This window comes from Thunnus albacares, chromosome 18 (genome assembly GCF_914725855.1).
Source record: "Thunnus albacares chromosome 18, fThuAlb1.1, whole genome shotgun sequence".
In the NCBI taxonomy this organism is placed as follows: domain Eukaryota; kingdom Metazoa; phylum Chordata; class Actinopteri; order Scombriformes; family Scombridae; genus Thunnus; species Thunnus albacares.
In genome coordinates, this window is record NC_058123.1 from 17,443,943 (window position 1) to 17,713,568 (window position 269,626).

Genomic DNA, 269,626 nt, shown 5'->3' on the forward strand with positions numbered 1-269,626 from the left:
GGTGGAATGTAACTGAGTACATTTACTCAAGTACTGTACTCAATTACTTCTATTTTACTTGGGTACTTACATTTTGTGTTATTATACACTACTCCACTGCATTTTATAGAGAAATATTGTTACTTTTTGCTCCACTAGATCTAATTGACAGTCACAGTTACTTTACAGGTAAGATTTTACATACTGTAGCTACAATATGCTGTATGTGATGAGCTTATAAAATTTGAAGCATTGCTTGTAGATTAAACTAACCCAGAGTAGAGCTATCAAAAGGTTCAAATGAGCTCCACCTCAACCAGCAACAACATTCTCAGTGCATGTGCACTGGAGGCTTCAAGTTTCCACATCACAGTTGTTGAATATTGGACCACAAACTTGGCTTCAAAACTAGTTGTGATGTCACAAATCCTTCCCACGGGCACGCCCCTTAAAATCAGTTTTTCAATGAGCACAGAGAAACTTTTCACTTTCAGCAGATGAATGTGAAAACAAGAAGAAAAACACATATTTGAGTAAAGGGGGACTTTCAGTAAAGGATCTGAATACTTCTCCCACCATTGCACTTACCACAATACGTGATAAAGCCACATTATTTATGACTGACAGGTACTTTACATCATGAATAATCCTTTGACATCCTGACAAACTTTGAAAAACCCATACATGTAGCATTTGCCAATTGTTTTGACAGGTAAGGTAAAGCTAAACTTAGATTTCTCACAACTTCTCTCAATCTTTTCCATGTAAAAAGTAGTCTCTCATTAGCTCCATATATCTTCACAATATGTATTTGTAATACAGAAGTTGAAGTTACAAGCCACTGCACAACCAGTTCTTGCAATTGCTATTATTTAGGTTTGTTTTGCCCAATATCTCAGCCCTGTATTGCTAAGTTTTTTTCATTATTATGTATAAACTGAGTATCATACCTGGAAGACATTAAATTAAATTACTGATATCTGTTGTTTTTTCCTTTGTACTGAAAATTCAAAGACGATCTCCTCAAAGTGGCATGTAGAAAGTGAACTGCACTTCAGCCCACAAGTACCAGAAACAGAGATGGCTAGAACAGAAATAAAGTCTTAATTGATTTTAGTTTCAATTTAAAACAGAAGATGCTACAGAGGCCTTTGGCAGGGGGTTATCTTCATGGCTCACTTCTATTGAGGTATAGTCACTTAAAGCTAAATTATTGCAATATTGATCACTAAATTAATGAACACAATATCAGTTGTCAGGTATCAAATGGTGGTTCATTTTAATTTAAAGACAAAAGCTCACTTTATATGATAATTCTAAAAATCAATGCATCATTTTAGCTTTTATTCTGTTTCCAGCCCTGCACTGTGATTGATTTGTGTAAAAGAGAAGAGAAGTAAAGCAGTAAGCTGTAATATCAAATGGTACGTTGCTGTCCAGATGAAGCATGTTTATAGCCAAAGTAAGCCAGAAATTCACTCTGGTTCACAGGTTTTGCCTTGATAGCTTTATTGGATCTTATAAAATGACATTATGTTTTAAACAGTGTGTTACAGTTTCGCTGCTCTGAAAGAATTTAATGAGAACACACCTGGGCTTCAGCCAAAGCTTAAGATTTACTTGGCAAGACGCAGTAAAAGTCTGCTGACACATTAGTCATCACGTTGTGTTAAAAGACCTTCATGTGTCGGTCAAAAACATCATCTCTATTTTCATGTAAGACCTGTTTGAGAGTGCTAAGTCTGGGTTTGTTGGAGAACTAGAAGACACATGATGTCATAATTTCAATGAAAAAGGAAGATTCAATGCAGTGAAATCATTTGCTACACAAGAATAAATAAATAACTTTGTAACCTTTTCACTTTTTCACCCTGTTTGCAAAATGGACAAAAACTAACAGCTGGTGGAATCTTTTTTCTGCTTTAATGTCCAAAACCCTTGAGCAACAGTGCAGTGATAATATAATCAGCAAGAAAGAAGATTAGCCTTCCTCTGAGTTTTTCCCCAGAAAAAAATGGATCAGATTTCTCCCTGAAAATTAAAACTCAATCCTGAGAATTGAATACCAATCTTGCTTTGAGAGTGGCAGCCGTCTGCAAAGACGGTCGTGTGATTATGGAGTGATGCGATTATGGAGGTGGTGTGACTGGCAGTGAATTAACTTTCTCACATGACTTATCTTTCATAAATCTGGATGCCTGGACTGTAAAACCTGCAAAACAGTCTGCTCCAGGATGGTCACGGCCCTCCTCTTGTTTTTATTTTATGTACTTTGTTCAGTAACTCAGTGTCATCACTACCATTATAAATAATGATCAATATCCTGCACATTTATCCCATTCACTTCTTTATGATATGTAATATTTAAAAATGTAATCTGTAGCTACTCTTCTCACTAGAATATATTTTATATCTTACATTTTTCTTCTATTGTAAATTCTCCTAAATTTGCTGATGATATTGGAAAATAGTTTTTACAGATTAAAGGGTCTTTATCTTTTTTATGAATTAAAGTACTGTGGGCATAATTAAACATAGGTGGAAAACTTCCATTGTCAAACTAAGTAATATTACATGAGAGGTTGTGCTTTACCTTATTGTTGGCACTTCAGTGATGTGGAAGCGCCTCGTTCCATAAGCCTCAGGCGGAGTAATATTTTTAGTGATGATGGTGTGCTGTCGTGCCGATTTGACACGTTCTACGTGTCTAGTTGACCAATCAGATTGCTTGGTCGGAACTACGTGTTGTATAATGATGCTGGACAAGCCTGCAAAAGTAGAGGGGATAGATCTTCGCTAAACTCTTGGTAGAACTCTGTCTTATAATCATCAGGCCCTGGAGATTTATTTTTAGAAAATGACTTAGTGGCTTTATTTATTAATTATACAACACGTAGTTCCGACCAAGCAATCTGACTGGTCAACTAGACATTTAGAACGCGCTAAAAATCAGCATGACAGCACACCTAGCCGTGCTCAAATGAAAAAAGCCTCATCGCTAAAAATATTACTCATTCATTAGAACTACAGACTGTGACGTTGCGCTAACTAGAAGAGTCATTTCTGGGTAGATGACTGGTGGTTAATTTGAATTGCGGAGATATGTGAACTTGGCAAACTTGTTTTTTTCTGTTGTCATTTTCAGCCACAACTGTAACGTTTGAAGATATACAGTTAAACACAGTGGTCCGACCTATCTTACATTTCTGTTGGCTTTATTTTATGTACTGTGTTGCTTTGCTAGTGTCTTTTGTTTTTTTTTTTGTTTTGTGGGGGGGATCTGCGGTGAAAACCCAGAGTGGAGTTTTGAGTTGTCTTTCTTTTATGTTTGTGAAACTGGATTGAACTGAACTGATTAGGGGTTGTGGGGGAAACAAAACAGACCCTTTGCCGAGTGGATTGAACTCTGAGACTGTGGGACAAGTTACACACGCACACAGTCACAAACACACAAAACCTGAATCCTTCTTCACTCTTTATCGTTATCTGGCACCCCCATACACAGCAAAACTTTTTCCCATTTTCCCTTCAGTTGAGAGTATAACTCAGCTTCCACTCCAACATCTTCCATCAGCTGTGCTGGTGCTACAGTGCTACTAGCTTAAAAATGTCTGTGAAGTTTGTGGACAAAGTAGCTAAATCTGTCCATGGAAAAATTATTTTTTTCAGCAGATATCCTTAGTAACAACAAGATTGGGCGAGCAAAGCTGTTTTGTGTTTATATGTGAGGTATTTTTTCAGTTTGGGAAATGGCGCATTCTCCAGAAAACATTAGCTGAAGTTGGCTGGCTGAGTCAGCAGGGACTAGAAATCATCTCTGTTGCTGGTTTGTTACTAAGGGTGGGCGTACTTGCTGGAGTAGTAAACTAGGTTTCATTAAAAAGGATTCTACTGACATTAGTGATTGTTTTCCAGGCATTAGTCATACCCCATTTATTTCCATGGAAACGGAGATAACACAAGCAAAAAGAACTGCCTCACAATATGAATACATTTTGTTTTTATCTTTTATTTTGTTGGTAAATGTTGTATAATCGCAATATTACACTCGAGGGTGTGCTTTACCTCATTGTTGGCACTTCAGTGATGCTTGCGGAACTCGGCGCAAGCGCCTCATTTCTGACCGCATTAATGTCGTGCCAACAATAACAGTAAAGCACACCCTTGAGTGTTATATTGCTTAAACATAGCTCAAATATAGTTATCGGCTGCTTGAATGCATTTTTTCTTCCTCTGATAAGAAGGGAGAATTAATATTATTTAAGAATCCCTGCATTGAATCAGACTCATCATCACTGTCAGACTTGTAGAGATTTTCATAAAAGTCAGTAAAGGTTTTACTTATTTAATCTGGATCAGTGGTAGTTGAGGTATTGGTAAACTTACACAAGGGTTTTTTGATATGGTATTTTTAGTCATCTGTATTTTAAGTCTTGAAGCTAGCAAAATTCCTGCCTTCTCCTCACATTCATAATAATGTCATTTTGCTCTTTTTAGTTTATATTCAACTATGTTTCTTATAATACCATCATATTTCATTTTTAGTTTTTCTTAGTTCAGTTTATATTTCATTCATTTGACAGTAACAGCTTGATTTCTGCTGATATTCTTCTTGGCGCTGACTTTTATTCTTCAGGCAACTCATCTTGATTCATTAGCATTCATTTCCTTCAACAACATTTGTCAGCTTCCTGTATCAGTGAAATGTCAGGAATAGAATTTTTGTTCATGTCCATAAATTTATGAATGTATTAACTTATTTGCCTTTTAATCTCTGGATCTTCAAATAGAGAGTTATTAAACTTCCACTGTTTAGATCGCAGTGGTGCAAATTAAAGTCAATCTTAATGGGACTATGATCTGAGATAACTATTGGAAGTATTAGACTCCGTGTCACATTTCTAACAGTTTCTTGGGAGATCAGGAATAGGTCAATATCCCGAATATCCCAGTTTTAACAACAAATAAATGTTCAACTGCTCTTAGAAAGACCCACCTAACTAAGAGGAACCTTTGCCCTATCTCTCTTGTTGCCAAAACTGCTGTGACTACTACTTCTAATGTTAAGTTAACGCTTTTAAATGTACAATCCCTTTCTAATAAGACTTTTTTTATTATTCTATCTGAAAAACTTGATTTCATGTTTTTTTTACTGAGACCTGGTCCAAACCAGATGAGCACAGTTTGTTTGTAGAATTATGCCCCCCAGATTATGATTTTATCAGCTCCCCCAGGGCTTGTGGTCAGGGTAGTGGGCTAGGTGTTGTATTTAAAAAATCTTTAAAAGGTGGCCTGTTACCTTCTGACAATCTCTCTAGCTTTTAAGGCCCTTGTCCTAAAAACTCATTGCATAGACCCTGTCCTCTTTGTTGTTATCTATCATCCCCAAAATCCAGCAATACCCTTTTCTTACCTGAACAGTCAAAGTTTTTATCCTCGGTTGTCTGTCATGACAAAGTTTAAATTGCTTGTGACTTTAACATCCATGTTGATGATATTTCTGATGGCTTTGCTACTGAATTTTTAAACATTATGGAGTCTTTTAATTTCACTCAACATGTGTCAGGCCATACTCATAAATGTGGCCATACATTGGACATAGTTTTTACTGTGGGTCTGGATTCATCATCTTTGGTTTTAAGTGACATTTTTTTCTCTGGTCATCTATGTCTTGTTTTTAACTCTGTGTTTTATATGAACAGGAATACTCATAAGGGGGAAATTAGCTCACGGATTTTTAGTGACACAAGTGCTTCAAGATTTCCCTCATCATTTGTGGGGTCTGGTAAATCCTTAGGTTTGCTTTTGAACACTAAACACGTAGTTAACTGTTTCAATGATATGTGCATAACTGTTTTGGATAACGTTGCTCCTCTAAAACGTTAATCCAAATACAATTTTTATCTACTGTATCGCCTGGGTTTACTAAAAGAATCCGTGGCATGAAAAGGGAGTGTAGGAAGACTGAGAGACAGTGGAATAAGCTCTCAGTACACTATGAGCATATGAATTTTTTATTACAATCTTATCACAGTGAAATTAAAGATGCAAGAGCAAAATATTTTTCAGAGCTCAACACCTCCAACCAGCACAAGCCTAGTTTCTTATTTAAGAACATTGATTGATTAGTCAACCCTAGTTCTACTGATGTCTCTATTACTTCAAATGCAGATTGTGAAAGATTTTTTAACCTTTTTCATAGATTAGACTGATGATACACACACATCCAAGAATGCTAGATACTTTAGCCCCATGCCTGCTTTCAGTCATAAACTCAGTTAAGACCACTAGTGTCCAGCCACTTCTCAAGAAACCTGGTTCTGATCTCTCTGACCATGGCAACTATAAACCACTTTCTAATCCTCAAGAAAATTGTCTCAAATCAATAGTTTGAGGTCTTGATCAATAACACTATTTTTGAGAAATTCCAATCAGGTTTCCGATAGCAACACAGCACAGAGACGGCCCTTGCAATAGTTAACAGTGATATCTTGATGAAGGCTGATGCAGGTGAATGCTCAGTACTGGTTCTGCTTGAACTTAGCGCTGCATTTGACACGGTGGATCAAAGCATTATTATTGAAAGGTTGAGAACATGGGTTGGTATCTCTGTGACTGCCCTCCAGTGGTTCTCCTTATATTTTTCCAACAGCAAATCCGTTGAGTCTGTTGATGGCTTCACCTTCTCTCAAGCATTGTCTATGTATGAGGTGCCACAGGGCTCCATTTTAGGACCAATTTTTTTTCTCTTTATTTAATCCCTATGGGCCACGTTATCAAACAGCATGATATTTCATTTTATTGCTACACTGATAATACTCTTTATACTTGTCCTGCAAACCATCAACTAAGTTGTCTTCCCTGCATAATTGCCTAGCTGTGGTTAAGAATTGGATGGCAAAAAATTTTCTTCAGTTTAACTCCTCCAAAATGGAAATCCTGATTATAGGCCCTGAGCACACTCATGGTCAAGTTCTATCTGCTCTTGGCTCTTTGGCTTAGCATGTGGTACCCACTGTTAAAACCCATGGCTTTATTTGAGATTAGAACCTCACTCTCAAGACCCATATTAAAAGGCTTGCTCAGTCGTGTTTTCTCCACTTGAGAAATATCCCTAGAATTAGATCTTTTATTTATTTTAATGATCTTTAAAGAGTGATTCATGCTTTTATCACTTCTCAGCTAGATTATTGTAATGCAGTGTTAACATGCCTTGGCCAAAACATGACTGCATGGTGCCCAAAATGCAATCTATCTACTAAAGGAAGGAATCTCTGTCTGTGTGTTTGTATGTCTGTGTGTATGTCCTTTGCGTATCTTTTGAACGATTCATTGGATTGACTTCACACTTAGCGGGTGTATGGCTGGGGAACAAATGGAGTACTGTGTCGAATTCGGTGCAATTTGGACACGCCATACGTTTAATATTAATAAAATTTGAATAAACCAGCTCTCAATCAGCCGCTCCACTCTGTGCAGGGGCAGGGCGGAGCTTCAGGGCTCTTCCAACTGACTCCAGCATGTCAGGGAGAGAGCAGAGATGAGGCATGACACGAGTCAGAGAAATGTGCTCTAAAAAGAGAAAAGTAGACAGTGAAAACAGAACTTTTAATCATGAATGGACACTCTTACCCCATGTCTAGACAGAAAGCGTAGCATTAGCAGCACATTTAGCAGATCAGCAGTGAGTGACTACACAGGAAACTTTCAGGTACATTGTTGAGTGTAGGTCACCTGCGTTTTAGAAGCACTCAGAGCCCAATACACAATGACTGTAGTTATGCGCATAAAACATGGATGTATAAAGAGAACCTGATACAGCGTCAGAGACGGGGTCCAGTTCATTCCTATGAAAGTTACTTAGTGGTGCATGAAGCCAAAAAAGTTCAACTTCCTCTGTATTGCTTCCGCATCTTTAGGGCCCATAGAGCAAGTGCACTAGTGACTTTCGCCGGCTACTTCTGGTTTAGCCCTCTGGCTAACTTGAATGGGGATAAAACAATTCAATCATGCGGTTTCATATGTTCCAAGACCGTGGCAATTGTGAAGCACCATTACAGACAAAGCACAAATCTTTAGAGCAAACATACCAACTCAAATCTGAACTGAAGGTACAGAAAAAAGGAACAATCTAAGAGCCCAATATGATCGATACACTTTATTTTAGGCTATAACTTCTGTGAATAATAGAGTGTTAGTTTCTTTCATGTTGTTGGTGTATATACTCATTCACACCTTACATCAACTGTATTAATGTAATTAATTAATGTGCTGAAGTAGTGGCCAGAGGCCAAGTAATCAGCCCATTCCAAACAGGCACATTTTGAACGGACACTGCACTAGTTTAACCAAATCATGAAAGCATGATCATATCTCCCCTATTTTAGCTTCCCTTCACTTGCTGCCTGTCCGTTTTAGAATTGCTTTCAAATTTATTTTTTTTTGACCTTTAAGGCCCTGGACTCAATGGCACCGAGCAACCTGGCTGAGCTTCTAAATCATTACTCACCGGCATGAAGCCTGACATCCACTGATAAGGTCCTGTTAGCTATTCCCCAGTCAAGGCTGAAGAAGGCTCCAACCCTTTGGAACACCTTACTAGAGGAACTTAGACTAAAAAATGAACTTCCCTCTTTTAAATCATTGCTCAAAACTTACTTCTACCGTATGACTTTTGCTTAATTATTTTATCTGTTAGTTATTTTATATGTTACTTTCATGTTTTACTGTTATCCATTATTTTTATCATTAATTTTAACTGTTTTGTGTATGTTGAACTGTTTTTTGTATGTGATTGTTTTCCTCCTTTGTTTTATTTGATCTTGTTTGCGAAACACTTTGAAATGGTTGTTTTGAAAAGTTAAAAAAAAGGATCTCTTAATTTTGTGTATATTTTTGACTCATATTTTTGACTGCTACACACCAAATAACACCAAGTTATTTTCCTTGTATATAATACGACAACTTACTTGGCAATAAAGCTGATTCTGTTTCATACATTGCTCAATAATTTGATAGATAGCAGCCCATTTTGTAACAAAATCACTAAACACAGTTAATGTTGCAAATAGGATTTACAGTCATCTTGTGCACAACTCAGGCACGATATCAACTGCAGCTGCCAAAAAGGACAGATGTTTGTACCGCTGCCGGTTTTTGGACATTTGCTCTTTAGCTATAAAACATTTGAAAAACAAGTTCAAAATCTGTATGTGACTTTTTTTTTTCTTTTAAAACAATAAGTCATAAAAGTCTATCAGCTATTTATTGCTGACCACCGTTTGTGGTGATTGATACGATTACTTATTACTCTATAAAACAGAAGGGGTAGCTGAATCATGTTCAGTTAAAATAGACTCACTTGCAACATCTGTTTCCCTTCAGGACGTTCCTGTGGACCATCAACCTCAGTCTCCATCCTCCACCGTATCAGTGCTGAAATGCAGAACATACTGTGCATGTTTATGAAGACTATATATTTCACAACTAACCTGCATATTTTCAAGACTCATAGAGATATACAGTTCAGAATCATGCTGGCAAAACTTCAGTTCTCCACATCAAATACAGTGAAAACAGGCTTCCAAAAACGCCCACAGAGAAACTACATAAACACAGCTGCAGCAACTGTATATTCATAAAAAGCTCTGCTGAAAATAAAAACAAATGTGTTGATATGTTTTGCCCAAACTTCAGTTTGAATATTTTAATTTCTGCAAGTACTTTTCTTATTCTTTTGAAAATAAGACTAAATTTTGAACTCTGAATGTGATGATAGCCAGTAAGATTATGGGTGAGCAACAGTTCTCTATCTCAGACACTTTTAAAGAAGAGTCTGGCAAAAGGCAAACATACCTCTGATACCTTAAATAAGGAGTTTGAGCTGCATTCAGTATGTGCAATAAAATCACTTAATTTGTACTCTAGCAATTCATTTTACCCATAAGTACAGTCCCCATCTTATTATCCTACTGTCTTATTGATTTTTATCTTATTCATGGGTCCTGTTTTTTTTAATTTGTTTGAATTAGTGTTTCTAAATGATATTTCCTTTTAATCTATATTTAATCTGTTTCACTGGAAGATGAATCCGCTTTAGTGTGTCTGTTTTTGCCACGCTGCAAACTAAATTGCTACAACTGATGACTGTTGCACTGTCAGCTGTTCTTTATAGTTTCCAAATCAGTCACGGGGTTTCTCAACCTTACAGACACTGAGTGCCCCTTACAGTTGTTCATGTACAAATGTGGTCTATGTGGAAAAAGATTCAATAAAGAAAAATATAAAGCGAAAAATATTTAATATAGAATGCATGTAATCATATTAATATAGTACAGCTACACGGATAATTTAGATTTATAAAACAAAATCGCATGAAACCGTCTTTGACAGCCAATTCTCAAAGTTTAAGTGTCGTGTTTGAGGGGTTTACTAAAATGAATATTCTGAGCGTTATCACCACCATGCGGTTTGTTTTGGGCGTTACACCATTTCCCCTAATGAACTGGATTTTTCCAGTAAATTGTCGTATTTATATAATGATCTCAAGACTGCTCAGTGCCATGGTAAAAACCCGGCTGACCCCCCCCCCCCCCCCCCCCCCTTAAGGCACTGAATGGGTTAGTTAAACCATGCGCTCCTGCGCAACACACGCTGCAGCCTAAATTTAAGATCCTCAGCAGAAAGCCGAAGGAAGTCCCAGTGACTGTTGCGTTACCGCTGAAACATGCATCACATCTCTCTACGTGGGTTGACTGACCGTCAACATTTTTTTGGTAACGTTAAACGGTGGTTAAACTGTCACATGAACAACCACTGATATGTCATGGGCAATTGTGTTTTACAGCCAAGGAGAATTGCGCTTCTCATTGGATCCATCATCACGGAAGGCGCCTGCAATAAAAGGTGGGGCTGGATAATCATGTCAGTGGCTTGTCTCCTTAACTTATTTTACTGACTGCAGTGCATTGATTTTGGTTAACTGCAGACCAAAACCTTTTCATGATGATGATAATGGCATGGGATGGGGATTGTGATTTGGTTGTAAATCAGTGTGTGTAGGCCTAATGTATCTACCAGGAGTGCCAAAACTTTCATCAAATTAGATTTAAAAAAATGTAGTCACACTTTCAGGCTCATACAAACTAAGAAACTGAAATAGACTCACAACCATTTTGAGAAAAACTTATGAAAAGTGTTGCCTATATAGTACTTGCAGACAAATATGGAATAATACTTGTTTATGCAGCCCACAGCATTTCTGACAAATCTTCTACCTGCACTAATTATTCCATCATACAGAGGCAGACCAACATGTCAAGTTCCCCTGAAACCTTGCACTTTTGCTTCCCCACCCACGGTGACTCCATCCTCAGCAAAATGAATGCTCTGAGAGAGCATCACCGCTTCTGTGATGTGACACTCCTCCTTGGGGGTCTACAAGGCACCACTGTGCAGCCTCTCCATTTCCACAGTCACCAAGTGGTGCTGGCGGCGTCCTCAGACTTCCTATGTGACCAGTTCCTGCTCCACGTTGGCTGGGCAGAGATGAGTGTGGGTGTAGTTTCCAGTGTGGAGGTTGGCAAGAGACTGCTCCTGTCCTGCTACACCGGGCTCCTAGAGGTGCTATAAGATCTTCTGCTTCCATAAACTTCAAAACAGAGCAAAATATATCTCCAAATTCATCACTACACTACAAAACAGAATGACAGGATAAAAGAACATCAACAGTAACAATAACAAAACAGGAGGGAGGAACATACAACAAAGGAGTGGGCGTTGAATGATATGAAAGTCACAGATGACTGAGAAAACTTCACTCAGTGGTTGTAGTTCTGTTCTCACGTGTGAAAGAAAATGTATTCCACATACTTCACCATACCTTTTTCTCTGAGATCCTTAATAATAAAAATAACAATAATGCCCAAACTTTATTTACTGTCGTTGACAAACCACTCAGCATCAGTCCCTCCTGAACTGCTACCCATCAAGCAATGACTTTGCATCTTTTTTTCACAGATAAAATTCTGAGGGTAAGACAAACAGTCTGCAACTCCATCTGGGCCAAAATGGCTATGTTGCCTGTGTCTCAGCATAAAACCACTGAAGATACTTTGGCAAATTTTTACCCCCTAGTTTATGCAACCTTGACAGAAATTGTCCAACACCTTAGATCTACTACTTGCTGCCTTGACACTCTGCCTACAAGCTTCTTTAAGGATGTTTTCAACTGCATAGTATCAGATGTACTACTAATAGTCAATTGTTCTCTTCAGTCAGGCCTTTTTCCAAGGGCCCTGAAGACTGAAGTTATTACACTGCTTTTAAAAGTCTAATCTGGATGCCTCAGTAATAAACAACTACAGACCCATATCAAACCTACCTTTTTTAGGAAAGATCATTGAAAAGGTTGTTTTTCAGTAGCTCAACATTTTCTCAGTGCAAAACAGTTTCTTCGGTGCTTTTCAGTCTGGATTTCAACCACACCACAGCACCAAGACAGCACTTGTGAAAGTCTTAAATTACATTCATCTGAACATTGACGCGTCAAAAAATTTCAGTTTTGTTATTACTGGATCTCAGTGCGGCATTCGACACTGATGATCATAAGATACTGCTTCACAAACTGGAAAAGTGGGTGTGACTTTCTGGCACTATGCTAAATTTTTTCAAATCATATTTACAAGATGAGGATTATTGGAAATTATGAATCTGAGCGAACTAAAACAACATGTGGAGTTCATCAAGGGTCCATTCTTGGGCCTCTTCTATTCAATATCTACATGCTCTCCCTTGCTCAGATTACAGAACATTATCACATCTCCTACCATACTTATGCAAATGACACACAACACTACATAACAGTGTCACCACATGACTACAGTCCCTTACTTTTGCTGAATAAGTGCATTGAACAAATCAATGAGTGGATGTGCCAGAATTCTCTACAGCTGAACACAGAAAAAACTGAAATAACTGTTTTTGGCCCCAAAGAAGAAAGATTAAAGGTCAGTGCTCACCTTGACTCCAGCCACATAAAAACAGTTACAAAATCAGCCTACCGCCACCTTAAAACATAGGCTAGCAAGAATTAAAGGATTTTTGTCTAAACAAGAAACAGAAAAACTAGTTCATGTCATCAGGTCATCTGGGACAGGTTTATTCAGTGTTCCCAGGATCAAAACCAAGCAAGGTGAATTGGCTTCTAGTTTCTATGCTCCCCACCTGTGGAACAAGCTTCCTGAATACCTGATGTCTGCTAAAACTGTCAGCTAATTTAAATCAGGGCTTAAAACATTATTGTTTACTGCAGCTTTCCAATAAATAAAATATGTTTGTTTTTAATCTTAAATTATTTATTTGCTTGTTTTTGTCTTCTTGCTTTAATGTCTTTTAAATACAATCTTAATTTCTTCTTAATGTCTTATTTTCAGTGTATTTCTATGCCCTTGTAAAGCACGTTGAATTGCTTTTTGTCTGAAAGGTGCTATATAATATATATATATATATAAATTTGCCTTGCCTTGCCTTACTATTAACACCAGTGCAGGTTTAAGTATGCTCTTAAGGTTGCTGTCTGACCTGAATAATTTGATTAAATATGGAATGTCAAGACTACAGCTTGTGAAAGAGTAGCACAATGTAGGTCCAATGTGGAAGTTTGCCATGTATCCTGTACTGTGTTATTGCCTAATTTAGTGTTTTCTATATTTGTTTTCTTGTTTTCTATCACAAATCTATTACTGTAGGTCCCTCTAAGAGAACTGGTAAGCTACCTCACTGCAGCCAGTGCGCTCCGGATGAGCTAGGTGGTGGAGAAGTGCGCCCAGGCCGTCTCCCAGTACCTCAGTCCCACCCTGGCTTTCTTGAAACTAGAGAAATGTTCAGACAAGAAGGAAATCCAGCAGCCAGACAGCGGCTGGCCAGGTACCAATTTCAAGTATCAGGAGGAAATTGATATAGTCCAGCCCAGCAACAGCATCCAGGATGCAAATACAGAGGAAGGGAGAGCGGCTGTGCTTCAGTCCAAGTTAAAGGTTAGCCAAGGAACCAAAGTGGATAGTCAAGAACTGAGGGAGGTCAGAGAGGATAAGAAGGTGGTTAAAGCTAAAATTGAGTTATCAGAAGACACAGCATGTTCACTCAGCTCCCTGGCGTCAGAGGAAGGTGGAGACATCCAGGCTGCTCACAAAAACAACCCAATCCATCACATTATAGGTGCCCTAAAAGGTAAGCTATGCCCTGCCACTGCTTTCAGAGATCACATATCCTCCCCAACCATAAGTAGTCCTGCTCCTCATGTAGAACTGGGGGACAGCTCCCAGGATCAAGATGAAGAAGAGGTGGAAGAGACAAAACAAGAGGAAGAAATGTTCTCGCTGGCAGATCTATTGCAAGAAGGTAGAGAACTGATGGATTCCAATCTCTTCTGCCTCTCTAGAGCACATCTGTCAAAGAGTCATTTTACTACAGACAAGTTGACAGAAGATACAGACAGCGTATTGGTCCAGAGGCCGTACCTGTGCCGGAGGTGTGACAGAGTTTTCCAGCACCTGGAGAGCTACATGGGCCACCTGAAGGAACACAGGCAGTACTTGTGTTTGGTCTGTGAGAAAAGCTTCTCTCAGAAGAGTAACCTGACCTTGCACATCCGTGTCAACGTTGGTGTCAAGAATTTCCGATGCCCACTGTGCCACAAGACGTTTTTGCAGAAGGCCATGCTGCAAGACCACCTCAATGTGCACATGGGTGATAAGCCCCATAAGTGTAACTACTGTGCTGTGCACTTTTCACACAAGCCAGGCCTCAGGCGCCACCTGAAGGTCATTCATGGTAAGAGTAGCTTGCAAAACGTGCTTGAGGAGGCTTTGGACAGAAGAGGAAGTAGCAGTTCTAGCATCAGTCTTAAATACTGGATCTTAATGGCTGTATGTTTCTATGCTATATGTGTCACACATGGACGTTTTTTGTTAACATTGGAGCAAAACCTCAAAGCAAAGATGAGCTCACTTACAGCTACAGCAGTGTCTCCCATCATACAGACTGAGAATCACTGACTCAATGCATTTGCACTGTAACATCTGGCTAATGATAAGTAGTAATGGCCCTTCTTTGCCTTCAGCAGTGTTTTCCTGATCTCAGTGGGTACAATACACCAAATAAAGAACTGCACCATGTAATGTACAAGTTTCATCATGATATATCATTAGCCACATACTGTATAATAGTGAATGCAAACACATAGAGGGCATTGTTTTCAACACCTCTGAGAGAGGTGTTAAAATAAAATGGTTCTGTATTTTATGGTGTGTACAGAATGTGTTTTTCTGCTTTACTAGGAAGATAAGCTACTGTACATGTATCTATCTAGAATATAGGAGAGAAATGTTTGATAAGACAATCTAAAACATGTAATGTAAATATTTACAGTTTTAAAATACTGTCTCTTGGCCTGTTTGCTAATTCTGTTTGAAAACTATATAGTGTTACTCCTTTTATTACAGTGAGGCTGGGGTTCACAGACAACTATTGCTTCACCATTTGACCCGACTGAAATTGTGTGCAGCTCAGTGAGCATTACGTTATAAATGAGTGGGTTCTCCCGCATGGCTGAGAGGGTTTCCATGCTCTCTCAATGCTCTCTCACTCCATTCCTTCCCTTCATGTCTCTCCTTTTCTCCTTTCGGCCCAGAAATGTCATCGTCACTCATCTCAGTGAATGGGACACTAGTTGTTGCCCTCCTTGGGGCATCTGAGACGCCATGGGCAGGAAATTCATGTGTGTCTGTATGCAGACAAATGATGAATGCATGGTGGGCTGTGTAGTCAGTACAGAAATGAGTGTGTGTGCGAAATGAGTATATGTGTTTCTGTGTGTGATCAAGGAAGACAGACAGAAAATATTTATAGGTAAAGATAAACTCAAGCATGTGAAGTATACTCACTTCTGTCCTCTTGCATTACAATGGAAGCCTATACCTGCCTTATTTGCAACTGAATTTCTCATCTGTGAATATATTTATGTGATGAAATGTTGAAAGAAGAGTCTAGGCAAAAACTGATACATATTAATTTGACATTGTTTGATCATGTGATTTCTCCATTGATGTCAAATCCTCTCAAAATTCCCTTTAACAGCATTTGATGTTCAGTATCTCCCTGAAGTAGGTCAAAATACACATACAAAAATGCACATGCACACACAGTTGCACGTAAACACACACACACACACAGACACAAACAGTAAATGTGGCATTCAGGGCATCTCCATTATGAATGAGAGACTAAGAGGTATGAGGAGAATAAAGACAACAGAGCTGGAAGAGAATAAGAAGAGATGGATATGAGGAGGAAAGATGAGTAAAAATTGACATAGTGCATCTGCAGTTAGGACATCGAGAAAATCTTCCACTTTGGTCTTCTAAGAATTAATCCATTCAAGTATATATGCATGTGTTTCGTCATGACTGTATCAAGGGGTCAAATTACTCATCATGTTAGTGGGAAATATAGTTTTCATACACCCATGCTCACCATTTGGCCAAATGTTGCAGTGAGCTGCAAGGAAGGATGCAGCACTTTCTTAGGTCACTTCCTAGTTCACTTTCTTCTTCTTCCATCATAACCACTGAGGTGCGCAAGGCCCTTAACCCCAGTTTAGTGCAGGATGATGTTAGAGTGTGTTGGTGTCCTGATCCCATGTTTGCAACACTGACTGCTCCCTTTTTTAAGGACACCTCTCTGATTATGCAAACTGCCTACTCCAGACAGCAAGTCACATATAAAAAAACAACCAAATGAAGTAATTAAATAATTGCTGTTTAAGTCAATGTCAAAGTGAGTATGAGTTTGAACCGGATATGATTCTTAAAGTGCTGTATGCAGCACTTAACACAGAAACAGGTACCTATCACAAACTAAAGTCACTTTTTTGAGTCAACAACAAGCCAAATATGCAGATAGCAGCTTGCTACACCAACAATGTGCACAGGGGGGATTTTGGAGTGCAACAGATGACAAGTCTTACATGTTGCTGACCACGTACATCCTTCTACAGAATCAACTCAGTCCTCCTCTGTCTTGCCGCAGGGACAACTCATCAAGCCATAAAGCATCTCATCTTTGTTAAGATTGTTTCTGATCACAACAATAATATCAGGGCTGCAGTAAAACGTTGCAGAGAGAAGTGCATTCACAACTTTCTTCCCCTGAGAAGGGGCACTTGATTGTACAGTTTTGGTTCTGTATATAGAAAGTATATAACATACAGCTCCAAAATGCAATGTAGCAATGTGTCACATTATGTCTTCATAATGAGTGGGCGCACCTCTACAGTAGTGAAGAGAAATTCAGTACTACAGTATGACACAATCATCAACAGTGGAGGTAAAGCCATATGGCCAATGGTCCTATTAAAACATACTGAGACGCCAGACTAAGTCCATTATAATATACAGGATGAAGCTATCCAACTAATAGGATTACACTCTCAGTAGACTAGTCACTATAATCAACATAGTCCTTTGTTTAATTTACTGTATACTCAACAACTAATAAAAGGCTCTGTTCAGAGCAAAGTGAGGTAAACAGCAATATATACAGTATACAATAATTAATTACGATATTATTATGATTTTGTCATGAAAAGACAATTTGAAAATACAGTATATCTCACAGTAGACGGACTTTGGTTACTTTCAAATATACCCTATTCATGACAATAATAGTTTAATTTACGAGTTGGAGCTGAACGCTTTTATTTGTGGTTAGGTTGAGGGAGGTTATACTCTATTTATCTATCATACATAAAAAGTCATAAACTCATTATAGGCATGCTATTTCTTCCTGCAGTAAAGCGAGCGGGAACTTCGTGTGTATATGTGTGTGTGAACTTCCTCTTAATACGCGCACTTGTCGAGGCGCATCCTCTTGCTGCTCTGCTTCCTTTCGGTCTGTTCCTTTAAAACCAGACAGCCCACGCCTCGAAAAGCGGCTTGTTCCGGCTTGCCACTTTACATCTCTTTTTATCCTTGCCCACAACATCAAAATAGTGCCTCACACACACCGCTCCTCCGACAATTACGCACGAGCATTTTTCATCCGAATCCATCGGAGGGTTAACGAAACCGCGTCCCAGGCAGGGTCTGGCCTGCATGATGTGTAGCCGTGCAGCTGCTCTCTGCCTGTACAGCCCGGTAGTGAGTCTGAGGCGCAGTTCGGGCACCATCACTGGCGGAGCGATACCACCATCTCCTCTCAGCGCTGGTTTGTCAAGCTGAGGGTGTGTGGCTCACTGTACCTGAGCGATCGTGTCCGTCATGTACTCTCGGAGAGGGGGGCAGGGGATCAGAACTGGACCAAGGGACCTGTCTCCAGTGGTCTAAAATGTAGTGCCTCATCCCTTTCGCATCAAGAATTATCTCCCTGGGCTGGCTGTTTCGGTTGTTTTGCAAGTGATTAAGATTTTTTTTTAATCATTTTGATGCGCTCCTGTGGATGTCTATGAATATGTTTATTCTGGTGCTCTGGTGTTGTGCGTGAGGTAAGTGACTTATCCAGAGGTGCGCGCTACTTTCTCCTGCTTCTCAAATTGAGATGTTGTTTGATGCGTGCAATACCTTTTGATATTTTGTCTATAGGCTAATTAGGGTTGTTTACTTGATTTTGTTTTCCTCAGCTGAAAATGTGAGATCGGTTAGCAGCTACAGATTTCAGAAATGATATCATTAGACCTGGAACTATCCGGCTACCAGCTCATTATCAGTTTCTGCAACTGGTGCTGGATGCATTATCATAAGGAGGCATGTTGTGCTTGATATTAAGGGCCCGTGTCTTACAGTCAGCTACTAAAGCAAACCAGGGTTTCTAGAAAGAGTTGAGGCAGTCATAGCATGCTGTAAAGCAACATGGGATTTTTTGATATGCTGTTTTAAACATGGAGACTGGTTCGTTTTTGTTATTAGGCCTCACAAGCATGGTGATAGGAATTTGACAAAAGTGAATTGAATGGTGGAGCATCACTTTTGCTCTCAAAGTGCCTCCTGCGCCATAGTAGAGCAGTTTCCATGCTGAAGTGTTGAATGTTATTTACTCTAGGCTTCAGTCTGAAATGCACCACACTGTCATCATAAAGTTTAAGTGTGCAGCAGCCTGTCATGCAGAGGGGTTACTCTATAACCCGCTGATTTGCAACTGGAAGCAACCTGATAGGAGCCAAGTCTTAAAGAAACTGATGGTTCACTTAAATTGCATAACTCTTAGTTGCTCCTGTCACTGCAGACACATCTCACAGGGTTCATAAAGTAGGCCTATACTGTGCATGCTGTATAATAGAGCAGCGTGTGAGCTTTATGGTTGCCCTGCCTCCCACCCAGACACTACCCCCACACACTGTGATGACAAGCGTAATGAATAAATAATCACACAGACCCACAAACCCCCACTGTAAACTCAAAAACAAGTGAGCAGACATGGTGAAACAATGTAGTAATCCTGTAATAAATCGTGCAATGACGCATTTCAAATATCACTGCAAAACTGGCAGCTATAGAACCGTTGTTGTGGCCATATAGAAACAAAATTCAAAATGATGTGTATGATAATATCACACAATCTGATTTTATGTGATTTTGAATGATAGATTGCAAAATGCATCAGTGTTTTGTTACTTATACTTACCAGAGGCAGCTGTAAACTGGAGTCTTTCAAAAGATTAACAAGCATCATCAGTTCTCTGAGTTAAAGTTTAACTTTGTCTTCACCATTTACCTGCTTACTGTGGTTACAGGCAGCCAAGAGGTGCTGCCTCCTACACCACCAAAAATTGAAAGTTTGGTGTTTTTTGTTCTCATAGACACAATGTGATTACATTTTCTTCACTTTGTTGTCAATAGAAATGTATTGTAGGATTAGAAGTGTTTCAGTCAGACTCAAATTATGTTCTTAGCTCGCTTGACTTTAAACTGATATTGTACTTTTTTTTTTTTTCTTCAGAGGTGTGGTTGGTGTGAGTCTTGTTGTGCTTTACCCACCACGCTGTTCCCAGAACGCTGTGTTGAAGACTCTTGATACTTGAGTTTATGTTAAAAGGTAGAGTGGGCTGTGTGAGGCATGTATGACATATTTGGGGAGGAATTGAAAACGTCACTAGCGTCTTTATGGAATTAAAGTAAAGTGAGTCATGAAGTGTAAACTTTTTTTTTAGGGCTGCAGCTAACAATTATTTTCATTTCTCATCAGTTAGTCTGCCAGTTGTTTTCTCGATTCATTGATTCATTTCTTTGCATATAAAATGTCAGAAAACAGTGAAAAATTTGCGTTATAATGTCTTAGAGGCCAAGGTGATGTCTTCAAATGTCTTTGTTGTGTTTGTTTTGTCTGATCAACAGTCTGAAATCAAAAGATATTCAATTTACTTTCATGTTTGATACATAAAAGTTTCAAAGAATCTCATTTGAGAAGCTGCAACCTCCGAAAGTTTGACATTTTTCCTTAAAAAATGACTAAAGGGATTATTTGATTATCAAAATAGTTGCTGAATAATTTTCTGTTAATTGACTAATTAACTAATCGTAGCAGCTCTACTTTTTTTTACCCAGTTCATCAACATAGTTCTCAAAATGAATGAGCCACAATACTGATTTAAGTAGTAAATTGCAGATTAGTCAGTATCATAATCAGTATTTTCCTTGTGTTGTGATGATAGTTTTGCTGAGCGATAGTAACTTTTTTCTAAAATTATCTTGATTTCAAGGCTCTGGTGTAAACACTGTGCCTACACACACACACACATACAAACACAAACACACACACACACACACACACATGTCCTAGGTCACTTTTGGGGACACTACATAGACTTACATTTATTTCCTGGAGACTTACCCTGACCCTAACCTTAATGAATGACCCAAAAATCAGCGTTTTACCAATTGGGGACATGGCTTTTGTCCCCAATTAGAGAAGCCGTCCCCAGTCAACTGGTCTTTAGTCTGAAATTTATCTCCAAAAGTAGCCTATGACAGACTCACACACACACACACACACACACACACAAACACATACATGGAATGTTCTAAGTTTGGGGTCACGGTGACAGCGAGAGGAGCTGGCAGTCTTCATGTTACTTCACATTCCCTTGCTTTAGGTTCAACTCATACTCCATGGTTGTATATGTGCATTTGTGTATAGTCTGTACGTCCATGTATCCATATATTATTTCTTTATGTATGTATTTCTGTATGTATGTATGTGCATGCATGTGTAGCAGAAGGGTTTTGGGGTGATGTAAGTGTGAGTGTCCACCCTTCAGATGATGTGGGACTTGCTCGACCATCCTGAGACAGCTCAGTTGTTGCTTTTGTTTGATAGTTGATTGTTGAGATTGACAGGAAACACGGGAAGAAACTAAAGGGGATGACATGCCAGAATGGACTCCCAGAGACGCTGCAGTTTTTTGGTGTGTGTCTTACACCAGTAGACTATGAGGAGGCCCCAAAACTTGTTGAGCGTCTGAGTCTCATGGATGGATATCAAAGCTAATCTACAATGCCAGAGAGTTTGTCAAACACATTGCAACAGCAGAGGGAGTTTCTAATTATAAAGCATAAATTCACCTGGTCTGGTCTCCACTAAACACAGACCATTAGTCACCTTCTTTATACACAGATGGATGTGATGCTGCTGTCCCTGATATGTCTTTCTACAGATACTGGGGTACAATAGAGGTAACTGTGCCAACTCACTCCACTGGGCCTACAGAAATACTCAAGCTAGAGTTGCGAAGTGACAGATATAATGTCATGGCGCAGCATAATCAGAACCAAATTCCTGCAAGGATACAGAGAGAGAGAGCAACATACACACACATTAGGGCTGAGAACCCCATACCCACCACATCCATCCATCATTACTGCATGCCTAACCTGAGCTCTTAATCTCACCATAACCTAATCCCACATGTGAAATGGGCTTCTACCACTTGGATGAGATTCCCTTTGGCCGACTGCTGATTTCTGCTTCCTTCTGCTTTCGCTTTCTGTTTTCAGAGTCCTTGTTTCTATGGGTAACAACAACCACGAGTTGCTAAAAAGCTTCATGCTTGACTAAAAATTTTGCCAAAAATTTTGGATTGTGCATGGTGCACAATCCAAAATTTTTGGCCCAATTTTTGGCCATGAGAGAAACATTCAAGAACATTTCCCCCTGACATGATATATTTTGCAGGAATTCTAGTGAGCTTAACACTGTTAAGCCCTATGCTCTAAAGACCATGTTTGTTTGTTTCCACCCATATCCTACCTGACCTTTCACTTCTGCTGGCACAGCCCAGACATGGTGAGAAGATCTGGCAATGTGAGAATCTTACCCTTATGTTAACCCGACCATAACCCAATCACGGTCTCGCCATGACTCTAAACCAAAGTCCAAATCTAATAAAGACCCTTGAAAAGAAGAGAGGATGGGCCAAAATGTTATCACGTGGTAAAAACTATTCTTACCTCTACTGAAAAACGCTCTCTCTCTTTCACTTTTTCTGTCTCTCTCTTTGAGACATGCCAAAGGAAACTCCAGATGCCCTCCCCCACGTAGAGGGGGCCAAGTGTGGACTCGCTGTCCTGCGCCAGATGATAGCTCGCCAACTGTTGGCTGTAAAGACACAATGTACTTCTCATCCACTGCTCAGCGGAGTGGGTGGCTCAACAGGCCGCCACAGCAAATCACTGCTTAAGTCTACAAAGCCTTCTTTCAACAATTTTAGGGATGGATTGCTCTTAAAAGTGGACACTCGTGATATTTGATGCTTGCATGTGTATAAAACGGCACATCCTCAACTTCTCCTATGCTACAAAGCTCCAACAAAGCATTAGAGGTGAATTGCGAGCGTGAACAGGCCTGACAGTATAAAAGCAGAGCTCATAGGTCAATTTCCCCATTTTAAAATAATCACCCAGGGAGAAGAGTGTGATGAGGAAGTTCTGGTCTGCTGTAATAATACAACACGCCCACTTCTCCCTGTCACAAGACTAGATTTATTCATGACTATGGGGGCTTTTTGTGTGTGAGGCATGCTTGCATACATGAGTAGTGATCCATTCATGCAAGCAATGCAAGTATTGAGCACATCATGATATTTTGTATGTGAGGATCTAGTACATATTATTTATCTCCAAGTGGTGTGACAGTATACAGGCTTTTGTCCAGCTTTGTAGGCAGGAATACTGTTTTCTGCTCAGACACAGAGACTGAAGCCAGACTTCTTGTATTCTGCCAGAAGCCCTCTGTAAAAAAACAGGATGTAGCAGTTGCTCAGAACAGGAACAGGTGGCTGTCAACGTGACTGCAGCCAGTGAATCACGGTTAACAGTTGCCCCCATAGTTTGCACCACTCCCTAATCTGCAAACACATAGCGCACCAGAGTTTTATCTGGGCTCAAGCGCCTGGATGAAACTCCCCACCTTCTTCATCTCCAAACTTCCCCCTGAACCCGTCTCATCACATGAGCGTTACCTCACTCTTCCTCACGCGGCGGTTCAGCAGTTTGTGGGCTACAATGGCCGTAATCGGTGTTAAATTCGGGCTCCTCGCGGAAGGAAATATGACGCGCGAGGACAGAGCGGAGTCGTCCACGCTGCCAATGCGGTCAACGCGCGCTGCGGGCTGTTTGGAAGGTGCGTATAACTGATATTATAAGTGGCACCTCGCCATATAGATGATATGAGGGCAAAAAAGCTTTTTAGGAGGTTTTAGGTTGTTGAATTTATTGTTGAATGAGTACAACGCGTGCGTAATGCGCATTATTCCTTGTTCCCCGTTGGTCTTTCTTTGCTAGCATGTTCATATTGTAAAAAGACTTATTCTTTATAATTAAAAGTTGCTTTTTATGTCCAGACAATGCCTAGAAAACCAGCAGAGTCTTATTTTTTGGTCCTTATTTTTCCCGGATGTGTGAGTTACGATTTCTCCGATGGACACAGTCATACACTGTAATGTTTATAACAAAAGAAGTGATGTTTCTCTGTAAATATGCCAGTTTTTTTTTTATATAGCTCATTTAGTCCACATTTGGCTGCACAGGCTTTCAGAATCAAACACTGGTTGCATCATGTTTTCAAAACCGGTAGAGTCAGTTAACTGGGGTGCTTTGTCCTCTCTAATCTCCTTCTCTCTTTTTCTCTCTGTGTGTAAGATCTTTTACTGTATCTCTAAACCCATTTGAATAGATTATTTTTGAGGGTTTTTATGACACCTGCTCTGTGAGGGCTGGGACCAGCTGTTATTCTGTTGAGCAGTTTGAACAGATGCAAGAGACTCTAGAAGCAACAGGTGCTCGCTGCCTGCACACTGTGTCCAAAACATTTTGCATAATGGAGTCAGAAGGATGATGTTTTTTTTGTCTATATGTTTGCCTGTTATTTATGTAAGGCTTTGCTTTTGGTTAATGGGATGATACATCAAATAGCGTACAGGAGGCGTACTGTTATGTAAGAAGAGAGACATTTCCTGGTGTAAAATGCTTTCAAAAATTTTGTGGAACATGCAAAAAAGTGAATTTAAAAGAGGCATAAACAAAGTAAAGCAGGAATGGACACAGATCTCTTATGATAGTGGTGTTTCGACAAGCAAAGTGATTTTAAACTGCAGATCGCAGGCCGAGCTGATGGTAGCACCTGCATGGGTGCTTTTTTTTCGATCTGATGACATTGATGAATCTTCCCCTCTCGCTAAATAACATCACCTTTAGATATTGTTTCCTTGCTGATGTGTTTATAGGCTTTTATTGAGTATTCTAGACGTGAAATAAATACCCTAACCCAAACAACTGTAACAGTAACTCACTTTCGTTTACAGGCTCCATGCAGTATATGGTGCCTTTTACCACTGGCCAGCCTCTGAGTCAATTATTTCATGGAACTAACAAAAACAGCTGCAAAGATCTCTTAAAATCAGTAAAGTAGCCTATATTTTACTTTTGTCAGAATGCCTCAGTATCAAGAATGATTGTAGTTTGTTCCTTGCATTCATATGGATGTTTACCTTTTGATGAAACTAAAAATAAGTGATACAGTTCTTGTCTGTCTCACCATGTAGCATTGTCACATTTTATATGAGGGTCAGTTATTAAAGACATTTGGGAACATTTGACAGAAACAAAGACTTTGACCTACAAACCTTTCCTGACACAGGATGCTGATATTATTCAGATCTGTCTTTCTCAACCTGTGTGAATACCGTCCGTGTTTATTAGTTGTCTGTGTACTGATTTGCTCATGCGGTATTATTATGATTCAACATGACCTCAGACTTCACAAAACAAGGGAAGATTTGTTTTAAAGAGCATTGTGAAAGCCAAATATGATTCTACATGACTGATTTCACTCCAAAATTAATGCTCACCTCTCAAATTGAACCTTTACTGTTCATTTGGGTCCTGCAAGAGATAATGGAGGGGTGACCGCTGTTCTTAAATTATCTTCAACCTCTTTGCAGAGTTACAACACATGCTACTGTTGATCAGTTTGTTTGTTCAGAAAACAAACAGCTTCGGTCTAACCTGTCTTAAAAATTCCCAGCAGCTCTCAAATATTTGGTCTACTGTAATTTATTAACAGAAGTAGTGTTGTATTATTTTGATATCTATTTATTATTGTTATTTTCTGTATTGTTGGCTAACCCTCCTCTAAGAAGAATTTAAGAGGGCAGAATCAGCCACAGAGAGTTGGTATGCTCATCAAGAGCTGTATCCGTGTAAGAGTTCAGCTAAGCAACACAATTTTAACTTTAAGTTGACTCCAAACAGTCCATTTTAATAAATACATTTTTGGTCTTTTTTTGACATTGTTTAAATAACATATCTCCATCCATGCTTGAGATGAGTGAAATGTAAACCTGGGCTTAATACTGTTCAAGTTGTGTTCACAGGGAAGTGATGTGCTGCCTTTTAATGTGTTGAGAATTTGACAACTACTTCTTTTAAAAAGACAGAGAGCACTTTTATGGCCTACATTAAATTCAATAAATGTATTACTTTTATGACAAGAGAGGCTGAAGACTGCCTGCGTGCTTAGCTAAATATATTGCGCTTGATAGAGCTCAAAAAGTAATAATATTAATGCCTTTTCTTAATCTGCTGGACACTGTGCACATCAGTTAATCAGATACTGTGTCATCGTCTGCTTTTACAACATACTGTTAACAACATACTGTGTTTACTGTGTTGTGTCTTTAACAGTATTGCTAACGTCATGTCACATGTAATAAACCTACTACTACATAACTGAATGTCTTGTTCCTCACAGTCACACTCGGCACTGACGAGCAGGAGCTGTTGTCAGGACGTGTTGACATGCATTCCCCCTGAGTTCGGCGACGCCTCCCTCAGTGGATTGGTGGCAGGATGCCAGTGCAGGCGGCCCAGTGGACAGAGTTCCTGTCCTGTCCCATCTGCTACAATGAGTTTGACAGCAGCGGCCACCAGCCCATCAGCCTGGGCTGCTCCCACACGGTGTGTAAGACCTGCCTACACAAACTGCACCGCAAGGCCTGCCCCTTTGATCAGACACCAATCAGCACCGATATCGACCTGCTGCCAGTAAACTGTGCCCTGCTGCAGCTGGTTGGAGCTCAGGTGAGTCATGAAGAATGAAGACATGTTTATGTGAGTGATAATGAGACAGTAACAATGAGACAGCAAGTTCAAACTCGAAACTTTGCCCTTTTCCTGTGTGTCTGTGTCTTGCGTGTTTGTGTGTGCTCATGACGTGTGTCTCTTAGGTCCCAGATGTGCAGCCGGTGAGCCTGAGCAGCGTGGCAGAGGTTGAGCACTATGAGGTCTGCAAGGTGTGCGTTGAGGAGCTTGCTCTCTACCTAAAACCTATCAGCGGAGCAAAAGGTACATGTGACTGCACAAGTGTGTGCATTATGTTTGTTTTTTGATGGTACGTTTTAGAGTTTCAGAGGACATTTGAGAAAGAAAATGAAGCTCTTCTTACCAAATGTGCGGGGGCCGCAATTCAGCTGTCTGTGTAACTTGGCATTCATGCTTCTCACACTTCTCATGACGCCTAAAAGCTTCTGTACTTATATCGTACTGAAGAAAAATCCATCTCTCTGTGTAACCACATAAGAAAATGACCAGTAGTTCTGCTTCTTTCTTCAGCTAATTCTGGGTGATAATGCTGTGGCAGCATTCATCTTTTATTCCTTTTGGCTGCAATAACGTAATTTTTGACTTATTACATAATTTCTGAAGTTCACATGTTGTCATGCCTGGTTCCCTAAGAAGCATTAACTACAAAAACGGAGAATTTGATGCCTTCAGGGCTCACCCCTCCCACGATTAGGGGTTTAAATCCACCTACCACATCATTATTGAAGGTTTTCTGGTTATAAAAGACTTGCCTTTGCTGCCGCTCTGTTATTTCCGGATGAATTTTCTCTCATCCATATCAGTGCTCTTGAATTATAGAGTGTGCCATTGCTTTTTATTAGATAGAATTAAATTGAGATAAAATCAGTCAGATTAAAAATGACTGATCTGAACTGAAGTAAACGGTGAACGGTGAAGTCACGGTGATGAAGTTTCACACATACACTGTTTACCACAAAGCTGTCACCTACCACAGGTGTGGCGACGCTGAGTCCAAGCGTGCTGAGTCGGCCCATGCAGAGGAAGCTGGTGACGTTGGTGAACTGCCAGCTGGTAGAGGAGGAGGGCCGTGTACGGGCAGTGCGGGCAGGCCGGTCGCTGGGTGAACGGACGGTTACCGAGCTCATCCTGCAGCACCAGAATCCCCAGCAACTCTCTGCCAACCTCTGGGCAGCGGTGAGGGCTCGGGGCTGCCAGTTCCTGGGGCCTGGTGAGTGTGCATGGCATACAGTACACGCATCAGCGATATAAACGTCATGCTTCTTGACTCAAACATGTAAATCTGTGAGGCAAGGCAATGAATCTAATTTGAAATGCGTGAATGTGATAAATGTTTTGGAAGATTCCACAAGTGTTATTTTTGCATAAGACTTGTGAAATGTAATACTAGCATCCATATTTTAAAGGTGGTGCATGCTAGTAAGCATGTGACGCAATTGTGAGAACAATGAAGTTTTATCTTGCGCTTACTCCTTTTTGTATGTCTTTGAATACAAACAATTGAAAAATTGAATGGAAAACCACTGTAGCTTTTTTTGAGTTATTGTTAAGTCAGTATACAATGCTGTCACAGTAAGCCTGTTGGATTTATACCCTTGAAATCACATGACTGTTCAAAGCTCTTATATTAACTACTCTGTGTATGACTTTAAAAGACTAGCCTTTGGTTGACTGGACCCATTGTGTCCAGAGGTTTCCTTTTGAATTGTCTAAATTGCCTGCTTAGATTGCCTCATCAAACTGACTGCTGGAGCTGGTACCTGGTGTCCTGTGATGATTACTCATAGGGCAGATTCTGACTGGGAAACTGTTTCTCATCATGATATCAGAATGAGTTCATTTAAAAGTCTGAGGACACCTTGTTCATAGCACCTCTATGTGTTAGAAATAAAATGGTTAGTTGTTTAGCTTTTGCTATTTGAGAATATGTTCGGTGTTTGCATGCATACTGTATGCATGCTTGTCTGTGACTGTTTGAATGTGTTGTTGAATATTTCTCTCTGACTCTCTCTGCATCTCTTTTTCTTACTCTCTTCCTCCCTCCGTCCTCATCTCTTGCTGTCCTTTGCTCTATCCCTACATTCACCTACCTAACTCCTCATCAGCTATGCAGGAGGATGCACTGAAGCTAGTTTTGCTGGCTCTGGAGGACGGCTCGGCTCTATCCAGGAAGGTGCTGGTTTTGTTTGTAGTCCAGAAACTGGAGGCTCGCTTCCCCCAAGCCTCCAAAACCAGCATAGGCCATGTGGTGCAGCTGCTCTACCGGGCCTCTTGCTTCAAGGTACAGGGAATATGAATGAGCATACACACATAGATTCACAACAAACCTATAAATATGAGCACATACAAGAACATGTGAGCAAGCCGCACTCTTCAGTGCTCCATTTAAAAAATAAAAAAAAAAGAAACTCTTTTAATGTGGTCGATGTCAAATTGAACAAAAGAACCACAGTTTGCTGCTGTCCCAAGAACCCAAGCCGTAATAAATGACCTGATTAATGAAGGGTATTTAAATAGATGCTCATTTACCACCAGTATTCCTTTACTGCAGAGATCGTGCTTCAAATGAATATTTTCATGTCATTAGTTAGAGAGAATATTTTCCAAGCAATAAACTGCCTAATTGAAATAAACAAAACCACAGTTTGTGTGTTTGTTTTTTTCAAAATTGGTCAAAGTGAACTGAGTGAGCTTCAGTCTGACATTAAAATGATACTCCCAATATCTTTTAATGCCTAAAAGTCATACCTGTAATAAGGATATGGGCTTCTGTAGTTATATTTTGTTTGCGTGCGTGTATTTCTGTGCCTGTTAACTGATGACAGACATCGCTGGTAGGGCAGAAATGCCAGCTATCTGCCTGTGACGTAACAGCAGTCTATATTTGCCCCTGTTGCCCCGCCTTGCAGGATAGAGACAGACAGCACAGAGATGCAGAGACAGATAGATGAAAATGCAGGAACAGAAAGAAGACCTGACAGAGCTTTTTAGAGGATGGACAGCAGCAAGTGCTTGAATGAGGATGAAATCTGACTCTGTTCAGTTGTAATTTTGACTGTTGAGCTCCGCAGATTTGTAATTGATAGTTGATGGCACAGTAGTGTGTGTCGGTGTCTTATGATGATTACTCATAGGGCAGATTCTGAAAAGGGGAGAACCCCTTTGTCTGATCTGAATTTGAGTTTATAAGTCTGAAGACACAGACTGACTGTTTGGAAAATTCTGTCTCATTTAACTGGAAAATCATAAGTACGACTTTTAGTATTTGGGACCTCCCAAACCAAAATATGTTATGATTTAAGGAATAGTTCACCCTAAAATGAAACTTTCATTGTCTCCTCAGCCACTCAGCCAGGTGTCAGGGCAAAACACCGACATGAAATTTCACCAAACAAGTTATGCAACATAATCATTTTAAGTATATTATCACATTTTTTAGTCCAAAATGCCAATACTTATCTCAGTCACTGTGCTCATGCCCTTTTTCTGCCTGAATGAGCAAAAATGAATTATGCAGTAAAAAGCAGATGCTTGTTCCTTCATGAGATAAATTGTTTTCTACTGTACTAGACACTAATAAACAAATCCCCTGTACAGTAATTTCAAGAAAACTGTAGAATCTTCCACACAAACAAGAAAATCTCAACACCCAAGATGGCAAATGTGAATAAGAGTGAGCTGATAATGAGTGAAGTTTCATTTTGAGGTTGAATATTCTATATTTGACTGAGTATTCTTCCATTTGATCTGTATCAGCAACAACATGGTGAGATTGTCTTTTGTTCATACTGTCTCTCTTGTTTCTCAATTTTACCTCCCTTCACCTTTCTTATTCCCCTGACACTCTATCGCCCGACCCCTCCTGTCCCTCAGGTGACTAAGCGAGATGAGGACTCCTCACTGATGCAGCTGAAGGAAGAGTTTCGTACGTACGAGGCTCTCAGGAGAGAACATGACGCTCAGATCGTCCACATCGCCATGGAGGCCGGCCTACGAATTTCACCTGAGCAATGGTCCTCCCTGCTTTACGGAGACCTGGTCCACAAGTCACATATGCAGTCGATCATTGACAAGGTACCACTGTGGATCATATGCTAGTCATTAGTAATGAGCTGTTACTCCACTTGCCATATAAGACTGACTCTCCTCTTCATCCTCTGCTCTAGTTGCAGTCTCCAGAGTCGTTTGCAAAGAGCGTTCAGGAGCTGACAATCGTTCTGCAGAGGACAGGAGACCCTGCCAACCTCACAAGCCTTAGACCTCACCTAGAGCTACTAGCCAACATAGACCACAATCCAGGTAATTGACTTTAACAGAATTCACCCGAATGATTACTAATGAGCCTGAACTATTAACACTTTTCAGGATAAAGGGCTCGTCGAGTTCCACAAAGATTAATGAGATTGAGAAGTGATGAAAATAGGCAAGCTGTAACACACACATACTAAAATGCAATTAACCTGCACAAAACTACTGACTCATCTCGTGTTAAACAATTAGTAATCTATGCACAATGACTAAGCAGAGAGTTTAATCATGTGGTTGACTTTTAAAATATCAGACAGTATAAACACTCAGAAATGTATTCTGTATTGTGAATCTAGTTAGTTATTAGTCAGTTATTATATTGTTATGAAACAACCAAGTGCCTCTGGCATTATTACAGAAAAGTCAGACAATATATTATTCTGTCACAGAGTAATTTATTGTGTTATGTACATCAACACAGATGTAGGTACTATAATTTGTCTATAGTGTCATAAAGATGTTATCACTGTTGTACAGTACAGTCCTGCAGCGCTACTGTATCATCTCCCACAGGAACTGTCTGCAAACCCTGCAATACCAAGACCAGATACTAAAAGGATACTTTTTTTTATAAAGTACAAAAATATCTATTTATACCACCCTTCTGCTCCAGACTGAAATATATTTTAGAAACTACTGGTTGGATTGCTATGAAATTATGCACAGACCTTCATGGTTCAAAGAGAATTAAGCTTGGTGACTTCTCCTCCAGCACACCATGAGGGTGACATTTTTAGATTTTAATGAAATGTTTCGGTATCGATTGGCAGAAATTTGGTACGCGTGTTCATGTCGTCCTCAGGATAACTTTATTCATACGGGGAACCCCATCAAAGACACATGTTTAGCTTCTTTTGGTGCCTTTTTTAGTCAGCATACTGTTTAATGGGGATAACGACAAAACTGCATGTGTCCTCATCCAAAAATGACTCAGGTAGAGAGTTTTATTGTAGCTTAAATATTAGGATGTCCAATCTCAACTAATTTATGCAATATTTTCAGAGTGATACATACTAAATTCTGTCTTTGCCACTACCTGTGCTTCCTGTAATATAATGCCTTTTTGAGACCTTGTATAGTGATAAAAATCTCTACTAAACAGAATATGTTGTTGATCTGTGTGCAGATGACCCGGCACCATCATGGGAGGAGCTGGAAAGTGTGATGCTGGCTGTGAAGTTGGTGGTTCACGGACTGGTGGAATTCATACAGAACTTCAGCAAGAAGAGCCACGACACTCCACAGGTACAGTGATGTGCTAGGTGACGTGATTGTAAAAGTTTTATTATTTAAAATAGACAACACAGCAAGCATGAAATGAGATCGGCTGCAGGCAATGAGAGAGACAGAAATCATAAACAGAATATTTCCACAGTGGAAAAATGCAGAATAGTAAAGAAGGACAATTCTGGGAGGAGAAATTGCACTGTAGATAAATTGTTCAGGCTCCTACAGCACAATTTAGTCCTTTCTGTGGCATAAAATAGTTAAAAGGACATAAAATGATCTCTGTCCACTAACAGCAGATCGGTAAAGGTTGTGTGCTTATCTAGATAACCATTAATTATTTAACAGCATTAAAAATAACAACAATTAGCAGATAAAGCAGCTAAGATATGAAACATCTTATCTGCCCACTCCCCCAGATAAGACATGCCCTCTTAAAGTAATGGAACTTATACAAATAAACAACCTGTGGCTGTGACACTATATAGTGTCTGAATACTGATGAGGACTATGATGAATCTGTCATCATCCCTGGCATTCTTACATGAATTCCTTTACTGCGGAAAACCTTTCATTCTTTGAGGGATGAAATAATTCATCAAATTAGAATTTCAGGCAAAATGGTTTCATATTTTCTGACCCTTGTGCGACGCTGAAGAGCGACCACCAGGCTCCCAAATGATGACTGACCTCAATGCAGAGGTGATAAATGTGTGCAGGAATTGACTTTTTTTCAGATCTTCAGGGGAATTGATTCCCTGCACCGGAAAAGAGACAAATCAAGTGGTGTGCGTGTTGCCTTCTACTCATCTGCCTTTACCCTTGGGCTGAGATGTTTTGTGTATTAAAAGCATATTCAAATTTTCCCCCAAGTGAAAAAAAGATGCAAAAAAAAAAAAAAAAAAAAAACCCAAAAGACTGATCACACCATAATAGTCATAAAATATTTTTGTATGTTTGCTTTGGAGACAAACAGTTATGAAATGGCAGCCCTGCCATAAACACAAAATTTATGAAGCTAATGATTTATAGTTTTCTGTTGACAATGTATCACGGAGGTTATGATTTGAGTATCTGATATTTTTTGGTTTTGGTTTTGGTATTTTTTGGCTTTTTATGGTGTTTAACAATAATCTTTTGTAGCGTGTCCTTGCCTGTTTGTGAGCTTTGACTTGTGCAATCATTCTTTTTTGCCAGCACAGTGTCTTCTGTTTGGCATCCAATGTTGTGAATTTTAAGACTCTTTCCTTTCAACCTCCAATGAGTTTTCACCTTGGATTTAGTTAATTTGTCACACCAGTATAAAAACACTATAAAGAGTAAACATTAACTATCACCGTGACATGAACTTTACACTTATTATTATAAAGTGTTACCCAAGTTTTATGATAACCACAACTTCTAGCTTCAAACTACTGTAAGAGCTGTACTATATCTTAATTGACGACAACAATATTAAAATATTAATACTATGATTAAATATCATCTGGGAAAAGCAATAAAATGATCGTGTCCTGGAGGAACAGAGGAGGTGATGCATCAGTTTAATGTTACAGTTACATTGTGTCTGTGTGTTTCACAGCCTCAGGCCAACAGCAAGTATAAGACCAGCATGTGCCGAGACCTTCGTCAGCAGGGAGGCTGTCCCCGAGGAACCAACTGTACATTCGCACACACACAGGATGAGCTGGAGAAGTGAGTGAACACTCACAAACTGACAGAGAGAGACTCCCTTTTCACTGTATTCAAGATAAACCAAAAAAAAAGATCTCTCATCATATAAGTTTATATGTGTAATCACATCAAAAATAAATGAATTTGAGCAAGTCTGCATGCCAAAACTGTGGGACTTTTTTTTTTAATCACACTCTATTAATTGACATATCAGTATATGACAAGGGTTGTAAGTTTGATGAAATTAGACAATTAGCTACATTACATTAAGGGTCTGTGGCCTAAGATGTGCTTAGTCCACCCCGTAAGAAAAATATCTCTCCTCTGCTTTCATTTGTGTCTACACAGCCTCTCCCAACCCCCCTTTTTAATTAAATGTTATTTATCTAATCATATATCTATTCACATGAGGATTTATGAGAGGTCCTCTGTGATAATATTATTGCAATAATAAGGCTACACATGTGTATGCACACACACTGTATTCAATGCAATTATACATAAACATAAACCTTCCCCATTGCACTTAATTCTCCAATTGTTAATCCTTCTCTTAACAGATTTAGACTGAGGAACAAGAAGAGCAGCAGTGTTGGCCGTGCATTCCCTTTAGCACCTGGGGTCATGGGTAAAACCTTTACCATGGAGGGCAGCATCCACACAGATGTGTCTGCAGGAGTGGGGCAGGGCCTCAAAGGTACCGGAGATAATACAGGGACCCTTACAGAGGGAATTCCGGGCCTGACTCATCCTCAGCTTATCTCCAGAGGAGCTGACATGATGGAGGAAATGAAGAGAGCAGTGCCAAATGGATCCGGGGCTAACGGGTCCAACGGGCTAAGTGGCTCCAACAGAACCACGTCGGGGTCAACCGAACAGTAAGATTATATCTCCACTTATTCACTGATGCACGTGCAGGTACATCCTCTGTTGTTGAACTCAGATTTGTCTTAATGAAAAATGGCAAATGTAAATACACAGACAATATATAAATGTATTTTTGCATACAAGGTTAGTAAATTTCACATGAATATTTTTTGTGTATCAAAACAAGTATTTTCTCTGTGTTTACATTTGAATATGTTACATCTAATCCGCATTTACAAGTCCTCTGATGTGTGGATTTACTCACATTTTAATGGATTTTTGCATATGATTTTGATGAGAAGAAGTCTGTTGATTCACCAATATGTGTTGTGTTCATGCGCTATGTGTAAGGTCTGATTTTAAGTGTCTCAAAGTCAGCCTGATGGGGTGTTCATTTGTTCATTATTGCTCTTTATGTTGTCATTCTGTCCATTAGGAAGCCCATCTCTCCTCCCAGGACTCCAGTCAGCCACTCCTCAGCGTCGTCTCCTTTGACCACAGTTGGACGGGGTGATGTTGGCGGTCCTATGCCCAAACATGGTCAGTTCCTGCTGCGCGCACCACATCCTTCTCAGGCGTCAGAACTGTACTATCAGGAGCCCCATTCTGCATATGACACGGACCACTATCAACCAACCTGTGAGTCTTTACTTTGAATAAAAGTTTTAATAAAAATAAACCATTGTTTTCTTCAGAAAGTACAAATAAATGTTCTCTTCTCTTCCTCCTCTCCAGCAGGTTCCTACTACCCATCGACTCTCCATCCCTCTCACAAACCCTGCATGGCTCGGTTCCTCAGATCCTCAAATGTCCCGGAATCCTCTCTGCCACCTTCCATTGGCCCTCCACAATCTTCCTACCCCAGTGACCCTCAGACGCCACACCCGCCTTCCTCCTCTTCCTCGGGATACCCGCCTCACCCGCCTAGAGATCGAATGGGACCTCCTGCCTTCCACCCCCACCCGGGTCAGCCTCAGTATGGTCCTCTGGCCCCTGCCCATGGTGTTTATGCTCCCCTCTATGACAGCAGGAGAGTATGGAGGCCTCAGGTGAGCCTTCTGTTTATTATCATGCTACCATGTAATTTGATCAGTCTGTAACTTTATTGATTATATCGACTATCATCATTACAGCTGTACCACAGAGAGGATGCCAGGAGTAACTCACTGCCTCCAGAGGTGCTGCATTCCTCTGTCTACCAGCCTCCACTCAGGGAGAGATTCAACTCTCTAGACAGCAACTACTGCTCTGGAGCTGAACACCGTGCAGGGCTACACAGGGTAGGTGAAATAACACGTCTTACACTGCAGCCATAGACAATACTCACTTACCGATAACAACACACATCTGACGTAGCTGCTGCATCATCGTTTCAGTTTAAGACACATATATGTTTAAAACTGGCTGTTACTAGGCTCTAGCTTCCTCCGCTTGGTTGAGTGACGTTTAATCCAACATTGACAGTAGCAGTGCCAATATAGAATCTATTTAAAAAGTGCAATTCCCTAAAAAACAAACATTTTAATTATTGATAAGTGGGTGTCCTGTTAGAGAGATAATCCACTCTGAGCCATGCAATAATTAAAAATAATGCTCTCTGCTGAGGGTAGTATTAAACTAATTAGTTTTCTGTGTTTCTATTCTTGTTGTCATGGAACATGTCTCGTGTAACATACAGTACATCCAGTGAAACCATCTGTATTAATTGATGTTGGTTCATCTTACACTGAACAGATTCATGCTACATTCTTTTCCGCAATTTCTTTTCCTTGGATTTCTCTTTTTACTCCCACATACAGTCTCATCTCACCTCTACCTTCCTTGCCAGCCAAAGAGCTGCAGTATGTAGCTTCAGCCTCCTCTGTAGTCCTCCCACCTCTCACCCAAATATGTCTCTGCCTCCCCCACTTGCTTCTCTCCATCTGACATCATTTTACAGCTTTACCTCGATGGCTACTTAAATTCACAGCCATATTTTACCAACAATGCTGTAAGTAACCATATTACCTGTGATAGATATTTGTAATAAAGGAAACAGTATTATGTATTTAAAATCTGGGAAAGAATTATTTGAATTGAATTGGAAAATACTAATAATGACTCAGTGATGACAATTGTTAATAAGCAAAAATAATATATTGCCAAAGTATGTTTTTGTGTGTCTTATAAAAACAATTGCTCTTCACTTGCACATAAAGGAGTGGATACTAAATACAACTTTGGGCAATGTTGAAAAGATTCTTGCCACACAACAAATGACAAAATATTCTTTATGAATTAAAAATGTTCTGCAGTGAGGTTTGAACCCTCGCAACATTCATTTGTCATGCACTACTGTTAGCGAGCACCTAATAAAAAGATTTCTCAGTCGTGCAGGAAAGCGCAATTTATATTCATTATATATCATATATTCATGCATTGCAATGCAATGTAGCACAATTGTCCACTACCTGCATGAACAGTATATGGTGGCATATATTATATTGTGTGGTATTGTGACCACCCTCTTTAACACAGTCGTAACAAAAACTGAACATTTTAAATCTGAAGTGTGTGGGTTGTTGTATGGCATTACATTATATTGTACAGTTGCTTTTTCCATCCCCACATCTTCAGAAAAGATGCCCTAATGTCTAGACTAAGACCAAAACATGAAATACAGTCAGAGCTCCTAAAATTTCGAAACTGAGGAGAAAGATTGAATATAAATCTGGGTCCACCTTTGAGATACAACTGAAAACTCTGAATTATACTTATCGGTTGTCATGGCTTCAGTCTTTTGCAATGTTGTAACTAAACTGTTAATGAATTGTACAAATACATTATTATTATATAAATATAAATATCTGCTCTCTCTTCTCTTCTGCATGTTTCCTGCTTTCTCCTGCACCTGTCTTTTCCAACTCTCTCTTGTCAGGACTACGGACGTGTTCCTCTGGGCTACGAGGATCTGTTCAGAAGGAAGCAGGAACAGTGGGCACATCATCACCACCATCACAGCGCCAATAGGCCCTCCCAGTCCTCCCCCATCTTCACCATCGATTTTGGAACTGAGGTAGAAAGCAAATAAGAGAACCAACACATTGTATGTGCTAACACAAACACACAGAGCATCATTAAGGCCGTTTATAAGCGGGAAAATTAAAATGTTAAATGTTACCTTGACTACTGTATTAAAGGGATAGTTCCGATTTTTTGAAGTAGGGTTGTGTGAGTTAGTTATCCGTAGTCAGTGTATTACCTGCAGTAGATTTGGGTCGATACCCCACCACCCAGTTTGGAGAAGCAGACAGCAGTACCGGCACAGAAGCTAAGTAGTGTACTGCTGTGGACGGGGCCAGCAGCAATATTTTAGCCACCTAAAAAAGCAGAACAGCTGTTGGGTGAGAAAGTGCTGCTGCACAGTGCGCAGCATGCGTAGGAATACGGAAGTTCTACAGTTGAGAAAATGTAGTGCCAAAGGAAAGGGCTGTCTGACGGGAAGGTAAAGCACTTAAAATATTCTAAATATAGCGTACACTTAAACTGATATTGATTCTTTTAGGTGGGCCTTTTTTAGGTGGCTAAAACACATTTTCCTGCTGGCCCCGTCCACAGCAGTACATTGCTTAGTTTCCGTGCCAGTACTCCTGCCTGCTTTTCCAAACTGGGGGCAGGGAGTGCCGACCCAAATCTACTGCAGGTAATACAATGACAATGGATAACTACCTCATACAACCCCACTTCAAAAAAAATCTGAACTATGCCTTTAATACTCTTACTACAGCATCATGAAACTGAGATTAATGAATCACTTGTGTAGTTTACCATTTTTTAAAATATGTTGGATTTAATTCCTATCCTGAAAGCTTGCGCTTCTGCTGTGTCTAATGCTATTTAAGTGGGAGATAGTTGCTTAGCAACTGTGGGCGAAGATATCATAGCAATGCACAATTGTGGCGTGTGTGCATGTGTGGGTGTGTGTGTGAGAGAGAGAGGACAAGAGAAAGCGAGAGGAGAGACTTTAACAAGCAGTGACTCAGGCTTTCAGCTGAGTAAAGCTTTGTTTAACGGCACGTCGGACATGTTTTTGTGAAGATATCCACTTTAAAATAGAACTCTTATTAAATAAACCATAAGGACCTTTTCAGTGTTTGTTTACCATTCTCAATATAATTTTGAAGCCCCTGGATAACAAGCATAAGCAAGCAAGGCCATTGGTGAAAAGACTGGCTATTTTTATTTAATGATATCCAGAGCTTGCCACAGGGATGATAGCAAAGTGGTAGCATATCGGTTCTGGTATTGAGAGAATAAATTCAAATTACTGAGCAACTGAGGCTGCCATATTAGGTGTATGAAGCCTCCCAAAGCATGCACTATATACATGTATATCTCAATTCACTTAAGATCCAGTATCTACTGTATACCCACTTATTTCACACAGGGTCACAAGAGCTGAAACTGATCCCAGCTCACATTTGGTTAGAGGCAGGATCCACCCTGGACAGGCAACAAGTCTATTACAGGACTAACACATACAGACAACTATACACACATACATTCATTCACACCTACCGGAAATGTAGAGTGTCCAATTCACCTCTTTAGACTGTGGGATGAAAACCCACGCAAACGCAGGGAGAACATGCAAATTCCAGCCAGCTGGAGAAGTCAAACTTTCTTCCTGTGAGGCAGCCACTGAGCCAGTGTACCACCCTAGCAGTCATTGTGGTATTTATGAAGATAAAAATGTAATAAAATCAATAAAATAGATGTAAAGATAAAATAAGATAAAATAAGAACTAGATAAAACAGATATAAGCCAATGACATAAAATAGATAAGAGGGAATAAAGCATTTAAAACATGAATACAATTAAATAAATGATTAAATAAAATAAATAATGGCCATAAAATATTGTTGGTTCATACATTGCAAGCATGTCAGAAAAGAAGCCTGGTGAAATACAATGAAGGGGTTTAAAAATATGATAAGAGAATTTTTAAATCAATACAGAAACTGACAGGCAACCAATGTAAGGACTTTAAAACAAGTGTAATGTAAAATACTCCTATTGTGCCACAAACATTGTGCTTTTCCGGACTGCTACAGCCTTCTTCCTGTCTCTTAAAAGAAAATGCTTGGCAGAAGGTGATTGGTGGCGCTGAAGGGAGAGCTTTGTGTCGTTTGCCCTCATGGCTATTGTAGGTATTGTTCTCAGGTGACCCCAAAGTCAAGAAAAATTCACAAGCCCATGTAATCCTTGTGACCTTTTGGCAACATGAAAAAGTCAAACGTGCAAAGGTGTCTCACCATCATATTTAATCTCTCTCTCTATTTCAGCACGTGGAGAGCGGTGGAGGCCAGTGTGTGGGGTGCAGGTACAGAGGCGAGGAAAGTTTAGCACACTATTCTCCATGGTCTTGTGGTACCATCGGCCCCTGCCTCAGCCCCTTTGAGCCGGAAACGCTCACACACACCGCACCTCACTCCTGCTCAGAGCACTCGGTGAGACTCTTCACACACCCACAAGCAGGAGCATGCTTATTGACCTGTGCATGCACAGATCCACGCTCACAGACGGTGTCCATGTTTTTTTTTCATGCAGGAGTTGAACAATAACGGAGGTGGAGGTGGTGGCGTTAGCAGTGGTGGTGCGGGAAAGCGATGGGTGCATTCATTGGATCACTACCGGCGATTGAAAGACGAGGATCCGATCATTCCCTTTAGTGAGGGGCCCATTATCTCCAAGTGGGGCGCCATATCCAGGGCGTCTCGTACGGGCTACCACACCACCGACCCTGTCCAAGCCACAGCCTGCCAGGGCAGCGCCAGCACCACACCCATCAACTTTAAAGGTGAGGAAGGATAAACGAGTGGTGAGAGAGGTGACAGAAGAAAGTAGAAAAAAAGAAATGCAGGATGAAACAAGGCTGGCACAGGGAGAGAGAGAGAGAGAGGAAGAGGAAAGAAAGAAGTGGCAGAAAATAAGTTGTAAAATAAGTTTGTTTTTTCCTTTTTATATGATGAGACTTTGGAATGACCTGCCTAAGGAGATCAAGTCAGTATCATCTTTTAAGTCACTTCTAAAAACCAATTGTTATAGTTTAGCTTTCAGTGTTTGCCTTTGGCATGTTGTCTTTGCCTTTTATGATTTATCTTTCATCATGATGATGTTCTGTTGTGTTTTGTTATTTCGATATATTTTTTTATTTGATCAGGTTTTTCTTGTTTGTCTACAAGTGTTTAAATTAAAGTTGTATATTTCATCCTGCTAATGTGATGCAGCTGTTTTTAATATTCACTGTCCTTTATCTGTGAGGCAATGAACTGTGTTTATATACAAATGCATAAAAAGTGGTATATCTATATTAAATTATTATATTAGTATTATTTTTTATTGAATGTTGCTTTTGATATGTCTTCATTAACTCACAGATTACAACCCACACTTGGATCACAGCGACTACAGGTGGAGCTCCAGAGGATCAGACTCTTCCAGCCACTCCAGTTTCCTAGAAAGGTACAAAACATTCACACACTCTCACATACTCCCCCCCCCCCCCCCCCCTTTTTTAGCAGTTAATTTTTTTCTATAGGTCTTACCTGTTGCTGAACTATTGGGAAACATGCAAACTTCACATAGAAAGACCTGGGAATTGCTGTGTACCAACAGCACTGAGCCACCTTACTGCCTCCCAATATTTCAAGATTCAAATCTTTACCTCACAAAACAAGATATAAAAAAGATTGTGAACATGATTTCACACTATTAGTTAGATTTCTAACTGCTTCACCCCCTCCTGGGCACACGTGGTAGTTAAAGGGGACCTATTATGCTTTTCTTTATTTTCAGTCATATATACAATGTTACAATGTCAGATGTTCATATTAAACACGGCCAAAGTGTCAAATAATGAGGTAAACGTATGTAGAAGTCATGCCTGTGAGCAAAAAGCACTGGCTTCAGACTGCTCTGAACGCTCGGTTTCCAATGTTTTTTTCTACTTTCAGTCCGAGCTGACGTTGGCTTGTGACAGATTTCTTTTTATGGTCATCTGCTCAACGCACAGTGCAAAAGTTCACTGCTCTGCTCTGCTAACATTATGGCATTTTTCCATTGTTTTGGGGGTAGTCACGCTGAGCCATGACTTGAGTCAAGCTGGCACACTGTGAGTGTTTTTTCATTACACAGCATGGCAAAGTAACATAAGTAGTTTTCCTGTTGGAGGTGTGCTGGTTATCTGTAGCTCTTCATCAAACATCATCATCACTGTGGCTGTTTCTGCTTGTACCATTCCTCCCTGCATTATTTCTAACTGATCTGCTGAATGAAGAAATATATCAATATGTGGTTGTGTCGACTGGTTTTTAATTCTGTGAGGAACATGTTTCATTTCCTCTAAATTCTTCACTATAAAAATCTCCCATTATTTAAACATTTGAAAGCTTTTAATATGAAGCAGTAAAGCAGGAAACGTAACAAGACCTGACACAACTCTGATACGACTGCCCCTCAGCAGGCTTCCGGCAAGTTGGCCAATCAGAACAGAGTGGGCTCATTGGGAGGGGGGCCTTAAAGAGACAGGAGCTAAAACTGCCTGTTAAGAGACAGAGGCTGAATGAGGGGCTCCATAAAGGACCAGTTTAAGATAAATAAGGAGTTTTTTGAACTGTGAATCATGCAAAGCTACTCTATTGAAGTCCCAGAATAAAAATATAGAGCTGGAAATGAGCATAATAGGTCCCCTTTAATTCCTGATTGTAACACACTCTTCCTCTCTCATCCCTTTCTCCCATTTCATTGTGCTGCAGTCATTTCCTCTCTGTGGTCAGACTAAAAATAGAGCTGCTAGCTGGTTAGTAAAAACCCACTTGGCGGCTAAGAAAAGGAGTCAGGAAAGCCCTCTGCACTGGTATCTCTAATGTGGTTTAAACATATTTTCCAGTATATAATATATATATAAATAGTATGCTATTTTGATCACTATTTTTATGTAGTATTTATTTTATTTTATTTTACCTTCATCATCTTTATACTGATACCAATGATATATACACATATACATAAATTAACAGTTTGCCCTTTCACTTATCTGTATCTCTATGTGTGTTTGTGGATTTAGTGAGCAGCTTTGTGCATCAGAGCTGCACGGCCGCCGAACTTCATTAAGCAGTGGAGAGAAAATCGTGTCTGATCTGCAGACCCATCAGACTGCCTACAACCACGATCGGGAACGAGTATGCAACCAGGTCGAGAGTGAACCAGACCCGGACCGAGACATTGAGCTTGAACTGTGCGCTCTGGACTTGGAGGATTCAGACCACCAGGAGATCAAGTCTCAGGTTGGTATGATTATATAGATCAGACCTGACATTTGGATGTTGTGTCTGTGATGTTGCTTGAGGTTTTCTGAAGGGATGTTTTGAAGTTTGGAATTTAATTTATCCCACTCCGACATCTGAAACATTGAAGTACAACCAAACGTCTTTTTTATCATCTTTGCCTCTCAGGACTCTTTAGACTTGGCTACCCCACAGTCTCAGGATGCTTCCCACCTCCTCCCACCACCCTGTTCCTCTCCACTCCTCTCATCCCCTGTGGAGGAGCACCCCCAAGCAGAAGGTCCCTCGACAGAAAAGATGGATACTCACCTGCTCAAAAAGATGGCCTTCAGGTGAATTTTGACTTCACAGTAACATGAGTGGGTTTTCAGTATGACGAACTGCCAGTGTACAGAATCATCATTCTTCCTTCCTTCCTCTCTTTCTGCTCTCTAGGAAGTCTCTGTCTCCTGGAGGGTTGGTCTCAGGAGGACTGGGCGTTGGCAAGCTTGTGCTACGGACTGGACCTCCCCGACTTGGGGACTCTTCTACCCGGGTTTGTCCTGAAACGCCTGGGACAGAGATGCTGCTCAATGGGAGCTAAGGGGACACAGTTCAACTCTGATCAGCACTAAGATACAGCTGAGTTGCTTGCCCACAACAGATCCTGGTTAAAGGGAAAACTATTTAATTCCAGCCTTCATATATGTCAATCATATGCCTGAATAAAATGTAACAGGGAGGGGTCAACATTCTGTCACAAGGGGCAAGATAAAACACATTGTATTGCCTCCTAAGTAGTGATTTTCACCAATGTGTACAGCTCCGCAGAGAATTTAGTGATATTGGTGTTAATGCCTATATAGCACCTGACCAGTTAGATGCTTAACTGGAGTCAGGTTTGAAATTCTACCCTGGTCACATTTAGGAGAAAGGCTGGACACCTCACAGCATCTTCACCACATAATTGGTCACTTTACATGACATTGTACTCATGAGTTTTACACATCATGTAGTTTGTTGTTGTTTAACACGGTAGGCAAAGACAGACATATGTTTGATTGGCCTTGTTACACGTCATCCTACATGATCTGTCAGACAGCGAAAGCCTGTAGGTGTCAATACAATGCATGAATTTTCTTTAGTCATGACGCTTTTTTAGTTTACTTTGATACTGTCTTAATCTTGTCCTTTACTTGATCTTCATTTTTTCCCATATGTAGTGTGGATTAACAGCAGGAACTGATCTTTTCTCACAGTATTGAGATTGGGAACCTGGGAAAGTAAATACAAGTCATTTGCAGCAGTAAATCATCAAGTCATGTATGTCTGCTCCACACATACTGTACAGTGTTATGAATATAACTTACTGTGTGTGATTGCTCTGTAGCTTGTGCCTTGGAAAAAAAGTGTGTTCCCTCCATGGCAGGCGCTGGTTAGGCTCCACATAGTTATCTATACGGTTCAGAAAATAAAACAGTGGCATTATTAATCAACTCTTGAAACTTTTTGCTAGCTTGTGGATATCTGACAAATATCTTCCATTTCTTGCTATCTCTGTACACGTTAAGGCATTTTTTCTGTTTCTCTAAGTAGCCTTACATGGCAAGGGCTTCATCCAGCTAAATGACACTTGTTTAGTTTATAGGCTTTATTGTAATGCTGCATTACACATTTTTGTAAGTATTTCCTCATAAATCAAGATAGACGCTTCAATACTGAGAGTATCCAGCCCTCAGAGAAGATAAAAACTGCAGAAAACAGAGGTCTTCCCTTTGCTGATACTCAAACAAGCCTCTGTCTTTTACAAGTCATATGATCTTGTAAATGTCGACCTCCAAATTCCCTGGACTGTCATGTGACCGCAGAACACAATGACACAGTCATAAACTGGATTTGTAAATGAGCATTGATCACTGGAGGTCATTAGGGATGGCAACAAAGTACAGATGTGTGTACCCCTTTTTTTAAAATGTAAATTATGTAATTCATACTACACTGCCTTTAACATAGTCTCTTATTGGTTGACTTATAATGCATAAAGCAATTCATTTTGAAACAGAAATTGTTTTGTCAGTGGCAGATGAAGCTCATTTTGGTAGATTTTTATAGAAGCTACATTAACTCACAATTAATCTTTGTCTATCTGTAGCAGTTCTTGCATTTAATCCTGCTGACTATAAATCAGAAACAGTCTTACTGCTCTCTTTCTCTCTCACACACACAGCACACTTGTGCACAAACTGTCAGCCATGTAGTAGATATACACACACACATGCAACACAATGGCCTTCTCTCTCCTTGGTGTTGTGTAAAACTAAACATTGGGCTTTACAATGACTTTTATCCATGCTCACTGACAGACTCCTGGTGTTATCTTACACCTAAACGTGATCTCAGAAACTGAACACTGGAAATCAAATTTTTGTAAGCCCACGGCATTTTCCTGTGCTTTCCAGTCCAGTCACATTTACGTACAATCTAAAAAAAAAAATCAGAGAACATGCATGATGTTTCAAGCTGAAGCCTACAAAAGTGAGGGACACCACTTCTTGTGTTTCTTCATGCTCTATCTTCTTTTAACTTTTTTTTTTTTTTTTTAAGTTTTGTTCTGTTTTATTTTATGCATTGCTAACTTCTGTGAAGTTGTTTGTGTGGGTATTTTGTATCAGGATCTTTGTTACTCTTGTTCTGTTTTGTTATATTTTACATCACAGAGACAAAACTGATCGTCTTGTCTAATGTTTATCTGTGTTTGCTGGTCATCAGATGCGCTGTTGTCAGTACGCTGTAAACCACCAAAGTCTAGTTCACTGTAATTTTGTGCAGTATGGGTGATTCCCATACAGCCTAGCCTTGCCTCACTCCCTTTTATAGATATGAGGCATCTTGTGTGTGGCTGAGGCTTAATGACTTTAATAAATAGCAAGAAAACATTAACCCATTTTTAGATATATAAAATTTAAAGTCATAAAGGCTCTTCTGAATTTGTTTACTATTCTAAATCTTATGAGATTTGTGTAGAATGAGAAGAGGAGGGCTAACTAATCTTTGAATCTTTCAAGCTCCCTCTTTAATTTCCCCTCATCTCAGCTACTGTACCTTTTCAAACATTTTCCGAGATGCAACAGCAAGGTCTTTCCGCTCAAATTACATCTTAAATCCCATTTTAGAGGATTGCAGAATGGCTGTTTGAGGAAGAGTTTCAAGTTAAAACTTTACTGACCTGATCGAATAATGAAATACAGGACTTGTGACCTTTTTGGGGGTTTCTCTCTTATCTCAAACCCAACATATGCTGGGATAAGCTGGCAGACAAAGTCAAGAAATGACAAGTAAATGTACGTTTGCCTGTGGGCTGAAGAATACTTTGTGACCGGATGTGATAACACACTGTTTGAAAAAACTCTCTGATATTTTGCAGGGTTCATTTCTGAGAGGAAAGGGCAAGAGCTGGCGCAGGGATTTAGCTACTCCCCAGTCAGGAATTTAGCTACCTACTGTCGCTCTGCATCTGTTTACAACTTCACCTTTGAAGTCATGTGATGTTAAGTGCCATGTTTGCGTACAGTACAGTACAATCAATCCCTGCAATTTTCCTATAACTTTTCATATTCCTTAACTAAAAACGACATGAGGAGGGAAAGGCTCAGTCAAGTTGAGGAGTTGAGATACTTCTCTTGTAGTTCTGCTTTGTTCCATCAGAGGAGGCTAGATCCTTGACTGTCTGAATCGCTCAGGGAAGAATTGAGTTGCACAGCTACTTTGGCAATTTCTATGTTCATCACTTTAAATATTCTGTGGAAGTATTTACCTGAATTTCCCTTGCTGATAACTGACTTTTTCACCTGAATCATACATGGGTTAAAGTATCACGCTGATTATATTGTTTGTCAGTGTTATCTTTTGCCTCTCAGTATCAATATTAGCTTTGCTATTCCTGTTTTCATGGGAAAGGGCTGGGCACTACTGTATGGAAAAACAGTATTGTGATTATTGAACTAATGTCAAAGTGATACTCTGTGTTTCCTTTAAAGTGTCTATAGAGCACTGCTGTAGTGGCTAATTGCACTGCATTAGTTCCCACCCCATCACTGCCAGCGGATGCAGTCTAACCGTGAGTGCCCCCCCACCCTGAACACACATACACTTTCCTTCACCCCCCCCCCCCTCTGCCCCCATCCTCCCTGCATTCTTTGTCATGCATGCAATATAGTCCCTCTTGTGATGGCAGAGGAGTATTAATGATTCTGTAGTTGTGATACAACACACCCAGCGCTGTAAGAGTTCTGCACATGCCCACTGTGTGGCCACGCCAAGTGCTGAAGTTTGCTTGCAGCATTTTACATGTTTGCTCATGAAAATGAATTATTGGTTATAGAGATTATATTATTATTACTATTATTGTTATTACCACATTTGGTTGTTGTTGTGGTATTTTTCCTTCTTGGTATATTATAAGTCTGCTTCTTTGTTTTGAATTTGAGAATTTGCTAAAACTTAAAAATTTTTTATTAGACAAGAAAGTGTCTCATTATTCTATATTATATGGGAAAAAGCCTGTTTGTTGATAGTGAAACATATGATGAACTGATGTTTTTTGACTATTCATGTCTGTATTAGACATTTTATTTGCGAATCTATTGTTCGATTGAAATGTAAATGAAATATTAAGAGATGGTACACATCCGTCATTGTATACAGTCTGGCACCATCATTAGATGGACTTATAGTAAAGACGCTCATTTATACAACGTGTGATAATCAGATATATTTAAATGTTTGAATCATTGGGGCAGTTGTGTAATGTTTCAGAATGAGGAAAATAAAATCCTTAAGAGACAGCATATCTAAAATGTCCCCATAATGAATAATACTGTTATGTATTCCATTTATTTCCTTGGAAATATCACATTGTGAAAGGTTTCCCTTTTACTTAACTGTATGGTAATGCAGGACTGAAGCAGGTGATTTATGTGCTATTAATGATCGATGAAACTGTTTGAGTATTGTTTGACTGACTGATTGATTCTTCTGTGCATTTTCTGGCTTGTTCACCTGTATTACACTGACGTACAGACAGCTTGGCCGAGCAGCAAACTGCTTCTATGTTGCACTGAGAGATGGAATTATGAAAAGAACGATTTCAGCACATGAGATTGCATGCTACAATAAACCGACAACCAATAATGTCTATTTGTGATTCTTGTCATCATGTGTGAGTGTTATATTATTACAATTCATAAGCCTGATAAGAGCTGACAGTATTTAAATGGTTCTGTTAACCTTTACATATTGTTCTGGCCAAATTTGAACCACTTTAATCTGACCCAGAATATACAAACTTTTGTGTTTATGTAGCTGATACACATTTTTGTATATAAGGGGTGTTCCAAGTTAAATTTGACAATTATTTATTCAAAAATGAAAAAAAATCAACATCCAAAATGTTGTTGCATCCTTCACATTCAATAAAATTCATTGAAATCAGTATGGCTGTTATGTTTGCCCTTTTTTAGGTAACATCGGACTATGATATAGTGTGATTGTGAATGTTTTTCTACATAAACAAATAGTGTAAAACCTAAAGAACATTCTCTTCATCAAGGATTAATCATCCATTTATCAATGACTGAAGTATTTATGAATGAAAAATGGATTTGTGGTTCAAAATTTGGTGTACATACTAATTATGATGGGATACTGTGAAGGTTCAGAATATGAACAGTGTGTAAGGGTTAAGAATAAGTATTAATTATTGAACTTTATATTATTCTTTTAACTTGTGTGATAGATATTACATCCATCTTTCTCATATGGAGTAGGAGTGCTCATTTCTCCCTCATTCTTAGACTTACCTTTCATTATTCAAATTCACTAGTGAGTTTCTTTCTGGGCTTTGAAAGGCTACTGTGAAGACTTGACTCTTGACAGACAGATTAACTGCTTAGTTACTAAGACCATTTCTGTAGTTATGTAAATAAATGTGGCACAAGGTGGTGCTAAATCTCCAAAACTCACTGGAAATATCTGAGTAGAAATTGAATAAGAGGCCTCTGTAGACAGAATTACACTAAAAAACCCTGCAGACATCTGTTAACACCTGTACAGGATCTAAATGTGTGTTATATTATGTCACCTGGTCCAATACTGAAACAATAAACCCTGATAAGCTGCACAGGAAGGGCCAACATGACCACAACACATCAAGTACAACACAGGTGTGTTTATCTCAGCTGACTGCTGTGGTTAAGTGGTGTATTCAGAAGTGGTTAATAGAGATTAATAAGAGCCCTCCTTCAATTTTCTACTCACACTCTGTTAACAAGTGGCTGCCTTCTCCACCAAACTGCTGCCTTTAACAGGTCAAGTGGGAATAGTGTGGTTTTACATTTGATCAACGTGAGTTTGAACTGCTGAAGCTATGGCTTTTCTAATGTTTACTAGGTAGAGAGGAAACATTTCAAGAAAAAAAGAGAGGAAGGAAATAAGGAAAGAAAAAAAACAATGGTATGATATTTATAAGTAATTCACCATCATAGCAGGTGGAACAGTTCTCATTGAGGAAAAGAATAACTCGCAAATGAAAGAAGAAACATTGAAAAAATCCAATCCCAGTTTACCCCAGTTCAACTTTCTAGGGTCAAGCTTTCATCTGAAGATCTGAGACAGACTTACTGTATATTACAAAAAAAGGGAACTTGAAACTTGGACCTCAGTGCTGTGATACTTGGCTTTGCTCCCGGAAGACTTAACTTGACTTGAGACTTCAAAGAAAAAAAACATGAAAGTCTCAAATTTTGAGCATAACAAAGCAACATGTAAGCCTAACATAGCCACACCTTGAATATTTAATTATCAGGTTTAATTCTTTAAGCGGACTTGGTCTCAACTCTGCTAACACAGGTTTGAAATAAAAACTTTCAAATGTGATGTCATGTGGTGTTCAGCATTTAGACCCGAAAGCTTGCAACTCACCTGCAAAAAGAGGGTTATTCGACTTGGACTTGCCTAAATTGACTTGAGACTTGATTTGGACTTGCCCCTGGACTCCAGACCACCTTTGTGAATGTCCTCTACTATGAAAACAAAAACCAGAAAGTTCAATGGTCTGTCAATTTCTTAATTTCACTAGGAAAATTTCACATCCATAAATCCAAGTTAGGTCTTGCCAAACATTTGAACTTTTCATGATTAGTATGCTCCAAGATTTTAAATTAAATTAAATTAAGATTTTCCAAGATTTTAAAGGCATCTGATTTTATTGCCTATCTTCTCTGTTAGTTATTTTTCTCTCTATTTATTCATTATTATTACTTTGACCCTTAGTCCTGTTACTATGTTGACTGTATCAACAAGCTGAAAGTTAAGTCATGTCCTTTATGTTATCTTTATTCCATTATGATGCCTAATTGTTTTATGTTATTGTATTCTTGTAACACAACTTGTAAGTGGCGATTTCTATAAATAAAGTGGTAAAAATACAATAAAACCCCTGTGTGAGCATCCTGTCATTAGGTAAGTTAATGCCAACGCCTCCCATCCCTCTGCACAGGCGACGAGAAGGGCACTGACAGGCGCATGCGCAGCGTCGGTGTCAGCGGGTTGGTTGGGCTTGTGTTTACAGCTCGGCTGGATGCTGTTGGCTGCTGATGCTATTGGGAAAGTGCAATGTTGTGCCAACCACCACTGGAATAAATATAACCGTGGGAAGAAAGGTAAGCTATTTTAGCACTTGCACACGCATTCACTCTCAAATTTAAACGCAGTGTTGTCTTCAATTATGAAGATAATTACCTGTTTGTTGGTTGTAACTGCCAGGGTAGCGTGGCTAGCAGTCGTTAGCTAGCCAGCTATCTACAGTAATGGCCTGTATCCAGGCTGTCTCCAGCGAAGGCTGTCAAACAGGTTTATCCACCAAATTATTGCGAACACCCTTACATAACACTTCGCATTAATTGCTTTATGGTCACGGAATAGTTTCGTTAATTGGTCACTGTGTTGTTTTGTCGGACTTTGAATCGATGACTTCTGAGCTATCGTAGCTAACGTTGGGCAGGTTGGTCAGGGCTAGCTGATAACTGGGGCAATAAGTTAACACTAGAACTGGCTTCGTTAGGATTCGTTATCGAGCAAAAATGGTGCACTATTGGATAATATATCTATTAAAGAGATGTGGGGTTTGAAGTGTATCGAGGCCCCCATGGTAACATGTAGCAGGTATGCTCGTATCCAGATTAACTGGCGTACCTGAAAGCCAATTACTGTGTATGTTACCGGTATTTCAATCTGTTAACGAAGAATAACCATGCAGGACAAGCTGTCACTACTGTAAATTATTAAGCAGCACAACATTTTCTTCTATATTGCTTTTCCTGTTTTGTTTGCCACTGATAATATTTTAGCACAGGGCGGAATGACAGCTGGGTGTGCTCTGTTTTTGTCTTCAACATACAGAGTGTGTATAGGCTGGTAGTTTGGTTTATTATGATTTTCATGTGGCATAATTGCTTCAGTGATACTTCACGATACACTGATCATCATGTCAACCATTCTGTTTCCTGTGTACTAGCCTACCTCTTGCACATGAATATAAGTTCATTTTGACACCCATGTAATAAAGTCAAACATATAACTAGAATAGATGAGGCAACCACCTCAAAATGACATTGATAGCACAATATGATTATAGTGTGGTTTAGGTCATTTTAACTCATTTAATGCTCTTTCTTTGCTTGGATTGTTAAAAGCAAGGCAAACTTAAAAAACTAATTAATTTAGTTAACTAGTTAAACTTGTAAATCTTTGTTTAAAAACTGTTGTAGTTAATTGATTGCCTGTTAGTACTAACTGTACTACAGATGTTTATAGGTTGAATTTAATTTTTGATGTGAATCTTTCTTTAATGAAGGATTCTGGCACATTGAAAATTTGGTCCACTTTATTTGTTAGTTCATGCTCTGTTATTGTCACGTGATAAGGGAGGGACTATCACGGATTGTTTTGATCGAAGTGCTTTGGCAGTGTATATTGGTGCCTGACATTCGGCTTCTGAGAAGCATTGCCAGAGCGAGCTTCATTTTTTTATATGTTGAATGATTACCATTAAAACATTTGACTCTCCCTTAGTTAGTCACAGAAACACTCGTTACTCAGATTCAGTGCTTAAATATCTTTGCAAACATCGTGCTCATTCAACAGGAATAAGGAACCAGTAAAAATTCAATGACGTATTTCTTCAAACTACCTTCTTTGACTCTGGTTTCAGCGTCTCTGTGCCACACAGCACCAACTCCCGAAAAACTAATTCCATTTGTTATCTATTTATTATTTGAATAACGCCAAGACAAACTGATATGTTGAGCAAGTAATCCATTCGTACAGAGATTTATTCCATGTTTCACTCACTTTCTACTGATAATGAGACACAAGTTGCAGCTGCAGCAGCAGACTATCTGTCGTTAGGTTAATGCCCTAGACTATTGCTATTGCCAAAAATAGAATTGTTGATACCGATAGCTTTTGTCTTTGTGATTTTGAATAGTTCCCAGCGGTGGAAAATATGTGTTGTAACTGTGAGCCAAATGTGCCAACTGCCACCTCACTTGACTCAGCTCTTTGTTCCTGTTCTATTTCCTGATACTCAGGTATTACAGTAAAGCCTTGTTGCAGGTAATGCAGGTGACACATGCGCACACTGAGATAAAACATGAAATATTGTCTGTATGCAAACACTTGCTGAGTTAACAACAATCATGCATAAAAGAGGCGGGGAAAGGTCAGTACTTGGTCAAATATAGATTAGACATGACCCAGTATGTTTTTTTTTTAAAGCCGAAGATACGTTTTCCTGCTTATTGGTACTGATGTCAATGCTATGCTGGTGCGTAACACAATATTTTTTCAGGCATGCCTCTTCAAAAGTAATTGTTGAGAAAAACAGACCTCGCTACAAGGATTCTGATGATAATTCAGTTATTCAGCATGAAGAATTATGACAGAGTTAGAAGTTGTTGTTCATTTGATGATTTACACTGATCAAGATAACAACATGAATCAGTACTAACAATGAATAGAAACAGTGTAGTTTCTCACATGTAAAATAAAGTAAAATTAAGCAAAATAAAAATATAATTACATTACAGTACATTTCAGAATCACAACTGTCAAATGATCCATCATAAAATATAGGACTGATAAATTTATGAACCATAATTGTACGCTATAAATATAATTCCCCGCCCCAGGAGCAAATATGTCAAAGATGTAAAATCTAATTGGTGCATTTTGCTGTTTAGATTCCACACATTTTCTCTTTTGAAGTATCCGCTTGTATCCTTTCTATTATAGCTCTATATTAAGCTTAAGGCTGAGCCCTGAATGCTCTGAAATCCCAACAACGCCCCTCATATGCACCTGTCATTTAGGGTGCTGCTGGAGACTGAATGGTGAGGGTGGGCTTGCTTGAACTGTAGTGGATTAGTGTTTCCTTGCAGTTGCTATGGATGAAAGAAGACTGCTTGGGGTTGAAAGAATAAAAATATATTCCATGGCTAAGACAGGAGTTGAAAGATTTTGTTGTAGCACTCAGTAACATCTGCAACATTTCTTCCGAGCATAAATGTTGATTCAACATAAATCCCAGTTTCAAAGCATCAACAATGAGAGTGTGAAGGAAATACTGGATTTTTGGTGGCGCTGGACAGTGTCTGTTGGTATTCGTACCCTGTTCTACAACCTCAGAATTAAGTATGCCGTTTGCTGATTCAGCTCTTTGCCTAAACTGCTGAATTGGCTGTTTTAAGCCAGAGGGTTAGCTGTCAATTTAGCAGACTTGAATGTAGCTGCATGGTACTGTATGTTAGATAAGATTACTGTGTCAGTAATGGGACATTGACACTTGACGATCCCTGTGACTTACCTACTTTTACAGAAAGTTGCAAACTTCCTGCAAGTGAAATCAAAGCTTCTTTTCTTTGTAGCTGATTGTAGCTCTCTCTCTCTCTCTCTCTCTCTCATTCTCATCTAGAAACACAATTGGAATAACTGATACCAGAAATGTCAACGATTGCTTTAATGATATTAATGAACTACCCTGAGACACATAATTGATATAGCCTGTATGTAATATTAATCATTTTTCTCCAAATTATTCAGATTGGACCAGTGTTATGAATCACAAACTCTGCATCCATACCTCTTGTTGAACACATGGCATAGCTGGTGAATGTATTTGAATTGTATAAGTCAACTCGTGATATGTCGTAGTAGTTCATGGTAAAGAATAATTAATTCATGGAGTAGAAATGAGGCTATCATGACTCTGCTGTTGTTGGTTAATTTGAATTCTTTTTAAAAGAAGGCAACCCTACCGTATGTAATAAAATGTTGACTGTTTTTGATCCCAAATTGTAGAAATGAGAAGAAATCATTGATTACATTGCACTTTTTAATAATGTAGAATGTCAGCATGTATATGATTGTGGTTATTTGGTATTGTGAGAGTGATATATATATAAACCTACTCTCTACCTTTAACCAGCATGCTGCTTTCAGTTCTAATTTCTAAAAAAGCAACACCCTCAACAACATTTATAGTTGGAGTGTATACACACACAGGTGTTAAGTTCCTTTCATAAGCTTTCGTTAAGTGTTGTCTTAATAGACCACACCACTGCTAAATAAATGTCTGTGTATATTCACACATTGTGCAGCTCAGTATTTCACAGTGGAAGTTGGTTTGTTGCAGCCACTTTGCTCTACTTTCAGAAGTTGAAGGCAGGCATGCACTACCTGATAACTGTGTTTTTTTTTTTTTTTTGCCTCAATCATGTGAGTGTTTTCTTGTTGAGTATGAGACATGCAGGGGTTTCATTCCTGGTGAACTAGCAGCCAGAGCTCTTGTGTGGATCTGATTTGACGTGAATATTAGACACTCACACAACACAAATAAGATGGAAATTAGGGATTGCATGTGTGTGTCTCCTCGATTTGTATAATTTATGACTTCAGAGCTTTTTCTTTCATTCTTTTTCTTTCTCTTCTCTTTTGCGTCGTACCTTGTGCCTCACCTTGTTGTGGTCAAGCCTTTTCTGTCATTCTTTCTCCCTTTTGCTCTCTGTCTCTCTCTTTCTCCCCGCTATCTCCGCCTGGCTAAAATCACTGCTGTGAGGCGAGTCGAAAGGGACTGTGTTGCAAGCCTGAATGCTCTCTGGCTGTGTCTGGCTGTGTCTTCCTCTCCCTCGTGAGGTGCACGCAGGGCCCAGCTGGCAGCCCAGAACAGCCCGTTCAGCTGGAGAGTGGTAGGGAGGAAAAAAAAGAAAAAAAAGAAAAAAGTCAGGCGGAGGTTTCCAGCGTGCACATTTCTACTCATGGATTGACATAATAGATGCTTTTCACAGATTCAGGTACTGTGCTTGTGTTTTTAGCTGAGATGAACAGCGAAGGGAGGTCAGTGTTCTCAGTGATTTGGTCCCTAAATTTAAACTGTACTCTGCATGATCTTGCAGGGCACACACAGACTACATCAACCTAACCGCTGGTATCACTTCATGTGACAGCTGAGGTGGTAAAGCTACAAACAAACCTACATCAGACAACTTGGATTGCGATCCTGAAAAACACAGTTTGGTTCCCGATTTCATTGTATCACTAAATATGTGCCTGCTTTTCCCCTCTCCTTAAAAGACAAGCAAATAGATTTAAAACATCACTGTCCAGAAAAACTATGTTGGATCAATGCTATTCAGTTTTAAAGCTGACATGGACAAAAAATACTGATATTTTCTTGCATTCAGTATCACACTATAACACACAACAGTCAGATTGTAACACTAAACTCATTCTCATTGTTTTTGAGAAACTATCTTTTGAAGAGCTATTGCCATCAGGCATCACATGTGGATATGAAACTATGAAATACAGCTCAAACAATTAATCGATTAGTTGACAGAAAAATTAATGGACAACTATTTTGATAATAGTCTTTGCAGCTTCTCCTGCTTATCTTTGTCATATCCTTAAGTTTTAGACTAGTGGTCAGATAAAACAAGCAATTTGAATATGTCAATGGAATATTGTGATCAGCATTTTTCACTGTTTTCTGACATGCTATATAATATATTATATTGTAAAATACATGACCCTCATGTGCTTTAAATATTAAAAAAAATCTCCTGTGTTGAATGTCAGTGAAATAGAATTTCAAGATTGTTTTGATTGATTTGGGTTTGCAAACTCGTCTTGTACTTTCTAGACATTGACTATAGTTTCACGCCCCACAATTCTCTCTTTTTGTCTTCGGTTGAACTTGATGACATTTCAAAACTGACTAAAATTCTCTTAATTAAAATCCCTTCTCTCCTCTGACATGTACAGTAGATTCATCTTCCTTTTAGACTAGAGAAAATGTGTAATTAGTCAGAAGACAGCTAAGAAGCAGAAGACAATCAGAGATTTAGAAAACAAGACTTCAAACAACAAATCATGACACGGAATGAAGAAACAGTCTACAGCTCTGGTCTCCTGTACTCCTAAACAAGCTGGTGTTGTCGAGCGCCGTTGTGTTTTGTGTAAAAACCGACTTGAACAGAGCAACTTCATTAAAATTCAAGAAACTTCACTCATGAAATGTCAGAAATGTCCTTGAATTTAAGACATTTTCCAGCCTTTTAAGCATCTACATGGTGTAACAGTCAGTAGTCTGATAGGCAATGGATTGTGTGTCTTGTTGGAAGTGTACCAAGGCACTGAAAAGGTTGATAAATGACAGTGTAGCTTGGCGGGAGCAGGCAGAGAGGACTGTTGCTGAGGCTAGGGAGGAAGGCAGGGTGACAAGGCAACCATTATAAGACTGTTGGAGCTGCCAGTTAATGGAGTATGAGGTTTGTGTGTGCATGCAGATGTGTACTTGTGGGCTTATTTGTGTTTATGATACAGCTGCTTGTGCGTGTGTGTTTGTGTGTGTGTGTGTGTGTGTGTGTAGGGTATGTGTGATCCAGTGTGAAACAGTAGTTTCTCTTCTGTTTATGTATGCCCAAAAGACTGAAAAAGAAAGTGTATAAGCTCCACTGCAAAGGTTGATAGGGTTTTTTCAGTGTTTGCTAGAATGAGTTAGTGAAGCTAATCACCACCTTTCTCAGATAACATCACAAGTTGTGAAATCTCAGCATTTACATTGTTTTCTAGCAAAAGGATAGACAAGAAAGGTGTGTGGTGGCCAGAAAATGGATCGGCAACTTTCTAATTTCTTCTCTAACTAAACAGTGTTTTACTGAGATGTACAGGTGTTTCTGTCTGCTCAGAGGGCAGCTTAGTCATTACTGTCATAGTTGAAGTATGAACATGGTAGTATCAAGTAAGCAATAATTTAAATGCATTATCTAAAACACATAAAGAACATCCCAGGCACTGCATTTTCCAATTACATTTTTATTATTATATACTATATACTATATTGTGGAAGTGGAAATCACTCTTGAAAACACTCTGATGCATTCTGCATACCATGATACATGTATACAACATCTGTCAAAGTAGAAAATTTAAATTATACAATAAGACTTTGGTAATTAGCATGATCAGCAACAGCCACTGTGGTAGAACTGACAAGCAAAAAGACCCACACACAAAATGTAGAAACTCACATTTCGTCAGCACAAAAACCAAGGAAAAAAGAACCAGATTAATCACTCAGAGGACAAGCGTGCTAAAAATGGAAAAGCAGTTGCTTTTGAGCCAAAAGTGGAGTAAACATCTGCAAAGTCTTGTCAAGATTAAAAGCCTGCAAAGATAAGAAGTGACTGAGGAGTGATGCAGATGTCTCTCTTGAATTGTAACTGAGTCAGATGTTCTTTTTCTTAGATTTGTACTGTAAGTTTACTGTTATTTATCAACTGTACCCTATAATTAGTATTTTATATGTATGAGGAAATTTGTGATAGCTGCTAGTAGGGCTGGGCGATATGGCAAAAAATATGATTGTGATCATTTTTTCCATATTGATCAATATTGATATTTATCACTATATATATGATTTGATAATGCTGCCATTTGAAGAGTATCCTGATAATGACTGAAGCCTGAAGAAACCAGAGGGTTCATTAGTTAAACTTTAGAATAAAGTATATTAACATAAAAAATAGAATAATGTAACGTAAACATTTAACTGCGCATAGTTTGGTTTAGAATATATTTTGTTATAAAAGAATATATTGAATAACATCTAAATGTAAATGTTTAACTTTGCAAACATGCTTTATCTGCCTTAACAACACAATACAAGTTAGTTAGCCTTGTAAATACACTGAATAAAAATATAAATGCAACACTTTTGTTTTTGCTCCCATTTTTCATGAGTTGAGATAAAAGATCTAAGACTTTTTCTATACACACAAAAGACTTATTTCTCTCAAATTTTGTTCACAAATTTGTTTAAATCCATGTTAGTGAGCTCTTCTCCTTTGCCAAGATATTCCACCCACCTGACAGGTGTGGCATATCAAGATGCTGATTAAACAGCATGATTATCACACAGGTGTGCGTTGGACTGATCACAATAACAGGCCACTCTAAAATATGCAGTTTTATCTTGAAAAAAGACTATGCACTGAACAATGGATTTCACATGACTGTATGGATGGACTGTATGGACTGGATACAGATGCATCTCTTGGGTAGGGGCACAGAAAACCAGTATCTGGTGTGACCACCATTTGCCTCATGCAGTGCGACACATCTCCTTTGCATAGAGTTGATCAGGCTCTTGATTGTGGCCTGTGGAATGTCGGTCTAATCCTCTTCAATGGCTGTGCGAAGTTGCTGTATATTGGCAGGAATTGGAACATGCTGTCCTACATGCTGATCCAGAGCATCCCAAACATGCTCAATGGGTGACATGTCTGGTGAGTATGCAGGCCATGCAAGAACTGGGATGTTTTCAGCTTCCAGGAATTGTGTAGTGATCCTTGCAACAGGGGGCCTTGTATTATCATGCTGCAACATGAGTTGATGACGGTGGATGAATGGCACAATGGGCCTCAGGATCTCATCACGGTATCTCTGTGCATTCAAATCGCCATCAATAAAATGCACCTGTGTTTGTTGTCCGCAGCTTATGCCTGACCATACCATAACCTCACCACCTCCATGGGGCACACTGTTCACAACACTGTGTTGTGTGATGAAACTACTTTAGAGTTCTACTATTTTAGAGTGGCCTGTTATTGTGATCAGTCGTGCACCTGTGCAATAATCATGCTGTTTAATCAGCATCTTGATATGCCACACCTGTCACAAACAAATTTGTGAACAAAATTTGAGAGAAATAAGTCTTTTGTGTGTATAGAAAAAGTCTTAGATCTCTTATTTCAACTCAAGAAAAATGGGAGAAAAAAAAGTGTTGCATTTATATTTTTGTTCAGTTTATATATGTAAATAAAAATAAAAGCTGTGACTACTATCACATGAAATTCCTTTTGGCAGGGCAGCAAACATCTCAAATATTTATAGAGGCACAACCAAGACAAACAAAGTAAACCAGTGGATCACAAAGACTAAACTGTAAGATGAAATAAATTTTAAAAATATTAATTAGGCACTGGTTTTACATCTCTCAAATGTTTTAGAGATAGAAATCTGAGTAAAAAGGTCAAGATTGTAATCAAGTCATTATGCTACACCTTTTTTATATATATATACAGTACATATTCTGCTGTAACCTCTTCATTTATCTTACTGATTACGTTATTTTCTGTGCTTAGTTCACATATCATTCGATTTGCTAGTTTTCTTTATGAAACAACACTAGTGTTAGTGGATACGAAGCCTTTCATTGCAACTTTGTTTACTAGCTTCGACCTTAGCCTAGCTTCACAGTTAGCGTTGTGCATTCGCAGTCAAAGCAGCTTTTTTTGGCTAACGTTACTTTAGACATGACGGTCACTCCAGATAGTCGTAGCCCAGCTAATGATAGCATAGCCTCGTCGGCTGCCGTAGGAAATGGGCGTGTACTTTGACATGCAAGCCAAAAACTGCAGACTGATTGGCTGTTGTCGTGTTTATGTCTGCTGTGTGATAGGCTGTTAGATCTAACCATATTGAGTAAAAAAATGTCCAAAGTTTATCGTTATCGACATACATTTTATTGTGATCCCGTATTGAGATCGTTTTATCGCCCAGTCTTAGCTGCTAGACAAAACATCTAAGCGGCTCTTGGGCCCAAGATGAAACCTAGATCTGCACAGCCACACAGGTGTTTTAAATTCCTCTGGCTGATTAGACCACTAGTCAAGATGAAGTTTGGTGGAGTTATACTGGGAGTTACATGATATTACCAAACTATAAAAACTATGAAGTAATAACAGTGGCTGTGCTCCATTTGGCTGTGCTGTTATGCCACTTGTCAGATAGTGTCAAGTGCAGGGAATCATGCTTAAATGGAGGGCAAGCAACTCATGAGGTGGCCGGTACTGTATGACATTGAACAGCAGCAGAGATAGTGTGGGAAACTTTAATCTTTTCACAGATTAAAGTGTTGGCAGAGGCAGTACAGTACCTTTTCCATGTGGATTCAGTCAGGACAAGCCATGTGAAATATGTTTTGTCTGTATTGTTTACAGTGGCTTTGGTACACATGGCATTTTGTTTACTTGCCACACAGAGCCGTTGAGACAAGTCGGCGTAGACGGCACTGTGCTGGTGACGTTTTGGCAACAAAACTATCAGGAGAGGGAGGAAGAGCTGACAATCAAGTACAGTGTGTCCACACCCACACAGTCTCGAGAAGAGATCTTATCAGGCAACTGTAGTGAAAACACCTGTGCCGGTGGACTATGGGTGCTTTTAGATGAGTTGGGATTGCTCAATTTAGTTTTTTTTGGAAAGATTGGATTTGCTATGGAGCTAGGCCTATATTACAAGCCTGACCATGTGATCAAGTGATCTAAAAAAACGTTCTGTCTGTTTCTGTTGCAGTATTAATGGCAAAGTTACTATAATTAAACATTCCCCACAATCTGACATTCAATTAATGTCTCTAAAACTGAAGTTCCCAAAGAAAACAGTAAACCTACCCACACATAGTTTTAGATAAGCATATTTTCTTGCCCATATGTTTGTGAAATATGTATCTTAATTGTACACAGCTCCAATCTAAAATCTGTTTTGAACTATTTTGAGGGTTTGGTTAATTCAAATGAACTTTAGTGGGATTCCCCTTTGGCTTGGGTACTTTTATGATGATGTGAAAGCTCTGTTTGTTAACTCCGCAGCTCAAATAACTACACTGAGACAGTATGAAAAGGTGGGTCTCTGTCTGGTTCCAGGTGGACACTGGTTCAGTGTGTTTGTGGTGAGAAAGCAAAGCAGCCCTTAACATAATCTTTGATTGCAGATATGTGATTTTTTTTTTTTCATGAATCCTAAAGCCAAACTGCTACTGAATCCATCTGCTGATTGTGAATTGTCAAGAAATCAAATTTTAGATCTGTTTGAGATGTATATTTATGCAAGATCATTTGGTAACCATAGTAGCATGTATAAACATGAGTGCTGGAATTGTTTGATACAATAGAAAGTGAAAAGGAGGTGTAAACAGGTGTAGTGGACTTGTGCTCTCCACCTGTTTTAGCAGTAAGTGAAACATAATTTCTACTTTGTCTGTTTGTCATTATTCATGAGGTCTTTACTACTAATTAAGTTAAATAAACACATAGTGCTGATGATGCAGGATGACAGTCATCAAAACTGTTCAATTAGTGAGTTACTTTATTACTTGTCAAGAAATGAAATTAATGGCAATGATATATATTTTTACTGCTAGATCTTGACCAAATGTATCAATCTACATCTGTGAATGCGATCTTTAAGTTATATGGTTCATAATTGATGCAAAGATCAGCTGAGCTGTGTCGTATCAGATTCTTATAATTAAACACAGGTTTCAGAGGTTACAGAGTGGTACAGTGTTTTTCTGCTTGATCTGTATGTTTGACCGTAAGTGGCCGTAACAAATCTTTGCACCCTGTGACTCTTGTCTTTTAACCTCAGTTTTGCAATACAAGTGAAAAACAACACACAGGACTTTTGGATGAACAACGTATCTCATTTCCTCAGTTTGCTTCGAAAAGAAAACGGGAACAAGCTTGAGCTGCGATTTCATTTTTACTCAGCTTGTGTGTGGTAATAATAACATTAATATCAACAAAAGATGTTGTAAAACCCTCTAGTCACACAAAGATAGTCACTTACAGCTATTGAGGTTTATTCTAGGTCAGTATAACAATGTTATCATAAGTAATGTACATTATTAACTGCTTTGACCTTTCCTCTGTAGACCTTTTTTTTCCTATTACTTTTCCATTGTTGGACCTGCCTCAAAAAGGAAGGGTGGAGGTTTGACAAGAGAGCAAAGTGGGAGAAACAGCAACTGAAGCCTTTAGAAAAAGGGAGGAGGGCACACATAGAGAAGATAGGTGAGGAGCAAAAAGGGCTGAGAAAAATAGCAGATTGAAGGGAAGAGAAAAGAGTAGTAAAAGGGGAAAAAGGGAGAGAGAGTAAAAGCAAGGAGTTGAGAGGGGAGACAGCTAGAAATAGCTCGTCCTGGTCTTTTGTTGAACCTCTGCCAGAACCTTCTGTTGCGTATGTCTTCCTGTGCTGGCTACAATGGCACCACCCTTTTTCAGTAGTTACCTCGTGCCCCAACTGTAAAGATGTTGCATGATCTCATTTTCCTCTAAGAAGCTTGTGAAACTAATTCTTACCTTAGCTCTAACTACTTTTACCTATCGTGGTCATACATACACTTAGAAACTGAGTTTAAGAAATGTTAATTGAAGTTATTTTTGACTTTGCTGCTATTGGTAAAAAGCGTTCTATGCTGCTGTGAGCTGTCCTCACAAATAATCGTATGATTTCTTTAATTTATCAGGTAGACAATATGTGCTTCAGTCACATTTGTGTGCATGTATCTTCTGCCATACTGTAATGCTATTTCAGAGAACAGATGATGGATTGACGGAGGAAGCTGGAGTTGAAAGGCAGAGCGAGAGATGAGATGATGCTGTGCAGTGTTTCCCACAGGATCTCAGTTTAGGTTATTTGTGGTTTTGATGGCAGCCCAGGACAACAGTCAGGATTAGAAGAGTGCACGCGGTGCTATTAGCACGTTTAGAGCACTTTCAGAGCATCATATTGTTTGTTGTGTGTTCTAGGTAATATATTTTTGGTGTACTTGTCTGATGTGGTGCTGGTGGACCACAATTGAATCTTTGTATTGGGCAATACTGACATTGAATAGTTGGATGGTTGTAGAAATCTGGCTCGTTCCTTAATTCTGCACTTTCATATGCATGTTTTCTTTCCAAAATGACACTTGCATCACCATGGCTTTGCATTGCATCAATCTATTTTGCAAACACCTCTCCTTTATTCTGCTGAGATAGATAAAATTTCTCCAAATGACCCACAGATTCTCTTTCTCTCTGATCTACCCTGCGTCTTTTCTTCTTCATCGTAGCCAAACTCTCTCGTCCAGCTTTTTTGCTTAACCTTTCTTTTGCTTTTTCTATTTCTTACGTTCCCACTTTCTGGGTTTTGTAAAGCCGCCACACAGTTTCCTTAAGATGTTCAAAAGACCTCTAAAATCGGATAACAAATGGTTTCACCATTTCTTTAGAGGGTTAGTTTCCAAGTAGCCAAATTTCCAGTTGCCTTAAAAGATGCTTTTCATGGATTTCATCACATCATGACTGTTTTCTGTTTCTTTTCTTTCTTTCTTTTTTTCTTTTTCTAGGTGATTTTGCTCATCATCTCCCACCACTTCCTCCTCCCGTCTTCCATTCATGAGCAGCGTGGCTGAGTTTAACAGCGGCAGCCATGGATGACAAGGGCTCGGTGGGGAAGATTAGCGTGTCTTCGGACTCAGTGTCCACTCTCAACAGTGAGGACTTTGTCCTTGTGTCCCGGCTGGGGGACGAGACACCCTCCTCCACTAATAATGGTAGTGATGACGAAAAGACAGGACTGAAGGTAAGGATGGTTGGGTGTAGGTATGGACGGACCTATAAGGGAGAGAAGGGAGACTTCTGAGCTGCACTAGTCAAGTTAGAGATGAGGTGCTGAGTATCATCACTCTGTTCCCCTTGCCTTGACATTTACTGTGATAACAGTCTCATGGGCATAAATCCTTTCCTAAGATGTTTCATACTATGAATATTGTGAGCATGCTCAGTACTGAAATATTCACAATCTGGTTCTGATCACATAAGAAAAAATAACAGCAACTGTAAAGCTATAATTATCTTCAAAATACCAGTAGGATAACAAGCAGCTGTGGGCTAATGGTGTCATATAAGCAGTCCGGTTGAAGAGTTAAAACTGATTTAGAAGTGTACCTCAGGACCCTCAGCAAGATTTACCAAAACATCTTGATGTTCAATTCATCTTAACTCACAGTATTTATCATCATTGTAACTTGTTAAAATTGTACATACAGACTCCATTTATAACTTACTGTGTTCATCACTCACCTGTCACCTTTCGCTTGTCTTTTTAAACATGTGATTTTGTTTTTTTAGATCACATATTTGTTATTCTCACACTCTAACCACAAGGCTAACCATTTCATGTTTTGCTTCTCCCACATTCTCACTCTCTACCTCATTCTCATAGTTGGTCTTAGACCTGTGTGTTTTATCTGTCTTGTTTCATTTGCTACCTGTAGTAAGGAGGTCTGTACATCCTTGTCGATATGCGTACGTCACCTTAAATAAACCGAAAGAACATTGTCACGGGCTCCCTTGAATGAGAAAGTGTGTCCAAAATTTTGACTGGTACTGTATCTCTCAAAGCTCTGTCAGCAATTTTCTGTATTGTTAAGTTAGTATGATGTAGTGGACAATCCACAATCATGTGTATTTATGTGTGAGACAGGTTACCAGTTTGTTGAATGCTACTTAACTTTGGGAGAACTTCTCCCGTTCGCAGTGAATCAAATGCTTCTGTTTGTATACAGCATGTGCTATCGTACTACAGCATGTCAGACATACAGTATGGCATCTGCTGTTCAATTCAGTGCTTCAGTTAGCAGTCGCCGAGCAAATATTAGTGTACAAACGGCGTGGTGATGCAGCTGCAAGTGCTTTGAACTCATTGTCAGGGAAAATAATGGTGTTTTGTGACTAGGGTGTGTCTCTACACAAAGAGAATGAAGACCTTCTGAGGAGAGAAATGTAGCTAGCTACCAGGCACCATCCTGTGTGTATCCCTAATGGGTTCAGGTTACTTCCTCTCCTCTCCTCTCCACTCCTCTCCTCTCCTCTTCTCTCCTCTCATTGAATTTACGTAAGTCACTGCCTCACAGGATCAAACCGTGTCCATTAGTTTGTATCATCATTACTGTACCTGTGATTCTTTGTAAACGAAGGATTTGTGGATGTGCTGTTGTAAAGGTACCACAAGATGGCACCAGAAGAGCACGGATGTTGTTTGAGATAAGATAGTAAGATTTTGCATATTACATAAGTACGTAGTCTGTTAAAGGTTCACAGTTATTTTGACGGTAAAAAGAGTTGAGGTGTCGGTTTTGTGCAGCCTTGTAGCCGCTGACTGCTTTGCGTCAGAGGGAAGAAAAGCGGTACCTGATAAACATCTACTGTTCACAGTATGTGGTGGTGAAATCACTCCATTTACTTACACTTTGGTCATCCGGATATCATGATTTGGTTTCCGCCAACACACTCTTGTGCACATTTCCCTCCCAGTCAGCCCATCCAGTCAGACAGGAGTCAGTGTGTCTAAACTTGTTGTTTGTTATGCAGGTGATTTCAGAGGAAGGGGTCAGCTTTAAGGTCAGTCTCTTCTCTCGCTATCTTTGCTTTCCTCCCACTCTTCTCTCTATATCGCTCTCTTGCTTGAATATTTCCTTTTTTTCTCTCTCTCTCTCTCTCTCTCTCTCTCTCTTTCTGTGATGTGATCCCGTGGTGATTCTGTCTGTGATTTGTGCTCTCTGTATTTTTGCTGGCTTTTGAGTGATGGCCCTAGCCAGCCTTTTCAACATTTAAGTTTTGATGATAGTTGTGATAGACATACACACATATAGGATTGTAGTCGTAGCTGAAAACTTACCCAGGCTCTTAGCACTACTTGTAAATCACAAGGGCCACTATAACTGCATGATGACACAGTTATGTCAGATGTGTGAACCTAAAAATAGAATTGAGAGCTGCTTTACAACAGTTTCTTTAAAGAATAATCTTTTGTCATCATATGCCGCTAGGAGTATTGACATAGAAACTTAAGTTGTAGTATCCATCCTTCTCTAGATAATTGCTTGAGTGTAACAGCATTGAACAAATTACCATATACCTTTAAGACATATATACCATTAAAGGTTATCTGTACATGGAGAGCCTGCTTGGAACATTATGTCTGAATATTCAACCATAAACACTGGATATACCACAAAAGATGAAAAATTACATTCTGTATTCTTTGTGTAATTAGTTTCCCTTATTGGTCTGTACAGCAGTGCCCTCTGCAGCTTAAACCTGCTCTCCAATCCTTCGCTAACGTCAGTCTGCTACCACATCAGGAAGGGAAAAAGGGGGGCTTTGCTGCCTCTTGTGGCACTTCATGGTTTTTCCAGCCTTAAGCTTGCCCTTTGTTTAATATTTGGTCATTTTGAAATAAGCATATATAAACAGTTAGTAGTGGCATAGCTTTTCTAATTTATTGATACAGGTGTTCCACAACTTTAACTGACTGACACATTAATCACTAATATTGGATGAAATGTAATGAGGATATATCTCTGACTGCTAGGATGAACAAAGGCATCTTTCCCTCTTAAACACACTGCAATCACTCGAAATGAATTACAAGATCACTGTTAAAGGTGGAGGCACTGCACGTTTCTTGAAACTGAAAGAGAAAATTGTAGTGCAGTTGAAGTAAGAATTAGCTTAATTTTGATATGTTCTGGTAATTACTACAGTAAGTTTCTGTAACAAAATATGTTTGTGTGTTTTATCATGTGTGTTTGGGTCTAAATGTGTTGCCTTCTATGCTTCCTTTTATCCCTGCTCCTTGGCGTGGTTGTGTGTCTGTTTCTGTGTGTGTGTGTGTGTTTTCCTACTCCTCTGTGTGTCTGTGTATCAGATTGTGGGGAATGGAAGTGAGCAGCAGCTCCAGAGGGAGTTAGAGGATGTCCTCATGGACCCGTCGGTAGCTGACACTGGGTTCGGACCAGAAACAGGAATGGACAGCCTCGGTGGGGGCGACCATGGCCTTCTTCCCACTACAGCCTCACCTGTACCGCCAGGCTCTGACCCTCTAAGCGCACCCCCGGCCAAAGTGGAGATGGTACTCCCAGTTCAGACGGCTCAGGAGAGTGAGCTGAATGAGAGGTCGTATCGAGGTGAGCTATGATGTGTCTGTCTTATTCTCTTTTCTGGTGTCTGTCAAAGCTCAGACAATGGCTCATCTTTATAGATGTTTCTAAGACATTAAGAGTAATATCACAGAAGTATCCAGTTTTTCTAAATCAAACAATGCAAGTTTTCCCAAGATCCTCATTCCCTTTCTATCCTTTGTCCCCTCTATTCATTCACTGCATGCATTTCAGCGATTTACACAACTGTTGTTCTGTTCATTTACCCACCTATTCTCTCCTCTATTTCTACTTCACCTCATTTCTTCCTTGCAGAAGGTAAATCAGCTTATATCTGATGAGGACAGTGATGTTGATATACAAGCATATGATCGTAATAAGACTCATAAAATAATCAAACCCCTTTCCTATCTGTTTGTTTCTTTTCTTTTCCTTTCTTTTCCTCTCTCTCTTAATCCTTTGCCACTTTACAGCAGATGAATCATCATCAGACGGCAGTCCTAGCAGTCCCATCCCAGATGAGGACAGCGTCGTCTTCAGCCAGCTGACATATCTGGGGTGTGCCTCGGTCAACGCCCCCCGCAGTGAGGTGGAGGCCCTCCGTATGATGAGCATCCTCAGAGGGCAGTGCCAACTCCCCCTGGACGTCACGCTGTCTGTGCCAGGCGTGTCTGAGGGCACTGTCAGGTAGGTTGGAACATGTGGATCATTAGTTCCAACACTGCAGTGTAACCTGTGTTTGCATACACACAGTACACAAACACACACACTAATATTATCATACAGCGATTCAACTTTTTTTCCTGATATTTTAACAGGTTGTTGGACCCCCACAGCAGTACAGAGATCGCCAACTACCCTATCTATAAGATTCTGTTCTGTGTGCGAGGCCACGATGGCACACCAGAAAGCGACTGCTTTGCCTTCACGGAAAGCCACTACAATGCTGAGATCTTCAGGATCCATGTGTTCCGCTGCCAAATCCAAGAGGCGGTGAGAATTTAATGATTTATTGATTTATTTGTTGAACTTAATAAAAATGTATACAGTACATTCAACAGTCCTCTCCATGATGAGGTTATGTAAACCTCACATACAAGAGACTTGCATATAAATAGACATGTATGAGAAAACAAATTTGCATTCAGTTGACACCAAACAACTACTGATATTTACTGAAGACACATACAAACTCACACATACAAAATAAAAACAGTTACTGCTATGCAGAAAGTGAACCAAAGGGGGAGCAAGAACACCTCTTATAAACACTCTGCTCTGTGTTGCACATGACACTTTCCTCTCTCTTTTTTCACACTTTTTTCCTTCTCGTCCGCTCATGTTGCAACACATACACATGTGTACACTCTCCTATTGCTGTCAGTGTTTTGGTTGACCTTGTCTGAAATTGTTGATCTCCCAGTAGCCTGTCCCACAGGGTACAGTGTCAGTGTGGGAGCTTCCTCAGTGGTCCCCAAGGGATTATGTCATGCACTGCAAGCTGTACCGCAATGCTCATGTGCACTACACGCAAACACAAAGCACAAAAACAATTCCCCAAGCTAAGGTATAGGGGAGAGGATGTGTCAGTGATTATATACAGTAGGTTCAGCAGAAATATAAAAGAAGAAGAAGAGGGAATCCACTCATGAAACTGGGTTAAAGTACTGCTTCAGTGTTCAGTGACCTGATTTCTCCTTCATGGAGGCACTCTCCTTCAATGTCACTAAGAGCCCCGAGACAGACGCTACTTTACCAGTCCCACATCATCCGACTACCCAGTTTCCCAGACATACCACCCTTAACACACATGCTCCCCATAACTCACTAATGGATATACACACACACACAGTAATTCACCTCTTTACTTAGCAACCGTTATCTCTGTCTCCTGATCCTTCTTCCCTGTCTTCTTCCTCAACAGTCTTCCTCTCTCGCACCCGCCCCTCTCTTCCTTTCAAACCCCCAGCAACAAACCAATCTACAGCGTCTTTTTTTTCTCCCCCACTCATTGAAAATATTAGACTGGAGTGACTCAGCCCATTGGTTGCCTCCTTCCTCAGGAAAAATCTGCTCTAGTCATATGCCTCACATCAAATCCACTATAAACAGCTCTGTAACAACAACAACCTCTTAAACCACTGCATTTATCCACTAAGCTGTTTTTAATTATTTATTTGGAAATGTACCTAAAGGATGCATATTTATTGACTTATTTTCACCTTTTTTTAAAATTAATTTTTCGATTGCCTACCCACATGATCTGTACTGAAGTAAGCTCGTGGCAGACCATCACAGCTGGATTAAAACTATTTACCGTCTTGTTTGCCTCAGCTGTCTCATTTGCCTCAAGCAAGTGACCCAATTATTTACTCAAATAGTAAAGACCATTTGCAGCATTCTTTACCCATAATTTCAGAAACACAATTTGGAAAAAGAGAAACTGAAGGCAAATCCATTTCCTTCTTTTATTTAAGCTATTACTGTACAACAAGTCCTTCCAGCATCTCTCTAATCATATGCTTTTTCGGAGATCCTGAGTAATTTTGTGGAATTTTTCATACATACAATCCTACTTCGTCTCCTTTGTGCCAGACCTCCTAGTCAGGCCCCAAGGCTAGTTTCTAACAATTCACAGTCTCCTTGTGTTGATGGTGATAGAGAGCCCTGGTAAGTCTCATACCCAACACCTCCCTTTTTTGTGCATAAACTTGTTGCTCCCATCCAGAGATGTATATCTACTGTAGTGCTGTTTGATTCAAACCAGTGTTGCTGCAATAGACTTGTTAAGAACCTATAGATTCTGGCTCCTAACACAAAATTAAATCACGTGGTTAGAGAGATGAACACAAATTGGGCATTGACAGAATACAGATCGTTCCTGTGACATCAGTTAAAATGTTTCAGTGCCTCATGTCAGTATGCACATAAAGATAAAGCTGCCAAGAAAGAAATATGATTCCCTGGACAGAAAGTAAAAACAATATAACAGGATACAAGTTCCAGATCTTTAAGGGCTTCAGCCTTTTAGATAAAGGCTGACTCCCAATCCAAAACTCCATATGTAATTTCATTTCATATGAAATCTGAGAGTAAAAACAGTAATCATTTCCTCTGTAGTTTATATGACATGTTTTAAAATGTATTCCTGAGTTTGCATAATAAAACGACCAGGAACAGAGCCTTTTGCAATACATCATCCTGATAGAGCTCGTTCCCACCGCACACAGAGAATAAAAAGACCATTTGGAGACAGTCAAAACGGATCAGTTTTGATCGAGTGTTGATTGGAAGAGTACAGAACAACAATTCCTTTGTTCAGACTTTACAGTTTAAAAGTCATCATTTCATAGATACAGGGTGTCCCTAACATCTAACTCTACTCATCCCCATCTCTGACACCCAGTCCACCAATTGTTTCCTAATAAATAAACCCCCCGTGATGCCCTAACATCCCTCAACTGTACTGGGAACAGAACAAAGGCATTGTGTAGGAGAGGTTAGAAGCTGCTTTGTACTCTGGCCTCGAAAAAAAGCGAACGATCATGGTTATTTATTGATAACAGCAGTTTCCCCACACCGTCTCTCAGTCACTAAACCCCCAAGCTCTGCTGCTTACCAGACTTAGAGATGATCCAAAACCACGATGCTGTGGGCCTCTATTTGGGGGGAGAGCACTGTTTATTATCACACACACATGTCTGTTAAGTAATAATTTTTTTCTTGACTAAATGAAAAGCTCACAAATCTAGAGTCTTGTGGGTGGAAAAGTACATTTAGTGAAAATAAATAAATCAGTACCACCCAATTTTCCACACTTGGCTGTCTCTAAGTGCCCCTCCTCCCCTCCCCTCCCCTCCCTCTGCTCCTCTTTGGGGTTTGAGATTTAGCAGAACCCTGCAGTCTGGTATGAGTGAGTTGTTTCTGTTCAATGTTATTAGGAAAAATGTCTCCAAATTCAGATTAAAAGTCAAATATGAGTCCATATGTTGATTAAAACTCGTATCCGTTAAATAGGTTAGAGGGTCTGCAGTCAGTAGAGTAGTGGGTCAGTAGGTACGCTCTTTAGTGCCTGATTTCACAAAATGGCAATAACAGATCTGCAGAGGTTTGATTGATTCGTTGATCAGTACTAATGACTCAGTGATTGCTTTGGTTGGTGCTGGTATTTTTGGCTTCTAAAACAAAACATTTCAGCTATAATAGCTGCTGAAGTTTGTACCAAAAAACATACACCAGTATTTTGTCTTGTGATACTGTATACTGTATTATCTCTTTAGTGGATGTTTCTATAGGACATGCGCTCTAATAAGCAAATTAACTTAACATTACTGCTTCCGTTCACAACTTAAGACAACACAGGTGGATGCGGATTGAGACAGGAAAGCTGTGCCATAAATGAATGCTGTTGCAATATCTATTGTCTATGAGTAGATGTTAATAAAGGTCACAAATACGCCTTTAAACTAAAAATATTACAGTAGGTGCTTGAAGAGATTGTGTTCAACTAAACAAAGTAATTGGTAAATTGAAAAAGGGACAAGTGCCCTCGTTTCATTTCAAAATCGCATGACAAATAACATCAGCTCAACACTTTGTGTATCTGACTGGACAAATGCACTACTTGGATTATCCTTACTCACTGTCTTTGGTTTCTACAGCAAACAGTTTTTTTTGTTGTTGTCTCTCCATGGGTGAGGTTGCTAACACAACAGAATAAACAGCAGGTCTCATGATGGCTTATGTCATGTTCAGCCTGTATCATCCATGTCCTTGTTTAGTGTGTATGAGAAAGAGAGTGTGCGCATGTACAATTCATCACTACAGTTTCACAAACATTATATAATAATAATTATGTAATATTTATTAGAGTGTTTTAAAATGGAAGGTTTTTGGTGCAGCTTTGTCTGGATATTCAATTTTACATCTAATAGTCCTCCACTTTATAGTGACTTTGTTTTTTTTTTTGCATGTGTTCCCCTGTTCTCTACAGGTGAGTAGGATACTATACAGCTTCGCCACAGCATTTCGGCGGTCAGCTAAGAAGGCAGTTCTGTCATCTCAGCAGGCTGCTCCACTCACCCCTGACAGTGACTTGTTTACCTTCACCGTCAGCCTGGAAATCAAGGAGGATGACGGCAAGGGTACTTTCAGGTGGGCCACACATTCATACTATATGTATTCTAATGTGTAGACCTTGGAATCATTATTTATGATGCCTACACTGTCTGTGAATTGTCAAATCCAGGCAGTAATTTATGTCTTGTGAAAGGTATGAATTTTTGAAAATTTTGAAAACCTGTAGAAACCCTAAACTTCATCATCGCTAAGTATCTGATCTGCAGTGGCACCACCATTATAACAAATTATATTAAGAGCTTCGAATGAAAATGGCCAATTGATCCATGTTTGTCACTTAATCACTTTTGTCACACTCATAAACACAGGGACAAGTAGTCCTACTTTTTGGGATTAAGATGGAGTGACCACAATTTTGGGTGACCCAGTTACAAAAGACACACACCTTTCCACGGTTTAGAGCATGTGGGGTACACATAATAACCATGAGGGAAGCATCAAAGTCATCTTTGCGTATACAGTATTGTGCTGTACTGTATTTACTATACTTACACTAACATTACTGGTCCCTACTTTCTTTGTTATTTCCTTGTTTAGTGTTGTGCAAAAAAGAAAAGAAGTAGTAAATGGAACATGAAAATTCTGAAAGTAAACTGTGAAATGGTCTCAACAAGACCTACAAATCATACGCTGACACCCCTGACCTAAATCCAACAGGAAGTCCACAATTCACCCATGAAAGTATGACTTTGTGCCAATTTTGGACCTTGAATAAACGCTATCTCCTCCTAGGGTGTTAATGGTATCGGCTTCAAACTTTAATACATGACTTATCACATTGTGCTGAACTAAAGTTATTAAAAACTTTGTAATAACTGGAACGGTTTAGATTTTATAAGCTCCGAAAGTTGGAGTGCCACATGGCACCTTACAATGTAAACCAATGGGGAGGCAATCTCTGGGCATGGACTTTGTGCCAAACTGGGGCGTCTGACGTCTAAACTATAAGTCAGACCACTTTCAAACCTGTATCAATGGATTCGCGACAAAATTTTCTACTAAAATATGATTTTTAATGTAAGATTTGGCCAAAGTCATGGGATTTATGAGGATATTTCACAAGAAGAGTACTCTGAAATCCTTCTCTCCAGCTGAGAGGGAGAAGGAGGGAAGAAAGTAGGGGGATGGGTGTCACGGTTAAATGGAGCTCATTTTTGAAGGATACAGCAGAAAGGTCTATACACATACAGTACATTATATACAAACTTTGTATGAAGTTTGGTGTTATTATCATTTATTTTACAATAATTGTAGGTCTTATATGTATAATTCAGTAGTGGGCATGACCTATGAGGGGAAGGGAAAAAATGGACTGAGAGTGACAGTTTAGTGATAAAGTGCTGCAGAAAAATAAAATCAAAACTAAAATTTGTAGCTCATATAGCACATATTTTTTCCCACTTGGTTGAGGAAACTATTACAAATGCAAGCATAGATTGTACTAAGTATGATCAAAAAAGACAATTTATGAGGGAAGAACTGAGGAAGACTCAAGTTCTGGAGCTCAGCATTAAAACTTTAATGAACCTTCCAAGTGGGCAGAGTGGCAGTTTGTTTTTTTTTGAGTTTATTAGACAGACAGGATTGATGTGTAGGATTTAATATTTGGTCTACAGTCCGAAGCGGAGGGTGGCGGTAATGTGTCTAATATGCTAGAATTTAGCTATCGTTGTGATGCAAACTGGCTGAATAGCGCCCCCTACAAAATTGCAGCAAAGCAGCCCCAGCAGCCGGCAAAATAGTGGACAAAGGAAGTGATGTTTATCTCCTTCTTGCACTGTCTGAAAACAGCCTAGGTCTGAAGATATCTACATGCCCATGACAGAAGCCCTTCGACTGCACCATGGCCCGACGTGCGCAAGGGTGCAAAGGCCCGTTCAACGTTGCTTTAATTAAAGTCTCATTATTTTTTCCCACACTGATAAGAACACAACAGAAAGTTCCTGTGTTGGCCCCCTTCAACCCATCTTCCCTGACCTTTTTTATTTTGTTTTCCCATATTACTGAGTCACTTCCATGTGTTCACAAACAGTCCCACATACTCAACTTATTTGGAAAACAAAAAAAAAAATGCCTTTGATTATTTTTAGCCAGCACACATTTCCTTCTCATTTGCTCTCGGTTGATTATTTTTAGTTTGCTGACTTCCAAGCAAACAGCTTTCATATGTAAATACACATAGACTGTTTTTGTGTATAAGCAAATTTTCCTTGTGCACATAAGATATGTAATGAATGCTCTATAGAAATTGTATAAAGATACAGTATATCTGTAAAATAAAATGGAAAAAGAATGTAATTAAAACTGAAATAATCCACTTTAGAAAACCCTCATTTACCTGCAGTACTTACCACTTTAAAGCTGGATAACATAAGCTGAATTATACAGACTCATAAATATCTCAGGGTCTATATTGATGATGAACACATGAATTTTATAAAAGGTGTTAAGGTTCTTGCTATATCAGCAGGCAGAGCTTTGGGAGGAATTATTGGTAAAAGTAAAAACTTGAAGGATATGAGTTTCCAAACATACTCTAAACTGTTTGAAGCTTGTGTGTGAAGCCGGGGTCAGGGGCCTTAGAAATATCTGGATGTGTCAATCAGTGCAAAATGACAAATATGAGCCAAAGTTGGCTATAGTGGGGGACATGAGATGGGAACCATGTGAGGCTCATTGTAAGATATGTGCAGCTCAGTTACTTGAAATGGAAGAACGTAGGTTGACGAGACAAATATTCATCTGGGATAAACAAACGATTGGTTCTTGGTCTAAAGACGTGTGCACATTGTTCTGCTAGGCTGGGTTTGGTGAGGCTTTTTTTTGATAATGAAAAGCCCAACATTAGTTTGTTTAGAGAATCTGTGTTTGTTCAGAGCAAAGGGCTGTGGGCTGATATGTTTACTAAACCAAAAATGATGATAAAAACTGAATATGGTACGGAGAATTATGGAGAATTATGTTGTATATAATTTGTCTAAAAAGCAAAGATCTCTATGTGCACAGCTGAGGTCTGATATTTTACCTCTGACTGTTGAAACTGGATGGTATGTTAATCTAGAAGAAGAAAAAGAGTTCCATTTTGTTTTCTACTGTCCTTTTTTAATGTGAGCTGCACAGCGCTGTGTTTAGTAAGATAAAAACAGATATTGATTTTGTAAATATGGATGATGCACAAAGGTCGAGTTGGCTGTTTACATATGAAACACATAAATAAGCCAGTTATCTGCAGAAAACCTGGGAGAAGAGGAAAGATAATCTGTAGATATGTCACAGTTCTTTACGTGAACAGTTCATTTTGGTTTTTTGTTTTGTTTTTATTTAATTTCTTTCGTTTCTTTTCCTTTTTCCGCATACTTTATATATTTTCCAGAAGATCTATGTTTTGTAAAATAGTGGTGTCCTGTAGTCCCAAGAGGGATGGGCCAAATATTTGGCATGTATTTGGCATATAAAACTAAAAAATCCAGCCTGTTTATCTGTAGTCAGAGAACATATTTACAGTCTAAAGTCATGACCCAGTCTGATAGTTGAGTTCACTAAGTTCTATCTGGTACATCAAGTTCCTATCCTCAAAGACACAAGGTTTTTTTTCCTGAAATCACAGCAAGTTTCAAATGTTTACAGTAGATTTCAAACTGATTGATGATTTTTTTTGCCCAAGAATCTCTTCACTGAAGGGTTTCTTCAACATTTCCTCAGGAATCTGTGTCAGTGACGGTTTGGAGAATGTTGATTACTGTTCCTGTCCAACCTGGTTCTCTTTCCTGCTCTTGAAACAGAGCAGGAAAGAGAACCGGGAACAGAGCATGTTGAGAAATCTTTTTTCTTTTTTCTTTGCACGCTAAATTTGATAAATGGGCTTGTTCTAAATGTGAGCATTTATTTTGAACACGTCTGGTTGACACTGATTAGTGATTAATACCATTGATACAGATGTCCAGTCGATTAGTGTGGTTGCTTTAATTGTATGTTTTAGTTTGTAAAAATAAAAAGTAGAAACTGCAGGATTATTGTTTTTCTTCCAAGTATTGAAATAGTCAGCCTGTGGTCAAACATTACCTCAAATTTATGAATTTTAAATCTAAGATGTTAGTAAATTTGCCTTCCTGTGTCAGCGTCAAAGTTATCACTGTATCTGCTCACAAAATTTAACTAGATATACTTTTCTCACATTCATCTGTGATTTACATGTGTGATTTTCTTTTTTTTTTTTTTTTGCTGGTAAGAATCTGGTTAATAATATTTCTGCTTTTTTTTCATATTCAGTGCCGTAGCAAAAGACAAGGACAAGCAGAGCTTCAAGCTGCGTGCAGGAATGGACAAGAAAATTGTCATTTATGTCCAGCAGACCTCCAATAAGGAGCTGGCTATTGAGAGGTAACATACACTCACACAGTCATACACACACAAGAATAGAGTACAGTAGCATATTCAAAGGGTCTAGTTTACTGTACAGTGCCATAAGATCACTGAATGTCTCGATTTTAGTCTCATGCGTCAGATAAGTGATAATTTCCAGTTGGTAAGCACAGAAAACTGGATTGAATATTCAATAAAACAAACAATCCGGTCCATGTGTGAGGTCCCAGCACAATTTTCAGAGGATATATTCTGAAATACAACAACTAAGACAACAGATATATCTCAAAACACAATAAAAGGACACAGAAACAATCTAGATCAGGGGTCTCAAACTCAAATTACCAGGGGGCCGCTGGAGGCAGAGTCTGGGTGAGGCTGGGCCGCATCAGGTATTCCACAAAAAAAGCTTAGCAGGCGCAGGCTAGGATAGCAGGCGCAAAAAAAGGCGACTACTACCGAGCCTTATTTGCTGTCACAGTGCACCAAAAATGGATGTAAAGGTCTTTAAACCTCCCTTTGTACGTCAACAGTTGTGTCCGTTCCGCTCATCAGACCTCAGTGAGAATTACGCACAGGCTCTCCAACAGCTGATCATTACGCACGGCTGCTGTGGATATTTGAAACGACTTTACCCCTAATTCATCACATTTTTCTGCAAACCGTCACCACTGTAAAGTGTCAGTCAGAAGAATGATAAATGATTTATTGATAGAGCTTGTGTTGAAACGGACTTTACATAGTGCTTCAAAACAAAATGAAGTGATCGTCAACACAGAGATGATGCTGAAATAAACAGAATGATGCTTTAATAAGGTTTAATAATTCACCTTTGAATTTTACTGAAAGCTGTGTTGCAAAAATAACGACACAACCTAGCGTGAGGTGCGCACATTCTCAGCGCACATTCTTCCTATATAAATATTATAGTTGTTGTGAAACAGCCATATACCCCTGTGATTGGCAGGTTCGTTCAGCTCCAGCTTGTGCGATAAAGGGACCTTCCACACACAACACAGTAAAGTGCCGTTCATATAAAACGAGATTGAGACCCATGATCTAGATTGATGAGAAAGACCATACTAATGGATGGTATGAGTTGACATTTCTGTCACTCTGGAATTGTCCTGTAAAAACGAAAATATTGAAGAATTTGTCCTGCATCTGTCAGTCAGATATTTGCTACAGTTGAGACATGTCGACATGAAAACATGACCAGACATTCATAAGAAAGGAGTCACTCAGCTATAATTGATAAACATACACTGTTCAACATCTTTACATCCGTGTGTCGGACCGTGTCAGTGTTTAAGTGTTCCAGCACAGTTATAAGATGGTGATTGATGTGAGTCTGTCTCTCTGAGGCCCTCTTTTTTTTTTTTTTTTTTTTCCACAGTTTAATAAATCTGTTGAAACATTCCATCACCTTTTTGCGGACTTCCGTTTTCACAGTGGTTTGTTATTGTATGATGTACCCAGAGAAGGTGCAGGATTGAAGTGCTGTGTTTAATATTCTCCACGCTCTGGTCTGTGTTAGAGGATCAGCGCGTTAACGGTGCGGTAACATATGTGATGTTTTAAAACTGGTTTTACTCTGTAGAGAGATTTATTGTTCTGTCTCTGGTTCCTGGTCTTGCTCTGTTCTTTTTTTTTTTTTTTTTTCTCTCTCTTGCTTTTTTCTCATGTGTGTCTCCTGTTATGTAATCCCATTCATTTCTCTTTTGTCTTTCTTGCATCCATGTGTGTATGTGCATGTTTGTCTGTGTGTATGTGCATGTTTGTCTGTGTGTGTGTGTTTGTGTGTGTGTGTGTGTGTGTGCTCCTTCCCCAGGTGTTTTGGTCTCCTGCTCAGCCCAGGGAAAAATGTGAAGAACAGTGACATGCACCTGTTAGACCTGGTGGGTGACTCTCGTGTTCATATATGTGTATGTGAGTGTGTATTTGCATGTTAGAGTTAGCTAACTTCCTCCAACTTGTTCCCCTTCAGGAGTCAATGGGAAAGAGCTCTGACGGGAAGTCTTACATCATCACAGGAAGTTGGAACCCCAACACGCCTCAGTTCCAGGCTGTGAATGAGGAAACGCCCAAAGGTGACAGCCAAAAAAATTTGTCAAATTCAAATGAAAATGAATGATTTTCAACAGCTATTATTTCCTCACTTCATATAATTTATCGGGCAGTCAGTTGTTTATTGGCTCATATTTTCACATCTAATATCTGACACATTTCCGAGTGTAAAAATCACTTTCCACTGGTTGCACAAATCCTCAAATCAAGCTCTGAAGGAGCAATTTATAATAAAATTATGGCTACAGTATATAGGCATGTAAACTCTACTTTGATAATTGATGTCCCTGTTAAAAATAATGTTGCGTACAAGACAGACACAACAAATGTTTGCACAGATTACACATGAATATTGCTGGAAAGTTGTTAATGAAATAAAGACGATCACATCAGTTGACCCAGGTACGGATTTTGTTCCATCCTTGTGCCACATACAATACCTGCTACACCACCAATCCAGCTTCAAACATAATAAGTCAAACTCTTATGCTTTCATAAATGACCCAGTCACAGGTTCGGTTAACATATTTATTAGTTATAGGTGGTGAACGGAGGTGAATCATTCGTGGGGATATGACATTTCAGTGGTTTTTCTTGTTTTTTTTCTAGATAAATTCATGTACATGACGACAGCAGTGGACCTGGTGATCACAGAGGTGGAGGAGCCAGTCCGTTTTCTGCTGGAGACGAGGGTCAGAGTGTGCTCCCCAAATGACAGGCTGTTCTGGCCCTTCAGCAAGCGTAGCTACACTGAGACCTTCTACCTTAAACTACGACAGGTATGTCAAGTCACGGCACAATTTTCCATCCGCGTTTAAATCAGTTCAAGTGAGGGTCTCTGTAAATTGCACCAGATACCAGCTAGGACTTGCAATGATGCAAAGCAATCGGTTTGTTAGTATTCTATGGATATGTAATTACAAAGGAATCTTTGAAAATACACAGACAGTTCAACCTGATGTCTGTTCAATGTTTCTCTCTTCAGATGGAGCGTAAGGAGCGTAAAAGTCCTGCCTCTGACACACTGTATGAGGTGGTGAGTTTGGAAAGCGAGACTGAGAGAGAGAAACGGAAGACCACAGCGAGTCCTGGCATTCTGCCCAGTGGGCCTGGGAGCATGGTTCCTTCACCACCTGAGGATGATGAAGAGGAAGGTGATTGGCTGCTAGTTTTTCGCTTAGTCACTACTTTTTTTTTATTTTTAAGGCATTCGGTACAGAGAGGTAACAAAAAAATAAAAGTCCTGATGTTGCAAAAGATGTAATTTCTTTATATAACCCATATGAAAATATTCTTACAAACATGACCACATGGAGGAGGGTGACAAGCAGAACCATATGAAAATATTTTTAACATTTTGAAGCACTTTGTGTACTTGATTGTGTCAGTCATATAAACAGCCTCAAAGCAGGCGCTTAACTGGCAAGATAATCTAATAATACTCTGGAACATTAAACTGTTGTGGTGTCCTTGGTCAGGATTGACCTCCATCAGAAGCACGGACCTCCAAGACACAATACTTTAAAGTAGTACCCAGCAGCATGAAATGTACATAGTTTAACTAGCATAAAACCCAGAAGCATTATGCTGCATACTTTCAGATTTACTATTTAACATTTACAGCCTTCAGATTCGATCACTGATACTTAATCTAAAAACTAAAATCTCTGTCCTGAGAGACTTTACTTGTGTCCACAGGAGTCGAAATCCTGTGGGAGATCAGACACTATGTTACAGAACTCTATGTACTGTATCCCAAAGAGTACTTTTCCAGTAGTGGTGTGTGTGTGTGTTTGTTTTTCTTTTGTATTTCTGTGTGAATGTGAGATGTAGCAATGAGAATAGAAGGCGGAGAGCATAATTGGGGTACTTGCTGTATCTTTCCGGGTGTTAGTCTTTGATCTACTGTTTGGTACATTTGGTCTCACTCTTTGGACTTTGTGTCCATTGATTGCTCCGCGCCTGTTGTTGTGAAGGTTTAGATACCACACAGTACAGTTTTTCAACTGTACCATCTATCATATCTTGTAAGCTGCTCATAGTAATTTGTATCCTTTACTTCATCACTTTATGCCTAAATTTGCACATCTGGTTAGATGCCAACAGCATCTTGTTGTAAAGTACTTGAACTTATTCAATGACAATTAAGTTGAATCTAATCTAATCTAAATTGATACTGTGGAAAGTTGGATTAAAAGAGCAAACAATTTGTTTAGATTATACAATTCCACATCTAGGCACTCATGTGGATTATCAAATAAAACATTACATTTTTACTGAGCTGTTGTTCAAGTTCAATATTATATCAACAGCTCATATGCAGTTAAGATTAAAAACAGAAATACAAGACAACACAACAACACACAATGTGCAACATTACAAAACATCAAACCACGCGATTTAAGCTTGTGATGTCAACAGCTCTTTATACAACTTAAAACAAATTCTCTTTAAGTGAAGAAGGTACACTTTGGCATCATCTTGGTAACACCATTGCAGGAAATTTGTGACTGATTATACAAAACAACTATCTTTTTAAGTTGGGAAACATCTATAACTTAAGTTTTCACATTCATTTAATCATTGCTATACAAAGTGCAGTGTTCTCTAAACTTGTAAACTTTTAAGAAGGAAAAGAACAAAGTATGTTGTTGTATAATAATGGATCTAACTTGTTGTGTATGTCTCATGTCCAGATAATGATGAGCCTTTACTCAGTGGGTCAGGTGATGTTTCCAAGGAGTGCGCAGAGAAGATCTTGGAGACCTGGGGAGACTTGTTATCCAAGTGGTAGGACTTTGTTCTCTTTTTCACTTTGTCCCTCCCCCTTGCAGTGTACACACACACACACACACACACACACACACACACACACACTGCATGGAGTTTAGCGGATGTTCTGCATGTGAAAGAAAGAGCAGCAGGCAGGAGTTCTTGATAAGCAGCTTATTAAGATGGCTTCCCTTTCCCATTACTGCATTTGTTTTTAATCAAAAGCTTGTGATGAACTGAATAGAAACTGCCCCGACTTTAATTAGCTGTGAGTTAAGGCACACACACACAAACACACACACTGCACAGCATGCCTTTCTCTTTCTCCCTCTCTGCATGTTTTTCAAGAGAACCATAAAATGTAGTTCAATTTATTCCACCTGTACAATACATATATTTAAACCAAATATCTTGTTTCACCTCATATATTTTTGATCATAATGTATCACTTTTTGTCTTCATTATGTACTTCGGCATGTTTTGGCGTTTATAATGTCCTCACAGAAAACCAAATGTTGACATGACCATCAAAGCAATGAATTCTTTTTGGAGGTATTTGTCTCTCAAGTAAAAAAAAAAAAAAAAGAAAAAGCCTAAATAAAGAAAGGAATCATAAGACTAGCTGAATCATAATACTAGGCTTTGTGCGAGTGATTGGTGATTTTGTGTGTGCGCGCGAGAGTGCGTGTGTTGAGGCATTGTGGGATGTAGAGCTCAGGGAACACACAGAGGAAAATCACAGAAAGCCCTTTACAATCTTATGCCCCTAAGGACCAGGCCTGGCATTACTTAGGTCACATGCACGGACACATGCGTGCACACACATACACAGTATACTCTTGTTTCCCTTCTTAGTCCCAGCAGAAAATGCCACATATTGCATAACCTGACGCTCGGAACAAATAAACAAAACAAACTCAGAAAATAGAGAGGGATGAATTAAGAAAGGAAGGGGAAAAAAGTGAGAGAATCATCAGGGATTTTTCTGTCGGCTCCAGTCAGGCGATAGTTGGTAGGCAGGTACAGCCGCGCCTCCAAGTATACCCTCTCCTTCTCTGTGTATCTCTAATTCTATCTCTGTCACTTTGCTAGTGGGCTGGCAGATGCCTGAATTCATTTATATCTTTATGCAGTGTATATCACCCGCTGAGAGTGTTTCTCCAACAGCTTTAACACTTAAATATGAAGATGAAGAAGGAAGGAAGGCATTAAAATCGCCGTGTATTGTTGCTTTATGTTTCTATCGGTTTATTGTCTTCTATTGTCTATTGTTTTCCAATCCTTATAAAAATAGGGAAGGGGTAAAAGAAAGCAAAGCTAATGTACAAAATAAATGTTAGGGAAAAAAGATAAATAAAGTATGACACATTATGTGCGAAAATAGCACATATATACCATCATTGAAATGTTTTATTCTCTTAACTATTTCATGTCATTTTTCGTTATCTTATTTTATTTGATGTTAATCTATTTTGTTGGTTTTATTACGTTTGGAAACACAGAAAGATTGCAACTGCTAATTTGTATGTAATGAGGGAGTTATCATTGTGCTATACTTTAAGCAACACTGAATGAAGTTTAAATAGCTGAGTACGTATTTGATTTAAAAAAAAAAGCCGTCACTGACCCTCCTTCTCCTTCTCCTTTTCCTTCTCCAGGCATATGAACTTATCAGTGCGTCCCAGGCAGCTGCCAGCTCTGGTGCGGAGTGGCATCCCCGAGGCTCTCCGCGGGGAGGTGTGGCAGCTCCTGGCAGGTTGCCATAACAATGACCACCAGGTCGAGGAGTACCGCACTCTTATTACAAAGGTAATACCAAACAAAAGCATTGTCTCTGTTAAGGTGGCTGCAGCACACCAAATTCCCACGATCCCCTAATGTTGGTGGTGTAGTGATTAGAAAGGCTGTCCCTTCAGCAGGACAAGACGGGAACAGTCTCCTTTAATTTTAGGACACATCGGAAAGCTGTACACATCACCTCTACTGATTTTGTTTTTTTGATTTGTCTAAGCTTAAGCCATCATTGAGATATCCTTTTTTTCAGTTTTACAGTTTCCTCCTTTAATATTTTACACTTGGTTACATTTAGATCTCTGTAAGTGAAACACATTACATTTTAACACATTTAATTAATTGTTTCTTATGGCTCGTGCTGGCCAGTGCATATGTGTTACTGTTTTTGTCCTTGGCAACAGTTCGAGTAAAGAAAGTGCACCTCAGGGGCCACTGATGGCCCTGTTAAGTTTCTCTCTCATGTGCTTCTACCTTGTGATGATAACCACTGCTGCCCTGTAGATCATGCCAGCTGATTACTTTGGCATTATGCAAGTGTATTATACCCTTATCTTTCTTCAAGAATACATTTGTGGTGTGTTGATCGCACTGTTAAAAGTGAAAACTTTTTCTAATACAACTGTAAATTTGTTGATACCAATAGTGTCTTAACTTATACCCAGTTCATAAACGAAGAAACAAAATATCTTATCTATCACTTTTTGAACCTCTGAAAGCAAGGAATCAAAATTTCAAGAGGTTAGCTCTGGTTTTTCGCCAAGTGGCAACTGAGTTGGATTATTGTCGCGGTATTTCCAGAAGTTTAATGTTACTTGATAACGATACCTGCTGTACTCGCATAATTTAGCTAATGTTTGCCCAAGCGTGCACTGCTTAATGTTTCTGAGGTAGCGGGGTGTGTTTCCAGAGCGTGAAAGGCAATACCCCACACTCCTTATTCAGAAAGTCCTGGCTCCAAACAGAGAAGATAGCACTGACTGTAAACTGCAGCTCTGGGCTTCAAACCTGTTTCGAACCAGCTCCAATGCAAACCAATGGGTGACTTCACACCCCACTACATCCATCTTTTTATACAGTTGCTGTTGTTTTTCACTGAAACAGTCAAGAAGGTCAAGAGATAGAAATTGCAATCAGGTTTTGTATTCAGTTTTGCATCTTTGGCCTGGACCATGGCCAGAGATTCCTTGTTTTAAGATAGTTACGATGGCTTGCCTATGATCTGAAATTTAGTTATTATTATTCAATTAAGATGATTTCGACGGGGGTATTTATAACATTAGGTTTGTTATAACGACTTGGCCTTGGTTTTGCCTCTGAATGTTGTGGAGGGACTAAATACCGCATTTCAACCTGTGTGTAGAGAATGTGAGACATTACTTGCTATTTTATCTCTGGTCACGTTTGACAGTTTAGTTTTCCTCATATTATTTTTAAGCACCATAACGGTGAATTTTTAAAAAAAATCTTTTCGCTTTTCAGTTTTAGTTTAGATAATAACAATGTGCATGAGTAGGTCTGTCTGTGTGGCTATGTGTATAATCATCAGAGATGATTTAGCCCTGCTGTAGATGGTAAGACACCCTGTGTTCTAAGCACAATGTGGTAGTGTAATTTTGCTCTGGGCTGCCCACTAATTGGGCCTCAGACTGTGAAATACATGAACTATGCTATGTACTCTGACCTTTCTATCAACACCTCGCTTGAACCAATAGGAGCCTCCCTGTCCTGTCCACAGCCTACAATAGCCAACAAGACTCCACATTCAAAGGAAGTGCCCCTCTTCTTTTGTCTTAAGACTGAGCCAATAGGAACAGATTCTGCTGATGACTGGTGCTTCGTATAGCCAGTGAAATTCTGAAAATGATCTATGCAGTTTTAATGGGTCCTATAAAGCCAAGAAATTGTGTAAATTTAAATAGTTTGCTGTGTGTTGCTATTTATATAAACTCTTTTCCACCATAGCGCTTGTTTTGACTCTTTTATATGCAAGAGTTTTCAAGAAGGGAAAAGCACCATAATGTGTTTACTCTGAAGCAGGGGTCCTTTGGAGTCTCCAAATAGTCTTCTTTTTGGAAATTATCAAATTTGGACTTGGACTAGGTGAGGTTAAATGCTGTGGTCCCATTGTTTTTTTTACAGCTAATGGGTCCCAGCTATAGTTCATCTGCAGGCATCTGTTCACAAAAAATATTCAGGTGGAAATAAAAATCTACTTCAATGTGTTCAAACTTCTATTACTCAATGACAGTAGCACTTACAATGATTCTGACTGTGAGGGGAGAAACCTCAGAGTGTTACCTTTCAAAAGAGACCAACACCATGAATGTACTCCAAATGGTTCAAGAACAGCTTTCAATTTACTTTGGGTATGCCTGGGATAGGCGTTTTAGGCTAATTTTACAGGAATGGTAAGAGGTTTTAAAGGCAACATCCCCGGGTAGCGAGCTGGGTCCCAGGTGGTGACAAGATGTTGGTCTTGCCCTTTCCTCCCCTCTGCTCTCCTCTCCCACTCTCATCCCCTTCACCCTCCCCGACCATATTTCTTTCCTCCAAGTCTTTCTCTTTTGCTCTTTTCCTATCTCTGCCTTTGTACATTTCCGTTATTTTAATGTAGGAGCCATGCTGATTTTCCCTCAACATGAATGGTATGAATGGAATCTCAACTTTCACTCGCACAACAATAACAGTGGTTTGCAATGCCACTGTATTGATAGACATTGGACTGAAAGTTGGATAGGAATTTATTGCAGAAGCACTAAAGCATTCCAGGTTTGTACGCCAGCCAACAAACACACAGAGAAAAGTGTGGAGAACACGTGCAACTGTATCTAACTCCAACAGACAATTTGCGATTTATTTGGTCTCCCTAGAGCAAGACCGGGCAAGGTAGTCAAGACCATTTGCTATGTGATAAATGTCTTATTTCACGCAAAAAAGGTACATATGTACCCGCATAGTTAGTGTAAGTTGTATTGATTTTTAAAAATCAAACTTGAACTAAGACACAAAAAATCTTGTTAATAGAAAAGCTCTAAAGAGTATTGAAACATGTTCCATAATTGTAGTCTGCATATCATATGTATTAATTAGGAAAGAGTTTTCATTCACATTCATTTTTCTTTTGTTATTGGTACTAATTAAGGTTTCTTTTCTCATGTACTAATTCCTTCTTTCCCTTCTGAGCTCCTTATTTAAAATGTGTACATACCATACTCATGTGCCAGCTACTCATTTGTATTGTGTGTTTTCTGTATTCAGCCTATCTGTGTGTATCTCTTTGTGCTGCGTGCAGTGTATGCACATCATGTTCTAGCTTGCACCCTCTTTTGTGTTCTCACTCTGTCTGAACTTGGCGTTCATCTATATATTTGAATGCAGGGCATTGATGGAAGTGGAAACAGGGGCTGTAGGTCTTAGACATTTGACCTATTCTTGCCTCAGTGAGCCGTGACAAACTCCCCAATATGAGAGGCCCTGCTGCCAAGTACTGGGAGTACCAGTCTAACTTTGAATGCTGACTAATTAACATTCCACTAATAACCAATAAACTCATCAGGCTGTTGTAGCCATGGCCCACATTTTGCATTAGCTCCATAAATTATAGTTGGCAGAAGCCAGTCACTGCCAGAGTAACTAAATATGGCAAACAAATAATTGTTTTTGGCAGCACACTGGTCCAGTGCCAGCTGATTTTAATCACTAGAGTGTTTTGAAAGACAATGTGACATATTGAAAGGCAACATTTTATTATCCAGAAAAAACATTAATATTGCCACCATATTACAGCGTAACCACAGTCAACACATTTCTATCTGCATAATATTACTCTTTAAGTTAAATGTTGCTCAACCTTAAAAGGTACAATCAGTGTCATTTTTCTTTAATGTAAGCAGCAGTGTGGTGGTAATGATTGAAATGATATTGAACCATGGATATTGTAGCATACACCATGTTTTTAAAATGGGGTTCCTAACCTTTTTTGCATTGTAGACTGTTTTTATATTGACAAAGTTGTTGTGGACGGACCAATTGTGAGAGGGATTGGGGAAATGATAAAAGACACCAAAACTCTCAATATTGAGCTTTTAGAGTGCTCGAGAATTTTAAGCTAAAGCTTTTTTTTTAAACAGTATATTTATTGTTTTCACATTGAATGCATCCAAGAAGGGCCATACATCAACAGTAGCATGTAACCTTTCCTTAAATCCTTTCATCTTTACTTTCCCCGACCTCTTTGCTTGTAACAAGTACATTAGCAAAGAAAAAGAATATATCTATGTATATAAATGCAATATAAATATACTTTAAGAATGTAAAAAAAAATGTAATAAAGTAAAAAAGTGCCTGCAATAAATCCAAAGTTGTTTCACAAGCTCAGACAAACTTCACAATTTGTCAAATCATCTAATTTACCTCTGAATATATATGTAATTTTTTCCATCGACATACATTGAGCCATATTCTTTATCCAAGAGCCCATTCTAGGTCTTTTTTTTTCTTCCAATAAAGTCCTAACAAGCATTTTGCTTGCAGTATGCACATATTAATATACTGGAAATCTTCCTTTCTCCAAGATCAGGAGGATACAGCCCCAAAATAATAGCCTTAGGTTCCATGGGCACCTTTACAGACAGAATTTTATAAATCATACAAATTACCTCACCCCTAAAAGTTCTTCTCTTGTTGCATTTCCATATGCAGTGTATAAATGTTCCTTGTAGAAGGTTACACTTAAAACAAATGACTAACATAGTACAGTTGTTTAAGTCTAATCATATTGGCTGTGGCCTTATTGGCAGATAGCCTATTATACTCAGAATAAAGTAACAGATGCTCCGTATTTGCATCTGTCGTATTCAATCCTGGCTGAAATATTTGTTTTAATCTTTGAATCTAGCAAGATCATTCCTTAGCCATTCCTTTTGCTTGTAAAACGGAAGATTTGTCCTCTAATATATGCTTTGAATGCTTCCCATCTGATAAGTAAGGTAACTCTTAGAAAGGTTGTTGAGGAATGTAGGAGCTCCGTTTGATAACATAAAATGTATTGTTCAAAATTAGCTGATACAAAAAAGAAAAAAAGAGGTTGACAGTGAAAAGGATGACTGGACTGAGAAATACATTTTGACTGAGGGAAGTATGAGACCATTGTGCTTGAATTGCAGTAGTGGCCATAGTGAAGGGTGGGAACAGAAAACACCACCATGACACCAAACATGCCTGCTTTGAACAAATCTAACCAAAACACATGAAGAATATATCTACATATAATATTTAATATAGTAGACTACACAAACTGAATCAACCCTTTTTGTAATTTCGACTTTATTACTTACCGGTATACTACTTTGTATATTTCATTTCTTTAATAAATTGTATAATAGTTATGCACTTGAATGTCTGCTTGCCATTGTTTTTCCCAGAATTCTGCTATCAGAGCTAGTATTTAATTAAGTTATTACTAAAGCCAATAGTAATTGAATGCAGAGGCAATTATGTAATATGATAACAAGTAGATACATTTACAACCAGACCTTTGAGGGCAACCATAATGCTGATGTGGCCTGGGATGAAATTGAGTTTGACACCCCTGCTCTAGCATTTGGGTTTAGATGCCGCCAAATGTCTATTAGGTTAATTTCTTGGATTAAGCACTGTACTGTTTTTGTAGTTTGCACATGAGTAACATCCAAACCAGAAGATCTGTCTTTTACAGGGTCAAGGGTGCAGTCGAAGTCACCACAGATAATGCATTTGCCAGGAAATGTTAAGATTTTCAGGAAGAGATTGCTGTAGAAAGCTGGGTCATCCCCGTTGGGGCTATATACATTTATCAGACTTATCTCCTCATGCAAAAGAAAACCACGAATAATCAGAAACCTCCCAGTTGTGTCCTCAACCATATCCTGTATCTGCATTGGACCAGATTTATGAATCAATACAATTACTCCTCTAGCACTTGATAAATGAGACGCTGAAAACACCTGCCCAGGCCACCTTCTCCTTATCTTTGATGTATCCCCAGGTAGAAAATGAGTCTCCTGTAAAAAAGCGACTTAAGCTCCCAAAAACTTTATCCTGCTCATAACCTGTTTCACCTTTGCCAATTTGTTTAAACCCCTGCAGTTCCAGGAAATGCAATTCACGTTAACCATTGACATTTATGTGATTTTCATTTGCTGCTGTGAAATAACCCTTTAAAACAGACAAGTGTACTTTTGGCAGTGGCACATATACACTTGCAGTTAGATATACAGACGAGTGACAAATTAAAGGAAATCCAACATAAAGTGTCTTAGGTGTTGGGTTGCCAGAACAGCTTCAGTGCACCTTTGCATTGATTCTACAAGTCTCTGAACTCTTCTGGAGGGATGAACACTATTCTTCCAAAAGATATCCCCTCATTTGGTGTTTTGATGATGGTGGTTGAGAGCGCTGTCTAACACGTTGGTCTAAAATCTCTCATAGATGTTCAGCTGGGTTGAGATCTGGTGACTGTGAAGGTCATAGCATATGATTCACGTCATTTTCATATTCATCAAACCATTCAGTGACCCCTCGTGCCCTATGGATGGGGCATTATCATCCTGGAAGAGACCACTCCCATCAGGATAGAAATGTTTCATCATAGGATAAAGGTGATCACTCAGAACAACTTTGTATTGATTTGCAGTGACCCTTCCCTCTAAGGGGACAAGTGGACCCAAACCATGCCAGAAAAATGCCCCCCCAAAGCATAACAGAGCCACCAGATCCTCTCACTGTAGGGGTCAAAGCATTCAAGCCTGTATCGTTTTTTCTTTTAATTTGTCATCCGTCTGTATATTGAAACTGCGAAGAGGAAATAACTTGGAACTTACAAATCCTTCCCTGAACCTGTCCAGCATGACCATGCATGGACTACCCCTAACCTGTATAGTAATACTCCCTTCAGCTATCAGCGGGTCCACACCATAGTGAGGAACCATCTGTAGGCCCGTTTGAGTTTCCTTAACTCATTGTCACATTGCTCCTACATAGATATCAATCAACCCCATACTTATTTTAGTTATCAAATCAAAATCAAATTTCCTCTTTTCCTATTGTGAGAGAAAATTGAATAATAGGTTATCATTTTATAAATCCTTTGTATATATGTTACAAATATTGTTTTCAAACTAAGGGGTCAGTGTTTTCAACTGAATGTAATGTAATGGCATTGTCATTCTGATATACATGTAGATGAAGAAACCTTACTCTGAGGCTAGTTGACCTCTTGAACTTGTTTCTATCCGAGGGTTGTTTGCTGACCTCTGGGGTTAGCTAGAGATATCTTTGCTTCAAGTCTTCTGTCTTAGAAACTTTGTGGATCATGTAGTGCCCAGGCAAGCTAAATTTGAAGGATGTCCTTGTTTGAAGTTATTAATTGACCATGAGGTCATCATATGACCATACTTGTTTGAAAGAGGGTGTAACAGTTTGTGGAAGGTCCCTTTTAGGGACCTGACTCTTTTTAGCTTTGCTTCTGGGGAGGTATAAAGCTGTCTGGTTTGAGTTCACAATCTCTAGAGAAAGGGCCAGCTGAACAACATGCTTTTTCTTCAAAAATACAAGATGATTGTATTTTTGTTATGTGTTTTTTGTGTTTGGCCATTTGTATAGTTGTTACTGATGATGTGATGGACTGTAAAGTGTCTACAACTGATTCAACAAGTAACAATGTTTAATGTTTTCTTTATGTCTGTGTGGTTCTTGAGCAACTATGAAAAATTTCCACGACACTATCATTTCGTAAAAATAACAATTATAAAGACAGATAGGCCCAAAACAGGAGATAAAAATAACAAGTTATGTGATAACTCAATAATTACAGGACTGCCTAATTTCTACTGTTTTTCAGGTAAAGACGTCTATAAGCAAATTTGAGTAGTACTCTCAAAATATGTTTGAGTCCAGTCTCTCGTTCCAGTGATGTAGTTGTTCACTGCTGCTGGTGAGTCAAAGGTGTAAGTTGCCTCTCTGTGAGTCAAGAAAAGTCTAGCTGCAAATAGGATCCGATGCTTGGTGATGTCTTTCTCTTGCAGTTTTTGCCATATGCTGCCAAAGCCTCTTTGTTGCTGACAAATCTTGATGGAATCTGATAACATTGTCCTTGCACATTACCTGGCCTTTCAGTCTTGCTGCCCTCAGGACCCTTTCTTTATCTCTGTAGTTGAGAAACTTCACAATAAATTGCGAATTAGAGTTGTGCTTTTGGCCGGCGATACAGTGAGCTCTCTCCACTGCAGGCGAGGGTGTGTTGAGAGTTTCTGAGAACCATTTTTTCAATAAAGGCACAGCAGTTTGTCCCCTCTTCCTTTTCTGGTATGCCTGTTATTCTCAAGTTGTTACGCCCGCTTCTACACTCTAGGTCATCTGTTTTGGACACGAGTAACTTTAACTTGGCCTCCAAGTCTTTAACATTCGTTTGTAGGTTGTTGATTGTATCTTCTGCGGATTAAATGCGTTCGTCAGCCTTGTTGACGCAGCCATTTCCCTCATATTGGCCTCAGTAGCTGTTAGCACTCCATCAGTTTTCTGATGAAAGTAATGTTTGAAGGATGTGATAGATTTCACAATGTCTGCACTGGTCACATTGTGTTCATTTGCGTCACTAGCTAGCATGGCGCCTTCATCATCGATTACAGAGTCTCGCGAATTTTCATCGTTAGCTACCAACTCTCTTGTTTTAACTCTGTCCTGTTTTTCCAGACTTTGGAAATTTTCAGATAATTAACAACGGAGCAGGAGATTATATCTGTTCACTCACACCACCATCCCAGTAAAAGGTTTTCACTTTATACACAAAAGCGTTGATCTTTTTTCTTTTTGCATAACTTTTTATACTCAAGTTGTGTAACTGTCATTCAGCTTTTTTGCTGAGTCATATTGTTTTCTTGTGGCCTAGTGGCAAATTTTTGCAGCTTGGTGGTTGGAAACCGCTGTGTTAAAGTAAGTGGACATGCACACTGAGGTTTACTATTAACTTTTACAAGGACAGTAAAATGTTGTTCTGTTGACAGTATTAACAATAACATACACTGAGCTACTAGTTTATTAGGTACACCTGCACAGTTGCATGTTTCAGCCTCTATTTACCTACATAGGAGGGACATCATGTTAAAAACGGCTCCTAAGGTGTGTAAATGACCACACACGCGCACACACGTGCAGGACACAAAGTAATGAGATAAACACAGGCCCGGTCGGCAGACCTGGTGTGCCAGCCTCCTGTGGAGAGCAAAAACAAGCACTCATAACTACCTGTCTGCCTGTATGTCTCTGTCTGACCCACATAATGACCTGTCTGCCTGCCTCTCTGTCTGTCTATCTGTCTGTCTGTCTGTCTGTCTTTCTAATCATTTGTATTTGTGTACGCCTGACTCTGACTCTCTCTGACTTCTACCTTGACCTGTTTGTGCTCCTGTCAGCTTGTGTGTCTTCATGCCTCTCTCTGTCTGCCTGCTCATTTGTGTTTTGTCACATTGTGCGCTTGCCCCTCTCTCTCTCTGCTCTCCCGCTGTCTTGTCAGCCTAACACATCTACCTCTTTCTTTTTCTGTGTGACTGTACGCCTGCCTGTCTCTCTCTTCCATAGGTTTATGTGGGCATTACTGTTCTGGCTTCTGTTAGAAAGCCCTGCGTTGAACATGGAAATACTTTTTAGATTTGTTTTATCCTACTTTGAAGCCATTTCCCCACATGATAATACAAAGTGAATGCCAGAAGGTTTAGACAGTCAGATGAAAGAATTTAGTAATTTTTTCTGTTGAATGTTAACAGACTTCATTTTTCGAGGAATCTTGTGCCATCTTTCTACAGTAATGTGTCTCTCTGTGACTACATAAGATTTCCTTCACCACCCTTGCCTTATTTTGGTATTAGTTTATGTGCTAGCTGTAGGCAAATCGCACCGAGATGAACTTCATCAGTTCACAGAAAATAAATTATATTGTATTAGCTGTCCAGTTCCTTGAAATTCTTTTTTTTTCCATTCCTACCAGGCATTTCTCTGATAAATAAAAACCTCAGATAGGAAATCAGCTGACCAGCTCCTCTTATGTTTTTGTTATATCACACTGATACAAAACTTGGCTCAGTGTGACTGCTTATTTTTATATTTATATAGCAACAGAACAGAATTATCAGGATTATGAGCCACCAGCTGGGTGCTGGCGGATTGTGAATACTAAGAATACTCAGATGGAAGTCCAGCAGTAAGGCAGTTGCAAATCAACCATTGTTGTTCTTTTAAAAGTTAATAGCTTAGCTTATCAACAGAAAATGTATTTCAGTTTTGGTAATGTGTTCTTGATAATGTATCTTTTGTTATTTAGGTAAAATTTCCAAACATTTGCAGGTAATCTACCAGCGATATTAAGCATTAATTGCATTCCGCCCTAACAATACAGCAGTGAGACATGGGCATGACATGAGAACAGTAATAAGCACTTTTTTGCTACTAGTTTTTCTTTTCCTTATAGTCTGACATGCTTTACAGGTGTTTAGGGCTGTTGTATTGTTGCCAGCTGTTTGTCAGCTACTGGACGCCTGTCCTTGAGAGGTTGCCAAGCTGTGACGAAGCATAAGTTAGACAGCTAAAAGGACTGAGTTGGGCTCAGCTCGGCAACCAGGTGACAGGACATCACGCTCTTTCTCCCTCCTCATTTTCACCACTCTCTTTTCTTCTTTCTGTTTTGTCCTGTGTATCTTGTTTTTCTTTCTCTCCTCGTCTATTCCTCCTCTAATCTTTGATGAGCTCTGTTTCCTTTGACTCCCTTCCTCCTCCTTTTCCTCCCGTTCTTCCTCCCGTTCTTCCTCTTCCAACCCTTTTCGTCGTACTGTCATCTATTTTTAGCTCCTCGTGTGGTGAGCAGAGGAGGTGCGTGAAAGCACGGGAGTGTGTCTGGATTGCGGGGGAGAAAGGTGCAGGGTGGTGTGTGTTTGTGTGTGTGTATGTGTGTGTGGGAGGGTATGTTTAGGTCTCCATCACGCTACACCAAATTGCCCTGCACGAGACAAACTCTGCAGTCTTCAGAAAGTCATTAGGAGGAGGATGTAGACCATGCAGCACTAAATCTGACAGTGATTACTACACTGTGAAGTTTCTAATTTTAGTGCAGGATTCTGAGTAATTTAATGTAATCATAACATCATATAATCTAAAAATAACTCAGTTGCTAATTATTGTAGCAGAGATTCAGTAGACTCTTCAGTGCAGGGCTGAAGGGGACTTGCCAGGGCTAACCTGTTTAAGAAAAAGGCTTTAAACTGAATCCTAACCAGCCCTTTAAACCCTTGCAACAAAAAAGCTGGCTCTTAATATTGCTGGGAGGGAGATTAAAAAATGTCACATGAGGTCATGCTACCTGGGTATAGCTGACTGTGGCAAAGCAACTCTCACGCTAAGTGGAGGTGCAGCGTCTGCTGATGCATGCAAAATCAGGAGCAGGTGCATATCTGTGTTAGACTCTCAGGCCAAATAGACAAAGTTACAGTTCAAACACAAACATTCTCCTCTCACAGCTTAAAGAGGACATGAAAAGTTTACATTCAGTCTGAAAATGTTGGGAAATTTTGGGGGGAAATCCGTTGCCTCTTAGTACTGTAGTTTTTAAGTGTCCATATGTTGCTGTCTCTTTCACTTTCTATCTTGCTCTATCAGAGACACAAAGAATTGCAAGGTTAGACAGAAAACAACAACAAAAAAATGCAGTATCTAAAAAGACCTTCAAGGAAAGTAGGCCATTTGTGTAATTATACATTACATAAGTACCATTGTTAGACAATGTTTACATTGTAAAAGGCACTAGTACTGTGTCTGCGAGCATGTGTGCACTTTTGAATGTGATGTTATTTTACCAACATATTCATATCATATGAATGGTATTATTATTATTATTATTATTATTGTTAACATTTCCACCGTGACTTTCCTGCTATAATTAGACAAGTCAGGAAAAGGTCCTCTGTAATGTTTTTGATCACAACATTTCCACATGATACTCCAGCAGCCATCCACAAGTTTTGGTAGAAATGCCTTAAGTACAGTAGCAATTATTTATTACAAAACAAAATTACAGTTAACCCTAGCAATAGAATTTATTTTCAGGTTGGATTCAGGCTAATACAGATATTTTATGTAATGGCAGCAGTATGATTTACTACAGTATTAATAAATCTTTGTATTTGTTCTTGTTGTTGAGGCAGTGAGTTCATTAACTTGAACTAGACTAATGCGCCATGGAGATAGTATATTTACATCGCAGTGGCATGTTTTTTTCAGTAATCTTATGTTTATTTTTATGACATTTCATTTTTAATCTTCTGCATTAGCTGTAGAGGCATCTCTATAAATATAACTTTGAGCAAGACCTTAGAAAATGTTAATTTTAGCATCACTAAAAAAAAACCCTTTTTATTTCTTATCTGAAGTTGCTGAACTTCCACCACTGAATTGCGCCTTTCAAGCTCTTCTTCACTTGCAGAATGCACCTAAAAGGCAAAACCGAGCTGCTAATTTCATATTTCTTGCTGCGTTAGTGAATCAGCTGCTAATTACACACAAGCTAGGAGCGCAAATTCAATTATTTGTGCTGTGCTTTCATGTATTTAAATCTGTGTCTCACTCTCTTAGGCTGTTATGTTTCTGCAGTTTATTATTAGATTACACATATAGAAATGATGAAACTTGTAAAAATTGATTTATGTCATTAAGTTTTATTCCATGTACAGAGTACCAGCATGAAAAAATCAGAGGCTGTATAATCGCCCTAATAAACATGCAAGTAGAGAAAATTTAACAGATCCAACTTAATGGATTCTTTATCTAGAAATGAAAGACTGTCTGTTAAAGAACGGCACTTTAAACAGTCTGGTGAAGTTCCGCCCTGCCTGTGTCTCTGTGTCAACCTTTGAGCAGCATTCAGCACAATAGTAGTTCCTATTGCACTGTATGTCCTTGGTTTACATTTAGATTAATAATAGCAATGTTTCCTGTAAACTGCACTCATGTATGAGGTCATTGTTTCACTAAAACAAATACAAAAACTTTTCTGCACTGTGGAGTGACAATGTCTACATTCTTATACTATAGGTCAACATGTCTTATCTTTTGGTAATAAGGTGAGAGGCTGCAGAGATGTTAACAGTCAAAAGTTAATTTTACAAAAGCTGAGTTAACATTGAATATTGCTAATTTTAACAGTGTGCATCAGTACTTTTGAGTCTTGGAGTGCGTATGAGAAACACTGGCACAGACAACATAGGGAGGGTTGAGAGGGTGGGGAAGGAGGCAGCCTCGTGCCCTCGCAGTCGATCATTGGCTGGAGCCACTGGGAAGGGGAGGGGCCTCTGTGCCGCTGTTTCTGTAGAGAGAGAGGCAGAGGGGGTGAGAAAGAGTGAGAGAGAGACAGCAAAGGAGGATAAATGAACACAGGGGTTTCTCCTAGCATCGGTATGCCTGCCTACCTCATTTCCACTCCAGACATAGTTGCTGCTCTTCTGGATAGAAATAACAGCTGAGGTGTGTTTTGTATGTGTGTGCGCGTTTTAAACATCAGTCACCCCCGCGCACTGCCTTCATCCTTTCAGCTCCCGGCAGTCTGCTGTGATCCTACTGCGAAGGAGCAGACAGAAACTGAGACAAGAGCAAGCGGACATGGAAGTGTGGTGAAAAGAGGGTAAAGGAGCAGCCAGAAAGCAGGAGGAAAAAGAAGAGGAAACAGGAAAGAGAAGCAGGACAGAAGTGGTACAAGAGGAAGGAATCAAGAGGAGAAATTATCCTTAATGTCTCCTTCCCTCAATTTATGTATGCAGCGCATTTCACAATAATGTATCTTCACTGGAAGCTGTGTTTGTGACTCTGTGGACTGTAAACAGATAAGAGGGAGCTCTCTGTCTGTGCCTTCTGCAGCTGCAGCAGATGTTGAAGCCATCTCTGACTTTATAGGGAGCGAAGGCATTTCAAGCATAGATTGGACTGGAATTTCTTTAAACAAAGTCATTTCTTTCTTTTTTCCCCTTTCTGTGCCTTCAGCTGGGAAGTTTGCTTTACTGGAAAAAAAGAAGAAGAGGATTACACACATTTCTTTTTGTGTGTTAATCTGTTTGCAGGTGTGTGTATCCTGGTGGTTTTGTATATTTGTGTAAAACTACACCTCCCCACACCGAGGACAAACCCAGGCTGCTTCCTCACCTTTCTCCGTCCTTTCCATCCCTCCTGCATTTGAAATGGCAGATGGTGGCAGTCTCATCATGGAGCCGCAGCACGGAGCTTTTCGTTTGGACTGAAACCACACAGCTAGTCTCACAACCAGCCACCTACCTGACAAAATAGTCCTTGGGTTCACCGTACCCTTGAAGGGCCCCTCAGACACGTATTCCTGCCCGAGATGATGAATTCCTCCTTGGATCCACTGAACCAGAGCTCTGCTGACCCGTCAAACTTCTCTGCTCCCTTTTGCCTGCTTGAGATAGGCTATTCCCAGATTTTCAGCACCTGCCTCCTTGAGGTCTCTATCATACTTCTCCTCACTGTTCTCATTATTTCTGGTAACCTCGTGGTGATTTTCGTGTTTCACTGTGCTCCTTTGCTTAGCCAGCACACCACTAGTGCTTTCATCCAGACTATGGCATATGCTGATCTGCTGGTGGGGGTCAGCTGCCTCTTCCCTTCCCTGTCCCTCCTCCATCACCTCCAGGGCCTCGACCCCAAACTCACCTGCCAGGTGTTCGGGTACATGGTATCTGTTTTGAAGTCAGTTTCAATGGCATCGTTAGCATGTGTGAGTGTGGACCGCTACATCGCCATCACACGACCATTGACTTATGCGTCCTTAGTAACACCCTGTCGAGTGCGCTGCTGCATTGCTCTAATATGGTTGTACTCTGCTCTGGTGTTTCTACCATCTTTCCTTGGATGGGGGAAACCTGGTTACCACGGTGATGTGGTAGAGTGGTGCGCAGTTGAGTGGAGGACTCGTCCGGCTTTCACAACCTTTATCGTTGCGCTGCTCTATGCCCCAGCTGCGCTCACCGTCTGCTTCACCTACGCCAATATCTTCAAGATCTGCCGACAGCACACCCGGGAGATCAGTGAGCGCCACGCGCGTTACCGACCCCAACAGCTGCAGGGTCCAGGAATGACAGTGGGATCTATGGTCAAGGACAACAGTGCGGTAGAGCAAGGACAGTTGCCCCACTTGTCTCAACAAAAACCTCTACACCACCAACCACAGTATCAGCAGCCCACATCAACATACCCAGACAAACGTTATGCTATGGTATTGTTCCGCATTACCAGCGTGTTTTATATCCTCTGGTTGCCCTACATCCTCTACTTTCTGTTGGAAAGTGGAGGGATCTATCACCACCCAGCAGCGTCGTTTCTCACCACATGGCTGGCCATCAGCAACAGCTTCTGTAACTGTCTCATCTACAGCCTCTCCAACTCTGCCTTCAGGAAGGGCCTCAAACGCCTCTGCTCTTTCTGTTTACAGCGCAGTGGCAGTGGCTTTGGGGTTAGGAACACCAAAAAAGCTTTCCTTGGTTCTGTTGAAAAGGGATGTGCAGGGCCAGGGTATGGATATGGCCATGGGGAAATAGGAATTGGCACCACATGTCATGTGTAGTACACACACCCTTGTGCCAAATTGGCATTTGAACTTTTGAAAAGATGCCTGATGCCTGATTGCAGTAAAATGTCTCCTCTGTAAGATTAAATGTTCTGTAAAGTGATGGAAGGAGGCGTCGATCTGCCACTGCTGTTTCTGTCGCATTTGGAGGTTACACAGGCGTCCTCTCTGCACATGCCACAGCTGGCAAAGACAGAGGAAAGGAGTCAAGAGCGAAGCACTGAAGGATAAAAAAGGCCTGAATAGCCCTAGAAGGTGTTTTAAAATGGTCAGGAAACCCAGCCTATTGTGTATGGACAGTGGTGAGGGATGGAAGGGGGGTTCAAAGCAGAAAAAGGTGTCTGAAAATCCTTGGAGAAGTGAACTCTTTTGAGGTTGTAGATTTTTATCTTATCAGTTTTCTTAAACGGGAAGCGAATCCTTAACTTATTTTGCCAAAATAACAAAATCTAAGAATTGAGTACAGTCATGAAGAAAACTGTTACGAAAAGCTGTAAGTGCAGTATGTGAAACAATGTGACCTTTGTTTGTTGCCAGATTATCAGCACAGTATGTGTTGAATGCAAAAAAGAAGAAATGAATACAGTTGACTGCTGTGTTTTTGTAATGTAGTTCAGAGGTGAACTGCCAATAGCAAGCTCTTTAAGTATGTTTCATGTGCTCTAACCCCATCTGTATTTACATACTAAAAGTGATGCAATAGTATGTGTGTATTGTGTATCTGTTGTCTTTTAGTATATTAAATGACTGAATGATTTGACTGATTGATTGAGCTTACTCAGTGAAAAGGAAATGATGTAGGTTTAGACCTAATTTGTCATTTTATAGTTTCTTTGCATAGACTGAACTGATTATTGCTTGTCTGCACAAGACATCTATAGATGAACTTTGAATTTTAGATTATTTATTGATCCAAGTTGTTGTATAAGACATAAAGTCAGTGGGTTAATCATTGAGCCCGCTGTTTGTAATATATGCCATGAGATGCTTTGGTGTACGACTGTTAACCTGACAAAAAGCCACAATTATTTTTAATCAATTTCTCTTGTAATGAATTTTTGTCACTTTCGTTGCACCTTTATTGTTTGGATTATGTAACTGAACTTATTCCATAACTGTCCAAGGCAAAGCGAGACCAAGACAGGATGTATTTTTAGATGTTATTGTACACTGATTGTTGGTACATCATTGGGTTGATTTTTTTTTTTTGACTAAAGGTAAAAATGTTAAACAATTAGATGAATGACCCTTTAACTGTGACCCTTGCACCTTGTCTTTGCGATTGGCTGACAGCAAACATCTAATGAGAAGCTGTAAATGTGTGATTGTGGAAATTTCACATTTACATGTTCTTGCAAGTAATTATTGTGTTACTTACAAACTAGTAAAACCTACTAGTGTATGCTGTATTGTGTATTATTCTGCCTGCATTCGGGGACTAGGGCATGCACAGAGCTGCAGACACACAAACACACACACACCATCACGGGAGGACCACACGTAAACAGAACAGACAAATAGCCCATTCTCTCTGCAGCAGGCTAACCTCTGTGTGGCACCATGAAGCGATTTTGACCCCTCAACTCCCCAGGCGTTACTTTTGCTTGTGTGTGTGTGTGTGTGTGCGCACGTCTATGTGCATGCACATTTTGTAGTCTGTTTCCATCGTCTTGTCCCCATGTGTCTCTTTGTGGGTCCTTTTCACTCAAACTTGATATTTAATAGAAACTAATCAAGACCAATAATAAGCCGAATGGATCCAAGTGTACATACTGTGTCATAAACTCAGAGGTTGTTAATAATGATCTATATTCTGATCCACAGAGACTCATGCTACTGGGACTCAGTTTATTTAGGTGCAGATACTCTAGCTTTATATACCTAATCTAATGTACCAAAGAAAGTTCAACAGATATTCTCGGTTTATGATATTTTTTTCTAAATATCTAATATATGAAGATTTAGTAATATGCAAGTGGGTTTTACACAAAGTTTGTGTTGGTCCACTGCACTGTGTTGGCTCAGTGATGCCTAGTGTGCATGAATATGACTGTTTCTAAGTATACAGCGATATATTGTTGCCTTGATACACAAATGAAAATGATCAGTCGGGAAAGTATTTTCCTCTAACAATTAGGGAGGGCTCTGTTTATAGACATGCAACTGTTTTTAGAGAGAACTGGCAATTGTATGCATGTGCAGAGATGAAAATATACATCAGCCAGCCTTGGGCGATTGATTCCACATTCAGCGAGGAATAACCCGAACCCCATTTTGTGTGTATTTTAAGTAATTCAAAAATGTAACTGTTAATTCCGCTCATACAATTCATACTTTGCAATCCTTGTTCCTCTGTTATGTAAGAGTGAAAATAAGGAGGAGCGAAACACATGACTCAAAGCTGTTATTCCTTTTGCATGTATTTGTTTGAGTGTGTACATTTGCAAATGTTTGCTCACATATGATAATTGGTGTGTATGAGTGTGTGCAGGTATGTTCGGATTTGACCGCTTACTGAATTGGACTGTTTAGCGTGTTCTAGCAAGGGTGCTAACAAAGTTATCACCTTTCATTGCTTTATTAGCGTGATATCACTTCCCTTGAGTATATTGTGTTTTTGTGAGTGTGAGTATGGTGTACATTGGTGGTAGATAGATTCACATGTTGTCTTTTAAATATTTTGTCTGTCATTTGTGAAGCATTGCCAAATATTTCTTCTTTTGTTCCACTCTCTGAACAATTGTCAGTGTAGAGAAATGGCGTATTGAATGTCTGATTGTCAAACTACACAAATTTATTTTTGTAAATTTACTCAGTTTCTGTTTATTCTCTTGTGAAATGATAAATGAGTAGGTTTAGCAGCATGCTTACCTATTGAAATGATTGAAGTTGTCTTTATGAAAATGCATTTTTCATTTGACAGTTTTTATTGAGGTGTTTCTACTGTAAACAATTTTTTTAAGCTTGGAAAGAGTGATGACTTTGAATTTGAGGTTTAAAGTTCTCCACTAAAACCCCACTAACAAGATATTATTTCCCAGTTAATGATACAATTCCTCAGATTTGTCAGATTTAGTGCAAAATGTTTTGGGACATTTATATGTCATTTAAATTATATGGAAATATTAGGTGGTGGGTTGCTGCTACTTCAAAGAGGTTTAAATGCACCACCACTCGACCAGACTGTGACTACCCAGATGTGTATCTGTCTTGGGATCAAGCAGAGACCTTATGTAGCTAATTAAGTCACATACTGTATATGTGGCTCGGTATAAATAAGTGTATTAACTGTTACAGGATTTTATCCAGATACAGAAAACATGAAATTGGGGCCTTAGTTAAAAAATGACCTATAAAATCCATATTGACGCAGGAGAATTTTTATCTTGAACATATTGCTTTCTCACTGAAGAAAAACAGTTTTTTAATCAACAACAAAATTATTTCATATCACCTGGATACTGGTTGGCCATTATACCTTAGAGTAGAGAGTGTACAGTACACAGAATAGACAGTACAACCTCAGTCTAATAGTGCACTTTAACACACAAACACACACACACATACATGCAGTGGTATTCTCTTTATCTGTCTTTGAATCTGTATTGGATCTTCGTCTTTGTGTTTATGTAAGGCTAAATAGGCCACACCAGACCCCTGCTGATGGCTGACTCATGACCCAGCTGTTCTGAGGAGCCAATTATTATCACATTAAGACTGAGACTGACCACTGTAACAAAACCTTTGTGTGGAAACTTCCCAAAAGATGCAGGAATTTCTCTCCGCATGTGTTTTTGTCCACTACGAACGCTGAAAATTGCTCCCAGTGAACAATGGGCCATTTGTAAGTTACAGGTTGAGAAAATGAAGCCATTTCCCTATTAGATCCCGACAAACCATGTCCTATTTCATACGTCGAGTGTGTTGAATTTGTAATAAGGTTTTTGTAAGACATATGCTTTTATAGATGGAGAATGTTGGGATGATGTAAATGGTCAAACATGTTTAATTTTTCTGTCCGTGAAAGTGAGTATCTGTGACCAATAAGACATTTTTCATTACATGATGCTTTGTAGGTGACAAACCTATATGGTATTGTAAGATGTACACATTGTGTATCTGTACTGTGCAAATAAATGTAATGTTATCTCAGTGTATTCGAACATCCTTGAACTAATTGCTTTGTTACGAATAGAGACATAGATGTTTAAGATAATGTGTGTGTGTGTGTGTGTGAGAGAGAGAGAGAAAGCAAGAGAAAGAGTACACGTCTGTCCTTTTTATTTTCAGTTTCTCTACCCTGCCACAGGTTAAATGCCATCTGTAATCACTACCGATTAGCACACGTTCTGTATTATTTGTGACAAATATCACAAATAAAAGAAAGAAAGAAAAAAGAAAGAAAAAAATAGCTCTTTTGCACACGGCTTATATTAAGTGAGGTGGGTACATACTGCTGGCCGAAAGATCAAGTAGTGCAGTTGATAAGAAAAGAAATAGCTTACATTCACTTAGAATTATCCGTCATTTGCCAAATCATAAATACTTCACTGTAGATTGTTACAGATAAATATAAATTGTTGCTGTGGTAAGATGCTTCATTGGACTGTAACACACAGGCAACATATTTGTGCAAGCAATTGATCTGCTGAATTTGCATGTTGGCAAAGCTGCAGTGAGCAGAATAAGTGGACTCAACTATTAAATGATTGGAAAAAAAAAATACCATGAGACAATGCAGGTTATTGTAGTATTGGCAGTATATGTAGTACGTATGATTTATATGACTTCTCCTTCTCTCTGTTGCCCCTATTTTGATCGTGATTAAGTACATATTTTGCCTGCTTTCCTGTCTCTGAAGCAGTGTAGCAGTGCACAAATGGCACAAAAAGTAGGGCAAGAGACAGATGATTAACATTTAATGACAGATGACGCTAAGGTGAGGAAACAGTGCAACGGGAAGAGCATGTGCTCTGTTGACTGTAGTTTTAGAACAGACAGAATGTTTGAATTAACTTAACAAGTATTTGTTTTATTAAAAAAGCAATTAAAAATTGCAGCTAGCACGTCTACTTCTTCTACATTTGTGATAATATCATAAGTCAAGGCTCTACTAACTATTTAGAAAGCATTTGTCTTGACTATAAAGATCTCTTTTCTAAATTTACTGTCACATTTACTATTTCCTCTCTAATTTAAACTTGAATCCAGGATAATGATTAAAGTGTAGCACTCTGGGTTGTTTTTGTGGTGGAGTAAAATTTATATCAAGCTTGATAAATATCACCACATGTTCTCTTGGCATCTCAGCAGGGTCCTTTAGGAGCAGAGAAAGAATAACAGAATGACATGTCAGCTATTGTGTTGACTCAGAAAATCAGGGACATAAACAATAGAAGTCTAGCTACTCAGCCTTCCCACGGAAGCCCTACTCTGGTACTTTATTCCTAGCCTTTGACATACACACACACACTGTAGCTCTGCTGTTTTTTTGCTCACCCCCAGTGAAGACTTTTTGTACGTCTATGAGAAGGATATGTTTTGTTCCTTGGCTTCCATTCAGGCAGTTACTTGTCACTGACAGTAGAATGAATGCTACAATACATCCACAGTGTTTTTAAGGACATTTTAACAGAAACAAACCAGTGAGCATGAATAATATGTACAGTAGCTGTTGCAGACTGTAGTTGTCATACTTATCTCTTTTTGCCATTAATTGTAATCAGAATAGAGGAAACATTTGACAAGAGGAGAGACTGTTGGCTTGCAACTATTCAACGGTATTTTGAACATTCTTGTTACAGTTTTCAACTGTAATTTGCAGCATGTCCCTTTAAGATGTGTCATATAACTCAATAATGTTGGAGGAAACACTCAACAAATAAAACTGTACAGTTTGTGGCGCATAAGATGAGCCATTATGTTGAAAGTAAGGGTCATATTTTTCAGAGCTATCCTCAAAGTTTCTAAGCCTCTCTGGAAATTATCTATTTAGCAATATCTTGGTCAAGCTATTAAAGGAATAGTTCAAAAACTTGGGAAATATGTATATTTGCTTTCTTGCTGAGAGGTGGATAAAAAGATTGATACCACTCTCATGTATGAGTTTTAAGTATAGAGTTAGAGCCAGGATGTAGTTAGCTTAACTTAGCTTAGCGTAAATTTTTTAAAGCGTGGGGAAATGGCTAGGCTGGCTCTGTCCAAAATTCAAAAATATGTCTACCAGCACCTCTAACGCTCGCTCACCAGTTAACAATAACATTAACACATTAACCACAACTTAATATGTAAATTTGTGAACTTTAGAGGTGCTGGTAGGCATATTTTTGCCAAGCTAGCTGTTTCCCCCTGCTTCCAGTCTTTATGCTAAGATAAGCTAATCACCTCCTAGCTCTAGCTCCACACTCAACACGCAGACATGAGAGTAGCAGGGCTCAAAGTTCCCAGGCACCATGCCTGATTTCAGGCATAGAGCAGTTTTAAATTCATATAATACTTAATTCAATACATCGTTGACATTTCCCCCTGGACAACTTTTAATCCCTGGGGTGGTATTCACCTTCTCATCAAACTCAACAAGAAAACAAATGAGTACGTTGACTCAATCCAGGTTGACCACAGCCACAGGTCTTTATGAAGCAACCAACAATTTATAGTCACCTCTCCTCTCTCTCTGGCCTTCTTTTCATCGCTTTAACTCACTCTCACACTTCCGTCCAGCACTATGAGACACTGGATATGTTTTCTCTCCCCTCTCACGCTACCCTCATTCCAAACCTCTCTTTTACTGAACAGACAGACAGACAGAGAGGAAGCTAATTGGCCATTATGTTAGAGGTCTTTGTACATGCTCTCAGCACTCGAGATAAGTATGGCTAAGTGGTGCTTGTATAAACATGGATCCTTATCATTCACTGAGAGACTGTAGCCCAGTGTAATGGGCCCTTCACACTGGACACAGTATCTCCACCCCTGCACTGTAAAACCTATCAATACCAGTGTCTTTTGCTGTGAAATTAAAACATTTCTGAAGTGCCTGTTTGCACCGTTTTATCCAGCTCGATGCCCTTGGGGCTTAAGTTCAACCTAGTTAAACTTTATTGATGCGCATTGTGGTGAAAGTGTGAGTAGTGAAAGTAATGTAGCCAGCCAGGAAGGACAGAATATGCAATTCAGACTGTATTAAAAATTCAATTACATTATAATTTAGAAGTTGTACAGAATTTATATTAGAAAGGCTCTCCATAGAAACAACAGGACAGATCAATATATATGTTTGAAAAATGATCACTGGGTGGGATATTTTAGATGTTTAGAGGTGCTGTTAGTATAAAACACCAACAGTATGACAACCTAGGGACAGAGCCTACTCTGGCCAACATTACTCTTAACAATCAACATTTCTGGAGCATGTAGTCAAGTTGGCTGCACTTACACACACGCACACACAGGGAAACATACAGTAGCCGTGTCTCACAGGGTGTGGTGGAAGTTGTGGAATGGACTTTAAAAAAAAAGCCCACTGTTGTTGGCCTCTGATCCCCATTAGCTCACTTTGTTTTAGTATTCCTTTCTTCCTGCATTTCTTCTTATACTTGCATTATTTTTGTTTCACTCTCTTCCTCTGTGGAAGTTGAATCAGAACCCTTGGAAAAAAAAAAGAGGGAGGGACTTGATGGGTAACACAGAGAGAGAGGGAGGGTATAATTAGCTACAAGGTGAACAAGAGAAATGTGTTGGTATTGGTAATTTAAATTAATGGATTTTCTGAGGTATATGCTTTTTATTTACATCTACTTTGACCGTAGGGTTTCAAGATAGTTTCACAAGTAGGGATTTCAAGTATTTAAGATCAGTGGTAAGCTTCAGTCCCACAAAAGTGCCTTTGAGCAAGGCACGGTATTCTGGAAAAACTACTTTCTGACTTTTCCAATGTGTAATGGAAATATTTTTCTACAGGGATCAACAGAGTATCACATTAATTTGTTCATTCAGCATGAACTTAGCAAGGCATTATTGTTCCTTACCGCTGACTGAACGGCAACCCCTCTCCGCTCTGTCTCATTATCCGCTGTGCGTGTGAGAGCAGGGTCACAGCGACAGGCTTCAGAGAATGCCACGACAGGTTTCTGCCCAGAAAACTAAATGAGTGCCCCATTTTTCTCATTACATCACCCGACATAATGTCCCAACTCCAGAGCTGCTTCACCTCCATATACTGCAAGAAGATACCTCAAAATGTGTATTTGATTTGTCATGTAATGGCCAAGGTGGGAGTAACATTATTTATTTAGAGGCTGTTTGTTTCCAAATACACTGATTGTCAATAATGAAATGAGGGGTGATTAATATTTGAAAAGCAAGGCTGGTTTAGACTCTAGTCTGGAGTATTTACTGATCTGTATGTATATGTGTGTGTGTGTGTGGTACAGTATTTCCACTGTGCGGTGCTCTGTCATCACAGTAGAGGGATATCCCAGAGAAGTGTGTTGCCCCGGGCATGTTTATGTATAGGGTGGGCTTGTGGTCACGCCTCTGTTTGTGTACAGTGTGTTATATTTCTGCCTGTGCTCTCTGTCACAGTATAGCGATCGTCTGACGTAATGTCCTCAGATATTTAGTATTTTTCTTCCTGCCAAAAAGAATACACATGCGCAGCCAAACAACAGCCTCCGTCCATTAAAGTTAAGGGCTGAAAACACTTTTTTTGTTTAGATTTTTTTTTTCGTTCTTCACTTATCTCTTGTATTCTGTCCTAGATATCAATCTGTCCATAGACAAAAGGTCTTAGAGTTTATTTACTTTGTTACATTGTACATTGATGATGTAGCAGGTGTGTTAAGAAAGCCAAATATCCTTTCATAAGCCCGCTTCAGTGTGCTTATTTTTCTCTAAAATCGCCTCCTTGTTGACAGCACTCTGCTGTAGGACTTTGCATCAGAGATTTTCTCAGTACAGAGTACAAGGAGTTAATGTGCAACATGCCACAAGTAAATTGTATTTCACAGTGACTTGATTTTAGACATTGAACTCTTAGTCCCATTACTGGCAAATTTTGTCAGTATGTTGTTTGCACTCTTGTACAGTATGTGGAATCAAGATGATAAATAGTATCAATCTCTCTGTGTTTTCTATTACATGATGTATTTGGTCTGTTTTTTATTGTTTACAGTCTGTCAGTAATAATTGTTAGTTGGATATATATTATGTGTTATTATTATCATGTATGCCTCAGCTTTGGCAACACAAGAACGATCATCTTCTAAACTTGATTAAAATCAGATGTGAAATGGACAGATAAGCTGTGTACTGTCTGTACTGATGAAGAGAACACTGTGTGCCACCAGTTATTCATCCTGCCCCTTACTGTAAATCTCAGCAGTGTGCGCGGCCACCGCATAATGAAAAACACTGACCACTGCTGGGCCTGTGTGGAATTTTTTTTTTGTAGTAATTTAATAAAAAACATCTTGTGGATTCTTAAGTGACAGAATCTCTCTCTCTATCACATCCATTTACTTCTTTTCACTCTCCTTGACCTCTTTCTTCTCCTTCGTCTCACCTTCAGGAATCCCCTCAGGACAGTGCCATCACCAGGGACATTAACAGGACATTCCCAGCTCATGACTACTTCAAAGACACTGGAGGAGATGGACAAGACTCCCTCTATAAGATCTGCAAGGTGGGACACACACACACACACACATACATGCAAGAGTTGTTGAAATTAATTTATCTTTGAAGTCACTACAGGGCGATATGAAGCTAGTCGATCATAATAATGGATCAGCACAGTGCAAAAAGCAACAGAGGTGTAAAACTTTCTGTAGAGCAACTGCAGAAACATTGAGTCTGGTCTCTGCTCTCTTCCTCATTGCCTGCATTAAAACTTTATGACAGATGGATATCTTCTGGATCTTCTGTTTTAGACAGTTGCTTTTCAAACTTTATAGGGCAGCAGTTTATGGAATTGACATGAAGTGAAAATGTACACAAAACACATCAGGAAAATATTGGTAAACATGATACTTTTTTAAGTATGTCTTAAAACAATACTCAATAGTTGGTCATTGTAGTAATTCCTCCTGTCCCTACTGGACGCAAAGAGGATTTCAGTGAGTGTGATGATCATTCTATGTAAAAATGTATTCTTAAGTTCAGCTACTGCTAATATGAGGTTTCAGCAGTTTGCGATGAACAAATCAGATATTATCTTCTAAATCTACAGTCTTTTCAGTGTAAAATTCCCCTTTTTGTGCTTTAACAGACAGTAACACAAAGGGTGAATTTTGTACTAAAAAGACCACAAATTTGGAAGAAAGAGACTTGATTTGTCTAACTCAAACTGCTGAACCCTTATATTAACATTTGCTTAACTTTGGAATTAATTTTTTTATTATTATAGACATTTATTATAGACAATGTGGCCCAGACATGCATTTATTACCTCATGATTACAGATGGATGACAGTGTATTTAGAAACCTGTACTGTAATTGGAATTATTTAAGCAGGTGAGACATAAACAACAGCTTTGTTTTCCTAACAATGTTCATTGCTAGAACCACTTGGAGATAATCTGCACGTGAAATTGAATCATATGTTTCCCTGGAAAACCGTGTAATTACTGTGATAATGACTTGCTTTACAGTAAATCTGACAACAGTGTTTGTAGAGCAGAGCTAAAGGGAAAGGTTCTTTAATTACCTGAACAGCCACTCTGTTTCTGGGTGGTTCAGTGAGTTCATAACAGTCACTGCCTGTCTAGAAAAGCCAAATAAGTTTCTAATCGAACACACACACACACAAACACACACACTCGACTCTACTATAATCAGTCCTGCTGCATACATAGACTGTATACGCTGATATTTGCAACTTGTCGCAAAATACTTATTGATCTTGAAGTGGAGGCGCTCTCCTTCTCATGACACGTGCATGCAGTGTGAGAAACACACACACACATTTCAACCTATAGCTCCATAATCCCACATGATTGGTCTGGCTGAAGTGTTTCCACAGTTTTGTTTTTTTTCCCCCCCATTTTCATTTCATTCATTATGTATAACTCAGGTGAGGGCATCCATCTCTTCCCAGACAAGCACCTCCTCAGGTGTGTTTGAATAATTCAGTTGGCCCTCCCTTTCCTCTGTGTGTGGATTGATCCACACTTTGTCTGTCTGTCTCGACTCATTATTTGTGTTTGTAGCTCAGTAGGCCACTACAGCCCTTTTCCAAACTCTCTCCCTTGTTCACTCACCTCATATCTACTCCACTTCCTTTGTACCAACATCTCTCTCCAACTTTTCTCTATCTCTGTCAGTCCTTTTTTCTTGCCTTTCTGTTTGTCTCTTTATCAGTCTCTATCACTCACTAACATCTACCTCTTTCCTTCTTCTCTATCTTCCATCACTGCTATTTTACTGCCAATATTGGAGCACTTTAAAATACAGTCAAATGTTTTTTATCATCAGCATGCACTGCAACAACTTGAGATTTCTAAGAAGGAGAGGACAAACGACCAGAAATTATTCCCAACAGCTTGTACCACGTAACTTAAGTGCCCAGTAACCAAACATGTCTGCTGTGGTAGAGTTATTGAAAAGATCAGAGGCACTCAAGAGGGTAATAAATTTAAAAAAGCCTTTAATACTTCATGGCTACTTAGTCATAGTGGAAAACACGCCTACGCGTTTCAGCCAGTCTGCTGTGGTTTCAAAAACTAAATATTTAAACAAGTTTTATTTGTTTAATATGACAATGGCAGTGTGCTGTTTCTCAAATCCTCAAAGTATTTCTCAGTTTCTTCTGTCAAATTTAAAGCTGTATTATGCTTCTAGTGGAGCTTGATCTTCGTCTGTACCTGTTCACTATTTATTGATGTTCTGCCCCTGATCCAGTTTGCCAACTCCTAAGGTTTTTTCCTTCTTCAAATCACTCATCACTTTTTTTTTTACTTCAGCTCCTGCAGGTTCTTCATCTATTTTCCAAATTATATTGCGTCATTTGACTCTGTGTTGATATCATAAATACAGATTAATGTAGCTTTAAAACCCTCAGTCTGAATCGGTCTCAGGCTTAAGTTGCAAGGTGATGGCAACATTTGCACCAACATCTATTACTCATCGTAATAGTTGGACCAGCAGCACCTTGGAGTTTTCTATTTTTACTATTATTTCATCATCATTTAATTTCCATCGTCAAATTTTTTTGCATTTACTGTAAAACGTATTCAGTAATTTTATGTGTCTGTCTGTGTGTGTCTGTTTGTCTTCTCCCCCAGGCGTACTCTGTGTACGATGAGGAGATTGGCTACTGCCAGGGACAATCTTTCTTGGCTGCTGTGCTGCTGCTGCACGTGAGTTCTCATATCAGCAGGGTCCAGCAAAAATTCTTAGCTTTTCAAACAATCTCTAGCACTGGGAAGGACTGTTTTGTTTTCATTTAACATCAGTATCTTTTTGATGTCCTGCAATGCTGGAGGATTGCTCTGGCTTATTTTTAATGTCTTGTCTGTATATTGAGTTCAGGAGACAGTAGGTATGTTGTACTGTTACTGCACAACGAATGCAGTTTGAGAAAGGTTTCAAATGGAAGGAGGGAACTGTGGGATACTGATATTTTAAATGTATAAATAATGTATAATATGTCTGTGTTCATCTGTTCATCTGCCACCCTAGAGTGGCTCTCTTTTAAGTGCACTTGCAGTCCGGGGACATGCCAACACTGCCATCTAGTGGAGAAATAATGTCTTAATACAGTGTTTTTAGAAGCTAATAGACAAGCTAAGATGTATACAAAATAACATTTTAAGGAGTTATTCTACAAGTTCAGGCAGTAAAAAAAATAATTTTTTGGTTAAAATATTCCTTACAACTTGTAATGTAACCTCATCTGAAATCTCTGTCATCAGGATACGAGTTAACATAACATACTAATCACTAAGTCTCTTGGTTTTCTTCTTCAGATGCCAGAGGAGCAGGCTTTCAGTGTGCTGGTCAAGATCATGTTTGATTACGGGCTCAGGGATCTTTTCAAGCAGAACTTTGAAGATCTGCATTGCAAGTTCTTCCAACTTGAGAGACTCATGCAGGTGTGTGTGTGTGTGTGTGTGATCTCCAGTAGTCATATTCACTGTTTTCAAATACTGTATTATAATCAGACTAATAATGCTTATTTGTTTATGTGAGTAACATTTTTGTGCATTACATCTATAAATTCATCTCTTTCCCATTTCTTTCCCTTCACATCATTCCTTCTTCTCTACCTTCCTGCTCTCCTGTCTCTTTATTATTTTTCCTCCTCATTTTTCTCTGTCTGTTTGCCTTTAACAGGAATATATTCCAGATCTATACAACCATTTCCTGAATGTGGGTCTCGAGGCTCATATGTACGCCTCTCAGTGGTTCCTCACCCTCTTCACAGCCAAGTTCCCTCTTTACATGGTCTTCCATATCATTGACCTGTTACTGTGTGAGGTTGGTAATGAAATAAAAAGACATACAAGTACATAAATTGGCTGCAATTCACACACAGTTTTGAAACAATTCACACCTTATTATTTTTACCACAACATGATGTGTTACAGATTAATTTTAAACAGTGAAAAATAAAGAAGACTTACTGAGTATTGTGTTTACATTGATTGCAAAAAATAATTATTTTAAAACTTACTAAGTATTAAATAAATTACACAGCAAATCTATAAATACTGTTTGTGCACACACTCCTACACATGCACACGCCTAAAATATTCAATTTTTTACACTTAAACACATATTTTATGTCAATTTCTTTGAACATATAGTAGCTCTGCTCTTGCTTCAAAATAACTACTTACCTGTTGCTCAATACACTCTGAATCTGAAATCTTTTCTTTATTATTCTCAGGGCATCAGCGTGATATTCAATGTAGCCTTGGCACTTCTGAAGGTGAGCTAGCCCACACACAAATGAATGCACACAAACACATTCACAGACCCACCCCCCCCCAGCTCTGTGTAGAAATAGAAACGCACAGCATGTGCCAAAAGAAAATCAAACCATGGAAAGATTTTACCCGTCTGCACACGTGAGCAGGTGCAGACTGATGAATAGTGTCACTCTGCTGTTGTGTGCTGAAAGCATTGCACATGTTTTTAGTTGAGGTGAGTATAGCCACAAAATTAGAGCTCTGTCAATGCACAGATTTCTTTGGAGCAACTTTTATTTTATGTTTATTTTTAGACTTAAGCTGGTTCCTCACAAATCTATTGTTCATGACATCTAGTTTGTTTTAACATTTCAGAACATTGTTTTTAATCAGTGAGGATTGTGCTTCTTCGTGTTACCAGAAAAGGAAATACATTATTTATTTCTTGCTTGGATACTGTAAATGTGTGTGTAATTTAAATTTGTGTTCCCACCCTTCTTTTCCTCAGACATCAAAAGACGATTTGATCCAAACTGACTTCGAGGGTGCGCTCAAATTCTTTCGTGTCCCGGTTCCGAAAAGGTACCGTTCTGAGGAAAATGCAAAGAAACTGATGGAGCTGGCCTGTAGCATGAAGGTGAGTTTTACACTTTTTCAGCTCTGTATTAATTTCAAAGTGTTGTTAATAACCTCCTTTTTGGTTTAGCGAGTTAAAATAAAAAGCTATGCGAGTCCCTTATGTGGCAAAGTTAAAAAGCAATTGATTTTAATTTATATAAAACCTGTATTATAGACCAGCAGTGCTGCCTAAACACCAGTAGGGGCCACTGTTGAACTTTAAGACAAAATTTAACAGATGTAATGAACCCACAAACACACAAACACACACCTCTATCCCTCTCTCTCTGTCTCTCAACACGCGCACACACTCACACCTGTGTCCTGACCTATTTTGAACAGCCTGGCCCAGTTAAGAGGACCTGACTTTGAAGGTAACTTTGGGCAGAGATATTTATTAGCACAAACTTTGTAAAGGAGCCAGCTGACTTTTATTTATTTTTCATAGTGAGAGATTTGAGCTTTTTGGTTCTCAGTCAGACAGGTGGGAGAGACACACAATGAGCTCTTCCAACAGAGAAAAATCCAGTGGTAGTAAATCAGAGGCACCAAGACTTGCTGTGAAGTGTTGAAGATGTTTTAGTACTTATCTTAGAGGCATAACTTCGAAGTTTTGGCTGTGGCCTCTCAGATGTGAAGAAAAACAGCTATGAAAGCAAAAATGTTCTTTATTTTGTGCTGCTTTTGGTTCATTTGTCTTGTCTGTATGCCCTATGTAATTATTAAGTTCAGTTATTATTGTTTTTTTAAGGATTTCTTTGTACCCATTTGAACAAAATATCCTCATGTAGTTAAATAGAGACTAATCAACCCACCATTTACTGCATGATGCTTTAAGAAATTATTCCCAGCACATTAGTTGGCAAGAGAAAATAATTCAAAGAAGTAATTTGGCAAATTGACCTGCAGTGACTACTGTAATGTTGGAGCTGAAAATTAAATCTGAGTCAAGGTACGCTAATCTGAAGCCTGGATGTGACTGTAGGGGGATTAACTGACCAGATTACTGCTGTCCTCATTGACTGTCGATACTGACTTCTGATTGGACCACAGATCTTTCTGGGTTGCCAGGTGCTCTAACTTTATTCCCCACTTTTGCTCTGATTCGTCATAATATCTTTGCCGACTACACATGGATTGCCTACCTGGGTATGTGTCAGTGTGTGTTGTTTCCATGGATTTTATATACAGTAGCAGTCAAAAGTTTGGACATATTTTCTCATTCAAGTGAATGGGAAGGTGTGTCCAAACTTTTGACTGGTACTGTATATACTAGAGCTGAATGTCAAACATCCTGACCTTTTTGAACTGTTGATCCCGTGTCTCTTTCCTCTCTTTACTATTTACTAAAACTCTTTATTTAAGAATTGCAGTCAAAGGTCATTATAATTTGAATATATTTTAAGTGAATATGTGATAAAACACACTTTGTATAGTCACCTCGCAAAATTTATTCAGCAGACATTGTAGTCAAACCAAGGTCATTTATGTTGTCTCAGTGTGTTGTTGTTACACCGACGTTCTCTTCTTGTCTGCCAACCTTTTGACTTCTAGAGCCGATATATGCAAATTGCCCTGGGAATTAAAATCAAAACCATTAAGGCCTGCAGAGTTTTTTTTTCCTGTCTTTGTCAGCTTTGTTTTTTTTTACCTGTGTCTTCTGTAAGTCTACGTACCTCGAGGTATTGTACTCTTTACCTACAGTAGTACATTTGAGCGTGTATCAGCAGGTATTTATTAGTTAAATGGACTGTACTGTCTTCTGACCGCTCAAAGCACTTTTACACTCCAAGCTACATTCACCTATTCTCACACACCGATGGCAGCAAGCTACCACGCAGGGAGCAATTTGGGGTTTAGTATCTTGCCCAAGGACACTTCGACATGTGGACCAGAGTAGCTGGGAATCGAACCACCGTTTTTCCAATTAGTAGACGACCCGCTCTCCCTCGTGGGCTACAGTTGCCCAGTTGCCAGTGAACATTCAGAAAACAATACTGACAGTGCAGCACAGCTAATTAATAATAGATCCAAGACTTGTATGATGAGAAATATTTTATGTTGATGAATCATGGCTGTAGTTGTGAAAGCCATGGTTGCTCTGTGTTCCCTAATTGCTTTTCTTAGTAGTAAGTTCTGTGGACCCAGCTGTCTGTCAAGGCTGAGAGAGAAAGGATAAAAAACGAACAAGAAAGGAGATGGATGAGGCAACTCCTGCCCCGAATGACCTCTTGTACTTTTTCCTCCTTTTGTCACTCTCATTTACAGAGCAGAGTCTGCGACCAGATACACTCAGAGAACACACACACACACACACACACGCAGACACACGTTCCACTTAGACCGGGACAACATGTGGGCTATGCTGTCCCAGTTCTGCCAACATCATTAGGTGCTGAGTGATGGGAACATTTGGATGATTGGATATACTGTAGTATGATACTAAACCTGAGGTTGTGACATGAACTGCAGGCATGCCCACAAAGACAAACAGTACTCTGATGTCGCAGCCATCACCACATACAGTACATGCATTAAAATCCACAGAATGGACAGAGTGTTTGGTTCTCTCTTTCTCCTCCAAATCAGGCACACAGTTTTCATTGTATGTTAGCTATCTCTTTTAAAAAGGCTAATGTGAGGTGGCAGCTGGGCAGTGAAAGGCCTCTTGGTGAGATTGCCTAAATGCAGTGTGTACACAGTGTGAATGTGACTCTAAGTGTGTGTGCTCTTAAATGGGACTCTGTTTCACTGCTTTGGGGGATCTGAAGTGTAACACTGAACCTGAACTCTGTACAGAAGCAATTCAACAAAAAAATGATTATTGGTATTAGCTGCTGAAATTCAGCTTTAACCAGGGAAACCTGTTCACAGTTGGTTAGACACTGATTTTGTTGGAACCGCAGTAACAGACAATAATCCAGGTTCCCTCAGAAAAACGGTAGCTACGATAGTGTGTAGTTGATTATACAGTGTAATCCATTATTAGCAATAGTTCATGTATAGATATACACTGCCTTCAGGGACCTTTAAGCCCCTGTTAATGTGTTCTGCATGTTTTGATGTTACAACCTTATCTGTAAATGCTGTAATTTGTTTAGCTTTGTTTGACATTTTTGCATAAATCCATGAACCTTTTTCCAAGTTTAACAAAACAATAAGGTGGTATGAGTTACTGTCGACTGTGTGGACAGATATAACCCAGTGAACGGGCTTGTCAGACGGAAATTAACTGAAGCAAATTGGGCAGTGATCTCAGCATATGTTCCATTACGTCTCATTCAAATGCTAGACTAAAAAAACAACACAGTCAAGCGGAGATTATAAATCTTTTGTTCTTGTTTACAAAAGATTGGAAAGACTTTCCTCCTGTACCCACGTCAAGTGAAAGAGCCAAAGACCAGTGGGCTAGTTTATATTTCTATCTTTCATCATGTGTGTAATCGCGATTATTAATATAACTTTTCATATGTGTGATACAGCTGATGACTACCAGAGATTTGTTACTGCTCTACAGATCAGCCAGAAGAAACTGAAGAAATTTGAGAAGGAGTACCACACCATGAGGGAGCAGCAGGAACAGCAGGAGGCCCCCATCGAGAGATACGAGGTAGACACGAGCACACATTATTCACATTCGCACAGTAGGCATCAAACTTTTTAAATACTAATTCATTAAATGAACATAAACTTGACATTAAGTTATATCTACTTCTAAAAAAAAATATCCAACTCTGACTCAATTTTTCCGTCTAGAGCAGGAACCTTTGCATTCCTGCTCTCCGTACAGCATGATATCTTTAAAGTGCTGCACCAGTTCTGTCAGCAGCACAGCAAGTTGAAAGAGAGATAAAAGAGACAACTATTTATTATTTACAAATTTGTTGCTTATTTAGTATCTAAAGTATTATGTTTGATCCCACAGCTCTACAACTCTTGGGTGCAGATATTGTAATGCAGAGTGTTACGACCACATTATTATTGTCATCTAAATAATCGTTACAGTTTTAAATTTGCCCCTGCTAATACGTTTACACTGTTTTTAAATGAAAAATAGGTGTAAATGTATCTATCAGTGTTAAAACGACCACCTTATTCTGATTTCCCACTTGTTTGTTTTTTTTACTGTGGGCCTTGACGGTCTACACACTTGATTAGGGAAGAAAAACTACATGGCATCAAAAAAAATTAATTGTAGATGCCATAAGTCATCTCAAGGGTAACGGGTTGGTTTTATATAGTACAAGATCATCAGTAACAGTGACTGAACTTCTTCTGTGTTTGCTCTAAAAAAAAAAAGTGCTCCTAAAAACAACATTATATTTCAAAGGAGGCATGTTGGAATGTTTGTAATACTACATGGTAGGTGAGCAGCAAGAATTTAATTAAAAGCATTGCTCTGAAATGACAATATATTATTTGCAAAAATAGACTCAGACGTCACTGTGCAAGTCATTGAGTAAACTGAAAAAAATGCCACTTATGTAAGAAAATTGCATTATTTTTTCTTAAAATTTTGCAATATCTATACTTCATCCACTGAACTCTTCTGCCTGTCATCTCTCTGGAGACGTATTTTACTGGTAGTCAGTTTTTAATGCAACAGTGTGTTAATGATGTACAAACCGGTTATGACCTGTTAAACATTACAGATAATTCTTATCCTGCAATTACGCTCTCACCTGATCACAGTTCACTTTCATACTCTTATTCAGCACATGTTGCATTACCGCAGAAACTGCTGTGACAGGAAGAGATGCTTACACATTCATTCGCAACTCTGTCTGATTAACTCCTTTTTCCCGGCTCTGCTATCTTTCACTCTCCTTCCTCTTTCATTTTGCTGAACTTCTCTTTGTTCATATGCTTCTCTGTTTTTCTCCTTATTGTTTTTCTTGTCTTTATCTGTCTTATTCTTCTTTTTTTTTTTTTTTGTGACAATCTGTCTTTCCGATTCTGTTTTTCCTTTCCCTTCCTCCCTCTGTCCAGCGGGAGAACCGTCGTTTGCAAGAGGCTAACATGCGTTTGGAGCAGGAGAATGACGACCTGGCACACGAACTAGTCAGCAGCAAGATTGCCCTGCGCAAAGACCTCGACAACGTAAGCCAAAGACAAATGTTATCTGTTTATGTGATGCATTGATGTGTGTGCGTACAAATGTTTGTGAAAACTTGGCTTGTCACTTCTGTAAGGATATCTAACAGAAACAAATATGCGATTGATGTGGCAACGTTTGTGCAAGAACTGAAACAACATGAGAATGAAAGCATAAGTGTGTTTGTGCAATAGAAATACATACATGTAACCTTTATTTATACTGAACCTTTATTACACTGTCTCAAAATGTCATCAGTGAGTGTGTGTGTGTGTGTATGGCAAAGAATGTGTGTCATTGTTTGACTCACCTTGAAAACAGAGAATGTAGGGCGAGTTTTACTTTCAATGACCTTATCAGCATTAGATTATTTTGTATGTGTGTGTGTGTGTGTTTGTGTGTCAGGCTGAGGAGAAGGCAGACGCCTTGAATAAAGAGTTGCTGCTGACCAAACAGAAACTGGTGGACTCAGAGGACGAGAAGAGACGATTGGAGGAAGAGTCTGCACAGGTTAGAGCCAACAACAAGACACTTTTGTCCAGATTAAAACTGAGCCTGTGCGGGGGGAAAACATTTTTGCTAACCCCAGGTAAACATAAAACATATGTTTTATTTCATCTCATGCGACTCACGGGGTTGCAGATAATAGGAAAGGGTCGGCACTGTTGCAAGTGAATAGATTATCATATGTTACTCCTAAACATGCAATTTTAATGCAACAGGCTGTGACTGAACAGTCTTATGGACAGAACCAAGAGTCTGCAGGTTTTGCACCAAACATTACAACAGCTGATTTCACTGATAAAACTCTCTTTCTGTGAAGATGATGTGTTAATCAGTATAATCTCATGCTGTGTTGTTTGGTGGAATAAATATCTGCAGATGACACATATTTGCTTGTCTTTTAGGTTGTAATGCTGTTCTTAAAAACAAGGCTGTAATTTCTATTTTTCAGAGGTGGTAGCACTGATCATACCATAACTGCATCCAGAGACTAAGTATGTTGCAGGTCAAAAATTTTTCTGCAGTGATCAAATCTAAACAAAACAGTACTGAATGTAGCCCAGTCAAACCTTAAGCCATGAGATCCCCTTTAGACATACAGCAAATGTCACGCACAAGCATCTTTGTTCCTCTAAACATCTATTTCACTGTTTGTGTCTGCCTGTCAGTTTCTTTGTATAGTCGCCTTTCAATACGCTCTGTCTGTCTTTCAGTCATTTATTCCCTGTGTCTATATATTTAAAAAAGACAATTTCATGAATTTGTCTCTCTCTTGTCTTCCTCTATCTTCTGTGTCATTTCTATACATACGTTCTCTTCATAGTCAAAGGATGTCAGCTCATCTTCGATGAGTTCAATGAAGAATCCCTTTGGGACAGAGGACAGACATGCTGCCTCTGTTCCCATGTGTGTTAAATGCTGTCCTCCAAATGTCTTCTGTCTTCTTGAGTGTGTAGGTGTAGCTGTGAGTGATTTATGTGCTTGCATAGAGGTTGCGTAGAGGGCGTCACTTTGCCCTGAGCCTTAAGTCTGCCAATACCTTTCTCTGTCTTCTTTACATTTCATGACAGTCACATGGTCTCTGGGGCCTCTGACACCGCATCTGTCCTTGGTCTCTGCCCTGAAACAGCCTAACAGTTCCTGTGTGTGTGTGTGTGTGTGTGTGTGTGTGTGTGTGTGTGTGTGTGTGCGTGCGTGCGTGCGTGCGTGTGTGTTCACAGCTGAAGGAGATGTGCAGACGAGAGCTCGATAAGTCTGAATCAGAGATTAAGAAGAACGGATCCATTATTGGAGAATATAAGCAGGTATGAACTTAATATGTGAAAATTGTGCTTTAGAATTATTTCTTGAAACATTTGCACATTTTGCACCATCATTTTAGAGAAGTGAAACAATGAATGTACTGTGTCAGGCACACCCAAGTTGTTTTGACTGTTCATTCCTATCCTATTAAATACAGTATGTTCTCTACTGTTACAATACCTTTGAAATATCACAAGTAATTTTTGTTAGCGTATTAGTTCATCATCAGTGTATTTATGATCATAATCACAAAGTTAAAAAGTGCTTTGCACAGAAAAACCAAAACAATAATCAAAAACAAATGGTAAAACATATGGTAAATATAAGATATTAAAGTAAAACTAAAATACAATAGAATAGACAGTTACGTTTAGGTATGGCAATGACTCAGTCAAATCTTTGTGCCCTTAGTTTTGAGCCTGGACAGACAAAAGACCTTCGCTTTAAGGTCTCAAGTTCTACAAAGGTCCCTACTGAACTCAAAGGTCTGAAATATAGCAGGTAGCCAGGCCATTAAGTGCCTTAAAGGTAATCAATACAATCTTCAAATCAATCCTAAAACCTACTGAAGAGACAAAAAGGTGTGTCAACAGCTCACAGTTCTTAGTTCTGGTTAAAATCCCATCAGCTGAGTTCTGCACAGCGGCTGTTGTTTCAAGAATTTAAGAATTTATCAAAAGCTGCTTTCTGCTCTGTGGCCTAGATGTAATTTTAAGAGTAGCTATACGATCTAGAGTAGATGAACAGAAAACTAAAGAGAATTCAGACTTGTCAGTGCACAGAATATTGCTTTGCTTACTAAAAATGTGAGCGTACTAGTGGGTTGTAAATCAAAGCTAGCCATGTTCTGTCCAATTGTAATTAAGTCTTTATATCTTGTTTGTTTAATCCACACTTTTGCCAAACTGCTTCAAGAAATAGTCTGGCACATAACCTGCTAACTGATAAGGAGTGGCAGCTTCATATTTATCTTACAGGTATGAGAATGACATCAATCTTCTATAACTCAAAATATCATTACTTTTCAAAGTAATTTGCCTTCAACTTGGAGACTTATTATTATTATTAAAATAAATTTAAAATCGCCACAAGGAACAACTCACAATGTTTAATGAGAAGGAATCAAAATTCAGAGGATTACAGCAGGTGCCAGCAGTCGGCAGTCTCCGCATAGCAGCAAGTGATGGCCTGCAGGCTTGTTACTTATTTATTTCAATTATTATCTCAAAGCACAACAGAAATGAAGCCACCATGTTTCCACTGAACATCTCTTGTTCTGATCCTTTCATATTTTAACTAGGCTAAGCAGTCATTATCATTAAGATACCCCCTCACACCAAAGTGACATCGCTAACCCCAATGTGACAAGACTGGTTGTACATTTCATTAAGCCTATAGATTTCTCATATTTTTTTTTTACTGTGTATTCTTTTGTTTAATTTGTTTACTGTACCTTTAAACTTTAAAGGTAGTTTGGTCTATTTTTTGTACATTTTATGGGCCCCATCTTGAACCTTGAATGTTTTAGCCTTTGAGCACCTCTCCACAAATTTCCTTTCCTTATTTAGCTTGTCATTTCATATCAAAGCTCCAATCAAGCCATTACTGTGGCAAGACGAGGTGTAAATGTTTAAAAGTAGTGTGCTATTTGAGAGCAAAATAGATTTGCTTTTCATTCTGTTTTCATTCATTCGTCTAGTTAGCAGAAATATCTAATTTTACAAACTGTCCCTGAGCTGAACCCCGAGCCTTTGATGACTGAGCCTGTGAGTGTATTTCGAGTTTCTGTCTCTCCGAATTCCTCTTACGGTGATTTTCATCCTTTCAGATCCCATCCTGTCACTTAATGCTTAAATATAAACCTACCCAGATCAAGTACTATTACCATCAGCACAGAGACATTATGCAACAATCCAGCTCCAATCGCTGCCTGTGAGGGCAGACAGAAATAGCAAGAAGACTAATTTAGAAACAGATCTTAACCTCACCTGAGTCTAAAAATATTGGCATCAAATTGGAATTGACAGCAGATCTGAGAGCTGATGACAAGAGCTATCATAAAGCAGGCAGGATTTGATGGCTGTGAGTTTGTGTGTTTGTTTGTGTGTGTATTATGGCTAAAAGCAGCCTTCAGATTGCTAGCATACAGCCGAGAGCTGTGTCGAGCAGAGCTAAGTGTGAAAATGGGGCTTCGTCAAAAATAGTTCTTTTTGTGACAGGAAGGTGATAGATGGAAAGAGGGAGAAAAGGAACTTACTGTAAGTCTGTGGATGAGAAAGCAGAGGGAGGACAGCAGCATTCAATCCTCTGGGATTGACAAATTGAGGAATGCCCCAAAATAGCCTGCGTTGTTTTCCAACCCAGATAACTCAAATTATTCTTCAAATAGCGTTTTTCTATTTCAGCGGCTGTGAAGACCATGTTTCATTTTGTGGGATTGGAGCCAAGAAAGCCTCGTGTGCTAATTGGCCCTCCAGCCCACAAGGACAGAGAAATGCTGGTTGATGGTGAAGCTAAAACGGTGTCGAGTGGTGTATTATAATCCCTGTTGTAGATACACTCAGGCTAGATGGGAACCTGCCAGGTACAGCGACATGTGCCAGTGCTTGTGTCTCTAAGGCCCTGTTAGCATCACATTTATGATACCTCTTACAGGTTTAAAATAGTATTTTGAACACAGCCAAATATCGAAGAGCACCAAAATACTTTGAGGATCTCTTGAAGTGACAGAGTCCAGAATTGCATCCTAATTATCTGCTTTTAGCTCTAAGCTTTATACATAATGTTATAAATGTGACAGAGTAATTAAAGTTGCATGTGCTTACAGTATGGCCATTATAAGCATATATCTACCATATGCTTTACCAAAAATTGCCTCAGGAAGTAAATTTACTGCAGGATCTGCACGCAATGAATTATTGAGTGTTTGTTTGTGGAAAAAAAATGGATTATGAAAAACCTGACAACAAAATATAGCCCATGGGTCTTGAGCCTGAACTATCAGAAACAAAAGCAAAATCTGTTATTAGTGTGATACAACAGGGTCAAAAAATAATAAAGAAAGAGTGGAAAAAAAACAACAACTGCCCTGTTTTTCTTAAATCGAAATGAGCAAAGTAATCCTTGATAGCAAGCTTACAGATGGTAGAGTGTTAAAGTCTCCTGCCTGTAGATTGACATGTGCCCCGTCTTGCATAGACTTGAAAATCCCAGCAGAACAGACTCTTCCCTCCACCATGTGCCTCTCAGCCCTTCTACTAATTATAGAAAAAAATATGAAGGGGAGTAAAATGCCTACTCTCCATCTTGAGGAAAAAAAAATGACTGAAGACAGAAAACATCTCAAGTAAAAAGCTTTACAAAGTAAAAAGATGTACAGCAGAACGTGGTGTAACATTAGTTAAAAAAGGAAGCAATGGGGCAGCTGCAAGATCAAGTAGTGATTGGGGGAGGTGGAGAGATGCTGCACAGTAATGGCAGCTGAGAGCAAATGAAGAAGAGGATGACAGGAGAAAAAGATAAAAGACATGTAGGAGGAGAAAGATGGATATCTACTCGGCTAAAGATAAACAGATAGATATATAGATTGATCTCTAAAGCGGGAGGATGAAGAGAGATATACTGTATGTGCCACAGGGAATGAAAGACATGCAGAGAGCAGGAATGGATAGAGATAGATAGTCTGTCTATAGAGAGGTGGGATGACCTGATGTACCCGTTAGGATGACTCATGTCACATTGTTTTCTCTGTTTGCCGGCAAGCTAGATTACAAGCGTGTGTGTGTGTGTGTGTGTGTGTGTGTGGGTGTGTTTGTATGTCTGTATGCATGTTTGTGGCTGTGGGTTATGGGTGTAGATGGAGGAGAAGGGGAGGAAAAAGAGATGTGAGCTCTGGATAAACAGGACATTCTAACACTAATGGACTTACAGTAAGAGGATGAAGTTTGCGCCGCAAGTGCAGAGACTGATTTACCAAGAACCACAAACAGAGATGGTAAAGGAGACACCGGGTAGCGCAGAGTGGTTGATCAGTACAGGCGGAAATTATAAGAGATGGGTAGAAAAACCGTTAAAGGTCTTTCTCAGCAGAAGAATACACTACGTTGTCTGTCTCTGAAATCAGTACTTTACTGCATGGACATGAATTTGGTTTAAATTTGAAATTACATCACATTTTTGTTCGGTTGTCCTATTATATGCTGGCTCTACTATGGAATAACATGATAAAATACTGAAGTACTGACGACTGTTAAACCTTCCTTTTTTTAAAAAGGGTTTTTGGGGAGTAGAGGGTAATTTTTTAAAATTCTCCATAGCAATAAGTATTTCATACTTGGATTGACGTATCACTGTAATCAAATTTCTTTATTTTTCCACGCTTCATTCTTAGCAGAACAAATGTTCTAAGCTGATAAATATCAGTTATATAATTTGTGGTCATTATAGTAAGTGGTGGAAACTAACTAAATACTTTTACAGATGCAGTTTTTGAGATACTTGTTCTTTACTTGAGTATTTACATTTTCTGCTACTTTGTAATTCCGTTCCACTACATTTCAGAGGCAAAAACTGTACCTTTTAACTCCACTACATTTATCTGAAAGATGTTGTTACTAGTTACTCTGCAGATTAAGATTTTACTTACAAAACAGTCTTGATAAAACTACTCAACATTATATAAAGTAGGTAAAATTAGCTCAATTTCAGTCAGCTGCAACATCAAAATGGTCCTAACATTAATGCATCAGCAATAATAATCAAACAGTAGAATATATGCAATTATAGATCACTCTGAAAGGGGCCATTCTGCATAATGAGAACTTAATACTTAAAGTACATTTTGCTGCCAGTGCTTGTGTACTTCACTCTGTAATTTTGAATGCAGGACTTCAACTTGTAGCAGAGTATTTTTATACTTTACTCGAGGATCTGAATACTTCTTCCAGTGCTGATTGTTTTATTACACATCTACAATACCTGATCTCATAAAACCTTCTGTATGGATTTCCCAACTCATGACTACTGTCACTGTGCTCATAAATGTTCATGTGTTCTTTCATTCATTCAAATGCACCAAGGACACACACAGTATACACAAGCTACTGCATCTTTGTCATGTGTCATTATATAAATAGTGACAAAAGGAAACAACTTACTATGCCCTGTTTGTTCGCTGTCATAAAACATTGCTGTTTTTATCCACCTATGTTTTGCAGCTGTCTATATAAATGGCTGCACTGACAACTGAGTTTGTCACATTGGACTTCAGGTATATGACCTGTTGATATATTTGACAGCAGTGTGAAAGCACGTATTGTAACTGAACACATCTCCTGTTTTCGTCTGTGTCTCTGGTTCTTATAGATCTGCTCCCAGCTGAGCGAACGACTGGAGAAACAACAGACAGCCAACCGAGGAGAACTGGAGAAAATTCGGGTGAGTTTCACACACGTGCATACACACACACACACACACACACACACACACAGGTGTTACACATGTGACGTAGGTGTCGCACCAGCAGTGGTCGTTTCATATAGATGTGGCATTCACATGAATTGACAGGGCGCGTGCACGTGGCATACACTACACCTGATTTAAGGCAACATACACCACACCTTCCTGCACATGTAATCTCACAACCCACGCCTCATCAACACACTACACCTTACAGTTTGATAGATAACTAGGCGTGCGTTTCAAGAAAGCTCATTGTGTTTTCACTTCCCCACTATAGGAGCTGCACGCCAGATCTCAGGCTCAATATAACCAGCTCAGTGTGTCTTAATTGAAAGTCTCACAAGCTCACAACTTGTTTTCTCTCGGAATCAGCTGGGAAGAAGCTCTGGGGTGTTACTGGCTCCCGTGCTGGATGCAGAAGCTTGTGCAGAAGCCAACAATTATGGACAAAGGGCTTTCTTTGTCCATAATGAGCTTTCTTGGTATCAATTCTAGGTTAGGCATGGTGGTTTGTAGGCATGTAGGCGTTTGCTGCAGTGCACCAAATGTAACATGAGCTCCACTTAAAACGCCTATCCTCACGCCTAACGTTAGATATCTTTTTCAACTGCGGTGTAGCGTGTTGTTGTGGCGTTTGCTACAGCTCGCCAAAGCACACGTATACACACACACTTTAGCCGTAGCAGGTACGCGGTGAAGGTACTGCGTTAGTTGGTTGAATCGTTTGACACCTCACACACACACACACACACACACCTCGAAACACTGCTGTGTGCACTCAGACACATGCTGTAGATTAACAGCCAGGACTACAAGTGGAGCATAATTACAGAGCCATGCTGTTAGTGACAAATGTATGCACATGTGTGTGTCTCTCTCATTTACACAGTTACTAAATGAAGAATTAATGATATAACTACAGTTCTAAGGATGCTAGATGAGTGCCTGAAACTGCATCACATTATCACTGGGTACTATCTGTCTTCTGCTCGTGTAGGTGGATTGTTTATACCAACAGTCATGTTAGACTTTAGATGATATAGGACAGTAATTCTGTTCCTGCTGAATAACCAAGATTACAAATGTCAGAGATCTGATTTATCCATCTCCTTGGAGAACTTTAGTTGAATTTTTTACTCTTGTTCTTCCATTATCCCCAATTTTCAAACATGATAAGCTGTTCTCAACAAGGTCACAAGCAGTAGGTTACACACAAAATGTCATGTAAAGTGTACACAGAGTGGAAAAGCTCAACAAACATTTTTAACGTCACTTGAATTCTAAATTTTATGCATCAGAAAGTAACTCTACAAGTCACGGTAGAGTTCATCATTCAAATCCAGCTGTTACCTTCATGTGTAACGTGTGAGCCGGAAATGGACAGAACAGTTTGGATCTCTCAGTCCTTGCATCTGTAGGTAGGTTGAGTACTGTGTTGCCATCTCATTTTCTTGGCTGGCAGTGAAATCAAAGCCTTTGGGGAAAAAAAAAATAAGAAATTTGGCCGAGGATCCAGGGCCAGGCATCGGAGCTCCAGCACTCGGAACACTTAGCTTGTGAAATGTTTGTTGACACTCTAGCGGGGAGAAAGGCCATGTTGGCAGAGAGCTCTTTCAGGGCTGCCCAAGGACTCACAAAAGGACGGACAAAAGGTTTACTGCACCAAGGACACAAGCCCTGTAAAGGATGTAGCAGGCCTTCTGTGTGTGTGTGTGTGTGTGTGTGTGGTAGAGGTATACATCTTTGAGTATATCATCTTGTTTGTTCTTGTGATTATTTTTCTTTCATTGTTTACTAATAATGGTTCAGCAAATGTAATACAATTGTCAGCACTTGCAATTATAACTGATGTATTGGAACAGTGATGTGCAGTAAATTATACATAATTGTAAGTTGCAACAGTGTTAATAATAAACCGACTGACTAATCACTAAAACTATATGAAATGATGACAGAAACAATTTCAGTATCGGCACTCAGCTGCTTTATTAAAGCTCCCATCCACTTGTGTAGCCTAGAAATACCATGTATGATTTTTAATCAGCTTTGAACTCAGGTGGCAGTTTAATACGATTGAAATGCACAAACGCCATAAAACATTTATTTTCAGTGAATATCCTAGCCAACACAGGCAACCCTTGTTGCTAAGGCACATAACCTTGACTATAAAGTGTGGTGGATAATGATGGTTGTTGCTGCAAACTCAGGAACTTATCTATTGATAACAGGCTCATCAGAGGAGTTAGCCTCGTAAACAGGACCGATTCTGCCCAACCTGCACTGCCATTAGGAAGCTTCATAGCCATGAGCCAAACTTAGAAAGAGCAGGTGAAGCAGGATAAACGCAACTATCATGTCTACGTACTATGTAGACATAATAGATGCAGACATATTATGTATCTGTGCTGCAGGAATTATTTTCTCGGATTCATCTGAGGCTGAATCTTTTTCCACGTCCATTATAGCTCAGCATGTGTGGCACACCAACAAGTACTTTAAAGTACCTGAATGGGGTCTTGTCTAGCAGCATAGTCAGTGTGGGTCTGTTGGTATTGATTTTCTGTTGCTGCTTGCACAAATGCTCTGTGCCCAATAATAGCTCATCACATACAAGGGCGCCCAAAAAAGAGCTCTTTGACTAAAGAGCTGGGTGGGATGCAGCACTGACAGAGGAGGAAAAGCAAAACTTGCTTGTATGGTTACTACACTAATGAGCTGCTGTGCCTCAGTAACTAAACAGAGCACTGTCTCTACTTGAATTGTAAAAATAATTCTACTATAGAGAGAAGACACAGCACAATGACTTGATTGTAGATATTTGCATTCAGTTTAGACAGAAGTTGTTTGGTTAGATATTTTCATGTGTGCACCAACGGTCTGCATATCCTGCAAGTTCTTTTTATTTTTGGATTTTCTGTGTTTATTTTCAAAGCTGCTGCACACATGATAGTAATAAAAAGGTGCTAGTTGCAAAAATAATTTCTTTTGAAAGGAATAAGGGAGTTTGCACACTTATCTCCGTTGCACACAGCTTGCTGTCTAATCTTTGAGTCTCATAGATCTTTGTGGGAGCTTTGACACTTTAATTTCTTTTCAAAGACTTTCTAGGATGAATGAGTTTTTATTTTTACCTTTCTCACTTGCATATCTCCTTTCTTTCTATGTCTAAAGTCAATATTTTCTCCTTACTATGATTTGACAAGAGTAAATTTACAAGTGTGGTTAGTTTTTTGTAATAGTGTTGGCTTTTGGTCTATACCTTTATAACCTTGAATCTTTTTTGTGCCTTTTATCCTCACATTCACCTTCTTTTTTTCTCTCCTATGTTTTTACTGTCCTCCGACTTAAGGCTGTGAGAGGCAGGTTGCTTTAACAAAAAACGGTTTGTAAGGTCAGAGACTGTCGTAAAGATGTCAGTCACTACCTTTTATTTCTTCTCTAATCTTTAATCTCTTTCTTTCTCCCTTCTCCTTATATCCTTCTCTAGTCCAAAGTGGAAGGCTGTGAAAAGTGCAGCAGTCTTTTCAACAAAGAAGGTCGTGTGCGGGCCGCCGTGACCACAGCGCCTTCTGGGGGGAGCGAGGAGATGGATGAGGAGAAGGAGGGTTTGAAGAACCAGCTGAGGGAGATGGAGCTGGAACTAGCCCAGACTAAACTGCAGCTGGTGGAGGCTGAGTGCAAAATCCAGGTAGACCAACACACAGTTGCAGCCTAAATGAAACTACAAAACATGAAATCAGAGTTCAGGGTTCACATACACAAATATGACCATGGAAACACTGTAAAACGTTTGTAAACACTAGAGATTTCCATCTAAATACCTAAAGATCTTGCAAGTCATGTTCTGTGGATTTATACCAGAACAAAATAACTTGAACCACACTAGTTCAGCTCCCATCATGACTTGTAAGCAGCTGGTGTAGCTGCCATTAAACAGACCTTGAGTTGCAGTAAGTTTACTGTGCAGGCCTTTGTTGTGTCAGTGACACATTCAGCAACACTTTGGCATGTTCTGAAAGGCTGCCAAAGTCAGAGCCATCGGGAGGAAACTGCCGGCTTTATAATGGCCAGGATGTCTGAGATGTGAATGGAGGCTCGATCATTTCCAGTCAGCTCAGTCATTTAGATGCAGGATGTTTTAGGATGCTCATCTCTTAATATCAAGGCTGCCGGGCTTTTATGTTACACAGTGTGTCACCTGCATAGCAATTAAAAGAAAGGTCATATTTTTACCCTCACGACTTTATCAACCCTTGAAGAGCACCACAGTTAAATGTAAAGTGCCCTACAAATCACTGCAGAAAATGTGCTACTAACAAGATATGGTTAAAGAAATTTGGAGCATTATTGGTGAGCGTGACTCTATTTACACAGTGATACATGACATTACTGTGATTAATGGTGTCTGGTGCAGCACTGAGATCTAATGGAATTAGAAAAAGGCAGTGGGAAGCTCTGAAACACAGTTTAAATAGTTTAAAAATACATGTGAACACAGTTGCTGTTATTACAAAAGGCCAAAAGAGTTTTGCTTTCTTAGAGAGAGGTTGGAGCACGACGTCTAAAGGAAAACAGGGCCAGACCAGACAGCAACAAGGAGCTCTGTGAGGAGTTTATTTGGAATAATGTCAAAGAAAAGAGATGAGGGTTTCAGTGGGAATGATGTTTGTTGGAGTGGGAAGGAAATTGACTTCAAAGCGTCTGATTGAGGAAAGGCAAACTGGTAAAAATAGATACTAAAAGAAGCACGCAGAAGCTCACACTCTTGAAAAAGGAGAGTCTGTTCATGTCATTACTTATTGGCAGACTTGTTTTTGACTCTTGTCGTTCTCAATCGTTCTCTTTCCTCTTCAATCAGGACTTGGAGCACCATCTGGGTCTGGCCCTCAACGAGGTGCAGGCCGCCAAGAAGACCTGGTTCAACCGAACGCTCAGCTCCATCAAGACCGTCACTGGGACCCAGGGCAAGGAGACCACCTAACCTGATATTCCCCCCAACACCCCATCACCTAGTTTTACCCAGACCATGTCTGGAGCTCAGTGCTACTCACCACGCTGAAACCTCTGGACCCCTAACTTAACCCACCGGGCCATAACTTTAACTTGAACATTGACTGTTAAGTCCCAGGATGACCATTACTACTGGACTGCGTTAGTTGTCCCTCTTATAAAAAATGTCCTTGTGTTTCCTTCGTCCCCGCCCTTCCTGATCTAATCACCCCCCCACCCACCCACCCATTTCTTCCCCTCTCCACCCCAAATGACTACAGCCAACCGCACTGATGAGAAGGGGTTGAAAAATGTAAGATGAAGTACAATGGTACCATTTTCCCCAGAGAAACAATGTGCTTCCACCGGTCACACAGAAAGAAAAGCATAAAAAAAAAAGAGAAATGCTTCATTGATTTCTGTCTTTGTACTGCTGATATTAAAGACCCGCAGAAGGAAGGTTGGACATCAGAACTTTAACTGTCCTGACGGGATAGAGAAGAAAACACTCCGTCCTTCCTTACCGTTCTGCGCGCTCCCCTCTAAACTACTGGCACAGATGAAACCAGTCCCTGTAAATTTGTTTTTTTTTTTTGTTTTAGGTACGAGAGCTAATAGACGCTTTTCAAAACTGAGCTTTTTCTAATTTACGTTGAACAATACCTTTCTTTTTCTATGTATGTACATGAATGTGCTTATGTAAAGAGGACACGTGTGTGTAAGTGCGCATGTTTTTTTTTTTTTGTTTGTTTGTTTGTTTTCGTGAGGTGTATGTGTTCATGTGTGTGTGTGTGAGACAGAAAAAAAACATGGTTGAATGCATATATAATTGACTGAATTAACGTTAAACTGTGTGTGTATAAGAAAAATCGGGAGAGAACGTGTTGAAAGTCCAAGGAAAGAAAAAGCACTAATGTTATGAATGTGTGCATGCATGTAAGGGGGAAAAAAAAAAGGTTTCCTGGGTGTCCAGTTTCCTTAAATGTTAAAAATGTGTATATGAATGATGCTAAAGAGAAGTTTGCTGACAAAGCCTTGATATGAAGGTTGATAGAGATGATTTTAGTGGATATGGATATGTAATTTACAGAGAAAAACAGAAGCATTAGCGCTGTTGTGTTTACCAGCAGCAGCATACATTTCCTCACACAAATCTACAGACATAAAACATGTTAGAGCTTTGTTTGGTTTGGATCTCCCAGCACAAAGATACTTAAAAAAGCTCCAAACCATGCAAACCTCTACATGTATTACACAGTATATGTATGTATGTATGTTGTTGACCCCTCAAGTGATGCAATGCTTGTTCAGTCAAAATGGAAAACACACACACCAACACACACACACAAAATGTTGTAATTACTGCTGCAGTTGAACACGCCTTTAAAACCTGTCACCCTCTTCCCTGGCGCCGGCTGCTCTGTCATCTTTGACTTTTGACCTTGACTGGCAGGTCATGTTTGATACGTTGTAGTGCACGGTGGCAGGATGTGTTGTGCTCAGTTTGTGAGACCTTTGGGATTTACCGCTACACATCACACACACACACGCACACACACACACCAACACTGAATTACTATGTAGATACACACTGTACAGAATAAACACTCAGTGGCCACTTTGTTAGCAGTCATCCATGTCGTCCAAACATGCGGACAAGGCCAAAAAGTTTCGTTACTACTGTGAACATATTAGGAAGACGCTATCGTTTTTAATGCAAGACAAGAAGCAAGAACAAACTAATGCCAGTACTGTGAGCAAAAAGGCCTCATCAGTGGAGAATAGTAAGGAAAATATGTTTAAAACTAACAGGAAGGCCACAAAGATGGCATGTAACTGCAGCAAAATGCAGAAAAGCATTCTCTCAACGCATCACCTGATGAATCTCGAACATGAGATCTTTCTGTTGTCAAACGCTGATGGTGGGATAGAGATCTGGCATAAAAGGCTTATATCCTGTGTTGTTTAAAAGGTACAATCTGGTGGTATAGTGAGAAAAGTGTTTCCTGTGTCACTGGAATTCTACAGGGTGCAAAAAGCATTGTTTCTGTCCAAGTGCGTCCCCTAATGGCTGTGTGACAAAGCGCTCATCATGCAGAGATGGTTCCAGGAACATGACAGAAATTTGTATTTATTCCAGCTGCCTGCACTCGACACAATAGGGCACCTTTGGGATAAGAAGGAACAGGATAACCACAGCACAAGCATCTCGCAACTCGCTAAAATCTGCAGGAATCGATCGACTTTATCGAACGGGCTTGGAGTAAAATCCCCGTGAAACATTCCCAACAACCTTGATGAATTCATGCCTCAAAGAATTCAACGTGTACAGGAGGCAAGAAAGCAGATTTTATCCAGTAAGAAGGAGGTTTAAATATTGAAGTGGCCACTGAGTGGATATACACACTTGTTGTGAATGTGGGAGGCAGAAAAGTCACACACATAAAGACACTTGTCAACTGCCAGAAGTGTAACTCTGCACCTAAAGCGTGGATCAGTATCACAGGAGTTACACCATCAGTCGCAGGACTTCATTTCATCAGAGGTCGAACCAGAGAGGATTTGGGGGGGGGGAGGAGGGGGTTTAACAACTGCTTGCTCGTGTGTTTTCATATTTAGTCAACTAGAAAGGGGCCTCAACAAAATATTCCAATTTCTCTTCTAATCATTTTAGACTGAAAAAAAAGAGAAATAGCTATATTTCTTTTCCAGCCTAAAATGAACCGTTACTGTAAATTGCATCTAACTTGAAGGTGGAATCTGATTGGCTGGAATCTACTTGTGATGTCAGAGGATGGGTCCAGATGACAGAAACAAAGGGCCGTTCCTCTAAAGGCACTGGGTTGTATATAACAAACATTAAAAAAATGAATATGGAGTTTTTGTTTATGATTTTCTACTCTGTAACTATAACTAATGTTGCCTACTTGTACCTACCTACCTGCTGCCGTGCTACAATTTAATCCACGACAATGTTTTATGTTTTTTTTTTTATGTTTGTTTTGCTCCAAGCTTCTCAGTCAGACTGCTGTTTGGTTCATTAAAATGCCAAAACGTAGCTATATCATCCAACAACAAGAACATTATCAACGTGTGGAAATTGTAATAGTTTAGGATGCATTGTGTATACTTCATGAATTTCAGTATAAAGATATCAACACAAAAATATGTCTGTCACTTTCTTTTTGTTTGTGTCTATTATAGAAGGAAACCTTCAGGCAGTTGTGGTTAGTTTTTGAGGAAATGGAAGCACACTGGAACACTTTTTCATGATGAAGTCAGATGTGGAGATTCAAATATCACCTGTTAGTGCCATTTAAAAAATACTGTACATATTTTTGACTCATGTGCAGACTACTTTTCCTGCTAAAACCTGATCACACCAGATTCCACAAACGCTTTGCTAAAACAAAGCAGGACAGCAGAGCAGAATGAAAATGAAACAGTCTGTAAAGTTAAACCGACAGTATCAAGTAAACACGGTAAGAAAAGCTCAAATGGTGTCAGTCTTACTAACTTCAGCTGAAACAAGTAGATGGAGGACAGAAAATAAATTAGCAACTATTTTGATCATTGTGTAAGTCATTTATTAAGCAAACATATCAAACATTCTCTGGTTTAGACTGTTGGTCAGACATAATAAGACATTTGAAGTTGTCACCTTGGGCTCTGATACACTGATGCATTTTTCTAACATATTGGGGAAGAAATAATTAATATTTCATCAATTAACCTGTATTTGTATTTTTTGTTTAATCAAAGAATCGGGACTTAAAATTGAAGCCCTAAACTCAAGCCCTACTTGAGTTAAGAATAGTTAATAGTTAATAGTTAGAAAAAAACACTTTCTGATACTTGACAAAAAGGGCAAAGTTCTCAATTTTAAATGTTGTCTAAACACAAACAGCTGTGGAAGAACTTGACCTAAATAAAATGGTCTAAAACTGGAAAATGTTTGATTTAAATCACTATTGATAAAGAAAAGGTGAACAGCTTTCTGTACCTGAGAGTTTTCAGTGCTTTCAGAGCAGGAAGAGGAAAACTTCAAATCAGTGCAAAAATAAAATTAGACTTAAGATGATTTATAAAGAAGGAAGATGGAGAGAGACATTCAGTTTAGAACATTGTGTGATTGTGAACTGAATAAACTGCATCTGTCTCTTTAGTTTCTAGAGTTCTGCTTGCGGCTGAGAAAATCTTTTGGTGCAATGCACACCTTATTATCTCTTTTTGTATCAAGCTGAATTAACATATTATGAAGCCTATTTGTCAAAAATGGGACTATTTCCTTTCGTCTATCACGTGTTTTTTTTTTAGAGAGAGAATAGAAGCATTAGATGTTGTTTTTGAGGCTTTTCAGCCTCATTTATTGGTGTTTTGCATCTTTATCTGTCTCCTGAGTTCAAAGCCAGCTCAGCTCATGTCGTTTCCTCTCCAATTCCTCGCTAACATCTCAGATAGCAGCTGAAAGGGAGAAAGAGATAAAAGAGGCACATGCTGCTGTTATAATGAGACTTCTCTAACTCACCTCTCGGGAACACTTCTCTGGACATCTGAGAGTTTTGAACATAAAAATAAACCTGTTTTCTTCTGACTAATTATGTCTTGTGAAAACAGCCTCTATCTGAATGAGACGTGTCCCTCGAGCTGGATGGAAATCTCTTTGCAGCTTTTACTTTACTTTGGCTCCATTTCTATTTCTCATCTCCTTCCACAGAGAACGTCCCTCATAATATATGGCTGCATTGTTATCTGTGTCAGGGATGAGCTATTTTCTGCCACAGCCTCAGTGTATAAAATGTACAACGTGCACTGATTGTGCTGGAGGTCTTACATATATCATTTAGAGCAGCGGTTCTCAAAGTGGGGTCCAAGGACTCCCAGGGGTCCTTGAGGAGATTTTTCACTATAATTTATTTATTCTCACTATAATTCCATCCATAAGTAACAAAATGACAGAATGTATGACTGTTTTCGTCATGGATTTCATACACTTTCTGTAATAAAACATCTGGGACAAAATCTTATCAGATGGGGGTCTGTGGTCTAATTTGTGTCAGTTTAAGGGTCTTTGACATGAAAAAGTTTGAGAACCACTGGGTTAGAGTGTTTATAACTTTTTGTAGGCCCATAAAATTATCACCTTTGGTGATGACGGCTGTTGGGATCTTTGCTCTGTGGCTGCAGATTGCAAAGCAGCAGGAATGATACCTGCAGGCTGGAGGTAACAAGCGTCAGCATTATGCAATCAGCTTGACACCCTTCTCACCCTCCTCCTCTCTCTGTCCTGCGTTACAGCGCTATAAATACACCCAGCAGGCAGCAACAGAGTAAAATGGAAAGGTGGAATGCTGATGGGACGGGCGTCTTTGGTTGCTGCTCAGCTCAGACGTTGGTGATTTGTGAGGCAGGGATGAAACTGTGTGTGTGTGTGTGTGTGTGTGAGAGAGAGAGAGAGAGAGAGAGAGAGAGAGAGAGAGAGAGAGAGAGAGAGAGAGAGAGAGAGAGAGGCAGTGAGGAGCTATTTGGACCCTGGAGCCTCACAACAACCTTCTGAACTCCGTCACCTGATCTGACTGCAGACACACACTGATCTCACTGAACGCTGATCTGGCTACCAGCAACTTTCACATCTGATGTGAAAAGTAACAAACCACATTGAGAATATGCAGTAACGGACTTAAGACGACTATCTGAGTTTCTTTGCAGATTCCCATTTCACAGTAAAAGCCAAAAATATTGCTGTTGTTGTTGTTTATTGGGGTGACACAATCAATCAATCAGATATTATTTGTATAGCACTTTTCATACAAACAAAATGTAACACAAAGTGCTTCACACAATAAAACTCCCTCCCTCTATCAACACACAAAGTGATAAATGACTTTGTACTTAATAAAGCACTCGATAATAACAGGAAATGAAGGAGAAACGCTACATAAGTCTCATCAATTTGCAATGACAAAACACCAGAGGCAGGAAGTCAATAATAGAAAAGTGAGGTTTCAAATAAATAAATAAAAACTCCAAACAGTAGATTAAAAAGTAAATAAAAAGTTAAGAGCATAAGATAAAATAATAAAGTACTAAAAGAGAAGAGATGATTTGAAGTGAGTAAAACCAGAAATAAAAGGTAGAGTGTTAAAAGGAAAACAATCCAGAAGACAAAAAATAAAATAAAAGGATATACCAAGAAGTAATACAGACTAAAATACTTAAATAAATAGACAAATATATAAATAAAGTTCATTTAAAAGCCAGAGTAAAAAGGTCTTTAGTTTGCTTTTAAAAATATCAACATTGTGTGCTGGCGTCGGGTCTTCAGGAAGCTGTTCCAGAGTCGTGGATCATCGTAATAAAAGGACACCTCACTGTGAGTTTTTGTTCTGACTTTAATAAGATAATTAAAAGGCCACAAGGCGAAAAGCAAGTCTAATAAACAGGTAAGAATAAGACCATTAAGAGCTTTTATAAACCAATAAAATGATCAATTCTGAAGCAAACAGGTAGCCAGTGCAGAGACTTTGTGAGCTCTGTCTCTGGTTCAGGTCAACACATGTGCAGCTGAGTTCTGAAGTAATGGTAACTGAGCCATATTGAAAAATAGAGCATTACAATAGTCAATGCGTTTAACCTGTAGACAAACCTGTATTTTCTTGGTTAATCAATAAATCCTTTGGTCTCTAAAATAGTAAAAAAAATGCTGGAACCATCATTTATGCTTAAAAATGACTTAAACAATCAGTTCAATTGATGAGTGTTTTTATGTCAAATGACTAATCAGTCAATCAGCTACAGTAACTATTTCATTTCTACTTGATAATACCAACAACTATATATTAATGTGAAGAAAATCCCACCTGAATGTTGAAATATAGTCACTGAAATGTTGTAACCTTAAGAAAAAAAGTTGCCTTTTTTAACCTGCAAATCACCAAATCAATACTTACTGGGTATATTTTACTTCTAATATTTGTTTACCACATTTTTTAAAACCAGATGTTTACTTGTTTACATTGTGGTATTAATACTTTTAAAGTAAAGGATGTGACTATTTGCTGCACCTCTTTCATGTACATATAATACAGTCTGCTCTCTGTCTCGCTCACATAAACATGCACTCACCTTTCATTTTCCCTTCTTTACTCACTTGGACGGTGTGTGTGTGGATGTTTGTAGCGGCCCTGTGAGGTGAACTCTTGAGTATTGAATCTTGTAGGTCTCAGGAGGTTTTCTTGTCTCTGTTATCTCATTTGTTCAGGTGAGGAGGGTGAACCAGGAGGAGCCTCTGCCTGCCCAGCAAACATATTTGTCTGAGGAAAGGTTTCACAGCTGTGGCAGACTACTCTGCTATCATTTCCCTCTTAATTGACAATTAAGCCTGAGGGTATTCTCAGGAAAAGGAACATATAATTTTCTTCATCCACAACATCTCATTACCATAGTGATGATTTCAGAGCTGTAATGTTGAGGAAAAATAATGAGAACTTCTTCTCTAAAACATGTATAAGTCTTGATTTTTGATATTGAATGAACTCTATCGCTTCTAACATCATCACATCACAATCCTCTGAAGATTGTTGAGTTGTTATTCTGTGTATGTTTACGTTTAAACCGGAGTCAAATTCCTTTTATGTGTAAACATATTTGGCCTATAAAGATGATTCTTATAATCATCAGTAGGCAAATCTATCAAAACCACACATTTTTAACATTTAATATTTTCTAAAATATGAGCTCATAATGTACATTAGAATTTATAATGATATTACTGAGAATAAACTTCATATTTTGATTCACAAAACAGTAATTATTCCATTTGACTGCTGGTTTAATGTTAATTCATCTCCACTACACTTTGTTTAAACCTGTGTTATTGTTCTCCAGTTAACAGTGTGGTAACCTCAACCAGATGAGAACAGACAGCGTGAGCAGGGTGATAACTTATCTGGTGTTCAAAAATGTCACATCGCTGCCAGGTAAAATAATAATTAGTCTGGATTTTAAATTTCCTCTCTGCTTCCTGTACAACACCAGCGTCCCCCAGGGATCATCATTAGGTCCTCTATTGTTTAGTGTCTATATTGATCAAATTCCTTTTGACTGATGTTAATTTCCAAATGAATGCAGATGATACAGTTTTGTATTCTTGCAACAAGACAACTAGAAAGGAAACTAACAAATGTTTTGTCAAAAAACTTTGACAGGTTGAAGTCTTCCTCATTGCACCTCAACCTGAATGAAACTGTCTGCAGGATTTTTCTAAGATGTGTCAGTATATGGACAAAACCTAAAACTGGCTGATTAGTGTCTTGGCATTCATTTTGATTCAATTTTGACTTTAAAGAAATTTAAAGTTAAAAGATTCAGCACACAAAGGCTCCTTCTCCTTTGAGCTGACTTTACACTGAAGGCCCTTTTCACAGCATATTAACTTGTCATAGTAGTTAACTCACAGGTGATATTAATCACATTAACAATGGCTCTGTACTGTTCAAGTGTCCCAGTGGGCCAGCATGCACAATACCAGGAACCTGAAACAGTTAAATTGAATCCAGTCAGTGTTGTGTGGAAAAAAGGCCTATTGTTCCAGTCTGACACATTAAAATGAATTGTAAGATCAACAAACCTCTGCTTTATTTAACCAACAAAAATAAGAAACTCTAATACAAACAGCAAGTTTAAAATCCAACATGAATGATTACAAATCCTTGTTTTTCTTAAAGGATTTGCACACATCTCTTAACCATATTTTATGACTGTTTTGTTTGATCGTTTCATGGTTACACTTTTAAGTAGCATTAATGTTTCTATCTGTATTTGAGTCCCTCCAGGAAATTGCAATTTTGCAATCGCAATAATTAATGCAAATTCAAGAAAGAAAATATTTGTGAGATTTAGCAATTTTGCTAAATTACAGCAACTTTTCTGCATGAAATGGCTGAATCAACAAACCTCTTGTGATTTGGACCAATTGTCACATTTTATGTTGTGGTAACTAATAGGGATATGCAGAGGGCCCCGTATTTGTATTTGTATCTGTATTTCTATTTGTTGAGGCAGTAAAATTATTTGTATTTGTATTCAAATAAAAGTGGAACGAGGCTTAAAAATCCTGTTTTTCTTTTTATGACGCTTTTAATTTTAGAAAATTTAAGTGTTACAATAAATATTCATGAATAAACTACCTTATGAAGGAGGTCCTCACAACGGGTCTCAAACTGGAATCTCCCAGATCATAGACTACCTATTTATACACCCATAACACAGAGACAGTACAGCGTGTAACGTGTAGGGAAGAACTTCAAAGGCGATTATTGCTTTGCACTATGGAGAGTCCCTTGGGAGTACTTTGCGTGTGTCAGTAGCTCAGCTTTATCTGTGGGGAACACCCCCAACTCCGGGAGTGATGTCCAAAATTAGGAAATGTGCATCATGTAGCAGGTGGATGTGACTCCCCTCATTGAGACCTGCTGATAGACGTAACTACAGAGCAGAGGAGAGAGACTGAGATAGCGATGTAACCGGCTTGCGTGCTGTTATTTGACATGTTTTTTTTTCTTCCCAAAAACAAATAATTTAAAAAATATTTGTATGAAACAAATATTTGAAAAAAAAAACCCCACTATTTGTGCTTTGCTGAATAACATATTAGTATTCAGGCACACTCCTAGTAACTAATGACAAAAATCACTGCCATAGACTGAGCAAAACAATTCCCAAATGTTCCCACATGAGGTTTGCATTCAGTTAGTCAGAAGAATACAAGGTGATACGTTGTTCAGACAGCAAAGATGGACATAATCTACCTCAAAGATAAAAGTGGGTGCTTTGGAAATATTTGATGCTAATGTTTCTTTTTTATATAACTTTGAGCTCATGGTTCCCATGTTCAGAAAATACATTAGCACTGAAATATAGTTGTTTCTGTGATATGCACTATGTTTTTATTGAAGGAAGTGATTACATATGACTCTTCATTGGTAGTGTATCTTTATGTGTTTCTTTCACGTTGACTGTGCTCCAAACACTCATATTTTCCCAAAGAAATACACCAAAATTGTTATACAGTTTTGCTCTTGCCGTTAAGCTAGTTAGCAGATTGCTGATGTGGCACGTGGGTAAACTTGTGTACTGCAGTCGCGTATGACAAACATATTCATGGCCTGATAATGAGAATTATGTGTACTCAAACTAACACTTAATTTGTTTCTGGGTCTTGTTAAATATCCTCCAGCTATGTTGTTATCTATAAACAGGCCCTGCTATCCTGTATCAGGAGAGAAAGAATGACTCCTCAAATGACTTTAATATGTTAGCATATCACAGCTCCCTGTTACCAACTGAAACACAATATGGGTCATGCTAAAAGTTGACAGCAGTCCGAAGTCATTTATTACCCTGCAGTGTATGAGTCCGATGGTATAGTGTGTCTTATTGGTTTTCCAGATTAGTGTGTACATAAACAATAATAATAATAATAGTACTCTAAGGTCAGGGAATGTGAACGGCACACATCCAAGTTCAAACTGTGATCTGTTATTTCTCCTTCTGTTAAACAGCATCTGTTAATTTCTCATCATGTGCAAATTCCTACAGTTTCTACAGACAGAATAAGCAATGATCCTCCTTCATCAGCCTCTTCTCTTCATGTATAAATAGCATTTTACTGTTGATGATTGTTTTGTTATATTTCAGTTTTTATATCAGGTGTTGACATGCAAACAGCATTACATTCAGATCTTTGACATTTCTATCCTCATTTTTGTTATTTTCTAGGGAAAAAGTAATGCTATAAAAACATAAGCTTTCAGCATAAATTGATGCAGTAAGAAAATGAACGTTTCCATAACTGAACTGCCACATTTGACACGATCCAATGATACCTGCTGAGCAGGGTTTAATTTGTCAGGATAACTGTCATCGGCTCGAGAGTTTAATCCTCATCCTCTCTGTCTCATTTGCGTTTTCCCAGACAAAAGCACACACAAAAAACACACACACACATGCACACACACACACACACACAGCTCAGCAGGATGATTGGCGGCTGTGGCTGTGTGCTGGTGGTGTTGACTGCTGGAGATGTCACTGGATACTCAGAGTCAGCCGTCAGCAGCGCTGCTGTAAATATGATTGACAGCTCATATTGCTGAACCGCCATGTGCTGAAACTCTTCTTAGACAAACTCGCCAATTATCGCCCATAACCTTGACTCTGTGATTATAGTGTGACATAAAGACACACGTATTATCACTATTACGTGTCAGAATGTGGCGTTACCAGAGTGGGTATTATACTGTGGAACTATAACATAAGTGGCCCGTGTGTCATATGAAACCAAAGCAAGTGATTGAAATCAAAACAACATTTGGGAGGCGTGCACACAAAATTAAACAGCTCACTAATAATAATAATACAAAATCAGCGTAATAATTTGTTGGGTTTGTTTTATGTTGCAGTTGATCAAATTGCAATTTTTATCTATTGCTTCTTTCTTTTTACATGTTCTCTCACATAAAGATATCTCTTAAAACAAAAAAAAAAATTGTACCATATTTAAAAACTATTTGATTCTTTTTTGCTACACTTGTTTAAGGAAAGAAAGATGTCTGTTCTGAAATCTTTTGTGCTGTTTTTTCTTCCACTTGTTTACATTTTGCTGATATTAATAACTAGTTACATTTTGGAAGACAACACAATATAAGCACCGAATTACACAAGCATTTTGTTAACATGATCTATCCAGCTTATTTTTTATTTTCATAATTTACTGTAAATACACATCTTTGCTCACCATATATTCACTTACACACCAGTCACGTGGCGTCGGTTTCAGTGACCACTAAAAAAGGTACTCGCATATAAAGATTCAGCACTTTCTCAGTTTTATTTTCAGTTCATCAAGCATAGATTATGTCAAGAACAGTGACAACCACAGATCATCACTGCTGTGAATCTTGCTACTAATCAAAACAATGAATACAATTCAAATGACCCACCTCGTTCATTGTCATTGGCCTCAGTTCAGCATGACCGGTCATTTGTTACATCTCACAAAAATTGACTCTGGTAAATGAATGGATCAAATAGATTCTGTGGACGGATATCACTTCATAACTTCATAGGCAGCATCGTAAAACAGTTTATTTTAATCCCCTTTTTGTCAAAAATAAAATTAAAAAATCATATTTACAGGAAACACTGAACACTCATCACTCATAAGACGCTACTTTTGTCAAAACATTATAAATAAAAATTGAAAAAGGGGAAAGAAATATGAATCCTAACAGGGTGGATGCGCCTAAAACAACTCAAGTTGTTCAAAAGATATATAGATGTATATATATGTATGTATCCATATATATTCTGTATATATGCTTCTCTACAAAAAAGCAAGTTTACTCTTTCTATGAGTAAATACATTCTACTCTACAATCACTATAACAACAGTGTACATTCCCAACCAAAATGCTTGATCGTTTATCAGGAGGATATTGGACTTAAACAATCAGTGGACCATGACCAGCAAGTATGCAACGACATGCTCAATGGGACTGCACTATTGCATGTGTGTGTGTGTGTGTGTGCATATGAGTGTGAAATAGGTTACCATCACCTCCGCCATATATGCTTGCCAAACACACACACACTTCCCCCTGACACACATGCACACACACCCAGAGAAAATGATCTGTTCAGCAGTGAGTCTGGTTAACTTTGCCTGGGCAGGTGAAACGTGATCCCGGATCTATTTCTGCTGCTCTGCAGAGTTCAGAACCGCTCACGGATGGACTTTCCAGCTCACTCTCACCATCTCTCTTCCCTCTGCTTCCAGACAAATTTAGCACGGCTCTCCGAATTAAACCCCGACTTTCCGTGCTAATGCAAGAATGAGCAAGACACAGTTTTCCTTTAGAGGCTGGATTTACACAAAGGATTACTTTTTTTTTTTTATTACCTGATATTTCATAACCGTCTAGACCGTGAGCAACTGTATGGTCTCTCACTTCTGAGACTGTCGGGATGATCAGATTTGTGCAACAAAGGCTTCAGAGTCTTTGGTCTCTGGATAAATCCCATCCTGCAGAACAAACCAGAACCCTGTTTCCCAAAAGCATCTCTGCTTCATTCGCTTTCCTTCTGACCTTTGACCTGGCAGGATCACAAAGAGGCGCCGCTGGGAAACCGGGCTCAAACTGACCTTAAGTAGAAAGTCCAAAAAAGCTGACGTTACCTGGCAACAAAAGCACTCAGAGCTCTTAAACTCTACTGAACATATTGCAGCATCTAAACGCGCGAAGCTCCTGCATTCGGTGCCAAAAAAGTTGTTGTTTTTTTTTTGACGACAGCACCCCTCCCTCTTTTTTTGTGTTTCTCCAAAAAGGCAAACTTAAAGTAAAATCCATTATGTACAGTGCTACAGAAAGCCTGTTATAAAGCACCAAGATAATAAATGGGGTAGATGAGGGTGGGTGTGGAGTTCTCAGCTATACATGGCTCAAATCCTAAAGTACAAACAAGGCCTAACTGCTTGTGTGACTCTCACTATATACATTACAATCATACATGTAACGTACTAACCACAGAGCAAAGAATGTCATGCTGTGTCAATGTGCTCGGCTGTTATTGTCAGTGAATGCAGTGAACTATTTACAGATGTGTGTATGTGTGTGCGTGTCGGTTTGCATACACGTGTGTGTGTGTGTGTGTGTGTGTGTCAGGTAGCCCTGAGTACGATGTGTGGGTGTATTTCCCGCATGTGTTTTGTGCTTCTTAAGATTTACAGGCGTGATCGTCGATGAACGCGCACTGCGGTGCTGCTCCACCTCTGGGAGGCAGTGGTTGAAAAACTGTAAATGCAGGATGGTGGGTGAGGTGTGTGTGTGTATGGGGGGGGACGGGGGGTTGACACAATGGCTGCCACATTTCTGGGGAACACTGGAACACAAAGACCATCCATCAGAAAACTCAACGGGACTTGAGTCCGGCACAAACAACCATTACTCTTTAGGAAAGTCATCCACATAGACATTACTGTCCAAGCCTTTCATCACGGATACTGTGAGTGTGTTTCCTCAGGAAAAACATGCCACAGTAATGTTTCCAGTATGGCTGGTATTGTCATCTTGGTGGTGCTACAGTATGGGAAACACAATCGGACGATGCCAATCCTGCTGCTCAGCCTTCCTTTTCCTTCTCCATGTACTGATTAAAGCTTGTTTAAACGGATCATGAGGGAAGGCTCATGGGAGTGGCATTAGTTTGTTCAGCAGATGTTGTTTACCTCTTCATTTGTCATGGAGACATAAAAGGGACAGATGATTTTTCTCCTTTGATTCCTTGTTTACATCTCCTTTGTGACATTTGTAAGCTTTCAGATGGATATTTCACCTCACATTTCACTGTAAATCCTAACACGAAACACACATTTGGGACCTCAGCCTAATAGAGAGAAAACAGCTCCCTATTATATTCACACTGCGTGTTGCTGTGGACCAGCTACCTCCTGCACAGTCCCACCAGGCTGCCTATGCCAGTTTTAGACTGACTGTGTTTCCCTGAGCTCTCACTCTGCCACCCGTCCTCTGAAAAAGTGGTTGTCCAGCCAACAGACCGCGAGGACGGGGTCAGTAGTCAGGGGTGACTCCTCCTGTGTGTCTGTTCAGTCTGAGGGGAAATGAAGAGGTCGCTCACTGAGGTATGACTGTCTGCCTTATTAATGTTGGCCATCTGGAGAGAGAGAGGACGGAGGGGGCACAGAAAGAGAGCAAGAGAGAGAGAGAGAGAGACGGAGAGAGGGCAGAGGGGAAATTAGAAGAAATTCTCAGCCGACAGAGAAGGTCTGTTTCGAACATAGTAAAGCTCCAAATCATTCACCTCCACGTGAATTCCACACGAGAACGAAAAGTCACAGCAAAGCAACGCTCCTCTCAAATCCCTGTTCTAGAGTTTTAAAGACGAGACGACGAGAAATGCTCTGTGATTTGGATGGTAAAGCTATGCTGCAAAAAAATCCAAACAAAACTAACAGACAGACACGTGCTGCAAAGATCCAGAGTCAATAAACACGGAGAATATGTGATTATACAGTAGATCTTTTTTTTTTTAAAAAACAGGATCTAGTTTCTACATGACATCTTAGTACCAGGATCAACTTAAAGCTGCTGCAAGTCAGAGAAGTAAGATGATCTTGGCACTTATTTACTCTTGTAAATTCCAGCCAAATGTTTTTCATATGTAAACAAAGATTAGCAGATAAAATATCAACAACATTTTAATTTCCAGGACTCTGAAGTGGTAGTCTAGGAGAGCAGTCCAGTGATATTTTTTTTTAATTTATGACTGTAAAATACAGTCTTTATAGACAGATTCCTCATGGGCAGTGTAGTGTATCCCACATATACATGGATGTGTACTCCTGCTAAAACCATTGAGGTCTAGATATACATCACAGTACAGCACACTGTGGAAGTCCAGCTGTTAAGGTTGAGGAAACAGCTGTTCAAACTTGAATGTTTCAGTGTTTCTTTACCTTGCCACTCCAAGAAACAGAGCACAACTGGAAAAGGACTTCACTTTACCTTCATATCTCTAAATCACATGAAAAATAGGCTTTAGGGCCTCGGTGAGTCTATTGTCTCATGTTTCTCACACATCGTTTTTGTTGAATCAAAGCCGGCACAAACACGGGAGATCAAACTAGCACCCAGATCAAGGCGAGCGTGAGGAGAATCAAAGCCTTTTGATGCGTATTCTGTTCGATTTCGTCTTTGCTGACAGATACCTTGTCTCTATTAAAGGCTAAAAAAAGAAAAACAGAGATGAAGAGTTTTTAAAAGCGTCACCACAGAAATCTGCAGAAATCCCACACAGTGCTGAGTGACTACTATGTGTTTGTTCAGCTCCAACAGTAAAGAAAAATTTGATCCAATGTACTATATGTATAGAGTTTAATGGGATATCTCATCTCTGTCTTATCTCTTAAAATTAAATTTAATACGTGCTATAACACTACCACTACAGTCAATTACTAATATATATTTTGAGACTTAAAGTATAACCAACTACTAATCTGTCCTGAGCAGTTCATCAATAGCTGCACTGTAAGTTGTGAAACCGGCGCCACAACAGACAGCAGCTGAGGCCAGTGCAGGAGAGCCTTAAGATGCCGACACACTAATTGCAGGAGGAGGCTTCAAATCTTCAAAGAGGCCCAACTTCTGTCTGAAAATACAAAGTCAATATATTTTCTCACAAGATAGTTTGATCATACAAGATCTTTGATCTTTTGAGCATATTAAGGCTTACAGAGATGTTTTGGGGGGGGGGGGGGGGGGGGGGGTTGTTTGATTGATTGACATGTGTCTCAGCTTCAACCATCACAGGCATCAAATCAAGGAACCAATTTAGAGTACTGATCCGATAGGACCAGGACTCCTTTTCCCAAATTCAAAAACTGTAAACATAACTGTAAATGACAGACAAAAATCTATCTAATGTGGATCATTAATGTCAGTACCCAATCCACTTAATGAGGTCAGTTATGACACGTACTTATCTGATGCATTGGATCAAAACATCCCTAGCTGAAACTTCCTCAATCCACCCCAGCTTTTGCTCTCTCCGGCTCAAATTTTCAGGCTTTAGTGACTGACAAAGTCAGCCAGTGGTAAAACCCTGATCCAGGCTTCAAAACATTGCTTCAGTAACCTAAAACGCGCCACTAACATGTGCCTATCCACCCTAAAGTCCTGCAGTATCAACACAGAAGTGATCCATTTCTGCAAAGTCTTCCCCTGACGATGATGATACCCTTATAGAAGAGTTTAGTGGGGTTATAGCTTTAATTAGTTAGCTGGTACTGTAGTTTGTGCTGTGTCTTTCCTGCTGTGTAACAAGACCCTTTGACAAAGCTGTTTCTGCCACCAGCAGCTTCACTTCAACACAGTAGAGAATTGCCATAGGAAGGTGGAGGGAAGGGTGTGTGTGAATGTGTGTGTTTGCAGAAAAAAAGAGCAGTAATGGGTGCCAGTGAGCTGTGCTTTTGGGCGGGACAAAGCTGACAATTGTTGTGTGTGTCCGTGTGTTAATGGTGGAGGGAGGAGCGCGTACATTAGAGTATACACACACTACACACATACAATATTTGTACAACAGTATTCCCTGCCAGCAGTGAGACTATAGAAAATGTGCTTTCTGACAGGAAAGTGTGTGTGTGTGTGTGTGTGTGTGTGTGTGTGCGCACACAGGTGTGATTAGGTTATGAGTGTGTTCAGTAGTGAGCACCTCTGGTCCAGGCCATGTAAATAAACCTCGGGCAGCAGAGAGCGTGCTCAGAAAGGCTCAGAAAGACATCAAAGATAGAGGGAAAGTCTGAAGGAAGCAGAGGACGGAAGGAAAAGAGGAAGCATTATTACTCTAAAAGCACAGGTTAATAGGAATACCAAAGATAATATTGCATCTCCTAGAACTAGCTTCAATTGCTCAGTGTATATAAAATTGGAAGAAAGCTATACTGTGATATTACAGTTACATTTCACTTTATAATTCTAAAATAATTTATACCAACAATAATTATATTTTATAGCATATTTACATAAATACATCATCATATAGTAATATTATTGTCAACACATCGTTATAGAAACATACACCATACATATATGTGTATATAGTCATGTTATAGCCACACGTACACACACATATAATGAATATACAATCAAAATGAGCTATTGCAATGCTGTGTTGGGTTAAAACTCCATCGGACATTCACATCTTCTCAAGTAAGTAAGCTCATAGAGAGGAGTTCAGGTGTATTGCTATAAGAAAGACCAAAGTTCAGCCCAGCCTGGCACAGTCGCAGCCGAACGTTTCTCGTAAAATCCGAGTATTGCTTTGTGTAAAGTTGCTCTCCTCTGATGTGATAATCTGGACGGAGTGTAGAGAAAACACAGAGAGGAGCTTCGAGCCTCTCTGTCAGTAGGTCAGACGGTTTCCGCCGCCGTTGTCGGGCAGAAGGTTTTTCCAGCAAAACAGTTTTGAATCTGTGAGTTTTGTCAGCTGGGATAGAAAGGCAGCCCGCTTACACAGACAGAAAAAACAGGTGGGCATGTGAGCAGCCAGGTGTCCTGCGTATACAGGCAGGTGAGAGCGTATCCAACAATCTGCTGCATCTAGAAGTCAGAGAAGAGATCCTGGGGACCCAGATGGATGATAAAAGGAGCAATGGTCCGCGGCTGGTAGAAGGGATTGTCAATGAAAAGTCCTCCTGGAGGGAGATGAGGAACAGAGAAAGAAAGCAGGAGTAATTACTATATGAATAGTACGAAACATCCATAAAAACAATGTGAAGCTGCTACACATAAAGCTCTCTTAAAGGTTCTATATGTAAGAATCAGAAATTCCTTCTCATTAGCGACACCGGTGGCCGTTAAGTGAACTGCAGTCAGCATCCTGTTGCTCACATTCACACTTCATCAGCGTGAGTGAACAGAGGTGCGAGACTATTGGTGGTGATGTCTTTTTTCTCTCTTACACTTCTCATAATAACATAAAAGATCTCTAACATTGTGTTTTGCCCCGTGCTTCAGCAAAGCATCTCTCACTTCCAGTAAGTCAGCCCCCCCACACTGCTGGTCAGTAGTGATGCACGGGTCAGGGTTATTTTAATACCCACATCCACCCAACCCATTATGAGAGTTAATCTGCACCTCCCAACCCGCAAAAATATGCATTAATCATAAATCTGAACCTGAGCCGACCTGCAAACCGCCAACCGTGTTTGCTAAACAATGGTAGGCTCAGTGAGCTGTGGCTAGGAAACAACACGCTGCGGTTTTGTTGTGAAATGTGTGGTGGTCAACGGATGCAGCTAGCCCTCTCAACCCCCCAAAAAACAAAGGTACTGTAGCCAGAAATGGTGATAGCTGGCATGGTTAGGCAGCTAGCCACCAGCCAGGTAGGTAACAGAGCTGGAGAGCTAATATCTGCAGGGTGTTTCTAGTTGGATAAGTTAGCACAGTTTTTGTTGCGGTGGTTGCCGGTTGTTTGTTGACGTTAGTGGGAGAAAGGCAAGGCACTCCGGAGCGTTCAAAAATGTCACATCTGGTGGATTTTCGTGGAAAAACCGGCCTGAGTCCTTCACATAGAAATCAGTCCACAGGCTGATATAGGCAACCAAGAAAGTCAGGGAAGGTCTCATTTTTTAAGTTACGTTACAACCCGTCCACTTATTGGTAATAAAAAACGATTAATACATGTAAATTGCTTCACAATTCTTACATATAGCTCCTTTAGCGTCTTTGACAACATGATGGATTTGAGAAAGATTTAATGCATATAGGTTACAGCGGCATTTCCAACAGGACAAAAAAGTCCACTTAAAGGAGTTAGATGAGAAGATCAAAGACTGAAAATGAGATCAGACAAAGATCAGACAAAGGTAAAGCAGTTTTGAAAGCAAATATTCTTTCTGGAACTTCAGCTCTGTGTGCACTTAAAATTAATTCAACATTCAACAAAAGCATAACAGAAAATAAAGCACAGATGTGAGAGCTGTAAATGAATCTTCAATCATCTGAGATTGAAGTAAAGCTGGTGATCAGAGACAAATACCAATTTTAAGGCTTTATACTGAAACAACTCAGTGGAGCTCAACCAACCATTGGACAAGATATTGGGTCCTCTCATCCAATGGCTGCGCCTCATAGCCGTAACCATGGAGACGTCGTCAGGGGGGTTATCTCTTGCTGGTTGGATGACCAAGACGTGGTGAAGGGCCAGTTTAACTCTGTTGTGACCTGGCACTGACCTTTGATTGGAGTTTCTCCTTCATTGTACTTTATTTAGCCAAGTTCCTCTCTCTCTGTTTTGTTTTTTTGTGACATTAGGTCATTCTTCTGATCAATCTTTAAATATTTATTTGACACAGAGATTGAGTCATAGAGGGACTGAGCAAAAACATGCAAAAACAACAATACAGCAATGACTCTGAAATAATGAAATACTAACAACATAAAACACATTCACAGTGAGTCACTACTACTACTTTTGATTTACATGTAGTACAAGTAACATGTTTTGTCTTTGTTATTTTGGACCATTTTATGCCAATTGAATTCAGTGTAAACAACATACTGAGCTCCAGAATTACTGCTGCAAAAAGTCTGCAGTTGGTTTATGTGACGACAAATACAAGCTCACCGTCTGTACTGTACTGTAGGTGACAGCTGTGTGACAGCAGTGGGAAACCTGCCAAACATTAATCCACGTAAAGTAATGAGATCGTGCGGCTGAATGCAAGATGCGGGATCTAACAGAAGCTTTCTTAATTCATCCTTTGTCTTCTTGCCTTTCTCTCTGAATATCTATAAGCTGAGGGTCAAAAGGATGTAACATGAGGCGCTGAGGTACGTGGAAAGACTGAAATTCAATCTGGGTGTACGTGAAAGTTCGTATATTAAAGCTTGACGGCTAGATGTAAGACTGTCATGTGCAGAGTGAATCTTCAGTTGAAATAACTGCTCGAAAATTCCCGTAACAGCAACTACTCCTAAAGTTTTGACTAAAATCGAAACAATAAGGTGCTACTGCATCAAATCTAAACCAGCTGAAAGCCTTTAAGTCAGATATAAACCAGGCAGTGTTCAGCTTTTATAGGAGATAAACTTTTTTATTTTTGAACATTATTTACTTTTTACAGAGAATGTGTGTTGTGTGTATCATATTGCAAAGGCTATCAACTTCCTAGCACAGAATAAACACAATAACAAAAGGCTGATATATATATATATATATTTATATATTTAATTTAGACTCAAAGAATGAGGTAAAAATTCACAGTACAAATCCTTCAAGTTTTTGTTGATCTGTTAAGAACTTAAACCTGCAGTATGTTTTTCATGTTCACAACAGTTTTTGGAAACAATAAGAAAACAATAAACAAACCAACCAAAAAAAAAGCAAAATAGCGATTTTACAAATCTTCAGATCAAGTCCATAATCCTCTCCCCATCATTGATATGGTAGAAAAAACAAAAACCAAAAAGGAAAAACCAAAAAAAAAAAAAAAAAAACAGACCGAGTTTCCCTTCTAGAAAAAGGCTAGGTGCGTTTGGTTTGTATGTCTTCTGTGCTAAAAGAAGTAGTGGGGGACGGGGTAGGCGGGCACTTTCATGACAGGCAACAGAAGCATTCTCTTGGGCAAACCTAGAGGGGAGACATGAGAAGAGCACAGCTCTGCATGAGTCCAGGGCAACAAATAACCAAGTGTTTCTATGCTCACTACACTACACTACACACTACGCTACAAGTACATGTCCACCAAAAAACTCTCGCACTGAACAAACAGGGCTCCCAAAGGAGGGAGTGTAAGTGCGTGAGAACAGGCAAGAATGTGTGTACACGAGGTGACGGCCTTCGTCCGTGGTTAGAAGAACCGAGAGAGAGATTCAGAGTTAAAAGGAATAAAGCAAATGGAAAAATTTAAAGATTAATTTTGGTTTATTACAACTTTGGTCTTAATTTATTTATTTTTAATGATTATGAAGATATTGGAGCAGGAAACACAAGCAGTCAAACAGGTTGTAAACAAGCCAACAGCCAGACTATATGCCTCTTTTTTAGAGGCAACACTTAAAGTGAGCATCTTAAAAGTCAGTAATAATCCCACTGGAACACTGCAAGTACAGTATGTCAAAGTTGTAACGTTTGCCTTTTTCTTTCAAATAAATCTGGCTAATCTGGGATTTTCTGAACAACCGGCCTGATTGTCTGACTGCTGCTGTGTTTCTTGCCCCGTCTGACTCACTCTAAGTGATGAAGCCACATTCGCAGATCTCTGCAATCAACCTGGTGAGTAAAATGTTATTAATACTGATAGGAATGATGGCCAAAACGACAAAATCAGGACCCATGTTGTAATAAACTGGAATTATCCTTTAAGAGAGGGCAAGTTGTTGTTTGCATTGCCCTGTATAAAAAAATGTTTGGAAAAATGTTCCGTGTGTGTTCCACAAATTGTTCTACTATTTCTAGTGATCTCGACAGCTAGAATGTGATCTTAGTGTTTTCCAGCAGGAAATCCCAAAGCAGCAATAGGAGCCAGAGCACAGTGAAAAAGCAGGAAATAAGATGAAAGCCTTTTATTAAAAAAAAGAAAAAGGAGTAGTAACTAATGTTTTCAAGTGCCTTTTTTCCCCTCTCTGATTTAAATTTAAGACCCTATGGTGCCGACCCTAAGATTTTTGAAAATATCTAGCTGGTAAAATTCAAAGTGGGTTTAATATTTACAATAGGGGCAGCTGAGGCTGAGGACACTTCCTGTCCACATGTCAAAGTGTCCTTGGGCAAGACACTGAACCCTAAATTGCTGAGGATGGTCTTGCATGGTACAGTAGTGTTCTGCCATCAGTGTGTGTGTGAATAAGAAGCATTTGGATAATAATGATATAAATAAATACAGTCCATTTACCATTGGGTGTATTTAATATTTTTCTGTTTTTTTGCCACACAAATTCCTAAATTTTCCAACTTTCCCTGTGCTGACAAACACTGTGAGGATGAAACATTTCAGTTCAGAACAAGTTTCTGAGTTTAATTCCAGTTTTCACTTCTGTCTTTTCATAGAACATGAAATGAGTTTGACTTCTCACTTACTTGTGGGTTACAGCTCAGGTTAAAGCTCAGTGTCAGCTGATCTCACAATGATCACCCACCAGATATGTGGCGTGCACCGATGAGTAACAGGGCAGTGATGCACACAGTGTGTAATGATTTATGCTGCATCACCCCCACAGAAGATACTGGACATTGAATCGCCTCTTTATCTATCAAGTCTTTTTATTTGCCAGTCAGAAGCAACCTACTGCATATCTTTTCAGTTCTTTTGGATGCCATTTCCACTGAAATAAACAGTAACATTGTTCTCTAGTTAGATGTAAGCAGCAGCTACCTGGATATTCAAATGATTTTTTTTCAGTAAGCATGGAAGTCACAATAACATGTGAAAAGAGGGGTGCAGTGTGCAGGCCAGAGACTGAAACTAAACCCACCAGTTCCAGCTCCATCATAAACAGAGAAACTAAGGCACGCTTCATATTCGGAGCTCTTGGGTTCTCAGGGGGGTACTAAACGTCTGCCTGGGACCCCGGACCAATTTCTCCCAGCACATAAGACCCATTCAAAACTCAAGCCGTAGGATGGACAGAGAGGCCTCCCAATGCAACATGTGTACACACGCTACACAAGGCTCAGTCTGTTCAGGTAAACATGACTGTGTGTGTGTGTGACAGAGGGATGTATGGAGTGAATTCTGGACTAATACTTGCACCGTTAAAGGTCAGGCACTAGTATAGATTTTAGCCTGTCCTTAACTCCTGTGCGTGTGATGGAGCCCAGTCATCACTTTCAGCACTGAAGACATGGAAACCCCTCGGCAGCAGTAACATGGCAGAAGCAGCGCTGCAGTGCAAGCCTACCCTACCACTCTGTCTTAAATAACAGGGGGTGAGGCGAGGAACTCACACTATGCGTCCTGCTAATCTGAACAGAAATGATGATGACAGCAACACAGGCAGAGTGTCTGGGTCTGGGTTAATGTAGGGCCAAGGAAAGTTGGTTCAGTTGGGTAGAGGATGGCTGTTCTATGGTGCAGTTTTATACTCTTTTCTTTCATTCAATAGTAGTACTGCATGCACAGGTGTGTTTGTGTCATTGTCATTCAAGAGGCAACAGAGCTTTCCTGATGGAGTAGTGATCCAACCATTAAGAGAGGAGGGAGTTAGTGGCAACAGCAAGATTAAGGAATAAGTGGTGAGCAGACACTTAACCAAAGCACAGACAGATTTGCTTGAAGCACAAAACAGAGAGGAAACAATTAAGGCTTTATTTAATTACGACTGAAAGTCAGTGTCAAACCCTAAAACTTGGATTAGAACGGAATCAAGTTTTGAAGAAAATTTGAGGGAAGAAATTGAAGCCAAAGGCAGTGGAGAAGAATGATTAATTTGCTCTAAAACACTGATTTGAGGGCAGTTTTGAACTCTTCCTACTAATGTTTTACAGTTATGGTTTGTTGAGTTAGGGGAGACTGTATGGTTAGGAGAGGAGAGGAGGTGGAAGAAGGGAGGGAGGAAGGTTACGGACGGGAGAAGGAGGGTGAAATGATGAGGACTGGACGGGGAGAGAAAACAAGCACGTACCGTATGCAGGAGCAGCTGCTGCAGCAGGGCTGTAGCCATACGGTGTCCCGAAGCCTGTTGGGGAAGAAGTTACAGGGTCTAATTCAATTGCGCACTTGTTTAATTCCAAGCTGCACTTTTCCAACATCTTCAGTGAGTTTTGATGAGTATGTGGCCATCTTGCGTTCTAGCAGACAGCTGTGGGTTCAGAGTAAGCGAAAGCTACACAACGTCCTAATAAGATCAACATGAAACTGAACACACAAACACTCCAATGAAACATTTATAAAATTCTTCACATGAAAAATCAAAAAAATGTCTTCAGTAGTGACTGTATCAGGGCTGCATGATTCTCTGTTAATACTGTTCATTATCCAACAGTCATGCACTGACGTGACAACTATCTCCTGTACTGTACTGTATGTCACTGTAGGGTATTTCTGAGAGCCTGTGATATTTCCAATACGACTGGAGGGAAATAATGGAAGCTAAAATAGAACACAGAGAAAGAAGCCTAAAGCTGAAGAAAATGTCGGTGCTGTGTAGCCAACGGTAAAAGAAAATGCCAACCCTGCACAAGCCACTGTGTCAAATTTGAAAATAAAATACTGTACAAAATAAAAAATGAACTGGAGGGATTAGCAGGGAAAAGAGGTTGGAATATACTATCATTTTCTCAAAGGCTTGATATGAGGATCCAACCGTGAGCAAGAATTCTTTAAAATTAGATTTGTATTATGGTATAATATGAAAATGAAGCAAATTGCTCATATGTAATGCAACTGTATCATTTCATAGGTTGATAAAATTGCCCTTAAAAAGACCAAAACACCCCGAAGATGACCACCATTCCACCCATGTATGAAAGAAAATACATATCTTGGAGAAAAACGACAACAATACACACAACGATCTTCTTACTACCTGGTGTAACGTATCCAGGTGCGGCTGCGCTGACGAAGGCTCCTCTTGCGAGGGCTGCTCTTCCTCTTCCTCTGGCTACCTGAGCTGCTACTGCTGAGGCTGCTGCTGCCGCGGCCAAAGCTCCTTTAGTCTGAACACAGACAGTATATATTAGATTAAAGTGTGTTTCAGACATTCATTATACGAAGAAAGATACAGTATTTAGAGACATGTGTGCCTTCATAATGCATAACACACACACACACACACAGGAACACACACACACACACACACACACACACACACACACACACACACACACACACACACACACACACACACACACACACTTATCTAAGACAATGTCATGATGCTTTATGGGCCTGGTTGTTCACAAATCTGTTAGCAGACAGTGTCATTGACCAAACAAGTGGTAGAGTAGTGATCTGATAACAGGTCAAGTATTGATTTGATTGCACACTTGTTAAACACAGTGTCATTGATTACTGACAGGCTACATGGTGAACAAGGTGGACAAATTGTCCGCCTGCTCTACAGAGGTGATACTGATCAGAAAAGAGGTTTAAATGTAATCATTTTTAAAGGCACTTTGGCTGTAAAAGAAGACAGTTACAGTACAAAGGGCTTTGATTATTTGTTGATGTCATCATTCTCTGTGAGTAAAGCATGTGACCCAGACTGAAGAAATGTCCTCTCTGTGTCTGGTATGTGCGGTGTGCTCTATGTGTGTCTCCTTACCTGAGGCAATATCTTCTTTTTCTTGTTTGCAGCTGCGTTGGGACCAGAGAAGAGTTTTTCCAGAGCTGCTAGAGCAGCGCTGGCCTTTGCTACCTTTTTGTTGGGGCCTGCTCCACGAAACTTCTGCCCATCGACCTCCACCTGACATGCGCACACACAAAGACACGAAAAATGTAAAATATTATATTAAACATATTTTATGATTAGAGTTAGACTAAAAAAATACTTTGAATTTTGCATCCAGTGAAAAGTTTGGGAGCCATGCTATAATTTTAGTCTAATTATTGTTGTAGTCCTTTCTATTAGTGTTTCACTTTTTATGTTACAGCTATGTCAAAACCACAAACAAATCACACAATAATGTTGCCCAAAACCCATGTGTTTATCAGCCATCAGTAACTCAGCCAGTGAGTCTGGCTGAACAGGACAGCTTGTTTAGCGATGCCCTGCTGTCAAGCAGTCCTGCTAATCAATCAGCAGAGCGATGGAGCAGCCAGGCATGTCGGAAAACAGCACACCCCACAGAGAACAGGCCTGCTCCAGGAACCAAGTTGACTGATTGACTCTACCGGTGATCAGCTTGTTTCTGTGTGTGTGGTTTAGCTTCTGTATAAGTCTCCCCTTTTGTGAATCTGGTTAAGGTGCATTTGTACTTGTGAAATTTGAGCATTTTATCTACGCACATATTGTTGATGATTTATAATCTTTTACCAGCGTCAGTCTGCGTGTATATGAAGCTCTCACCTCCATAACAAAGCGTTTGTCGTGGCTGCCTCCACTTTCAGAGATGAGCTCGTACTTGAGGCCTCGTCTCTTCTCGTTCAGCTCCATGACGGGATTCTTACCACTTGCCGTCAGTATGGGACCCTGAGTTCGCACCTGCAGAGCGAAAAGGTTATTAAAGTAATTTAATTTGAAAGCAGCATCCTCATTGCTTTATGAGAAAGCACACAGGGGAAAGCAAACCTGGGAGAGGGAGCATGATATGCAATAAATGTCACAGATCTGGGATTATCTAACAGTGGGACAGCCCATTTTAACATTTAATAAAAAATTTCCCAGATTCAGAATAAAAAATCATTAGAACTGAGTATATGCAATTTTTTTATCAGCATGTCTCAATTCCCACCTCCAGTGTGTTGGAGCTGTCCGAGGAGTGTGTTGGATTATTGCTAGTGTGCGTGGACGTCTCACTCTTCCCCTCGCCATCCGACTTCTCATCTGAACTCATGGGGTCCAGGTCTGAGTCGAAACCTGTCGGGTAGCCCATCGCCTGGAGAACCTGAAGAGGGAGGATGATAAAGTAAAGAGGAGTTGGGAGGATGCAGCAAACAAAAAAACTAAAGCCAAAAATCAGGTTTTCTAATCTAAGATTCAGAAGCAGCTGCTTCCAGAAGCAGCAATACTGCAGCATACTGCATGTACTGTCATCTCTTACAAAACGGTTACAATAAAGCCATTATGATACACTGGCTGTACAGAATCATAAGAGTCTACTGTAAGTCCTTGCCGGCACACAGAGAAGCAAAGTGATTCAGAACAATATGCAGGCGGAAGCGAAAAAGGAGAATGACACGTTTTTGACCCAAATAGATGATTGTGTTACAGCTGCTGAACCAGCCGCAGTTAGAATGTGAGAGAGAGTGCAGGAGATGGAGCGAAAGTGAGGGAGAGGAAGAGAGATCAAAAGGTGAATACATGAGAGAAAGAAAGTGAGTGAGAATGAGAATGGAAAAGGGGGAGATATGGGGAGAAAGTGCCTTTTATGGGAATGGAGCGGATAGCGGATTATCCCAGCTCCGTGCTCTGGAGAGCCTCTTTGTTCACAACCACTTTGGGATTACATGGATTTTGCCCACCTCCATCCCTCCTCACAAACACACACACACACACACGCACTGACACTCTAATGGGCATATAAAGTAAAATACATATAAATAGACACAGACAGGTTTGGTTACAGCTGGAGCTTAGAAAGTTTTTCAGGTACAGCCAAAAAAGTATCATATCTGCTTTTTAAAATTAGTCTGCTTTTTATAATTTCTCTGTTATGTCAGGATCAAATGTTGATATAAGATGGACTAATTACACGTTATTCTCCTCTCAGTTGCATATAAGTGCTGTCCCAGACACTCCAATCCCTTTCCTTCACTTGGTTTCTTACCTTGACAGCAACATGGAGCTTGGCGGTCTTCTTGGAGGATCCAGATGCTTCGTAAATGGTTCCATCCAAGTCCACAGACATGGTGAAGACCGGAGCGTGAACTGGGCCTGACTGGGACAGCAGGCGGTACTGCAGCCCCGGCCGGATCTGGTTCAACCGCATCAGGGCGTTCATTGGCTGGTTGGAGTCTATGGCTTTGCTGTCCAGGACTAATGCAAAAATCAGAATGGAGGGGGTATGGTTACAGTAGAAAGTAGAGCAGATTGGGGTCGATTTAATAAAAGGTTTGTAGGGCGTCTAACAAGGATCCAGCTGAAATTGAACAGACTGGGCCAATTCAGAATTACTGTATGTAATAAATCATATCTGTTAAAGGTTTTCAGCACATAGGCCGGTTATTTTTATGATAAATACAGGTGCCGCTCTATTTTCTCATCACTTTCAATCACTTTCCTCCTGTTTGCCAAGAAAATGCCTCTCTGCTTCCATTAGTCGTGGTTCATCTTCTCCTTGTATGAAGAAAGAGCTGTGGATGGTTGGGTGGCCTACTAAAACGTTTGCAATCAATACTATTGATCTGCATCCACGGGATGGAGGGAGGATGGAATGGAGAGAAGCAGAGAAGGAAAAAGACAAAAACATAGACACAAGGGGAAGAGAAGCAAGGCTCGTCTGTAGACAACTGAATATGACTGTTTTATCTCTGAGAGTGGGGCCGCTTTGTTTTCAGTGGTTAGAAGAAAAATATAGACTCAAGGCAACATCAGAAAGAAAATTCCTCCAATACTGGATGAAGCTAAAAAGCTAAAACCATAGGAGATAGCTGGATATGATGCTCTGCCATTGTTCTTCATTTCTTTCCTTCTTGTACCTTTTCTCAGATTCCTCTTCATCTTCTTGATGAGGTCCTTGTCATCCATTGCTCCATCCTCATATGGCCTCTTCAGACCTAAGCCTGGAGAGGGAGCAAGAGGGAGAGATGCAGAGAGAGTTTGGAATCAATCACTAACTACAAGATATGTTTATATGGACATACACAAAGGCACACGTGTGTGACAGAAAGAAAGGGAGGCAAAAAGTTGCAGAAAGCAAAATGACACGTGAGAACAAGCAAAACGAAGGATAAAGTCACAGGCAAAGTAAACAGGAGAGACAAGCAGACCAGCAAACAGTCAAACAATGAGGAAGACATACTGTAATCTCCTTCCCTACATGCACCTTAATCTGTAAAGGCTCTGGCAATTTTCCATGTCAGCGTCATGAGGTACCAAGAGCCCGAGTCGATTTTCCATGAAAGTCGCTTTGGAATTTAGCCAATACAAGGTCTTATGAGATTTCTGTGAGTGTTTCTCTAAGTGGGATCGAAAGCAGAAACAGCACGCACAAGACATTTTATCAAGGCCACCCTGTCAGTAGTGTAACACTTGAGATAGGGTCACAAAAAACTCCCAGAGGAAAAAGAGGGCAAATATCAAGCAACATATCTCTTCTGGAGAGGTATTTTTGTGATGTTTAACATGTCAGCAATATTAACAGCGCTGACGGTGCTGGTTTGTAGAAAAACCACTGCATACGTCCAGAAAGGTCACATCATGTGTAGAGATTCAACATGGAATTTTTTAGTGGCAACTCTGACTTATGTCCAGAGGCCCTCAGTCTGAAACAGATAACTGAACCCAGGAATGTTGCAGCTCCCATGTGAGGAAAGGGGCAGGCCAACAAACAAATGTTCAGACAGACAGATACACATTCATAGACAGATAGACATGTGGAGAGGAAGGAGGACACACTGAGGGAGAGTGAGCAGACTCACCTTCTTTATCAGACCAAGGATATTTCTGCGACGGTTTATTTGAGGGAAGAGGCTCCATCTCCAACACTTTGAAGATCTGGCCGAATGCCATGAGTCTGAGAGCATGCTGTTGAACACAAAACACACACAGAAAAAGAAAGAAAGTCCGAGAGTCAAAAGGTTTGCTGTTCTTATACTGTTAAATTCAAATGTAAATATTATCAAGCAATATTTAACTCTCAATCGAATGTGCAGAAAGCACTGCAGTCTGTCACTCATAGTGAATTCTCTGTTGTGTCCTATGTATATCCAAGATAGAAGATTTGCAGACATGCAGTCACGTATTCAGTTTTTTCTTCCTTTGTGAGGAGAAGCTCTTCAATAATGTACATTTTGTGCTTCAATTCTGTTGTAGAAGTTTCATTAAATTTAAGTGAAGCTGCTGTACCAATGCAGGCCAGGACAGGAGCTTGTAAATTCCGGTTGAGAAACAGAGAGACACTAAGTTCAGCTAGAATATTCAGGCTGATGTATCTCTTATGCATATGAGAGACCTCCTTACAGCATAAGTGTGCGCAACTTGATTTAGGGTTCATCTGATCATATTCACAAATGTTAGGAGGCCTTTTCCAAACGTAGGCCAACTTATACATATAAAAAAAATAAGCACTAATGGCCAGACCTGTATCTTAATATGCCTGCTTTCCCCCCATCTAAATATCAATATCAGCAGCTATTAGGACCAGTATGTCCATGTGTTAATTTATCATTCTCGATCTACTGTACACACCCTCAATCTACACAAACAATGAGACAGATAACCAGAACGGCACACAGTGGCTCTGCTAATATAAATCCATTAGGGAGGTAGAGTGTCTCAGATATTCATGAGGCTCGGTGTAGCTCATTGACAGAACAGCTTCCTCTCTCCTATCTGCTCTTGTATCTGCTCCAATACAATTATCCCCATTGACATTCCAGCCTCGTTCAGGCTGCCTTCAAAGGAAATGGACGGCAGGATTCACTAAGCCGTGTGGCTCAGAGGCTGCCCTGCTCAGTCGAGTGTGTGTGTGAAGAAGGACATGACAGCACACACGCACACACACGGCACATGCACACAAATACTGTCCTCAGGGTGTCATAGATGGATTTATGGCTAGCGATGGCAATGGTTTCCCACACCAATCATTAAAATGCAGCACCACAAGGCTCTTTCTGGAGACGCACACGCATGCTCGCACAAGTATGTGTGTGTATGTGTGTGCATGCGGTTTGTGTGGTTGGAGTGGTGATGGGGTCTTTCTGTCTGGTAACAGGCGTGTTGTTTACCGATTCCCACACACTGACAGCTCAGGGCGAGTACAGCTGGGTGATAACAATAGTGTCTTGAAACTGTAGTGTGTGTGTGTGTGTATGTGTGTGTGTGTGTGTGTGTACCTGTGCACTGTAGGTAATGGCCTCAGCCTGCTGGTCGGTCATGTTGGCTAGTGTGTTTGTTGGCTCTTTCTCACATGGGTCGTGTAAACCTGGACCACCTGGGGGAAGTGACAGAAGATGACACACACACTTAGTCATTTGTTGTCATTTTATGCACTGACACTGCTGCTCAGCAACATTTAATTAGGCTTCACTGTCATGACATAAGTGCCAATGACAATTAAAATGGACAACAGCAGCAACAGGACTGCAAGACTGAGAAAAATCTAACTGGTAAACCTGGCTTTGAGTTATTCAAACCAGTAAAAACCCTCAACCTGAAATTGGGCCTCATTTGTATTAAATTTGAATACTGGAGGTAACTTGACACCAGTGTGGTACAAGTTTTCCCTGTAAATGAGGAAAAATGCCTTCTTGACTTTCATTTTGTTTAATATTCATATAAACTGCTCTTTTCTCTTTTCAAACTAGATTTGAACTTAAAAAAATTCAATTTAAATTTAAAAAATTGAATAAAATGAGCCACGTTTTTTGAATAACAGATTTTTTTCCAAGGATACACAACATTTTGAAAGGACGTCCTTCAGCTGCTCCTAATTAAGATGCTCTCTTAATGATGACCTGCCACAGACAGCTGTGCTTGGTCACTGATAATGTCTCAAGCTTTCTCAGAGGAACAGCTCAAAAAATGTGCCAAGCAGAGCCTCCATGTATTTACTCATCTACCCAATTTGAGAACGCTCACTTCCTCCATTCACTGGCAACTGAGCTAAGAGTTTGCTTGAAAACACACATGGTCCTCTGATACTCTAATCTTTCCAGCTGTAAAGTTCATGCAACTATCCATGGTTTTCATACCTGGTAGCAGTATGCCTGAGGCTAGACACTCCATGACTCGACGCAGGGCTTCTCCTGCCCCAAGAGGTCTGTTGCAGGTGGCAATGGCCTTCTCACAGATAAGCTCTAAGGGCTGAAAGAATACACACACATACAGCACAGGTGAACATGTGAAAATTAAACTGACAGTGACATTATTTCCAAAAAATTCTCACCATCTGTTACTCAAATGTTCTATTTACATAAATAATAGTAGTATAAATATTAAAATTGTATAGTATAAATAGTAAAACAGCTATTTAATTGATGAAATTTGAGCATAATTCTTCACATTTCAATAAAAATATGACCCTCCCATTACAGTTGGTAAGAGGAAGACATTTTGAAAAAATAAAAGCACAATAAAAAGTATAAAAGTTCCGTTCAAGGGGGATGGACATTTCCTTTTTATTTCACAGGATTAACTCTCAACCACAGGTAAATACAGTGAAAGACTCACCCATCCCTTAAGAGGCTCCCAGATGGGATGTCTATTGCACATGTCTCTAAGTATCCTGAGAATGATAACGCAGGACTTGAGCCCGTTCACTCGAGCCTGGGAGAGATAGAGGGATATAGAAAGGAAAGAGGAAAAGACGGAGGGAGGCAAGAAGGAAGATTAAACAAAGAGGGAAGAAGGGAACAAATTGAGCGCAGGAGTAGTGGTATTTGTGCCAACACGTACAGATAACAGCCTATAATGAAATGATTGCATCTGTCTAAAACTCTGCATGAGCTCCCCACAGAGATTCAAGAGTCTAAGTTATGTCTAAAAATGTAAAAAATGTGTAAAAATGTAGAATATATTTTACTAAACTTGTTTTTTTTTTTTCTGAAAACATTTTTCTTGATTCTTTTTTTTATGTAATTTTTGAGTTTTGTCTCTGTCTTCAGAAAATACCTATCCTGAACTTGCACATTTTTTTTTTTTTTTTGTCAGTAAGGTAAGTGAGTCGGGAGACAGATGGGGAAGGGTATGGGAAGGGAATCAAAGGGAAGCATTGACATACTGTACAGAGCAGGCAGGTTAACATAATAGCCAAAAAGAAAAACAAGTATCAACCATTGCTTTTGTAGCCTTACGATACTTCTTACATTAATCTGTTTTTTTTAGTTCATATAAAGTGGGTGGGGTGAAACATCATACTGTATAAGGTAAAAACAAACTTTTTGGAGAATTTTAAATAATGAGAGGATTAAGTTAACAGATCTGAGAGTAATGTCATAGGGAGTGTGTAATATTTGGGCATTTTTGTTCATGATGTAGTTAAACATTATCCTTTAAGCTGAATTGAAGATGAAAGCATAAAAACATATGTTCATTTGCCATATTGCCTTTCATTATCAGAGGATTTTTAATAATTCAAACACATAAAATCATAAATTTATGGTAACAAAAATGTCTATTTTTTCCACACTTTCATCTGTTCTTGATTAGTCTAATGTGAGCGGGCATAATAAGCACTACAGTATTATCTGACAGTGAGCGTGTTCCCTCTGGGTGAATCGTCAGGCTACAATAAGCATCGGGCAGGAAGACAGGAAGTGAGTGGGTGCCGACCTGGAACCACTTGGCGTGTCGCAGCGCTGCCAGGGCCAACAGACATCTGTGTCTATCCAGCACCTCCCCCTCCTCCTCCTCAGCCTCCACTCTCTGCGCAGCAGCACCCAACACTGCCACAAAACAATAACAACCCAATATAGAGAACGTAAAACACACACACGTCATGTCTGAGTGTGTGTGTTTAAATCTTGCGTGTGTGAATGAGTGCAGATGCACGTGAATTTCAGTGCGAATGCACACATACACACACACATGCATGGATATTTGGTACATACAAGGTGCTTTTCATGCCATAAAGTTGTTCCTCTCCTTGTAGAAAGTGCTCACTCTCTACAATTCACAGATCTGTGATGAATGCTCACAAAAGCTTCTTCACTCATTTAAATGGTGTGTCATTTTCAACACTGTGATCAGTCGCACATGTGTTAACTGCATCACATGTTGACATCGTTAGCACAGAGTAATACAAGATGCACTGACCCACCCACCACATGGATGTGTTGAAATTTACACACATTATTCAACAATGTTTTAGTAGTTTACATCCATCCAGTCACTGGCAAATCAGTGAAAGGGAGAGCAACCAGGGTCAAAAGGGAAGAGACAACTTTGTGGGATGGAGAGCCCCCCACAGACATACACCAAACAAATACCTAAGGAGTGTTTGATTTACTGTGTGCGGGCATTGCTGAGACATGTCCACTCGTTTCTTTGTCCCAAGCAAGGTAAATCAATCTCTCCTTTATGTATTTGATGAAGATTTTATTTATTTTGATCCAGTCTGCACCAGGCAGGAGTCAAAATAGGTGTTTGTTTTTCTTCTTGATTACTTAAGGTGCACTTGATTTCACAGGCTCATAGAAAAATGGTGCTGAGAAAGCAATTCAACAACCTCTCTGGGCAAACACAGAATCAAGCGCTCCTAAAGTAGAACTGAAAAGAAAGAAAACCTACAATAGTTTGACCCAGTCTGAGACAAACACAACACAGGGGGGATCAAGGCAGGGTTTAGTTAGAGCATTGTGGTTGGTAAAAGAGGAGCATTCTTATGCTTCTATGTGTAAGCGTTTGATTCATGCTGCCCAACACACCAGGCTGGTTGAGTTATTGCATTCTGACCCATTCTTCATTCTTGTGAAAGAGCATCAAGTCTATGATATGCAAGGCGAGCTGAATCAAACGCAGCTTTATATGAATGAGTGCGGTTACATGGGGTTTCCAAAGAGGGTTTATTATGTGTGGAACCTACAGGAAGTGAAATAAAACAAACTAAAGAGCCCCTTTGGGTCTCTATGAAAACAGAACTAGGTGCATATTTTCCTCATCACTCTCCCGTAAAGAGAAAATCCTTCCCTCAAGAGGCATTTAGTTGAAAAGTCAAATGTGTCTAAAGTGTATCTTCATAGTAGCAGCACGAGAACATCTATCTCACATTATCTCTTAACTCATCTGGCCATTATCGCAGCTTAGCTCTTCTTCTGTCTAACCCGTACAGTGGTGTGTATGTGTGCATTTGTGTGACGTATAATGCTGTATCTCAGGTTTGTCAGAGTGGTCCCAGCTGCGTGTGGGACCACTAGTGGATCATTATCGTCTTTCTCCTCTCGCTTGTCCTCCCACTGTTCTCTCTTATGCTCTGCTGGCTGCTCTCTCACTCAGCGATCTTCTTTTATCATTATCGCCTTCTGTGTTACTGACGCCGTCTTCTCCCTTAGTCTCATTTTAAGAAATTCTCTTTGCTATCGTGTCTCCTCTAATTTACTGTCACAGCACCCTTCCTCCCTCTGTGACCGCACAAAGAACCCAGCTGTATCTGAGCTTAAAGAGTACATATGCATGTAAAACTTTTATTAAATATTAAACTGTGTTGTTGAAATGTATACCATTGTGTAACATCAAAAACAGTAACCTCAATGCACATGGTAACTGATTAAAGTGGCAGATAAAATTACCGAGCACTATTTTGAATCAGTATACTGTCTGCTCGATCAAATCAGAAGGTGTTATTGATCCATCTAAAAGCATTCAAATAGCCAGAGCTTACTGAAACATTCTGCACACACAGGAATCTTAAAGCAATAATTGACACTTAGTAAGTGTGTGTCTCATGTTTTTGGGTTTGTGAGCCTTTCAGAGATATTTTACTAACTCTCTAATACGTTGATAATGACGTTCTGACCAGGCTAGAGCAGCCATAGTTTTAGTAGACAAATGGTATTTGTGCCTGTGTGTGCATGTGTTAACGTATAAAAGGTATTTGAGTCTGTCTTTTTACGACGTGACCCTATTAGACACGCTGGCACTCATCCCTCAACCTCCACTGGTGCCTGATGAAATCTGAGCAATTAGACATCTAGTGTGACAGGTATCTTTATCCGTCAGGTACAAAATATGACTGTGTGTGCATGCCTGCCTCCTCCTTGCGGGTTGAATGAACATGTGTGCATGCCTGCGTGTTCTCCGTGTATGCGAGAGAGAAAATACGAGTGGTCTTCTCCGTCTTGCTGCGGCACTTGGCATGATGTACGGCTAACCTCCGTGCTATCTCTCATCTCTCTCTGAGACCTGAGTGTCTAGTTGGACAGGAGCCACAGGATGGATGGGCAGCTTGCTACTGCTCGGTTATTGATTTCGCTGGCGTGCTGGCCTTGCTTCCCCGTACCACCTCCCACAACCAATTATAACCAGTTCCTACTATCCATGAAAACTGGGTGGGGAGGGAAGACTGCTATTAGACTCAACATCAGACAATTTCTATCTCATTGCAAAGGTGTTTTTAGCTCTTTTACGTGTCAGTTAATGAGGTCAAACCCCTTGTTTGAGGGAAATATTTGAGTTCTATAACATGTGTACGATATAAAATTCACACAATTCATCAATCATAAATGAATTTGAAATAATACAAAGTAACAAACAGCAGCGTGTGTGTGTGTTGTTTGAACTGAGAAAGAGGAAAAAACTGCAACTTGTTTGTTTTCCTATGTCTGTGCTCCTACCTCGCCCATTCTTCCTCTCCTGCTCCTCCTCGTCATCCTCCACCTCCTCCTCCTCCTCTTCCTCCTCCTCCTCCTCCTCCTCCTCTCCTTCCTCCCCTTCGACCCCCCCCTCCTCCTCCTCCTCCTCTTCCTCCTCCTCTTCCTCCTCGTCTTCCCTCATGGCCGGTGAGGTGAGGGTAATCTTCAGTGTGAGTTTGGGCTCTGTTGTAGTTCGTACCAAGATGGCCGCCTCGGGCAAGGAGCTTGTGACCTCATATTTCTCTTCTGTCAGCTTCTGTCATGTGTCAAGCAGACATAACTGGATGGTCAGAGGCCAAGGTCACAACATGACTTGGTACAGATAAAAAAAGCAGAGGAAGTAAAATATAGCTCAGCCTGCTGCTGCTTCCAGATGCTGCAAAATCACCAGGTTGACAGGAGAAATATTAAATGAATAATGCGCATGAAAAAACACAGAATAGCCCTGAAGATATCTGAGAGTGTTTTAGTTCACATTACGTTACTGAAATCCTCAACTAGAATAACATTTTGAAATGTTTGCTTGTCCACTCATCTTAATATCTTAAAACATACTATAGTAATTAGGTACAATAACACAAACTCAACAAAGAAAATTCATTTCATCAAATAAACAAAATGCATTACATAAACAATTTATGAGAAGCTGTGAGATACATGCGATGAAGAGAAAAGGACGATATGGGGGAAAAAAATCATTTGATGTGAAAGATGAAAGCTGGTACAAGCTCTAATCCCCCATGTGAATTTTAGACACACTGTAATGATCTTGTGTGATTGTTTTTATGCGTCTACCTCTAATGTTTCTCAGCGTCGCACATCCATTTGTGAAATTGTCTATCTGTATGTACACTCTGCTTCATTCAGTGCCCATTCTGAAGGAATCAGTTACTCCTGACCTCTGTGTTCAGGACTAAGAGGCGCTGATGATGATGATTAATTCATGCCAGTATACACAGCAACTACAACTGTTCCTAGACACACACACACACACACACACACACACAGATGTATGCAATAATAACTATGCAACAACAGAAAACTTCGGCAACAATAACCTTCACTCTCACACTCCCAGCAAGACACTTAAACAAATGAACACATATCAATGCACACATTAACCCACAGGCAAAACAGGTACAAACACACAAACACACAGACTCACAGACTCACATAAAAGTAGTGTCTATAAATATTTAATTAACAGAGGAAGTGAACTAAAACACAGAAAGCACTTGATGTATTTTAAGTGCATGTACAGTATGTGCATGGTTGTCTCTGCTGTACCTACAGTAGCATCTTGCTTTATTTGTGTATGTGTGTGCACCTGTATTAGTCACACTGTTGGAAAATAAATCTGTTCACAAAAAAGCTGGTGCTCGCAAGTTTCATCACTTATTTTAGGTCTTGGACTTTTTTTAGGTTTAGGTTCAGATTGGGGTAAGGTGTGTAGCCTTTACAGTTTACAATGTCCTCTTAAGTGTGAAAAATAAGTGAGTCTGTGTATATATATGTGTGTGTGTGTGTGTGTGTGTGTGTGTGTGTGTGTCCGACACTGCTTAAGTGAGCAGTGCATCGCAGAAGGCCATCTACATTCCATTTGGCTTTGATGAGAAAATCAGAATCTCTACTCACTGAGCTGAGACATGAGATTACCTCTCTGCCCACACACACACACACACACACACACACACACACACACACACACACACACACACCAATGAGAGCTGGCAAATTCAAGAAGAAACAGTCATAAAATGTGGAAGCTTATCCAAAAAGCTTACTTTCTGACATTGGAGGGGATTGTGAAATAAAAAGAGTTATTCTTGGATTAAATTTGGCAAACATCATGTCACTGAAGGTTTAAAGCAGGGCTAAAATGCAAATGTGAGTTTATGTCCTCAGCGTGTTTCTCACTGCTGAACATGTACAGTATGAAAGAAAACACAAGACAGAGACCAAGAAGCAGCATTATGTGTTTGTGTGTGTCTCTAACCTCTATCTGTATGGGTAAATTGTGACAGACAGTGTCCAGCAGTGTCTGTGTTGGTTTGTCTCTACACATCAACACCAGCTCCAGGTCCATGTCGCCTTTGATCAGGAGGCCTTTGGCCACCAGGCCGATTCTCATCACTCCACACAGCCCTCCACCACTGCTGGGCTCCCTGTATTTAAAGAAAAATAAATGATAAGTAACATTTCTATCATGTTTTCTGTGATTTTTATCTGTCAGGACATACTGTACACTCAATTTACAACTAAACAAGTTACTACATTGCTTTCTCCAATAAAATCTATACTTTTTGGTGGACTAATTAAATACTGTAAAAATCTAAAGTCTAAAGTCTAATAAATTATTCTACAAGCAACAGTTGAAGTTGATTTTTTCAGTGTCAATCAAACATAGTTTCCAACTTCTTTTGGCAAGCATAGTACCAGTACAATATTTCATTATTAAGCAATATTTTATATAGTCTTTGGTAAGTAGCTGTGTGATTTAACTGAAAAAAGTCAGTTAAGGTGCCGGTTGGGATTGCAAAATAAGATTCGACAAGGCAATTCAAGCCCTAATGAGAATTAGTGAACCCTTTATAAAGAGATTTATGAAGATAGTCCAAAGTGGAAACTGTGCCCAGAGGTTGTCAAGTGGTTAAGTTCATTTCCTCTGGAGCTACACATGCTTTACTTGGTTACTTTTTGCTCTTCTTTATAAGATTTATAAGACTTAATTGTTAAGTTTAACACTTAACACACGCAAGAGGACATCACCTTCCATGTCATGTTTTATAGACTAAATAATAAATTATTTAATTGAAAAGACAAACTATCAAGAGTTTAATTGTTAATATAAATAAGCATTAGTTGTATGTGCAGTATGTCACTTCAACCCCACCTGTAGCTGTCATTGGAGTCATCAGCTTCATCGCTGGGCTCATCTCCGGGGTCGTCCTCCTCTGTGCTGTCTGCTGGTTGGCTGTCGACCTGGGTGTGGACGTCGCCACTGCTTTTATCCAGCCAATCAGAGACGTGTTTGAGGGCGCACTCGACAGTGGACACCAGTGTCTGAACGGCTTCCAGGTCGTGAGAGGAGGGGTAGATGGTGGAGTGTTTTGCCATGACGTGGCGGTCATCGTTACTAAAGGAGCGGAAGGACCTCTGAAAGATAAAGGAAAAAGAGAAATAAGAGTGTTATAAATCAAACGTAGTATTTTCTGCTTAAAACTGACTCTCATGGGGATGCACTCATACACAAACACGCTCTCCTACTCACCACTGAAGAGAGGAATTCAACAATAGGTTGAGCTTTAATCCATCAAACTGAGCATTGGTCTCCCTGTTGGGGACTAACTTCTCTCCATCACACACACACAAAATTTTAACATGAAACACACACATTTGCACAAATGCTTGCAACACAAGTGAACAGCTTGTGTTTTTTGTGCACGTGTGTGTTGCTTTCATGCATGTATCTCTTTTATGGGAGAGAAATCAATTCTTAACTCAGTGACAGCTAACATTTAATGGCACTGACCCTGTCACTCATGCATGCATGAGTATACACAGTGACCAGGAATTCATCTGACTACCATCCTCATATCCTCTCCACTTGTCTTAATTCAATAAGACATTCTGGCCTTGGGAATTCATATCAGCTCTTCAGTCTTTCTCATTTTCTTCTTTCTCTCTCTGGCAGGTATCAGGAGGAAAACCATGAAAGGAGGCGACCAGGTGGGAGACATCAGACAGAGGTAGCACAGAGGAGAGTAAACAACAGAAAAATAGAAGAGGAAGGCCACAGAAGAGCACAGCAAAGGAGGGCTACGGGAATAGTACAGAATCTTTAAAAAGGGAAAAAGCACAAAAAATAGTTGTGGGAGGGGAGGTTGAATTCAAACACGATTTCTTCCATTCGTCAAGAAATGAAGGAAAGGAGCAGGTGTAGCTCAAGCTTTTGTGATTCCCACCCTGCAATTAATACCACCCAGATGGGTCCCTGTGCTTATGAGCATTCATATGAAAAACCCTTATAAATTGTTCATCAGCTGTGAACATCTTTTCATGCGTCATAGCATTTCAGTGGGTGGTTGTTTATGTGGCTGCATGTTAAATGGGAAACCTTTTGTAATGGCAAATAAAGAAAAAAAAATAATTATTCAAACATTTGATCATTAGGTATTAACTAATCTCATTTAAATGTAAAGCTAATACAGCAGGGAACTTCCTCTAAATGACGATGTAGGGAACAGATGATGATATAACCCTTTGCAAGTATAATTACACTGAGAGTGCATTATAATATATTATCATAGCTTTTGCTGCAATACACATAGCATAAATTCTCTGGAGCAACTATATAATTAATGACAGAAATACCCTACAACAGATAATTAATATATTACAATGATTGTCATAATGTATTCATATTAATTTCTCACTGCTTTTAGAGCTAGCAGCAACACCACTTCTGTTATACTCCTAGTTTTAATTTTCTTTCATCTAATTTTCTTTCACTATATGCATCACTTTTGTGTTATTTTGAAGTTGCTGATGCCTTGATCGCTGCAGTTGAGTTTTGATGCATCTGGCCTTTTATCCCTTTCTTCACTTTCTCTCTTTTACTTGCTTTCTCTTTGCTGTCTTCCTTCCTTCCTTTTTTTTCAGAAATATAAAGAGAAACAATTAAGATTACAAGTCGTGCTGTTGTTTACTGTTTATCATCAGTTGGTGACCTGAATCTGAAGGAAAAGGGTTCATTTTTATTCATTAGGGGTTATCACACTATGCTGGGGAGCCTGAGGTGCATAACCCAGTTCAACATGAGGAGGCTGCTCTCAACAAGTTGCAAAGTAGACCTGCTTATCTCACCGACACACATTTCCCTTTATTCACTGTACACATACAGACATCTACTCAAAGAGAAACACACACTAAACATGCCCCCCAACACACACAAACACAAACACACAAACACACACACAGCAGAGATGACCTTTTCAGAGTGGTATGGATAGTGTAGCTTGAGCGCTACTATCAATCCACTCGAAATCCAAGGGCCACCTGCACTCACACATGTGCACCCACGCACACACATATATACACGCACACTTCGTCCCATTTCTAATTGAACTGGTGACATTCTCTTTCACCAGAGTGAGAGAGATAAAGCCATTAACAGAATGGAGGACAAGCACTGCACAATAACTGCAGCTTCACAGCCTGTTAGCTCAAACATTTGGCAGGGTTAGACGCTGCATTCCCACTGGAGCTAAAAATTGTGATTCTCCAAGACTTTGGCAGGGAAAACTGGAGGGACACGAAGTGAATTTAGGTACCTTGAAAGAGTATTAAAAATCTATAAAATCTAGTTTATTCTTATGATCTCTGACACGTATGGCTTCATTTGACATTTTTAGGCAATAAATACCCTGGTGTACCTTGATACGCTTTTCTTCTTTAGTGTTATGAAGCATCTGTCAAAAATGTTAAGCCTTCTTTCTTTTTAGTCTGAGGTGACAGCTGCAGTATGCACCAGGACTGGAAAAAATGTCAATACAGTTTCCATTGAACTTTTAACGCAAGGCTCGAATGCAACAATTAGTTGACTGACAGAAAATGAATCAACAACAATTTTCATTGATTAATAAAGAACTAAAATATTAGCATTTCCTGCTTTTGTCTGTTTAATGTGATTGGACTAGAACAAAATGAAAGCAATTTGATTATGTGACTATTTGAAAAAACAATAGTCAGATTAATCAATAATGAAAATAAGCGTTAAATCCCAGCACAATCCCTTAATCGAGCTATGAGCAATTGTCACTGTCTACACTATATATTTTAACCTCCTGATTAAAGAGGAAATGTCATAATTTGGCTTAATGATCCCCTCCAGACATGTTTTCAGCAATATAAAAAATATTTTGCTTTGAATAATAATTTGTCTTATATGGTTATTCCACAGAAAAAAGTTCAGTTACCTCATTTAGCTCCTTAAAATGACATCTCCTCCTTCTCCCTCATTAAAAATCCAGAATTCATTTCAATTCATTGAGAGGTCCATTCTGTAGTGTGTACGGTGTACAGTATGTGCACTTGAGGCTTCAAGTTTCCACTTCACACTTGCGTATAATTTGCATCCTGGACAGGGATTGGCTTCCAAACTAGTTGTGATGTCACAAATCATGCTTGCAGATATATTTATTTAAGGTGAGCACAGAGAAACTTTCCCTATTCGGCAGATGAATTTGACAACAACAGTCTAATGTCAAACTTTGCACAGTGAAGCTCAAACATCCATGTGAAGAAACAAGAAGAAGAAACCGTAGTGGAGGGGGACTTAAAGAAGAAAAAAAAACAACCAACAAAAAAAACAACGTATGTGTTATTGTGAGTGTGTGTACGATGCTGTATGTATCTTTATACTTGTGTTCCTTCTCAGAGCAGTGTTTAACACACCAACAGTCGCAAATTTTATGAGCCGTTGCTAATGGGAGCTTCTGCAGTCATAAACCACATTGTGAGGAGAATGTCTATGTGTCATGCGCATGTGTTGGTATTATGCGACCATAGGGGAGTTGTTGCCCAGTCACTCTGATCACCATGTAAATCAGAGCAGTTAAGGAGGACTCACTGACAGGAATCGACCCTGTAGGCCAGCGTGTGACCAGAAAATGTTGCAGACATTTAAGACAAGTGACATGATAAGTAAGCTACTTATGCCAGGATAGGAGAATAGAGAGAGGCTGGATGAATATATCATGGTTACTGTAAAAAAAATCAAATGCTTTACCCTGCATTTTTCATAACCTTATTCAAATGAAATGAAAAAAATCAATACTTCTTGCTCCAAATTAATTAAAAGTAAAACATTTTATATTTTTATGCAGCATTCCCTACTTAGTCCAGGTTGACAGGTGGATTAAAACTGACACGTGTATTACTATTACCCATTTGATGCTGTAAGTGCTCTGTGTTGAAGTGCCTTAAGTCACTCTTGTGCCCTCTTCACATCCTGATTACTGTTATCTTCTAGCAAAATAGCAGCACAACGGTCTAGTATACCATCAATAAGAAACTCCCATACACACACAAAGACATACACTCAATCTGTTAGAGACTAATATGGTCATCCTTGAGTTAAACCTGACTGCTACACAACCTGGAGGTTGGTTGCACAAGATGTTCTCCTTTCCAAGAGGGCATGTGTGAGCGTAGGTATGAAAGAAAAATAAATCATAAATGATGGTTAAGTCACAAAGGATCTGTATCCAGATCCCTGTAACAATCCTCAGTGTCACTAACAGGATATAAGACTGTGTCCAGTTTCAAAAAATTGACCTGAAGCCAATCCTTAGAAGTGAGGGTTCAGTTCCAGTGTCTTGTAGGGCTGACATTAATGCTGTTATGTCTCTAAATTTAATATATAACACTAAGATTCTCTTTTTAAAGACACCAACATTGCTACAACATAGTTTGCCAGGGCAAGAAACATGATCGATCAGAGAGGTTGTAAACAAGCCAACAGTTTAGCTGGATTACCGAAAGCAATTTCTTCAGAGGTGAACGTGAAAGTAAATACAGACAAAATGTCATGAATAATCTTCCAAATAAATCTTGCTAACCTGGGGGTTTGTTTGAAACCTGTATGATCGTCTGACTGCTCATGTTTTTTTGCCCCGACAGACTTTTTGGCTGGGTGCCTAGATATCAGCAATTAACTTAGGGAGTGCAGTATTATTATTGAACGATGGCCAAATGTACCAAAATAATACAACATCAAAATTGGGCATAATTACTTTACAGGGAGACATAAATATTAACATCTACCTCCTACTAAGCTGTTTCTTCCTTTTCTTTTTTGAGTTCAATCCAGGTCAGACAGTATACTTAGCATAAATTTAACGGGAGGCATACAAAATCTTACGCAAGGGGAAAAAAACCACTGTTGCCTGACATTCATCAGAAAAAAACACATATGCACACATACAACTGTTATATCCTGGCTGTCTAAAAGCCACCAGCACACACCATGTGCTGTGTGCGTGTATGTGTATATACCTTCATATGCCATTGTTGCATAGTGCTTTTAGACCACACACTCCCCAATTACACTCCATTTCATGCTCCAGTGAGGCCAACTGGCTGGCAGGTCTATGTTACATAACCACATTACACAGCATTTACAACTCGCTGTGTACTAAACTAATGTGCACATGCACACCATCACAAAAAAACACTGCACATGCACACTAAACATGAAAATTATCAATGACATATGCATGTAAAACCTATACAATCAGTTACACACAGTGTCTTGCACACACACACACACACATCCATTACTTCCATTACTTCCATCCATCACACCCCATTCTGTCCTTAATGCCCTGCAGGAAAACCATTTCAGTTCAAGGTGTTGTGGTTAGACACGCAGCCTATCAGCAGCGGCTACTTCACTTTAGAAGCAGCAGAATCAAATGTCTTTCCTCTCTGTTGCTGCCTGTCTCTTTCAGGCTCTTCCTGTCTCGTCCTGTCTCTCTGTAACCATCTACTATAAATTACACGACCCGACGCCAAGGACACATCTCACTGGAACAATATAAGCTGATTGGAGGGACACTCGATACGCGTGTCTTTGTTAAAATCTCTCTATTACCATTTATTTTTAGAGCAGTGTTTAAGAACATTGTACTGTGTGTGCATGTGTGTGCGTAGGCAGTGTGTCTGCTCTTACTTTTAATAAGTCATGTGCCTACAGTGCATGCTGACAGCACACATTCCTAGGTATTGTGAAAAAAGAACCAGAGATGAGAGAGAAGAGTGGGAAAAGCCTTTGAAAGTAAGCAAACAAGCGTGACCAAAGCTGAGAGATCGACAGAAGGAGATGCAGGGAGGTGAAGACAAACTGAATTTTAATATTTTCAGCCAGCTGCAGTAAAAACAAAGATCTGTTTGTACTGAAGGTGACAACATAGGCCAAAACAACCTCATAGTAAAACCCAGAAAAACAAATCACCACCCATGCGTACCAGGGAAAACTGTTTCAGTGGGGGTGTTTGAGAAAATGTCACACCTCTTTAGCCCAACATAAAAGCGAGTAGAGTTGAAGGAGAAAAGAATGTTTCAAAAACTTCAAAAAGACATCAAAAATTGGTGAGGAGTGATGGGACAAGCAACACTGAAAAAAAACAACAACTCAGTGCATTCTCTGTAACATCCAGCAGCCTCGGGGAGATTGCATTAAAAATTCATCCTGTGATTTATCTGCACTCTGCTTGGCAGGCCGGCCTGCCACACTCCGCTATCCGGTTTTATTGTGCTCTCTCTCTCTCACTGTCTTTCAAATTATCACATGCACACAGTCACACGCACATGGACAGGATAGCGGGGTGTGCAAAATCGCATTCTTGACTGCATGACACAGATCTTGCAGCAAAACAACAAAAGACAAGAAAGAAAATGACACAGGCTGTCCAAGTCAAGCTGGACTTCTCAGCTGTCCTGATAAACACAGGATAAAAATGTGATACATGGAAAACTACAAGATTATTATACCAGACAATATAGAGCAGCTCATCACCATCTGCAAATTCCCAGCCTGTCTTATTTCATTAAAGATCTGCTGTCATCAATCTAGCTTAAAAGCTGGCCTCCAAAACTACATTACCCAGCCTACTTTGCACTGACGGTTGAGATTTCATTTATCTGTGTCCTCTGCTTCCGGTAATGTGTCAGCGTAGTTTAAAAGGTTTATAGCGTGCCAATAAAATATTATGACTGCGCCGCTAAAAGCAGATGAGCTGACTTCGCACTGCTCTGGGCATACTATTACAGTATTGAGTAGGGGCATGTATACATGAAACAAATACTAGAATACACTAAAATAAACATAAAATTATGGATTATATGGAAGAACAGGAAAATGTTTTCCTGTTTCAACAAAAGGGTAATGCTTTATTTTACAGGTCCTTAAATTTTATACTAATTTCCTTTCTGTATAATTTGCAGGTATTTAACGGTTAATTTTTTAGAAAATTTTGCAAAAATGCTGGGATTTGGTACAAATTATAAGAAAAAATTGGTTTAGTTGGTAAGTGCCCACTCAATATATTTGGATTGATATGTAGCTGTTATTAAATTATTAATAAATTAGATTCTTAACAATTTACAATACTTAATTTTCAGTGTATAGTTTTCTGTGTCAGACTACATATCAGCATATTAGATTCCCATTTGAACACATTTCCCATATACTACCAAATTACATAACCCTTTCAAAGAAATGTCCTAAGAATGAACAGTTACACAGCAGCTACATCAAGAAAAATTATTAAAAGAAATTTTCCTGGAAATTAGTAAGGAAGTACAGGATCTGTAAATTGTTTTTAACAAACTACCCAATATGCAAAACATATCGTTTGACACACAAGACTACATACTGAAAACGAAGTATTTTTTGTCAGTTAAAGACTTATTAAGAATTTACTAAGAATTTTCACAAATTTACAACTTTGTATCAATCCAAATATATTGAGTGGGCACCAACTAAACACTTTTTAAAAAATTTCTAATTCCTAAAAATGAACTGTTAAAAAACTGCAAATTACCAGAAAATTTCTGGGAAATTAGCATGAAATTAAAGGACCTGTAAAATGAAGCTTTACCAACAAAAGCTTTTAAAACCTGAGAGTTTTTTAGACAACTCACTTATGTCTCTTAATAATTGTACAACAAAGATAGTAAAAAGATGAGTGTTTCACATTCAACACAGTCTCAGAAGTAGAGCTGAAACCACAAAATTGTTAAAACTTTCCACTTCATAAGTCCTACAGTGCCTCCTCCAGAAACTGAGGGGTGAACTAATGATGACATGCACAAGGACTAAGCTATACAACAAGCTAGACGGATACAACATAATCAACCACGAGTGTGGGTATGTGTGTGCGTAAAAAAAAGAGGGAATGAAGACGCCGACAAATACTGCGGGCATGTGTATTCATTAAGTTAAGAAAGCTCAGAGGAAAGTCGATAAAGAAGCTGTTTGGTGTATTGTGCGGTTTACGTGGTGACACCCTTGCCAAGGTCACCCGCAGTATTTGCTGCATCACCATAACTCAAGACTAATCACAGTACTGTGTTTGCAAGCTGCAGACACACGCACACACAGGGGCATGCACTAGTCTCATTACCCTTGGTTATTTATGAGCTCCAACCATGTGCCCTCTTCTGCAATGTCCAACCTCAGCACCTTCAGTAACATCTCTTTCAATTCCTCTCAAACATTCAGTCTCCTCTTCCCCTCCCCCTTTTCTGTCTCCTCTCCTTCATCCATCTACTACTAACCACTCTTCCATTCTTATCCTTTTTTTTTTTTTACTCATTTCCCTCCTTCCTCCTCTTGTTCTAGTTTTTAATAATTCATCTTCTTCTCTGCTCCCCCCTTGGGGAAAAGCTCCCACTGTCACAGGCCAAGACCATTAATCAATCCCTCGTTTCTTTTTCTCTCTTTGCTCTCAACCTTCCCTCTCTCCCCCATTTCCCCGCTCTAAACTTCTCTTTTTGGTTTCCATATACTTTCCGCTTTTCATTTCTCATGTTTCTGCCCATCATTTGTGTTTTTTTATGGTCTTATCTGCGCCCGCTTCTCAGTCTCTCCTTCCACTGCTCTCTTTGATCTTTTCAGTCGTCCTCTCCTCCTCCTAAACAACGCAGTAGTTCTTTTTACCCCATCATCTTCCAACTGTGACACGCCTCTTGTGCTGTTATGTAAGGAGCAAACCTCATTTCTACACTCATTTAGCATTAGTGATTGTGCAACTGTAGACCAATGAAAATGAATCACCTATCCTTATTTAATATCAACAAATAAATACAGGCTGGATGTAACACATTCATTCCATTACTAGTTATCCAACTATGGGTAGAAAACCTCATGAGCAGCCAAAAGTAATCAAATTGATTGTCCGTTTTTTCTCTATTTTTGTCACCACTCTCCTATTTTTCACCATCACCCTCTGTGTTAGTCTTCTGTTTCCTTTCATTGTTCTTTATCTTCTTAAGCTCCTCTACCTCTTTCATTCTTCTGTCTTTTCCTTTCCTTCTTTCCCCAGTGATAATTTATATTGCCTGTGGATCTCATCTCCCATCTACTTTCTAAAACACAAGTCTATACACTCCTGTCTGCAACAGATATTTCTATCTCCAATGTTTGACACATGCACACACACTCTGCTGCCATTTCTAGATATAGTTATCAGATTGAACTCTTATACCCTCCAGTCTGGAAGCTGTTTCCTTGCTCTGCTGTGGATAATCCATTGGCATCCACCTGCATGACCACACACAAGCGCGCACACACACACACACACACACACACACAGCAGAAAGTACAGCACAGAGTGTATATTACCATGCCTGCAGGAGGAGTGGTTGCACTTTTCCTTCCTTCTGACGCCCGCCTCTGGATTTGCTGGGCGTGTGGTGTGGTGCAGAAGCAAGGTTACCAGTCAGGATGTTGCTGTCACACCTTTTCCGCTCCTCATGTGCTCTTCTGTCACTCTGGCCACCGCTCTAAGAGAGGTTGTACTTCTAAGAGATCGAGAAACGTAAGGAGACACAGAGAAGAAGAGATTAGTGTCTCAACAACGAGAGGGGGAGGTGTCAAGGGAGATACGCAATGTTTCTTCTTCTCTACTAAATAAAAAACACAAAAAGGGAAGAAATCTTTTATTTTTTTTTTAAGATAACTAAATGATTAATATAACATACAAAACAACTCCCAACACACACTCGACCTTTATCTGTTTAACCTTGCGGAACCCAATTCCATCCATTCCTTCATCTGCCCTTGTAACACTCAACTCACACGCACAAATGCGGTTTTCCCAGCAAGGGTGCAGTCCCCGTCCTTGACTAAAAGATCTGACAGAATGGCTGATCAACCCATGTGGAGATAGACATGTGGAGACACACACACACACACACACACACATACACACATAGGCCTTCATTCATTTTTCATGAGCTGGCAGGGATCTGAGTGAGGGGGATGTAATACAAACATGTACTTGTTTTCATACACTGGGTTACACACTTAAGCCTAACGCACCCTCCTCTACTCTCACACACAGACACACATACATTTACATGCAAACTAATTGGCAGACTACATGTTAACTGCATTTAATTTCTTTAAAAGAGAACGCTACCACAATAAGTCTCAAAGTGAATCCATATCTATAGAATCTCAAACGCACAGTGACATTTCCAACCACTTCACAGAAGAAATAATGATGAAATTGCGTGAAAAAAATTGCTATGGGATTTCTGCGTTACTCTAAAATACAGTGTTTTACTGTACTGCACTTCCAAATCACCCCATCATGATCACTCAAGAGGGAGACAGACAGGAAACAAATAGAAAGAAAGAGGACTGACAAACCTCAGAGGTGGACTTTAAAATGACAGTGTTTAGTGACTAGTGAGCACTGGACCATTGTGCTGCAGAGTGCTCCTTCCAACACAATATGAGACAGTAATGGTTCTAACCTTATCTTTTCCTGGCTTTTATTCCTCTCAGTGAACAAAAACAGAGGTAACAGTCAAGTAATACTGTAAAAAGATGTAGAGGCTACTGACACTGTTGAAACAGAGTACAAACCTTACTGAATAATTCAATACCAAACCAATACTTAACCAATTAACCTTATATCTTATAATAAGCTCATGATTTTACAAAAAAGTAAACAGGAATCCATTGTGGCTTTTACCTTTGGCTCATCTTGGGGCTCTGTACAGTAAATCAAACATGTGGTGTTGCTATGAAAACACAGGCCAGTTTTATCAGTGCAGAGTATGTTGAGGTGAACAGATACACAACGTTCCTGTTCACAACATGAAATGTCAACAGTATCGCCACTGACAGTACACAGACACATCTGGTCACACTCAAACCACAGCAATGACATTTATAGAGCTGAGCATGTTTGTGTGTGCGTGCGCACGTGCGCACAAGAGTGTATGAGTTGATTTCTGAAAAGGTCTGCCATACTCAGGAGTTGTCTGTTCAAGCAGGTGTGGGAAAATGAAGAAATGTTACTTTCATTTACAAGAACTGTGACAAAAGATATTAATTCACAAGCATTTTTCCATGATGAATGTAAGATGATGACATGACAAAAAGAAAACAAAACAAACAGAAATTTAAAAAATGTATTATTGTTGAAAAAAATCAAGATAAAATGTGATTTGAAAAAAACTAAAATACATGATGACAAGAATGGGTCATGGTAGAAAAAAACATTTCATATTTTTGTTTTTGTGTATTAAAATATGACTTCAGCAAGGCAGAAATGTCAAATGTTTTTAATGATTAGATTTGACTAAAATTATGAATGATAAAGTAAATCTGACTTTTGATCTTAGACTTAAAAAATAATACATCTAAAAATAGCTGCAAAAAAATATGCTATATGGCCAAATTATAATTGTTTGATTTCATTGTAATTTGCAAACCTCATAATATCTGAGAAATTAGATTAAGCAGACACTGCACTCACACAGGAAACAATACAGACGTTAATGGGGCACACATGAATCTATTAAGGTCCATCATGGACACCAGACTATACCTCTCTGCTGTTACTTCTTGCCTTCCCACACAGAATGATCACTGGCAAATTTCTTTTTTATATACTCTATGTGATAAATAACATTGTCTGTAATGTGTAGAGTATCTCCTCAACTTGACACTACATCCAGGGTTCTATCTGGATGCTGTCAGGGGACAGAGAAGATAAACACATATGTGATTGTTAGTCTCTCCTGGAGTAGACCTGCTGGTGGATTAAACTGTGATGATGCTACAGCCTCTCAGTGAAAGCTCGGTGGGATCCAGGGAGAAAGAGAATAAGAGAGGGAGAGGAAAGAGGGGGGAGATGCGGTGAGTAGTTTGAGAAAAGAGAAAAAAAAAATGGAGAGAATTGGAAATGAGCATGAACGAGAGCAAGTAGGACAAGGGTAGCGGGCAAAAGAGGCAAAGGGCGAAACTATAAGAAGAATACAAAGTGGTGCAAGGGGGCAGAGGGGAATCGGATAAACAACAACACGAGATATTGAGCTGGCCCCTCAGGCAAACAAACTCCACCAGAGGCTGCTCCTCATTTTCTCTCAAGCTCTCCCTCTCTAAGCCCCTAGCCGCTGGCCTGCAACACTGACAATTACCTCCTCTACACACCTGGCAGCGACAGCGTCTGTGTCGGTGCACTTTTGTTTTGCCAGTTACATTATAGCCAACGCTCCTTGCTGGAGGGGGGTAAGCTCTCTTCCAACATGGCTTGGCCACTTAGGATTGTATGCACATGATTAGAGTGCATGGGCGCAGACACAAACATCCTGCCAAGAAGCATAATACCAATGTGCCAGCCCCCATTCGATTCTCATTATCAGAGCTATTCAATGATAAACAACAACACCCATTCTCCCCCTTTGTTCCTCTCACACGGCACTCTTCTTTTTCATCTTCAATTTAAGTCAAATGCACAAAATACAGCCATTTATGATTTCAAAAAATATAATAAGACAAAACAGAGTGAGTGTGTTGTTTGAATCAAAGTTTAAATGAAGCCCTGAATCTTGAAAACAACAATATGTGGCCTACAGTATGCCCACCTTCACTGTCTCCCACTCAGACTGAGGGCGTCTAAGTGGACCTTGTTTTCACATGCGTGGCTGTGTGTTGACTGTTCATACTGTATCTGCCTGTTTATTCCTAAATCCTCCAGATGCTTTTTCTTCTGTGGGCTCATCCCGACCAATTATTACATTTCTCCCTGCATCCACCCGCCATCGCCTTTTTGTACGCCTCCCACCAGTATCCAGTATCTATTCTCCGTTTTTCTTCTCTCTTATTCGCACCATCCTGGTGGGTCATTAATGTGTGATTGTGTGTTTTTCTCCAGAGAAGGAGAGGAGAAATAGGGAAAAACTGGCAGGAGCCCTTCCTCATTAACGCTGGTGGTAGCTCATGGACATTAGCATGTGCACACACACATGCACAGATTTGCACATGGCACACACGCAGGCATGCGCACAGGCACTGTCGTCTTCACCTCAATTCGGTTCCATAGTTATTGAATATATTTCTGCTGGAAGTTTATGCATAAGGGAAAACACACACACCTGTGCTGTGTCCTCCCAGCGCCAAGAGTTGGTGATTACATCCTGTTTTCCCTACAGAGATGAAAGGAATCAGGCAGAAGATAATAAACAAGGGATGGGAACTGATTGAAAGATGAAGGAGAGATACCAGAGCTGGAGAATTTGCTGAGATGGCTCTGAGCAGCAATTTACACCTTTCTCATCTGATAACCATCAAATAAGATGAGCAGTGGAAGAGACAGAGCGAAGGGAGACAGAGGATTGACAAAAACCAGAGAGAGAGTGCTAATTAGTGTTGACGGAGCTGCTTTTCACAATGTATTCCCTTTTAGAATTTTGATTATCTGATTATCAGACTTTTTGGATATTTCTGCTTTTGAACTCCATGAAATGTTGTTGAGTGTAATGTTTAATGACTGTGGCGTGGTTAGAGGTGAAATATTTCATCCAGCAGCCACAGTGCCAGCAAGATTCCAAAATTAAAGACACCCTATTACTATTTAACCAGTGAAAGGACCTTTGATTGATGGCTGGTTACATGCAAGAATCGCTGGAGGAGAAACCCAACTTTACAGCCACAACCAAAATCTACTGGCACTTTATAAAATTATGAATTATAAAACACAAAATGAGTATCTTTTAATTCTAGGGAGTTTTAGAGAACTCAAAAACTAATGATCTACTATAAAAACCATCTTTAGTCTTATTATAACAGAGAAAGCCTTGGGCCGTGCTTCGGGAAAAAACCTTCTGCCACAGTTTTTGAATAAGATACTTTCTCCAGACACAACACTGATTTACTTTATACAAGCTTTCATCAATCTACATATTTTACATCTACCTTAAATAGCCATGGCTGTAATACATTTAAGGACATATAACGTACTCACAGATCTGTGCATTAGTTCCAGCTCTTGCCCTGCTGTCATGTCGTACTCCTTCATTCTCTAAACCGACAACTGTAGAGGCATCTCTGTGCACTCAAGTGAAGCAGACCTACAATGAATCTAATCGTTGCAAAGGAATGAACAGGTGTAAATACGGGTGATATTTCTGGCAGCTAAATCTCGTGTGTTATTCTGAAGTTATTTTAGAGCAGGACTGTTGATTTTTCTCTCACCTGGCTATTCCAAGTTAAATTATTTTTGGCCTCATGAATGCTTTGCTTACCGATGCTATTTCTGCCCCATCATGTTTAAACATTCCTTATACACCTGGAAGGCTGTTTGAGTGTGTAAGTAGTCTGTATGTTATATCAGTACAGATTTGTGTGTGTGTGTGTGTATGTGTGTGTGTGTGTGTGTGTGTGTGTGTGTGTGTGTGTGTGTGTGTGTGTTTGTGTGGAAGGCTTCTGGGTTATTGGTGCCATAATGTTTGCATCTGGGAAAACATCTGCAAAAGTGTGCAGTAATGAGTTGGACAAACATGCACACAGACAATGAAACTCTTAGGACCAGGTGGTGCACAATAAACAGAATGGATGCGGAATCACGCTCTCATTCACCTCTCTCTAACCACCTCTGTTGTGAAGAAGCGCGCAATTGTGTAAACAGGTGCTAGCTGACTGAGTTGTCTGTTTGCCTGGCTATTTCTTTACCAGAGGAGATAGAGAGAGAGACAGAGACTGATGGAGAGACAAGCAGTCCGAAACATACAGTGTTGGGAATAGACAGTGTTACAGGAAGAGAGAGGCACAAGCCAGGGACAGATATAGAGGGAAAAAGATATAAAAGTTAATTTTTTTTTACTGCCGAGGAAATAGCAGAGAGAAGCTCAATGTTCAAAGGGGATATTAAAGAAGAATGCAGCCTCTGTTCCTCTTGATAATGTGAAAATGAATGTCTGAATTTCGATGAAAATCAAGATTCGCTGCAAATTCTCATGTCCCCGTTTCCCTAGCAAACTTCCCTCTTTGCTATTCATGTTCCATCTCTCCTCCAAACTAACATCATCTCATTTCCTCATCTGTCTTCCATTTCCATGTCTCTCTCTTTCCTTTGATCCTTTTTTTTTTTTGCAGCCAAGAGAACAATTTTAATACCTCTGTGTCCGGCATAATAGACTGATTAAACTGTAAACATGGCTAATTAAAACAGAAGTAGTAATAATGTGTGTGATGTGATTGTAATTTGGGCTGAATAAAGTACAGTTGAAGATCTTTTATTGCCGCAAGTGTAACAGTGGGAAGAGAATTGTTGTTGTTGTTGTTGTTGCTGTAGGGCTTTTGTGGCAATTTATATTTTATACTTCTTTATGTTGTGAAGGCTTTTCCTTCCCATAATGAACTTATTTCCTTTCTTGAAATAAACAATATTTCCTTTCTCAGATGCTACATTTCTTTCCGGATAAGAAAGAGGTTAACACGCTGTTGTGTTTTGCTTATATACCTTTCTAAAATCAAGGTAAGTATTTACTCTACAGACAAGAAGACTGATGCAGACAAGATGAAAGTAAAAGATATAATAAGATAATAAAAGTAATTTGATTGGGTACTTAAGTCTACCAAAACTCTCGAGTTAGGAAAAAATGAGAGAAAAACAGAAGAACAGAGACACTGAAGGAAGCATTTTGGGTATGTGCACTGTCCTCCTTATTGTTTCAGGGCCTGGAGGCAAAGGCTGGACACTCTGACCCTCCTATTCTTGTGCCATTTGTTGACCATGTGGACACCATTGATCCAGATTTAAAAAAAGGTCGAACGGCACCCCTGTGGAGGCTGCGGTCAGCATGGATGGCCTGCAGCAAAATGAAGAACCTGTAGTTCAATGAGAGTGGAGAAACATGCCCTGGTAAGCCACTTGCTGACTGGATGTATGGTTGTTTTTTTTTTCTGTAGCTCACTGTGAGGCCTTACTGGCTCACATGACGGAGGAGACCATGTCCCTGATTGCCTGCCCCCGAGATGCAGAAATTACACTTATTAAAATATGGGAGGAATATCTGGGTGGTAGTAGTGAAACGGCCTCTACCTGACACACCTCCTAAATATTAGAGGGCTAGATTTCAAATTGATACTCCTGGCCACAAGTGCAAAGTGTATGTACTGAATCCACACCTGTGAGGAAAGAGGTGAGTACCATCAGGAAATGCAAGACTTTAAAAACTGGTTTAGCCTTTTTATAGAACTACATTGATTAGACCCTGTTGTGCCTGTTAGATGAGATGTGAGGAACCACTCCTTAGTTGAAGCTACCAGTAATATCCATGAACAAAACAGACTGCTAACTTATCAGTAGATTGCAAGCATAGGAAAGACAGATGATAGCAGACTAGTGAGAGGCCCCTTTGGCAGTAAGAGAAGAGAAAGGAGCTAGTTCATAACCATCTTACAGATCAGACTGGACTTAAATAATAACTTAACTGGACTTAAATAGTAACTTAATAACAGGCTTCTTTTATACAAATACACCACATGCAGGAAGCAGCAGCTACGCAGTAGTAAATATCAGTGTTCATGCATTTGAGCTCCTTTGTTTTATTTGCTGTGGTAGAGACATGATCAGCAGGAAGCGGCATAGTGTAGATATTATCTGCATTATGTCTCATTAATGCAGCCGGCTCGACGCATGCTGGAGGGACATTAGAACAAAGGACACCAGGTGAATGATGTCAGATGTGTATTGCATGTGCGTCACGGTTGGGGATAGCGGGTATGTTGTTGCCTTTCCTCATTTCCTGTCACTTCTTAGTTCCATCTTTCTCTCAAAGCCAAAAGAGGTGTATGTGCACACTGTATGTAATTTGCACTCATCTCTAGCTATTTTTGTCACCCTCTATTTTTCGCAAATTTGTTCCTCCCTGACAGATTTGTGTATTTTTTTATATTTTGTTTTCTATTCCTCTACAACACTGCTAATATTGAGTGCTTGGCATGGAGAATAATTAACAGGTGTGACAACAGGCAGGACAATTGCAAATTACAACCTGAAAAGACTGTGAGGAATTGGCCCGTTAAAACCTTACAGATTAATTTAAAACTGCAGCTCTCCATTCCGGTCCTCGGAACAAGGGGTCCTGCTGGTTTTCATTCCAGCCATTTAATCAGGCACTGTTTTACACCTGGGAGTCAAGGTGAATGCAATTTAGACTTTAGTAGGATAGAAAACCAAAAATACTACTGGACTCGGAATGAAATCTTTATGTGAGGACTATTGTTCTTCTAGTTGCAGTATTGTTGACTTTTAATATATTCTGCCGTCATTTTTTTTGTCATTTTTCTTTTTCTTGAAGTGAAAGTTTAATAAGATATCAATATATCATTTTATATCAATATCCACTGTTGTTTGTAAGTTTTACTTAGAATGATATGCACAAAATATTTCCATAAATATTCTCGTGTATGGAAATATTATACCAACGATAATGTTAATATGTTATGTTACATTATAGTTGGTATAATATTCAATACTAGACTTTTTAAACATTCATTGATATATGTTTCATTTATTGATATCTTCAGAGACAAATGGGGAACGAGACATGTTTTAGGGCCACATAACAAACAAGACTCTGAAGAAAAATGTCAAATATAGATAGATACATCTTTCTAATGAATAAGTGAACAAAAAGACACCTCAGTATCACAATGGACACACTGACTCCAGTGAACACACACGCACAAAAGCAATTATTTCTCCCACACGCTCTTTTCCCCACTGAAATCAACTTATGCACCTGATCTGTTCTAATTTATCTTAGCTCTCTTACTAACTACTTACTCTCATATTTTACTGGTGTTTTATTAATTCCTTGTTCAGGCTCTCTGCACTTTTCGTGTATCACATTTGATTTTGTCTATCACATTCAATTTTGTCTGTCATCCCCATTAGTTTATCATTTCTTTTGTGAGAAGATTCTGTCATAAGCCCTTTAGGAATTTAAAAAGAAGTATTTTAGTAATCACACAGACACTTCTCCAATAACTGCTATCTTACCATTGAAAACCATTCTGGTAACCAAATTAGATTTGTGCTTTTTTTTTCCTGCTCTGCTCTGTCAGTCCTCAGTTTATCATCCACATTGCCATGATATAAATAGGATAATGTGAAAGAGTTTTTTCTACATTAATGTTTTCTTTATAAAAGATACCACAAATGGTGTGATGACTAAACACTACAGGTCCACTCATGCTGCAATAACAGGGTTCCACAGTCAATGGAAATTACCTTTAATTACGTCTTTTCTTCTTTTCAGATCCTGCAATCAAGGAGTGAGTCAGTAACGCCCACAATAAGGAAAACTACCAAACACACCGCTTATATATTCACTGTATAGTATGCAGCCTGATGTCTTGGAAACAAGATTAGAAAATTGAAGATAAATTACCCTGCATTGGTTTATTGATTACAATTGGTATTCTAATTTATATTATCAGCATGACAAGATTGGGTCAAGTTTTGTTAACCCTGATCATTTTTCTCTATATTCACTCCTAGCTTTGAGGAATGATACTCTGGTAACCTGTATATGTTTTTAACTAGCACACTGTAGTTCTGTCTTGACTGGGTCCAGGTGCAGGCCAGGGGGAGGTCAGAGAACAGAGTATTGATGAGATGGCAGAAAGCAGAGAAAACGCTGATGTTGCTTCTGCGAGAGAAATAGATAACATTGACAGGAGAGTGTAACTCCCCTCGGTCGATTATTAAAATGGAGAAAGCTGTATGTGTGCGCAGTTCCTGCTGACGGTGGGTCAGGTTGGAGAGACTTGGGGTCACAGACTAACAAGGATAGATGAATGTATTTGTGACTGAGTGCATGTGCATCTATCTATCTATCTATCTATCTATCTATCTATCTATCTATATGAATCCCAGTTATAATTTGCATTATTAGCATTAGTCTTCTCAGGTAGGTTACATCTCCATAGGCTACCTTACTTTTTAACTGCTATACACACAGGCAAACAGGCGCACACACACACACACACACACACACACACACACACACACACACACACACACACACACACAGTTGAGTACTGTCCTGCGTCAGTGTGGGGGAATAAATAGACTATCACTATGCCAGAACTGAAGCATGCTGCAACTGTGTGTGCTTGTGGGTGTGTGTGTGTGTGTGTGTGTATGTGTGTGTGTGCACTGGTAGGCTCCTGCTGTGCTGATTTCAGCAGGAACAGATGGTCCTGCCAGGGCTCTGCCGAGGCTCCACAGTCCGTGGTCTGTGAGAAGACTTGTGAATGTGCATACAGGGTGTGTGTGTGTGTGTTTGTGTGCGCGCGTGTGTGTGTGCATGCACACTCCTGCTGATTTCCTCCTCTGTCTTTCCACAAATCACCTACCGCACACTTCCTTGTATCTATTTTACATACTACATACGCACAGACACACTGACACTGATTGTTGCAGTTTAGTGATATCCTAGTGGTCTTTGGCCTACTTGTCTGTTCCATTGACACTTAGCAGCTTAATCCTGCTTGAAAGGCTCTTCACTGCTAAGCTCATGTTTGCCAACACACAAAGCTGTCACACTCCCACCTCGTTGTGTGTGTGTGTGTCCAAGCAGGTTTGTGCATGTGTAGTTGCTTATATACACATATTCACATAAATGCCAGCTGTCAAAATTAAAGTAAAAGAAGAGTGTGGTATATTGCTGCATCCTATTGAAACTATTAATTTAAATGAAATAAATGAATAATATACAAACACACAGATAGATAAATAGAGAACACTGAGTGTTACGAACACACAGCAAAGCAAGGTTATATGAAAGCATGAGCATGTGTTTCTTACATCACTTAAAATTCTAGGAGCTGCAGAGATGAAATTGCTGCAAAGATAAATAGATCTATAAATGTAAAAAAAAAAAGGGTAGCACATCTCAATTTTCTAGTCAAGGAGGACAAAATATTAACATTTCACTTGTTTATTTGGCTCACATCATGCGTTTCGGCACAGAGCCTTCTTCTAAATAGATCTATGTTGATCATAAAAAGTAGAGGAGAGGGTGGATAAACATGTCTTTGAAGATGGGCTTTATGTCCAGAATACTTCCCCCTTTAATCTAAATGTTGATACAGGTGTATTTATGGTAAGTATGTATATGTTTTCCGTTAGGGGATTAGAAAAAAACAATCTTGATATGCTGCAAAGCTGATACTGAGCAGCAAGCTCTCCTTGCTTGGTTATTAGCGAGGTGATATTATCTCCTCACAACACCTGGAAATAAGAATCAATGTTTTATAATCCTATAGTTGTCCAGACATTTTATTACACATTCAACTGCAGCTTTTTGTCCATGTTTAAAACTTCACTTGGTTTCAAAGCCGGGGGTATGGTCGATGTCCAAAAAAGGGTCATGAAAGGTCAAAACAGGACTGTAAACTTATTTGGAGAAAATTGAGGTCAGAAGTTGGTGTCTGTGCAACATATACAGTATGTTGTAAGAGTTGTGAGAGCATGAGGAAAGCTAGGGTTGTCCAGATGTGGACTAATTCCCTAATGGGTTTTTACTCCACAACACACAAAAGCAGGCTAGCAAGCGCACACACACATATAGTACTGTTTGGTATCCCGGTGACGTTGGTCATTCTCTCTCTATCTCTCGAGCCATTTTCATTAATAAAAGTAGTGGTGTAGCTGCTGATGGCAGATGAGCAGATTAGCGTGATGTATTACAAATCCAAATTACAGTAAAGGATAGAGTATTTTTAAGAAATTAATTTTACTTGATGGACTCAATGTTATAATCTTACACTGTGGGCATTCATAAACATTGAACAGCTTCAGTAACTTGGGAGAGAGGGTCCCATCATTCTGCCTCTTCCTGTTTGTCAGTGTTTTTCTAATAATCACTCTCTTTAGCTGTAGCCTTGCCTGTTCTCTGTTCAAACAGCAGAGAAAATCTCTTGAATGCAGATTGCTTCCCCCTTCAGCTGAAATGACCAAATTCATGGAGTTTGCCAACTATTGATTTCAGGCAAAATATAGCGGAAAACGTTTCCTGTACTGTACCTAGATTGTTTCAAATAAAGCTCACAGGTAATGGATTACTACACTGTAATCCACAGATAGACAAAATAAACATCTTTGTGTATTCATTCTGTTTGATAGTAGCATTCATAAAATGTGTGCTACATCAGTCAGCTCAGTTTCTCTCCCAACCCACTACTTCTTCATCTGCAGGAGCTGATCAGTGACTCCATTCATTCCAGGTCAATTTGGGCAGTGTGCTCGATATGGCCGTTTCATTACACACTTCCTTCCTGTCTGTCTTTGCGACTCTAGGGAGAAGACGGAGGGACCGAGCGGGAGAAAGGAGGGAACTGGAGGAGAGAGAGAGAGAGAGAGAGAGAGGGCGGGATTGATTTTTTTTTTTCTTGTGTGGAAGAGTGGGAGAGAGGGAGGAAAAGCGGAAGGGAGGTTAGAAACAAGGGAATAAGAGGGAGACGGTAGAAATGAACAGAATAATTTGCAGTGTGTGAGGAGGAGGGGGACAGAAGTGCAATATGATAGGTGTGTGTGAGAGCGTGGAGGATGAGAGATAAGAGAGAAAGTAGGATGACAAGGAATGAGATTGTGAAAAGGGTTGAAGGACAGTATGTGACTGAGCTAGAGAAGAATAATAGAGCCATAAGGAAGGATGTGAAAGGCTGAAGAGGAGGGAGAATGAGGGAGGAAAAGATTAAAGGGGACTTACAGTTATTTTAGACTTATTTTCCTGTTTTCCATCATACAAATTAGGAAGGCCTAATCACCAGAAAAACTTCTGATCTGATAAGTCATTGTGTCTATTAGTATAAGGCTCTATTTTCAATTTCCAACTCCCTCTAAAATTACTCTACCTCCTCACTACATCTCTTCTTTTTCAATAGTCTGTCTCCATCAGCCTCTTTTGTGTTTTAATTGTTTAATGTCCAATTGCCACAGTCATGGTTACTAACAAGCTAGAAAGTGAGCAAACAATAAACCACATAAAATAAGAAAGAAAGAAACAGAACTGTACAGAAGAAGGAAAAAGAAAGAGAAAAATCTCCCCCAACTCTGTCTGTAGGTTTGGTCTTTCTCAGCAATTGGGTCATTCCTTTGACAAAGGAACCAAAACAACGTTGTGGCACACAAACTGCATCTCCTCTGCTTTTAGATTTTGACATACTATTGTATGTGTGTGTACAGTATGTGTGTGTTTGTGCTGGTGTGAGAGGGAAGCATTAAATTGCAACAAGGCCTGAAACAAAGGAGGGAAAAGACAGTCAGAAATCAGCCTCAACTTTTCCCCATGGGATTGGTCGCCATGGCTACGGAAGCATTTTCAGCTGAATGTAGGACAAACATAAGGAACGGAGAGTGTGTGTGTGTGTGTGTGTGAGTGAATGAGTGAGTGAGTGAGAGAGATAACATGGCAGCACTATGATACTGTCATGAAGAGCAGAAGTGTGTTAATGTGGATAAATGGATGTAGATGCAATGATAGTAAAATAAAAAGATTAAAGGTCGAGTATTGCATTGCATAAATATATAAACATACTATATCATCTCATCCTGATTGTCATCTAGGCTAAACATCCAGGATGCAATTACAAGAACACATCTGCCATATATGGCACGGTAGCAAACCACAAGACACTCGATCTCCGACAGAAAACATGCAAGGCGGTAGAAAAAAAGCAGTGACCCTATATGCACTCTCTGAACTCCAATGGAAAACAGAGACCTATGAGAACAAACAACATCAAGAGACTATAACATCTCATCTTACAACCAGACAATCAGACTCCATCTATATTTCAAAAGCTACGGAAAACTGCGACAATAGGCTGTCATGATCCAAGATTGGTGGAGGGCACCTTTAATGAGGAACAAAGGGATCATGTTTCCATGTTGGCAGGCTAACTACAGTATCACCTGAGGGCAATTTGTCAGAATTTGGTAACAACCCTTGAGAAGAAGTAATTGAATTTGTGCATAAACTCCTGTTTTCTCAATGTCTCTTAATTTAATCGAGAGCATTTAAGTGAATTTAACTGAAACCCTAAATTAAACAGTATGTCATTATGGGATCTGAATGCCAAGCAGCCGTAAGCATCAATAAAGAAAAACATGTAACTAATAATTACGTAATCCCCTTTCACTTATTCTTTAACAATTGAGCTGGGGACTGTATTATTATGCTGTGAATTTGAGTTATTTTGTTTGTATCAGCAGTTTGCTGAGGATTTACAATATGTCTCTGAAAATTGTATGTGCTCAACACCGGAAACGACTCTAAATTTTTCTCTGTTTGACTCTCGGTTTGTCAATATTTGCATAAAGTACAGCCAATGTTACTGGTGATGAATTATTTATAGAGACTAAAGGAAAGAGACTTGTAGGGACTGGTTCTGCTTGACAGTGTTGCCATGGACCTACCAAATGTGTGTGTGTGTGTGTTTGTGTGTGTGTCTGTGTGTGCGCAGGGGGTTGAGTGAGTGTCAGTGAGAGAGTGTGTGAGCAATAGAGAGAGAGAGAGAGAGAGAGAGTGATGCGCTCTGCTGAGCTCACCGGCAAAGTCACTGCTTTCTCAAGGACACTGCGGCTAAGGGGCAAGAAAGAAAGAAGAAATGACACGGAGGAAGAAGAAGCAAGAATAAAGCAGAAAGATATGAAGACATTAAGTGATAGAAGGCCAAGTTAGATAAAGAAATAAGTGGAGGAAGCAGACTGAAATGAGAGTGGAGGAGGCAGCAGATGAAAAAAGTGTAAAAAAAAAAAAAAAAAGTGTTACTGTACAAGCATGGGAACAAATTGAATCATCTTTACAGCTAATGTGTGTGTTTGTTTAAAAGTGTGCAAAAGTCGGCTTCTGTGAATGTGAAACTATGTGGTTCTATACGACAGAGAAAATATTTCTTGTTGGAAAAACATAATGTATGCAGTATGAGTTACAGTAAAACATTGTTTCAGCTATTTCCCTGAACCTGTCACTGTAAATAGCACACAACAGATGGTTGTCATTATTAATTATTGTGTTGATACATTTAATCAATTAGTCTATAACATGTTAGATGTGGATTTAACTCACCAATTAAAATATTAATTCTTTCAGCAGCATTAATACAAACTAAATTGACTGAATTAACACCAACAATCAACCGAGACAACATAGAAGGATGCACTGAGCAGCAGTAGACATGGTATAGTTATCGAATGCTCACTGTGGAGCAGAGCAGTGTAGCAGCTTTTTCTGCCTGGTTCAGTCTCACCAGCGATCCACTAAAACCTCAACAGCAATCAATTATTTACACATAAACACACACACGCAGACCCCAAAACATTCCCACCGAGATGATAGTGAGGAAGGCCACCGGGTGAATTGCATAAAAGCTACTTTGCATGCATAAGTAGGCAGTTTACCAAAGCGGTGACTCCCGGTGAGTGAACTCAGCCACCACTAGGACCACAGCCCCTGACCAGCTGTGATCAACGAAATGTGAAGCATCCCCAGAGTACAGCTTTAATACTGAGGACCAGACCATGAGATGAAAGTGGAGCTCTTGTTTATTCAGACACACAGACAAGGCAGAGATACGTGCATATATGGGTAAAGAATATCACATAGTGAAAATGGCTCACGACATCTGTCACTCTCCAAGTTGCTGGGCATAAAACATTATCCCTGCTTTGATGGCTTTTTTGGGAAAATTTAGCACTAAGTATAGTAGAATTCCTAACAGCCAAGAGATAAAACCCTTGCCTTGGCCAGCCAGCGTTTCCATCAACTGGTTTGGAGCGAATAAACTAGGCTACACAAAGCATTGCTTTGTCAGAAGTTAGCGGTATAGGCTACATTACACCTGGCTGTAATAAACAGAGTGGAAGAAGTAGAAGTTGCAGACTTGCCTTGGCCATCTACGAGAGAAAAATGAGAAAGTTATTTTCTTTCTTGTCAGCTAGTATTAGTTGCTTAGTTGCTACTACCAGCCATGTTTTCACACATTATGGGAATATCTAGGACAGGGGAAACTGATCGCTCATGATTTAAATGTTCGCTACGTCAGAATTTATTCAACAAAGGTGTTTCAATCCCCCATTTAGCGCATTAACCCTTTCGAAAAAGGCAAAAACCACCTCAAGCGAGCATAAAAACTTTTTTTTGTGAAATTGAGGAAGTTTTTTCGAATTTTTCTGTTTCCATCATCCTTCTTTAATGCGATGTTTCAAAATATGCATAGAAATACGTTGATGGAAACACAGCTACCGAGTCTTGGGCTCAGCAGGGGTTTGAACCAACCTCTGCGCTACAGGGTGTCTCTTGTTTTCTGGCTGATTGGGTTGCTCTGTAAACAATGAACCACCAAGCAACAGCCCTTCACATACAGAGCGAGACAGAGCACAAGATACACTATACAGAGATATACAGATAGAGATAAAGATGGATTCCATTATTCATTTCACTCACCTCCCTCTATCCTCCTATCTGTTTATCTGCCCACTTCTTTTTCAGTATCTTTCAGCCAGTCTGTCTGTCTGGACTCACTGCAGTGTCAGAGCAGGCAGGGTTCAGTACCTGAGAAGACACAAGTTCAAAGGTCGGTCAACATCAATACGAAAGCACTTAAGGATCATGTCGAGCTTAAGTCACACACTGACCAGCTGACATCTAACGGATAGAAAAAAACAAGGTGCAAAGACAGTATATTCTTTTCTATTTAAATACTTATGCATTTCCTTCTGCACAAAATACACAAGTAAATATGCACATACACGTCCCACTGATATAAGATATGCATAATAACTGTTTTCAGGGCAGTAGAGAGAGAAGTTAAAGATGAGAAGCTGGAGGACTAAAACCTCCATTAGGCACTCTGGCAAGTGCATCTTTAATCTCTGTGCGATAAGAGTAATTGTTTTGCATTGGAGTTTGAATGACTGCGTTATGGACACAGCAGACCCTCACTGTTATATCACTTTCTCCTCCTTCCTGTAAACATCACCAGAATGGTCAGTGGAGAACTAGTGAGGAGGGGATAGGGAATAAGAAACTAGGCCTGGGAAAAAGAAAAAAATATAGGAAAGAAAGCATGGATAGAAGAGAAGAATTTTAAAAAGACATAAATAAAGGAAAGACACTGAGGGCATGAAGACTACCTTTGGAAAACAAAGAATCGTACAAACACTCAATGACCAGAAAATTGGGACCCTGCCCTTCCCTTTTTTCCATTTGCATATGTGTCGCTACATAAATAGCTGCATCCAACAGCAACTCTGTTTCCACACTTGCTTTGCATGCAAACAGATCACAGAGAATAGATTGAACCATATTTCACTGCACCACATCATTTCAATAAAAGTTCTGTCCTTTATTCCTCTAAGACATGTTTGACTTTGAGAACTATGGGAAGCTGCCTATTAGCTTGTCTGCTGAATTCTCCCCACTTTCCAAAGCTTATGTAATGCACTGACCAATCTTTCTCTTTTATTCCCGACATGGCACAGGAAAAAAAAAGTTGCTTAATTGAATTAATTGTGATGGAAATTTGATGCACGTACACACTGCAATACACACCTCCTGACTCCCATTTTTAAACTGTAACAGAAAAGTGGTTTAAATATTCAAATGTAGGTTTAACCACATCTAATCTTAATTAAATACTACTATTTTTGTCATACAGTAGTCGCCAAAACCTCCCTGCTGCTTCTTCACCCATACACAATTCTCTTTGCCGTGACTGTACTGTAAAACAATGCTACAGTGAGTGTTGAGTTTGTATTAACAGCATGATAACATGTTTGCTCTCTGGCTTGTGTTCAGTGTTGTTTTTACACTCACATTTTTAGATGGCAGAGGAAACTATGAGCAGTAGCAGCACAGTTCTTGTGATCTCCTGATTTCAATCATTCACATCATTTTAGTCATTATAAGTTCATCATATCACAAACTATTATTTTAGAATTAAATAACGAATTGTGTTAATGGGAGATGGTAAGACTTGCAGCTGTACTCTACTGTAGTAACAGATTGTGGAATAATGGGGCAAAATTGGGAATCTGGTATTAAAAACCTTAAGACCTACTTGGCTGCCTTGTAACACACAATGTCTCTCTTTAACATTGGTGTGGTTAGGTTGTGGCTTTTAGCTAAGCCACTGTCTTCTTTCATCTATTGGCTTGAACACCTTGAGACACCATCAAGTGATGAACCAGCTGGAGTTATTAGATAACCTTGCTGGATGTAATTCTTACTACTGTAAATCAATACGAACAATCCTGATTACTTGACTACTGGGAAATATCACATCATCTGCTTTGCTTGATATTTATAAGTGAAGTTAAGAGATGACGCTCAGTGAAACAGCAATAATCCTAACAGAACAAATACTGTACAGTGTATTACAATGCATAAAATACATTCCTCTGAGACTCTCTGCAACAGAGAGGTTTGACAGTGATAATCCAGAAAAACCAGATACAACAAAAAGATGGCGGTGCACCTTCCCACAAATAAGAGACACAGTCACACAGTCAAGAGAAATCAAAGCAGAACAAATGTACAGAATTTGCTGTGTGTTGTTTGGAGAAGAGGTCACACCTTGGGTAAGGGAGCATAACTGAGATGGGTGTTGGTTGGGGTAATGGGTGTTATGTCATGGTCCTGCAAGACAAACTGGTTCCCAGTCATATCATCGAAGTAAATCTATTCGCGACTCTGACACACAGATACTCACACAAATAGAAACATCACACCTACAAGCACACTGCGGTTGGTGCACACATGCACAATAAGTCACAAAATGTTCCTGCAGAGCGCACAATCTTACACAGTCTTCCTGTGGTACGAGCAGTGTAAAACATGGTGGAGGCACCATTAGAACCTTAGTCAGCAATTTGTTAATTACAGTTTCATACTGCATATACTGCAACCTGTGTGGCATATTCAATAGGGAATTGAATTTAGAGACATGCATATTAAGTAAAGATAATCTATTTATCTGGTGATTATTCACAGAAAATCTGGCAGATGTTAGGGAGAGGTAAAGTATGACATGTAGATAGGCTTGTAAACAATTTTTCACACTTGTAACAGGCGTGGTGTATCTGTTTAAGATGGAGAAAACATCAAGTCACAGATTTGTGTTTTTTTCTCGCTGTAGCAGAGCACTTAAACTGTTAGATGATAGTCTCCAGTGACTGACGCATGCTCTTAATAGTGTGCTCAAATGAAAGAAAAATAAACCTCCAGTGGACAGCATTATTTAATTTGCCAATCCTTCACATCTTATTTGTAAACCATTACTGATACTGAGAAATCAGAAGCTAAGAGTCAAACTGAGAAGCAATGGTGCAATAAAGCATAAACAAAGACATCATTTTATGCTACAGTAGGTGGTATCAAAACCTGACTCGGTGCATAAAACATGACCTGTAAGAAATTGAGCTTGTTAGTCACAGACTGCCAGTGCCAGTAATTGTCATTTTTCAATCAGAGAAGCTGAGCGACACATAACCAAAAACACACATCTGTACCATGCCATCATGGATATCTGCACAAAAACACATTGCTACATACAAATTCACCAGTCTGTCTGCTTTCTTGTCTCTCCATCTGTACACCTACCACAGTCAGGGTTGAGCTTTCTGGTCCATATGGCACATGAGACCCCCCCTGCTTTATGATGAAAACAGGGCAGAGCACTTTCTATCTATCCCCTTGAATGAAGCTAAGCAGTCTCCAGCTCTGAGTCACCCCCCACCATTAAGCTATTCATTTCCACACACATTAACAGCAACATTCTCACCCAGTGCTTTTGAGGACAGTGCAGCCCTTAAATTTTCAGAGTTTTAAGTCTGGGTTTTCATGATGGCAGGTGCCTTCACAACGCCCGTGTTTTTGGTGAACAATTTCCAAAACAGTAATTATATTACAGTTACTAATCCAAAAAGCACTGTGTTACTGCGTTGCCAAAACTTTGTTTTTTTTTTGTCCTAGCTATATTACGATGATGACATGAAAGTGCAGCAGGTCAGGGCAGGTCAGCTAAACGAAGCGAGCAGCAAAATGCTTTCAACCGTGAAAAATACAACATGTAACATCTAATTTATTGAACCATCTGATACGGCAGCACAGCAATGTGAAACTTGTCGAAAAATAACACCAGCGTTGACAGGTAGGCTTCTATTGCCAGTGATGAATGCACTCTGGCTAAACAACAGAAACTGGGTTGTGAGGGAGCTTCTAATGGAGGCGTGTCGCACAACTGCTCCCGCAGAGGACCCTGCCTCTGTGTCCACGACGACAGCCAGCCATGATGAAATGGACTTTTTTTGCATTTGAGACAGAGCCTGAGGACAGCTTCTTGGCAGAAAAAGGAGTAACGGACTATTTGAGGTCAGGGGGTTATGCAGTTGAGACTCTGAACCAGTTCTCAAATGTCAAAAACATCTACATCACGTACAATACTCCGACCCCATCTAGCGTACCTGTGGAGTGGCTTTTTAGTTAAGAGGGTTTAGTGGTCACCCCTAGAAGGAACAGACTGTCTGATAAGAGGTTTGAGAAACATCTGCTAATGAGATATAATCATTGTTTCACTTCTGAATATTAGGACCTGGCTTAATATGACAGGGCAGAGATAACAAAACAAGAAGCTGGACACCATATCAGCCTTAATGTGGTGTAATGCAACATTTTATGTTTTGTAAAACCATTAAATACTCCTTGCTGCTTTTATGTTGGAATATGCAGAAAAACTTGAGTTAAAAAAGTGACTTAAAAAGTCAAGAAAGACTGTTACTTTATTTTTATATATATATATATATATATATATATATATATATATGTATATATATGTACATATACTGTATCCCATCAGGTTTGAGAGGCTGCAATGTTTGCAGTTATGCTATTTGGCTGATTGTTGACTCCTCTTGTGAGGTTAATTATCATTATAATTAGATATTATAATTATGGCTAAACACATTGTACTTCACTTTTTCAGAAGGGGGGGAGGAGGGGGGGGCAAAGTAGTATAGTAATGTGATGAGTAACATAATAATAAGCAGAAAAGTGACTTTTGAGTCGAGGGAGCCTTAAGAAAGACCAACTGATTTTTTACATTGTTAACAAGCTCATAACATCAATGCCTCTGTCAGCTCTACAATGTGAGACACAAAATAAATACATTTATGTTCCATTTTACATCCAAAGCCCAATTTATGTCCAAGTATCTAAAACATTCTGATGCCATTCTAATGACTATGTTTCCCCTATTTTTTCTTAAATTCCTTGGATGGTCCACAGATTTGCCATTTTCACAAACCACTACAAGTGCTGCCGTGTTACTGCCATCACTTTCTTAAAAATGTTTCCCCTGCTACTCTTAACACTGTGTGTCGTTATCTAATTTTTTATCTTCTTATATTTTATTATTTCATACAGGGTTACATGGTAGTGACTTTACAACAAATTACATTTCAGTGCAGTTGTACCAGATTAAAATGATTCAGCAAACTCAAAACTATTATCATACTTTAGGTCTGGTGTTAACATTTGGTTTGGAATTAAAAAGCCTAAATGGAAGTGTAGTCATTGAGATTTTCTTTAGCTTTTATCCCAAATGAGACTGACATGTTATGAGAAGCGCATTAGTTGATCCCACTGTGAAACACCAGAGAGCTTTCATAAAAAAATGATTGAATGATGAACTATTCCATTTAATTCTAAATTTGTTTCGCTATTCAATTTGTGAAATAAAATTAAAGTGACAATCCCTTTTTAATATTCATACACTTTAATAGTAATTATGATGTGACAGAGTATCCCTAACCTCATTCTTAATTTTAAAAAATTACATGTAATCCTAATCCAGATAATCTCCATTATAAATCACTTTCATCACAGTGATGCTCTTGCATACACCCATTCAATTTATATGCGTTGTAAGACATATACACATATACGATAATTTTCTGAACTAATTCACTTCTGGGGGCTTTTGAGGCCAGTGGGTGTGCATAAGTGTGTGTGGGTTCAAGAGCCTGTACATTTCCTAGCACAAGGTGCTCGTAACCAGACGAGTCAAACAGTCTCATTTATAAAACATACGCAGATGTAGAAGCACAAACACTTGCCTTAGAGGAACAAAGCCCTTTCTAAACCCACAAATGCACAACTCTTACTACACACATATTCATGCATGGCACACACATAACAACACCAGTGGAGGGGGCCCTGGAATTGGTTCTTTGTTTCTACATTTCCTTAGTGTATGAGATAGGTTAGCCCGTAGATCTCTACTGACTCGGCCTTGGCTTTGGAATTCCAATTAGGAAATAACTAGAGGGTGAAGGGAGACATGGGTTGCAGCTGAGTGGAGTGAGGAAGGATATGTGGAAAAGAAGGAGATATACGGGATTAAGAGTAGGTGAAGAGGTGATGTGAAGACAAAAAGGCCTATTTTATACAGAAAATGTAGCAATAAAATCTGCATATATTACAGAGCCACAACAGGGTGCAGAATACAGTAGTGAAACAGGAGGATATGAGGATGCTGATTCAAGCCTAATGCGCAGTGAAAAAGGTAGAGCGTGAGGTTGGAATGAGAAACACAGGAGACAAGTGAGAAAGGAAGTGGAGAACGAGTGGGAGGTGGCGGGGAGTTCCCAGGTCCAGCCTGTTGTCCTTCATTCTTGTGTATCAGGAAACATTGCTATGCCTCCTTCCACTCAACAATAATGGCAACTTAAGCTTGTACAGATACAGGCATTGCAGAGCAATTTATTGCTGACTGTATTTATTTATTCCCAGGAGCAAGTATTCAGAGAAATCAAATAGTTCCTTTTTTTCCAGGGACAAATTCAACTGAATCACATATTCTGAGTTTGCGAATAAACCACTTATTTTATTCTGCTACACAGTTAATAGGCTTAAAATGATTAAGCTATACTGCAGGTTTGTTGCAGGAGGCATCGTAGAGAATGTCTATGAAAGCTACCACTGTACACACACACACACACACACACACACACACACACACACAGAAACAAAAGGACACAGTCAGCTTCTTATGTTGGGTTTGGAATAAAAAACCCCAATTTCTCTAAAGGCCCCAAGCCCAATTAGAAAAGTAACGATTTCTATTTAGAAAGGCAGACAATGTAATGCTTTTTAAGCATTGCATCTTTCCACATTTTGATCAAAGGCTTCCTCTCCCCTTTGTTCTGCACCAAGGAGGTTAAGAAATAGATAATGGCATCTGTACTAAGCGTGGTGCGGCAACTTTTCACTTTACTAAACATAACACACAAACTTCTGAACTATACCCATACACAAACGCATTCATGGAAAATACACACACACGCATAGTGAGACCCAGTCGTTGGTTGTGAACTGACAAAGACACCTCTGTTTCCAACATCACTTAAGACCCCCTCTATGTCATCCATACAACTACAGCAAGTGGTGCTGGTTTGCGCACACACACTTGTGTGTCTAGGTGTGGGTCCCTTGAATCACCACTCTTAAATTAGCCTACATTCAAGCTGAACGGGAGCTTAAATGTTGAACACTAATTGATTCTGCAGCAGAACACATTCACACATACATGTACACACAGGACCCTATAGATGGTGAAAAGTGCCTTTGACACTAATGTGGTGCAGGAAGCATAACTATGACATCCTGTATGGACATGCAAATAAAAGTTGACACACTGCAGAAAGAACATGGAAAACACCTCCCAAATATATTTTGATGGGTTCTATTAAATCTAAATTTTCATTTTGTGTTATGATGTTACAATGACAGCTCATTCTTGGCTTTTATATTGTAAAGCAGGGCTGTGCAACAAAGGCACAATTTTTATACAAAGTTATAACAATATCTGACAGGTTGTTTTGTATCGGTGGAAATGACACTAATGAAAAGTCTTACATAAGTCTTTCATGTGGCAAAACTGCCAGTGATTTTCCTCTCAAGTATAATGTATTATCATTCACTTATCAATATACAAATCCTTTATTATTGCCTCAATGCATAATTTTAAGTCACTGAATTAAAAAACATATAGATATCATTTAAGACAGTATTACAAAAATGCAACAGCACTGCAGAATTTTGATGGGTCTAGCTTTATCATCTAGACCAACTGTAAAGCAGCTGCAGTAAGTGTGTTTAGATTGGCTATAAAATGCTAATTTGAGCTTGTTCAACAATTTAAATCTAGATTTGTACAATGTCCTTGGGGCAAGATACTGAACCTCAAATTGCTCCCGGAGGCTCTGCCATCGGTGTGTGAGCGTGTTTGCGAATGATTAGAAACTCCTCCTGATGAGCAGGTTGGCAGCACACTGAGGCAGCCTCTGTCTCAGTGTGAATAGGTGAATGTGGTATGTAGTGTAAAGAGCTTTGAGGGGTCGGAAGACTAGAAAGATGCTATATAAATGCAGTCAATTTACCATTAAGTCTGACTGAACCAAAGTATAAAAAAGAGGTCTAAGAAACAGAGATTCCTATCTTGTACATAAATAAAAGACACAGAGATGTCTTTACAACAGTGACACAAGGTCTAATGAAGGCTTCTATAGAGGCAAAATTTGGACATATGCCTGCCTTTCAGTGAAACACTGGGCTATTATATGGTCTATTTGATGTCACAGCTACTCTACGGCTGCTCTGTTTCTCCCCTGCAAAGCGTTTCATTTAATTCAATTAGGGATCTAAGTGTATGCGACCAATGGATGCAATTCACAGTCTTTTTCCAGGTTTATAGACCGTACTGCATTGAGTAAATGCTCTGCTCACCCAAATCTATCAGATCAGCCTGACAACTGACAGAGCGCTTGCACAGGACATGAAAAAGAGAGACAGAAAGGAAGGGGAATAAGGAAGAGAAGTCTTGACTCCGTGTTCCTCTCACCCACACTTGTATCAACACACTCGAGCACAGACACTAAATGAGAAGAGTGACAAAGTCTTGCCCTAGGCTTCATACAGTAGCTCTTAACAAATCCAAGCCTAGCCAAATAATTTCCCTTCTCTCTAGGTTGCCATAGTTACAGCCTGCCTCCTTGTCTGTACTTTGGGAAGTACAGACACACACACACACACAGACACTGTGTGTGTGTGTGCGTGCATGTGTATGTACTGTGTGGTAACCCCTGCAGATGGGGTCCTAACACTTCCTATCAGTCAACCTTACATTCACACTCCTATTGGATGTCTGATATGGGAGGGCATGAGATAGCAGAGAGGTGAGCTGTGCTGAGACAAGGGGGACTGCGAGAAAATTACTCTAGCGGTGCTTGATGCAATTGCTTGTGACCCCACGCGTGTCATCCCATTCACTTCCAACACCATGGCAAAAGAGCATCAACCTGGCTTCTATTACAGGGGCAACATATGGACTGAGCTCCAATTTCTACATACAGTATACCAAAACGTATGTACAATATTGGATCTTTTGCTGATATTTTCCAACTTATTTTGGGCGATTGCCGATGCCAATACCAATACATGCACATATTTTTTTTCCACCTGGCTGAGGAGAATATTATGCATGCAATCATAGACTGTACTAAGTATGTTCAAGAAAGACAATATATGAAGGAGAAACTTAGGAAGACTGGAGTTCGGGAGCTCAGCATTAAAACTTTAATGAACCTGCCAAGTGGGTCTAGCAGTAGAGTTTTCTTTGAGTTTATTAGACAGAAGGGATTAATGTGTAGGATTTAATCTCTGGTCCACACTCCGAAGCAGAGGGTGGCGGTAATGCACCTAATACGCTGGTTATAAACCAAAAAGAAGAAGAAGAAGAAGAAGTTTTTACATACAGAGTGATACATCCTGTCAGCCAAGCTGTTTCCTCTCTACAGCAGTTCCTTCGTAGACTGTTTCACCCTGACAGTCAGGGTGAGCTGAGCTAGCCCCAGCTCTCCGTGTGGATCCAACCGAGCCCCAGTTTGTTATTTATTTAGGTTAAAGTAGAAAGAAGCAGCGGGTCTGTCTGGCAGCTGAGTGAAGTGGCGCCTGCGGAGGAAGCACCGGGACCATCAGGGTGAAAAAGTCCACGGACGGAAGCACAGCCAGGTGGCAGAGAAGAAGGCGATGAATCGGCCTGTTAATCTCGGCAGAAATGTTCATTTCGGGCTGATGCCGATATTTCATTTTAAAGCTGATCGGCCGATACCAATAACATGCCGATATCATTGTGCATCCCCAATCAAAACACTTTTTTTCAGTATTAGCTAGAATTGGTTTTATTCAAACAGCTATGGTGATTAGGAGGTAAATTCCTAATTTAACCATAGTAGAGCTAAAATTGTCTAAAACTGACCATCTTTTCCATTTAAATTAGGACCTACCTGACCAACAAATAAGTAAAGAAGACAGTTTTCAATGCTCTGTGGTACAAACTCTGTTTGGCTGGTTGGCTGGCAGAAAAGTATTCAGGTTACTTTTAAGTACTAGCTTCTCAAACATGAGGATTTATTGCTTTTCTCTTGTAAATTTAGTAGATTTAGTCACAGAAAAGGCTATTTTAGGATGTTACCTTGGGCTCTGGAAAATTGTGGCATTGGCATTTTATCTTCTTTTTTTTAAAAAAAAAACTTGGACTAAACTATCAATCTATTATAAAAATAATAGCTGCATAATATCATTAGCTGCAACCTTACTCCTAATAACATCTCAAAATATCTCAGTTGTGTGTGTGTGTGTGTGTGTGTGTGTGTGTGTGTAAGTGTGTGTGTGTGTGAGAGAGAGAGATAGGGAGAACCCCAAGTCTGTCCTCACCTTCTCCTACTTCTGTAAACAGGACAGAAAAGTAAGGGCTGACAGAAATGAAATTATGAGTGTGTGTGTGTGTGTGTGTGTGTGTGCGCGTGCATGCTCAAGGTGCATGCACTACACCAGATGTCACCTTGCAAGAACAACACAAGAGTGTGTGTGTGTGTGTGTGAGCTATCAAGTAGATAACAAGAATGATATAAACACTTGAGGATCAACATATCACTAAACTCCCACCATCTGCCTGCCAGCAGACAAATATAAACATGGTCTTCTCTTATTCGGCTATTTCTTTATCTCCCTGCATCGCTCCACTTTTCTCTCTGTTCTTGCACTATGCAGTCCTGCCATCCATCATCATTAGGAGGCGAATAGATGACCTGTCTACACCTGCAACCACTCTCTGTCCCTTAAATCTCTGGAGAAGAGAAGAGAAGAGAAGAGAAGAGAAGAGAAGAGAAGAGAAGAGAAGAGAAGAGAAGAGAAGAGAAGAGAAGAGAAGAGAAGAGAAGAGAAGAGAAGAGAAGAGAAGAGAAGAGTAAAGTGGATGGGGGCATTTAAGAAAAGAACAAAGATATGAATGAAAATGTGTAGTCAATTTATTTTACTTTTGTAAATCATACAGTATATGTTTATGTGACAACTATCTTATCTCCCCTCTCTGAATTAGAAGTGACAATAATCAATACAGCAATATATAGCAATACACTGTATTCTCTTGTAATACACCATGGGTAATATCTCAATATGTCTATTCTGATACAGAACTACAGATAAGGCCCTCTATTATAAGCTATTCTCCTCTCTTTTTGGGCAATTTCACACTGCACTGTTTAACCAGATTTAATCACTTTCTCTGAGGGTGTATTATAGTGATAATAACCAACAGCGATATATATGTATGTGTGTTTGCTTGAAATGCAAATTCTGACAAATTGCTCTTTCTCTAGCTATGCTGTTTAAGAGCTTCACCCTAGGCTTGAGGTATGACAACACCAAATAAACTCCAGTCCCAAGTGTATACTGAAAACTGTTTGCAGATGTTAAAATAATATTTAAAAACACTGTCATCCATTTATTTACTTAAAATGATAATAACGAACTATCAAGCCAGTATCGCGTACCAAACAAAGCAGGGAACTGATTAATCTTTACAGGAGAGGAGGACGAAGCAAGAGAGGGAAGGATGAGGAACAGCTAAGATGGAAGAGGGGAAGAGCGGAAGGAAGCATACGGATGAGGGGAGGACGGGCAGAGGACAAAGTATTGTCTCCTGTTAATATGTAAAAATAACTCTGCTGCTGCCTGGTGGAGGAGCTAACTGGGTCAGAGAATTCCCACAGAGAGAGAGAGAGAGAGAGAGAGAGAGAGAGGTATCACATTGATTCATTCTGTGGTATCAGTGTGAAGCAGAAGTCAGGCTCTGTCTTCACCTTATATTGTTACAGCTGAGAGGCGTCTCTCTGCACATCCATTCCATGCATCTATCTATCCCTCCATCTATCTGTCGACTAGTCTGTCCTCCCCAGCCCCCCCTACATCTTCTCATCTCCCCCTTTTCCTCCATCTCTGGCTCCTTTGTTTACACCCTCCTCCTTTCCTTCCTCTGCTAATAAACACAGCCTCGACTTAATCGCATACAGTACGCTTGCTAGCCTCTCTCGCGTTGCTCCCGAGCTCTTCTCTTGCAATTAACCCTGCCCTCTGTCTCCTTTTCTCCTTTGTCATCTTTCTTTCTTCTCAATGTAGACACACATTTCTTAACACACAACCCACTAAATGGCTGAAAAAGTAATAATACATTGGCAGTTAATCTAATAACATTACACTATTTAATTAACCGGTAATTGAGGGTTGTGACACACCATCATTATCATCAACAGAGAATCAGTGACACTGACTGATAATCCTGGAGGAATAAGAAGAATGTATTAACTCAAGCTATTACACTGTCTGTGTTATTACCAGTAGCACAAAATCAGTCCTGAATACCAGTGTAATAAAGGCTGGTTAATGTACAGCAATATTGTACTCTTATGACATTATCTGACAATTTACTGGGCCTCCAAAAATACTCAATATGAGTTATTCACAAACCAATTTGCAGCAATATTGTTTAAAAGTTCCATCCATCCATCCATTCTTTTATCCATCCATTTTCCTTACCCCTCATCCTCTAAAGGGTCGCAGGGGAGCTGGAGCCAATCTCAGCTGACATTGGGCGAGAGGCAGGGTATACCCTCGACAGGTCGCCAGTCAATCACAGGGCTAACATATAATATGGAGACAGACAACCATTCACACTCACATTCACGCCTACGGGCAATTTAGAGTCACCAATTAACCTAACCTACATGTTTTTGGTCTGTGGGAGGAAGCCAGAGTACATGCAGAGAACAGGGTTATGTGAAAAGTTATATTTAGTTCATGCACAACTTTCTATTTCATATACTTGTTTCTTTGGTCTCCCCTCTTTCCTTTTTGATGTTGTTAATGGATACTTATTCTTTATGTATTATTTTATTCACACTTTCTTTGATTGTTTAGCACCCCTTCCATTTTTCTTCACACTTTGTCCAAATTTCCATCCGTCAAATTCATGCTATCTCAGCTTGTGTGCATGTCTGAATAGCTAGAATAAAACAGAATGGAAGCAACCATGCACCACCGTTTTCAGTCTCTGCTCTGTTGCTGTGTCTCGATGGAGCACCTGGAAACAGTTTAGCCAAATGTGAGCATAAATACTATCTTTAAACTTTTCCTAAAACTTTTTTTTCTTTTCTTCTTACCCACTGTATCCGCTCAGCTGCTGCTTTCTCTCTGATGTTCTCAGCCACTCTGGGTTAAAGACCTGAGGATTAAGGATTATTTGTTTACATAACCGGACAAAACCAACTATTTAAGACGCTTTTTGATATTTCATATCGAATCCAAATTTCGAAGAAAATGTAAAGCTTTCTCATAGTTTCTCTTTATAATCTATGAAATGTAAGCCCATGTTTCAAATATTTCATGGTCTGCTGTGTTTCTGAGTTTTTACTGTCGCCCCAGCCAACACAGCAGCTATAAGACTAACCCATAAACCATACAATGTGCATTGATCAGCAATTCTAAGCAGTAATTAAAATCTTTATTGATGAAGAATGCTGTAAGCATACTAACCATTTTGCAGGCTATTTGTCAGGCTACTGTATGTTCTGCATTAACTGTATGTGTGTTAGCCAGAGCCATACATCTAGAAGACAAATTAATATAGGAGTGATTTCCCACCTGTGTATTCTGTCTTGAACTCAAATAGAGCATAAAAAAGGTAAGCAATAATATGAAAAGCAGTGTGCAAATAACCTCTTGGTAAAGGTCAATCTGCTGCAGAATAATTAAGGTAACCTTTACCTCTTTGTTCCTTTTACTCACCATGTTTCTGCTAATTACATGGCAACTGGCAAAAATAACATAGGATGTTTTAATGTGCCCATGCGCCTAGATAGAGTTACATTTACTTAAAATGAGTCCAGAGCTTAAAATGATTAAGAACTCATGGCCTAAATGGATTAACCTGCAGGGCTGGTCCAAAATGGGCAGAGCTGCTTCTTGGCTGGCTGACGAGGGGCAACAGAAATAGCCTGAGCTGACTACGGCATATGTAATGCACTGCAGCAGCACCCCCAGGGTTCCATGTTTTTCCACCTAAACCACCAGCTGTATTTGTGTTTGTGTACTGACATGCACATGTGATGGTGGCAAGGGTGGCAAGGGCGGCATGTCGGCGTTGATGTGTTTACATTTGTATGAAAGAGAGGAGGAGAAATACCTATGAGTTAAATACTCTAACTCCCACATAAGGTCCTGCACACCAATTTTTCACTAACACAAGTGATTTCACCTATTTTGCATGATTGATTGATGACGATGATTAGAGCTCTTCTCAGGAGTGAGCAGACTGTGTTTGAATGACAGCTTCCTCACTCTCCTGTTAGCTTTGCTACAACTGCTGGGGTGGGACAAATTACACGTATGTAATCTGGTGACCTAACATAATGGCCAGCATAGCCCTGCCCACCTTCAAACCTGAGCAGAGGTCTAATCAGCTTGGATAAGTGAAAACACCTGTGCGGGTGCGCAGGGCCTTTAATGGTGCAGGGATACACTGCAACCTTTTTAACCAAGGACCCATTGAGTAAATTTAGTCTATCCTCATGTGCATAAAAATAATATTATCCTTGTCATGTGGAGGCCTTCAGCTGAAGAAACACTGCACTACAGAGCTGCTACAGAAGATATTTGACAGCAAATAGCTACTCAAGTTCACTGAGAGAGAGCACTATGTGGCCAGGCTTCTGTCTGCCTTCTATGATGAATAGAGTGTTGGCTGTGGTGTGTAAACAATTCATGAACTTAATAACTACTGTATTTAGAAAGTAATTCACTTTTTTTGGCTTCGTGCAATAATTTGGAAGGGAAGGGTTACTAATAGATCTTAAAAACTTTAAGGTTATTGATAGCTTAAACGGCACACTTGCAATTTCTTTCTGAGCCATTCTGGACATGCAATTTAATATCTTCTTATTCAAACTATGTTTATACTTGTTATTCCTTAAAATTTTGATATTAAAGAATACAGTGTTTAATACTTTCTATCAGTAGTGTTTTTGTAACAGTAGTTAGTCAATAGACTTTTAAAGCATTCAAGTACTGTAATATATGTGCAAAAAAACAGCAAAAAACTAAAACTATGCAAAATGTAATTTCTTTCTTTTTAACTACATGGATTTTAAAAAAAAATCTGCCATTAAATCTCTTTCCTGAAATTTTACATTTAAATGCATTGCTACATTGCTATTGTACGAGTGTATCTGTGATATTTCTGCTGACTCTACTGAAACCACAGCTGCATAACCCACAAGTACAGCACATGTGTTTGTTCATGTGTCATATCGCTTTCCTTTTATTTCAACACCTGCATAACTACTGGTTGGTTTAAAGAAACAGCAATCTAGCAAACTGTTTTGCAAAAATGTTTTTGACATATAACAATGCTATGCTGTGTTTTCAAACTGCAAAGTTTAAAGTCCATGAGCATTAAAACAATAAAGCCATTTAATGAGTGACTAAACCTAAAATCTTCCTTCTTCACTGAGACTTTGCTCTTTAGGGAAAAATCTTAATTAGAGAATTGAACATAACTCACTGAAACCACCTTTGCACACATACATACTGTATTATGCATACCTGTGTGTGTGCATGTACTGAAGTGTATGATCCATACACACACAAACAAACCATTGACCTGACACAACCTACCAAAGAGACACAGTACAGCATACTCTACAGATAAAGTCTGACTAGAACTACACAGAATGAGGAAATGTAATTAAGTCCTCTATGTTAACAGCCCTATTCATTCAGCAGCACTGAAACAACCACAAAGTTTACTCCACCACTTTACGTTACAGAGGGGGCGGTATGGTTAACCTTATGAGACAACAGACTTCCTGTTTAGCTTGGAATTATAGTGACAGTGATGTCTGTATGTTAGCTGCACAGAACAAATCTGCAGTGCAGTTACTGTTGCCTAAGAAACAAACAGCACATACCTTGTTGCATCTATGTGTGTTGTGCCTGCCTGAATTTAATAATTTAACAATAATAAATGCATAACACAAGCACACACGTTATTTAACTGCCGCCATCTGTGTAACTGCAGTCTTTAGGAGGGAATCAGTGGTTATCTCACTGTTCCCAAGAGTGTCATGAAAAAGCTGTAGTTTTCTACACACCTACATGCCAACCAGCCTTTCAGCCAATAAATCAACGTGTCATGTATGTCAATCATCAATGTAATGATTGACATGCAATGTATTCCACATGTGCAAGAACAGAACATCAGATGAACATGGCTATCTTGACATAAAGCTGCTAGTAAAGTAGCAAGCACACAGACATAAAATCCATAGACATAAAAATCCTCTCGACGGCTACAGTAGATTTGGCAGGGCATCACAAATATTATGCCAAAAGAGAGCAGTGAACTGCAAATATCACTACAAAACACACGGCAAATTTGGCTAGAGGTGGTGCCACTCATTAAATGGTGCACCTAAACCCTTCTGCATGTGCTCAGAACTATTTAGCTAATAAGCAAAACCTATAAATAGAGCGACCAGCGGGTTACCTTCTTTGGTTAATATTCAAGCAGGAAGTAGGTTGGATGGATATGAATAAATCACGAGAGTGAAGTCACAGGCTAATATTCCATGTCAAAGGAGAGCTGAATTCCATGATTTTTGAGTACCATCAACAATAATACTCCACTGTTCAGGTGAGCCCTGCTCTGTAAAGAGGATCCCACCCCCCACGGAGGATGCTCTGTTCCCCTGTGCCACTACAGAGTGCTGCTTTCTCGTCCCCTCCCTCTCTAATGACCACATTGTGCTGTATTGTACATTCGTCCAATAAGATCCTTAACCTTGATTCGCCAACACTGAGTAAGATTGTGGTCTGTATCTCTATCATCAAGAACCTGATGCTGAAAAAGAGCTATAGGAAACATATCCGAATCCTTGCCAGGACAGGCAGGCTGAATGTGGCATTAGCCTTCTAATTCAATGTGTCTGAGCTGATCTGTTTTTCATGCAACTTTAATTTCATTTGGAAAATAACTTGCTTCTCTCGTTGTGTGGGTCGCTCCATTACAGTTAGCGGTAACACGCCTTGCTCTTTTGCATCCTGAAACGGACATGTCTCGAAGGAGATGTTTCAGTCTGATGGGCGCACGGCTCTGCCAGTGAGGGGAAGTTGTTCAGACAACCCATTTCCACACTTGATATTCTGCTTTTTCCCCTTGACATCTGTTATTGCCCTGTAAATCGTTCACTGCTTCTCTCTTTGGGGGTCTACATCCTCTCGTCATCATTAAGCGATCTATAGCGGATAGCGGTGCATTCCAGCGGAAATAAAACCTGGCATGGATTCCCAATTAACAAGCTTCTACCATATCGACCCCCCCCCCCCCTATCAAAATGTATCTTTTTACACTTTGTGGGCTACGTAGCAAAGGCGTTGTAGCAATGATGTCAAAGCAAAATCCAAAACCAGCAAATTTTCACATCAGCAAATCACCACTGATGCTGTCAGATTAATATTCACACTTACTGTACTAAAAGCTGGGAGACTCATAGATAACAGCATGGTAGGGTGGGTGTTACACAAATAGTATTGATTCAAACAAAAAAAACAGTTGATCTTCAATCTATACATAAAATCAATATCAAGAGTCACCATTTAATTCAGTGTAGACCAAATTGCCTTGGTGAACATACTGACAACTCACATACTGTAGTGACAAACATTCTCCCAATCACCAAATATATTATTGATAGGGTATTGGATAAAATATACTCAGCTTTTTCTGTCATTATTGCAGCAAAAAATACAAAGAAAGAGCAGTACAAAACTTACAGATTATGGTAGATTAACGCCATAATACTTGTCAACAACATGATAAACCATTCTTTAGATACTGTATACAGGATATCCAGATGAAGTGTAGGTTGCAGCAACAAATAAAGCCCAGAGGGGTAGTGGCAGAACAGACCATGTAAAAGTCCTGAGTAGGATGGAAATGGATTAAGGTCTGAGCCATTTGGAGAATAATCATGACACTACAGCAGAGAGAAGCAGATCAACAACAATACAAATACTTAAATCAAAAAACCATAATGTTTACCAGGAGTCCAACAGACTGATGTAGATTAGATACATGACCGGACAGAACAACCACTTATTGTACCAGCCAATGAAACTGCAACTGTTATAAAGCTTAAGTAATAAGATATTGGAGGTAGAGATACAGTAGCTGTCTGATATCAAGCAGTTGCTACAGAAGTAAAGACAATAATTACTCACTTCTCAATGAAACTAAGAATTTCAGCACCATGGAGAGCAAACATCCCAACAAATTATGATATACAGCAAAGTTCTCTAGAGTTCAACAGATAAGATCAAAGTCAGTCGGAAAAATAAATAGGTCTATCAGCTAGGCAGAAAAAAAAACACCTATTTTTATATGGATTCAACAGCTACTACAGTCACAGATGGTAAGTCTCAGCGCCCATTAAATGCACATTTTGATCAAATGTTTTGAGTTACATAATGTGTTACAACTCAGAGTATGTGATTACATCACTCTTAACAAAAAGGCTGTCGTCTCTCAAGATACAGGGTCTCAGGGGAAAATCATTTTCTCTGCTTTGGAATAAGCTTGCTGACACAAGCAGACAGTCTTAATATTTAGGTTCAGACACAAGATTGATGCATTCACACAACCCCTAGTTAGTCATTTTAAAATTGTGAGGTAATTTACTATTTTTCAACTCTTAGTTTCTTTTAATTTTAAATGACTTTATAACAACTTTTTTGTTGTAAACTCAGTACAAACATTAAATGACTGAGGAAGAGACAGCACCTTTTTCCACCAACAGCAGTGTCAACAGATTTTAAAGCAATACAAGACATATTTTTCATTGATTAAAGGGCATGCTGTCACACATCCCATACATTACATTACATCCCATATTTATATACACAATTATAGGATACATTAACTGGAGAAATATTTTAATAAACATCAAACAGAGATATTCACTCTTTGATTCAGTTTGGCATCCTCTGCCTGTGTGTGTTTAATACCACAACACAGAAAATGAGAATGAGCTGTATGCCATAAAACAGCAAAGAATGAAAAATCATTTTTTGGCACCAAGCAATTTGTAGATAGGACAAACAGGCAGTGAGATGACTTATTGATTCAAGCAAAACATACGGATGCACACTAGAAAATATTTTTGCACACATACACTTGCTCTCCTGTCCCTGCTTTTCTTTTCACAACTACACACAAACACACATAGGCAGCTGACTGAGCGGTGGCTTTGCTTATGCAAGTCAGCCTGACACTGATGTGTGTGCTGGAGTGACACAATGATGTGGCTCCAAAAGATCTCAGGAGAAATATGGTGAAGCTCCGCTGCAAGCCCTGTTTCTCTGCTCATAGTAGGCATACATATGGATGTGTGTGTGTGTGTGTGTGTGTGTGTTACTCTGTTGCATCCTGTGCTTTATATCCCCATCCTCCCAGCAAGGGCAACAAGCACGGGTGGTTACAGCTCAGTAGCTTTGACACAATGTATACACAGAAGTATGTGTGTATACATTAATATCTTTGATTTATGTGTCTGTGATGTTGCACATATTCACACACACACACTAGCACATGATTTTATCGGTACACTGTAATACTGTACATGCAATATATATATACACAAACACATATACATAGATAGATAGATGGATTACTTTTTTTTACCCTATTTAAAGATGAATTCTGCAGCTTTTTGAATGTTATGCAAGTTGTTCTGTCTGATTGTTGCTGATATCGAGTAAAAATTGAAAAAATTACCATACTGAAGTGATAAAATTATATGGCATTGGCAGCAGACTGCATTTCCAACCAGATTAAAACCTGCAACTAATAATCTATCAATTTTGTTAATCAATCATTTAGCCTAAAATAATATGAAAAACAATAATAGTCTTCAAATAGCTTTTTTCACCTGATTGAGTCAAACAAATCAAAAGGGTTTTCAGTTTACTATCCTCACATTTGAGAAGCTGTGTGTTTGGTGTTTTAAATGTATAAATCACCTAACTGTTTATCAGTAATAAACTTGCCATTTTATGTCTAATCAACAACTCATTTCAGTACTAAAAACAATTACAGATTTCAGCTTTAACACTTGAAAAAGAAGTCACGTACAGGTAACTGTGTCCTGATGTGTTATATTCTGTCGCCTTCAGCAAAGGCACTGCAATATGAAATATGATTTTGTCAACAGCATGCAGGTCTACAGGGATATACGTGCTGTTTTAATAGTGATCCTCTTCCTCCGCTAGTGTGTGTGTGTCAGCTTGGACTGGTGTGTGTGCAGCGGAGAGAGAGTAGAATCCCATAAATCCCACTTTATTAGATAAACGTCCTAATCAGATAAAGAAATCTCTCACACCCCACGCACACACATACAGAGACCCACATAGCATCTCGCTGATAATCTCCATTACCAATTACTGGGTGATACGCCACAGCTTAACATGAAAGCAGCAATTAATCTACTAACACCGGTCAATGGGTCATTGTAGTAGAGCGAAAAATATTGCTTGCGGGCAACATATGCACACACACACACACAAAGCAAAAATATCATTGTTTTTAAGTGTAAGTATGAATTTTTCCTCATTTCTCCAATTCAGATGTAATTCATGTTCTCTGGGCGTGTGTGTGTGTTCTCAAACTCTGGTGCAGAACTCAAAATTAGTCCCAAGACTTTTTCTTGTGGGTACCTATTAAATCAGCACAAATACTTGCTTTAGGCCTAATGGAGACAGATTTACCTACAGCTCTTTATGACAATTTTAAGGACTCCTGTGCTACCGTGTAACCTACTTTTGCTATTATTCTGGAAAGGTTGAGTGAGGGACCATGTATGCTGTATTTAAGCAATTATCTACCTCACACTTACATAGACAATGTATTAGCTGCGTGTCAGTCAAAAAAAGAATTTCTTACTGGCAATCTTTTACCTTTTGATAAAGCTCTGCCTCTCTGCTTCCTCCTTTTAGTGACGTGAAGGAGAGAGAAAAAGAATATTATATATACAAATATATATAATAGGGCAGACTGAGATAGATCACGTTTTTCAAGGCACTGACAACTAACACAAACAGACATTACACACCTCCAAGAGTTGGCTGTATTCTTCCTGTTTGTTACCAAAGCGAGTATAGCCACTCCAACTCCTCATCTGTTCTGCCTAATGTACTGTATTAATAAGGAAGATGAATGGAGAGACATAACAGTTACAGATGAAGCTCATAATCGCAGCAAGCCTTTCACTTTGTGTACAGTAAACTGTTAATAATTTACTATGAGTTGTAACACAGAGATTAGTAACAGTGATTTCATTGTTCTGTTAAACAGTGATTCTAAAGAAATAAAACAAAAAATCAAACCATTTTAAAAGTAATTTAAATAACGTACACAAGTTATAATTTATAATACGCTACAGCATTTACATTTTACAAAGGTTTGTTGATTATTTTTTCCCTATTGGCCCAATGAAAGTGTGAATAGTCTTATTAGGCCTATTAGGAAAGTGAAGAAAAATGTCCCTCCATTATTCCTGCTTTAAGAGTTTCCTGGTACAACCCCAGTCTTCTATTGCTTTTTGGATCACATGGAGCTGAGTGCCTTGCTCTACGGCACGCTGACAGTAGTTTGGTTCAATCAAATTTGTTGAACTATACTGGGATTTAAATTGGCAACCTCCCAGTCATGATCCAAACATGGTCTGCTTGGTTTAAATAAGTAGCCCAATCTTCCAGGAAGTCTGAATGAGGTCAAGCTATGGTTTCCCTGATCTAAGCTCTTTTTGACACAGTAAGCAGAGCTGGGACATGAGAAGAGGAGACAGGGGAGGGCTGCGTGTGTGAGCATGTTGGAGTGAGTGAGTGAGTAAATGAGTGGGAGAGAAAGTGTGAGACCGATAGAGAAAGAGAGAGAGTGAGAGCTGAGAGTTTGGCTGGGGTCTGTGTAAATGGGTTATCAACATGTGTACAATATATGTGTCATATTGCTGTCAATGTGTGTGTGTGTTTGTGTGTGAGAGAGAAGAGAGAGAGAGCGACTGCGTGCGAGGCAGATCTGAGAGGTGACATTCAGTGAGTCACAGTAGTAGAGTGATAGAGCAGATGGGCCTCCTATATCTAAGTGTCAAACTGAGCACATTCTCTTCACCCATTCTCCAGTCACTTGTTCAGTGCCTGTACTGTACACGTACAGCACCGTGTAAAGGTTTTAGGCACTTTAAATGTTTAGATTCTTATCTAGGGCTGCAACTAATGATTATTTTCATTATCAATTAATGTGTCCATTATTTTCTCAATTAATTGATTAGTTGTTTGGTCCATAAAATGTCAGAAAATGGTGAAAATGTCAATCACTGTGCCCCAAAGCCTAAGGCGATGTCTTCAAATGTCTTGTTTTGTCCTGACCAACAGTCCACAACCAAAAGATATTTAGTTAACTGTCACAGAAGACTAAACAAACCAATCAGAAAATGTTTACTTTTGAGACACTGGAATCAGAGAATTTGGACATTTTTCCTCAAAAAATGACTCACAATGATTAATCAATTATCAAAATAGTTGGCAATTAATTTTCAATCAACTAATCAATTACATGACTAATTGTTGCAGGTTTTTTTGGTGTATAATGCCAATTGGAAAAAATCATGGTAATGGCAAATAAACTATGGTTCGGGTATAGGTTAGGGTTAGGAAACAACACCTGTGGACATCTTGCTGTACGGCCCCCAAAGAGACCTCATCTCAACATCATGGAGTCAGTCTGGGATTACATGAAGAGACAGAAGCAACTGAGATGCCTAAATCCACAGAAGAGCTGTGGCAAGTTCTCCAAGATGCTTGAAAAACTGTGAGGAGAACTAGTGCTGTTTAAAGGGCAAAGCGTGGTCACACCAAATATTGATTTCATTTAGGTTTCTTCTATTTACTATTTACTTTGTATGAAGTTAATTGATAAATAAAAAGTATTTATAGCATTATTTTTAGTATCCTCACTTTACTTTAAGCACTTAAAACCTTTGCACAGTACTGCGCATGCATGTCATAATTTTGCCAGAGAAATGCAATACTTGCATATTGTAGCACATTCTTAACACTCCTTGCGTACATGTCCATCACCACAACCTCTTCCTGGTAATTTCATCACCACATAGGCAAGTGAAATGGAATATGCAGAGAGCGGACTTCTAAAAGCTTCCCTCTATAAATATGGCCTTCACCCAGTGACACTGAGCAGTGAACTGAAACTGTTGGGAGACACAAGGCTCAGATTTGATCAAAATACCAAGGAAAATGTTGATCAGATGCTCTTTAATCAATCACATGAATATGTTTAAATGTATTCCTCAAATGAATGAATGTAAACTGACCATTAGGTGTTTCATGTGTACATGCTCATGGAGAACTTTATGTCACATTCATCAGATCATTCATAGTTTTGCAGCACTGATAAGCAAAAGATTAAAGTTAGAGTCAGTCATTGTGGGGAAAGATTGTTGATATTTGCTACTAAACACCCAAACAAATACACCCCTGCATTCGTGCTCCTTCAGAAGCTCCGCCCCCAAATTCATGGACAACCAAAAGAGAAATATGGCAGAATCCAGAGCGACGCGTCAGCTGTAGTCACTTCTGTTCCTCTCACACTTTCCACTCATGAGGGGGAAAAAAAAAAATCGTCTGATGTGAGCACAACAGTTCATCCACACTCTCCGCACTTCTCACTCGACCTGCATTCAGCGTCTCTGTCCACAGAAGCAGCTGCCAAACTGCCTTCACCGGGCTGACTGACAGCAGAAATTTACTGAACCAAAATAGTTTACATGTCGACTCCACAGGAAGAAATCAACAGTGCTCGTGTTTATTGATTCATTGATACGGTTACGATGATTTAAACAGCTGCCTGCTCAGATTACGCTTCACTAAATGTGATATAAACAGACTCAGAGCGTAAAAAAACGTGAGGGGTCACTGTGAGACTGTCTCGAATTCAGTGTGGATTGATACGTTTAATAAAATGGAAGCGTATCTGTACCGTGAGAAAACACTTTCTATGTGAATTTTCCACGGCCTCTCTCTCTCTCTCTCTCTCTCTCCAGTTTGCCAGCCCTCCCTCCTAATTCAATGGGTGCTGGAGATGGGAGACTGTCATGTCCTCACACAGACAGCTGCTCTGTTGACTTCCCCCGTCCCTTGTTGCTGATTGGACAACTAGTGTTGTATGGCTCGCTCCAAGCTGCTGTGTGTACATGCCCATTTACAGAGCTAGTGCTGTGTATGGACACCAGATTTTTTTTTAACAGTGCACACACAGAAGGGACAGCTAGCGGACCATGAAGAGATATTTGCTGATTTTGACAAAAAAGTGTACTGGATTAGAATTGCTGACTTTACCTTTAATGTTTTTTGTTCAGCGTCAGCGCACAGTAAAATAAAATAGGTTCTTTGAGGTTAATTTCAATTTGTAGAACAGGGATTCTGTGTAAACCCACACTAAGTGGTTTACAATGCCATCTGGATCCCTTTCTCATGTAATAAAAATGTCAATATTTGATTTTTAATTCTGTGAGCAGAGCAAAGATGATAAACAAACCACTGTGTGTGTTCTTCACTGGCCTGCCTAATTAAAGAAATATTGCACTCAATCTCTGAAAAAAAAACAAAACATTTATCATCATGGATTGAACAACGTACTTGTATTAACTCTACTTCTACAGTAATTTCACCTTTTATATTGAGACAAAATTCAATCAGATTCAAGACAATGATTTTAAAAAAATTACAACTTTCTAAAATGTACAAAAAGGAATTTGTCTTCATTCAAGAAATCATACTTTAAAATTCCATAGGATTTATGGGAAATTAATTCATCATATGCAGTAGCTATATTAAGCAACAATGCCATTACTCAATAAGCTGGGAATGCAAAAAAAAACAAGCCATTCCTCCGGAAATCTCGCTATTATTTCTGTAGGTTCCCTAATACATCTTGTGGTGAAGGCTGCCTTTGTTCCATTGTAAGCTAACCACGCAAAGCCAAAGTTCAAGTTAACAGTGACTTGGGAAACTAAACCCTGCATAGTTCATTTCAGGTTAGTGATGCAAGCCGTGGTGCAGGAAACCTTACATGGCCATCTCTCACACTCTCTGCCTCTGTCTGTCTCGCTGTCTCTCTCCTTGTCTGTCTCTCTCTCTCTCTCTCTCTGATCTCTTGTCTATGTCTCTCTAAGTTATTCCTGGATTCCACACTGAAGTGAAAGGAAACAGGAGTGGCTGCTGGCATTTTTTCTCTGCTAAGAAGCACTCTTCCTCTTGTAACACAGACACACACACACACACACACACACACACACACACACACACAGTGAATATTCCTGTGTTGAAAGCTTTGTTCCTAAACCAGTTGGAAAGATGTTTCCTCAAACATGTTTGTTTGACGAAAGCCATTCTTGTTCCTGCAGATGGAATGCAGGGGGAGTGTGGGTTTGCATGTGCGCATGTGTATATTTGCATATGTGCATGGCAAACAACACAGCTGAAAATGAGATATGGTCAGCTGGATGGATCTGAGTCAGCAGTGCAGATGGGTCCTTTATTATTGCCATGTTCACGAATATTAAAAACAGTAGCGCACGCCTGCTATCTGCTCTTTGTTTTGTTTCTCCTGCACCACAGTACCACTGGGACTCTCCCCAACTCCCTGTTGTGCTTACTGGAGCCTTGGCAGCCAGCTGCCATATCGGCCAATTAGGAAAGCTTTTACTAAAGCTCCAGCCAATTGGATTAGTGCTACATTTCCTTTCCAGATGAGACTCTAAATGTGCTGCTGTATGCTAGAATCTGAGAAGTGGGAGGCAGACTCCTGTTTCGCTGATAGGCACCGGGCATCAAATACGCACAAATTGCTGAGGCAATGGCAGCAGAGAGATTCCCCTTGTGTGTGCATGTGTGTGTCAGGGAGAGAGAGTGTGTGTTGCTCACCCTATTGTATGTTCTCTGTTACTGTGTGTGTGTTACTGAGACTCTAAACTGTTTAAACCGAGAGCATAACATAAGGCAAACCAGAACCCGAGCAGCCAAGGGACCGTGATGCTGCTCCCAATCGTACACAACACACACACACACATTGGTGGGTTTAAAGAGATGACAGCAGCCAGAGAAGAGGAAGAGGACAAACTTAAGAGTGAAAAAAGACAGAAACCAGACATTGTAATCTTCAGAATATAATTGTTGCTCTTCCTGAGGTTTCTTCCTTCGTTTTTTCATGTTAAAGGTTTTTTGAGGGGAAGTTTTGCCTTATCATCCATTCCTTATCAAGATCTAAGGATGCAGCTGGTGTTTTGAGACTTTGGGCTACATACAGGACTTGACAGGAAATGTAATTAAATAATGTTTATTTACTATATATTCATTTATTTATTTATTTATTCTATTATCACTCTATTATGTCTGTGATTGTGTGTGTGTGTCTTTGCCATGCATGCTTGGTGTTCTTATGTGTTGCAAGTTCTATATGTATCCTTAATCCTGATATCTGTACTCAAGTAACTTTCATTAGTGGAAATGAAATCCATTAAATCAATCCAAATCCATTTTGAGTGATTCAGTCACCTGTTTAATACCAGGAAAGCCACCAAACAGCAAATGCTAAATAAAAAATGGTACTAAGCCTCAGGGTTTGACATAACCCATGGTCAGGTGGCCCCAGGCCAGTAAAAGTTTATACAGGGAAAGTTGATTGGCCAATCAGTCTGCAACGATTTAGAAGATTTTTCAAGCCACATGACTGATGAAATGCATCGTGATTCGCTGAAATTCACGCGGGGAAGGCTGCGCTCTTAGCCCGCTAGGCTCTTACCAGTGAATCTGATGGGTCACCACATACAGTGTATTTGGTGATGAAGAGAGGCTGTCTACTTTCGTGGAAGCAACAACACTGTGGGTGGAAAACGGCGACTGTTGTATGTTTTGTACAGTTTGCCGGCTAACATGCTAGCTGGTTAGCATTCTCACTGCGTAGTTACGTGCATGTCTTCTGTGTGACTTTTGACAGCAGCAGCCTCTGCAGGAGAAACACAGCTCTCTGTTTAAGTGTTAATCGCCAAGGTTTATAAACAACAACATAATACAGTTTAGTTAAAACCAACGAAATGCTTGCTGCTAATCACCAGGAATGTTTTTATGACATTATTGTTGGTGTAGTCTTCATCTCTGTGGCTCCTGCCAGCTTTGTCAACAGATGTTGCTCTGTCTCCATTTGTTTAACTGAGGTTAGTACAGGTTTACACCTAAAGTAACTAACCTGAGGTTTAATCCAGAGTGAACACAAACAAATGACATTATGTTCTTACTCTCACTGTTCACTGTTAGTACATATCTGCAGATCATTTATTTAGTCTAACTGTTAATGTTGATGTTGTTAATGTTCATTTGATTAATTGTGTTTATTATCAAGGTCATTCATACTCGCCAAAATATAATTATTATAAATTCTGTTCCCTTCTCCTTATGTATTTCATATTATCTGACTTTACACAAAATATGAAGAAAACACCATTCATTTACTGATCAATATGTGCCTAATTTTATATTTTGCATATTTGTGTAATAAATCAACATTACATATCAACAAATAAAGGAAAACAACCAAATCTAAAGCGAACCTCACTGTTGTACATATTATGTATAATAAATCACCATTTTTTGGATATATGGAGGTAACGACTCAGGAGTGCTTGATTTAATGAAGTCAATAGAAATAAGTCTTGGATTTTACTTTGTTGTCCTTTTCATTTTCACAAAAAAAGGAAATAAGAGAGTGTATCAAAAGAAATAACAAGACAAAGATGAGCCAAATGTCAATAAAAAGGGATGAGGAGAGAAATCAAAGCGAAATACCAAGAGAAAACAACGCTCGAAGGAAGAAATGCTGAGAGACAAAGACAGATTGTGCATCTCAAGCGCACAATACTAACTCGCTCTCCCCCCTCCTTCTCATCGTCTTATTTTTTCGATGCTGATAGAGAGTTCACTGCCAAGTCAGTGCTTACGAGAAAGAGTCTGTGAAAGTGCTCATGGCAGCCTGGAGCATACACACTCGAGTATACAGGTACATACACACTCTTGGTACTCCTGGTACTCTGCTGACTATGTACGGCTGCCGCTGGATGTTTGTCCATCACATTCCCCAGAAAAAAAATATAACTACACACACAGAAAGAAGCGAAAATGCAAAATCAGACGCACACACACCAACAGCAAAGATATAAACTCCATATCTCCCTTTCTCCTACACATTCACAAAGTCCACTGTATGCAGCACAAGAGGAACATTATACGGCTGCAACAAGCAACAACTAAAGAAGTCTGTGTTTCCAATCTCTAAATCAACTCTATCTATGTATGTGAAGCAAGGGCTGGGCATTACAACAAAGGCACCCCACATTTCTACTTGAGCGAGGCAGGTGTGGCTGGGTGTATTAGCAAGGGCGACTCCTGCACATGAAACTGGGTGGTGCTGGGTGGAGCAAACAAAAATAACCCAAAGGCAACAGGCCATTAGTCAAGCCCAAAGACCACCAAGCACAAAGAACTGATAAACTTCTGAAACCAGCACAACCCACAGCAGAGAGCAGTTAGTAGATCAAAACAGAGGCTAAATATATACAATTTAAAAAAAAAAAAAAAAAAAAAAAAAAAAAGCCAAATCTGCAATATTGCTGTTTCAGCACTGAGAAGAAGTTTGGAAAGTTTTGCATGATAGGCAGGTGTGAGAACCTTTTTAACACTGGCAAGCTGATACGCCTGTTGTGATCTTTCCAGTTGTCGTGAGACCAAGAAATAATAAGGTGTTCGTTTACAATTGCTGCACAGGTTTCGGTATGCCAACAAGCTGGTTCAGCAAGAACAGAGAGCAGATCAGCATTTCTTTCTCTCTGTCATTTCACACACGCGTCCACACGCGCATACACACACAAAACAATGGTTAACTGCAAGAGGAAATAACAAAAAAGTGCCTTAATGACTTAGTTTTAGTTCCCTAAAACAGTGCCTAGAGAAAAATATAAAAGGGGAAAAAATATTGAATCAATTATAATGGACAGCGCATAGTAAACAAACAATTAGACACATCGACTAGAAGGACCTGCCATATCATAACATGAGCAGGGAAAAATATTTGGGCTAAAAAGACCTCAATGGTTTTACATGCTACTGGTATCTCGCAGCACAGTGCGGAAGTGGGCTATCAGACACCTGCTGTAAAAGATGAGCTATACGGTCAAACCGCCACCTCTGGTCTCCTCATCTTACTCAACATCTTATCCATAACGTAAACACCAAAACATATTTCCGAAAGCACTGAGTGAAAACACTGTCAACTTACAACACGAGGAAAGTTAACGTTTCATTACGTGTAAAGTTCCTCTTTTTGTTTTCGCCACCAAAAAAAAAGCGAAAGCGAAGACGGATAAACAAATAAAGAAACAATTAGGCTACCTTTTTAAAAAAAAAAAAAAAGAAAAAAGAAAGGAGATAATGTGTTTCAACCTACAGACCTCTACCAAACCAAGACCAAGCGCAAGAAAAATAAAACTCCTGCCACTCTCTCGGGATGAACAGCGCTGAAAGACGCATGTAAAGCCGAAACAAAAACTGGGGGGAAAAAACCACAGCTAGCTATGAAAAGAAATATCAACCAACTTACGGTGTTATCAGTAAGCTGTTGAGAGTCCGTCACTGCCGGCAAAACATAGAAATCCAAACGGGCAAAAGTCCGAAATGAAAAGAGCCGATCTGAGCTGTCAACGTCCAGCCGCAGCGAGGAGAAGTCACAGACTGCTGGTGCCTTGACAACCGGGGCAGCGAGCGCAAGCCCGGAGCCGCCTGCTGGTTTCTCGCACGAGACGAGAGAGCGAGATCCCTGGAGATGAATGGTGGCGAGAATGCGCATGCGCGGACCGGGGTTGATTCATTCCGGTAGAGTAAAAGGCTGTAAAAACGGCATAAACACAGCAGGGCAAACGAGCTGCATGTACGTATCTCTTTAGCCGATTTATTAAATTTATGAGAGTTTTTTTTTCGGAAGGAATAGAAAAGTGTCAGTGACGTAAACAACTGCAGATCTGTGGTTATCAATTAAACCTATCCATAGGCTATATTTTCCAATTAATTGATTAATTGATAAAAAATGAACCCCAATAGATGTCAGAACATAGTGAGATGCCAGTCACAAGAATCCAATTTTGTCCGTTTAACAGAAATTAACATAATCAGATGGAATCATAACATTCTTGGACATTTTTTGCTTGATAAATGACTTAATGATTACTCGTTTATGAAAGCTGTTAAAGGCTATTCTGTAGATATACTCGACTAAACAAATACTTGTTTCAGCTCTAAATTTTTACTTTTTTTGCTAAAACAATAAGAGAATGCGCCTAAGTAGTTTAAACTGAACAAAGTGGGGTAAAAATGTGCGGTATCTATACAAAAATGGGAAGAAATCACAATAAGAAAGAACCTAGAAGTAGGCTATATCTTGACCGTGATTCTCTTTCCATCCAAGAGCAGCATATACCCTATTACAGACAGTCTTATAAATAATTCAGCAATAAAAGCTTGCCTCCGCTTGCACCAGCCCCCCTCCACCGCACCCCCCGCATCCCGCGCGCGCACGGCGTCAATCTATGCAGGCGTTACCAATTAAAACAAATCTCGAAGCGAAATTAAGTTCAATCAATATTCTACTTTAGCAAACGGCCGTGACCGGTCAGCCAGATCAGTCAGGGATTACAAGGCTTCTGTCAACTATCAATAGCCTCACGTGCCTGCATGGGGGAGAGAAAGGGAGAAGGGGGGTGAGGAGTGGGGAAGGGGGGGGTATGAAGACGGTGCAGTGCAACCAGCCGATGATGCCGTTTGTCCTGAACCGGAGGAGAACAACCGACGACAAATTTAATCCAAGACATGCTGTCCCAGAGCCCCGCATCTGAGCCGCATCCTGTCCTGATAGAGCTATAGTGAGAGGGGACGAAAGCAGTAAAAGTGTATAGCCAGGGAGGGAAAAAAAAGCAATTTACCTGCACAACGCTCCCGTCTCAAGCCTGCCGTTATTACTTCCCACTCAATGTGGCTTTCAGCGCTGCCGCTCACTCCGAGCTGCTCTCCGCCGAACGGGAATTTAGACAACGGGATTTGTTCACGTGGTCACGCTCGGTGATCCTAATTGGCGGAGCGGCCCGAGCCTCTGCTCGCTCGCACCTGTACGGTGAACAGTACAACGGTGGGTGCAGTGAGACAGACAGGTGCAAGAGGAAGAGGAAGACACAAGAAAACAAATTGATGCAGGCTATTTTCTTCCTTATAGCTCTCTCTCTTTTTTTCCTCCCACACTGTGTGTGTGTGTATATATGTGGGTGTGTGTGCGCGCACTAATAATATCATTCATGGCAGTTGGGGTACTTTCCAAATTTTTGAAAACCTAAAATGAAAATGAGTAGCTATAGGTTTATAGAAATCTAATAAATACGGGTCTATGACAGATAACAATCTAGTCGCAAATAATGACATGAGCATAGTTTATATTATGAACCACAATCAGATCAGAGTATCATTAGACTATTAGACTAAGGGCCTGTTGTCGAAAATGTTAGTTTCCTTCTGTGCAAACATTTGATCAGCGTAACAGCATGATAAGATAATACAGTAAATATACTTACAGTAAGTACAGTTATTGGAGCTTACTGTTTTTGTAGGTTCCTGTTAATGATTGTAATTAAGATTACTTCCATTCAAAAGGTGGTTAGATTATATAAAAATTGGATTGTCGGTACCCCTGGCTACATCCCTGCTTATGTAAGGTAGTGAAATGCAGAGTTTAAAAGCTGGAACTAGAACTAAATGTTGTTAATGTGTGTTTGTTTTGAGAAAATTGGACTACTGTAAGTAAAATAAATCTTCAGTAGCGTATAATAAGAATGAAAGGGAATTTTTAAAGAAAACAAGGTGTTATGACCTACTTTTTTAATGCTTTAAATCTGGTAGGCAGAATGTCATAGCTTCAGATAAATTAACAGATTCCTCTCAGTATTTTTGTAGAGCATATTTTTAGCTTAGATCTCAGATGAAAATGACATACTGGATAAATGGATTTTGGAAATGATTTTGTGCTTCAACAAGCTCTGTTAAAAGTCATACCATGCATAGCTCATGTTTTTAAACATAACTCCAAGGTCTGAGTAACTTACTGACATTGGAAAAGAAGAATAAGACTTCCTGAATAAAATAAGCTTAACTAGCTAACTAACAAATTTAGGATATTAGAGATAAAGATTTAGAAATCATGCAAATGTAGCTCTGTGGATAGTTTAGTTAGGGCTTGAGCTTCACTGCTATATCATATTATAGCAAAGAAAGATCTGCAGATGAAGCCATAGCTTATACCACTGTAATAATTTTAAGTATCATCTCTACAAAACGTTGACTTCCTTGTATTTATGTGAAAATCTCATTACTTTGTCATGTGACACATGGAGAATTGTCTTTGACTCATCTGGCAGTTCATTCAAACATCAAAACATGCACACACACACACACCACATAACAATAATACAGAGAATGTAGGTGACACAGGGTCAGCAGCAGAGCCGTGCCCCAGGAAGGATACCTGTTTCCTTTTCCTCTGAGGCATAATGCTGTTTATCATCTACTCCCATATCTAAGATAATGGAGGTGAGGTTAGTGGTTCTCCACTTTCAAGTCAACGTATTAGCTTTCCATGTACAGTCATTATGTCCCAGTCAGCTCACTTTTGACCAGTTCCTCTGATTATGTTCAAATTCCTGCAGCTATGTCTCATCATTTATTAATGGAGAGCACATTGTGTTGTGTAAGTACATTATGATGAGATTTAGAGCAGTCTCCTGCCATTATTCTACTGGATTTAAAATCATTTGTACTCCCACTGGTCTGCCTATCACCACACGTAAATGCACACACACTTTGCAACATATTCAAAAATGCTATTTTGTATATTATCAGTCGAGGCTTGAAAACGAGATAGCAGCAAAATCCCAGAATATAGCCCATTCCCCACTTTTAACACACGCACACAAGCATATCGTACACATGCAGTTATTCATCTACCTACTGAGGCCACAGAATAGTAGCAGTCAATGGCGCGGGAGTATTTTTAGATTTCATGTGGGTTGCAGATGCTGCTCCTCTGAACCAGGTCACTGCAAACATAACAGTGTTTTCACAGTAACATTCAAGGTCTTTGTTTTTTTTTTTTTTTTCAGTTTCCCCATCGATGTTTGCCTTCCCATAATTTATGTCTATTTTTAAAGAAAATTTGAAGGCATAAATCCTCTCCTCTCCTCTCCTTTCCTCTCCTCTCCTCTCCTCTCCTCTCCTCTTCTCTCCTCTCATCTCATCTGTGCTCATATTTCGGTTTCCTTCACTGGTCCTGGCAGATTAGGCCAAGACACTCAACTGGCCTCCAGGCTGTTGGCAGTGATATGGCTCTATGTTTTCCCCCCACTCAATTTTGGCCTGAATTAAAAGCATATTGGGTTTTTTTAGGGCAACATAGGGCATTTATAATTGACTACAGTACGAAAAATCTGACACAGTTGCAGTTCCAACTGTTGGAAATTTGCAGTGACTCAATTTGCAAGCTTGTGTATATGCTATATATCACCAAGACAATCAAATTCCGGCCACTCAGATAAAAAAAAACACACACACACACACACGCTCTTAATGTAGGTTGGTATAACCAGTTGTCCAAGTTCAGTATAAGCTTGGATGTTACTCATGTTCCCAGTCTGGAGGGGCTCCCTAGGTTTCGGAGTCAGGGGGTGGAGAGTTATTATCTAGGAGAACAAAAGCTGAAGAGCAGAGAACAGAGCAACTTTCCCCTCCTTCTGTTTCCTTCTATCCCTTCCTTCATCCGCCCCCATCATCTCTCCAGCCCCACCCCGCCCCCACCCCCACCCCCCCCTCCACACACTGACACAAACGCCTGCCATCTGACACCTCTCTGAGGAGTTCTTTTTTAGAGTTGTCTTCTAAAACACACACACACAGACACATATGCACATTCTTCGGTGGTTGTGAGGAAGAGCTCGTATGTTCTCGGTCCAAGGCGGAGAAATGGGCCAAATAGCATAGAGAGAAACAGACGGAAGCACAGACAGACAGACACCCTCTCAGCACATTATGTGCACTTCAAGAAAGAGGGAGACGGAGCAGGATTGAGAGGGACTTTCTATCGGTGGACCATAATGTACTGTAGGTCACAGCGTGTGTGTATCAACTGTTGGTCATTTGGTGTGATGCCACCTGGCTGTTTGACCACAAGCAGGACAGAGGGAGTGGTGTGTGTGTGTGTTCATATGTGTGTATGTGGAGTCTTGCTGGGCCGGACAGAACTTCGACGGGCAGCAGATGGTGTTGCCAGCGTGGCATGGGCATAAAAGCAAGGTGGACTCACACACATGGACGCACACAAGTACACACAGGCTGTCCTGCAACCAAGGTTGCCAGGAAGAATTTTAACAAATACTAATCTGAATGTCATATTCCACCAGCCTTTGTACTTATTTTTATCCTTCTAGTTTCTTTACTCTTTTCTTTGCTTATTAGCACTGATAATTATGCAGCCCACTTCTAATTTATTTCTAATTAAAAACTTTCCTCAGTATATTATGGAGCAGATGACATGTCACTGTCAACAAAGGAATAATCTGTCTGTGTAAGAATCTATAAATGAACATCATTCAAGACAGCACAATACTGGTGTCAAACAGGTGACATGCAGTCTTTGTTTTAAACACCCGATATAGAGCGAGTATCTCTTCTTAAAGAAAAATCTCACACTGTGACATGTATTATACATAAACGCACTAATGTTTGCACATATGCATACCTACACATACGTAAACACAAACATTGCAGATGCACAGCTAGGCACACACACACACTTTCAGCAGGCTGTGGCTGAGCAGCTGTCTAGGGAGTGGACGACATCTCTATTGTTGGAGTGTGATGGATGAGACGGGAGCTTTAAATGCTGCACTGTGGTGGACTATAGACTGGGGGGAAAAAATTTCCTCTAGACACACTGTGTACCTTCATTACTGCAGTTGATGGAAAAATATGTTTTGGAGCAGCTTTTTGAACAAGGACATCCACCCCTGAAGTCCTTTTCCATCTCATGAAAGGTGAGGACAACAGCCGTCAAATTAGGATCACACCGAATGAGTAGATGATGACATGACACCTCCACAATACTGGCATTGTATGAAGGAGATGGATTTGCTTTGAGAGCATGTATTTATGTGCTTTGGAAGAGTTGCTTCATATCTGGGCTTTCGATCAGTAACTCGCGGTCATTTCTCTCTCTCACTCTGTCACACACACACACACACACAATCACAAACACACACAATGTGGTTGGTGGGTAAATAATCCTGTCGTATGAACATCTGTTGTCAGTGACAGGTGACGGTAAGGTGAGACCACATTGTTACCCCCACCCAAAACCTCACACAAATAACCAATACACACACACATACACGCACAAATAAAGCCAGTAATGCTGTGTGCAGCTCAAGCCTTTGGCTGTCAGACTTGATCTCAGTCTTTCTGTATGGGTGGTGACAGCATGACATACACACCCATCAAAAGGCTTGACACTCTCTTTTGTTGACCGTAATACTCCAGGATCTTCAAACCAGCACACTGTGAAAAACACAACAGCAGCCGTTCCAGCTAATAATCCAAACAAATAAGCCTCCTTTCTTAAACTGAAACTCACTGAGATATAAAACACAAGTGTTATTTTGAGATCAAGATCAGACAGCTGTGGGTTCATGCCAGCCTTGATAGCAAGTGTCTTGAACAGCATGTTGACCGCCTTCCAGCTCCAACATTGTTCCATAGCTAACCCTGACCTCTGACCTCTCTGTGCAAGGGTGCAAGTGAGAAACAAAATTATCCTTTGGGGACCAATAAAAGATAATATATCCTCTAGGCATCCAGAAGAAATAGAGCCTGACTCGGACTGAGTTGCCATTTCATTTACAAATGTGAATTAATGCGCAAATCAGAGATGTGGGTGATGATGCAGACTACATAAGTAGGCTTATATTTTTTAATTCATATAAGTAGTAGCCAAGTTGCAGCCAGACAAGACGCGCTTTGGCAGGGTGATGTTAGTTGTTACAAAATACAAACGTGATCAGGCCTTCTCAGTAAGAACATTGCACAAGCTGCTTAAAAAAAAATCAGGCTAACCTCTTCAGTCTTTTCTTTTTAATCACTCCCCTAAACCTTTATGAAGCAGCGCTTACTTTGTTTGGCTCTATATTGACTACTGTGATCCTGTATTAGCATTTTAATATCTGTTTATTTTATTACACCTTTTTTGTTTAGATTTTCATCATTTTGCCCACAGTGCAGTACCTGCCTTTTATTCTTGTCACTATGTGTGATACTGAAAAATGCTACAAAGAGCTGAAAATGTGGTTTGACATTATTATAAAATCATTGGTACATTTTAAGGGCTTTCAAGGGAGCTAAAAATTGGAACAGACATACACGCAGACATGCACCTGTAAGTGCACACCTGCCCCATTCACAAAGGCTTGGGGGGGAGTCAGTAAGAAATGGAAACACACAGATGCTAAGTGAATGTACTTTGACTAAAACAGACCGCTGGCTGGATGATGCAAAGCAGTGAAACGAGTAACCCGTGCTTTAGTCGCTGTTGCATCTGACAGGCCAGTGAAAGCCAGCCTGAAGGTGTCTTCGTTTGGCTTTGCAAAGTGCTGCTCGTACGACATCCCGTCACATGTACAGTATGATGACTTTAGACTTCACACAAGAACAGAAAGCAAGAGAAGGCAGAGATACACAGCAGCATGTTTAGACAAAGAAAGCTGAGCACATACATGTTAGCTCTGACTGCAGCATTGATCTCGACCTTGACGGATATCGGTTACTGTTTAGATCAACGAGGGACATCAATGCAGCCTGTTCAACCTCTACTCCACGCGCTCAATCATCTCTTGTCAACCACCTGCCCGTTCCCTCCTTCCTCATCCTACATAACATCTTGGTACTTTCATCTTCCCCCATCTTTCCATCCTTCCATTCAGATCTTTCCTTTCCATCTCTTGAGATTCACTCCAAACCCTTGTGTCTATGCTTCTGCTATAGTACTTCAAAAGCAGCAGAAATGAGGAGAGAGCCACTCGGGAAGAGAGAGAGACATATAGAGTGTTTCCCACATCTAAACTGTATATTGTTTATGAATATAGAATCCCCATTTTATATATGTTCCCTTTTTAATTAATATTCTTTTATTAAATAAAATGATTCTTGTATTATACTGACTATTTGTATTTACTGCTTCAATAACTGTTTTAGTGAGCAGTTGATTGGAGGGAATATAACGGGATGATCAGAATAGTATGTATGAATATATCATATTTATAATGGCAGAAGATGAGGCATACAAAAGTCTTGCATCTATTTTGTCTTGCATGTGTGTTTGTGTGTGTGTGTGCATGTGTGGCTCTGTTATAGGCTACTTTCAGGGACAAATTTCAGACAGAAGACCAGTTAAATGGGGACAGCTTGTCATGGGGACATGGCTTTTGTCCCAACTGGGGACAAAAGCCATGTCCCCAATCAGACAACCCCAATAGGGTTAAGGTAAGTCTCCAGGAAATGAAGTAAATCTATTTAATGTCCCGAAAAAGTGACCGAGGACAACGTGTGTGTGTGTGTGTGTGTGTGACTGTGTGTGTATATATAAATGTGTGTGTGTGTGTGAGGGAGAGAGACAGAGAGTGTCTGCCTAAATCCTTCCATCTGTTGAGCAATAACAGACCTCGCATTAGGATCAGGATGAATAGAGAAAATAACAAACAACAATATTCCAGCTCACTGGTTTCCTGACTGTGGAGGCGAAGTTAGCACATGAGTCAAATATTTTGTCTCTTACCACTACATCACTTTGGTAAATTTTTAAACGTTACAGTAATGTCAGTTAAGCACAGACCTGCCCCGCTTGCATTTATTTGAGATGTTTCAGCAAGGGGCACTCCAGGCTAGATGTTAGATTCACACCTGCACACAAACATTTCTTTGAAATACGCAGATGATTTCATTCTGAAAATATGTAGTTTGGTTTTGACTCATCAAGTCTAAGACAGTTGCATCACTTTTAATGGAGAAAATAATTACATTCTAAGCCAGTCATTACTTGTATGAGTCTGTTTGTGTCTTCATACGTAGTTGTGATATGGTTAGGATTAGGTAGCTCAGGGAAAAATACACATACTGGGCTTTTAAGATGCTTTTACATTTTAATTGGGAAGCAGTTTTTCCCCTAGAAGTACACAAAGTATGACTGGACAGCAAGATTCAACTCTTGGGTCAAAACCATTGCGTTTTTTAAAAGGAAAATAAAAATCAAAGGTAAATGTCCTCAAGGTTTTAAATAGAAGTGTCAACCACCACCCAAAAATTATAAACTATTTATGTAGAGTCTTTCTGTGTAAAGGGTATCCATGTGATTTAAAGCAATTGTCTTCCAATAAAGTTAAATGAACATTTTCAGGTGAAATAGTGGAAACATATGGAGCTGTAGAATATTGCATTTCCACAAAGGGTTATGTTATATTTGAGATGTTTTGTTGCAGAATGTCATACCTGATTTCATCACCCAACATGTTTTGGTTTATCTTTTTTTTTTTTTTTTCTCCTCCACAGTTTGTAGGAACAACATCAAAAGACAGAGAATCTTTGTGTTTTTGACATTTTCTTTTTATTAACCGCACTTTCAACTGTGCATCATGTTTCTGCAAAAGGTCCAATTTTTGTGCAAAGAAATGTTAGAGCTCAGACTTACAAAGAAAGCTCTCTTGGGTTATATTATTTGCATTCAAACTTGGATTGTATCAGAAATATTGATTTGAATAAACCCCGACATGATGATCCTCAACAGGATATATGCATCAATTGCAGCAGTATCAGTTCACAAAGTGTTTGATGCAGAACTCATCAGTTAAATGCATGGCTTATGTTTACACTGTATATAGGAAAAACTACTCAAACGCTGCACTTCATAAGCCTCATAAGTCAGACTGTATTGGTATATTTGCCATGTTGTAAGGAAGAAATGATGAATGTTCACTATGAATTTACAACATATGTGATGCCAACTGCATCAGCTGATGGCTTTGAAGAATATGTACACATTGGAACCACATTCATTCAGCATACTGGTGTATGTTGTTACAGATCGTCAAAAGCCATGTTGAGGAGAATATGTGAAGCAGCGCTGTGTTGAGTGCTGTGGCACCGTGCCTCCAAATGAAAATGTTCCAGGTTTTGCTTCCAATCCAGGATATGAAATCACCTTGGGATCATAAAATATGTTATGGTAATTTGGTCATGATCATGATGGTACATTTTGCTCATACCATGGCACTGAACCACTGTGGTACTAGCTAATATTGTGCCATTATGGAAAAACTAGCACTTTACCGTCGTACACTAGCATATGCAAGTGTATGAAGGTAACTGCATTCACACAGATACCCAGTTTAAGTGTAAAATCTATCATCTCATTATTATATCTAAACTCTGTGCACTAAACTAATAGAATAATTTCTGATGTTCTGGACTGTTGCTGAGCATAATGTTAATTGTGTGCGTGCACATTTAAGATGTCTGGTATGTGTATCGGTGTGTATTTTAAAGTAGGGTATTACAGTAAGAGCAATGTAAATCCCTTGGACTTAGATCCAAAGGAGTTATGCGTGACTGACACGTCTCTGTTTGTAATACCCTGTCTTACTCCCCCGTTCTCTTCCCTTTTTTTTTTTCTAAGTCATTTTATCTCTCTGTCTGTCTCTCGCTCAAAAACATTTGCATACATCTCTGCTCTCCCACTTCCCTAATGATGGCTCAGACTCTGGATCCTGGGTACTATGATGAAAATGAGCGCAGGATATTTACATCTTTGGGGCTAATCCACTTTTAATGTGTCTCAGGCCCTTAATCGGCTTGTTTTATTTATGAGTCTGGCATGTTGGGTTTAAAGGTGTTAATTACAGTTCAGTTTTAGAGAGGCAGCTGTCTCCTTAGAGAACATGCAGCACAGAGAGATGTCTGTGTGTGCATGTGGCCGCATATCTGTGGATGGGTGGGTGGCCCTGTGGAAGTTTAAATGTGGGCCTACACATGCAACGTTTAACTAAAATCACGATGGAAAATATTTGTTTTTTTTAATCAACACACATATATTTTATTCATGCAAGAGTGTGTGTACACAGACACACACAAAGAAACAAATACCACTGATATTTTTCATTATCCTGTCACTGATAAAAGAATTTTATTTCCTTTGCGGTTTATTACATTTAAACATCTCTATATAGACTTTTTGTCAGTTTTGTCTTTTAATTTAACAAAAAAAAGCCTCCACAAAAGTATCAGTATCTTTCACATGATTAAATTTAGAAGCAGCGGGTTAAAAAGATCAGAGGAGGAAAAGTTGAAAGAAAAGAATGGACAGGAATGGACAAAAAGGAAAGCGTTCATAAATAAAGAATCATATTGGATAGGCACAGGCTTCTCCTTACAAGGTAGATTGTGGTACTTTGTAAAAATCCTTCTCCTTGTCTTTTTTTCACATCTCATCGCTTATATTGCTTTTGACTCTCTTCTATCAGAGCTTTGTGCTGTTTTGGTCACCTCAGTTTCTGTTTACTTTTGTTCCATGACATGAACAGAAGAAAACTTCAGGTAGTTTTCAAATAAGTCACATTGTGGGTCTCAATCTCAACAGTGTTGGCTTTGGGAGCTCAATTCACTTGTAAGTACGCTGCAGACACACACAACCACTCTGCAGTGTATCTTCTTATTACTTGATCGTGAATGCATGTTGCTATAGCTGAAAATGTCTTAGTTCTTGTAATTTAATTAGCGAGTGCTTCTTTCCAGTTCTACTATTTTGCAAAAATGCTCAAAAATCTCACCAGGAAGAAGCAGAAACGCCAATTAAAAAAATTATAAAATATGACAAGATAACTCATTCATTCTTAATTCTGATCGTAAAGGACTTTTCTGCATCTTTCCATCCTTGTTAGTTTAATCAATGTGTCTAAATATAATCTTTTGTTTGAGCTGCAATCAGTTCAACATTAGCATCTCAATGTGTGTCCGTGTGTTTGTGTGTGCTATAGTTGAAAGGAAGGGACAAATCATTTGAAATAATGAAGTTTTTCCAATTACAATAGATCAAAAAAGGAACATGAGGTGTGTGCAGTCATGTTTTAAAGATCTCTAAGGTCTCTATAAGATGGTTTAACACAGTGTGTCTGTTAGTCTGAGAGACAGAGAGATACTGTAGAGTGTTGGAGGAAAGAGGAGAATGAAGACAGCTCACCAGAAAAAAAAAAAGTCTCACTTGTGTGTATAATGTGTAAGCATGTGATGTATGTGTGTGTGTGTCTGTGGGTTTAGGCATCTGCCTCTGATCCGCAGGCTGAGACTACATTCACACCTGCTGAAGATTTTTTCCCAGACACTCAGAAATCTGTCACCTCCACATTCTCCCTCTGTCTCTCGCTCTCTCTTGCTGTCAGATTTGCAATGATCTTTTTTACACCCTTCCTCTCGTCTGCTTTCTGCCTTTAACTTTTCACATTAATTTATTTCTCACTTCTGCATTGGGTTTTAGGGCACATATTCCTTTCCCCACAGAGATGTGCTCCTTCTCTTTTTATAACCCTCTTACACTTTGTGATCTCTCTCCTCCAACCTTCTCTTCTCATTATTCCTTCCTCTCTCTCAGTCTCACACTCACCTCTCTTGTGACTCCATCTCCTCTTCTCCTCCTTTTATTCCTCTCAGTACAAATTCAGAATAATGGGTGCAGTGTGGTCATGAAATTGGACATAGTGCCATACAGAGTGTAACAGAATGAAGTTCATTTAAAAGAAATAACAATGAATAAAAGACACTAGAGGCAAATATGTACATTTATTTTTTTCCTTTGGTCATTTAAGCCAAGTGCCTTTTAATTAGTTTGTTTATTGAAATCAAATTATCATAAAAATACTGTATATAAAATAAAACTTAAAGTGATTAAATAACATGATGAAAAAAGCTCTGGGAGGCTTTATTTTGGCACAGAGGTGCTTTGAACAAGCTCAGATGCTTACAATGACTTATGCAAACACTTTCTTGAATTGTTGCCCAGATTTTTTCAGCAACCTGAAAAGTTCTGGTGTCATGCTCATTGATGTCCCTATTTGGAAAAACAGTGTACCCACCACAGCTTAGTGAGCAAGAGTAAGAATGGTGACATTGTTTTCCTTCAAAGCAACAAGAATAGCTACATCCATAAAAATGGATAAAATAAAAAGGGTGGAAGAAAAAAAAACATGCATGGATGAGATTAACACAACTGTATGGGTTGTTTTAAACCTGCATTAACTGCTTTTTTGGCCACTTGGGGGCAGTGGAAGTTGTGAACACTGACATATATTACCAACTTTTGAATTGATATGTTGCACTTGTTAGCAAACAGTTGCACATTCAGCAGTTATGGAGCAACATTATCATTCATTTGGAGTGGAGTTTCTGTCCACCCGATGAATGTTAGTCCAATAATCACTCACCTTTAGCTTATCAACTCTTGAGGGAAACATCTTAGCAACTAGCAACCTGCTAACTTTTAGCCATTTGGTGCTGACACCTGGTGTACAGTGGGTCTCTACAGCTCTTTCTATGAAAACAACTGCCTGTTGTGGCCCAACATAACACCATGAGAGTGATGAGAATGAACCAGAACAGTAAAGTTTCAGTCAGACAGCTAAACAATGAGCTGAAACTCGCTATAAAACTCTGTAAAGCCGAGGGGGGCTGCAGATTTGGTGATAATTCTTTGTAGGTGCCACTTCACTATGAACAACAAAAGCAGAACATTGATAGCGGCTGCCTTTTGCTGTCTGAAAGCATCTTCAAGGTGTTGAATGGTTTGTGAAAGGTGTTGACCCCCTGTGACTTGAAAACTCACTATATGTTCTGCCATGTCAGCGAGTCCCACTGGGATGGTTCTGGTGGTCTTGATTGAGTTGGGCAATGTCCATACACTCACATTCAACACCAACAAAGCTCTGAACCTTGACAGGGGTTATGATCTCCTCCCCTTACACAGCCACCTGTCACTGAACAGCTGAACCAGCTGAACCAGTGTCAATGATAAAGATAAAAGTCTAAGAAAAAGCTAGTAAGTGGACCTTTGAGTTGAGATGATTTTGTTACCCATACTGTTCCCTAAAGATCAAAAATAAACCTTTATATCTTGAAACTCTTGTAGAGAATAGAAGTCCAGATAATGTTGGCTTGGTGGCTTCTAGATTCATGTATTTGCTCCTTTAGGTACCTTACATTGGACAACACCATTTCAGGGTTGAGTACTGTGATGAGTGTCATGGCCAAGAACCACCATGTTGATGCACTGAACATCCTCCTCCAACACAATATGTTGGAGAAGGAGAGAAAACCAAGCTTCATCATTAATATCATCTTGTTTCCCCCCCTGGAGGAGGAGTACAAGGACACTCTAATAAGGAGGAGCATCGCCTGCATGGTGCTTTGTTTCAGAGCGCTCTCCCGTGTTTCTATTACACACCTACAGGTTTGTGGAATAGTTAATATATTTGAAGAGAAATTCCATCCTAAAATACGTACAAACTAATAACTACTAGATATAGGTTACCTTAGATGTTTTTTTCTTTGTGGATTTCTACAATTCTTGAGGCCATCTTTCAAAAGGAAAAAGGGATAATCTGTGTATGTTTTATACTGTATTATGTAAAGTATAAATAATGCTTACCCCAATTTATAAAATGAACATGATTTCTTTCATCTACTGGTATCTTGTCATGCAGATTGTTTTGGTCATTAAATTTTCTGCCCAAACTCTAACACAACAGAAGTGAGTTGGATTTAAAGTTTGAAAAATGTTCCCCTTTCCAGTCCTCTTAATCACTAAGCGATTTAAATGTTTTTGATTTGCTGGGATTTCTCTAGCTGGAAAACAACCTAGTCAATTGGAGCTTTGTATGCAAGGTGAAAATGGGAGCATCATCTTTCTGTGCCAGACGCATAAAGATAGCTAAATTCTCAACAAATAGCACCAGAAATGGCTTACACTCAGCTCACAGAATTTACAACTCTTTAATTGGCATATTTATTCAATTGTGATGAAACATGTGAAGTTAATTTCTACACCTACCACCGCTTATGTGTTGACTGAAAATGATGTTGGCTGGGTGACTGTTGTTACTGATTTGTTAGGGGGAAAATAAATCAAAATACCTCCTCCCGTACCAAACAGAAATGGGCAAACATGAACACAATGTCACTTCACTATCAAGTGAAACAAAATAGCTACTCAGTCTAATTATCCTGCCATTTAAAAATTCAATAGAGCAACATGTTTTTGCAGAGATAACAGTGTCAACAGTTTTCATTGGAACTATGTACTAGTGAAGAAATAGAAAAGTCACAGTGTTTTGTGGCTTGTATTCAGGTGGAGGTATTCTAGTATAAATCTATCAAAACCTGGTTAAATCAATCAAAATATCAGAATGCCTGAAATTAAGGACTGGAGTGACAACATCCCCCATAACTGCAGTATGGTCCCCTGCGAGTTGAGTCACTTGTGCAGGGTTGCCATAATGAGGAGCCTTTTGGTCTGTGGACTGCTGCCCAAAGGCATTTTTGAACTGCCTTTGCCTGTAATCATCCAGAAGTACCTCAACAGAAAACACCTCAAACCCACTATCATCCTGGACACCTGATGATCAAATAAATGCTTGAAGTCTCCAAAGCAGCTGAGAACAAGATGGTTTCTTTGTGTAGATTAAGGTGGTAACATAAAGTAATGCAGACTGTAGATCATGTTTTGTATTCATAGAAACATCATAGAATTACAAAATGGCACCAGACATCTTGATTTTCTTCACTGCATGGTCCCTAAATTTCCAAACATCAAAACAGTCAAAATGGCTGATTACAGCATACACAGTGTCATGGGTTATTATTCCAAAGTATATATCCTATGTGCAACAGAATTAAAAACCTTGATTAACACCCATCACCACTGTAAATTTAGACAACCTCATTTTTTAGCAGTCAGTTATCCACACATTTAGAGATATTAAAGTAGACACATACAGTACTTAATAACTCTTTACATACATAATGGTTGAACAGTTATTTGTCAACAATGCTATGGCACTGTAGTGCTGACAGTTGTTGCTCAGCCGTAGAGGGAAAAAAGCCATCTCAGCAATGAGGTCAAGATGTTTTGGAATTTCTGTCATGTTAACCAGTGTAGTTTGTAGAGTACATATGTCAGTGCTCAGGTATTTGTGGGGGTGACAAGTGCTCAAGCAAAACAAAAGACACTAAGCACCCAGAAATAGTTTAGGAGAGTGGGGGCTTTATTACTGCAAGTGGGATCATTTATGCACTTAATTAGATTCAGTAATTATAAAACAAATTGCACATGAGCAGCAGAGCAAAGGCCCACTTTTCTCCTTTGTGGCAATAGGCTTCATATTGTAGTTCTTAGCATTTCCTCTTGTAAAATGCACTGATGTTGATTATAATGAGGCAATATGTGGTTATGAAAGAGGGCCACATGTTGATGGTAACAATACAGTGAAAGTATTTATAGGTTTTCAGGCAAGCAATAAGAACCCAACCACCTGTTCCTCTAACTATTTATTGAGATAGACCACCATGTATGTCTGTGTGTGTGTGTGTGTGTGTGAGAGAGAGAGAGAGAGAGAAGAAAAAACAGAGAACAGAAGATCACAACAGCGAGACAGTGTGTGGTAATTAGTGTGTTCTATAACCATGAGGGGAAAAGAGCATACATGGCGTAATGATTTAACAGAACATACATTTTTAATTAAGAACTTCATCACATCAGCAACAATGAGAACATATATTTCATAAAAACGTATTAATGTTAATAATATTACCTCCACTGCAGTATAAAACACTGCTGGAAACCTTGGAATAATGTAGAAATATTGTAAGTAATGTGGTTAAAATGTGAGGGATGTAACATTACTGTAATTGTTTTTTGTAAGTCCTGCTGAGAGCCGCAACTAAATCCATGCTCATTATTCGTAAGTAATCAATGATCATGTTTATTGATCCTCAGCCCCAAGGAATGGGAGGTCGCTAGGGATGGTCCACATAATTGACTAAAATCAATGCACTCACACTAATTGGGTTGGGAGCCAATGGAAGTGGGCTCTCCTCAGAAAGAGTGGTCAGAGGGTGAGGTCAACCATCTGTAGAGAAATGGAAAAACTGATCTAAGATGAGCACAGAAGCTATTTACCTGTGACCTTCCCCTGAACTTCTGTTGACCTACTGAGGGAGTGAAGCTGGTTCAATACAACATTGTGTAAAGAAGGACACAGTAAAGTAAATCCATTGAATATGGTATGCAGTGTTGGTATGGAATCATCCGCTCAATACTGAGTGCTGCATGGGCAAAAGCCCGAGGCAACTAATGTCGACTATTTCCATTGTGAATTTAGTACATGGTGAAATCAGTCAATCAATTTAAGTTTATACATATATATATATATATATATATATATATATATATATATATATATATATATATGATGTAGCACTTTTATTGAACATTGCAGTGCACTGTACTGCACAGAAAGACAAAAATCTGACTATTAAACACATTCAAATGATATAATAAGTGATAAGGCAAAATGTAAGCACTTTTTCATATGGAGTACAATAAATTTTCAAAATGTTCCAATTAAAACATGCCAGTAGTAGGATTAACGTAAGTTAATGCCTTCCCTACCAGGGGTGTCTGAGGAGCATCTTAAACACAAGAGCATCATCAGAAGACTTGGAACATGCCATTGATCCAAAATTGATTGACATTAGTGTAACACGCAGACAAACAGGACAGAAACTTCACTGAAGGTTGTCTTCCAGTGAGAAAAATGAAACTGAGAAAATGCTTTTTTTTCCTCACTGTTAAAATGGTCAAATCTGGTTGTGATCTGCCAAATTTTAACAATGCCAATTTCAAAATTGTCTTTTATCCCCAAACTCCTTGAAAAACTTGTATAACTCTTGGAAGTTTTGAGTAAAAACCAGATCTAGGAAATGTTTTCAGTCTGGTTTATGTACTGCATCACAACACTATTGTTGTGCTTATTAGAGTAACAGAAGATACAGCATGTAAAGGACTGCTGATACAGGTGAACACTCCAATTATGTACTGGTGGACCTGAGTGCAGCTTATGATATAACAGGCCTTTTTCACAAGAGAAAAAGCACATAGTTGTCACAATTTTTAATATTATTTGTCTCTCTGCTTATAGGTTAAGATTACGTTTGGTTATATTAGGCATTATGAAGTGAAGCACTGATGGGTTGCGAAGCGAGAGACTAACAAGACAGCCAGAAACCTGTCTGTTCCTGCTCATTATCCTCTGACGGTGGTTGTGTGTGGTTTTTGGCGCGTGTGTACGTGTTTGTATGCATCCTGTGAACATGATATTTTAGTAATGGTTATTGATCCTCACCCAGACAGGATTGATTTTTTTTCAAGCATAAGATGATACATCTAATGTTTGTAACATTGTTTTAATCACTGTTTACAATAAAACTAATGTTCTAGCCTATTTACCAACAAACACCACAGTAATACAGTCGGGCCATTGTGCATCACGGGAATGCTGCTGTAGAAGTTATGTAAATGCAGTTTTGTAATCTAAGCTCATCTTTGAAAGGCGCACCTTCATAAACGAAAACTAACTATTTCTGCAGAGAGAGTTCATGAGGGAACAGAAAAATAACAGGGGACTTTGAATTGTATAAAAGAAAATCTAGCTAAGAATAATTGAACTGTTCTGTTCTGTAGCCCCAAACACAATATTTATTTCCCGGTCTTGACTGTTTTTTTTCCCCCTCATATTTCTATCCTATTCATTCTATTGTGTTCAGCCAGCCAATCTATCACTGAGTACTCACAGGCATTTGTCTTGCAAGACTCTTGTGTCACAGAGCAATAAACAATAATTGATATAAAGGAGCTGGCTAAAAGGAAGAGGGAGCTAAATTACTCAGTATTAGAGACTTCAGGGTGTTTTGTTTGAGGCACAACACATGCTAATATTGAGTGAGAATGAGTTCAAAAATGAGAGAAACAAGATACAGAGAGACATAAGAAAGTGTAAGTGAGAAAAATGATATGGGAAAAATACCCCTCCTTTGTTTACACTGTGTCAGAAGTGTGTGAAATTACAATCTTGTTGACACATAGACACATAACATGGAAGACCAATCAAAGCTGTCACAAGACTTTGCCATTAGATGCAGTGTGATTGGCTGTTGAACAACCAATCTCGTTTCAGAACCCATTCCCACTCCCTGTGCACTTATCTCGTTGCAGAAAAACACACCTGTACGTATCATCAGCTAAAATATATGAAGATAAAATCGAACTCTACTGTATGTGTGTGTCAGTTGTATCAATTTCACTAAAGACTGTCAAGATTTTGCGTTTCACTAGCCTGATTTCAGACCTCCAAATGACCTCAGACCTAGATTTAGAAACATTTGGAAAGACTTGATTATGTAATGTTGTTTATATCCACCGTCCAGTTACTCTCTTAGCTACCTTTAAGGGTTTTTATTATTCTATCTCTCTATGTGCTGGCCCATCTGCTGTAGCATTCATCATTCTTCTTAGTAAAGTAAAGAAGAGCTTGAAGTGTGTAACTGAATTTGAAGTGAAAAATTACAGCTAGGAAAAAAAAACACTGATGGGAAGAGGGGAGGCCAGGAGGGAAAAAATAAGAGAAAATAGCATACATGTGGAAATGAGATTGCGTGTTGTGGGAGCAACATGGCCTCAAGTTTAACAAAGGGGGCAGAGGAGAGAAAAGAAGCACGGGGATGGGATGGGGATAAATGAGGGAGCTGGAGACAAGGAGAAGTGAAGGATCAGCAGGCACTTCTATGAAACCAAACACCTGAGGCCCTCGCTACCTCTGCCTCTCTCCTGTGAGCTGGTAGCAGAGAGGCAGGATGATGGTAGGATTCATCTTAGTGGAGTCCAGATGTATCAGTGATAAAGATGCATTTGTGTGCGTGTGTCAGATAGTGAAACATGAAACAAACATTTTGCTACACAGACAGAATCAAAAGAAATTGATGTATAAAAATACTTTTAAGTGTAAATCTATGCTCTCTTGATGATTTTTAAGTCTTTTTTGCCTGATACTACACTGCACAGGCAGTAGATCAAAGAAATTATTGAAAAGTAGTTATTCACACTTTTTAAGCTGTTGCTTATGGTTAGGTTTCACCATTCAGTATACAGTAGCAAGAAAAATGTCATCTGATTGATAAATTTGAGGGCTATCTGCCATATTCAGTGCTGTACACATATACAAGAAATTGTGTATTTCCATTTTTGTGTTGGTGTTTTAGCTCTTAGAGGAAAAGTGTGGAAATAGGTCAGAATTCTGCATACTCACTGAGCTTTGAAGCGCAAATTAAGAACAGAGAGAAAAGCACAAAACCAAAGGATACTATTTATTCATGATGCAGTCAGGTAGAATTGACAATCATCATCAATGCAGCATCTTTGTCAGAACATGTGCACTACATAGCTTGCATATATAGGATTTTTGCAAATGAACACACTTTTTTAGAGAAACATCATATGAACAGAATCAAGTAATGCATCAAATCACTTGTCAGGGGTGCACACACAGTTTAGCAGGCAGGCAGCTGGGACATCATTAGTGCAAGCAGCCTGCGTTGAATGTTGCAGATGCTCTCTGTTCTTGTCAGGGTGGATCTGACATGAGAGCTAAAGAAGCTGGGAAAGGTTCAAAACAAGCTTTTTTTCTTCCTAGAAAATCAGGATGAGAGGTTAAGACAAGGGCAGTGCCGTGTACAAAGGTTATTTATTTATAAATCTCTTTCTCTCTCTGTCTGTCTCAGTCTGTCTCTGTTTATTGCGCCCTACTTTTTACAGTGAGTGTTAGAGAGCTTTTTTTAACCTGTGTTTTACCAGAATCTGTGCCCTTCCATGCTTCATTTTTTCTTTTTTTTTTAAAGTCACACCGCAGGGGCAGTGGAGAGGCCCAGGTGTGCTTCTGGTCAGCAGGAGTGCCCCTCTGTTAGCTTAAGTGCTGCTCTGTTGTGACCTCAGAGCATATATAAACTCTAAAGCTAAATGTTACCCCAACTCTTCTTCTGCTCCTGCCACTTATAGAGAGTCTTTGCACACCACTGCTGTAAAGCATGAAGCTAGCATAAATTATGGTTCATGATTGATGGTAACAATTTGTGTTCCTGCATTGGCTTTTCATTCTACTCACCAATCTTCTGTTTCAAAATTTGAACATGAATAAATATGTTAAGAGTGATTGCTTACACATGTACTTACACATGTTACAAAATTGTAATCTCAGAAATACTCAACATAAACTTGTACTCAATTTTAACTTTGAACCTCTGGATACTAAACAGCTAATGCAACACATCTGTGAGTGTGTTAGCGTGTGAATGTGTGACTTTGCATGATCGAACGAATCACAGATGTATTTCGGTGATCCTACAGTGCATATTACAGGGGGATCAAACACTGTCACGTATAGCCATCATCAACAAATCCTGTTCACACAAACACACACACACACACACACACACACACAGGTCAGGGTGTAATCCCGCTCTGTCATTCACAAATCAGTTTCAGTGTCAACATTTGGTGATTATGATGATTACAGTCGTATTTAACAAGTATGGGATAACATGAAGTAATTTGTCACACACTTTTTATCTTATCTTTTAATGTAATATCCAGTGTGAATGAACACACATGTTCATTTGCTAAAGGTTCAACGCACCTTTGTGCTCTGTTCTTATCTTATCACAGTTTTCTGTTTTTATCCCTTGGCGCAGTGTACACTTATTGAGATCACCTTTCAAAAGAACTGTTTCTGATGTGTGCCAACCTCGCGGACAGCTGCTTACTTTATTCACAACATAATCCCCCTGACGCGAAAGTTCTTTTTAACATTTGCCGGAGTGCTGCATTGTGAAGACATGAAGAGAAAGGGCATGTCACGGAGGAGAGGCTGTTGTTGTTGACCTTCAGTGGAAAGATTCATCAGCCTGATTAAACATCCCTGAAGGCCTTGAACTGGATGGTGTAAACTTAAACTCCACTCAGATTGGAAAAATCCTTACATTATGTATGCTTGTAGAAAAATGGTTAACTCAAAAATACGTTTTTTTTTTAATAACTTTTAAAAGTTAAATATGTTTCTAATTCTTTTAAGGGCCACAAAAGGTAATGTTTATTTTTGTTCAAGTACATTTTTATTGAACAATGTAAGAACATATGGGTGCCTATAGTCACACCCATCTACACATCCTGTTGAACTGTCAATTCCATATGCTTCAACAGTTTCAAAATCGAAATCCACAGGCATGCACATTTTACAGCTTTCATATCTTCCAGACAGAAGAGGTAAGTCCAAAAGGGCATGTTTATTGCTGTTTGTCTGTAGTTGTTGGTTGTCTGGCTGTACATTTTCTTAAACATGTGATTTAATTTTTTCCTCCTCGTTTCCTCCTTTATTTTGTGCTTATTGCTCAGCCCTATGAAATACTTTGCACACAAGGTGTTGTATTTAAAGTGCTATATATACTATTTATATAAACTATATAAATAAAGTTGAACTGAGTAGAGTTGAGTTATTGCTCATTTTATTGTTTTGTTGAAGGTTTTACAACTTTGTTTCCTGCTACTACTACTTCCCTACCCTAGATAAAGCCAAAGGAATTGTGAAATCACACTCTGGGGTTATGTTGGAGTAAATATTAATTAGCAAGATGAGATATGTTATTCAATAGTGCTTCTTAATGCACTTACAAATGAGCTCATCCACACTGCACTCTGAAATTCAAATTTAGCCGCATATCAACATGAGCAACTTTGGGCAGATGCTAAAGGAGGTTGGGGACTTTAGTTTGTTTCAGAAACGCTTACTATACTGGTTGGATTGTGCATCCCCAGCATGTTTGCTGCTTTTGATGTGATTAGCCAGGTGTTTATGGGCATGAGCGTCCCACATTATTGTAACACTAGCTGGATCTTGGACTGTGGGCCCAAACTGACGCACAAGACACGGAGAAAGCTCACCCTCCCGGTGAACAAGCATGGGATGTTTGAAAGCTGTAAAATGTTCACACCTGTGGATTTGGATTTGGAAACCATTAAAGCATATTAACAGTATAACAGAATGCATAGATGGATGGGATTATGAGGCACCCATAGGAGCTTCCAGGACTGTGTCAGAGGTGTCAGAGTCCCCACTAGACTGGAGCTGGTTCCTTACAGGGTCTCTCAGTCCTCTGTATTGAGTCCATTATTCCTTGCTATTCCCCTACTCACAATTATTTCTTTGATCTATTCTGTTCACTTCTCCTCCTTTTACCATCATTCTTATTTTCAATTTGATTTAGTGTGTGACAAGAGTGGTTTGACTGAGGCATCACAGTCCATCTACATAGCAGGTTTTCTGGTTGGAGTGTTGGCATTTGGGGCAATTTCTGATGGACCCACAGCGTATCCAATCCCACCTCTTGTCCAACGTATGTGATAGTCTCATTCTTTATGAGACTAAAGGGAATTTTGCTTTCATAATAAATTGTCATTATTATTATTATCATATTATTATTTATTATTATTTACACAATGTAGGAGTATCACCAACCCATAAGAAGGCCCCTTGAGAGTCTATATTAACGGTAAATGGTCAAATGGACAGCACTTCAATAATTTCTCCCTGTCATTCGCCCATTCTCACACACTCACAATGCCATGCCATACAAGGTACTGGCCTGCCCATCAGGAGCAACTTGGAGTAACCATGGTGACAAATGTCCCCTAATCTTAACAGAACAGTGACCCAAACCATGATCTTTTACTGACCAAATTGTATTTGTCCCTAAACCTCACAAACTGTAACCATAGTGGTGTAAGAACATTTCAAAACAGTAATATTTTTGAAAAGATGATGTCATCCTGTTGATAGTGGCGTCAGATCAGACGAGAGAGAGCAGAAAGGGACAGAAAGGAATTCCTCATTGGATACTTCTGTGGACAAAGAATAAAAGAAAGAAATTTACCCTAAACTTTATCATGTTCTACTGTAAGCAAAAAGTGGATGATCGATGACACATATGAAGGTTGACAGAGAGCAAAGTAGGTTAAACTTCACCTCTTGTGTTAGACACTTTCACTTTCACTCCTTCTCCTACTGTTGTGGATGTTGCATTTTCACCCCACATCTACATTTATATGGTTCTCAAATTTTTTCTGTAGCATTTCATGGGATATCATTATGATGCATACATCTGAGATGGGTGGGTCCACTGTTTGTGTGTGACTAAAGACGCTCAGTATGTATGACGCAGTAGAAGTGCTAAAAGTAGGACTGTTGAGTGGCCAGTCTATGCCAAGGCAAAATTGATGGCTGCAATCCAACTGTAAGATCTGTCTTACTGATTTTAAGGGGTGGAGTGGACTGATCCCTCTAAGTCTGCTCTTTGCACCAGCATCCTGTTGTTTGTCCCTGTTGGACTGATGGTGTTGCCAGGAATTGCCTTTACATCAGCAAATAGAAGATCCTGCAGCTGGTGCTCTTCAGCCCTCTTCTCTTAATTGTAGGATTTCTCTACTGGTCAGCTGCCTCCAGGATCATAATACCTAGATGGGTTGTTTAAATGCTATTCTTGTTCAACAAAAGTTACATACCATACCATATTGAGAAAATGAACTCTCTTAATGGGATATAACTGGTGTGTTTTTGGTTTCTTCCTAACCTCAGATAATTACTTCATGCCATGTTTAACATTTGTTACATGAATACATAAATAATCCATGACATGTTGTGTATTAATGGTAAAAGAAAAAGTCAAGACAATGAAGTGTTTCTTTTAAAGAGCAGCTTAAAGGATATGGCTGGCAGCCATATCTGCAGCTGAAAATCTTGTTTTTGCCATCCAACAGTGGTTTTACTTCTAATTGTGATGCAGTGATATAAAAGTGTTTTTCAGGGTGTCAGTACACTGTGGCATCATGCACTGTTGAGTGTAGTTAAAGTGGCAACATAGCGCACATTTGACAACTACCAACCAACCACAGCCATCAGTGATCCTGAATGAGGTCGTAGGTGACACAGACTTGAAACTTTTGACCAGACAGGTCAGTTACACACAGCTTTTCAGCCTGGTGTTAAGTCTTTAAATAATTTTAAAATTGAAAGTATCTCTCCAACCCTGATACCAGGTTTTCCACAAATCTCCTATATTATGGACTGAGCCTGAATGTTGGCGGCTTTGGCCTGAACCTCACACAGTTTGTCTTTGGGATTGTTGAAATTCTTGCACAGCTGAGCAGTTTGGCTCTAATTCAGCACTCTGGAAGGAGAATAAGCCAAGCAGGCTTCCTGCTCTTTGGGGACGCTGCTTGCCTTGTGGCCCTTGCCATCCCAAAACCATGCTATAGAGGTGTCAGTTTGTCTGATCTTCCTCTGATGTAACAGTTGTTGCGGTAGTGGGTAAATATTCTGCAACTGCCTCTTTCACCACAGCATGCTTATACTACCTTATTATAACCCACCATTTTAAGGTAATATTCCTTTTTGTGCCCATTAAAATTCTAGTATTAGATTACTTTTACTGTCCATTCTTGCAGGCAAAATGGTTTAGGTCTAAACTCCATGTGTGTTCATGTGGTGAGCAACCTCGCTCCACTGATCCGGCTCCTGGAGGTCGACCATTACAGCGTGCCCATGCTGATATATGGCATCGTCCCTGCTGCTGCTGGAACTTTGTGTTTGTTACTGTCTGAGACCCGCAATGTTGAAGTTCAGGACCACGCTGAGCTTAAGTGAGCTGGTGATTTTATGATATGATTTTAGGGACAGAAGATATTGATATTCTGAATTCATGAAGAGCACAAAATGTTTTTTATCTAGTGGATCCTTCACTGTTTCAGCAGGCATTTTCTCTCCTCTGGAGTCAAGTGTAAGTCAACTTTATGGAACCATTTGGTTGCATTACCCTGTTTAAAATGCTTCAACAGTGACACCTGCAAGGAGGGAGGAGAAAGGACAGTGTGTGAAGTGGGGGGGGGGGGGGGGCAATTGGTGGAGATGGAGTGGGGGACAGAGGAGGACGGGTGCCTGCTGCCCTCCGCAGGGCGGGATCTCAGCTGGCTTGTTGAAGCAGCCTGAAAGACTCTTTATACATCCATGGAAGGACTGTTAAGGACTGTTGTTAAGCTAATGGGAGAAATTATCTGGATTGTGCAGCGCAGCAGCAGCAGGACGCTGCCGGGGAGGCTGGAGAGAGAAGCAACCGGAGAAACAACCAGGAGAGTTAGCTTGTTTGTCATTTTTGCTAATGGTGTTAGACTGGTTAAGTAGCAGCCATAAAGTTTTGTAAACTAACAAACAAGATGACCAACAGTCACAAATAGATGTTATAACATGGATACTTCGTCTCCATGAAAGAAAGAAGATGTCAGATAACGTGAGTCAGATACAGCTTCTCTCTCTCTGTCTCTTTGGTCGCTAATTTCATCTCTGATGGTTAAATGTCTCTGTGTCGCTGTTGTGTGAATTTATCTCCTTAACAAGAATGCAGCAGCGATCATATAATGTGTTGTGGGTAACGTTAGTTTGCTTGTTGAAGTTACAGTGAGCTGTCTGGACTCACTCATTCATTCGTTTTTAATTGAGTGGTTGTTCAGTCACCTGTTGATGTTGTATGATTAGTGAATGAGTGCAGGAGGTCTGGCTGCTTGCTTCTGACAGTTTCTTTAGTTCGTTTTTAGGCTGAGTCGTATATTGAGTAATAAGCTTAAAGTAACTAGAATAACAAGTGTTAACTAATGGTGTAACGGATCGTAGTTGATGATCCGTACGGATCGCCCCCCACGGTTTGGCAGGCATATGAACTGCGGATCAATTGCAAAATTTAATGTCTCATTTAAGACAAAGTAAACAAACTGCTGTAAGTGCAAGTCATGGACAGACAGCATGTGCTGTTTAATGTGCTGCAGCTGAGCAGCTAATTAGCTATCTAGCTTCTAACTGACGTTAGCGGTGAATGTTTGTTATCATCAAGTTTTGATGAAGTGGACAGAGGCTGTTTCATTCACTGTTTAAAAGAGGAAGGTATCATGCCTCATATTGCAATAACTGATCATTGAATATTTTATATATTTTATTTTATTTAAACATTGGACATCTTAAATGTTGTTTTCATTTATGACCATGGGCAAAAGTTCCTTACTGTTTCTTGCTGTAAGTGTGTTACAGAATAAATGGAAAATAAAGTTTTATTTGTCTCCCCCTTTTTTTCGCTGATCCTAATAATGATCTGATCCGTGACTCAAATCCATGATACAATCCGGACCATGAGTTTTGTGTTCATGTTAACACCCCTTGTGTTAACATGTCAGCTTTGTAGACTATATTTTGTATGTCGTGCACATAGATAAGAGTGTGTAAGTCATGTATTTGATACATGCATTAATACTTTCTGATGTGAACCTACACTTTTAGATCTGTGAATGTTTTTAGTGCTCAATCTTTCTAGTATTCAGCACTGATCTGTTCCTGTATCACATTATAAGCTTTGTGCTACTTTATATATTTCTGTGTACTAAGAAAATATATAGGAAACACATGTAAATCATGTAATATGTTGTCTGTTTTTGATGAGAACATAAATTTGTTTTCACAATAGAACAATACTATAAATTTGAATTTCACTTTGTTGGTAAAATGACACATTTGATCCACTCCATGGCTAAAATGAGCACTTCTTTGTTTAGAGACAATATGTATATGCTAAATATCTTTAAAGAAGCAGCCTTTTCACCACTCAAGTGAATTTATTGGCATATAAAATTGCCCCCCACCCCTCTGATTTCATCAGGTCGGACAATGATATAGTTTGATGTGGTTTGTTGTAAGAGCCTATGTTGGTTTTCCTCCTGTCCTCCCCATTTTTTTGAGTCACCAGCCGCCACTGATCTGCACTATAAGCTCTTTGTGTGATTAGTATTGTGGTTAAAGTGCTATATACTGTATTTTCATTGTATGTGTTTTTACTCATTTTTTGTTTTGTCTGAAGTTTTACATTTGGTGGCAATTTAACAACAGCGCAGATTTTTGTAGGATTTTACAACCAACAAATTGCAGAAATTAATTAGTATGTAAGTACGAACATAATTACTGGGTACTACTGGGACAAGTAGAAGGGGAAAAGGGGGTTGTGTTTGAAACAGCCTTAGAAATAAATTATAATGCAAGTATTTTTAAATTAATGAGTACCTATTTAAGATCAGGGCAAGCAGGCTGTACAGCAGGCTTGCTGGCATGGTACTCAACTAGCAACAACATAGCAAGCATCCTCATACCCAGAATGCAACACTCTGTTAAAGCAAAAGGCCACTGACATGTATATTGTAATATTTTGGGTGGCATTATCATTATTGAGAGATACTGAGATATAAGCCTGTCGGTCCTCTGTGAATAACCTGTAATTATTTAATATGTAGTTGGTAATTCAAAAAGTATCAAGGGTGTAATTTTTTTCTAGGGTCCCTATGTGAGAGCTTTTATAACAAATGCCAAATTATGACACAAGACCCCCTGCACATCTGTGGGTGAGTACATTCACGTACACTAAAAGAGCCTGCTATTCCCACACTCTCTTAGTTGACTTTGTCTAACTCAGACTCTGCCCAAGCCCTGTGCCTCATGAAGCTCTGAGGAACTGAGTCACCCAACAGCCCTCTGTCAGCTTCCTTCTCTCACATATCCTACTTGGATTTCCATAACCCAGGAGATCATTGAAGAATTCACTGAAACAGTAGCTGCACTGTCTTTATGACCCCTTTTAACATGCTTTAGACTGCATGCACCTGTGCACCTCTGTATGGGGAAATAAAGCTTCTGATGGATAGTGGTAGATGTCCATCCTTCTCACTTATCTCATTATTACTGTAAACAATGGAGGAGATAAACACAGAGGTGAAAAATAGCTATTCCTGTGAGTACCTTTAAATTAAACTTTAGTGCACCCAAATCATCTGAACCCAATTATACCATGGTTACTTGTCTATGTTTTCCAAATTCCTTAAAAGGAAAAACATAATTAGTACCATTAGTTGTCTTTTTCTAAGCTGTACACATACAGATCTTACTTCTTTCTGCTTTCTTATTAATTAATATGTTGTTTTTATCTGGTCTTAACCAGACTTTCAGTGTTTCTTTGATGTTGTCTGCAATGATTGCATCAACGCTGAGGCGGAAGATGGTGATATTATTGGAGCATTTCCTTGTGAGTCATGCTGAGATTGTCAGAGGTCAGGCAATAGCAATAGGTACAAAAGGACAAAAGAATCTCTCATCATATTGATGCAGAGAACCAAAGTAAAACATAATAATGCAAATAACTAAAAATCCAGCCATGGAACATAACCTTCCTCATCTGGTTCAATTCAGATGTCTAGATTGAGATGTGAATTAAAAAATAACCAAAACGATCTTATTTTGTTGTTTAACAAAAACTATTTCTCACAGGAGCCTATAGACCATTGTGGCTTGACAGAAGAGACCATGGGCAAGTTGAAGGACCGTGGCAAGTTTGAACATGTCTGTAATAATAGCAGGACTCACAAGAATGAAGGGTGTAGATGTTTTAGAAAACAGAGATTATAGATAAAAAGTTGAAAAACTTGAGTGCAGGATGAGTCATCAAACTTTTGAAACTGTTTTACAGGAAGATAGAAGACAAGGACTTTGATGGAAAAATACTCTGATACTGATTTTCTGACATATATTTGGCATATAACAAGGGACACAGGATAAAAACTGGGACAATGTATTTTTCATTTTTTGGGGCCTTGAAGCTCTGTTTTTGGTCTCTACCAAGTCCTGAGGGAAATATCTGGCAAACTACAATGAGTTTATCAGAGCTTTTTCACTGGCAACAGTTTCATGCTTCATCTGGAAACAATGCTGATTAGGGCAGTGAAAGTAATTAGTAGTTAAAACAGTTAAGTGCAGGCTGTAAACCCAAAACAAGGAGCTAAAAGACACTCAAACGCTTCACAGAGATGAGAGGAACTGTAGAGACGGGGAAATTCTCTGTGGGTTTCTCTCTATTAGCATCCACTTTCACATATAAGTAGCCATGTTGTCCCTCGTTGATATAAAAATCTTGATTACAGCAGCTTTATACTGTATATATGGTATGTTGGCCATGTTACTGAACACGTCTGGGTGCTTAGCAAGTCATCAACAATGGCTAGCTTTCTGTCACGCAGTATTTAGAAACGTAGAAAATATTATACTTTGACGTTGAGCTCATTTCAGTTATTGCAGTATTTCAATTATTGGAATTAATGGACTATCATTTTGGGGTGTGAGTTCTACCTCACTTGGCCAATTATTTCTCAATATTAATAGCATGGCTACACTGAGTAAATCAACATATAATTAAATTCTCTGTAAAACATTAAGTTTTCAGGATAACATTTGAATTTTCCTGGCTCTCAAGGCTCTTGGTTGGTTGAGGTTTAAAGTCTTGAAAAAACTGAACCAGTAATTGCATATATTCATATATTTCTGTCATATCACAGCGCTAAACCCTGATACAATTGAGATAGAAGGTCTAATCACAGAGACAGGACAATAGAATAGAGAAAATTGGCTATTGAAGAGCCAATTACAAGACAATTTATTGGTGCTTCAGAGAAAGAGGATTCATTTAGTTTGCTTTGTATAAACACCACTTGAGCTGTCAGCGCATTCACACATGAGTAGACATAAAAATACACTTAATGAGGAGCTGAGAAGCTGCTCAACTCAACCCGCAAATCAAATAAGTATGCAAATGTGGACAGCAAAATACTTAACAAACAAACAGAAAAGATATCTGCATGTCTCGGAGGCTTTTTTGCTCCCCATGTGTTGTGTGCTTCAGTGCACAGGTGTGTGTTTGTGGATTTGTGTGTACAAATTCCAAGTCTTACAATCGCTTATGATAAAACTTAAAATATTCCAAAGAATTAGTCATCTGTAGCAGGATAATACACAAGCTTCAGATAGATATAAACTGCATTACACAGGGCGGATTTTTAAGTATGAGCTTAAAAAGGAAGATAGAATGATTGATATTGGAGCTTTGTAGCTTTTCAATTGCATGCACCCCCCCCCACACACACACGCACATACACACACACATGCACACACACACTCACTTGTGCAGACAGAGTGATGCATCACATGTAATGTAATTACAGAAATCTGATTAAAAAAAACAGCTGAGAAAAAAAAAATTAATGTTTCCTGCAGTTGTTGCAAAAAGAACACGAACAGAAAAAATATATATATTCAGATTTTCATATTTCACAGAATGATGAGGCTGTGACGTTGCGGCAAACAGGGACTCTCTGTCAATACGCTTACTGCCATCTAAACCGCTGCCTCTTATTAGATTTCATCCATAAATAATTGATGACTTTGCACCTCCCCCACCTCTCTCAATCTTTCTCTTCCTGTCTCGCCCTCTCAATCAGCTGTGGAGAAGGACACTCAAGGTTGCACAATGTGATTGTGTGTGTGTGTGTGTGTGTGTGTGTGTGTGTGTGAGTGTGTGTGTGTGTGTGTGTTATTAAACCATGAAACAGACAGCAGAGGTCATCATCCTAGTTTGACTCCAGGAGGTAAAGATTGATGGAGAGAGAAGAGGAGAAAAACGAAGGAGAAATAGTAAGAGAGAGGCTTAGAGAGTTTTAATACAGAACAAAATGTACAGTAAAGCACAATGAAGTGAAGTGTATCATTGTAACAAAATAACAATACAATGGAGTAGCTTTAGATTTGAGTAAAACATTCATGATCCCTGCAAAAATTGGGTCATAGTGCAGGATACAAGCAAGACAGACAAATAGCGTATATTAGAGTCAACATAATAAATACACACATCATCCAATATGCAGATAGAAGAGTATTAATACAGAATTATGCAAATATGCATCGTTAGATTCCGACATATTCCATGAATTTAAAAACAGAGCACTTAATTTATCCCTCTGACAAGTTGAACTGAACTGGCGTAATAACAGTGTATGAGACATAATGGAAACAGTTAGATGGATTTTGTTTACTTTAAAAATAAAAAGTATGACGTGTAAACACAAGATAGAATTCTAATACTTTATGTAAGCAGTTTAAGCTCTATAATTACACTAGGCAATGTAACAGTAGTGTTTGATAAAGAAGATTGCCAATTTAAACATACTTTTAAATTTAAGACTGAATAGTCATCCTCGACCTTAGAAACAGCAGTTGGCAAAACAATCCCACCACAAGGTTCATTGGTAGTTGTTCTGGAGCTTTCAGTCGTGTCGTTTCTCAGCAGACGGAGCAGCTGAGTTGTCATGAAATTGCAGATTCCCATTTTCTGAGCAATTTGCAATGACAACTTCACGTCCACATCTTTAATATTTTTTTCTTCCCATTAAGAACCCACTCAAAAGTAGACTTGTAGTTATTCAGATTGATATATTTTTCAGAACAGAACAGTGGTGTGTGTAGACAATAACCCAGTGGAGTGAGATAAATTAAGGAATATCATCAAGCTGTGTTTTAATTTGGCAGGCATTACACTCACAGTGATCCCTGACACCATCTGCTGTCTTCCTCTCTTTGTTTCTCCATTTCCCTCTTCATCCCATCTCTCTTTGTGTTTTTTACTCTCTCTCTCTCTCTCACAAACACAAACACCCTATCGCTCTATTTTTTCACCCTTCCCACATCTCTTTATCTTTCTTTGTTGCATTCATTCATTCATTCTCCAGTTCACAGTTCAGTATGGTAGTCCGTGTTGACTGGGTCAAGGTCTGTGCCGGCTGTGTGAGTGCTGAGAGAATAAGAAATGATCATTATTTGGATGGCACACTGTGTGTATGTGTGTGTGTGTGTGTGTGTGAGAGAGAGAGAGAGAGAGAGAGAGAGAGAGGAAGAGAAGGAGAAAGGAAAAGAGGAAATATTTTCATTTTAGACCCACAATGAGCTTTCTCATGATAATTTGCATCCAAAGTAATTTGATTTGTACTTAATTATGCCCAGCTGGGGTTGCTTTTAGTGCAAATATTTCCTTTTAGAGCAGTAAGTGAGATTTCAGAAGCAGTGGATATGAAATAATTAAATATTTAAAAAGAGATTATTTCTCTTGGACGTTTTAATATAAATGTGTATATTCTTTTAGCCTTTGCAAGTCTCCTTCTCAGCTCAAATGGTAAATTGTGGCATGGATACTGCCGGGGTGAAAGCATCATGTCTTTGCAGCTGAACTCGATTACACTTGGACTAAAATGTCCCTGCATAGTGCTTGTAATTAAGTCTCCATCCACCCTTTTGTCTTTATCCTCCCCTCCTCCTGCGTATGTGCAGAAGTATGTATGCATGTGTGTCTGGCTGCTGATCTGCTATAGTCCTCTGAGAGTTGAAAGCTGTGTGTGATTCTGTCTGGACTCCTTTAGATTCTTTTATTTAGAGTGTTTCTGGTCCTAAAAATAGGAATTCATTAAATGAGAAATATGGCAATGGTACCAAAAGATGAACAAGAAGAACAACTTCTGTCTTTCCTGTGTAACCAGATCTGACAGGATTTTCAAGTATAATTGCAAAAATACCCATGAAGAATGTTGTGACCTGTAAGGTGTACAGAGTCTCAGCACTGTAGTAATAAGAAGATGTAGATTTGAGGGAAGGTTGGGGACATGTTATCAGGAATTGTCTGCTTTCTTATTATCTTTGCCCCAGATTCTAGAAATATTAGTTTTACTGACACTACGGTCATTGTTTTATGGTTAAAAGTAGAATCCATGATTTTAATGCACATGTAAGAATAATCCCACCACCAAACTTCAAAACCCAGAATCGGACCCTACTATCATTCCCACATCGATCGTGAGGTCTTTTAATAAGAAAAACAATCAACATTTAATGCCTTCTAATGCTGTTAAAGTTTTGTTTTGTTTTGAAAAAAAAATGTGTAAAACACGCTGACATTTTCAGTAATCTTCCAATGAAAACACAACATTTGGACTGTGGTCTGTATTTACTTTACAGTTTGGTATTAAAGATCCTATTATCCCCTAAAAGGAGCAGTTGAATGTCCTGGAAAACAGTGCATCCTCAGTGCTGATATCATCCTGCACTAGTTGGTGTCACTAATTAAGTCCATGTAATAAAATCATCAGAAATTTTTTGACAATCCCGCCTTTCTGTCCTTTCTCTCCATTCTAATGGTCCACACTGAACTGACTCTTTACTGGCCTGTTTCAACAGGAAGTACCTCACATCTGGAAAGCAATGATACCATTTCCTGGGACCTTTAAGTCTAGCATTGTTTTAACTACATAATTTGTGTTTTCTTCATACTTTTCCCTCCTGACTGCTGTCCATGGTGCTGATCCTGTCAGGCCTCTCGGTTCCTGTTCTCAAGTGAGAATATTTGTGTAAGAGTTTTGCAAGGTCCGGTCAGTCTCTGTCTGTAAATCTCTCCATGTTTGGGTAAAATCACCTTCCATATGTAAATTTGTCTCTTTTGCCTCAGCTGAAGTCGGGGATTTAAGCGACAATGACCAAGACAGCATGCCAGTGCTCCTTGTTGCCCAGAATTTGTTCCAGATTATTCTGTTTTACTTGAATATTTTGAGTCAACTCGATAATCTTCCCTCATTCAATATATGAGCACGTCATCAAACAAGGGCAAGGAACAGGACCTGCCTCTGGTTTTACTCAGTCAGACAATCATCTGTTTTAAAAGTTTCCCTCTGGGAGACCAATCTTAATAATCATAAAGATCCCTTTGAAGCTCAATATTGTCTGTCTGAGAATTATCATCTTATTCCACAAGCCCTCCTGAGATTTACTCCTCATAGCAAATCAATCTCCACAGTTTATTTATACAGTGGCTAAAACTTTGTGTGACCTTTAACACTACTGCTGCTTATTACCATGCAATGTATTATTATATTCAAGTACTGACAAGTGTACTACTCTATGCCTTTAAATGTTTGAATAATTTTGTTATTAATGCACTGCATTGCTCATAATTTGTCCCTCGAATCTTGTTTCATGCATACAATGACTTCTGTCCAAATCAAGCACACATTTTTGCAATGATTTCTACTACAATCTTGGTTATTTGCAGTCCTCTAGTGGTTGAAAACTGACAGTACCAGTGCATGATGGAAAAAACAGGGGCAGAAGTATGCAAACAGTTACACTGATACAGTGCAAGTATAGGAATGACACAAGCTGCATTCATTCTGTACTTGCTGATGGTGTGATAACTCTATCCTGTAATTATGAGCTTGTGTTGACTAAGATTCATAACCACTTTTCCTCTAAAGATAGATCTCTAAACACCTCAAGTTTGAAAGAAAGTAACGGTGTCATACTTTTAGAAACAAGTACATGAGTTGACAGTGAAGTGAAATATAAGTATTCTCTCATCCTTCAGTAACTCTCACTGAAGTGCTCTTAAGTACTTAATCCCTGACTGCTCTGGCGAACTTCCTCTGGGGCCAAAAGTAGAAGCGAGACGACCCTGGGCAGAGTCGGTGCATGCATGTAACCCTGTCTCTCACTGCTGTTCCGGTAAATACAGCAAAAATGTTTTATCGAACTTTGCTTTGTTTAAACTGAGAAAAAAAGATGAAAATGTGCATCCATACTGTATATGAGCAAAATAATATGCTAATTATCCAAACATTTTCAGAGATACCCAGTATCAATAAAACTTTATCCCTGACCATGCATTATACATGTAAGATAATAAAAATACAGGGAAATGTACATAGAGTTATGGACAAGTAAAAAGATCAGAACTGAACAGCATCAAAGAAAGTGCAGTTTCCATTGAGGGGTGAACAGTGTGTTTACTCCTCATGATTCAACACTTTACCAGTAGAGAAGAGTGTCACTATGAAAGCTGCACCACTTGCAGATGAGTCACCTTCAGCTGGCTGGACTGCTAGACTCATTAAAGATTTGGACACACACACACACACACACACACACACACACACACACACACACACACACAGATACACACACATCACGTATTATTAAGCTGACCCTTTGACTTCCCTCCCAAACCACAACAGGGATGATACAGAAATTGATAGCAGTGGACCAACTGCAGATTGTTGGGTAATTGAGTAAGTTTGTGTGTCTGTCTTTGTAGTCACATGTTTTATCTTTATATATACTAATCATTAAAATGAAAATGGACTATTGAATGATACTATAATTTACTTGTTAAACAAGTTCACTTATCTCATTTAATCAGATTTTGCAGCAAATAAAAGCAAAAGAAATCCCATGCATGTAACCAGAGCATTCATAAGAATCCTAATATAATGGCTAATGCAGATTTAATCAGCTATTATTTGTTTACATTACATCCTGACATCTTGCACAACAGGAACACAGAAGTCATTCTTTGACACACTCTTTTGTTCTTTTCTTATTGAAGAACTTATCCTCCTCATCATCACCATGAAAGGTGCTTCAATGAAGTTGCTTCTTTCCTTTTCCCTCCTCTTCTTCCTTCCTTCATCCATCTTATCATTAATAAACCTTACTCTTGCTAAAATAGATGACATGGTGGCCACCAACAACCTTCACTGTTCTGAGTCTAATGCCTGTAACAACTTCTTCAAACTACAACTACAATCACAAAAGGTCATGAGGGGAAAAAGTATGGATGTGTTTTCAGAATAATTCTCACATGAAATGCGTGTTTCATTTGTTTATCACTGTCAGTTTGACTTAGTCAGGTAAAACAGAAACAGACAGTGGCCAGTAAATTGTTTATTATTATATTATTGCCCTCATAAAGCCACTATATTTTATCTTTTAATCTGTAAGTGTCCTACTCAGAGTCAAAGCCATGTGAGGTAACTAATGCCAATTAAATACTTATTATGTGCCTTCCAAATGTCTCTTTCTGATGGTGCTGAAGTAAAAAACTTCCACAGTCCAGTGTCCGTACTGATTCAGAGTACTGGCTCTCCTCCTCCCAGTCAACAGGGAGACACAAGCTACCAGAAATCAAAGCTGGAACAGCCCCCATAAGCTGGGCGACTCTCAGGTCTTCTAGTATTTTTCCAGAAAAATTCAATGCAAATTCACGCAGCGAACATTTGAGCAACACAGAAAGAGCTCCACTGTCCACATCTTTACAAAAACATGCCAATCAGTCAACGATCCTCACTCACCTTCTGTTAATCTTCCCGGATGATACAATTTATTACCTTGAGTATGTTTGAGATACAATATTGCTGATACATTTATCTTGTACATGAGTCGTTACAACCATCGATATATCACAATTACTCATTAGGTTTACAGTATATCTGGTTTATCAGATGCAATCTTTTTATAGAGCAGTGGAAAAATCATGTCAATATCCACACTTATACATCTATTATAAATATCTGGCTGTGTGTCATGCGTTAGAGTTCTTTGCTGTGATTGGTCTCTGCTGGTCAAACAGAGCGCTGAATTCTCCCTAATGTGTAATTCAACTGTCTTTGGCGCCCCCTACAGTCCAAACCATATGACGAAGGAACAGTTGAATGATGTTTTTCAGTTTGGATGCTGTACACAGTAGACTCTCACTGGCACCCCTATACCTGCACATATCATAAATGTCAATACACTTGTCTACTACTCTATTGCCTTAGTCATATACTGTAGGGATTTACTGTTGACAAAGTATGTGAAATTTTTAGTCTGCTGTAGTCCAAATAAGTAAAACATTGTCTGAAACAAAGCATTTGAGTGCAAATCTGGACAGATTGTTATCTCTGCAACAAAGCAACTGGAGGATTGGACAAATAAAACAAAAAGAAGTTCATTATTCCTTTGTATTTGAAAATGAATGTTGAGCTGAACCTGCACAGATTATACAAAGCAAATATGTATAGAAAATAAACTGTAATATGTACAGTCCTCTCACTTGTAGATCTTGGCAGATATCTGCCTGGTGATGAGACTCACTTTGGAGAAGGAAGTCAATAATTCTTAGCGAGGGAGTCAATAATGTTTTTAAATCTAGTCTAAAAATGTGGTGTACATATAAGATCACATTAGGTTTAGACATTAGGTTTGGAGATAATGTCCCTGCTCTGCCTCGTCTATGAGGGATTTTGGACATTTGAATTCATTCTTTCAACATTAACAGACGAGATAATAACATAAAAGCCAAATAATTCTAAAATCCTTTATGTTTATTATTTGTAACAATTACATACATGACAGATTACATAACAAATACATTTACGAATGACATCAGCAAAGCATGGGAACTAATGGGGGTGTACGATTCTACTATTCTGTTCTATTGTGTTCTGTTCTATTCTGTTCTGTTCTATTCTATTCCATCCTATTTATTCAGGTATGATAGTGTCCTGGTTGTTTGCAGTCTTATTTTTTGGGAAAGGTCTCCCCCTACTCCTGAGAGAAAATGTCATGGCCTCACAATCTCCAACACTGCTGTTGAGTATGGAGTTGTTTATTTTGTGTGGGTGTGATGAAAAAAATGAATTAAGTTCCTCCAACCAAATATCCTCACTTTCCTGGAAATTTAGATGTGTTTTGAACACACAGAATACTTATTCTCTTTTTTTCCATTTCCATTTTACTTCATCGTATAAAGAAATATTATGCTTATGTTAGGGCTGTCAATCAATTAAAAACTAATCAAAGATTCTGTATGTAGAATTGTGAAGCAATTTACATGTATTAATCATTTTTATTGCCAATGAGTGAACTTGTAGTAATGTAACGTAAAAAATGAGACCTCCAACTGTCTCGGTTGTCTGTAACAGTCTCTGGATGGATTTCTTTGTGAAGGACCCGGGCCAGATTTTCTGCAAAATTCCAACAGAAGTGACATTTTTGCAAGCTGGCGAGTTCCTTCCCTATCTCCCACTAACGTCAACAAACAACCACCATAACGACACAACAACACAACAAAAACTGTGCTATGCAACTAGAAACACCCTGCAGATATTAACTCTCCAGCTAATGAAACAGCTAGCTGCTTCCGTCAACCACAACACATTCCACAACAAAATGACCCCGAATGACAAGTCGCCTGCTCCTGAGCACAGACAGCTAAAACAACATTATTTCCTCAACAAAGGAGCAGAAAACAAGCTCCAAAGCAATAACAGAACATAGCTTACCCCTTTTGTTTTTCCTGTTGGTGGTCCAAAGGTCGAAATACATACACAACACACATTTCACAACAAAACAGCAGCATGTTGCTCCCCGACCACAGCTCATTGCTGACTTACTGGGATTGAGAAATGCTTTGCCCAAACACGGTGCGAAACATAGCATTAGAAATCTTTTATGTAATTATGAGAAGTGTAAGTGACGAAAAAGAGATCACCTGCAATAGTCTCCCACCGTAAGCACGCGCACAAGTATGCAAGCGCAAGCGCCAGGATGTTGGCTGCAACTCATTTAATGGCCACAGATGTCACTAATGAGCCACTAATTCTGATTCCTACATATAGAACCTTTAATCGCACAATTTGCTGTGCTTAATCATGATTAATTGTTTTTACTTCTCAATATTGAAGCTCATAATAATGGATATTAAAATATAAAATTACAGAATTAATGTAGAATCAACATCAAGGAAGTAAATTCAAATATTGTTGTTTAATAGCATCTTTTTAACCTTGAACACAGATTTTCTACTGTGAACTACAGATTTCCAATAAAACCATCAAAGCCATTGACTGTCGGCCTGAAAGGCATATTTTTTATATTCACTAACAAAAATAATAACAGGCCTATGTGTTAAAGTGCCAGTTGAATTTCAAAACCATCAAGGCCAATAAATTAGATATCAGTTTAGAAGGCAATAATTTCTTATATGCACTAATATCAATGATAATTAACAACAATAAATGTGTTACATGTTCAAGTGCCAGTTGAATTCCAAAATAGTTTGAGCAAATATGAAAAAAGAACAAGGAAGTATTCTGATTCACACATGGAAGACAAAGAGAGAGAAAGGATTTTTTTTCCTTGCCAAAATTAAGTCTAACTATGGAGCGTTATTTAGCCCCCTTCCTGACAATCTTGACATTGTCAGTACCAATGGATGCCTTAGGTCATCTAGTTTCATATGATACCAGTATCTTCACTCTAGCTTCAAAACTGAGCCTGCTACAGCCTCTGAAAGACAGTAATGCGTTAATCGCATTATTTTTTAATGTGTTAAATATTTCAAATTAATTAAAAAATTAACATGTTAATTTTGACACCACTAGTTTATGGGTCTGTAAACCCAACCAAAATTAGTCTTCAATTTGTCTCTGTATATGCTCTAACCAGTACGTCAATCATTGTGGTGCCCTCATCAGATAGTGTTTAAAAGTCTTGATTAAGAATAGGTAACAAATGTCATTGGTGTGCAAAATGATGACACGCTTAATGACTCAAGCATTCCATAACAAACGTCATGTTATTTTTTTACATCTTGGAAAACAGTAGAAAGATGGGTCCTCGGAGTGTGACGTCAAGTCAAGGTCCTCACAAGTACAGCAAAGGATGTATCAGTGTATGCTAGGATGAATGTGTGTGTGTGTGCTGCTTTAATTTCACCTTGATGACAAACAAGGCCCCAATAATTCAGCTCTCTGCCTCTCTTATGTTGTGACAAATGGAGGCCAAGTCAATACAAAGTGCCAAAACCTGATGGCAACGCAATCTGAAACACTGTTGTCTTGACCTTTTCTTCTTCCACCTTTGGCTCATTTTACGATTATCATTTTTTGCAGCATTTTATGTTTTATTGGCCGATATACAATAATAAGTGACTGGTAGGATAGGCTGAAAAGGAAAGCACATGCCATGATGACACAAAGGAGGAGGGAGGCAACGAGACAAGGTTGCATGCCTGCAGAACATAAACAGAGAGCCTAAAATAAACAAAGATAAACTGTTAGGGAGATTTAACCTGAGTAGAGGGAACATAGAAAAAAGAAAATAAGTCACCTCTTGCTGCGTTGTACCCATGACCTTCCAGTCTTCTGGGACTAACACAACAGCAATAAATACACAGTGTTCACTTATACAGCAGCTGTGACTTTCATGCTTGGACCAAAACATTTTTCTTTTTATGTTGCGTTTTGGTTTCAGTTCTTCATTTTTTACAGGCAGCTAAAGTTTTCAGATTCTTATTTTACATACAAAGCATATATGTAAAGAGTGCAGTAGAACAGTATATAAAGTAATTAAAGTTACCTCAACCTTGCCCAGCTACAACTATAGAAATGTGTCTTTTTATGCAGGTTGTATTTTTAGTTGTTGTAATGCTACTTTTTCTTAAAGGATAGGTTCACAATTTTTCAAGTCTGTCTTAAAACAATAGTGGGGAGCCCGTATGAACACTGAAACAGGTTTTGCTTGCTACAATTACTCCTCCTATTCATACTGACCATTAGAAGATCCCTTCCAAATACACTTTCCAATGTAGGATGTGGGGGACAAAATCGACGAGCCTTGTTTTGAGAAAAAAATTATTTTAAGTTTACCTGAAGATACTAGCCATCTGAGTTAGTCAAATGAAACTACCACAGTTAATCTTTTTAGAAAAAAATGTCCTCTCTGTGTCTCGATGGACAGTCGAATTCAGCACTAAAAAGACAGTAACTTTGAAAGATATTGACTTGATTCGACTAATTTGGATGGATGAAGCCTCATATGATCTTTAAATAAACTTTTAAATACATTTTTGAATGGAGCAAGGCTGTGGATTTTGTCCCCCATCACTTACATTGTAAGTGCATTACGAAGGGATCTCTTAATGGCCAGTAGGAACAGGAGAAATGATTATAACAAAAAATACTTATGTCAGTGTTCATTTGGGCACCTGGCAGTTGTTTTAGGACAGACTTGAAAAATTGCGAATCTATCCTTTAACTAAAAAATCTGATTGCCTCTTCCACCACTGAAAATGACCACAGTTTCAGAACGTCTACAGTAAATCAAAGTGAAAGCACTTGTCATTGATCATCCACAAGACAGATTACAGCTGACAACAGGCTCATACTAAGGGTCACAATCCCATTCTAATAAAGACATTAGATAGTAATTCAGTTGTTCTTGCAGTAATAGTCACGATAGATGATTTTATAAATGTAGCATGACATGCCTCCTGTATTGCAGAGTAACGTACAGCAGACACAGAATACGTTGTAGAAATCATCCAGAAAGATGTTAAGGAACAACAGCTCAGGATAATTCATTCAAAGTACTGTTTAGGTGCTACACTGGAGCGGTCTTTTGGAAATTAGTTTTAAATTACAGCAGGTTTCACTCGAGAACATAATGCAAAAGATAATCAAAAAGTTTTCCACTATAAAATGAATTATCCCTGCGAACACAATATTGATATTCAAACTTTAATTCAGACTCACAAGAGGATCCATAGCATATGAAAAGAAAAAACAATACTCCCACTTCACCAAAAAAGGATAATCATAAAACTCTGTTTTTGTATTTAGGCTACATTTTGTCTTTGCCTTGTGTATTCTGACAATGTAACTGTATCATAAAAAACATAAAGGATATGGAGGATAATAGTTACCTATCATCTACAGTATATATTACTTTCCTATTACTTGTTTCTGCAGAACACAATTGTACATAAGTGTGTAGAGAAACAATTACAGTTAATATTTGGTGCCATAATTACTGTTAATAAGTGTTATGAACAGATGAATGATCAAACTTGTCTTGACATGCATACTTTAATCACTTCATTACACCACATGTAAGTGTGGGAATATACTAAGATAAATAAAAATGAAGTGAAACTAAACCAAATCTGGGAGGGACAGCAGTCAGGACAACAGCATTTCTATTTTTTCAAAAAGGTTTCAGTTCTGGTTGTCTTTCACAGGGTGGTGTGTATCATATAGTGTGGCCTTGGGCCAAAGTGACCAATATTTGTCATCGTGTGAGGGAGGCAGAGAGCTGAATTATTGAAGGCTTGCTTTTCATCAAGGTGAAATTAAAGTGGCACACACACACACACGCATGCACACGCACACACACCAAAACACACAGTCATTCACTCTGGCAAATTACTTTTGTGGAAAACCTGGTTGGGACCCAAAGTCCAAAATGAAAGCCGAACAATGTGTGAGTGTACTCACTCGTGTATATGTGTGTGTGTGTGTGTGTATTTCTTACAGTAAAGCAGTGATTAGCAGTCATGTTCAGTTGGTTAAGTCTGCAGGCTGCACCAAAGGGGCATGGCATCCCCTTGGCCCTTATTCCTTAAGGGGTCCAGGTCCCCAAGGGGCATGTGGTATTACCCTGAGGGACTGACTGTCCAATTATCCACAGAAAAATATGGCATCACAAAAAACCCACTTTTTAACATATAAGAATGCCTACATGTGATATGTACACTACAGTACGAATGATGGGATCAAACGAACCATTAGGCCGGTAATTAGGCAACAATTCAGAGTCTTCATGAGTCATTATGAAAGGTCAAAAGTGTTAATGACTCTAAATTGGAAATGTGCAGGGCCAATTTATCAACAATTTTCTAGAGCAAACATGCATGTATCTACAGGTTTCTTCAGTGTGGTACATACAGAGTTGGTGGGTGTAGTTTTGTGGTTTCTGGAACCTTTGATACCATCCACAGGACCTTTAACAGAAGATAAGGGATCTCTGGCAAACTGTTCTATATAAACTGACCTCAGTGACTCTTTCTGTGATACTGCATTGAGTTATGATTGCAAGAAAACCTGAAAGCAGTCCACTCTACAGGGGTAGTCTATAGGAGCCACTATGTTTGTCCTTGGATTAAGCAGTTAAAAATGATTTTTAGCTTTGTTGACACAATTAAACCGGACAATATGATGATAAAATATAAAACAGTGAAGAGTGGGAGCCTGAAATATTATCTTCTGGGTATCTTTGGATGGAAAATGGAAAACTGAGGAAAATGAACAAAAAATTCTTCAGGTTGC

General features: G+C 39.3%; 5 protein-coding genes, 1 long non-coding RNA gene and 1 pseudogene across 19 annotated transcripts; 5 read left to right on the forward strand and 2 right to left on the reverse strand.

Annotated features, from left to right (window-relative positions):
• Positions 1-7,436: 7,436 nt before the first annotated feature.
• Positions 7,437-14,585, reverse strand: LOC122968586. The gene is made up of 3 exons (XR_006398846.1): positions 14,499-14,585; positions 9,341-9,414; positions 7,437-7,551 (listed from the first exon to the last, which is right to left on the reverse strand). It is a non-coding gene; the product is annotated as an uncharacterized LOC122968586 (long non-coding RNA).
• LOC122968585 (zinc finger and BTB domain-containing protein 26-like) lies at positions 10,295-15,158 on the forward strand. Its single transcript, XM_044333940.1, is given in 3 exon segments — positions 10,295-10,884; positions 11,281-11,601; positions 13,728-15,158. Coding segments are annotated over 2 exon segments (1,617 nt in total). The 5' UTR covers positions 10,295-10,884; positions 11,281-11,292; the 3' UTR covers positions 15,036-15,158.
• A 2,848-nt stretch (positions 15,159-18,006) lies between these two features.
• On the forward strand, positions 18,007-48,206 carry rc3h2 (ring finger and CCCH-type domains 2). 3 transcript variants are annotated; one of them, XM_044333409.1, is made up of 20 exons: positions 18,007-18,520; positions 26,278-26,606; positions 26,753-26,870; positions 27,604-27,837; positions 28,733-28,908; positions 30,501-30,701; positions 30,794-30,926; positions 32,062-32,180; positions 33,745-33,857; positions 34,397-34,714; positions 35,140-35,342; positions 35,439-35,752; positions 35,837-35,983; positions 37,621-37,758; positions 40,029-40,193; positions 40,294-40,543; positions 41,124-41,208; positions 42,812-43,031; positions 43,200-43,363; positions 43,467-48,206. In XM_044333409.1, the coding sequence occupies exons 2-20, from the start codon at positions 26,376-26,378 to the stop codon at positions 43,612-43,614; spliced, it is 3,477 nt and encodes a 1,158-aa protein (XP_044189344.1). In that variant the 5' UTR covers positions 18,007-18,520; positions 26,278-26,375; the 3' UTR covers positions 43,615-48,206. The 3 variants fall into 3 exon arrangements, with proteins under 3 accessions (XP_044189344.1, XP_044189345.1, XP_044189343.1); XM_044333410.1 differs by lacking the exon at positions 18,007-18,520 and adding an exon at positions 23,169-23,649 and having other exon boundaries at positions 35,442-35,752; XM_044333408.1 differs by lacking the exon at positions 18,007-18,520 and adding an exon at positions 23,170-23,649.
• A 2,397-nt stretch (positions 48,207-50,603) lies between these two features.
• Positions 50,604-134,229, forward strand: LOC122968298 (rab GTPase-activating protein 1). 6 transcript variants are annotated; one of them, XM_044333412.1, is made up of 28 exons: positions 58,438-58,684; positions 58,844-58,912; positions 63,802-64,037; positions 65,828-65,857; positions 67,167-67,425; positions 67,872-68,085; positions 68,217-68,391; positions 72,392-72,552; positions 76,807-76,917; positions 78,731-78,797; positions 78,887-78,989; positions 79,576-79,745; positions 79,952-80,120; positions 81,663-81,756; positions 83,397-83,547; positions 108,753-108,866; positions 111,467-111,541; positions 112,151-112,276; positions 112,518-112,661; positions 113,074-113,115; positions 113,604-113,732; positions 117,231-117,323; positions 118,703-118,813; positions 119,214-119,318; positions 120,533-120,616; positions 125,979-126,050; positions 129,562-129,762; positions 130,933-134,229. In XM_044333412.1, exons 3-28 carry the CDS (start codon positions 63,885-63,887, stop codon positions 131,053-131,055), a joined length of 3,276 nt encoding a protein of 1,091 aa, XP_044189347.1. In that variant the 5' UTR covers positions 58,438-58,684; positions 58,844-58,912; positions 63,802-63,884; the 3' UTR covers positions 131,056-134,229. The 6 variants fall into 6 exon arrangements, with proteins under 6 accessions (XP_044189351.1, XP_044189350.1, XP_044189346.1 ...); XM_044333411.1 differs by lacking the exons at positions 58,438-58,684; positions 58,844-58,912 and adding an exon at positions 50,608-50,728; XM_044333413.1 differs by lacking the exon at positions 58,438-58,684 and having other exon boundaries at positions 58,829-58,912.
• On the forward strand, positions 96,002-102,373 carry LOC122968300 (probable G-protein coupled receptor 21). The gene has a single exon (XM_044333417.1). It carries the CDS (start codon positions 97,943-97,945, stop codon positions 99,179-99,181), a length of 1,239 nt encoding a protein of 412 aa, XP_044189352.1. The 5' UTR covers positions 96,002-97,942; the 3' UTR covers positions 99,182-102,373.
• Positions 134,230-142,928: 8,699 nt separating the features above from the next.
• Positions 142,929-227,510, reverse strand: LOC122968443 (spermatid perinuclear RNA binding protein). 7 transcript variants are annotated; one of them, XM_044333671.1, is made up of 21 exons: positions 227,403-227,510; positions 217,416-217,498; positions 217,261-217,292; positions 196,303-196,410; positions 180,164-180,342; positions 170,648-170,910; positions 169,751-169,919; positions 167,737-168,010; positions 164,738-164,850; positions 163,637-163,732; positions 163,159-163,270; positions 162,301-162,398; positions 160,885-160,990; positions 159,943-160,026; positions 159,072-159,280; positions 158,037-158,189; positions 157,652-157,786; positions 156,908-157,048; positions 156,170-156,299; positions 155,267-155,320; positions 142,929-149,334 (listed from the first exon to the last, which is right to left on the reverse strand). In XM_044333671.1, the coding sequence occupies exons 5-21, from the start codon at positions 180,164-180,166 to the stop codon at positions 149,240-149,242; spliced, it is 2,235 nt and encodes a 744-aa protein (XP_044189606.1). In that variant the 5' UTR covers positions 180,167-180,342; positions 196,303-196,410; positions 217,261-217,292; positions 217,416-217,498; positions 227,403-227,510; the 3' UTR covers positions 142,929-149,239. The 7 variants fall into 7 exon arrangements, with proteins under 7 accessions (XP_044189606.1, XP_044189604.1, XP_044189607.1 ...); XM_044333669.1 differs by lacking the exon at positions 227,403-227,510 and adding an exon at positions 226,028-226,224; XM_044333672.1 differs by lacking the exon at positions 217,416-217,498.
• A 20,917-nt stretch (positions 227,511-248,427) lies between these two features.
• On the forward strand, positions 248,428-251,402 carry LOC122968999 (annotated as a pseudogene).
• The last annotated feature ends 18,224 nt before the right edge of the window (positions 251,403-269,626 follow it).

What these genes read in the sequence shown, in the direction of transcription:
- LOC122968298 (XM_044333411.1), top strand. Translation starts at nt 63,885, where the DNA reads ATGGATGACAAGGGCTCGGTGGGGAAGATTAGCGTGTCTTCGGACTCA. An exon ending in CCCTCTATAAGATCTGCAAG is followed by an intron (nt 108,867 to 111,466) that starts GTGGGACACACA and finishes CTTCTCCCCCAG; the next exon opens with GCGTACTCTGTGTACGATGA. An exon ending in AACTTGAGAGACTCATGCAG is followed by an intron (nt 112,277 to 112,517) that starts GTGTGTGTGTGT and finishes TGCCTTTAACAG; the next exon opens with GAATATATTCCAGATCTATA.
- LOC122968443 (XM_044333668.1), bottom strand. An exon ending in GAAGAGGAATCTGAGAAAAG is followed by an intron (nt 159,281 to 159,942) that starts GTACAAGAAGGA and finishes TTTTTGCATTAG; the next exon opens with TCCTGGACAGCAAAGCCATA. An exon ending in AGCAGCTGCTCCTGCATACG is followed by an intron (nt 149,335 to 155,266) that starts GTACGTGCTTGT and finishes ATCTCCCTCCAG; the next exon opens with GAGGACTTTTCATTGACAAT.
- LOC122968300 (XM_044333417.1), top strand. Translation starts at nt 97,943, where the DNA reads ATGATGAATTCCTCCTTGGATCCACTGAACCAGAGCTCTGCTGACCCG.
- rc3h2 (XM_044333409.1), top strand. Translation starts at nt 26,376, where the DNA reads ATGCCAGTGCAGGCGGCCCAGTGGACAGAGTTCCTGTCCTGTCCCATC. An exon ending in TGCAGCTGGTTGGAGCTCAG is followed by an intron (nt 26,607 to 26,752) that starts GTGAGTCATGAA and finishes TGTGTCTCTTAG; the next exon opens with GTCCCAGATGTGCAGCCGGT. An exon ending in CACACCCATCAACTTTAAAG is followed by an intron (nt 40,544 to 41,123) that starts GTGAGGAAGGAT and finishes ATTAACTCACAG; the next exon opens with ATTACAACCCACACTTGGAT.